This window comes from Saimiri boliviensis, chromosome 1 (assembly GCF_048565385.1).
Source record: "Saimiri boliviensis isolate mSaiBol1 chromosome 1, mSaiBol1.pri, whole genome shotgun sequence".
NCBI lineage: Eukaryota > Metazoa > Chordata > Mammalia > Primates > Cebidae > Saimiri > Saimiri boliviensis.
Genome location: NC_133449.1, coordinates 237,643,634 through 237,901,324, shown reverse-complemented (window position 1 = coordinate 237,901,324; position 257,691 = coordinate 237,643,634). Strand labels below are relative to the sequence as shown.

Genomic DNA, 257,691 nt, shown 5'->3' with positions numbered 1-257,691 from the left:
ACAACCATCAATCATAACAAAAATTAAAATCAGACTTCATCAAAATTAAAAATTCTCTTTGAAAGACATCTTTAAGAAAATGAAAAGACAGCAGATGACAGGATATATTTGCAATGCAAATATCTAATAAAGGACTAGTATGCAAAAAAATAATTTTTATAATTTACTAATAAATTATAAGGAAAACACAAAATTTTAAAATGGGTGAAGAAGACAAAATTCATATTCAGATAATACAAACAACTAAGAAAATTCAGGAGATTCTCAATCATATATTAAACAAGGCAGGAGTCCTATACATCATCAATGAATATTGAGAATAAAAAATAGTTTTTTAAAAATCCTCCAATTTTTAAGGGCAACAATATGTACAAGGTGTTAAAATAAATGGAATGTGTATTTGGGTATAAATGCAGCAGCATAATGAAAAGTAGGGTTTATTGGGGAAAAAAAAATTACAGGGAGAAAGGTCAACAACGTGAAGAGGTTCCTCTGCCCTCTGGACTTCCGGAAAAAGGCCTGCTGGTCTAGGAAGAGCTGGATGCACCATGGAAAGTGGTTTGCACGAACACTGGCACTGTAACGATTGTACATGTTGATACTTTGGAGGAAGCCAGTGAATACTTGGTCAATTATTTAACGATTGCTCCTCTGTTGAAGAAATGGCTTTGTTGGACTAGAGCTTAGCTATGGTTCACATACTATGCTGCTGGTAACAGCTAGAAGCCTTACTAACTCAGAAATTTGCTAAACCACCTACAAGAGGAAATGAACCTTCTAGGACACCTGGATTACCTTTTCTTAAAAATATACAGTGGCTCACACCTGTAATCCCAGCACTTTGGGAGGCCGAGGTGGGTGGATCACGAGGTCAGGAGAGTGAGACCATCCTGGCCAATATGGTGAAACCCCATCTCTACTAAAATACAAAACAAAATTAGCTGGGCATGGTGGTGAATGCCTGTAGTCCCAGCTACTCTGGAGGCTGAGGCAGGAGAATTGCTTCAACCCAGGAGGAGGAGGTTGCAGTGAGCCGAGATTGCATCATTGCACTCCAGCCTGGCAGCAGAGCAAGATGGTTAAAAAAAAAAAAATCCAGCCTTTATGGCAGCATAACAGAGGTTAAAAATACAGACTAGCTAGATCACCTGGGACTTGCAACCTCACCCCTTGACCTCTAGAGAGGGTAAAAGGGCTGCAGACTGACTTAACCACTAATGGCCAGTGATTGAACCAATCATGCCTAAGTGGCGGTACCGCCATTAAAATAAACTGCAGGTTTGGAGCTTTTGGTTTGGTGAACCCCAACCACATACCAAGAAGGCAATGCACCTCAAACTCCATGAAGACGAAAGGTCCTGTTCTCACCTGGGACCCTTCTGGACCTTGTCCGGTGTTCCTCTTCAACTGCCTGTTCATCTGTAATACTAAAGCAGTAAACGTGAGTAAAGTTTCTGAGTTCTCGGAGCCATTATAAGAAATAATTGAACCTGGGATTTTCCTGTTGGAAGCCCCACTCTCTTGAAAGGGAGAGAACTGTTCTCCTTTTTCTTTTGCTTGTTAAACCTCTGCTCCTAAACCCACTCCTCGTGTGCGTCCATGTCCTTAATCTTCTTGGTGTGAGACAATTTACCCCAGACAACAATGCCACTTCATATTGGGGACTTCGTCTGGGATCCCAAGGTACATTCATTAGAAAGGTGAGTAGGGAGTCCCAGATACTCGGGAGGCTAAGGCAGGAGGATTGCTTGAGGCAGAGGTTGCGGGAAGCTGAGATCAAGCCACTGCACTCCAGCCTGGTGACAGAACGAGACTCTGAATTAAAAAAAAAAACAAAAAAAAAACCAAATAGGGGAGCGGACCTCAACTCTGTCCTTTGATTTCGAGGCGCTTAGCCTCCATTTTCAAATCAAACCAAACCAAATACTGAGCCCTCTTCTGCTTCTGTGAATGGGAAAACTCTGCCTTTAACAATTAGCCATTTAAAAATTATTTGCGCGGCTGCCAGCCTTAGAAGACTTGGGGGACAGGGTGGCTGAGGAGAACACGGAGAATCCCTGGTACCCACGGGCTGCTGGGCATATTGGTCATGTTTGAACCAGTTTCCTTTCCTGGAAGACCAAGCCATCATGTGTAGGGGGCTGGAAGAGGTCCTGGAGCAACTGAGGATTTCTGGCTGGGGCTACCCTCTGGTCAAAGGCTTCTGGACTGACCCCAGCCTCCAACCACTCTATGGGGTGTTGGCAATAAGACCTCCCACTTTCCTGTCATAGTCCCCTCTTCTCCTCTCTCTGTGTGCGATGCCGTGGGAATTTTACAGTTTAGGAAGTAATCTTGTTAGGCAAGATCAGGGAATGCTGTAGCAACTGGGGATTTAGCACGGGGCAGCCATTGTGATTTTCTAGGAACAGAGGGTCCCTCCCCCACCCACAGTGAGCGTCACTCTCTGCCCTTGCTCTGGAAAGCACACGGTATGTCAAAGTCACTCTGCCCTTCGTCATAATAAGATTAGGGTGGGGTGACCAACCAACCCTCCCTGGTCTTGATGAATCAAACCCTTAGGATGACGAAAAAGCAGAATCTACAGTCACTTTAAAGCAGTGTGATGTAAAGAAAAGGGTGGCAGAGTGTCTCTAGGACCTAAGGACATTGACATTGTTGTGGATAAAATGCCTTGGAGTGATGAAAAACTTTATTGTCATCATTGGACCATGGTGCATAATGTATTGTTACACCTGCTAATAAAAAGTTAAAGGGCAATTAACTTAATTAGCTTAATATGACCAGCAACTGTAGGTTTAAGAGTGAAAAATGGGCCAGGTGTGGTGGCTCACGACTGTAATCCTAGTACTTTAGGAGGCTGAGGTGGAAGAATCCCTTGAGCCCAGGGGTTTGAGACCAGCCTGGGCAACATAGGGAGACCCCCCCACCCCCCCACCCCAATACCCACCCTGCCCCTGTATCTACAAAAAATAGTGGTGTGTACCTGTAGTACCAGGTGCTTGGGAAGCTGAAGTGGGAGGATTGCTTTAGCCCATGAGGTTGAGGCTACAATGAATGGTGATCAAGCCACTGCACTCCAGCCTAGGTGACAGAGTGAGACCCTGTCTCAGGAAATAAAACTGAAAAATATCCATACAAAAACTTGTACACTCATGTGCACAGAAGTATTTTATAAATAACCAAAAAGTATAAACAATCCACATATCCATCAATAGGCTGAGGAATAAAATATCCATATCTACCTTTCAGCCAGAACTGCCATCTTCCAGTAATTTGCCAAAATGACGAACACAAAGGGAAAGAGGAGAGGCACCCGATATATGTGCTCCAGGCCTTTTAGAAGACATGGAGTTGTTCCTTTGGCCACGTATATGCGAACTCATGAGAAAGGTGACGTTGCAGACTTCAAGGGAATGGGTACCCTTTGAAAAGGAGTGCCCCACGAGTGTTACCATGACTAAACCGGAAGAGTCTACAATGTCACCAGCATGCCGCTGGCATTGCTGTAAACAATTAAGGGCAAGATTCTTGCCAAGAGAATTAATGTGTGTATTGCACACATTCAGCACTCTAAGAGCTAATGACATGTGTGAAGAGATAGCTTCCTGACATGTGTGAAGGAAAATAAACAGAAAAAGAAGCCAAAGAGAAAGGGACCTTCAACTGCAGGACCAGCCTGCTCCAGCCAGAGACGCACACGGTGTGAGAACCAGTGGGAAGGAGCCTCAGCTGCTGGAACCTATTTCCTATGAATTCATGGCATAATCGGTATTAAATAAAAGACCTCTGGACTATAAAAAATAAAATATGGTATTTATATGATAATAAAATGTGGTATATCCACATAATGAAATACTATTTGACAATGAAAGGGAATATGAAGTACTGAAACAAAACAACATGAATGAATTTGGCTTCCTATTTTTTGTTCTTTTTATTTTTTGAGCACCTCTACCAACATGAACATTCTGCTAAGTGAAAGCAACCAGACAGGAAGGACCACAGATAGTATGATTCAATTTATATGAAATGTCTCCAGTAGGCAAATCTAGAGGCAGAAAGTAGCGTAGTAGTTGCCTCAGGCTAGGAGGGGACTGGGGAAATGGAAAGCTAATGCGTGCAGCGTTTCTTTCTGGGGTGATGAAAATGTTCTAAAATTGATTGTGGTGATGGTTGCACCTGTTCATGAATATACTGAAATCTATTGAATGGTACATCGTACTTACTTTTTTTACAGATGGGGCCTCACTGTGTTGCCCAGGCTGCAGTTTAGTGGTGCAATCATAGCTCCCACAGCTTCGTCCTCCTAGGCTCAATAGATCCTTCCACCTCAGCCTCCCGAGTAGTTAGGACTACAGGCATGTGCCACCATGCCCAGCTAAGTTCTTGTTTTCTTTTTAAAAAGATTTTTTAGAGACAGGATCTATCTAGCTGTGTTGCCCAGGCTGATCTCAACTTCTGGCCCCAAGCAATCCACCCACCTTGGCCTCAAAGTACTGGGGTTATCAGTATGAGTCACTGCACCCTGAGTTGCACATTTTAAATGGGTGAATTTTATGATGTGTGGATTATATTTCTTTCTTTTTTTTTTTTTTTTTTTGAGACAGAGTCTCACTCTGTTGCTCAGGCTAGAGTGCAGTGGTACCATCTCAGCTCACCAGTGGCTCACACCTGTAACCCCAGCACTTTGGGAGGCCAAGGCTGGAGGATTGCTTAAAATTGGGAGTTCCAGACCAGCCTGGCATGTAGAGACCCTGTTTCTACAAAAATAAAGAAAAATTAGCCAGGCATGGTGGCATGCACCCACAGTTCTAGCTACTTGGGAGGCTGAGGCAGGAGGATTGCTTGAGCCAAGGTAGCCAAGGCCGCACTGAACCATGATCAAGCCACTGTGCCTGGGTGACAGTGTGAGACTCTGTCTCTGAAACTAATCAAAGAAATAAGAATGATTTGCATATGGGTAGTATAAAATGGTGAATGCTGGAAGGTAAAAAAAAAAAAAAATTAAACATGGCTGGCTGCTGTCTGTGGTGTGATCTGTACCATCATGTCTGTCCTGACGTCGCCGCTGCTGCAGGCCCTGACAGGCTCTGCTCAGGGGCTCCTGGTGCCTCGTGCCCAGGTCCATTAGATGCCGCTGGAGCAGAGGCTTCGGGCCCTGGAATTGGCCATTGGGCTGCCCTCCTGTTTCATGACCTTCCTCCTGCCTGAGGGCTGGGTCCTGTCACACCTGGGGAACTACTGGAAGCGGGAGTGAAGGGGCCCGTTCTGGCCCTCACGGTGAGACCTGACCTGCCCCACAAGCCCATCCTGGTCACGTTCCTGCATTCCTGGCCCACCTCCCCTGGATCATGTCATTCAATTCCAGTCACCTCTTCTGCAATTGTGACCTCTCGCTGTCTCCATGGTGACCTCCTGAGACCACAAATATTGACCCTGCTTGGTAACATAAAATCTGTTTAAAGCTTAAAAAAAAATTAAGCGGCCGGGCGCGGTGGCTCAAGCCTGTAATCCCAGCACTTTGGGAGGCCGAGGCAGGTGGATCACGAGGTCAAGAGATCGAGACCATCCTGGTCAACATGGTGAAACCCCGTCTCTACTAAAAATACAAAAAAATTAGCTGGGCATGGTGGCGCGTGCCTGTAATGCCAGCTACTCAGGAGGCTGAGGCAGGAGAATTGCCTGAACCCAGGAGGCGGAGGTTGCAGTGAGCCGAGATCGCGCCATTGCACTCCAGCCTGGGTAACAAGAGCAAAACTCCGTCTCAAAAAAAAAAAAAAAAAATTAAGCATTATGATAAATGGTTTCATGTACTGCTAAATATATACCTAATGAAAACATTGTATTTTAAAACTTCCAAGAGAGTTTTTATTACTGCAATAGTCTTTACTTCCTGGCTTAGAAAAGGAAGTACATTTTAATTATTTTTGATGCTATTTTTGATGTATTTTTGATGTATTTTTGATGCTATTTTTGATGCTATTTTTGATGTATTTTCTACATGAGTTTGTTTCTACCAAATACAGATTCATTCCTTTAACAAGTTTTTAAACTTTCATTGTGTAAAATTTCATACAAAGATAGAATAGTGTAATAAATACTTGTCAACACATGGCCAAATGATATTTCATCCATCTCCTACCTACCTTTTTTTCCTGGAAATAACAATAACTATATTATCTATTTTATTTTATTTATTTTATTTGAGACAAGATTCTCACTCTGTTGCCCAGGCTAGAGTACAGTGGTGTGGTGCAATCTTGGCTTACTGCAACCTCCACCTCTCAGGTTCAAGTGATTCTTGTGCCTCAGCTTCCCAAGTAATTGAGATTACAGGCCATGCATCATCACACCTGGCTAATTTTTGTACTTTTAGTAGAGGTGGGGTTCTACCGTGTTACCAGGCTGGTCTCGAATTGCTGGTATCGAATTTCTGGCCTCAAGTGATCCACCTACCTTGGACTCCCAAAGTCCTGGGATTACAAGCGTGAGCCATTTGCGCCTGGCCAAGATTTTTTTTTTTTTGAAAGTGAGTTTTGCTCTGTTGCCTAGGCTGGAGTTCAGTGGTGCAATCTCAGCTCACTGCAACCTCTACCTCAGACTCAAGCAATCCTCCCTCCTCAGTGTCCTGAGTAACTGTGACCACAGGTGGTGCCACCATGCCCAGCTAATTTTTATATTTTTTATAGAGACAAGTTTTCACTTTGTTGCCCAGGCTGGTCTGGAACTCCTGGTTCTACAAACTCCTGGGCTCAAGTGAGCCTCCTACCTCAGTCTCCCAAAGTGCTGGGATTACAGACATGAGCCACTGTGCCTCGCCCCTTAAGATTTTTAATTTATAGATTTCCTTTTTCCATCTCTTTTTTCTTGTAACTTATTTGTTAAAGAAGCCATAGGACTCTGTCCTGTAAAATTTTCTCTATTCTGGATTTGGCAGAATGTGTTCCTATGGCATCATCTAACATGTTCCTCCACCTTCTGCATTTCCAGGAACCTGACAGTGCATCTAGCAGTTTGGTCAGGCTCAGGTTCTATTTCTGTGTGTGTGTGTGTGTGTGTGTGTGTGTGTGTGTGTGTGTGACAGAGTCTCACTCTGTTGCCCAGACTTGACCGCAGTGGTGCAATCTCAGCTCACTGCAACTTCTACCTCCCGGGTTCAACCGATTCTCCTGCGCAGCCCCCTAGTAGCTGGGATTACAGGTGTGCACCACTACGCCCAGCTAGTTTTTGTATTTTTAGTAGAGATGGGGTTTCTCCCTATTGGCCAGGCTGGTCTCAAACTCCTGACCTTAGGCAATCTGCCTATCTCGGCCTCCCAAAGTACTGGGATTATAGCTGTGAGCCACCACACCTGGCCTCAGATTCTATTTTCTTTCTTTTTTTTTTTTTTTTTTTTTGAGACGGAGTTTTGCTCTGTCACCAGACTGGAATGCAGTGGCTCGATCTTGGCTCGTTGCAATCTCTGACTACCTGGTTCCAGCAATTCTCCTGCCTCAGCCTCCCGAGTAGGTGGGATTACAGGCACGCACCACCACACCCAACTAATTCTTTTGTATTTTTAGTAGAGACAGAGTTTCACCATATTGGCCAGGATGGTCTCAATCTCCTGACCTTGTGACAGGCACTCCTGACAGGCACAGTGGCTCAAGCCTGTGATCCTAGCACTTTGGGAGGCCAAAGCACGTGGATCATTTGAAGTCAGGAGTTCAAGACCAGCCTGGCCAACATGGTGAAATCCTGCCTCTACTAAAAATACAAAAATCAGCCTGGCATGGTGGCAGGCACCTGTAACCACAGCTACTTGGGAGGCTGAGGCAGGAGAATTGCTTGAGCCTGCAAGGCAGAGGTTGCAGTGAGCTGAGATCGTACCACTGAACTCCAGACTGGTCAACTGAGCAAGACTAAGTCTCAAGAAAAAAAAAAAAAAAAAAAAAAGCCTGGGCACAGTGGCTCACGCCTATGATCCCAGCACTTTGGGAGGCCAAGGCAGACAAATCACTTGAGGCCAGGAGTTTGAGACCAGCCATGGCCAACATGGTGATGCCCCATCTCTACTAAAAATATAAAAATTAGCCGGTCTGTTCGGCCGGGCGCGGTGGCTCAAGCCTGTAATCCCAGCACTTTGGGAGGCCGAGGCGGGTGGATCACAAGGTCGAGAGATCGAGACCATCCTGGTCAACATGGTGAAACCCCGTCTCTACTAAAAATACAAAAAATTAGCTGGGCATGGTGGTGCGTGCCTGTAATCCCAGCTACTCAGGAGGCTGAGGCAGGAGAATTGCTTGAACTCAGGAGGCAGAGGTTGCGGTGAGCCGAGATCGCACCATTGCACTCCAGCCTGGGTAACAAGAGCGAAACTCCGTCTCAAAAAAAAAAAAAAAAAAAAAAAAAAAAAATTAGCCGGTCTGCCGGGCGCGGTGGCTCAAGCCTGTAATCCCAGCACTTTGGGAGGCCAAGGTGGGTTGATCACGAGGTCGAGAGATCGAGACCATCCTGGTCAACATGGTGAAACCCCGTCTCTACTAAAAATACTAAAAATTAGCTGGGCATGGTGGCGCGTGCCTGTAATCCCAGCTACTCAGGAGGCTGAGTCAGGAGAATTGCCTGAACCCAGGAGGCGGAGGTTGCGGTGAGCCGAGATCGCGCCATTGCACTCCAGCCTGGGTAACAAGAGCGAAACTCTGTCTCAAAAAAAAAAAAAAAAAAAAAAAATTAGCCGGTGTGGTAGTGTGTACCTGTAGTTCCAGCTACTCAGGAGGCTGAGGCAAGAAATTGCTTGAACTCAGGAGGCAGAGGTTACAGTGAGCAGAGATCATGCCACTGTACTGCACCCTGGGCAACAGAGGGAGACTCTGTCTCAAAAGAAAAAAAAAAGCGAATGGATATCTTTGATATGTTGTGATAGGTTATGTGGGAAAGCAGTGAGACTTTAAAAAATTTTAAAACCACTAAAACTTTACATGGAGTTGTTTGAAGATATATAGAAAAACTTGTGAAAACGTATATACCAAACTGTAGATACTTCTTTCTGCATCTGGATTTGTCGAGGGGGAAGTAGTGATGGATTTTCACATTTATTTTATTCATTGCTGTCTCATTTGAAATTTTGGAACAAATATATATTACTTTTGTAGTTGAAAAGAAAGGCGATGAGCGGGGAGGAAGTAAGAGAGGCAGGAAGAGGAGAGGAGAGAGAGAGGAGAGAGAGAGAAAAAGAGTTGCAATGGCATGCAAAGACAAAAGAAAAAAAGTTCTGGGCAAGCAGATGACATGGTTATAGGGACAGATGAAGCTAGAATTGTGAAATCATCTGATAGTCACTCTGGCTCTTGACGTATCAAAATAGCCACCCAGCCAGTCCTTGTCAGTGCTGATAGTGCACCATACATGTATGTAACAGTGAACAGCAGCCCCAGCTGGAGTACAAGCCACTGCTCACGGGCCCTGTCTCCGCTCTGGCTTCAGCTCAGGCTTCACTTAGCCTCAGGGTCACTATGTTTAGTCTTGCTGGGTTACACACTGGACAAGGTGTCACCATTCACACATTATCACATTATCATGTGACTTTCACCCATTAGAGCTGCATCTCCTATCGGGAGGTGCTTTTTTTTTTGTTTTGGAGACAGTGTCTCGCTCTGTCCAGGCTAGGGTGCAGTGGTGCGATCTCGGCTCACTGTAACCTCTGCCTCCCAGGTTGAAGCGATTGTCCTGCCTCAGCCTCCCAAGTAGCTGGGACTACAGGCACCTGCCACCAGGCCCAGCTAATTTTTTTGTATTTTAGTAGAGACGAGGTTTCACCATGTTGACCAGAATGGTCTCAAAATCCTGACCTCTTGATCCACCCACCTCGGCCTCCCAAAGTGCTGGGATTACAGGTGTGAGCCACCACATCTGGCCTGGAGGGGCTTTCATATGCCTTCTCTAACACAGGACGAAGGGTCAGGTAATAAGCACAGGGAGAGCAGACAGCAGTCTAGCAGCCAGTCCTAAAGCAGGAAGGAGCTCAGGCCGGCAAACAGGAGCAGGGGGTAGGGCAGAGGCTTAGGAGACAGAGCCGGGCTCGAATCTGCTGCTACCTGACTACCAGACCCTAGACAAGTGACTGACCTTGTCTGAATCTTGTATGTAAAATGCAGTGTCAACCTAAAAAAAAAAGTAGAGAAATATATGCCCATATATGTCAAATTTATTCAGGAATGAGAAAAGAGGTTATTGGCAGGGCGCGGTGGCTCACACCCATAATCCCGGCACTTTAGGAGGCCGAGGCAGGCAGATCACGAGGTCAAAAGATTGAAACCATCCTGGCCAACATGGTGAAACCTCGTCTCTACTAAAAATACAAATTTAGCCAGGCACAGTGGCGGGTGTCTGTAGTGGTGGGTGTCTGTAGTGGCGGGTGGGAAGCTGAGGCAGGAGAATCGCTTGAACCCAGAAGGCAGAGGTTGGGTGAGCTGAGACTTGCTCCATTGCACTCTAGCTTGGGCGACAGAGCAAGACTCTCACTCCCTCACACCACCCCCGCACCAAAAAAAGGAAAGAGGCTTATGATTTGGAAGGCACTATGGTAAACTACAGGCACACGCAGTGAGGGAAGGGGAAAGGGAAGTTTTCTTGGCAAAAGGGAGAAGTTCACATAAGCTGCTTAGAAACCGAGTTCATAGCTGGGCATGGTAGCTCACATCGGTAATCACAGCTATGTGAGAGGCTAAAGCAGAAGGATCGCTGGAGGCTAGGAGTTTGAGACCAGCCTGGGCAATGTGACAAGACTCCAGTTTCTTTAAAAAAGAGATGAGGCCGGGCGTGGTGGCTCAAGCCTGTAATCCCAGCACTTTGGGAGGCCGAGGAGGGTGGATCACGAGGTCAAGAGATCGAGACCATCCTGGTCGACATGGTGAAACCCCGTCTCTACTAAAAATACAAAAAATTAGCTGGGCATGGTGGCACATGCCTGTAATCCCAGCTACTCAGGAGGCTGAGGCAGGAGAATTGCCTGAACCCAGGAGGCGGAGGTTGCGGTGAGCCGAGATCGCGCCATTGCACTCCAGCCTGGGTAACAAGAGCGAAACTCCATCTCAAAAAAAAAAAAAAAAAAAAAAAAAGATGAGAGAAGTGGAGTGGAATTGGAATGGGAATTGGGAATGGAATTGATATGGAATGAAACAGGAATGAAATGGGAACAGAATTGAAATGGAATTGGAATTGGAATGGAATGGAATAGAAATAAAATGGAATTGGAATGTAATGGAATTGGAATGGAAAGCAATTGGAATGGAATGGAACGGAATTGGAATGGAATGGAATAGAATTGGAATTGAAATGAAATGGAATTGGAATGAAATAGAATTGGAATGGAATTGGAATTGAAATGGAATGGAATTAGAGTTGGAATGGAATGGAATAGAAATGGAATGGAATAAGAATAAGAATGGAATTGGAATGGGAATTAAAATTGGAATGGAATGGAATTAGAATGCAATGGAAATGAAATTGGAATTGGAATGGAACTGGAATGGAATTGAAATGGAATTAGAATGGAACGGAATTGGAATGGAATGGAATGGGAATCAGAATAGGAAGGGAATGGAATTGGAACGGAATGGAATTAGAAAAGAATGGAATCAGAATGGAATGGAATGGGAATGGAATGGGAATGCAATGGAATGGAAATTGGAATGGGAATGCAATGGAATAGGAATTGAAATAGAATGAGAATAGAATGGAATTAAAATGGTAATGGAATTGGAATGGAATGAAATTGGAATGGAATGGAATTGAAATTGGAATGGAATGCAATTAGAGTTAGAATAAAATGGAATTAAAGTTGGAATGGAATGGAATTGGATTTGGAATGGAATGGAATTGGAATGAAATTGGAATTGGAATGGAATGAAATTAGAGTTGTAATGGATTTGGAATTGGAATGGAATGGAATTGGAATAGGAATGGAATGGAATTGGAATGGAATGAAATTGGAATTGGAATTGAATGGGAATAAAATTAGAATTGGAATCAAATGGAATTAGAGTTGGAATGAAATGGAATTGGAATTGAAATGGAATGGAATTGAAACTGGAATGGAATGGAATTGGAATGGAATGGGAATGGAATTGGAATTGGAATGGAATGGAATTAGAAGTGGAATGGAATGGAATGGAAATAAAATTGGAATGGAATCAGAATGGAAATGAAAGTGAAATGGAATGGGAATGGGAATTAGAATGGAATGGAACTGGAATGGAATTAGGATGGAATGGAATTGGAATGGAATGAAATAGGAATTGGAAGGGAATGGAATTGGAATGGAATGTAATGGAATGGAAATGGAATGGAATGGAAATGGAATGGAATGGAAATGGAATTGGTATGGAATGGAATGGGAATTGGAATGGGAATGTAATAGGAATTGGAATGGAATGAGAATGGAATGGAATTGGAATGGGAATGGAATGGAAATGGAATGGAATTGGAATGGGAATGGGAATGGGAATGGAATGGAATTGGAATGGAGTGGAATTGCAATGGAATGGAATTGGAATTGGAATGGAATGGAATTGCAGTTGGAATTAAATGGAATAAGAGTTGAAATGGAATTGGAATTGAAATGGAATGGAATTAAAATGGAATGTGAATGGAATTGGAATTGGAATAAAATGGAATTGGAATGGAATGTGAATAAGATTGGAATTGCAATGGAGTTAGAATAAAAATGGAATGGAATTGGAATGGAATGGAATTAGAATGAAATTGGAGTTGGAATGGAATGGAATGGGAATAAAATTGGAATGAAATGGAATTGGAATGAAATGGGAATTAGAATAAAATAAAATTAGAGTTGTAATGTAATGGAATGGGATCGGAATGGGAATGACATTGGAATGGAATGGGAATGGGAATTAGAATGGAATGGAACTGGAATGAAAATAGAATGGAATGCCGGGCACGGTGGCTCAAGCCTGTAATCCCAGCACTTTGGGAGGCTGAGGCGGGTGGCTCACGAGGTCAAGAGATCGAGACCATCCTGGTCAACATGGTGAAACCCCGTCTCTACTAAAAATACAAAAAATTAGCTGGGCATGGTGGCACGTGCCTGTAATCCCAGCTACTCAGGAGGCTGAAGCAGGAGAATTGCTTGAACCCAGGAGGCGGAGGTTGTGGTGAGCCGAGATCACGCCATTGCACTCCAGCCTGGGTAACAAGAGCGAAACTCCGTCTCAAAAAAAAAAAAAAAAAAAAAAGAGGCCAGGCGCGGTGGCTCAAGCCTGTAATCCCAGCACTTTGGGAGGCCGAGGCGGGTAGATCACAGGGTCAAGAGATCGAGACCATCCTGGTCAACATGGTGAAACCCTGTCTCTACTAAAAATACAAAAAAGTAGCTGGGCATGGTGACGCATGCCTGTAATCCCAGCTACTCAGGAGGCTGAGGCAGAGGAATTGTCTGAACCCAGGAAGTGGAGGTTGCGGTGAGCCGAGATTGCGCCATTGCACTCCAGCCTGGGTAACAAAAGCGAAACTCTGTCTCAAAAAAAAAAAAAAAAAAAAAGAAAAAGAAAATAGAATGGAATGGAATTGAAATGGAATGGAATGGGAATTGGAATAGGAAGGAAATGGAATTGAAAATGGAATGGAATTGGAATAGAATGGAATGGGAGTGTAATGGAATTGGAATGAAATGGAATGAGAATGAAATGGAATGAGAACTGGAATGGGAATGAAATGGAAATGGAATGGGAAAGAAATTGGAATGGGAATAGAATGGAACTGGAATGGAAATGAAATTGGAATGAGAATGGAACGGAATTGGAATGGAACAAAACTGGAATGGAATTGGAATGTAATGGCATTGGAATTAAAATTGCAATGGAATGAAATTGGAGTTGGAATGGAATGGAATTGGAATTGGAATGGAATGGAATTGGAATGAAAGAGGAATGGAATCGGAATTGGAATGGAATGGAATCAGAGTTGGAATCGAATTTGAATTGCAATGGAATGCATTTGGAATGGAATGGGAATGGAATAGAATTAGAGTTGGAATGGAATTGGAATTGGAATGGAATAGAATTGGAATGAAATGGAATTGGAATAGAATAGAAATGGAATAGAATGGAACTGGAATGGAATGAAATGGAATGGAATGGAATTGGAGTTGGAATGGAATGGGAATGGAATTGGAATGGAATGGAATAAAAATGGAATGGAATTGGAATTGGAATGGAATGGAATTGGAATGAAAGAGGAATGGAATCGGAATTGGAATGGAATGAAATGGGAATTGGAATGGAATGGAAACAGAACTGACAAGGTATTGGAGTTGGAATGGAATGGAATGGAATTTGAATTGAGTGGAATTGGAATTGGAATGGAATGGGAATAGAATTGGAATTGGAATGGAATGGAATTGGAATGGGAATGGAATGGAATTGGAATAGGAATGGAATGGGAATGGAATTGGAATGGAAATGTAATTGGAATGGAGTGGAATGGGACTGGAATTGGAATGGAATGGAATTGGAATGGAATGGAAATTGGAATGGAATGGCAATTGGAACGGAATGGATTTGGAATGGAATGGGAATTGGAATGGAATGGAATTGGAATTGGAATGGAATGGAATTGGAATGGAATGGGAATTGGAATGGAATGGAATAGAATTGAATTGGAATTGAATGGAATGGAATTGGAAATGGAATGGAATTGAAGTGGAATGAATTCCTTGGTTCTGAAGGCTCAAAGCCAGAGTTGTTGCGTATTCATTGGTGGTGATGCCATTCCTGGGCATGTGTTCTTTTGAGAGTATCTCATCTTATCTGAATTGCTGCAGTCATAAAGAATGTGCAGTGATAAACCTTGTCATAGAAATATGTGCATACATGCAAGCAATGCAATGCAGATGTGTGACAGGCATGAAGGGATTTCTTATGGGATTTTTAGAAAGTCTTTGGAACCATTCCTATCTTGGACATATAACCTTGAACCTCACTCCTTCTTGCCTTCCCAACCCTATTTTGTCTGGATCTGAGGAAAGTGATTTCATCTTGGTATCTGCAACTTCCACAGCAAATAATAATGTACAGCTTGGGCTGGGTGCGGTGGCTCACACCTGTAATCCTAGCACTTTGGGAGGCCGAGGTGGGTGGATCACCTGAGGTCAGGAGTTCAAGACCAGCCTGGCCATCATGGTGAAGCCCCATCTTAGAAAAAAGATTAAAAAAATAAAAATAAATATAAATATAAATATAATGTACAGCTTGTCTGGTGGTTGTCAGGATGAGAAACAGCATATGAGCAAATATTTTGTAAAAATTACCATGTATAATGTGAGGATGACTGATGACCAATTGTTTTGCCTTTCATTTGTTTGTCATCATAAGCACATGGTCAGCCAATAAAATTTAAAAGCTGGAGTTAGAACCAGCATCCCCAAGTTTCTTGTTGGTTACTCTGTCTTTAGCTTTTTGGACTTCAATTTGTTACTTTCTTTTTTTTTTTTTTTGAGACGGAGTTTCGCTCTTGTTACCCAGGCTGGAGTGCAATGGCGCGATCTCGGCTCACCGCAACCTCCGCCTCCTGGGTTCAGGCAATTCTCCTGCCTCAGCCTCCTGAGTAGCTGGGATTACAGGCATGTGCCACCATGCCCAGCTAATTTTTTGTATTTTTAGTAGAGACGGGGTTTCACCATGTTGACCAGGATGGTCTCGATCTCTTGACCTCGTGATCCACCCACCTCGGCCTCCCAAAGTGCTGGGATTACAGGCATGAGCCACTGTGCCCGGCCACTTTCTTTTTTTTTTAATTAAAAAATTTTTTTTTTGAGACAGAGTTTCGCTCTTGTTTCCCAGGCTGGATTGCAATGGTGAGATCTCAGCTCACTGCAACCTCCACCTCCTGGGTTCAAGTGATTCTCCTGCCTCAGGCTCCCGAGTTGCTGGGATTACAGGCATGTGCCACCACGTCCAGTTGATTTTGTATTTTTACTAGAGGCGGGTTTTCTCCATGTTGATCAGGCTGGTCTTGAACTCCTTACATCTGGTGATCTGCCCACCTCGGCCTCCCAAAATGCTGGGATTACAGGCTTGAGCCACCATGCCCGGCCCTGTTGCTTCTTTTATAAACGATCAACAAAATGTCTGAGTATACTCTTACACTTTTAAAAAATGTGGCACTTGGCCAGGTGCTGTGGCTCACATCTGTAATCCTAGCACTTTGGGAGGCTGAGATGGGCAGATCACAAGGTCAAGAGATGGAGACCATCCTGGCCAACATGGTAAAACCCTGTCTCCACTAAAAATACAAAAATTAGCTGCATGTGGTAGCACACACCTGTAGTCCCAGATACTTGGAAGGCTGAGGCAGGAGAATTGCTTGAACCTGGGAGGCAGAGGTTGCAGTGAGCTGAGATCGAGCTACTGCATTCCAGCCTGGTGACAGAGCAAGACTCCAGCTTAAGAAAAAAAAGAAAGAAAGAAAAATGTGGCACTTCATAAATGTAAGCTGATTTCAAGTACTGAATTCCTTCTCAATCTATATAAATCATGAGGACAGGCCACCACCTTGTGCATTGTGTGCTGTGTGGGTTGTGTGCAGACTTAGGGAAATCCTTGGAAAGTTGTATACACCTGAAGACTGGGAACCCTGGCTGCCTATCATGTAGAATTGTGGCCCTAGGGAAACATGCAGATCATCTGATGGCCTCCATGTTCTCCTGTGATTGCGAGAGAATGATGGCAAGGTTGGTCACATCCGCACTGGTGGAAGGGCAGGGACAAAGGCTCTAGCCTTTGGGTTCCCAGCCCATTCTTTACTGCAGCATCATAGAAAAATAACTTAAATTTGATTTGGAGGCTTTTTTTTTTTTTTTTTTTTTGAGACAGAGTCTCACTCCGTCATCCAGGCTGGGGTGCAGTGGTGCAATCACAGCTCACTGCAAACTCTGCCTCCCAGGTTCAAGTGATCCTCCTGCCTCAGCCTCCCAAGTAGCTGGGATTACAGGTATCTGCCACCACGCCCAGCTAATTTTTGTAATTTTAGTAGAGATGGAGTTTTGGCCGGGCGTGGTGGCTCAAGCCTGCAATCCCAGCACTTTGGGAGGCCCAGGTGGGTGGATCACAAAGTCAAGAGATCAAGACCATCCTGGCCAACATGGTGAAACCCCGTCTCTACTAAAAATACAAAAAATTAGCTGGGCATGGTGGCGCGTGCCTATAATCCCAGCTACTCAGGAGGCTGAGGCAGGAGAATTGCCTGGACCCAGGAGGCAGAGGTTGCAGTGAGCCGAGATCGTGCCATTGCACTCCAGCCTGGGTAACAAGAGCGAAACTCCGTCTCAAAAAAAAAAAAAAAAAAAAAAAAAAAAAAAAAACAAAAAATTAGCTGGGCATGGTGGCGCGTGCCTGTAATCCCAGCTACTCAGGAGGCTGAGGCAGGAGAATTGCCTGAACCCAGGAGGCGGAGGTTGCGGTGAGCCGAGATCACACCATTGCACTCTAGCCTGGGTAACAAGAGCGAAACTCCGTCTGAAAAAAAAAAAAAAAGAGATGAAGTTTTACCATTTGTCCAGGCTGATCTTGAACCCTGACCTCATGAGCCACCCATCTGGGCCTCCCAAAGTGCTGGGATTACAGGCATGAGCCACTGCACCAAGCCATAGCAATTTTTAAAAGTTAATTTTAATTAGCTGGGCATGGTGGCGCGTGCCTGTAATCCCAGCTACTCAGGAGGCTGAGGCAGGAGAATTGCTTGAACCCAGGAGGCGGAGGTTGTGGTGAGCTGAGATCGCGCCATTGCACTCCAGCCTGGGTAACAAGCGAAACTCCGTCTCAAAAAAAAAAAAAAAAAAAAAAAAGTTAATTTTAAAACTGGTTCTCTTTTATAGGAAGTGAATGTTTTTTTGTTGTTCACATGTGGTTTTATAAATGCATGTGTTTTTTCAATATGCTTTTTAAAAAAAATAAAAAATCATAAATTAATATCCATTACTTTTTAACACATGATAATTTTTTGTTCAGTAGATAAATATATTATTGCTATTTTAAAAAGATTTTGTATATTTTATTTTTGAGACCAGGTCTCACTCTTTCTCACTCTTTTGCCCAAGCTGGAGTGCAGTGGCCCGATCATGGCTCACTGTAGCCTGTCTTCCTGGGCTCATGTGATCCTCCCCACTCAGCCTCCTGAATAGCTGGGACTACAAAGGTGTGGTACCATGCCCAGCTAATTTTTGTATTTTTTATAGAGAGCGTGTTTTGCCATGTTGCCCAGGCTGGTCTCAAACTCCTGGTTGTGAGCCACTGCATCTGGCCTATTATTTTAAATATAGTTCTCTTTATTGCCAGTAGCTTTCATATAATCACAGGAACTAGATTTAGCCACCACTGCTTAATTCCAAAAATTAAAAGCTCCATTCTTTACTGTAAATAACTCTTTGATTATATTATATGTTTCATTTCAAGAAAAAAGTTAACCTGGAGATTTAATTTTAAATAACGACACATGTTGTCACTAATAGGAATAAAAAATTATTATATAAGAAAAATGATAATTCTAAGTAAGTTTTGCAGTAAATTTTTGGGCAATTTTATTGAAGTATAATAAAATTCAACGATTCAATACATTTTTACAAATGTTCATTGTGATATAGAACAGCTTTATCACAGTATTGAGGTACATTTTAATTATATTCATTAATTACAGATGTGAATTTCTTCAAAGTAAGAAATCCTCAGAGGAAATCGCCCAGTATATTCAAAGCTACAAGGGATTTGTTGAATAACGGTAATGTGTAACAGCAGTTTTTTTCTCAAGTTTTTGGATTACCTGTAAGTGTCTGACTCAGAAGGGCGTAGGCATTCTTTTTATGTCATGGGTTTGATTTAGTTCTTCCTTTCTCCTTTCAGTCCCCTGCCGCCCATCTTCGAAGTGAAAAAATATCACATTCACTTGCTGACTTAGAGCCTTTTTCTTTCTCCAGGGCTGGCTTCTGATGGCCTCTGCTTGCCTTCCTGACAGTCTTCCCTTTGTGAATGAAGCCACTTGCCCCAGCTTCCCTCTGCTGCCTCTATCTGAATGCCTGCTAAGATCTCCTGACCTAGGCGCTGTCAACCACAGTGGGCCTCAGAGCTGGCTCTTCCCAGCTGGCTATCTTTAACCAGTAAGAATTTCCTAGTGGAGAGTGATGGGAAGTCTAATCCAAACTGGATTAAACAAAAATGAGAATTTATTGACTAACATGACTCAGAAGACCAGAACGCTATAGAGAACAGGCCTGATAGTGGGAGGAGGGGTGTTTTCTCAAAAAGAAATTGGGTACAGCTTTCCCAGAAGAAATCAGTTGCTCAGCATGTAATACCCTTATGAACTTAGTTACCATTCTGTGTCTCTTACTTCCTCATTTGCCAGAGTACATCTTTGATATCTAAATGCAAGTCTGTTTTCAAGGTCAGTTTCTGGAAAAAGTGACCCTGAGAAGGCTTCCTGCTGAGTACGGATAAACATTCACAGCATGTGTGTGTTTGTGTGTTTGCACTGCATAAAAACAATTCCAGCATCAACAGAAATCAAAAAGGAATAATTCTCCGATGACATTGCCATTCCATCCAATGAAACTCTTCATTCTGGGGGAGGGTTCTTTCAGTTCTTGTTCATAGCTAGGTATAACGGTGCTAACCTACCCTGTGTTAGCCAGACAGACTCCATTTTGCTGAGAGCCAGATAGACTCCATCTTGACCTCCACCTCACCCCTCCTGCCACTCTTACCTTAAGTGCATACCTGGGTCTTGCTACTGTGCTGGGTCATGCTGTAGTTAGAACTATAGACACATATAACCTTTGTAACCATATAACCTTTGTAACCTTGGCAAGCCCACTTGCCATTATGAATGCCCCCACCTTGACTGGTTATATGACAAGTATCGAATACCTGCCTGGTACCCGGCAATCATGGGACCGCTTGTGTATACCCTCCTTAAAAATCAACAATCATGAGAACCTCCTGCCTCCTAGTTACCAGCCTCCTTATCTAACTTGCTTGTTCTGCTTTTGTAAACTCTGCTCCAGCTAGGCTGCCCCTCCCCTACCTAAATCAAAGTATAAAAGATAATCAAGCCCCTTCCTTGGGGCTGAGAGAATTTTGAGTGGTAGCCATCTCTCGTTCGGCTAAAAAATAAAGGACTCATACTTTGAAACTCAGAGCGTGGTGTTGTTCCATCTAACTCGCCTGGGTATAATAATACTTCATAAGTCAAACAATCAGTCCAGGTGTGGTGGCTCACGCCTGTAATCCCAACACTCTGGGAGGCCGAGGCGTCCAGACCACTTGAGGTCAGGTGTTCGAGACCAGTCTTGAGACCTGCAGCATGGTGAAACCCTCTGTCTCTACTAAAAAAAAAAAAATTAGTCAGGTGTGGTGGCACATGCCTGTAATCCTAGCTACTCAGGAGACTGGGGCAGGAGAATTTCTTGAACCAAGGAGGCAGAGGTTGCAGTGAGATGAGATCACGCTACTACACTTCAGTCTGGGCAACAGAGTGAGACTTGGCCTCAAAAAAAAAAAAGTTACCCTTCTGATAAAGGAATGAAGGTGTATTAAAAAAAGAAAAAAGAAAAAAAAAGTCAAACAATCAACAACTTGAATTTTAATTTCCCTCAGGGAGAACATTTTATGAATTCCTGGGTCCAGAGAGAATTACCTATGGCATCAGGTAAAAACTCAAACATTTTCCAAGGGCTTTCTTGTTTATTTCTTCTTTTGATTTTTTTTGTCCTTATCTCTTTTTTTTCTTTTTACCCCCATTTATTTTGAAGGAAACTCTAGACATCATTCCATCTCTAACTGTGAAGGGACAGCTCGAACATTGATACTTGCAATATCAAAGCCCATTGGTCTCTTTAATTTGTACAGCAGCAATAAAGATATAGAAAAAAAAAAAAGATGAAAGCCTGCTGGTCTCACCCTGTGCCTTTTATTCAAGCTTATTGCAATGACTGCGTCTTTGCTAATGAAGAACTACAGCTGGACTCTTTTAAGGACTGGCCCTGGGAATCAGCTGTCGAGTTTCAGCACTGGCCAAGGCAGGTCTTTTCTACACAGGTGAGTCAGTGGGTTGTGCCCACTTGCTTGCTTGACCTTTAAATCTGACATAGACTTTATGCTCCTGGGCTTGCGTTTAGCTACACTCAACCATCTCCACTCCAGCATTTCTTACGGATTCTTTTTCTTTTCCTTTTTATTTGGTTTTGAGACATGGTCACCCAGGCTGGAGGGCAGTGGCAAGATCATGGCTCACTGCAGCCTCGATCTCCTGGGCTCAGGCAATCCTCCTGCCTTGGCTTCCCAAAATACTGGAATTGCAGGCATGAGCCACTGTGTCCAGCATAAGTCCCTTTTCTTTCCTGCATCATAAATCTTCTCCCAGTTTTCTGGACCTCCCTTAGATGGTAAAGCTTCAAATTTGAAACCTTAAGGTCTGGACTAACAATACAAACATTTATTTGGGATAACTATCATGTCTTCTCTTTCTACACATTACTCTCCCACCTCTTCTCTGCCCCCCCCCACCCCACCAAGGTGCTCCTAGAAACTGTCGCAGGACACTTCTACTTATATTTGTTTAATCAGAACTTAGTCACATGGCCGGGCATGGTGGCTCACTCCTATAATACCAGCACTTTGGAAGGCTGAGGTGAGTGGATCACTTGAGGTCAGGAGTTTGAGACCAGAGTGGCCAATATGGTGAAACCCTGTCTCTACTAAAAATACAAAAAATTAGCTAGGGGTGGTGGTGAGCACCTGTAATCCCAGCTACTTGGGAGGCTGAGCCTAGGAGGTGGACGTTGCAGTGAGCCGGGATCATGCCATTGCACTTCAGCCTGGGCAACAAGAGTGAAACTCCATTAAAAAAAAAAAAAAAAGAAAGAAAAAGAAAAAGAAAGAAAGAACTTAGATGACCATACCTAGCTACAAGAGGAGCTGGGAAACCTAATCTTTTTCCTGGGTGACAATGTGCCCAGCTAAAAATTGGGATTTCTCTTAGTATGAAAGGACGTGAGATACTAGAAATGTGGATAGCAATCTTTGCCACATTCTGCCTGCAGGAGAAAATCAGGAAAATCATATTCATGATTCCTAAACATGCAGAATCTTCCACCAGATTGTGGCATTTTCTCTTTAGCTGCTGGTCATCAGGAAGCACCTCTGTAATCCACCAATGATGGGGTGGTTCCTCTCAGTTAAAGCACTGCCTGAGATACAAGATGATCAGGGAAGGGTTCCTAGCTACCTCGCTGGTCTTGCTCAGCATGCGTAACTTACGGTGGAGGTTAACGCAGATCTTTGAGAGATCAAGTAGCTGTCACAAATATCACAGCAATACAGAGAAGGAGAAGACAGTTGTCACTCTACCTCACAGACATATTCCATGGGTACAGAAACACCTGACCGCCTCACAATCTTAAGCCTTTGGAAAGAGTGTTTGCCATGTCTCCCTACTCTACTGTATCTTCCTCTTATCAGCCTTCCTCAGGACCCTCTGTCTGGTGTCTCACCCTCTTCCTTTCCAATCCTCCACCTCTTCACGCAAATCCTAGTCCTCTGGCCTTTTTCAGATCTTGCAAGCTCTAGAACCTCATATTTCTGGGAGGTTTTCCTCTGCCCCCGCTTTCCCAGAGTGGAACGAAGATGAGAAATGCTGTTTCTAGTTTGATCCTTTTGCAGCTAAAACCCAATTTATTTCTGAAGAAATATAATCTCACCAAGAGACTTGATTCTATTTCTGGTGGAATAAACCTGGCAATAATGTGGTAAGAGGCAATTGCTTCATCATGCATTCACTTACATAAGGGCTGCTAGATTTGCTGTTTTTTTTTTTTTTTCTTGAGCTCTAAATATATTCTTTCTGATTTGTTCATTAAACAAATACTAATTGAGTGTCTCATGAGTGCTAAGCACTCTTCTGGTTCATGTCATTTAATCAAATAATGAGCAAAACAGACAAAAATCTCTTTCCTCATGGAACTTATTTTTTATTTTTCGAGATGTCGTTTCACTCTTGTCGCCCAGGCTGGAGTGCAATGGAGCGATCTCAGCTCACTGCCACCTCATTCTCATGGGTTCAAGTGATTCTCCTGCCTCAGCCTCCCGAGTAGCTGGGATTACAGGCGCCCACCACCACACCCAGCTAATTTTTGTATTTTTAGTAAAGACAGGGTTTCACCATGTTGTCCAGGCTAGTCTCAAACTCCTGACCTCAGGTGATCCACCCACCTTGGCCTCTCAAAGTGCTGGGATTACAGGCATAAGACACTGTGCCTGGCCCCCTCATGGAGCGTCAGTTCCAGATTCTGGTTGCCAATCTGTTTGTTGATCAAAGGAGAATGGGGCAGAGGGATGGTGCCTATCAAACTGCATGGTGTGTAGGAGCATTGAATGACTACTTGCTGGTTATCCTGTGGATGGGCAAACAGTCTTAGATAGAGTGCAATGGCGCCATCTCACCTGACCACAACCTCCGCCTCCTAGGTTCAAGTGATTCTCCTGCCTCAGCCTACTGAGTAGCTAGAATTACAGATGTGCGCCACCACACCTGGCTACTTTTTGTAATTTCAGTAGAGACAAGGTTTTACCATGTTGGTCAGGCTGGTCTTGAACTCCTGACCTTATGATCCACTCCCAAAGTGCTGGGATTACAAGTGTGAGCCACCGTGCTCAGCCCCTTTCGCATCTTTTGTAGCGCAGTTGTGCTGGCAATTAACTTTATTGGCATTTGTTTGTATGAAAACGTTTATATTTTACCTTCCTTCATAGTTCTTTTCCTTGATAGGCCTATTAAAATATATTTTTTCTTTTGTAAGCCACTTGACCCCTTCCTTAAGGGTCTGCTTTTATTTGGCTCTACATGGCTGACTTTGGACAGAAATATTAAAAGTTCTACTTGTTGTTTTCCTGAAGCTATGCTTCTATTTCTGGACTCATCTCCAAGTCATTTGAAGGCAATATAAATGAAGCATCTGGGCCAGGTGCAGTGGCTCACACCTATAATCCCAGCACTTTGGGAAACCGAGGTGGGAGGATACCTCAAGCCCAGGAGTGCCAGGCCACCCTGGGCAACATAGTTAGACCCTGTCTCTACAGAAAAAGAAAAAAATTGCCTGGCCTGGTGGCATATGCCTGTAGTCTTGGGAGAGTTACTTGGGAGACTGAGTGGGAGGATCAATTTAACCTGGGAGTTGGAGGCTACATTGAGCCTTGATCGTGCCACTACCCTCAAGCCTGGGCAACAGAGTGAGACCTTGTCTCACAAGAAAAAAGTGTCCCTTTGCTTTACTCCTGCTCTCCTGTGATTCCACAGCATGGAATGGGCCACTGACTTACTCACGTGTATAGTTCTCATCTGTCCATTTTAATAATTGCAACTAGAGCTCCTTTTGAACTTTCTCTCTTCTTCTTCAAACATACATCAAACCTGAGTTTAGAGGGTATTTGCATTCTGGTTTCATGACGTTTGGCAAGGAGTTTCTTTTTTTTTTTTTTTTGAGACGGAGTTTCTCTCTTGTTACCCAGGCTGGAGTGCAATGGTATGATCTCGGCTCACCGCAACCTCCGCCTCCTGGGTTCAGGCAATTCTCCTGCCTCAGCCTCCTGAGTAGCTGGGATTACAGGCACACGCCACCATGCCCAGCTGATTTTTTGTATTTTTAGTAGAGACGGGGTTTCACCATGTCGACCAGGATGGTCTCGAACTCTCGACCTCGTGATCCACCTGCCTCGGCCTCCCAAAGTGCTGGGATTACAGGCTTGAGCCACCGCGCCCGGCTTGGCAAGGAGTTTCTAGAGAGTATGTTTGTGGCCATTCTTTAGTTTTGATACCAGTAAAGGGTTTCTTTTTTTACTTTTTGTTTGTTTAAGACAGGGTCTTAGTCTGTCACCCAGGCTGGAGTGCAGTGGTGCAATCACGGCTTACTGTAGCCCCAACCTCCTAGTCTCAAGTGATCTTCTTGCCTCAGTCCCCCAAGTAGCTGGAACTATACATGTGTGCCACTCCCACCCCCTGGCAAATTTTTAAAATTTTTAGTAGAGATGAAGTCTCTCTATGTTGTACAGGTTGGTCTGATCTTGAACTTCTGGCCTCAAGTGATCTTCCTATTTTGGCTTTCCAAAGTGCTAGGACTACAGCCTGAGCTACCACACCCAGCTAATTTTTGTATTTTTTAATAGAGGTGGGGTTTCACCATGTTGGTCAGGCTGGTCTTGAACTCCTGACCTCAAGTGATCCACCTGCCACGGCCTCCCAAAGTGCTGGGAATACAGGTGTGAGCCATCACACCCAGCTTTGTTTTTTTGTTTTGTTTTGAGACAGCATCTCACTCTATCACCCAGGCTGGAATGCCATGGCACAATCTAGGCTCACGGCAACCTCTGCCTCCTGGGTTCAAGCGATTTTTGTGCCCCAGCCTCCCAAGTAGCTAGGAGTACAGGTGTATGCCACCACTGCCTGGTTAATTTTTGAATTTTCCTGTTCTCTATGAAAACAAAACAAAGCAAAATTTTTGAATTTTCTTTTTAACAGACAGGGTTTCGCCATGTTGGCCAGGCTGGTCTCAAACTTCTGGCCTCAAGTGATCTGCCCACCTCTGCCTCCCAAAGTGCTGGCATTACAGGCATTACACTGCATCCAGCACTTTTTTTTTAAATAAAGTTTTTATTTGAAATAATTTAGATTTATAGAAAAAGTGCAAAGTAATACAAAGACTTCTTAGATATTACTGTACCTAATTTACCCTTATGCTAACATCTAACACTAGCATATTTGTCAAATCATCAGTGTACCAATTCATACACTGGTACATTACTATTTACTATAATCCAGATTTTATTTGGATTTCATCAGTTTTTCCAGTAATGTTTTTTTTGTTCCAGAATTCATAGTTTGGTTCATTTTTGATTTATTGATTGATTTTTTTTGAGACGGAGTCTCTCTCTGTCACCAGGCTGGAGTGCAATGGCGTGATCTCAGCTCACTGCAACTTCTGCCTCCCAGATTCAAGTGATTCTCCTGCCTCAGCCTCCTTGAATAGCTGGGACTACAGGCATGTGCCATCACACCCAGCTAATTTTTGTATTTTTAGTAGAGACTGGGTTTCACTATGTTGGCCAAGATGGTCTTGACCTCTTTACCTTGTGATCCACCCGCCTCGGCCTCCCAAAGTGCTCTAGTTTTGATTCTTTAAGTTCATTTTTGTTGGTTTCATTTAGGAGTGTTAAATATGCACTCATTCCACCAAATTCCCTTGATATCCTTACCATTACTTTATAAACCATTTACATTTCTATTGCAGGGAGCCACTGACAGAATCACTGGAAATGATAGTTGTATACTTAATTCTTGTCACTAAAACTCTAATAGTGTTTTTAAAAACCTAATACATGCCCAGGCACGGTGGCTCACACCTCTAATCCCAGCATTTTGGGATGCCTAGGCAGGAGGATTGCTGGAGGTCAGAAGTTTAAAACCAGAACAGCCTGGGCAACATAGTGAGACCCTGTCTCTCGAAAACACACACACGCACACACACACACACACACGAAAACCTAATAGTTAAATGCATACAACTGTATTTACTATGCTGAAACAAACAGTGTGAATAACAACAAAATACATACATACATATATATATACACATGCACACATGCACACATACACACACACACACACACATACACATGAAAACCTAATAGTTAAATGCATACAACCATTTTTATAACTTTTAATTTTTACACTTAGTTGTCCAATTCTCCAAAATATGAAGTCCTCTGTAGAAGTGATTCCAGACCTTCAGAGCCATGGTGATCTTTGTGAATGAAAAATGTAATGAGCACCACCACCTTGTCTGTTTTAGCAGCACATGATCATGTAATTGAAAACTGTTTTGAACAGGAATATCTCATCATAAATAAGTTAATAGATTCTATAAAAATCTACTAAGCATCTATCATGTTCTAGGTGCAGACTGGGGAGATCACAGTAAACCAGTCAGTCACAATACCTAGCTTCATGAAATGTATAGTCAATCTCTTCTATTGTATAAGGCCCAGACTCTTTTAGACATCGCTGATCAGCATCCAGGCTAAATGGATCATCTCTGGATCTTCATTTGAAGGATAATAAGGCTGGATTGGCTACTTGGGCTTTTTGGGGGCTGGAAAGATGTTACTTTAACAAAAGCAAGTGTCCAACAAAATCATAAACCCAGTTAATAGACTGACTACTTTAAGCTGAGAAATCTTACATAGTTCTCTGGGATATAAACCACTACTAATGTAATACACACATGCCCCACCTTATTTTGAGGCTAAGTGTTACAGATGATATGCTTGTCATCCCCCAAAGAGAAAACAAAGCAACTTGCTATTCACTTGATTCATTTTTTATGTGACTTGAAAAATGACACTAAAGAAAAAAAGTTTGGGGATATGGAAATAGCTTATTTTTAAGGAAGAAACGTAACCTTTCTAAATCCCAGAAAATTACTATTACACATCTGGGATTTAGAAAGATGATGTTTCTTCCTTAAACAGTAAGTTTAACTACATTTTTACTATTACACATCCGGGATTTAGAAAGGTTATGTTGGCCGGGCTTGGTGGCTCATGCCTGTAATCCCAGCACTTTGGGAGGCCGAGGCGGGTGGATGACCTGTCAGGAGTTCGAGACCAGCCTGGCCAATATGGTGAAACCCTGTCTCTAAAATAAATAAATAAAGAATGTCTCAAAGTTTAAAAAAAAAAAAGAAAGAAAGAGAAAGAAAGAAAGAAAGGAAAGAAAGAAAGGTTATGTTTCTAAATACCAGGACAGAGACTGCAGCTAATGATTTTTGGAGGATCCTTCTCACTCTAGACATGATTCTCATTACCTGGATAGTATTCACCTATGGAATGTATCATATACGAACCACTGAGGAACACACACTCTTACAGATGTCTGTAGATTATGAATTGCTTTATATTTGGAGCACCCCTTTCTTCAGTCAGCATAAATATTTGAGGGTGGGCTGGGTTTAGAAGATGTTTGGTCCCCAATGATTATAACATGATGCACCACCCTCCTATGCAAATTTTGATTTAAGAAAGGCTTTTATTTTTCAAAGGAAACCACGTGAAAGCAGTCTTGAAGATTCAATAGCAGTTGATCCTACAGTGCCAGGTAAGAACTTTGAAGTAGTATGTGGGATTATGTGTATGTGTAAATATATTTGTATACAGGGAGGTTGCAAAAAAAGAGTATTTATACTTGTCCAAAGAGCTTCCAAAGAGGAGCAGCATTGCAACAGTGTTCTGTAGGAGCAAAAGTCAAGGTTCCTGTGACTTCTCTAGAGTGCAGGCAGGACCAAACTGATAGTAGACAACATGTCTCAGGTACAAGCAAACCGGCCCATAGAAGCACCAATCAGCAAGCTTCTTGCCTGAGATTTTTATTTTTATTTTTATTCATTTTATTTTATTTTATTGAGACAGGGTCTCACTCTGTAATCCCAGCACTCTGGGAGGCTAAGGCGGGTGGATTGCTTGAGTTCAGCAGTTCGAGACCATCCTGGGCAACATGGTAAAAGCCTGTCTCTACTAAAATACAAAAAATTAGCTGGGCATCGCGGCGGGTGCCCGTAGACCCAGATACTCAGGAGGCTGAGGCACGAGAATTGCTTGAGCCCAGGAGGCGGAAGTTGCAGTGAGCTGAGATCAGTCATTGCACTCCAGCTTGGGTGACAGAGCAAGACTCCATCTCAAAACAACAACAACAACAAAACAATAAATCTTCCCTCCCACCAGCCCCTGACAACTTCTCTTCTATTTTCTGTCTCTATGAATTTGCCTATTCTAGATATTATTTATAGGTGGAATCACTTGTTTGGCTTATTTCACTTTGGATATTGTTCAGGGTTCACCATGTTGTAGCATATATTGGAATTTCATTCCTTCACATGTACCCCATAAATATGTACAATTATTATGTATCAACTTTAAAAAAGAACTTCATTCCTTTTTATAGCTAATATTCCCTGGTATGTAGTACATTTTGTTTATCCATTGTCTGCTGAGGGACACTTGATTTGTTTCTACCTGCTGGCTATCATGAATAATGCTGCAATGAACACTGGCATTGTAAGTATCATTTTAAGTTCTTGCTTCTAATCATTTTGGGTATATACCGAGAAGCAGAATTGCTGATTCATATGGTAATTGTGTTTAACTTTTTGAGGAACTTGTACATCTTATATTCCCACTAGCAATGTACAAAGGTTCCAATTTCTTCACATCCTCTTGAGAACTTGTTAATTTTTGTTTTTGTTTTTGTGGAGACAAAATCTCACTCTGTTGCCCAGGCTGGAGTGCAGCGGCACAATCTCGGCTCACTGTAACCTCCACCTCCCGGATTCAAGCACTTCTCCTGCCTCAGCCTCCTGAGTAGCTGGCACCACAGGCGTGCACCACCACACCTGGGTAATTTTTGTATTTTTTTTTTTTTTTTTTTGAGACGGAGTTTCGCTCTTGTTACCCAGGCTGGAGTGCAATGGCGCGATCTCGGCTCACCGCAACCTCCGCCTCCTGGGTTCAGGCAATTCTCCTGCCTCAGCCTCCTGAGTAGCTGGGATTACAGGCACGTGCCAACATGCCCAGCTAATTTTTTTGTATTTTTAGTAGAGACGGGGTTTCACCATGTTGGCCAGGATGGTCTTGATCTCTCGACCTCGTGATCCACCCGCCTCGGCCTCCCAAAGTGCTGGGATTACAGGCTTGAGCCACCGCGCCCGGCAATTTTTGTATTTTTAGTAGAGATGGGGTTTCGTCATGTTGCCCAGGCTGGTCTCGAACTCCTGAACTCAGGTAGTCCACCCACCTTGGCCTCCCAAAGTGCTGGGATTACAGGTGTGAGCCACTGCACCCAGCCTATTTTTGTTTTCATTGTTGTTTTTCAGACAGGGTCTCACTCTGTTGCCCAGGCTGGAGTGCTGTGTTGCAATAATGGTTCACTGCAGCCTTAACCTCTTGAGCTTAAGTGATCCTCCTGCTACAGCCTCCCATGTAGCTGAGACTACTGGCATGTGCCACCATGCCTGGATAATTTTTTATTTTTTGTAGAGACAGTCTTGCTATATTGCCTGGTTTGGTCTGGTCTGTGGTCTGTTTGTCTCTCTTTCTTTCTCTGTTTCTTTTTCCCCCATCTCTGTTTCTCTCTCTCTCTTTCTCTGATTCTCTCTCTCTTTCTTTCTTTCTGAGACAGTCTTGCTCTGTTGCCCAGGCAGGAGTGCAGTGGCACGATCTTGGCTCACTGCAACCTCCACCTCCTGGGTTCAAGCGATTCTCCTACATCTTCCTCCCAAGTAGCTGGGATTACAGGCTCCCGCCACCACGCCCAGCTAATTTTTGTATTTTTAGTAGAGTTGGAATTTCACCACATTGGCCAGGCTGGTCTCGAACTCCTGACCTCAGGTGATTCACCTGCCTTGGCCTCCCAAAGTGCTGGGATTACAGGTGTGAGCCACCGGGCCCGGCCCCTAGTCTGGTCTTGAACTCCTGGCCTCAAACGATCCTTCCGCCTTGGCCTTCCAAAGTGCTGGGATTACAGGCATGAGCCACTGCACCCAGCCCATTTTGTTTTGTGATGATTCTCATAAAGCCATTCCAGTGGTTGTGAAGTGGTATCTCATTGTGGTTTTGATTTGCACTTCTCTAATGTCTGAATGATGTTGAGCATCTTTTCATTTTTTGAAAAAATATCTATTTGCTCATTTAAAAATTGTTGTTTTTGTTGCGTTGTTAAGAGTTATTTGTATATTTTGGATTTCACATCCTTATTAGATGGTTTGAAAAGATTTTTCCCATTCCATAGGTTGTCATTTCACTTTATAATGTCCTTTGATATACAAAAGTTTTAAATTTTGACAAAGTCCAATTTATCTGTTTTTTCTTTTATTGCTGGTTTTTTTGTTATCATATCTAAGAATCTATTGTCAAATTCAAGGTCATAAAGATTTCCTCCTATGTTTTTTTCTAAGAGTTGTATGATTTCAGCTTTTACATTTAGGTCATTGATCCATTTTGAGTTGATTTTTTTTACATGGTGAGAGACAGGAATCCAACTTCGTTCTTTCACGTGTGCAGATCCAGTTGTCCCCAGCCATCTGCTGAAGAGATGCCATGTGTCTTTTGTGAGTCCAAAGAGTAGCACAGTACATAATCAGTAAATGCTGCAAACAGCAATATCTTCACATATGTTCTTTAAAAAAAAAAAAAAGTTTTACGGTATGTGGGAGATTTGCATGTGAAAATAAATAGCTGGGTGAATCAAAATGACAGTTTTAAAATGTTCATTCAGAACTCTTTAGATTAATAATGGGAAACTGTGTGCTGTTTTCCAGACCAAGTCTTTCCTAATCTGGGTAAGTTCCTGTGCCTGAAAGAACTGTGATTCGGGAAGGCAAAATAAATATTTTTTCAATCATTCCTGAAGAATTTCCGAACTTCCATACGGAGAAATTATGATCCAAATTTCAGCTGACTATGATCCTTCCAAACTAGGTAAGGATGGCACTTTAATATACTTGTTTTTACATCAGTTGGAAAAGCTATTTGGCCAACATTTATTTAAGAGGTAAGGGTCCTGTGTGGTTCTAAGGGTATAGCCTGTATCCATGGTAAATTGTGGTGAAAAGCACTCTCTTATTAGGACAGCCAAGTGCTATTTGTAATTATTGAGCTTTTACTACATACAAGGAAGTGTCCTAAGCATGTCACAAATATTAGCTGAGTCTTCATACTCACTCTATGAAGTACAGTACTATTATTAATGCTATTTTGTAGCTGGGAAAACTGAGACATTAAGAGATTAAGTAATTTGCTCAAGGTTATCCAGCTAAGAAAAATGTAGATCTGTGTCTCAGACACAGGAATTTTGACTCCAGAATCAGAGCTCTTAATCCCTAATATAGGCCAAGCATGGTGGCTCATGCCTGTAATCCCAGCACTTTGAGAGGCCAGGATGGGTGAATCACCTGAGGTCAGGAGATCAAGACCAGCCTGACCAACATAGTGAAACCCCACCTCTACCAAAAATGCAAAAGTTAGCCAGACATGATGGCGCATGTCTGTAATCCCAGCTACTTAGTTGGCTGAGGCAGGAGAATCACCTGAACCCAGCAGGCGGAAGTTGCAGTGAGCTGATATTGCGCCATTGCACTCCAGCCTGGGCAACAAGAGCAAAACACTGTCTCGGGGGAAAAGAAATTCCTAATATTACCACTCCAAAATAATTTGCAGGGTTATTTTGTTTTTGCTTAGGCTGGTCTTACAGATCTGCCAGCTCAGCAGGAAGGAAATCTGCTGATCGGAAGCATCTCCCTGTTTCTCAACAGCCTATCCTAATAGTTCATAAAAATGGTGCAGCCAGGCCGGGGGCGGTGGCTCAAGCCTGTAATCCCAGCACTTTGGGAGGCCGAGGCGGGTGGATCACGAGGTCAAGAGATTGAGACCATCCTGGTCAACATGGTGAAACCCCGTCTCTACTAAAAATACAAAAAATTGGCTGGGCATGGTGGCGCGTGCCTGTAATCCCAGCTACTCAGGAGGCTGAGGCGGGAGAATTGCTTGAACCCAGGAGGCAGAGGTTGCGGTGAGCCGAGATCGTGCCATTGCATTCCAGCCTGGGTAACAAGAGTGAAACTCCGTCTCAAAAAAAAAAAAAAATGGTGCAGCCATCTTTCTTAAATATATCATTTAGCAAAATGACTTAGGCACCATCATTCCTTAACTTATTAAAAACTGGACACTAAAGATTGAAGAAATATACAACTGTATGGAATTGACATAAAGAGCTGCATGCAAAAAAATTAGTTGTTGGCCAGGCACAGTGACTCAACACCTGTAATCTCAGCACTTTGGGTGGCCAAGGTGAGAGGATCACCTGAGAGCAGGAGTTCAAGACCAGGCTCGGCAACATAGCAAGACATCATCTCTAATAAAAAATAAAAATAAAAATAAAAAAATTAGCCAAGTATGATGGTGTGCACCTATAGTCCCTAGCTACTCCGGAGGCTGGTAGGATCACTTGAGTTCAGAAGTTCAACCTTTCAGTGAGCTATGATCATGCCACTGCATTACAGCCTAGGTGACAGAGCAAGACCCTGTCTCAAATACAAATGTATATGTATATACATTGAAGCTGGAGGTGGTAGCAATTTTTAAAACAAATTTAGGTTTTGCTTCAGAGTTGTCATTCCTTTTAGGTTTCTTCTTCTTTCTTCTTCAGAGTGATGGAGTCTCATTCTGTCACCCAGGCTGGAATGCAATGGCACTGTGTCGGCTCACTGCAACCTCCATCTCCTGGGTTCAAGCAATTCTCCTGCCTTGGTCTCCCACAAAGCTGGGATTACAGGTGCCTGCTACCATGCCTAGCTAATTTTTTAAATATTTTTAGTAGAGATGGGATTTCACCATGTTGGCCAGGCTGGTCTCGAACTCCTGACCCTCAGGTGATCCACTGCACCTGGCTCTTTGTATAGTGTTCTTTTTTTTTGAGACACAGTCTCACTCGTTCGCCCAGGCTGGAGTGTGGTGGTGAGATCTCAGCTCACTGAAACCTCTTCCTCCTGGGTTCAAGTAATTCTCTTGCCTTGGCCTCCCGAGTAGCTGGGATTACAAGCACCTGCCACCCCCACTCGACTAATATTTGTATTTTTAGTAGAGACAGGTTTTCAGGGTGGTCTTGAATGCCTAAGGTCAGATTATCCACCCGTCTTAGCCTCTCAAAGTGCTGGGATTACAAGTGTGAGCCATGGTACCTGGCCTCTTTATACAGTATTCTTATTGTGCAAATGTCATCTACAAACTTAGAGATATTAGATGTTAAAGCTGAAGGTGATGTTACTGAATCAATGCCTGTATTTTATAGATGAGAAAATTGTTGCCCAGAGAGGGTCAATAATGTGTCCAAATTCATATCACTTGTTAGTTGCAGAACCTGAACCCAAGCCCAGAGTGACCTGATTCTTAGATCATGACATCATAGTACTTGGTTTTAATTCAATATTATTGAAACAAAGTAAGAAACTACTTGGCTAATTTTGATAGAAATTTGTAGTCTTTTCTAATTTCTGAAAATTCTTGATCTTTTACAGTAAAATTGATTCAAAATTCTCCAAACCTTCATGTTTTCCATCTGAAATGTAACTTCTTTTTGGAATTTGAGTCTCTCATGACTTTACTTGCTTCCTGTAAGAAACTCACAGAAATTTTTTCTGATTTTTTTTTTTAAAGCCGTCCCATTTGGTAAGAGTTATAATATTACAATTGTGGTTTAAGATGTTTCTATGGACACAGAATCATATTAAGCACTCTTTAAAAAAAGAGCCATATTTTGAGGCTGGCTCATGCCTGTAATCCCAGCACTTCGGGAGGCTGAGGCGGGAGACTCACTTGAGGTCAGGGGTTTGAGACCAGTCTGGGCAACATAATAAGCCTTCTATCTCTACAAAATCTTTTAAAAAATTAGTTGGGTGCTCGCTTCGGCAGCACATATACTAAAATTGGAACGATACAGAGAAGATTAGCATGGCCCCTGAGCAAAGATGACATGCAAATTCGTGAAGTATTCCATATTTTTAAAAGAAAAAAAAATTAGTTGGGCGCAGTGGCACCTGTAGTGTCAGCTACTAGAGAAGCTGAGGCAGAAAGATTACTTGAGCCCAGAAGGTGAGGCTGCAGCAAGCTTGAACCTCCACCTCCTGGGTTCAAGCTTTTCTCCTGCCTCAGCCTCCCGAGTAACTGGGACTACAGGCATGCGCCACCATGCCTGGCTAATTTTTGTATTTTTAGTAGAGACAGGGTTTCACCATGTTGGCCAAGACAGTCTTGATCCTTGAATACTATGCAGCCATGAAAAAGGATGAGTTCATGTCCTTTGCAAGGACATGGATGAAGCTGGAAACTATCATTCTCAGCAAACTGACAAAAGAACAGAAAACCAAACATCACATGTTCTCACTCATAAGTGGGTGTTGAACAATGAGAAAACATGCACACAGGGAGGGGAACACCGCACTCCAGCCTGGGTGACAGACACTGTCTCTAAAAAAAAAAAAAAAAAAAAAGAAAAGAAAAGAAAAAGGAAGAAAAGGAAAATTGTTTCTCAAATAATAAAGCATATGTCTTTCTAGAATTTTCTTTTTTACCTTTAAGCTCAATTGGATTTGAAATTTCTATAATTTTTTTTTTTTTTTGAGACGGAGTTTCGCTCTTGTTACCCAGGCTGGAGTGCAATGGCGCGATCTTGGCTCACCGCAACCTCCACCTCCTGGGTTCAGGCAATTCTCCTGCCTCAGCCTCCTGGGTAGCTGGGATTATAGGCACGCGCCACCATGCCCAGCTAATTTTTTGTATTTTTAGTAGAGACGGGGTTTCACCATGTTGTCCAGGTTGGTCTCGATCTCTCGACCTTATGATCCACCCGCCTCGGCCTCCCAAAGTGCTGGGATTACAGGCTTGAGCCACCGTGCCCGGCCGAAATTTCTATAATTTTAACTACATTTCTAGTTATCAGAATTTTCTGAGGAAAGATTTGTTTCATCTACTCAGTCATATGAATTCAATCTGAATTATTACATTGATTTCTATTTTCTTTTTTCTTTTTTTTTTTTTGAGACGGAGTTTTGCTCTTGTTACCCAGGCTAGAGTGCAATGGCGCAATCTCGGCTCACCACAACCTCCGCCTCCTGGGTTCAGGCAATTCTCCTGCCTCAGCCTCCTGAGTAGCTGGGATTACAGGCACGCGCCACCATGGCCAGCTAATTTTTTGTATTTTTAGTAGAGACGGGGTTTCACCTTGTTGACCAGGATGGTCTCGATCTCTTGACCTCCTGATCCACCCGCCTCGGCCTCCCAAAGTGCTGGGATTACAGGCTTGAGCCACCGTGCCCGGCCCTCTATTTTCTTTACTTTAAAGATGTTACTCTTTGCTGTAAGAGATGTAGCTGACATAACTGAATTTTATTTTTCCTTTTGTAGTTGCCATTTTGCCAAGTTTTATTTCTCTGAAGATATTAAATCTTGAAACCAGCAATTTCCTGAGGAGGAAACATCTGAAAAAGTTGGTATGTTTACAAAATACTGCTTTTTACATATTCTTATTCTTTCTGCCCAGAATTCTTTTTTTCCTATTTTGTATTAGCCACAAGGAAGCAAGATATGTATTAGCTGCCCTTGCTTATTAGGAGGAAGTGACAGTGATGCTCAACTTTTACCCCCTGCCAATGCCTTCACTATAGTTTTACCTCCAGAATTGATTTCAAAGCAGAATGACTTTTTTATTTTTATTTTTATTTATTTTTTTCTTTTTGAGATGAAGTCTTGCTCTGTCACTCAGGCTGGAGTGCAGTGCAGTGCAGTGGTGCAATCTCAGCTCACTGCAACCTCTGCCTCCCAGGTTCAAGCAATTCTCATGCCTGAGCCTCCTGAGTAGCTGGGATTACAGGCACCCACCACCACACCCAGCTAATTTTTGTATTTTTAGTAGAGACAGGGTTTTACCATGTTGGCCAACCTCGTCTTGAACTCCTGACCTCAGGTGATCTGTTCGCCTTGGCCTCGCAAAGTCCCGGGATTACAGGTTTGAGCCACTGAGCCCGGCCTCAAAGCAGAATGACTTCTTAGAATACACATCTAGTCATTATAGCACTATGCAATTTCATTGTCAGATATCTGTTTCAAATGAGACCTCACTGTTTCAATGGTTACTGAAATATAGGTAAAAATCTTTTTTTTTTTTTTTAAACAGAGTTTTACTCTTGTTGCCCAGGCTGGAGTGCAATGGCGCCATCTTAGCTCACTGCAACCTCTACCTCCAGGGTTCAAGTGATTCTCTTGCCTCAGCCTCCCAAATATCTGGAATTACAGGTGCCTACCATAATGCTCAGCTAACTTTTTGTATTTTTAGTAGAGACAGAGTTACACTGTATTGGCCAGGCAGTTCTTGCACTCCTGACCTCAGGTGATTCACCCACCTTGGCCTCCCAAAGTGCTGTGATTACAGGTGTGAGCCATGTGCCTGGCCAAAATCTATCTTTTAAGGTTAAAAAAACTCAATCTATGAAAACTATATTTCATAAAATGATAGCCATAGAATTTAAATTTTTTTTTTTTTTTTTTTTTTTTTTTTAGACGTAGTTTCACTCTTGTTACCCAGGCTGGAGTGCAACGGCACGATCTCGGCTCACCACAACCTCCGCCTCCTGGGTTCAGGCAATTCTCCTGCCTCAGCCTCCTGAGTAGCTGGGATTACAGGCACGCGCCACCATGGCCAGCTAATTTTTTGTATTTTTAGTAGAGACGGGGTTTCACCTTGTTGACCAGGATGGTCTCGATCTCTTGACCTCGTGAGCCACCCGCCTCGGCCTCCCAAAGTGCTGGGATTACAGGCTTGAGCCACTGCGCCCGGCCATATGTTTTGATTTTTAAAAAATGATTATGAAAGTAATGTATGTTCATGGAAAACATTCTAACAGAAAAAAAATATAAAGGGAGGCAGTGGAGATAGGGACTGCAGAGCTGTGCTATTCAAAGTGCTTCTCAAACATAAGCATGCATAAGGATTGCCAGGACCCTCCTCTTCTCTTCCCTTCCTTTGGAGGCAGCTAAGTGGGTGGGGGCTGAGGTGGCAGAGGTAAAATCAGGGTCAAGGAGATGGCTGGCATATATCACAGGCTGATTAAGCAAATAATACAGTGAATATTGATAGGCACAGTGGCACACACCTGTAATCCCAGCACTTTGGGAGGCTGAGGTAGGGGGGATCACCTGAGGTCAGGAGTTCAAGACCAGCCTGGCCAACATAGTAAAACCCTGTCTCTATTAAAAATACAAAAATTAGTTAGGCGTGGTGGCCAATGCCTGTAATCCCAGCTACTTGGGAAGCTGAGGCAGAAGAATCTTTTGAACCTGGAGGCAGAGGTTGCAATGAGCCAAGATCAGGCCACTGTACTCCAGTCTAGGTGACAGCGCAAGACTCCATCTTAAACAAAATAACAGTGAGAATGAGAGATTTCTTCAAGTTGGAAAAGGAATTTACAAATATTGAAAGGTGAGGCTAGAAAGAGCTTTGAGGTGATGGATTAGAATTGAAAATATTGGTCTGGCCTCATGGCTTTTAACTCATGAACATACATAAACAGAGATCTCTGTGTATATGCATTGATCTCCACATGTCTGTACACACACACATACATATTTCTCAGCTCAGTCAATGGAGAGACTAGAAGGCACTGCAGTAATAATGAACATACCAAGTACCCAGATGTTGATTTCTAAATCTGGTCCTTCCTTAAAGGAACAAGGGTACTTGCAGAATTGGCTGATGCAAGAACTGAGACAGGGAAAGAAAACAATAAGCCTGGGACATTGTTTTATGCTAGAAAGGACTCAATATATTTGTATGCGTCAGGCCTCAGAAGTTCAGAACTTTTAGTGATCAAGTGATCTATAGTGTACATACTAGGAAGGAGTGAAAGTGAAAAGGAAGGTTCTAAGAGTGGTGGACTATAAGGCTTTAGGGCCGGAAGGGAAGTGCAGAATCACTGAAGATGACAGCGGGAGGTGGGATGGGAAGGGAGGCTGCTGCAGAGCTGGGAGAGGAACCTGCAGGTCAGAAAAAGCTTCATTCTAGACGATGAAATGGAGATCTAACAGGCAGCCTGGATTTCAGTGCAGGAGAGACTGACTGGTAGAGGGTGGTGGGGGATTTGTATGGAGGTAGCGAGGAGGATGGAAGCACATGCTGACCCTTCTCTTGCCCTCAGAGAGTGACAGGAATAGCCTCTATGCCACACGGAGCTTCCTGGACCACGCATGTTTACACCTCACATGATTTTCAGATTACTGCTGCAAAGAAACAAAAAGTACAAAGAGAATAGCTTTTTGGTCTTTTCTGACAGCCTATGCTTTAGGTTCTTTTAATAATCTACCTCCTGGGGACAAACTACATCGGCTGGCCAAACTGATCATCCAACAGTGTCAGCAGCTTCACTGTCTCTGAATCCTCTCATTTTTCCAGACGTTGAACAATGACAGCGTGGTGAAAACTGGTGAGCTAAAGTGTTTCAGCTTGCATGGAAGCTAGTGGTATAGTCGAGCTTCTGCTGCAACGTGCCTAAAAAACATTTGCCCCTCTAGAAATTTTCAATCCGCTTCCTCATTTTCACTATCATACTGTTCCCTCTAGTGTCCTTCTGTGAATTTAGGTGCATTCTGGTCAGATTTGAAAGTAGAAAAAGGTCTCCCATTTGCAGATATACAAGCCTTCCAATCTGTGTTCTTGTCACCTGGTGTTTCAGGCCCCTGGCCACATAACCTCCTAAGTACTCTCTTGTAAAACTGACGATGAATATACACACAGAAAAGTACAAAAATCATATGTGTACTGCTCAACGAATTTTGTTTGAGATGGAAGTTTGCTCTTGTTGCCCAGGCTGGAGTGCAGTAGCATGATCTTAGCTCACTGCAACCTCCCCACTCCCGGGTTCAAGTGATTCTCCTGCTTCAGCCTCCCAAGTAGCTGGGATTACAGGCGTGCACCACCACCCCCGGCTAATTTTTATATTTTTAGTGAACACAAGGTTTCACCATGTTGGCCAGGTTAGTCTCAAACTCCTGACCTCAAGTGACCTGTCCTCCTCAGCCTACCCAAGTGTTGGGATTATAGGCGTAAGCCATCACGCCTGCCCTAGAAATGTCTTTTACTTTGCTTTTGAAATATATATTTTTTTAGTGAGTATAGAATTCTATTTTTGGCCTTGTTTTCTCTCACATTTCTAGCTTCCATCATATCTTTTGTTTAGGAAGCTGTCAGTCTTTTTGTTGTGCTCTTGAAGGGGAGGGATTATCCTTCCCCCCCCTCCTTTGGTGGCTTTTAAGATTATTTTCTTTGTTTTCTTTTGTGGCAGTTGCTATGAACTTGTGTGCCCCCAGAATCCATGTGTTGAAGCCCTAACCCCCAATGTGATTGTATGTGGAGACAGGACATTTTAGGGCATTTTCTTATGGCCAACTGAGCAAACAGCAGCAGCAGGTATACTCTAACATGTCCTAATGGATTCCTTTGTATTTACTCTGTTGGTGGTTTGTAGAATTGATTGGTTTTGTGCCTGATGTCTTTTATCAGTTTTGGGAAGTTCTTGGCCAATATGTGTATAGCTTCTGCCCAGTTCTTCTCCTCCATTCTTCTCTCTTCTCCTTGCATATTGCAGGACTCAACCTAATTTGGAACCAGGAGAGGCCTTTTTTAGAAACTGAGGTTTCTTTTTCTTTCTTTTTTTCTTTTGTTTTACTGAGGCGGAGTCTTGCTCTGTCACCTAGGCTGGAGTGCACTGGTGTGATCTCGGCTCACTGCAACCTTGACCTCCTGAGTTCAAGCGATTCTCCTGCCTCAGCCTCCTGAGTAGCTGGGACTATGCACCACCATGCCTAGCTAATTTTTGTATTTTTAGTAGAGACAGGGTTTCGCCATGTTGTCCAGGCTGGTCTCAAAATCCTTACCTCAAGTGATATGCCCACCTCAGCATCCCAAAGTGCTGGGATTATAGGCATGAGCCAATGACCAGCCTGAGGAACTGAGATTCTTTTTTTAAATTAATTATTATTATTTTTTTTATTATACTTTAAGGTCTGGGGTACATGTGCAGAAAGCACAGGTTTGCAACATAGGTATACACATGCCATGGTGTTTTGCTGCATCCATGCCCCCGTCATCTACATTAGGTATTTCTCCTAATGTTATACCTCCCTAATCCCCTACACCCTGCTATCCCTCCCCTAGCCCTCCACCCCCAACAGGCCCCAGTGTGTGATGTTCCCCTCCCTGTGTCCATGTGTTCTCATTGTTCAACACCCACTTATGAGTGAGAACATGCAGTGTTTGGTTTTCTGTTCTTGTGTCAGTTTGCTGAGAATGATCCATGCCCCTGCAAAGGACATGAACTCATTGTTTTTTATGGCTGCATAGTATTCCATGGTGTATATATGCCACATTTTATTTATCCAGTCTATCATTGATGGGCATTTGGGTTGGTTCCAAGTCTTTGCTATTGTAAACAGTGCAGCAATGAACGTATGTGTGCAAGTGTCTTTTATTAACAGAATGATTTCTAATCCTTTGGGTATATAACCAGTAATGGGATTGCTGGATCAAATGATATTTCTAGTTCTAGATCCTTGAGGAATCACCACACTGTCTTCCACAATGGTTGAACTAATCTACACTCCCACCAACAATGTAAAAGCATTCTTATTTCTCCACATCCTCTCCAGCATCTGTTGTCTCCTTTTTTAATGATTCCCATTCTAACTGGCATGAGATGGTATCTCACTATGGTTTTGATTTGCATTTCTCTATTGACCAGTGATGATGGGCTTTTTCTCACGTTTGTTGGCTGCATAAATGTCTTCTTTTGAAAAGTGTCTGTTCATACCCTTTGCCCACTTTTTGATGGGGTTGCTTTTACCTTATAAATTTATATAAGTTCTTTGTAGATTCTGAATATTAGCCCTTCATCAGATGGGTAGATTGCAAATTTTTTTTTCCATTCTGTTGGTTGCTGGTTCACACTAATGTTATATTTTCTTTCAGTGTGCAGCAGCTCTTAAGTTTAACTAGATCCTATTTGTCTATTTTGGTTTTTGTTGCCATTGCTTTTGGTGTTTTAGTTATGAAGTCCCTGCCTACACATATGTCCTGAATGGTACTGCCTTGGGTTTCTTCTAGGATTCCTATGGTGTTAGGTCTTACGTTTAAATCATTAATCCATCTAGAGTTAGTTTTTGTATAAGGTGTAAGGAAGGGTCCAGTTTCAGCTTTCTGCATGTGGCTAGCCAGTGTTTCCCAACACCATCTATTAAATAGGGAATCCTTTCCCCATTGCTTGTTTTTGTCAGGTTTGTCAAAGATCAGATGGTTGTAGATGTGTGGCGTTACTTCTGAGGTCTCTGGTCTGTTCCATTGGTTTTTTATCTCTATTTTGGTACCAGTGCCATGCTGTTTTGATTACTGTAGCTTTGTAGTATAGTTTGAAGTCAGATAGCATGATGATTCCAGCTTTGTTTTTTTTTGCTTAGGATTGTCTTGGCTATGGAGGCTCTTTTTTGCTTCCATATGAAGTTTAAGGTGGTTTTTTCCAATTCTGTGAAGAAAGTCAATGGTAGCTTGATGGGAACAGCATTGAATCTATTAAGTTACTTTTGGCAGTATGGCCATTTTCATGATATTGATTCTCCCTAACCACAAGCATGGAATGTTTTTTCTATCTGTTTGTGTCCTCTCTTATTTCCTTGAGCAGTGGTTTGTAGTTCTCCATGAAGAGGTCCTTCACATCCCTTGTTAGTTGTATTCCTCAGCATTTTATTCTCTTCGTAGCAATTGTGAATGGGAGTTCACTAACGATTTGGCTGTTTGTTATTGGTGTATAGGAATGCTTGTGATTTTTGCACATTGATTTTGTATCCTGAGACTGCATTAGTTGCTTATCAGCTTAAGGAGATTTTTGCACTGAGTTGACTGGGTCTTCTAAATATGCAATCATGTCATCTGCAAATAGAAACAATTTGACTTCCTCTTCCCCTAATTTAATATTCTTTTTTTTTTTTTTTTCCTTTTTCTTGCCTGATTTCCCTGGCCAGAACTTCCAACACTGTGTTGTATAGGAGTGGTGAGAGAGGGTATCCTTGTCTTGTGCTAGTTTTCACCCATTCAGTATGATATTGGCTGTGGGTTTGTCATAAACAGCTTATTATTTTGAGATACGTTCCATCAACACCTAGTTTATTGAGAGTTTTTAGCATAAAGGGCTGTTGAATTTTGTTGAAGGCCTTCTCTGCATCTGTTCAGATAATGTGGTTTTTGTCTTTGGTTCTGTTTATGTGATGGATTATATTTATACATTTGCGTATGTTGAACCAGCCTTGCATCCCAGGGATGAAACCAACTTGATTGTGATAAGCTTCTTGAAGTGCTGTTGGATTGGGTTTGCCAGTATTTTACTGAGGATTTTTGCATCAATGTTCATCATGGATATCCACTGGAAATTTTCTTTTTTAGTTGAGTTGCTGCCAGGTTTTGGTATCAGGATTATGTTGGTCTCATAAAATGAGTCAAGAATAATTCTCTCTTTTTGTATTGTTTGGAATAGTTTCAGAAGGAATAGTAGCAGCTCCTCTTTGTACCTCTGGTAGAATTCAGCTGTGAACCTATCTGGTCCTAGACTTTTTTTGGTTGGTAGGCTATTAATTGCTGTCTCAATTTCAGACCTTGTTATTGGTCTATTCAAGGATTCAACTTCTTCCTGGTTTAGTCTTGGGAGCATTTAATTGTCCAGGAATTTATCTATTTTTTCTAGATTTACTGATTTATGTTCATAGAGGTGTTTGTAGTAATCTCTGATGGTAGTTTGTATTTCTGTGGGATTGATGGTGATATCCCCTTTATCATTTTTTTTATTGCATCTATTTGATTCTTCTCTTCTTTTTTATTAGTCTGGCTAGCAGTCTGTCTACTTTGTTGATCTTTTCAAAGAAGTGGCTCCTGGATTTATTGATTTTTTTGAAGGGTTTTTTGTGTGTCTGTCTCATTCAGTTCTGCTTTGATCTTAGTTGTTTCTTGTCTTTGGCTAGCTTTTGAATTTGATCTTGTTCCTCTAGTTCTTTTAATCCTGATGTTAGGGTGTCGGTTTTAGATCTTTCCTCACTTCTCATGTGGACGCTTACTGCTAAAAATTTCCCTCTAGACACTGCTTTAAATGTGTTCCAGAGATTCTGGTACATTGTTTCTTCATTCTTTTTTTTTTTTTTTTTTTTGCATGCACTTAGGGCATAGTGTCTTTGTTCTCATTGGTTTCAAAGAACATCTGTATTTCTGCCTTCATTTCGTTATTTATCCAGTAGTCACTCAGAAGCAGGTTGTTTAGTTTCCATGTAGTTGTGTGGTTTTGAGTGAGTTTCTTAATCCTGAGTTCTAATTTGATTGCACTGTGTTCTGAGAGACTGTTATGATTTCTGTTCTTTTGCATTTGCTGAGGAGTCATTTACTTCCAATTATATGGTCAGTTTTAGAGTACATGTGATGTGATGCTGAGAAGAATGTGTGTTCTGTGGATTTGGGTTGGAGAGTTCTGCAGATGTCTATTAGGTCCAGTTGGTCCAGATCTGAGTTCAAGTCCTGGATATCCTTGTTAATTTTCTGCCTCGTTGATCTAATATTGACAGTGGAGTGTTAAAGTCTCCCATCATTATTGTGTGGGAGTCTAAGTCTCTTTGTAGGTCATTAAGAACATGCTTTAGCCGGGTGCAGTGGCTCAAGCCTGTAATCCCAGCACTTTGGGAGGCTGAGGCGGGTGGATCACAAGGTCAAGACATTGAGACCACCCCGGTCAACATGGTGAAACCCCGTCTCTACTAAAAATACAAAAAATTAGCTGGGCATGGTGGCGCGTGCCTGTAATCCCAGCTACTCAGGAGGCTGAGGCAGGAGAATCGCCTGAACCCAGGAGGCGGAGGTTGTGGTGAGCCGAGATCGCGCCATTGCACTCCAGCCTGAGTAACAAGAGCGACACTCCGTCTCAAAAAAAAAAAAAAAAAAAAAAGAACATGCTTTATGTAGCTGGGTGCTCCTGTATTGGGTGCATATATATTTAGGATAGTTAGTTCTTCTTGGTGCATTGATCCCTTTACCATTATGTAATGCCCTTTGTTTCTTCTGATCTTTGTTAAAGTCTATTTTATCAGAGACTAGAATTGTAACCCCTGCTTTTTTTTGCTCTCCATTTGCTTGGTAAATCTTCCTCCATCCCTTTATTTTGAGTCTATTTGTCTTTGCACCTGAGATGAGTCTCCTGAATACAGCACACCAATGGGTTTTGACTCTTTATCCAGTGTACCTGTCTATGTCTTTTGATTGGGGCCATTTTGATTTAGCCTATTTACATTTGAGGTTAATATTGTTATGTGTGAATCCTACCATTTTGATGCTAGTGGATTGTTTAGCCCGTTAGTTGATGCAGTTTCTTCATTGCGTTGATGGTCTTTATAATTTTGTATGTTTTTGTATTGGCTGGTACCAGTTGTTCCTTTCCACGTTTAGTGCTTCCTTCAGGAGCTCTTGTAAAGCAGGCCTCATGGTGATGAAATCTCTCAGCAGTTGCTTGTCTATAAAGGATTTTATTTTTCCTTCACTTATGAAGCTTAGTTTGGCTAGATATGAAATTCTGGGTTGAAAATTATTTTCTTTAAGGGTGTTGAATATTAACCCCCACTCTCTTCTGGCTTGTAGGGTTTCTGCCAAGAAATTCACTGTGAGTCTGATGGGCTTCCCTTGGTGGGTAGCCTGACCTTTTTCTCTAGCTGCCCTTAGCATTTCTTTTTTTTTTTTTTTGAGATGGAGTTTCGCTCTTGTTACCCAGGCTGGAGTGCAATGGCGCGATCTCGGCTCACCGCAACCTCCGCCTCCTGGGTTCAGGCAATTCTCCTGCCTCAGCCTCCTGAGTAGCTGGGATTACAGGCACACGCCACCATGCCCAGCTAATTTTTTGTATTTTTAGTAGAGATGGGGTTTCACCATGTTGACCAGGATGGTCTCGATCTCTCGACCTCGTGATCCACCTGCCTCGGCCTCTCAAAGTGCTGGGATTACAGGCTTGAGCCACCGCGCCCGGCCGACCTTAGCATTTTTTTCCTTTGTTTCAACCATGGTGAATCTGATGATTATGTGCCTCGGGGTTGCTGTTCTCCAGGAGTATGGTGGTCTTTGTATTTCCTGAATTTGAATGTTGGCCTGCCTTGCTAGGTTGGGGAAGTTCTCCTGGGTAATATTCTTAAGTATGTTTTCCAACTTGGTTACATTCTTCTTGTCACATTCAGATACATCAATCAAATGTAGATTTGGTCTTTTCACGTAATCCCATATTTCTTGAAGGCTTTCTTCATTTCTTTTCACTCTTTTTTCTCTAATCTTGCCTTCTCACTTTATTTCATTGAGTTGATCTTCAGTCTCTGATATCCTTTCTTCTGCTTGATTGATTCAGCTATTTAAACTTGTGTATGTTTCATGAAGTTCTTGTGCTATGTTTTTCAGCTCCACCAAATTGTTTATGTTCTTCTCTATGCTTGTTATTCTAGTTAGCATTTCGTCTAACCTTTTTTCAAGGTTCCCAGTTTCCCTGCATTGGGTTAGAACATGTTCCTTTAGCTCGGAGAAGTTTGTTATTCCTCACCTTCTGACACCTGCTTCTGTGAATTTGTTAAACTTATTCTCCATCCAGTTTTGTTCCCTTGCTGGTGAGGAGTGGTGATCTCTTGGAGGAGAAGAGCCATTCTGGTTTTTGGCAATTTTGGCCTTTTTGTGCTGGTTTCTTCCTATCTTTGTGGATTTATCTACCTTTGGTCTTTGAAGTTGGTGACTTTTGGATGGGATCTCTGAGTGGGCATCTTTTCTGTTGATGTTGAAGCTATTTCTTTCTGTTAGTTTTCCTTCTAACAGTAAGGCCCCTCTGCTCCAGGTCTGTGGAAATCCTCTCCAGATCCTGCTTGCCTGGGAATCACCTGTGGGGGCTGCAGAACAGCAAAAATTGCTGCCTATTCCTTCCTCTGGTAGCTTCGTCCCAGACGGGTACCTGCCAGATGTCAGCCAGAGCTCTCCTGTATGAGGTGTCTCTTAAGATAAATGGGGGTCAGGGAGCCACTTGAGGAGGCAGTTTGTCCCTTCAGAGCTCAAGTGCTGTGCTGGGAGATCTGTTGCTCCCTTCAGAGCTGCTGGGCAGGGATGTTTAAGTCTGCTGAAGCAGATCCCACAACCTCCCTTTTTCCCAGATGCTCAGTCCCAGGAAGGGGGTGCTTTATTTGTAAGTCCCTGATGGGCTGCTGCCTTTTTTCAGAGGTTTCCTGCTCAGCAAGAAAGGGGTCTATTCACAGTCTGCCTGTAGAGGCCTTGCTGCGGGTGTCCCTTATCAGAGCTGGGCTCCACCCAGTTGCTGTATAAAATTCCTGGAGTCTGTTTACACAGGCAGGTTAGGACCGCCTACCCGAGCCTCAGTAATGGTGGATGCCCCTCCCCACACTGAGCTACAGCTTCCTGGATGGAGCTCAGACTGCTTGGTTTGCTGCAAGAATTTCAAGCTAGTGGATCTTAGCTTGCTGGTCTTTGTGGGTGTGGGACCTGCAGAGCCAGATCACTTGGCTCCTTGGCTTCAGTCCCCTTTTTTTCAGGGGAATGAGCAGTCCTGTCTTGCTGGCATTCCAGGTGCCACTGGGGTATGAGAGAAAAAAAAAAAAACCGCTGCAGCTGAAATGGCTACTCAGTTTTGTGCTGGAAACCTGGGGTGCTGATGTTGTAGGCACAGGGCTGGGGGTGGGTAGTCTCCTGGTCTGAGGGTTGTGAAGACCATGGGAAAGAGCAGTGTCTGAGCCAGAGTGCCGGAGTGCCTGGAAAAGTCCCTAATGGCTTCCCTTGGCTAGGAGAGGGAGTCCTCTGGTCCCTTGTGCTTCCCAGGTGAGGAAGCAGATGATCCACCCTGCTTCGGTTTGCCCTCCTTGGGTTACACTCACTGTCTAACCAGTCCCAGTGAGATGAACCTGGTATCTCGGTTGGAAACGTGGAGAACACTCACCTCCTGGCTCGCTCTCGCTGGGAACTGCAGACCGGAGCTGTTCCTATTTGGCCATCTTGGCAGGAGTCCCAGAGTATCTTGGAACTGAGATTTCTACTGAGACCTGAAGAATGACCCAGGTACAGTTGGTAGAGGAGGGACTGAAACATTTCAGAGGTAATCACTTGTGTCATAGCCTGGAGTTAAAGAAAACCAGACATATTTGAAGAACTTAGGGGGAGAAAAGAGGAATGTCTGGAACAAGAGGCAAAAGTTGAGTTGTGAGAAAAAGACTGGAGAGGAAAGTAAAAGCCTGACTGGAGAGGGCTTTGTATTGTGTGTTACAAGGGTTGGATCTCATTTTCTTACTGCTCAGCACTGTTATTTTATAAATGTTACTAAAAAAAAAAAAAACAAAAAACAAAGACAACTTACAGCCTTTTTCCTTTTTTTTTTGAGATGGAGTTTTGCTCTTGTTGCCCAGGCTGGAGTGCAGTGGCATGATCTTGGCTCACTACAACCTCTGCCTCCCAGGTTCAAGGTATTCTCCTGCCTCAGCCTTCTGAGTAGCTGGGATTACAGGCATGCACCACCATGCCCAGCTAATTTTGTATTTTAAGATGGGGTTTCGCCATGTTGGACAGGCTGGTTTCGAACTCCTGACCTCAAGTGATCCACCCACCTCAGCCTCCCAAAGTGCTAGGATTACAGGTGTGAGCCACTGCGCCTGGCCTTACAGCCTTTTTCTTTTTTTTTTTTTTTTTTTTTTTTTTTTTTGAGACGGAGTTTCGCTCTTGTTACCCAGGCTGGAGTGCAATGGCGCGATCTCGGCTCACCGCAACCTCCGCCTCCTGGGCTCAGGCAATTCTCCTGCCTCAGCCTCCTGGGTAGCTGGGATTACAGGCACACGCCACCATGCCCAGCTAGTTTTTTGTATTTTTAGTAGAGACGGGGTTTCACCATGTTGACCAGGATGGTCTCGATCTCTTGACCTCGTGATCCACCCGCCTCGGCCTCCCAAAGTGCTGGGATTACAGGCTTGAGCCACCGCGCCCGGCTTCTTTTTGTTTTTTTTGTAGACGGAGTTTTGCTCTTGTTACCCAGGCTGGAGTGCAATGGCACGATCTGGGCTCACTGCAACCTCTGCCTCCTGGGTTCAGGCAATCCTCCTGCTTCAGCCTCCTGAGTAGCTGGGATTACAGGCACGCGGCACCATGCCCAGCTAATTTTTTGTATTTTTAGTCGAGACGGGGTTTCACCATGTTGACCAGGATGGTCTTGATCTCTTGACCTTCTGATCCACCCGCCTTGGCCTCCCAAAGTGCTGGGATTACAGGCATGAGCCACCGCGCCCAGCCCCTTACAGCCTTTTTCTTTCTTTCTTTCTTTCTTTCTTTTTTTTTTTGGAGACAGAGTCTCGTTCTGTTGCTCAGGCTTGAGTGCAGTGGTGCGGTTTCGGCTCACTGCAAACTCTGCCTTTCAGGTTCAAGCGATTCTCCTGCCTCAGTTTCCTGAGTAGCTGGTATTATAGGCACCCGCCATCAAGCTTGGCTTTTAGTAATGATGGGGTTTCATCATGTTGCTCAGGTTGGTCTTCAACTCCTGACCTCAGGTGATCTGCCCACCTCAGCCTTCCACAGTGCTGGTATTACAGGCGTGAGCCACTGTGCCCAGTCACAGTATTTCTCTTAAAGGCCTTGTTTCTTCCTCTTTATGAGGAAGAATTGAATGACATTAAATTTTATGGTTTCTTTCATCATTTACTAAAAATTATTTGTCTTATTCATCTCACTACATTAGGTCAAAGCCTTCCTTAGAACTTGAATCTCATACACAGATTTGAGCCAATAACCCCTGTCCCTCTCCCTCCTGAGAGGAGATGTTTTCTCTTCCTAGCCCCCAGCAGAGTATGCCTGGCCCATAGTGGGAACTCAGTTAAATATTTGTTGACTGAATAAAGCTTACTTTTCTGTTGCTTCTTCTGATGGACAGCTGAGAGGCCATTGTTTGCCAGTAGTCAGTAATGCTTAAACTTGACTGGTTGGAAACAGCATTCAGACACATCATAGAACCGGCTAACCACACAATATGAAGCAGGAGCTATGGTGAAGCAGAAGAAAGAAGGGAATGAAAGTGGAAGACCTGAGTCTTTATTCAAGGCCCTCTGGAAGTGTCTTTCATGTGGGGGAATGAGAAATACCTCTTGAATGTTACTGAAGATACCTATTCAGGACATAGCTGAAGACATTTCCCCAGTACCTCTGTTCTTTAACCTTAGTCAAGCTACAGCCATGGATCATAGATTGAAACCAAATGTAACCTTTGCCCAAATTAGAAAAAGAGGTTTAGCAATGAAAAACAAGGCTGGGCATGGTGGCTTATGCCAGTAATCCCAACACATTGGGAGGCCAAGGTGGAAGGATTTCTTGAGGCCAGGAGTTTGAGATGAGATTGGGCAACATAGCAAGACTTTGTCTCTATAAAAAATTGAAAAATTAGCCAAGCGTGGTGGCTAGTTCTGAGTAGCTAGGACTCAGAAGGCTGAAGTGGGAGGATTGATTCAGAAAGTATAGGCTGCAGTGAGTTATAATTCAATCACTGCACTCCAGCCTAGGCAACCAAGTGACACCCTGTCTCAAAACAAAAAACAAAAAAACAAACAAACAACAACAAAAAAAAAACCCACCAAAAAAGACCCCAAAACCAAATAACAAAAACTCTGCTCAGTACCCATTCCAAAGTCTAGTCAACCTATGTTCATTGAGAACACATGGTATGCCCAGCTTCCATTTCCTTCAGAGCCCTTAGTGTCAAAAACAGGATGGTCCCTTCTGGGCAACAGAAATAGGGCATAGCAGTGGACAGTCAGATAGCATGGCTTTAGGAATGTTACATCCCCTTCTCTATAAAAGGGGAGACATAGTTGCCACAATCTCTGAAGTCCCTTGTAATTTAGACCAGTTTATAGGCATGATGTGCCTTGGCATGTGTCCTCCTGTGAGACCAAAAGAACAGCTCATATTTGCCCAGGGTGGCGAAACTCTCAACACAATGGCATCAGTGCTTTAGGGCTTTGCAAATGAAGTCCTTCTTTCGCTGTACTTTTTTGGTTTCTGCTTCTCCATTAGATTTTTGCCAGTTGGTTCTTTATTAACCTATCAGCTCTTTGGGGTTTTTAAGGAGATATTTTAAAAATACTATATTGAGCTGGACACAGTGACACATGCCTGTCATCCCAGCTTCTTGGGAAGCTGAGGCAGGAGGATCACTTGAGTTCAGGAGTTTGAGACCAGCCTGTATAACATAGCAAGACCTCATTTCAAAAAATAAAACTATATTGAACACTTCCTACTAGTGGTGGTGGTGGGAAAGGAGGTTGGGTCAAATAACCTAGTCTACCATTATTGAAATGGAAGTTCTTATGATTCTATTTTCATGAATGTTTTGTTTTTGTAGCCAAGGCAGCAATCAATGGAGGGTTCCAGAAAATTGAGAACTTAAAATCTTTCAATCAATCACCAGATTATGGAGGAAAGATCAGAAATTTCTTTCAAGCACTGAACAACAAGTCAAACTTGCAGAAGTTGAGTATCTCCAGGCATTTCACGGACTGTATCAAAGTTCAGGCCTCAACAGTCAAGCCTTTGAGTCAATGTGTGTTAATGACTGCCGTGCCTCATCAGACTGAACATGTTAAGCTGGCTTCTAGATGCAGATGATATCACATTGCTTAATGTCATGAAAGAAAGACATCCTTAATCTAAGTACTTAACTATTCTCCAAAAATGGATACTGCCATTCTCTCCAATCATTCAGAAAAAAAAAACAAACAGATTCAGCCAAAAATTGCTGAATCAATAATTTGCCTTGTGGCACACTGAGGATGAAAAAAATTTGTCAAGTAATGCTAAAAACAGAATAAATGCCAAAAACATTTATTAACTATTGCATACAAAGAAAATGTGTACGGCTTGTTAAAAACAAACAAACAAACAAACAAAACAAAAAACCAGCCCTGCATACTCACCACCAAGCTCAAGAAATAAATCATCACCAATACCTTTGAGGTCCTTGAATAATCCTCCTCATCTAAAGGTAAATCCTTCAATTAAGTTTATACAGCTAACCCTCCACTGTCCATGGTCAACAGGGAAGGGGTTGAGGAAAGCTCTGCCAATCTATTTAAAAACTACAATTTATATAATAAATGGCTAACTTAATGACTGAATCAGTTTCACACATGGATGAAATGAGTTTAACACAAGATCCACATGAATCTTCTGTGGACCAAGAGATATTCCTTAATCCTTATAGAATCTGTTTTCTGTATTGAACTAGCTTTGATACAATAGAGTTAATTTACTTTCCCTTTATCCACTGCCAATGTAAAGGGGAAACAGGGGTTAGGGCAAAATGTCTTCATCTCAGAGGCTTTTCAGAGTTCAACATATGCTGTAATTTAGAATTTTCTTATAAATCCACTCTACTTGGGTAGAAAATAGTTTAGTGATTTCATAATACTATTTCCATATCACAGTACTTCATGATATTATATTTGATGTATCTATATCAATGTCAGTGTTCAGAATTTCATTCCTACCAGTTAAGTAGTTTTCCGAATGGCCAGAAGACCATTCTAAATTCATGATGCTACTATAAGTTGGTAAACAACCATACTTTTATCCTGATTTTTATTTTATTTATTTATTTATTTATTTATTTATTTTTTTGAGATGGAGTTTCACTCTTGTTACCCAGGCTGGAGTGCAATGGCGTGATCTCGGCTCACCGCAACCTCCGCCTCCTGGGTTCAGGCAATTCTCTTGCCTCAGCCTCCTGAGTAGCTGGGATTACAAGCACGTGCCAGCATGCCCAGCTAATGTTTTGTATTTTTAGTAGAGATGGGGTTTCACCATGTTGACCAGGATGGTCTCGATCTCTTGATCTTCTGATCCACCCGACTCGGCCTCCCAAAGTGCTGGGATTACAGGCTTGAGCCACCGTGCCCGGCCTCTGATTTTTATTTTTACTAAAATAGTCAACTCCCCTCCCCTTGCCTAAGTATGAAATATAGGAACAGTATGTATGGTATGGTCCCATTTATTTAGAAAACCACTTACGGCTGGGCACGGTTGCTCACACCTGTAGTCCCAGCATTTTGAGAGGCTGAGGTAGGCAAATCACCTGAGGTCAGGAGTTTGACACCAGCCTGGCCAGCATGGTGAAAACCTATCTCTACTAAAAATACAAAAATCAGCCACTCGTGGTGGCACACACCTGTAGTCCTACCCACTCAGGAGGCTGAGACACAAGACTTCCCTGAACCAGGAGGCAGAGGTTGCAGTGAGTCAACATGGTACCACTGCATTCCAGCCTGGGTAACAAAGCAAGAACCTGTCTCAGAAAAAAAACACAAAAAAACACACATTTTAAGCTGCATTAAGAATTTCTGAATATGTTAATGAGCTTGATTGTGGTAATTATCATATCAGAAAGTATATGTATATCAAAACAGGTTGAACATCCATGTTGTACAACTGAAATATACATAATTTCAACTTGTCAGTTATACCTAAACAAAACTGGGAAAAAAAATTCTGGAAGGATATAGCTAAAAATGTTAATGGTGTGTACGTCTAGGAAGTAGGCCTGGAAGGCATTTTTTCTTTTCTCGCTCTTTCTGTATTGTTTTTTGTTTTACCAGTGCCTGCATTGTTTTTATATTTAGAAATAAATCTAGTTTAGCACTAAAACATTAACTGGAGCTACCTCTGGGGAGCAAGAGTACTAGAAGGTGAGATGGATTGTCTTCTTGCTTGTCTGATTTTATACGTAAATATAAGTTTAATATACAGATGCTCTGCCAGATGCAGTGGCTATTACCTGTAATTACAGCACTTTGGGAGGCCAAGGTGGGCGGATCACTTGAGGTCAAGAGTTCGAGACCAGCCTGGCCAACATGGTGAAACCCTCTCTGTATGAAAAATACCAAAAAAATAAAAAAAGGAAAAAGAAAATTAGCCAGGCATGGTGGTGTGTGCCTGTAATCCCAGCTACTTGGGAGGCTGAGGCAGGAGAATTGCTTGAACCCAGGAGGCAGAGGTTGCAGTGAGCCAAGACTGCACCACTGCACTCCAGCCTTGATGACAGCAAGACTCCATTTCAAAAATAAAAATAAAATATACAGATGTTCTTCAACTTATGACAGGGTTATATCCTGAGAAACCCATCATAAGTAGAAAATATTGTACATCAGAAATGCATTTAATATACCTAAACAACTGAACATCATCGCTTAACCTGGCCTACCTTAAACATGCTAAGAACACTTATATTAGCTTACAATTGGACAAAATCATCAAACACAAAGCCTATTTTATAATAAAGTGTTGAAAAATCTCATGCAATCTATTGAATACTGTACGGAAAGTGAAAAAAGGAGGTTTTATGGATACTTGAGGAACAATTTCTACTGAATGTGGATCACTTTTCCATCATGGCAAAGTAGAAAAATCCTAAGTCAAGTCATCATGAGTCAGGGACCGACTCTAAAAGAGTTATTAATAGAGGATTGGAATGAGGATTGGGTAGTAAGGAATAAAGAGAAGCCGGGGCAGACACAGGTAACAGCCAATATGGGTTTTTCACCGTAGGCTGAGACAGAACAACTTAAAGGAAGCTCAGGGCTGAGATCCAGATTTCGTGTGGGAAGACACGAAAGACAGGTTTGCTGAGGTTGTGAAGTTGCAGCCTGGGGAGGTGCTGGGCTTGGGGGACTTTGCTGAGAAGGGGCCCTGTGCATGTCAAGGGAAGCCATTCACGTGTGGGGTGCTCTGTGCTGCTGACCATTAGGTGCTGCTAAAGTTAGGCACTACTCAAGAAGTGTGGTTTTCACAGCCAGAGCCAGGTGCTGCAGAAGCAGGGTGTATGTGCTGCAGAAGCTGGTGGTGCAAATGGCACAGGTGTTACAGGTGTCTGCTTGGAAGAGCACACTGGAACCCTTGCTCCTTCGGTGTGTCAGCAGCACCCTTGAGACAAAGTTTTACACTGTGCTTGCTGCCATGGGAGAGGTATTTACAGGGCCCAGATCTATTACTGCAGAACAGACAATGAAGGCTGAATGTGGATATAAGAGGCAACAATTAGCATAGCTCATTAAATGTAACAGTGCATACCTAAACACAAAATAACCTAATAATTTCTTAATATTGACTGACAGGATATATGTACATGTGATATGTTTATAAAATCATAGAAAACTTATTAAATGATATATAAAAAACAGGCAACCATAATTGAGTTTAGGGAGAACAGGATGGCTGGTGGATAGAGAAGGGGGAGAGGGAGGTTTGCTTTTTTTCTCCTGCATACCTTTTTTTTTTTTTTTTTTTTTTTTTGAAGTGGAGTCTTGCGCTGTTACCCAGGCTAGAGTGCAGTGGAAGGATCTCAGTTCATTGCAAACTCTGTCTCAGGTTCAAGTAATTATCCTATATCAACCTCCCGAGTAGCTGGGATTACAGGTGTGTGCCACCACACCTGGCTAATTTTGTACTTTTAGTAGAGATGGGTTTCACCATGTTGGTCAGGCTGGTCTTGAACTCTTGACCTTAGGTGATCCACCTGCCTTGGCCTCCCAAAGTTCTGGGATTACAGGTGTGAGCCACTGCACCTAGGCTGCATACCCTTTTATACCAGTTGAGTTTTATCCCACGTGTGCATACTATTAAAAATCACAATGCTAGGCCGGGCGCGGTGGCTCAAGCCTGTAATCCCAGCACTTTGGGAGGCCGAGGCGGGTGGATCACGAGGTCAAGAGATCGAGACCATCCTGGTCAACATGGTGAAACCCCATCTCTACTAAAAATACAAAAAAATTAGCTGGGCATGGTGGCACATGCCTGTAATCCCAGCTACTCAGGAGGCTGAGGCAGGAGAATTGCCTGAACCCAGGAGGCGGAGGTTGTGGTGAGCCGAGATCACGCCATTGCACTCCAGCCTGGGTAACAAGAGTGAAACTCTGTCTCAAAATCCATGCAAATTATTTGTCCAGAGCTTCTTCTAAGGGCTTTTAGTTCAAGTAGGGTCAGTAAAGTATGGCCCTGGACTGTCCAATCCTCAGGCTAAGAATGGTTTTCACATTTTTTAAAGCAACAAAGATAATCAGTGGCCTACAAAGCTAAAATATTTACTCTGTTCTTTTACAGAAAATGAACGATTTCCATGACAGAATACTTTTGAATCATAAGCTCATCATGCCCTTTATTCCAGTTTACATCAATCTTCATAGGACTCCTAAGTCATCCCTCATTGTCACAACACCTGTCCTCATGGTTGTAAGCCCTTTCTCCCTTCCTTTTTCTTTCTGTCATAAAGAAAAGAAGTTTACTTGACTCACGGTTCTGCAGGCTTTACAGGAAGCATGCTGCTGGCATCTTCTCAGCTTTTAGGGAGGCCTCAGGAAACATAATCATGGTGGAAGGTGAGGAGCACATGTCACATGACAAAAGCAGAAACAAGGGACAGAGAGTTGGGATGTAGGTTCTGTAAATTTTTAAATGACCAGATCTCATGAGAACTCAGTTATCAACACAAAGACAACACCAAGCCATGAGGGATCTGCCCCCATGACTCACACCTCCACCATGTTCCACCTCCAACATTAGGGATAAAATTCAACATGAGACAAATATCCAAACCATATCACTCCACCTCTGGTCCCTCCCAAATCTTATGTCTTTTTGAAATTGCAAAATACAATCGTACCTTCCCAACAGTTCCCTAAAGTCTTAATTCATTCCAGCATTAACTCAGAAGTCCTAAGTCTAATCTGACACAAGGCAAATCCCTTCTGCCTATGAGCCTATAAATAAAACAAATTATTTACTTCCAACATACACTAAGGGCTCAGGGGCTAGGTAAATATTCCTTCAAAAAGGGAGAAATCTGCCAAAAAAGGGGGCCACAGGCCCCATTTAAGTTTAAAACCAAGCATGGCAGTCATTAAATCATAAAGCTCCAAAATGATCTTTGTCTCCATGTGGCACACTGATATGAGGTGATGGCTCCCAAGGCCTTGGGGCAGCTCTACTCCTATAGTTTTGCAGAGTTCAGCCCCTGAGGCTGCTCTCATGGGCTAGAGTTCAGTGCCTGTGGCTTTTCCAGGTGCAGGGTACAAGTTTCCAGTGGCTCTACCATTCCAGGGTTTGGAGAACAGTGGCCCTCTTCTCACAGCTCCACTAGATAGTGCTCTACTATCCACTAGATAGTAGAGACTGCCCTCTACTAGGGCAGTCTGTAGGGACGCTGCATGGGGCCTCAAACCCCACATTTCCCCTACAGACTGCCCTAGTAGAGGGTCTCTGTGAGGGCTCCACCCCTGTAGCAGGCTTCTGCTTGGACATCCAGGCTTTTCCATACATCCTTGGAAATCCAGGCAGTAGCTACCAAGAATCCACCACTGTTGCATTCTGTTTGCCTGCAGGCTTACCACTTCATGGAAGCAGTGAAGGCTATGGCTTATGCCCAAGTCATGAAGTAATGGCCCAAGCTATACCTGGGCCCCTTTGAGCCCTGCTGGAGCCAGAGCCATCTGGATGCAGGGAGCAGTGTTCTGAGTCTTCATAGGACAACAGGGCCCTGGGCGCAGGTGAGGAAACCATTCAGTTCTCCTAGGCCTCAGGGCCTATGATAAGAGGGGCTGCCCCATAGGTCTCTGAAATGCCTTCAAGGACTTTTCCCCATTGTCTTGGATATTAGCACTTGGATCCCTTTCAGTTATGCAAATATCAGCAAGTGGTTGCTCCACAGCCTTCTTGAATTCCTTGATGAGAAAGCCTTTCTTTTTCTTTCTTTCTTTTTTTTTTTTTTTTTGAGACGGAGTTTTGCTCTTGTTACCCAGGCTGGAGTGCAATGGTGCGATCTCGGCTCACGGCAACCTCCGCCTCCTGGGTTCAGGCAATTCTCCTGCCTCAGCCTCCTGAGTAGCTGGTATTACAGGCATGTGCCACCATGCCCAGCTAATTTTTTTGTATTTTTGGAGCCGGGCGCGGTGGCTCAAGCCTGTAATCCCAGCACTTTGGGAGGCAGAGGCGGGTGGATCACGAGGTCAAGAGATCGAGACCATCCTGGTCAACATGGTGAAACCCCGTCTCTACTAAAAATACAAGCCCTTCTTTTTCTAACACGTGGCTAGGCTGCAAATTTTCCAAACTTTTAGGCTCTGCTTCCTGTTTAAGTTCCAACTTTAAGTCATTTATTTGCTCCCACATCTGAGCATAGACTGTTAGAAGCAGTGGGCCACATCTTGAATGCTTTGCTGCTTAGAGATTTCTTCTCCCAGATACCCTACGTTATAATTTTTAAGTTCAACCTTCCACAGATTCCCTAGGGCATGAAAAGAATGCAGCCAAGTTATTTGCTAAGGCATAACATGTGTGACTTTATTCCAGTTCCCAACAAATTCCTCATTTTTATTTGAGATCTTGTCAGCCTGGACTTCACTGTCAATAGCACCATCATCATTTTTGTCACAACCATTTAACCAGTCTCTAAGAAGTTCCAAACTTGCTGGGAGCAGTGGCTCACGCCTGTAATCCTAGCACTTTGGGAGGCCATGAGGGTGGAGCTCTTCAGATCAGGAGTTCAAGACCAGACTGGCCAACATGGTGAAACCTAATCTCTACTGAAAATAGAAAAATACTAGCGAGGTGTGGTGGCACATGCTTGTAATCCCTGCTACTCAGGAGGCTGAGGCAGGAGAATTGCTTAAACTTGGGAGGTGGAGGTTGCAGTGAGCCAAGATCACGCCACTGCACTCCAGCCTGGGTGACCAAGAGACTCTCTCTCTCAAAAAAAATAATAAATAAAAAATAAATAAAGTGCCAAACCTACCCTCATTTTCCTGTCTTCTGAGACCTCCAAACTCTTTGAACTACTATTCATTACCCAGTTCCAAAACTGCTTCCACATTTTCAGGCATCTTACTAGCAATGCTCAACTTCTCAGTACCAATTTGCTGTATTAGGGCATTCTTGCATTGCTTAAAGAAATACCTGAAACTGGGTAATTTACAAAGAGGTTTAATTGGCTCATGGTTCTGCAGGCTTTTCAGGAAGTATGGTGCTGGCATCTGCTTGGCTTCTAAAGAGACCTCAGGAAGCTTACAGTCATGGTATAAGTGAAGGAGCAGCAGACACATCACATGGTGAAAGCAGAGGCAAGCGAGAGAGCTAAACTCCTACTTTCTGATCACATATGCCAACCTGCTCCAACTCCCTAAATCCTTCCACTGTGTCCACATGGGTAGATATCCTATATCCACAACCTCTTAGATCAATAGTCCTTCTACCTTTTTGATCTAACTGCTTATTCTCAAGCTTTTTTAAACCATGACTCACAATTAATAAATTTCACATAAAAACACGACACACACACACACACACACACACATTATATTCATATACACAACTTAAGTTCTACAAAAACAAATCTTAGTAAAGCTATATCAAATATTTTAATATCCAAATAAATGAAAATTCAGAAATACAAAGTTCCTTGAAAGAGTTTTTATATGCACTGTCATTGTTTTACCTCCTCAATTCCATCCACCAAAAGAGCTCTTATGAGGGTCACCAATGAGTTCCATATTGCTAAATTCAGTGAATACTCATTTTAGTTGACCCGTTAGCAGCATATGGCCCATCAACCCTGTTCCTCAAAACACTTTCTTCCTTTGGCTTTCAGGGCATCCCTCTTGATTTTCCTCCTAACTCACTGAGAGCTGCTTCTCAGTTTCCTGCACTGTTTCTCCTCATATACAATCTCTAACCAGAGAGAACCCAGAGTTCTCTGACATCTTTCCTACTTGAATGCACTTCCTCAGCTATCTCATCTAGTTGAATGGCTTTAAATTTTATATCTATACTAACTCCTACATTTCCATCTCTAGCTCAAACCTCTCCTCTGAACTGATTTTTTACTTTAATAACATAGACAGGGTCTCATTTTGTTGCCCAGTTTTGTCTTGAACTACAGGGCTCACATGATCCTTCTGCCTTGGCCTCCCAAAGTGCTGAGATTACAGGCATTGGCCACTGCATCTGGCCTGGACTCTTTATTCATGTCCAATTTCTATTAGGGGGCATCTCAATTTTCATATGTTCAAAACCCAACTTCTTTCCTGCCACAAAAGTACTCCTTATGCAGCCCTCCATCTCATTAAATTTTGACTTTATTTTTCCTGTCACATTGTCACTTGTCCTTTTAGCAATTGTGCGATGATTCAGCTCTTCTAAGTACAGCTACAGGGAGAGCATTCCAGGCAAGGGAAATAAGTACAAAGGCCCTAAGACATGAGTGTGTTTCTTTTCTTTTCTTTTTTTTTTTGAGGCAGAGTTTCGCTCGTTGCCCAGGCTGGAGTGCAATGGCACGATCTCAGCTCACCGCAACCTCCGCCTCCTGGGTTCAGGCAATTCTCCTGCCTCAGCCTCCTGAGTAGCTGGGATTACAGGTACGCGCCACAATGCCCGGCTGATTTTTTGTATTTTTAGTAGAGACGGGGTTTCACCATGTTGACCAGGATGGTCTCGATCTCCTGACCTCATGATCCACTTGCCTCGGCCTCCCAAAGTGCTGGGATTACAGGCGTGAGCCACCGCGCCCGGCCCATGAGTGTGTTTCTTATGTTTTACCTCCTCCATTCCACCAAAACAGCTCTTATGAGGGTCACCAATGAGTTCCATTGGAACTCCAAAAATCTTGGAGTTTTGCTTGACATTCTTCTTTCATACACCACATGTAATCAATGTACTGGTAAATCGTGGTGGCTCCACTTGCAAAATATACTCAGATCCAACCACCACTACCCACCCTGGTTCTAACTAGTCAGTCTGCTTCCTCTCTTGAAACCTATGGTGTATTTTCAACACAGCAATCAGAAGTCTTTCTCTGTAAGTCAGATAATGCTATACCTTAGGTTCAAAACCTTTCAATGGACTCCCAGCTTAAAGTAAGTGTGATGACCTTACAATTGCTTAAATATGGCCCCACCCTTGACTACCTCTCTTAGCTCCATCTCCTAATCTCTCCTCCTTACCTCCCCACTCCAGCCACAATGGACTCCTTGTTATTCCCTAAACATGTTAAACACACTCATGTCTTAGGGCCTTTGTACTTATTTCCCTCACCTGGAATGCTCTCCCTAAGTAGCTGTACTTAGAAGAGCTGAATCATCACACAATTGCTAAAAGGACAAGTGACAATGTGACAGTGTTCTTTCATCTTTTATGCTTGTATACCAGAATTTACTTCAAAGTTTGTAAGTGGACAAGTATGGAAGACAGATATGTATACAAAACAACTGGAAGGTAAAGATGATGTGAAAAATAAAAACCAAATTCAGAGTCATTCTAATTGGTATTTATAAATGTAAAAACAGGCTGGGTGTGGTGGCCCATGCCTGTAATCCCCCACTTTGGGAGGCAGAGGCGGGTGGATAATGAGGTCAGGAAATCGAGATGGTCCTGGCCAACATGGTGAAACCCTGTCTCTCTCTAAAAAAAAAAAAAAAAAAAAAAAAAAAAAAAAAATTAGCCAGGTAGGGTGGTAGGCACCTATAGTCCCAGTTACTCAGAAGGCTGAGGCAGGATAATTGCTTGAACCTGGGAGGCTGAGGTTGCAGTGAGTCAAGATTGCGCCATTGCACTCCAGCCCGGGCAACAGAGTGAGACTCCGTCTCAAAAAAAAAAAAAAAAAAAAAAAAAAGTAGGCCGGGCATGGTAGCTGACGCCTGTAATCCCAGCACTTTGGAAGGCTGAGGCAGCAGATCATGAAGTAAAGAATTTGAGGGCCGGGCGCGGTGGCTCAAGCCTGTAATCGCAGCACTTTGGGAGGCCAAGGCGGGTGGATCACAAGGTCAAGAGATAGAGACCATCCTGGTCAACATAGTGAAACCCCATCTCTACTAAAAATACAAAAAAATTAGCTGGGCATGGTGGCATGTGCCTGTAATCCCAGGTACTCAGGAGGTTGAGGCAGGAGAATTGCCTGAACCCAGGAGGCGGAGGTTGTGGTGAGCCAAGATCGTGCCATTGCACTCCAGCCTGGGTAACAAGAGCAAAACTCCGTCTCAAAAAAAAAAAAAAAAAAAAGCAAAAGTACTGCATTTTGACAAAGTTCATGAAGAATAAAAATAGTAAGCCAGAACATGGTAGAGATGCACTTGAAATCCAGATTCAGTATTTATAACGTAGGTATGCTCCAGATCCATGCATAAAGAACAGCTGCTTTAAAAGGGTGTAATGCCTTTTAGATATAAAGAAACATTCAAAACTGGGAAAATATAGGAAAAAGTTTGGGTCTCCTATATTTGGATTCTTATTAAAATTGCTAACAAACTTAATTTTCACCATCCCTTTATTCTTCTGTAAATTGTTTATAAAATGACTTGAAAAATAATCTAGTCAATTGTCATTATTTGAGGTAGTCATGTTCTATAAAGTTGCCACAAACACTCAAATTAGTGAATACTGAGCCATTGCTCCTAAGAGAAATACAGAGTTAGGTTCCTGTTAAGCCTTTGGTCACATTTTCATCAACCTATTAATACATAACCTTGTTTTATGTCTGTTTCTGTTTAAAGACACATTATTTAATAAATATAGACCTGAGGGTGGTGGCTCACACCTATAATCCCAGCACTTTGGGGGGCCAAGGTGGGCAGATCACCTGAGGTCAGGAGTTCAAGACCAGCCTGGCCAACATGGCAAAACCCCATTTCTACTAAAAATAACAAAAATTAAGCCAGGTGTGGTGACAAGCACCTATAATCCCAGCTACTGGGAAAGCTGAGGTAGGAGAATCACTTGAACCTAGAAGGAGGAGACTGCAGTGAGCCGAGATTGTGCCACTGCACTCCAGCCTGAGCAACAGAGTTAAGACTCTGTCTCAAATAAATAAATAAATAAATAAATAAATAAATAAATAAATAAATAAAGTATTGTTGACTCATTATCTAACTCCTACTCAACAGTACTATAACTCATGCCTCAACAAAGGTTATCTAACATATGTATTCTATAAGATACCTCACAATCGACATGCACCTCAGAATACCATACTATATAGCACTTCGGCGCAATGCTTGGGGATCACTTTAAACCGTAAATCACAAACAGAAGATGAAAACGTGAAAAATATGGAAGTAGATAAACTACTTTCAAAAAGGACATTTGTTTATAGAAAGAGAGCTAAACAAAAAACAGAGCATTGTTCAATCCCAGCTGGGAATATCTGTGTAAGGTACTCAAATTTTTCACCTCTGTGTATGTCCATGAAAAACCATGAAACCGCCATGAGTACTGATGTTAGATCACAAATAAATTTTAGCAAGTAGGTACCTTTACAAATACAGATTCAACAAATAATGAGAATTGACTATAAATACTATTGCATAAGCAAAAACTCTGAAAATAAAAACAGCTAAAATGATAATGGGAAAACCATGTAAACAACAGGAAATTAAAAGTTTTTAAATACATGAAAAGGTGCTGAACTTCATAAGATAAAAATTTATAAATATGAGATAGTCATTTTCAACTATTCAACTGACCAAGATTCAAAGGCTTGATAAATTATTGGCTATTTTGCAGAAAACAAACTCTTGATGGTGGCATAAATATAAATTAATACAATCTCTACTGAGAACAATTTAGCAAACATTTATTAAAAATTTAAATGCAGGCCAGGCACGGTGGCTCAAGCCTGTAATACCAACACTTTGGGAGGCTGAGGTGGGTGGATCACGAGGTCAAGAGATTGAGACCATCCTGGTCAACATGGTGAAACCTCGTCTCTACTAAAAATACAAAAATTAGCTGGGCATGGTGGCGTGTGCCTGTAATCCCAGCTACTCAGGAGGCTGAGGCAGAAGAATTGCTTGAACCCAGGAGGCGGAGGTTGCGGTGAGCCGAGATCGTGCCATTGCACTCCAGCTTGGGTAACAAGAGCGAAACTCCATCTCAAAAAAAAAAAAAAAAAATTTAAATGCAATATCCTCTTCAACATTAGTAGTTCTAATTCTAGATACTTAATCCTAAAGATGCTGACTGTACTATTAAGTAGCAAATGATTAGAAACAAAGCTCTCCTCCACAAAAACTCAATTCATTAAGCATGGTATATATCTATATATAAGAATATCCTGTAAATGCTTAAAAGAATGAGTTTTAAATACTGATATGGTATGTTCTCCAAGATATACTGAGAAAAAAGCACTTATCTATTAAATAACATTGTATGAATTCTCTCTAAAGATAAAAAATTTTAAAAGTTCAAAAAAGGTAATGATATATCATGACAGATTTAAATTATTGTCCTTTTTTCTTTTTTTTGAAACAGAGTCTTGCTTAGTCACCCAGGCTAAAGTGCAGTGGCGTGATCTTGGCTTACTGATCTTGGCTCACTGCAACATCTACCTCCTGGGTTCAAGCAATCAGTCTCCTGAGTAGCTGGGATTACAGGTGCCCACCACCATGGCTAGCTAATTTTTTTGTAGTTTTAGTAGAGATGGGATTTTATCATGTTGGCCAGGCTGGTCTCATACTCCTGACCTCAGGTGATCCACCTGCCTCATCCTCCCAAAGTGCTGGAATTACAGGTGTAAGCCACCATGCCCAGCCTTAATTACATGTTTTTATAAATTCACAATAAATGTGCACAAACATTTTAAAAAACATAAAAGGGTATACTGTGAAAAGTGTACAGAAGGGCTGGGCATGGTAGATTCATGCCTGTAATCCCAGTTCAGGTGGGTGGATCACCTGAGCTCAGGAGTTCAAAACCAGCCTGCCCAACATGGTGAGACCTCGTCTCTACTAAAAGCGCAAAAATTAGGCAGGCATAGTGCCACATGCCTGTAATCCCAGCTGCTCAGGAGGCTGAGGCAGGAGAATTGCTTGAACCTGAGAGGCAGAGGTTGCAGTGAACTGAAATCATCCCACCGCACTCCAGCCTGGGCAAGAGAGTGAGCCTCTGTCTCAAACAAAAAGCAAAAACAAAGTTAACTCTGTGGTTTATTTCTGTTAATGGCAACCCTGCAGAAAAGCTAAACTTAGAATTATGTCTCAAAGTCATCTCTGTCTGATCCCTTAATGAAGGCTCTCTTCAAATATAGCACCTTTTGTCTTCTGAATGTAGGTATAGCTATGGCTGTAGAACAGACCATGCAATTTTTCATCTAGGATTCCTTACAACCACAAGGACAATTACTACAGTGAAAGCCAGAGAACTAGCTCAGTTTTAATTTTATTACTAGGATTAGTCTAGCCAGGACTGTGTTGACTTTGATATTTTCTGTCTGTATCTAAGGGGGAAGCTGCTTCATTACTAGATATTAAGATAAGATAAATAGGGGTCTAAAAATAGTCCTAGGTCAAACACCATTATGATTAACTCAACTTTCAAAACCATTTACCTAATATCTTCTTCAAAATTAGCAAGAAAGACAACTAATGCATAACCTGTCCTGATGAATTAAAGACTGACCCAAAAATAACTGAAATTTCTCTTCCATTTGCTCTCTTGACAATCCTATTCGTCTATGCTCTAAGCTCATCCTTTACTTCAAAAAATGGCCAGATATCGTAGACACTGTGAAGAATAAGATGTAGTACCTTTTCTCTAATGAAAGAGGAAAGACAGATATAAACAATATATAAACAATAAACATAACGTGAAAAACTATGTATAGAAATAAGTAGAGAGGCTGGGCACAGTGGCTCATGCCTACAATCCCAGCACTTTGGGAGGCTGAGGCAGGCAGAACACGAGGTCAGGAGTTTGAGACCAGCCGGGCCAATGTGGGAAAACCCTGTCTGTACTAAAAATACAAAAGCCAGGCGTGGTGGCACATGCCTATAGTCACAGCTACTTGGAAGGCTGAGGCAGAAGAGTTGCTTGAACCTGGGAGGCAGAGGGTGCAGTGAGCTGAGATGGTGCCACTGTACTCTAGCCTGCTTGGGAGACAGTGAGACTCTGTCTCAAAAAAAGAAAAAAAATAAGTAGAGAGCAGCTTCAATGAGGGGAAATGACGTAGATGGGGGTGGTGAATAAGAAGGCTGAGTGGAGGCCAGGTGTGACAGCTCACGCCTGTAATCCCAGCACTTTGGGAGGTCAAGGTGGGGAGACTGGTTGAGCCCAGGAGTTGGAAGACCACCCTGGGCAAAATTTTGAGACCTCGTCTCTACAAAAAAATAAGAGGCCGGGGAGTGGTGCCTCACACCTGTAATCCCAGCACTTTGGGAGGCCAAGGTGAGCAGATCACTTGACACCAGGAGTTTGAGACCAGCTGGCCAATAGGGTGAAACTCTGTCTCTATTAAAAATACAAAAATTATCAGGGCATGGTGCCACAGGCCTGCAATCCCAACTACTCAGGTGGCTCAGGCTCAAAAATCACTTGAACCTGGGTAGCAGTGGTTGCAGTGAGCTGAGATTGCACCACTGCACTCCAGCCCAGGCAGTAGAGCGAGACTGTCTCAAAAACAAACAAAAAAAATAATATGTAAAGATGAGAAAAATATGACATTAAGTGGAAATACACATGCACATACACAAAATGCCATGGTGGCATCCATATGAAAATATATACAAATATGGGCAAAAGTGCCAAATAATATGCAAAAAAGAAACACAATCAAGGCTGAACGTGGTGCCTCACGCCTATAATCCCAGCACTTTGGAAGGCCAAGGTGAGCGGATTACACTGTCAAAAGATCGAGACCATCCCAGGTGTCCTAGTGAAACACTGTCTCTACTAAAAATACAAAAATTACCAGGGTGCGGTGACATGTGCCCCAGCTACTCGGAAGGCTGAGGCAGAAGACTTGCTTGAACCCAGGAGGTGGATGTTGCAGTGAGCCGCTATCATGCCACTGCACTCCAGCCTGTCTCAAAAAAAAAAAAAAGAAATACAATCACAGACACAGAGCTAATTTTTTTTTTTCTCTTTTTTTTTTTTTTACATAAATAATGGAAGCACTGTGGTTTGTAGACACATAGCTAATTTTTAAAAAAATATTAAATATTTTTATTATATACTTTTAAACATACAGAAGATAGGAAAAAAAAGTAAAATGAATAGCCATATACATATCAGTTGGATTTGGTAACATTTTGCCACATATGCATCACATACATTTTGCTAAACCACTTTAAACATTTTATGAGACATCTAACACTTCATTCCTAAATGCTTAACTACGCAAATTAAGAGTCTTTTATAAACTACAACATCCTCACAGCTCATAAAATTAGCAATAATTATCCAGTATCATTTGAAATCTAGTCCATATTCGAATTTTCTCACCTGCCTCACCAGTGTGCCGCCCCCATCCCCGCACCCCAGTCTTTTACAATGGTTTTTCAAAATAGGGTCCAATAAAAAATTTCACATTGCATTTGGTTACTACGTAACTTTTACTCTAGAAGAGTTACCCATTCCACTTCCTTTTTTCTTTCCTAACACTGACATTTTGAAGAAATGAGGCCAGTTATCTTCTGTAACGTTTCACATTCCAGATCTGTCTGATCGTTTCTTCAGTGGTGTCATTTACTGCTGGTCTGTCCCACATTTCCTGCAAATGAGAAATTAGAACCAGAGGCTTGACAAATTCCAGTGAAACAAAACAAAACAAGAAAGACAAATTCCAGTGAAACCATGTCCTCTGTGGACACCAGTTAAACTTAACTAGAGCATATGTCAAATGTCATAAAGTGTACAGTGCAGTATGCCTAGGTCATCCTGTATCACAGTCAAAAAACATGTCTGGTTATCTGTCTACTAGTGATAGAAAACGGCATCATATCCTAAAGCTCTCTTCATGGTGAAAGTGTGTTTTTCTCCACACAACCAACCAGTATTTGGTGAGCTGATACTTTGACACCATGAGAATTCTAGTAGGGATGCAGATTAATCTTTTATCTAATAGTTGTGGCATCAAAATGTCTTTAATATTGTTTTACATTAATCTTTCAACTTTTTAACATTTCAACTTTTTTAATGCTCCAAAACATTTGTTTTCCACAAACCATAAAGTTTTACAAAAATTAACTTTCATAATGATGGCAGACTTACTCCTTAATTTAAGGAATGTGAGCACCTCCCTTCTTTTTGATTTTGTCTGAAACCCTGTAAGGAAATAAAAGTTAGAAGAACAGCACACACATTTTATACAGATGTTAATAAGCACTTTGTTTCACAAGACATTTTACTTATTTTATTCAATAAAATATCAGAAAATAAGTTTACAGTCTTTTAATGTGCTTTAAAAATTATCCCAAAGTAAACAACTGTTAGGCTGCAGTTAAGTTTTTCTTGCACTGGTGGCTCATGGCTACAATCCCATGACTTTGGGAACCTGAGGTAGAGGGATCACTTGAGACCTGGAGTTTGACACCACCCTGGGCAACATAATGAGACTCTGTCTCTACAAAAAATTAAAAAATTAGGCCAGGCATGGTAGCACAGGCTGGGCGCAGTTGCTCATGTCTGTAATCCTAGCACTCTGGGAGGCCAAGACAGGTGGATCACCTGCAGTCTGGAGTTCGAGACCAGCCTGGCCAACATGGCAAAATCCCATTTCTATTAACAGTACAAAAAATTAGCTGGGAATGGTGGTGGGCATCTGTAATCCCAGCTACTCGGGAGGCCAAGGCAGGAGAATTGCTTGAACCCAGGAAGCAGAGGTTAGTGAGCTGAGATTGCGCCATTGCACTCCAGCCTAGGTGACAGAGCAAGACACCGTCTCAAAAATAAAAGTAGCTCACGCTTGTAATCCCAGCACTTAGGGAGGCTGAGGTGGGTGGATCATCTGAGGTCATGAGTTTGAGATCAGCCTGGCCAAGATGGTGAAACCCCATCTTTACTAAAAATACAAAAATTAGCTGGGTATGGTGGCCAGCGCCTGTAATCCCAGCTACTCAAGAGGCTGAGGCAGGAGAATCGCTTGAACCCAGGAGGTGGAGGTTGCAATAAGCTGAGACTGGGCCACTGCACTCTTGCCTGGGTGACAGAGCGATACTCCATCTAAAAATAAAAACAAATAAAGAAATAAAAATTAGCCAGGTGGAGTGGCATATCCCTGTAGTCCAGCCACTCGGGAAACTGAGGTGAGAGGACTGCGTGAGTCCCGGAGGTCAAGGCTGCAGTGAACTGTGAATGTGCCCTTGCACTTCAGCCTGAGCAATAAGAGTGAGACCCAGTCTCTAAAATATAAAATTCAAATTTTAAAAATTCAAAAAAGATTTTTTTCTTTCAATATATCCAATGATATTCCTGAGCCCACTTACACCTTATTTTCATAAAATAAAATATATGACCTTGTGAGAGGAAGACATTTATTTCCTGCCTGTTGCTTGCTGGTAGAAAAAGTAAAATAGCAAGAAGCTCAAGTCAGTAAGTCAGGTAACTAGCTGCCGCCAGTGGCCTTGCTGCAGAGAGGCCTGAGGGCTGGGAAAATAACTCCCCTTCTGTAACAGGTACCTATGTTATTTATAAACCCTGAGAATGTAGCAGAGGAATGTTCTTCCTCTGACACAGGAACCTGCCTCCAGTCATGTCCTTCATGTCTGCACGGTCCAGATCCCCCACTTAGAGTTGCATCTGCCACCAAGTGATTTAGTGCCTTTGTTCAGCTCCTGTAACCCTTTCCCTTCTTCCCTTCCTGCGCATGCCAAATATAAATTAGCAAATCAATAAAAGCTAAAGACTGTGAGGTCAGCTGCCCAGCCAATGGGCAATGACACAGTTTCACAGTTCCCCCTTTCGAGTTGTAGGCCCTTAAAAAGGGAAAGAAACTGCCTTTTGGAGAGCTCGGCTTTTGGACGCAAGTCTACCAATGCTCCACAGCTGAATAAAGTCTCTTCCTTCCTCCCTCAGGTGTCTGAGGGGTTCTGTCAGCGGCTCATCCTGCAACAACCTTAAACTACTTGTGTCATACTCATGTATTAAAATGAGACCATTAAAGACCAGCACTCACTAAAAAAAAAAAAAAAAAAAAAAAAAATTAAAGCCAAACAAAAACTAAAACATCTGTTTTTTTTCTGGTCAGATCTAGCCCAAATGTCCTCTCTCTTCTGGCTTCAATGCCTTCTATCTCTCTGTATGTACATTAGCTTGCAGCAGCTTCCCATTTCATTACTAATTTACAGACTTTAAGATGTACTGAAAGATTTGTTACTAATGAGTACCACAGTCATAACCTATTTTATGTTATTTCAACAATATTATTCTTAGTTATTTGCATTCTGCTTAGATTTTTAGGACAATAAAATAGAGGTTAAGAGCTGGACTCAGAGCCTATCTCAACCACATGGCTTCTATAGAACAAAGGTTAAGAATTGCTAGCATAAGGCAATGACATCTTAAAAATACTTAAGCTGGGCCGGGGAATGCCTCCCACTTGTAGTTGCACCATTCTGGGAGGCCAAGGTGAGAGGATCACTTGAACACAGGAATTCAAGAACAGCCTGGGCAACATAGGGAGACCTCATCTCTACTAAAAATTTAAAAATCAGCTGGGCATTGTGGCTTGTGCCTGTAGTCCCACCTACCCAGGAGGCTGAGATGGAAGGATCACTTGAGCCCAGGCATGATTGTGCCACTGCACTTCAGCCTGGGAGACAGAGCAAGACCCTGATTCTATTTTTTAAAATGTGAAAAAAAAAAACAAAAAACCAAACCAAACCAACAACAAAAAACCACACTTAAGCTGTTGGGAAACCTAACAATCAGCAGTGGTTTGTTCTTTTTGTTTGTTTAGAGACAGTATCTCTCTCTGTTGCCCAGGCTGAAGTACAATTGAGACAGGGTAGGGATAGGACTCAGCGCCTCCTTCTCCTAACCCACCAAGGACCTCTACTGCAGGCTGGTGCAAGGGAGGCCCTGTGGCTGGTGGAGACCCCAACCAAACCATCTGGACCATGCACCATAAATCTTACTCAAGGGGCCATACCTACTGATTATGAGGCCTTGAAGCTGCAGCTCCCACTATAAATCTTTTTCAAGGGAGTTACTGTATCTCCAGCATACACATAAGGCCAGGAGAAGGAACAATCCTTAACCTTAGCTTCATTATAATACTAAAAATCAGACCTAGGGTGGAGATGTTAACATGCTAATGCGACATGCCAAGCATGAAAAAGCATGTTATGAAACTGCACAAGTGCTAAAAGTTTCCCGCCTCTACATACCTAAAAGTCACTCTTTTCCCATGACAGCCTCTTACAAACTGCCTTTCCACCTCCCTCTGGGGAGTCAGCGAGAAAATTGTATCTCTCTTGTGCTGCCTCCCTTATACCTGGGCATATGCTCCAAGAAAGCCTTATTTAGGAAAATTCCTTTGGCCTCACAATTTCTATTGTATTGAGAGCAGAACAACACACGGTCAGTAACACAATGGCGTGTTTGTAGCTCACTGCAGCCTTGAATTCCTGGGCTCAGGGAATCCTCCTGCCTCAGCCTCCTAAATAGCAAGGATAACAGGTGCATGTCACTATGCCCAGCTAATTTTTAAAAAAACTGTTTGTAGACACAGGCTCTCACAGCATGTTGCCCAGGCACGTCTCCAACTCCTGGCTTCAAGCAATCACCTCATCTCAGCCTCCCAAAGCACTGGGGTTACAGGCGTAAGCCACTGTGCCCAGCCGGCTTATTTTTTTTAATGATAAAAATTCCAAGAGACACCAGGTGTGGTGGCTCACGCCTGTAATCTCAGCACTTTGGGAGGTGGCGGGGGGCGGGGATCACTTGAGGTCAGGAGTTCAAGACCAGCCTGGCCAACATGGTGAAACCCTGTATTTAAAAAAAAATAAGCCGGGCGCGGTGGCTCAAGCCTGTAATCCCAGCACTTTGGGAGGCCGAGGCGGGTGGATCACAAGGTCGAAAGTTCGAGACCATCCTGGTCAACATAGTGAAACCCCGTCTCTACTAAAAATACAAAAAACTAGCTGGGCGTGGTGGCGCGTGCCTGTAATCCCAGCTACTCAGGAGGCTGAGGCAGGAGAATTGCCTGAACCCAGGAGGCGGAGGTTGCGGTGAGCCGAGATCGCGCCATTGCACTCCAGCCTGGGTAACGAGAGCGAAACTCCGTCTCAAAAAAAAAAAATAAAATAAAATAAAAAATAATAAAATAATAAAAAATAAAATTCCAAGAAACAAAAATGCAGGCTAAGGAAACTCGAATTTCCCAACATTTCCGAACTGAAGTTCTTTTGTTTATATTTTAATTAACTTTAATGAATATGCAGAAAATACTTCTGAAAATAAGGATCATTTCTCTAGTTAGCCAGAATTTGTAGCAAATATTCTGGAGAAGGCTCTGCCAACAATTGCTGCTCAAACTCAGGTAAAAGAAACAGAAACATCTGGATGTTGTTGGTCAAGAGGCTCACACCTGTAACCCCAGCACTTTGGGAGGCTCAGGTGGGCAGATTACTTGAGCTCAGGAGTTTGAGACCAGCCTGGGAAACATGGTGAAACCCCATCTCTACAAAAAAAATACAAAAATTAGCCACGTGTGACACATGCCTGTAGTCCCAGCTACTCAGGAGGCTGAGCTGGAAGGATTGCTTGAGCCCAGGAGGCGGAGGCTGCAGTGAGCCAAAATCGCACCACTGCACTCCAGCCTGGATGACAAGAGTAAGACCCTGTCTCAAAAAAAAAAAAAAAAAAGAAAAGAAAAAAAAGCCACCTGACTTTTTAGTAAGTCTACTGAAAAAGCCCACTAGGTTTTAATAACAGTACTATCAAGTACCTGAAACAGAAATGTTTAAGTACAATTTAACTCTAATTTTTCATCCATGTCATCCTTCAACTATATTCTAACACATAAGTGCATTCATATTTTTAAACTGTTGCTAGAACCATCAATAATAAGATCCATAACTATCAAGAGCTATGGTAAAAATAGGCATTTTCAAATTGTACAGGTGGCAATGCATATAGGAAGAATTTTGGAAAGCCAGTTGTCAGTATGTATCAAAAGCTATTAAAATGTTTACACTTTTTTTTTTTTTTTACCTGATAATGACATTTCTTAGCCATAAGGAAACAATCTACACAAAACTTTATATATATAAATGGTTATCTAATTATCAGCATTAAACCTTGTTAATGTTCAATACTTGGCAAAATACCAGCTTATTCTGAACCAAGTTTATTAGGAACCAGCCACTGTTCTAAACGCCACAGATGTAAGATATAAGGACTACAAGACAGACAGGGTCCCTGCTCTCATGACACTTACATTCTACTGGGCATAAACAGATACAACAGGCAAGAAAAATTATATCGGGGAATGACAAATGACAGAGAAGCTAAGTGGGGTAAAGTGATAGAAAGTGAGGGGTTATCACTTCTAGACTGAAGAGGGAAGGTAAAATTTAAGGTGATATCTGAATGGCAAGAAGCCAAGTAACTGAAATCTGAGGTAGGGTTTCCAGATGAAAGAACAGTGAGTGCTGAGGCCCTGAAGAAGCTATAAACCAGGTACATAAGAGGAAGAAAAAAGGCCAGTGTTGCTGGAGCAGAGGAAGACAGATCATGAAATGAGATTTAGATAAAGAAACACAACATGTTACACTTTGCAAACCAGGGTAAAAGGTTTGGATTTTAACCCAAGTGTTACTGGAAGCTATTGGAGGGTCTTTTAAACGAAGAGATGGGATCTACTTTACATTTTAAAATATTACTTTAGCTTCTGTATGAAAAATAAATTTAGCAGGGTGAGACATGACATTTGGGAACTACTGCAGTAAGGTAAGAGATTATGATGATGTCCAATTATCCAGAAAATATGAAGAGCTATTAATACCCAACAATAAAGACAAACAACCCAATTAAAAAATAAGCAAAAGATTTGAAAAGACATTTCTCCAAAGAAGATACATAAATGACCAGCAGGCTTATGAAAAGATGCAACATCATTCAGTCATTAGGAAATGCAAATCAATGCCACAGTATTGATGCCACCTAGTAGGTGTGCCACCATTTCACACCTACTAGGATGGCTATAATCAGAGACAATAACAACTGCTGAAGAGAATGTAGAGAAAGAAGAACCCTTATACACTGCTGGGAATGTAAAACGGTGCAGCCATTTCAGAAAACAGTTTCGAAGTTCCTCAAAGAGTTAAACATGGAGTTGGCCTAAGAGCCTACAATTATACTCCTAGTTGCATATCCAAGAGAACTGCAAACATGCCCATATAAAATTCTCCACACAAACATTCTTAACAGCATTATTCATCATAACCCAAAGAGAAAACAACCCAAATCCTTTTCTGGATAAACAAATTGTTGCATGTCTATATAATGAAATATTATTCAGCAACAAAAGATACGAAGTACAGACATATGGCTTCAATATGGATGAAACTCAAGAAACTTATGCTAAGTAAAAGAATCCAGGTATAAATGGCCACATATTGTAAAATTCCATTTATATAAAATGTACAGAATAGGCAAATCCATAGAATGTAAATTAGTGGTTGTCAGAAGCTGGGAGGAGAAGATATTAGAGAGTAAATTCTAAGATGTATAGGGTGCCTTTCTGGGTAATGAAAATATTCTGGACTGGGCATGGTGAAGAAGGGGCGTTTTTGAGCCCAGGAGTTTGAGGCTGCAGTGAGATATGATCATGTCACTGTATTCCAGCCTCAGTGGCAGAGCAAGAGCCTGTCTAAAAAACAAAACAACAACAAAAAAAAACCCCAAACCCAAACTAAAACCACCACCACCAACAAAAAAACAGTGCAAACAAATGTTCAAAGCCACATTATTCATTATAGCCCAAAAATAAAAACAACCCAAATGTCCATGAACTGGTGAATGGATAAAATGTGACAAAACCAAACAATAGACTATTCTTCAATAAGGATTGAAGTACTGATGCATGCTACAGCATGGAAGAATCTTGAAAACAGTATGCTAAGTGAAAGAAGCCAGACACAAAAGACCACAAATAGTGTAATTCCATTTACATATAATGTCGAAAATAGACAAATTCATAGAGACAGAAAGCGTAGGGCCAGGCAAAGTGGCTCACGCCTGTAATCCCAGCACTTTGGGAGGCCGAGGCGGGCAGATGACTTGAGGTCAAGAGTTTGAGACCAGCCTGGCCAACATGGTGAAACCCCGCCTCTGCTAAAAATACAAAAACTAGCTGGGCATGGTGGCAGGCACCCTGTAATCCCAGCTACCTGGGAGGCCGACGCATGGGAACTGCTTGAATCTGGGAGGTGCAGGTTGAGGTGAGCCAAGATCGCATCATTAGACTCCAGTGTGGGTGACAGAGCGAGATTCCATCTCAAAATTTAAAAAAGAGACAAAGGCCAGGCGCAGTGGCTCATGTGGTCAGGAGATCAAGAGCATCCTGGCCACCACAGTGAAACCCCAATCTCAACAAAAAATACAAAAATCAGCCAGTCATGGTGGTGTACACCTGTAATCCCAGTTACTCAGGAGTCTGAGGCAGGAGAATTGCTTTTACCCAGGGGGCAGAGGTTGCAGTGAGCCAAGATCGTGCCACTGCACTCCAGCCTGGGTGACAGAGAGATTCCATCTCAAAAAAGAGAGAGAGAGAGAGAGACAGAAAGTGTACTGGCTCTTGAGGGCTGTGTAAAATGAGGGTAATAGGGTTTCTTTTTGGGGTGATGAAAATGTTCTAAAATTGTAGTGATGGCTGCATAACTGTGAAAACCAAAACCACTGACTTGTATATTTTCAAAGGTAAACTGCACACCATGTGAATTATATCTCAAGAAAACTATTTAGAACATAAATTACGCCGATACTTTATATATACATTATATATTTTTTCAAATGTTTCATAATTTAAAAAACCATAAAAGCTTAGAGAGTTATAACTGATCTCAAAACAAAGTACAAGCTGCTGATTTGTTACTTTTTGGTCATGAAAATGAGGAATTCATAACACATACAAATATACCAACATTATACCACTACAACTGAAGAGAAACTTTTTTTTCCCCCAGAGTCTCACTCTGTTGGCCAGGCTGGAGTGCAGAAGTTCAATATTGGCTCACTGTAACCTCTGCCTCCGAGGTTCAAGTGATTCTCCTACCTCAGTCTTTCAAGTAGCTGGGATTATAGCTGCCTGTAACCACACTGGGCTAAGTTTTATATATTTAGTAGAGACAGGGTATCACCATATTGGCCAGGCTAGTCTTAAACTCCTGACCTCAAGTGATCCACCTGCCTTGACCTCCCAAAGTACTGGGATTATAGGTGTGAGCCACTGTGCCAGGCCTTTTCCTTTCTTTCTTTTTTTTTTTTTTTTTGAGACGGAGTGTCGCTCTTGTTACCCAGGCTGGAGTGCAATGGCGCGATCTCGGCTCACCGCAACCTCCGCCTCCTGGGTTCAAGCAATTCTCCTGCCTCAGCCTCCTGAGTAGCTGGGATTACAGGCACACACCACCATGCCCAGCTAATTTTTTGTATTTTTAGTAGAGACGGGGTTTCACCGCGTTGACCAGGATGGTCTCGATCTCTTGACCTCGTGATCCACCCGCCTCGGCCTCCCAAAGTGCTGGGATTACAGGCTTGAGCCACCGCGCCCGGCTTCCTTTCTTTTTTGAGATGGAGTCTCACTGTCACCCAGGCTGGACTGCAGTGGTACAATCTTGACTCACTGCAACCTTTGCCTCTCAGGATCAAGCAACTGTCCTGACTCAGTTCCTCAAGTAGCTGGGATTACAGGTGTGTGCCACTACGCACTAGGCTACACTCTTTTCTGTATTTGTAGTAGAGACAGGGTTTCATCACGCTGGCTAGGCTGGTCTTGAACTCTTGACCTCAAGTGATCTGCCTGCCTTGGTCTCAGAAAGTGTTGGGATTAAAGGTGTGAGCCACCACACCTGGCCTTAACTTCTAAATAAAAATATTAATGGGGGCACACACAGATGATACATTTAAAAACTTACACCTGCTGGGCATGATGGCTCACGCCTGTAATCCCAGTACTTTGGGAGGCAGAGGTGGGTGATCACCTGAAGTCAAGAGTTTGAGACTAGCCTGAACAACATGGTGAAACTCCATCTCTACTAAAAATACAAAATTACCCGGGTGTGGTAGCACATGCCTGTAATCCTAGCTACTTGGGAGGCTGAGGCAGGAGAACTGCTTGAGTCTGGGGGGTGGAGGCTGCAGTGAGCTGAGATCACACCATTGCACTCCAGCCTGGGTATCAAGAGCAAAACTCCATCTCAAAAATAAATAAATAAAATAAAAATAAAAACTTACACCTTTTAGTCAGTTGTTTCTTCTATATTAACTTACTAAAAATTCAAGTGTCTACAATATCACATCATAATTTTAGCAGGGCATAAGAGCTTCCTTTTAAAAATAATTTTAAATGTTTTGACTAAAATATAATAGAACTTGTCTGTAGGAGACTAATGTATAAAGTGACAAGTTTGAAGCCACAGGCCCCAAGGTTCAATTTGGTACATATTATCCCAGATCTTTGTACATAAAAATAATTTCATTTTTATTTTACAAAAACCATCTTTTCCATCCCCTACAATCAATTTCAAATGAAAGCAGAGATTAAAAAATATTATTTAGAAAAAGAATTTAAATATATTGTTAGATTTTATATAATCAAAATAACCTAAGAAAATCATGAAAGCTTTTTAAAATTAATTACAATTATACTAAGGGACAATGCAAAAGTAATTTAAGCCTCAGACAGATAGTTGTATTTTTTATTTTTAACTAATATAAAGAGAGAAGCAAGTAGTATTTTCTAAATTTACAAAACAAAGTCACATAACTACAAAACATTGTCAGGAAAAGATGCTAAGCAATTACTTACCATGTAATAGCCAGTATGATAGCCACTCATGTACCACGAGATTAACATACTTCCCAAAGCATCAGCGTCATCAAAAGAATCTGGACATATGGGAGGTGGTGGGGGAATTACCTGGAGCCAGAAAAAGGTATATTTTATATCCAGTAAACAAAAAAGTAAAGTCTGGAGATTTACATTATATAGTGAATGCTGGATATTAAGTGTATGTTTGCTTAGATCATCTCCTACTGCAACTTCTTTCTTTTTTTCCCCTAAACAAAAATGTGGTCTTGCTAAATTGCCCAGACAGGTTTCAAACTCCTGAATTCAAGTGAGCCTCCTGCCTCGGCCTTCTAAAATGCTGGGATTACAGGCATGAGCCACTGTACCCAGCCTTAAATTTCTTAATGTTTCTAGCATTTGGAGAAAGCCAACCAGTAACAACAAAAGACCAACAAAATTAAACAAGGATCAACTAACAGTGACATAAAATGTTTAAACATTTTTATTTCATTAGACTATATATCTGTTCCACTATGAAGCTATGAGTAAAAAAATCAAGTACAAATGCTTTCATGCTTTTCCTCAACACACACGTGCGCGCACACACACATATATGCACACAAAGAGCTCACGCAGCATTTCAAGAGCCATTTTAAGTAAAGGTCTTGGGTAGAACATCTGTCCTAACCCCACCCCAATACACAGTATGCCAAAAAGTATCTTTTTTTTTTTTTTTTTTTTTTTTTTTTTCTGAGACGGAGTTTCGCTCTTGTTACCCAGGCTGGAGTGCAATGGCGCGATCTCGGCTCACTGCAACCTCTGCCTCCTGGGTTCAGGCAATTCTCCTGCCTCAGCCTCCTGAGTAGCTGGGATTACAGGCACACGCCACCATGCCCAGCTACTTTTTTTTGTATTTTTAGTAGAGACGGGGTTTCACCATATTGACCAGGACGGTCTTGATCTCTTGACCTGGTGATCCACCCGCCTCGGCCTCCCAAAGTGCTGGGATTACAGGCTTGAGCCACCGCGCCCGGCCCAAAAAGTATCTTTGCATCTATTGTTATAGCTAAAAATCTACCGTTAGAAATCCAGTTTACAGCCAGGTAAGGTAGCACATGCCTGTAATCCCAGAACTCTGGGAGGCTGAGGCAGGCGGATCACCTGAGGTCAGGAGTTGAAGAGCAGCCTGGCCATCAGGGTAAAACTCTGTTGCTACTAATAATACAAAAGTTAGCTGGGTATGGTGACGCACACCTGTAGTCCCAGTTACTTGTGAGGCTGAGGCAGGAGAATTGCTTGAACCCAGAGGCAGAGACTGCAGTGAGCCAAGATCACACCACTGTACACTATCCAGGGGAACAAGGGCAAAACTGCCTCAAAAAAAAAGGGGGGACTGGGCGCGGTGGCTCAAGCCTGTAATCCCAGCACTTTGGGAGGCCGAGGCGGGTGGATCACGAGGTCGAGAGATCGAGACCAACCTGGTCAACATGGTGAAACCCCGTCTCTACTAAAAATACAAAAAATTAGCTGGGCATGGTGGTGTGTGCCTATAATCCCAGCTACTCAGGAGGCTGAGGCAGGAGAATTGCCTGAACCCGGAAGGCGGAGGTTGCGGTGAGCCGAGATCACGCCATTGCATTCCAGCCTGGGTAACAAGAGCGAAAACTCCGTCTCAAAAAAAAAAAAAGCCGGGCGCGGTGGCTCAAGTCTGTAATCCCAGCACTTTGGAAGGCCGAGGAGGGTGGATCACGAGGTCAAAAGATCGAGACCATCCCGGTCAACATGGTGAAACACCGTCTCTACTAAAAATACAAAACATTAACTGGGCATGGTGGAGGGTGCCTGTAATCCCAGCTACTCAGGAGGCTGAGGCAGGAGAATTGCCTGAACCCAGGAGGCGGAGGTTGCGGTGAGCCGAGATCGCGCCATTGCACTCCAGCCTGGGTAACAAGAGCAAAACTCGGTCTCAAAAAAAAAAAAAAAAAGGAAAAAAGAAAAAAAAGAAATCCAGTTTACATCAGAAACTAACATCCAACTATACCTAGAAGGGCAAATACTAAAATACTAATCCCTTACATATGGTATAATTAAATCCTTTCTAACAGGAACCTCCCTATAGAATAGATACCAACTTCTGCCAGGAAAGAAGCTGGCAACGTAAGAGTCTAGAGTTGGCACTATAAGAACACTGCATTTAGGTAACAGAAAAGAATTAAACACACACACACAAATAACTCAGAGGTTTAGTTCAAATTTCTACCCATTAGAATCTGGCCCTAGGGATGGTCTACAATGACATTTTCCAATCCTCTATTCTGCTAAATGTCAAATTGTACGTGAAAGCAAAATCTAATATATACATGGTTTTTTACTTACTGGTGGTCCAGAAGGAAATGGAGGCAGGCAGTGTGGTAGAAAGGGAGGTGGTGGTGGTGGTGGCGGGGCATTGAATTTTAGACCTGGCTATAAGGAATAGTTCAAAGGAAAATTAATTTACCCATTTCAATATGAAATGAATAAAAATGATTAAAAATCAAAAAAATAAATATACCCAGAATAATATTTGTATTATACGTATAAAAAAGATTAAGTGAAATTTCATGCCCCAAATCCTGAAGTCAAACAGACTCAAAATTCAAATGACAACCCCTAGACTTTTCTCATTTCTTTTCTAGGTAGACATTAAGGAAGTAAAACAAAGTAAGAGTGGTAACTACCTTATTTTGTGCTAAATCAGACACAGTCTATTTAGCAAGGTTATTTCAATCATAAAAGACTATACCCCCAATTTCATTAACTAAATTGTATAATGTTTTTATGGAAACCAGTTTAACTATATAAGCTAACTTAGAACACATATTGTGAAAACTAGCAAATCTCACACCTTATAAAAATCAGCCCCCTGAGACCAAAGAAGCAAAATATATATACATTCTAAGAGGACTTATCATTTTAGATTGAAGAAACTATAACATGATATCAGCCTCAATAAGAAAGTTATCACAGAAAATCTTAAGAAAAACTTTCGATGAATCATGCTTGATTTTAAAAAATGATTGCCTAGGCCAGGCATCTGTAATCCCAGCATGATGGGAGGCCAAGGTGGGCAGATGACTTGAGGTCGGAAGTTCGAGACAGCCTGGCCAACATAGTGAAGCCCCACCTCTACAAAAAATACAAAATTAGCTGGGTGTGGTGGTGGGCACTTGTAATCCCAGCTACTCGGGAGGCTGAGGCAAGAGAATCGCTTCAACCCAGGAGGTGGAGGTTGCAGTGAATCAAGAATGCGCTATTGCACTCCAGCCTGGGCGACAGAGCAAGACTCTGTCTCAAAAAAAAAAAAAAATTATTGCCTAAATACCATTCTCTCCACAGAAGAAAGCGCTGGTTTACACAAAAGAACTGGAAAGGGACAAGCCCTTAGGTTCCATGACATAATCTAACCTATAATACAAATCTTTTTAGAACTAGTTTCTTTTTTTTTTAAAACAGATGTTCAGTGTTTTCTCATAATAGACCTAGTTCTGTTACTTATAATCAAAGGATCATAAATGAAAACAATATTTACATTTGAACTCTACAAAACAATCTGAGAGCGCCAAGGAATTTTATCTATATTAGATGTAAATGATGTGTTCTTATTTTACATATCTTATACAGGTGACATGGGAAACAACAGCATGTCATCCAGCTGATGATAAAGTATTATACTTTCTAACTTAAATAAGTTGTGCTTATTATTAGTCTAATACCTAATACTCCACAAAAGAAGCTGTATAAATCTTTCGCATCAAGTACTTTGTGGCAGTCACTGCAGTGTCTAAGGTTTTTTTAAAAAAAATTAACTATTTTGCATCATTAACGTATTTCATTGTCTTATTTCTTGTGTCTTTACAACATCTAACAAGAGTTACAGAAGTTTCATGGGAGAGTTACAAATTAGTTAATAAAAAGGTTACACGTCCTGATATTAACTATTTTGTGGGAAACCTTTCATAAGTAGAAGGTTTACCTTTCCTGGTCCCAGTCTTGGCCCTGGCATAGGGGGTGGTGGAGGGAAAAAAGAGTTCCATGGAGTAGCTTTGGACTTGATGTTATCTGATTTATTTCCAGGAGACCTGGAGTTCTCACTTTCATCTGTTGAAACTTGACTTTCATTTTCATTCTTTAAAAAGAAAAAATATGTAGGTTTTTGTTATAAGGGTGTCATTAAGAAAAACTTAATGCCTCGGTGTATCTAACTGACAACTACTTATGTTGTTTAACAGTTTCTCATCTAGTCTCTGCTTCCAGAAACTGAATTTTTTTTTGTATCCTTACCTCTTGAGCATTTTGTTCTATATTATTAGCTGCTTCGGAGATTGGGGAAAGTAGATCAGACAGATTTTGCTCCTCCCTGTTTCCATATCCTGTGTAAACCACAACACAGGTTTCTCTCTTAAAGTCAATTGAAGCAATGGTAGCTGGGTAAATGCCACCGTCTTCTGACCAAATGGCAGAACATTTGTCCCCGATTTTCCACTACAAAAGAAATCAAAGATACATACGTGCAAACATTTCTTTTGAAGAGGGCAAACTATCATCTTGTTTTGATCAGTGGGGAGGTGAAGAATAGAGGGTAGAGATTTGGAAGGCAAAATGATGTAATGAGGAAGGCTTGGGGTCTAAACACATAAATCTGAATTCCAATTCTCTCACTTATATAATCATGGACAAGTTTCTGAATCTCTTTGAGTCTTCGTTTCCCCATCTTATTAGATGGCTATAATATAAGCTACTTCCCATATTTGCTGTGAAGAGCAGGAAGGACAGAAAACGCATATGGTGCCCAGCACTCTGATCTGGCCTACAGCAAGTGCTCATCAACTGTTAGCTCTCTTCCTCCTTGGTAATGATGAAACTAAAGTTGGCTAATGAGACACCAAAATATTCAGCTTTCAGGACTACTGTTTTTAACTAGCAGAAATAATCTACCTAGACTTCTGGGTTCCTTGGAATGAATAGTTCTAGAGTTTTTGAAGAAAAAAGGAAAAAAAAAAAATCCATCTCTCAGCTTAAGATGTAACACACTGCTAATTCAGCTTACAGTCGTTAGGTACTCCTCCCAAACAGCATCTCCTTCTCCCTGCCTTCCACTCACAAATGGAACACATGTCCTGATTTTAGATTTATCATTCCCACCTAATTCCTTATACTTTCATGAAGTATGTTCCTAAATAGAAAATTTAATAGTTTTTGATGTTTTATAATTTTATGTCAATAGAAACACTGTACTAATCACTAAAGTTAAAGATATTTTACTAACTTTAAATAAGGACTAACAAGGTATCCTTTGAAGTTAAATCTCAACATTTTGAAATAACCTGTTTTACAGGAGCTGCAGTATTCTTCTTTTGGCTTTTATTCTTCTTCGCAGGTTTTCTTTTAGGTGTGCTTTTTGGTTTACCTGAAGTTTCACAAACGTCACCATTCTTTAGAGCATGCTATAAAAATAGGAATAAAAATGTACATGTTACAGGGTGGTACATAAAATAAAAGTCACAACATAACTCAGTTACCACTATAAGCTGGTATTATCAAGGATCCACCACCTCAGAAAGCATCTATTTCCTTTTGACCACTTCCTACACTATAAAAACTGCTCTTAAAGGCATTATATCTGATTATCAGCTCTAAAGACCCTTTTAATCAAATCTCCTTGCTCTCAATCTCTCTGCAACATTAGGCCCTGTTAATTATCTTGCTTCCTGACATTCATGGCACCTTGGATGTCATAGCAATGTAGGGCCCCAATGCTTTCATTACTTCTGATCAAGCCTTAGACTTAGGCATTCCCAATAAATCTAGCCATCCTTCTTTATTTGCTTAAGGCCATCTATTCTTAATACTTTAATTACAACAGTCTGCAAACACACTTCTGAAGCTATTATCCAGATCTGACTTTGCTGAATCCAACATTTCCAATGGTCAATTTCACATCTTCATACCTCAACACTACTAAAACTATTGTTTTCCCAAATCAGTTATTTTCCTTCTTTACTCAGATTACTTCCCCCTGAAATATCACCAAGCCATCCCACATTGAGCCCCATTTCAATCTCTATTTTACAGAACTCTCTTGGGAATTCTTTTTTATTTGACTTCCAGTTTCAGTGTAAATTGGAAAGCACATTTAAAAATCTAGGCCAGTTGCAGCAGCTCATTCCTGTAATCCCAGCACTTTGGGAGGTCAAGGCAGAGGGATCATTTGAGCTCAGGAGTCCAGGCCAGCCTGGGCAACACAGTGAGACTGACTCTATACAAAGACTACAAAAATGAGCTGGGTGTGGTGACCCAAGCCTGTGGTCTCAACTACTCAGAAAGCTGAGGTGGGAGGATTGTTTTAGCTCATGAGCTGAAGGCTGCAGTGAGGCATAATCGCGCCACAACACTGCAGCTGGGGTGACAGGGCAAGACCACATCTCAAAAAAAAGAAAGAAAGAAAGAAAGAAAAAAAAAATCTAGAAGTCAGCTACAAAGGTGACACAGAGGTCTGATCCTTAGCTCATGTCACAAGAGTAATTATGAAAAAGATATGAACTCAGTATGCTTGGTGCTCTTTATACACTGCATGAGTATATGCTCTGTTTGCTCAAGGTAGCCTGGACTACTGATGACCCATATTTAGTTCTCAGTAAGACTAAACACTTCAGAGAGTGAAGAAGGTGATGATGTTGGCCAACTATTTAAGTGTCTTGTTTGAGCCACAGAACCACACTACGCTTCCTAAAAGAACTGTATATTCCTACCCAACAGGAACACTCGACTTCATACCCAACTCATAGGATTTGGGATGATTGGATTAATTTAACATGTGCACTGTCAGCAAGCTACAAGTATTAATTACTCTACTACTGCTATTTATCGTCATCATTATTTTATTAAATGCTTGTTAAATGTTTAAAATTATAATTCAGACTGTCCTTTTCCTACTAATCTCAATTAGAGGACTTCTACAGTTTGATACAATATAAAAATACTAAAAATAATACTTTTTTTTTTTTTTTTGAGACAGAGTCTCACTCTATCGTCCAGGCTAGAGTGCAGTGGTGAGATCTTGGCTCACTACAATGTCTGTCTCCCAGGTTCAAGTGATTATCCTGTTTCAGTGTCCCAAGTAGCTGGGATTACAGGCACGTGCCACCACACCTCGCTAATGTTTGTATTTTTAGTAGACAGAAGTTCACCATGTTGGCCAAGCTGGTCTTGAACTCCTGAGCTCCAGTGACCCACCCGCCTCAGCCTCCCAAAGTGCTGGGACTACAGGAGTGAGCCACCGCACCCAGTCAGGAATAAATGTTTTAAATTTTATTTAAATTGCCTCCACAAAAAGGATGACATATATAGGCTATCAACTTCTAAAGGTAGACACCACCTGATTTAATAACCCATATTACCGACTACTCTTCAAAATGAAAACTGAATAACATGTACTTTAACACTTTATGTTATCAATTCTTTTCCAAATGAGTAATAAGAGAAAATAAGAAAACGCGTAACTAAGTAAGCATTTCATACCTTAAATGAAGCCACAGCTTTATCATATGCTTTTATCAATGCTGTATCATCCCAAATGTCAGAATCATCACTCTGGAAGGGGTAAGAAATAAAAGCAACTCATGATCAGGTAGGTTTAATCAGAAAATGTATGTTAGTACCAAGAGTCATCACAATCCACACATAACCAAATTACACTGAAAATGAATATTTAACATCCCAAATAAAGCCACAGGAGACTTAACTGCTTAGAGGTTATGTGACTTGACTCCCAAAGCTGGACACAGGTAAATGAATGCCATCAAGTGAATGCCCCTACAATTTAATTCCTACCCACAGACCATGAGTAGATTTGTGCAAAGCCAGCTACATTTATTTAAATTAAGATAAGATAAAACTTGACTTCATTTAGACCAGGCGTCCCCAAACTTTTCACACAGGGGGCCAGTTCACTGTCCCTCAGACCGTTGGAGGGCCGCCACATACTGTGCTCCTCTCACTGACCACCAATGAAAGAGGTGCCCCTTCCTGAAGTGCGGCGGGGGGCTGGATAAATGGACTCACGAAGCCGCATGCGGCCTGCGGGCCGTAGTTTGGGGACTCCTGATTTAGACTACGGGAATGCTATTCTGACTTCAGAATCTATCATCCAAAGTAAATTTTTGTCTTGAAATTATAATGTTTCTAGATTATAAGGATACAAACTGTTAACAGTGACTAACCAATTTTTGTTTTTTTTCATTATTATTTTTTATTTCCATTTCCCTTTCCTGCTTTCCTGGTACCAGTTTTCTGTTTCTTTCCTTTTCTTTTCCTTTCTTTTGTTTCTTTCTTCCTTCCTTCCTTCATTTCCACCACACCTGGAAATATTTTTACCCAGACATGGTGGCTCACGCCCGTAATCCCAGCTAACTGGGAGGCTGAGGCAGGAGAATTACATGAGCCCAGGGGTTGGAGGTTGCAGTAAGCTATGATCATCCCACTGCCCTCTAGCCTGGGTGACAGAGGGAGACCCTGTCTAACAACAACAACAACAACAACAACAAAATAATAATAATAGTAATAATAAAAGTCACTGAGAGATATATGGAAATATGTTACTCTCCAGAGATACGATCTAACTAGGGATTTAAGACTGTCGCGTAAGACAAAACAAAAAACAGTATTAAGCAATTCTGAACAAACATCAAAATGTGAAATATAAACAGTAAGTATTTTAATTGCAAAGGAAAGAAATTAATGTATACTGAATGATCATACGAAGGAAACAGGCCTAAGAAATAAAAACCAACAGGATTTGGGCTGGGCATGGTGGCTCATGCTTGTAATTCCAGCATTTTTGGGAGGCCGAGGCAGGCGAATTGCTTGAGTCTGGGAGTTCGAGACCAGCCTGGGCAATATGGTAAGAAGCTCGTGTCTACTAAAAATACAAAAATTTAGCTGGGCATGGTGGCACATGCCTGTAGTCCCAGCTACTTGTGGGGCTGAGGTGAGAGGGTCATTTGAGTCCCGGAAGTCGAGAATGCAGTGAGTAGAGATGGAGCCACTGCACTCCAGCCTGGGTAATAAATTGAGACCTTGTCTCAAAACAACAACAACAAAACAAAAAACCAATAAGATTTGCATAGGTAGACAAAATAGAATGCATTCCAACTATAGCATGAACAACAACAGAGGCATGGAAGCAAAATCAAATACATTAACTGTAAGAATGCACTTAGGTGAGGTAACTAAAGGAGTCAAATTCATAGAACTAGAAAGTGATGATTAACAAGGGCTAAGTGGAAGGAGAAATGGGGATTTGCTAATGGGTAGTTTCAGGTTACGAGATGAAAAAGTTCTGAAGATCTGTGGCACAACAATACGAAAATACTTAATGTTACTGAACAATATACTTAAAAATGGCTAAAATGACCATTTTTTTACTTCAATAAAAAATAAAATACACTGTATGAGGGATTAGTGAGACAAGTCCAAATACAATCAAATTTATACTATAGAGCAGAGTTGGATTTGGTATACTATAAAGTATGCTGGATTTGTTACAGTATTAGTCAATGAATTCCAAAAAAGTTTGTTATAAAATTCATTGAGTTGTAATATTATTTTTTGTCATTTTCTTATTTTTTTTTCTTTTTGTTTTCTCTTGAGACAGAGTCTTGCTCTGCCACCTAAGCTGAAGTGCAGTGGCACGATCTCGGCTCACTGCAACCTCCGTCTCCCAGGTTCCAGTGATTCTCCTGCTTCAGCCTCTCAAGTAGCTGGAATTACAGGTGCCTGCCACCAAGCTAGGCTAATTTTTGTATTTTTGGTAGAGATGGGTTTCACCATTTTGGTCAGGCTGGTCTCAAACTCTTGACTTCAAGTGATCTGCCCGTCTCAGCCTCCCAAAGGGCTGGGATTACAGGTGTGTGCCACTGCACCCAGCCTTGTCATTACCCTGTTAATCTCTATTATATAGAAATAAATGTGTTCCAGTGTAAAACTGTCAATCTTGCTATATGATAAAAAGTACTTCTGGCTGGGCATGGTGGCTCACACCCGTAATCCCAGCACTCTGGGAGTCCAAGGCAGGCAGATCACGAGGTCAGGAGTTTGAGACTAGCCTGGCCAACATGGTGAAACCCCGTATCTCTATCAAAAATACAAAAAAATTAGTCAAGCGTGGTGGCACGTGCCTGTAGTCCCAGCTACTCAGGAAGTCGAGGCAGAAGAATCGCCTGAACCCAGGTGGCAGAGGTTGCAGTGAGCCAAGATCACACCACTGCACTCCAGCCTGGGCAACACAGTGAGACTGTCTCAAAAAAACAAAAAACAAAAACTATATCTATATCTATATCTATAAAATGATAAAAAGTACTTATAATCCCAGCCTGGGCAATGTGGCAAAACCTCATCTCTACAAAAAGTACAAAAATTAGCTGGGTGTGGTGATGCACATTTGTAGTCCCAGCAACTCAGGAGCCTAAGGTGGGAGGACTGCTTGAACTGGAAGGGGAGGCTGCAGTGAACGAGTATCAGAGAAAAAGAGATTATGCCACTGCACTCCAGCTTGGGTGACAGAGTGAGACCCTGTCTCCAAAAAAAAAAAAAGTCCTTAAAATCATTAAGCCATTTTGCAAATAAGAAAAGTAATCACATAGGTCTGTTAATTTATGAAATTTAATCCAGTAAAAAAAAAAAAAAAAAAAGAAAAGTAATCACAAAGAGGTTAACTGACTTGTTTAAGGTTACATTCCCACTTGGAAGGGGAGATGTTCCTTGGAGATTTGGTAAAAGGAATAAAAACGGGCTGAGTCCAATGGCTCACTGCTGTAATTTCTGTCTCAAAAAAAAAAAGGCGGGGGGTGGGCAGGCATGGTGGCTCACGCCTGTAATCTCAGCACTCTGGGAAGCAGAAATGGGTGGATCACTTGAGGTGAGGAGTTTGAGACCAGCCTGGTCAACATAGTGAAACCTCATCTCTACTAAAAATACAAAAATTAGCTGGACATGGTGATGCATGCCTGTAGTCCCAGCTACTCAGGAGGCTGAGGCAGGAGAATTGCTATAACCCAGGAGGCAGAGGTTGCAATGATCCAAGATCACACCATTGCATTCCAGTCTGGGTGACATAGTAAGACTCCGTCTCAAAAAAGAGAAGGGAAGCAAACAATAGAAAATGAAAGGTGGTCCTGAAGAAATAAAGAAATCACAAAATTAGAGGACACATCTGTAAGGTCTTTTAGGCTGACTGATGGTGCCATGGATGCCATGGCGACCTCCGTGACCCACATATACACCTCTGGATAGCCTTCCTGAATTAGAAAACCTGAAATAACTGGAAGACCATGAAAAGCAGAACAATCAACCCCTGTGGCGCCTCACTAACTTGAGATGTTCTTCTACTATTTCTTATTCCAGCCTGAATTGATAAGGCCATTGGACTTTGTTTTTTTTTTTGTTGTTGTTGTTATTTTGTTTTTTTTGAGACGGAGTTTCACTCTTGTTACCCAGGCTGGAGTGCAATGGCACGATCTCGGCTCACTGCAACCTCCACCTCCTGGGTTCAGGCAATTCTCCTGCCTCAGCCTCCTGAGTAGCTGGGATTACAGGCATGCGCCACCATGCCCAGCTAATGTTTTGTATTTTTAGTAGAGACGGGGTTTCACCATGTTGACCAGGATGGTCTCGATCTCTTGACCTTGTGATCCACCCGCCTCGGCCTCCCAAAGTGCTGGGATTGCAGGCTTGAGCCACCGCACCCGGCATGGGACTTTGTAACCGACCTGTCAACTTCATTACTCTAGACTCTACGGCCCTCTCCCAACTTGAAAAAAAACACCCTAAACTGTAACTTCTGTAACTTTCCACTGCCTGCTGCAAACCTATAAAACCAATTTCTATCCCACCACTCTCTGCTGACTCTCTTTTTGGACTCAGCCTGCCCACACCTGGGTGAATAAACAGCCATGTTGCTCACATGTTGAGGGGTCTCTTCATTCAGAGTGTGCATTTTAACACCTGGTACAGAAAACCCAGGACAGGGGTACTCCTTTGGGGAGACTGGCCCCCTGTCAACTGTGACATGGTAAAAGCCCCAAAAACCTGCATACCTCAACCATACCTTGGCTTTCTCTTTAATCTGCTCTCTGTAACCCTAATGTGACAGGCAAGCAGTCCAAACCCATGCCATCATGGCCCCTGTGACTTGTAATAAGTAATTAAGGTCTGTGATTTCCACCCTACCCAGACAATGTGTAAACAAATGCTTATCTTGACTTTTGTGAACTACTTAAGTAACAATCAGAATGTCAAAAGTCCCCTGGCCCTCGGAATGTCCAGAGCCCCTCACCCTTGAAGCCCCTCACCCCCAACCCTGCCCTTCACCTTCACCCCTGAGGTGGTTTTACAGGTATAAAATGCCTTGACACACTCCTTGACACACTCCCTTCGGGGCCACGGGTTGGAGAGATGCAAGTCCTCCGTGGCCACAGGCAATAAAGACCCTGCAATTTGGCACACTTTTGTCTTGGTGTTAACTTTCTATGCTCGGGCCAGTACAACAAATGCTCCCTCTCTTGGAAGATACCAGAGACCTCAACATAGCAGACCAGACCAGCAGCTCTCATTTAGTGTGCCAAACATCTCTCACCACCTTCAGATCGGGTAAGCAGTCTCCCTCTCTCTTTTCCTTTAAATCCCAAGGAGACAAGTCTCCCTCTCTCTCTCTTTTCCTTTAAATTCCAAGGAGAAAAGTTTTCAGAGACAAGTCTCCCTCTCTAAGTAGAGGCAAAGGAGACACTCTATCTACGTGCTCAAAAGCTCTGACGTCAGTCAAGGATTTGGGATGAGGATCTTCCCTTGGTGTGTGGTCAATCACGTGGACGCCTGCCTTGATCACTCACACACTTCACAGCCCAGGAATCAGTCAGGGACTCTTGCTGAAAACTCTGGTAGCTGCTCGCTCCTCCTAGTTTCTACTCTACTCCTTTCCTTAACTTACCTCCTTCGCTAGAGCAATATTCCGCCCTCTAGTCCCATCTTCGCCTCTAGCCTACGACCTAAAAAACCTAAAACCTCTTCAACTGTTGCCGGATCTGAAACCTAAATCTCTCTCTCTCTCTTTTTTTTTTTCTGTAACATAGCCTGGCCTCAATACAAATTAGACAATGGTTCCAAATGGCCAGAAAATGGCACTTTCAATTTTTCTTTTTTTTTTTTGGAGACGGAGTTTCGCTCTTGTTACCCAGGCTGGACTACAATGGCGTGATCTCGGCTCACCGCAGCCTCCACCTCCTGGGTTCAAGCAATTCTCCTGCCTCAGTCTCCTGAGTAGCTGGGACTACAGGAGCACGCCACAAATTTTTGTATTTTTAGTAGAGACGGGGTTTCACCTTGTTGACCAGGATAGTCTCGATCTCTTGACCTCGTGATCCACCCGCCTCAGCCTCCCAAAGTGCTGGGATTACAGGTTTGAGCCACCACTCCCGGCCTCAATTTTTCTACCCTTGAGACCTAAACAATTTTTGTCAATAAATGGGCAAATGGTCTAAGGTGCCCAACGTCCAGGCAGTTTTTTACACTCCAATCCCTCCCTAATCTTTGCTGTCAATGCAACCCGTCCCAAATTTTCATTCTCTTCTTTCCATCTGCCCCTCCTGCCTCTGCCAGTGACCCAGAGTCCTCCTTGTCCATCAACCCTTCTGACCTTTCTCCTCCTGCCTGTCTAAACCAGGCCTTAATCCAGGCCCACCCCCTACCCCCAGAGTTTCCCACCTCTTCTTCTGCCCACAACCCACCTCCTTATGCCCCTCCTGTTACTTGCCCTGCATAAGCCCCGCCCTGTCTGTTCGGGCGCCACTGGAAGTTGGACTGTCTGACTCACGTCCCTGCAGTCTGGCAGCTGAAGACTGATGCTGTCTGAACCTCTCAGAGGGCCCCTGGACCATCACAGATGCCAAGCTCCTCATACCCGTCCAGCTTACAGTTTAGTCCCCCGGCTAACTCCTCTGGCCCTGCCCAACAATTCCCCCTTTGAGAGGTGCTGGAGCCGAAGGCATAGTTAGGATGCACATTGCTTTCTCTTTACCTGACCATTCCCAAATCAGCCAACAGTTAGGCTCCTTTACATCAGATCCTACTATATATATACAAGAGTTCCAATACTTCACCCAGTCCCATTACTCACCTGGAGTAACTTAAACGTCATCCTTACTTCTACTCCACCCCTGAAGAATGCTTAATATGCATTTTATCACCCAATCAGCCCGTGACATTACAAAAAGCTACAGATATTAGAATCTGGCCCTCAAACCCCACGACAGAATCAATCTCGCCTTCAAGGTGTTCAGTAACAGGGAAGAAGCTGCCCGGCAGCAGGGCATCTCAGAACTGTAAATGCTTGCCTCTGCCATACGACAAACCCCAGCCACACCACCAGCTCACAAAGACTTCAAAGTGCCCAGACTGCAGCATCCAGCCACCCCTCCCAGACCTTGCTCAAAGTGTCAGAAACCTGGCCACTGGGCCAAGGAATGCCCACAGCCCGGGATTCCTCCTGAGCCCCGCCCTGTCTGTGCGGGCGCCACTGGAAGTTGGACTGTCCAACTCACGTCGCTGCGGCCTGGCAGCTGAAGACTGATGCTGCCCGAACCTCTCAGAGGCCCCCTGGAGATGCCATCACAGATGCCAAGCTTCAGGTAACTCTTACGGTGGAGGGTAAGCCTGTGAGGCGAAGCCATTTATTTTCTGCCTGTTGCTTGCTGTTAGAAAAGGTAAAATAGCAAGAAGCTGAAGTCAGCAGTCAGGCAACTAACTGATGCCAGTGGCCTTGCCGCAGTGAGGCCTGAGGGCTAGGAAAATAACTCCCCTTCTGTAACTGGTGTCTATGTTATCTACAAACCTTGAGAATATAGCAGAGAAATGTTCTTCCTCTGACCCAGGAACCTGCCACCAGTCACATACTCCATGTTTGCACAGTCCAGACTCCCCCCTTTAGAGTTGCATCTGCCCCCAAGTGATTTACGGCTTTTGTTCAGCTCCTGTAACCCTTTCCCTTCTTCCCTTCCTGTGCATGCCAAATATAAATTAGCAAATCAATAAAAGCCAAAGACTGTGAAGTCAGCTGCCCTCCCAATGGGCAATGACACAGTTTCACCTCTGCTCCTCATTTTGAGTTATAAGCCTTAAAAAGGGAAAGGAATTGCTCTTCGGGGAGTTCAGTTGTTAAGGCATTAGCCTGCTGCAGCTCCCAGATGAATAAAAAGTCACTTCCTTACTCAGTACAGTGTTCGAGAAGTTTTGTCCACTACATGTTCTCCTATAAGCCCATCCCCTTCTTAATCAACATGGAAGCCACCCACTCCATGCTGCCTTCTTTTCAAGGACCTGACTCCTTGGCTCCAAAATTGTTGTGGGAATGAACGGCTAGGCCTCCAGGCCTCTCAAAACTCCCCAAGTCTGGTGTCAGATAGGCCAGCACTCCTTTCCACATTCTGTCTTAATCATCCCCACTTGTCTAGTTCTCCTATTAGGCCGAGATATCCTAGCAAAACTGTCTGCCTCCTTAACTATTCCTGGGCTACCAGCCACACCTCATTGCTGCCCCGCTTCCCAAACCCGTACCTCCCTCAATAGCCCCCCGTATGTCCCCCTACCTTAACCCTAGGGTGCGCGACAGCACCTCCCCATGCCTTGCTACAAGTCACTCACCTCTCATCATCCCCTTAAAACCTAATCACCCTTATCCCATCCAGCACCAGTACCCCATCCCAGCACAAGCCTTAAGAGGCCTAAAGTCTGTTATTATTCACTTACTACAACACGGCCTTTCAGTTCCCACTAACTCTCCCTATGACACCTCCATCCTACCTGTCCATAAACCAGACAAGTCCTACAGGTTAGTCAAAAACCTTTTCCTTATTAATCAGGTAGTGCTTCCCATTCACCTGGTTGTATACCAATCCCCGGTGCCCTCCTATCTTCCATACCCCCTTCCACAACTCACTATTCTCTTCTTGACCTCAAAAATGCTTTTTTCTAAAGCCCAAATTTCTACGCATCTGTCATAATCCTTCACTAGCATACATGTACTCTCCCTGCCAACCATATCCAGTTAATTTCCCAAACCCCAACCCCATCCACGAAACAGCTGCTCTCCTTCCTAGGTGTTGTAGGATACTTTCACCTCTAGATACCAGGTTTTGCCTCTCCTAACCAAACCACTTTATGAACTTACAAAAGCTTCCCCCATTCTTCTTTCTGTTCTTTAAAAAAGGCCTTAGAGACTGCTCTTACTTTAGTGCTCCCCAACTCCTCTCAACCCTTTTTCTCTCTACACAGCAGAAATAAAAGGCTATGCCATTGGAAGTCTTACACAGGAGCCAGGCCCACAGCCTGCAGCCTTTTCATCCAAACAACTTAACCTCACAGTCCTGGGCTGGCCCTCATGCCTAGGTGCAACAGCAGCTGCCCCCACCCTGATACTCTTAGAATCCCTCAAAATCACAGGCTATGCCCACTTACCCTCTATAGCTCTCACTACCTCCAAAGTTTAGTTTTCACTTCACACCTTACACACATACTTTCCACCTCTCGCCTCTTCCAACTTCATTCGCTATTCATTGAAGCACCCACAGTAACCACTGCTCTCAGTCCTGACTCAACCCAGCCTCTTTGGTAATACATAGCACAAACCCTGAACCCCATGACTGTATCTCCCTGATCCATATACTATCCTCCCCATTTCCCCATATTCCTTTTTCCTATTCCAGACCCAGACCACACATGGTTTACTGATGGCAGTTCCCCAAGCCCAGTCGGTTGGCACAGCTAAAGCTGGCTATGCTGTTGTATCCCACTCATCTATTATCGAGGCTGCCACACTCCCCTCCTTCCACTACTTCTCAGCAAGCTAAACTAATTGCCTTAACCCATGCTCTTACTCTTGCCAAAGGACTACATATTAATATCTATACTATGCCTTCCACATCCTACACCACCATGCTGCCACATGGGCAGAAAGAGGTTTTCTCACCACACAGGGCAGCTCTATTATCAATGCCCCCTTCATAAAGGCCCTCCTTAAGGCCACTCTCCTCCCAGCCAAGGCCAGAGTTATCCACTGCAGGGGACTCAGAATTTGAGCCACTCCTGAAGAACCCACAGGGTACAGCCCCTTTGAACTCCTATATGGCTGCATGTTTCTGCTTGGGCCTAACCTTATTCCAGACCCCAGTCCTCTTGGTGACTATCTTCCAGTCTTCCAACATGAAATCCGCCAGGCTGCTAATTTCCTCTTACCCACTTCAGATACCTGGCCATGTGAAAACACCCTAGCTGGAAGGTCAGTCCTAGTTGAAAGCCTAACTCCTCGGTCTCCGCAACCTCAGTGGACAGGAACCTTCCTGGTCGTCTACAGCACCCCAAATGCTGTCCATCTACAAGACCCTCCCCAGTGGGTCCATCATTCCAGGATAAAGCTGTGTCCATCAATCGGCCTGACTCCTCCATCTCCTCCTGGAAGTGGCAAGTACTCTCTCCCTGACTTATCTTAAACTCACTCGTATCCCCGAAGTGGAAGACTAACCCGATATAAACCTAAGATAACTTTTACTTTCAGTAGGCATCTTTTTCCTAACACCAATATTTAATGCAGTTGCCGCTACTACTTAAACCACACCTCAGAAAATCTGTTTCTATTACGTTCTGTCTAACTGTGCTCAAATTCACTGTACTCAATTACTTTTATATGCCTTGCTTTTGTTTAAGTTGCCGGTTTACACTTTTCCTCCAGGCAATTCTGATATTTCATGGTTTTACCCTCAGGCTGCCACCCTTAATTCTTAGAGTGGATAGACAATCTTCAGTGGCAGGGAACTCTCCAATTCTTCCACCCCAATAAAGTCCTCTTCTTTTCTTTTATACTCACTCTTAATCTTGTTCCCATTCTCTGCTCATGCCCAATCTTATTAATGAAAGTGAGTAGTTACTTATAGATACCACATGCTTCCTCATACACCATGAAAACAAAAGCTCTCCCTCCACAGTTACCCTGCCAAACCCTGCTAGAACCTTTAACAGCCACAGCCCTTGCTGGTTCCCTTTGCATTTGGGTCCAAAGCTCCAGCCCCCTCAAAACACTGTCTCACCTTTTCAGTTTACACTTCCAGTTCTGTCCAAGCCAGGGACTTATTTTCCTCTGTGGTTCTTCTTACATGTGGCTGCCTATCAACTGGACAGGCTCTTGTACCCTAGTTTTCCTTACTCCCAAAATTCAGTTTGCCAAAGAGGGAGACAAAAGCCTCCCTGTTCCCTTTGTGGTCCCGACATGACCCAAGAGGATCATTCCATGGACCCCCTTATTTGTAGGGTTAGGAATTACTACTGCACTTGGCACAGGCACAGCAGGCCTTACCACTTCAATTGTCATCTTCTGTAACCTCTCTAATGATTTCTCTGCTAGCATTGCAGAATTAACTCAATCACTAACCCTTCTTCAAGCTCAAGTAAATTCCCTAGCTGCAGTTGTCCTCCAAAACCAGAGGTCTTGATTTACTGACTGCTGAAAAAGGAGGTATTTGCCTATTCCTAAATGAAAGATGTTGTCTTTATGTAAACCAGCCCAGCCTCATACATGATGCCATCAATAAATTAAAAGACAGAGCCCAAAAGCTCGCTAATCAGGTAAATGGTTATTCTGGACCTGGCTGGACACTCTCTAACTGGGAGTCATGGCTTCTTCCAATCCGTAGTCCTCTGATACCTATCTTTCTCATTCTCTTATTTGGACCCTGTGTTTTCTGATTAATCTCTCAATTCCTACAAAATCGTATACAACAAATAACCAATCATTCATTATGACAAATGCTCCTCCTAACAACCCCACAATATCACCCCTTGCCCTGAGATCTCCCAGCAGTCTAAATTCTTTCCCATTTTTAGCTTTCCATACCACCCCAATCCTACTTAAAGAAGCCCTGAGAAACATCGCCCCACCATCCCTCTGTGTTGGCCTTCCTAATATTCCACTGCCCTCCACTCTTCATTTTTTTGCCCTTTATATTACTAATGTAAAAAGACAGGAATGTAAGGTCTTTTAGGCTGACTGACAGTGCCATGGATGCCATGGTGACTCCCGTGACTGGCACGTACACCTCTGGATGGCCTTCCTGAATTAGGAAACCTGAAGTAACTGGAAGACCGTGAAAAGCAGAAGAACAATCAATCCCTGTGGCGCCTAACTAGAGACATTCTTCTATTTCCTATTCTGGCCTCAACTGATAAGGCCATTGGACTTTTTAATCAACCTTGGTCAACGTTTGTGACTCCAGACTCTACGAACCCCTGCCAGCTTGCAACCCACCACCTTAAAATGTAACTTTTGTAACTTTCCACTGTCTACCACAAACCTATAAAACCCTGCTGACTCTCTTTTTGAACTCAGCCCGCCTGCACCTGGATGAATAAACAGCCATGTTGCTCACGCAAAGTCTGTTTGGGGATTCACTCAGAGTGTGCATTTTAACATTGATCCTCCTGTAACTGCAAAAGGCACTAATGTTAAGGGAAACCAAAGTCCATTATATCAGTAGAAGAGTCTTTTCTTTTTTTTTCTTGCAGCCCCAGCTGTTGCAAAAACAGATTTCTTTCTTTCTTTTTTTTTTAAGATGGAGTCTTGCTCTGTCACCAGGCTGGAGTGCAGTGGCGCAATCTAGGCTCACTGCAACCTCTGCCTCCTAGGTTCAAGCAATTGGGTAGTTGGGACCATAGGCACGTGCCACCACGCCCGGCTAATTTTTTGTATTTTTAGTCGCAACAAGGTTTCACGACGTTGGCCAAGATGGTCTCGATCGCTTGACCTCATGATCTGCCTGCCTTGGCCTCCCAAAGTACTGAGATTAAGGCGTGAGTCACACCTGGCCAACAGTGCAGTCTTTTTTTTTTTTTTTAGACGGAGTTTTGCTCTTGTTACCCAGGCCGGAGTGCAATGGCGCGATCTTGGCTCACCGCAACCTTCGCCTCCTGGGTTCAGGCAATTCTGCCTCAGCCTCCTGAGTAGCTGGAATTACAGGCACACGCCACCATGCCCAGCTAATGTTTTGTATTTTTTTTTTTTTTTTAATGTTTTGTATTTTTAGTAGAGACGGGGTTTCACCATGTTGACCAGGATGGTCTTGATCTATTGACCTCATGATCCACCCGTCTCGGCCTCCCAAAGTGCTGGGATTACAGGCTTGAGCCACCGCGCCCGGCCAAGAGTGCAGTCTTAAAACAAGATACATAGACGTAAGGCAACTCAAACTCCTCATATCTCAACTGTCATTGCCAGACCAGGAAACAAGTAATTTTGAAATGAAAAGAAAACGAAAATATCGAAACGAAGAAGAGATGAAGAAGAGATGGAAGAAAAAAAATCAGTGATAATGATTACAAGGTACCCAAGGACAAATATATCTGACTGAAAACCTAAGGAGCACCGAAGCAAAGGCATGAAAAAGAACCAAAAGAAGCCGGGCGCGGTGGCTCAAGCCTGTAATCCCAGCACTTTGGGAGGCCGAGGCGGGTGGATCACAAGGTCGAGAGATCGAGACCATCCTGGTCAACATGGTGAAACCCCGTCTCTACTAAAAGTGCAAAAAATTAGCTGGGCATGGTAGCACGTGCCTGTAATCCCAGCTACTCAGGGGGCTGAGGCAGGAGAATTGCCTGACCCCAGGAGGCGGAGGTTGCGGTGAGCCGAGATCACGCCATTGCACTCCAGCCTGGGTAACAAGAGCGAAACTCCGTCTCAAAAAAAAAAAAAAAAAAAAAAGAACCAAAAGAACAAAAATAAATAAAAAGCAAAATGGTTAAGTTGGCAAACAGTATTTAACCTATGTATAAATGGGGTCCCTGAAGAATAAAAACAAAAACAAACAGTCTCCCTAGTGGTCTAGGGGCTAGGAATTAAAAAAAAAAAAAAATTCTTAAGGATGGGAGGAACAACCCCCTCCTATCCTGGGAACCTCTACACAAAAAGACCAAGTCATTTACAAAATAAAGAAAATCACTTATCATTAGACTTTCTCACAGAAATTTATGAGGAAAAAGTATGAGCCAATAATTTTATATGCAGCCTAGCAGTCCTTGAAGTAGCAAGATTAGGAAAAGTTTAAAATGTGGAAGAATACTGTACTCACTAGTCTTTCCAGGGGAATCTACTGAAGATAAGCTTCATCCAGCAAAGATATAACCAGAGAAACTTGGGTTTTAAAAATAACAGAACCGTTAGCATCAAATATATTTAATTGTCGATCTAAGAGAAAAGTAGTGTATTAAATTGAAAAGTTGATTCTAAAATTTATATGGAAATACTAAGGACAACAAGAGAGCAAAGCTGGATAATTTTCATTACTTAACTTTAAGATTGTAAACTAAAAGTATCTGAGACAGGTCTCATCAATTTAGAATTTATTTTACCAAGGTTAAGGATGCACCTAGCACATGGCCTCAGGAGGTGCTGATGACAAGTACCCAAGGTGATGGGGTACAGCTTGGTTTTACACATTTTAGGAAGACATGAGACATCAATCAATATATGTAAGATGCACATGGGTTCCGTCAGGAACGGGAGGACAACTCAGAGTGGGGTGGGAGGGTTTCTAGGTCATAGGAAGATTTAAAGATTTTCTAATTGGCAGCTAGTTGAAACAATTATCATCAACAGAAAGGAATGTTTGGGTTACCATAATGGGTTGTGGAGACCAAGGTTTTATCATGCAGATGAAGCCATCAGGTAGCAGGCTTCAGAGAGGGTAGATTGCAAATGTTTCTTACCAGACTCTAAGAGTCTATTTTATCAGTAATTCCAAAAGGGAGGAGGGTATGATGAGACATGTCCAGCTCCTGCTTTCCATCATGGCCTGAACTAGTTTTTCAGGATAATTTTGGAATGCCCTTGGCTGAGAGGATGGGTCCATTCAGATGGTTGGGGGTGGGAGGCTATAATTTTATTTTTGGTTTACAAGACATATTCTTGAAGCTATAGTAATTAAAAGTGTAGAACTGGCATCAATATAGACTAATAGACAATGTAGAACTGAGAGTCAGAAATAGCCCTGTGATATACATGACTGATTTTAACTGAAGTTACAAAGGTGGTTTAATAGAGAAAGCATAGTAGTTTCAACAAATGATGGTAAGACTATTAGAAATCCTGATGCAAAAACAAATGAAATTTCCGCCTACATAGAGCCATATACAAGAATTAACTCAAAATGGATTTCAGACCTATGTGTAAAACTAAAACTCCAAAATGTTTAAAAAAAGAGAGAGAAAAAAAAATCTATGATCATGGATTGCCCATAACAAAAGAACAAACTGAAATGGCCTTTTTGCCTGGGGTGGCACCTGAAGGTCTTTGTCTCACAGCCAAGGAAATCAAGGATGCTGACACACCAAGGGTGAGGTTAGAGCAGAAGTTTAATAGGCAAAAGAGAACAGCTCTCTGCTGCGGAGAGGGGTTTCCAAAACGGCTGCCATTCCACAGTGAAATGCAAGAGTTTTTATAAATGAGCTAATGGGGAAGGGATATCTTATCTACATAGGGAGCAAAAAACCAATTAGGATCAAGTGTTCCAACTGCAGAGAGTGTGAATCTCTGGCAGCCCCCACCCCAAACTATTATTATGCAAGCAAGTCCTCGGCGTGAGCTAAAAAAGGGGGAGGTGGAGCCTCCATGGTGGGCATGCCTGGCCCCAGGTATGTCCCCCACCATTTCTCTCCATGCAGCTGTACGCATCCCTGCCAACCCACAATGTGCAAGCTTCCAGCCTCCTTATCTGAGTACATTAAAAAAAAAGAAAGAAAAAAGAAAAAAAAGGAATGTGCTCACTAGGTCCACTGTGTTACTGGGATCCATCATACGTATGTGAAGCTTGCTGATTACCCAGGAAGCTCCCACTCTGTGCCTTATCCATGTTTGCAGCCTGATCTTTCAGGCTGCTCTTTATTAGAAGAGAAATGATTTCTTGGACTGCTTTTTATTAGAAAGGAAGTTCCACCAAGGACTCTTTGCGTAACTATCGGCCTAGCTAGTCTCTTTTTACCTCCTCTCTCAAAACCATCAAAGAAAAAACGGAAAGATTAGATAGCAGCAAAATTAACATTTTCTGTTCTTAAAAAGACATTGTTAACAAAATGAAAAACTAAGCTGTAAACTGGGAGAAAATACATCCAAGTTACCCGTCTGATAAAGCTATTGTACCCATCAAATATGAAGAACTCTCAAACCGCAACAACAAAAAAATCCAATTAAAAGATGGGTAGGCTGGGTGCGGTGGCTCACGTCTGTAATCCGAGCACTCCGGGAGGCCAAGGCAGGTAGATCACGAGGTCAGGAGATCAAGACCATCCTGGTCAACATGGTGAAAACCTGTCTCTACTAAAAATAGGTGCGTTGGCGGGTACCTATAATCCCAGCTACTCGGGAGGCTGAGGCAGGAAAATCACTTGAACTAGGGAGGTGGAGGTTGCAGTGAGCCGAGATGGCACCACTGCACTCCAGCCTGCTGACAGGGCAAGACCCCATCTCAAAAAAAAAAAAAAAAGATGGGTAAATTGCCAAGTGCAGGGGCTCATGCTTGCAATCCCAGTACTTTGGGAGGTTGAGGCAGGAAGATCGCTTCAGGCAACATAGCAAGGCAGGCAGGAAGACTGCTTGAACAACCCAGGCAACATAGCAAGACCTCATTTCTAAAGATTTTAAAAAATAGCCAGGCATAGTGGTGCGTGCTTGTAATCTCAGCTATTCAGAAGGCTGAGGCATGAAGATTGAGTGCAGAATGTAGAGGCTGCAGTAGGCTGTGTGACTGCACCACTGCACTATAGCCAGGGCAACAAAGTGAAACAGTCTCCCTCCACCAAAAAAAAAAAAAAAAAAATCCAGATGATTTTAACAGACACTTCACCAAAGAAGATATATAGATGGTAAATAAGCTCATAAAATAATCAACAACAACACTGGTCACTAGGAGATGCTAATTAAAATCACGAGAAGCCACTACACATCTATTAGAATGCTTAAAACAAATGACCATACCAAGTGTTTGCAGGGACACTGAGCAAATGGAACTTCATACATTGCTGGTCAAAATGGAAAATGGGGGAGCTGTTCTGAACCTATTCTAGTTTTGGGGGCTGTCCAACTTTTGAACTAATCTTTGCTCAATTAAACTCTGCTATATTAAAAAGTAAAATGGTAAAAACTCAAAACTTAGCAGAAGACAAGAAATAACTAAGATCAGAGAAGAACTGAAGGAGACAGAGACACAAAAAAACTCTTCAAAATAATCAACAAATCCAGGAGCTGGTCTTTTGAAAAGATCAATGAAATAGACCACTAGCCAGATTAATAAAAAAGAAAAAATAATCATATAGATGCAATAAAAAACAATAAAGGAGATATCACCACAGATTCCACAGAAATACAAGCTACCATCAGAGATTACTACAAGCAACTCTATGCACATAAAACAGTAAACCTGGGGCCGGGCGCGGTGGCTCAAGCCTGTAATCCCAGCACTTTGGGAGGCCGAGGCGGGTGGATCACGAGGTCAAGAGATCGAGACCATCCTGGTCAACATGGTGAAACCCCGTCTCGACTAAAAATACAAAAAATTAGCTGGGTGTGGTGGCGCGTGCCTGTAATCCCAGCTACTCAGGAGGCTGAGGCAGGAGAATTGCCTGAACCCAGGAGGCGGAGGTTGCGGTGAGCCGAGATCGCGCCATTGCACTCCAGCCTGGGTAACAAGAGTGAAACTCCGTCTCAAAAAAAAAAAAAAAAAAAAAAAAAAAAAAACAGTAAACCTGGAAGAAATGGATAAATTCCTGGACACTTGCACCCTCCCAAGCCTAAACCAGGAAGAAGTCAAAACCCTGAATAGACCAATAACAAGGGCTGAAGTTGAGGCAGCAATTAATAGCCTACCAATCAAAAAAAGCCCAGGTGCAGATGGGTTCACAGCCAAATTCTACCGGACGTACAAAGGGGAGCTGGTACCATTCCTTCTGAAACTATTCCAAACAATCCAAAAAGAGGGAATCCTTCCCAAATTATTTTATGAGACCAACATCATCCTGATACCAAAACCCGGCAGAGACTCAACAAGAAAAAAACTTCAGGCTAATATCCATGATGAACATAGATGCAAAAATCTTCAATAAAATACTGGCAAACTGATTGCAACAGCACATCAAAAAAGCTTATCCATCACAATCAAGTAGGCTTCATCCTGGCAATGCAAGGCTGGTTCAACATACACAAGTCTATAAATGTAATTCACCACATAAACAGAACCAAAGACAAAAACCACATGATTATCTCAATTGATGCAGAGAAGGCCTTCGACAAAATTCAACAGCTCTTTAGGCTAAAAACTCTCAATAAACTAGGTATTGACAGAACATATCTCAAAATAATAAAAACTATTTACGACAAACCCACAGCTAATATCATACTGAATGGGCAAAAACTGGAAGCATTCCCTTTGAAATCTGGCACTAGACAAGGAAGCCCTCTCTCACCACTCCTATTTAATATAGTATTGGAAGTTCTGGCCAGAGCAATCAAGCAAGAAAAAGAAATAAAGGGTATTCAATTAGGAAAGGAGGAAGTCAAATGTTGTCTCTATTTGCAGATAACATGATTGTATATTTAGAAGACCCCATTGTCTCAGCCCCAAATCTCCTGAAACTGATAAGCAACTTCAGCAAAGTCTCAGGATACAAAATCAATGTGCAAAAATCACAAGCATTCCTATACACCAATAACAGACTTAAAGAGAGCCAAATCAAGAATGAACAGCCATTCGCAATTGCTACAAAGAGAATAAAATACCTAGGAATACAACTAACAAAGAATGTAAAGGACCTCTTCAAGGAGAACTACAAACCACTGCTCAGCGAAATAAGAGAGGACACAGATGGAGAAACATTCCATGTTCATGGTTAGGAAGAATCAATATCGTGAAAATGGCCATACTGCCCAAAGTAATTTATAGATTCAACGCTATTCCTATCAAGCTACCAATGACCTTCTTCACAGAACTGGAAAAAAACCACCTTAAACTTCATATGGAATGAAAAGAGAGCCCGCATAGCCAAGTCAATTCTAAGCAAAAAGAACAAAGCTGGAGGCATCACACTACCTGACTTCAAACTATACTACAAGGCTACAGTAATCAAAACAGCTTGGTACTGGTACCAAAAACAGAGATATAGACCAGTGGAACAGAACAGAGGCCTCGGAGGCAATGCCACACATCTACAATCATCTGATCTTTGACAAACCTGACAAAAACAAGCAATGGGGAAAGGATTCCCTGTTTAATAAATGGTGTTGGGAAAACTGGCTAGCCATGTGCAGAAAGCAGAAACTGGACCCCTTCCTGACACCTTACACTAAAATTAACTCCAGATGGATTAAAGACTTAAACATAAGACCTAACACCATAAAAACCCTAGAAGAAAACCTAGGCAAAATCCACTCAAGACACAGGCATAGGCAAGGACTTCATGACTAAAACACCAAAAGCATTGGCAACAAAAGCCAAAATAGACAAATGGGACCTAATCTAACTCCAGAGCTTCTGCACAGCAAAAGAAACAATCATTGGCCGGGCGCAGTGGCTCACGCCTGTAGTCCCAGCACTTTGGGAGGCAGAGGCGGGTGGATCTGAAGGTCAAGAAATCGAGACCATCCTGGTCAACATGGAGAAACCCCGTCTCTACTAAAAATACAAAAAATTAGCTGGGTGTGGCGGCGCATGCCTGTAATCCCAGCTACTCAGGAGGCTGAGGCAGGAGAATTGCCTGAACCCAGGAGGCGGAGGTTGCAGTGAGCCAAGATTGCACCATTGCACTCCAGCCTGGGAAACAAGAGCAAAAACTGTCTCAAAAAAAAAAAAGAAAGAAAGAAACAATCATTAAAGTGAATCGGCAACCAACAGAATGGGAAAAAATTTTTGCAATCTACCCATCTGACAAAGGGCTAATATCCAGAATCTACAAAGAACTAAAACAGATTTATAAGAAAAAAACAAACAAGCCCACTCAAAAGTGGGTGAAGGATATGAACAGACACTTTACAAAAGAAGATATATATGAGGCCAACAAACATGAAAAAATGCTCATCATCACTGGTCATTAGAGAAATGCAAATCAAAACGACATTGAGATACCATCTCACGCCAGTTAGAATGGCGATTATTAAAAAAATCTGGAGACAACAGATGCTGGAGAGGATGTGGAGAAATAGAACACTTTTTCACTGTTGGTGGGAGTGTAAATTAGTTCAACCATTGTGGAAGACAGTATGGCGATTCCTCAAGGACCTAGAAACAGAAATTCCCTTTGATCCAGCAATCCAATACAGGGTATATATCCAAAGGATTATAAATAGACAAATGGGACCTAATCTAACTCCAGAGCTTCTGCACAGCAAAAGAAACAATCATTAAAGTGAATCAGCAACCAACAGAAAGGGAAAAAATACTATAAGGACACATGCACATGAATGTTCATTGCAGCACTGTTTACAATAGCAAAGACTTGGAACCAACCCAAATGCCCACTGATGATAGACTGGACAGGGAAAATGTGGCACACATACACCATGGAATACTATGCAGCCATAAAAAATGAGGAGTTTAGGCCGGGTGCGGTGGCTCAAGCCTGTAATCCCAGCACTTTGGGAGGCCGAGGCGGGTGGATCACGAGGTCGAGAGATCGAGACCATCCTGGTCAACATGGTGAAACCCCGTCTCTACTAAAAATACAAAAAATTAGCTGGGCATGGTGGCACGTGCCTGTAATCCCAGCTACTCAGGAGGCTGAGGCAGGAGAATTGCTTGAACCCAGGAGGCGGAGGTTGCGGTGAGCCGAGATCGCGCCATTGCACTCCAGCCTGGGTAACAAGAGTGAAACTCCGTCTCAAAAAAACAAAAAAACAAAAAAACAAAAAAAAAAAAAAATGAGGAGTTTGCGTCCTTTGTAGGGATATGGATGAACCTGGAAACCACCATTCTCAGCAAACTGACACAAGAACAGAAAATCAAACACCGCATGTTCTTACTCACAGGAGGGTGTTGAACAATGAGAACACATGGACAAAGGGAGGAGAGCATCACAAACTGAGGTCCGTCGGGGGGAACTAGGGGAGGGACAGCAGGTGGTGGGGAGTTGGGGAGGGATAACATGGGGAGAAATGCCAGATATAGGTGACAGGGAGGAAGGCAGCAAACCACATTGCCATATATGTACCTGTGCAACAATCTTGCATGTTCTTCACATGTACCCCAAAACCTAAAATGCAATAAAATACATATATATTTTTTAAAAAGTAAAATGCTACAACTATCACTTTGAGGAAGAGTTTGACAGCTCCTTAAAGACTTAAAATACGCCTTTTGCGGCCATCAACTAAGCGGCAGCTGCCAAAATGAAGTTCAATCCCTTTGTGACTTCCGACCGAAGCAAGAATCGCAAAAGGCATTTCAATGCACCTTCCCACATTCGCAGGAAGATTATGTCCTCCCCTCTTTCCAAAGAGCTGAGACAGAAGTACAACGTGCGATCCATGCCCATCCGAAAAGATGATGAAGTTCAGGTTGTATGAGGACACTATAAAGGTCAGCAGATTGGCAAAGTAGTCCAGGTTTACAGGAAGAAATACGTAATCTACATTGAACGGGTGCAGCGGGAAAAGGCTAATGGCACAACTGTCCATGTAGGCATTCACCCCAGCAAGGTGGTTATCACTAGGCTAAAACTGGACAAAGACCGCAAAAAGATCCTTGTACGGAAAGCCAAATCTCGCCAAGTAGGAAAGGAAAAGGGCAAATACAAGGAAGAAACGATTGAGAAGATGAAGGAATAAAGTGATCTTGTATACAAGCTTTGATTAAAACTTGAAACGAGGAAAAAAAAAAAGACTTAAAATACATCTACCCTGTGGACCATGTCTATACAAATTTAAAAAAAATTTTTTTTTTTTTGAGTCGGAGTTTCGCTCTTGTTACCCAGGCTGGAGTGCAATGGCGCGATCTCGGCTCACCGCAACCTCCGCCTCCTGGGTTCAGGCAATTCTCCTGCCTCAGCCTCCTGAGTAGCTGGGATTACAGGCACGCGCCACCATGCCCAGCTAATTTTTTGTATTTTTAGTCGAGACGGGGTTTCACCATGTTGACCAGGATGGTCTCGATCTCTTGACCTCGTGATCCGCCCGCCTCGGCCTCCCAAAGTGCTGGGATTACAGGCTTGAGCCACCGCGCCCGGCCCTAAAAAAATTTCTATAGAAAAATTTTAATTTTTGATTTTAAAATAAAAGTAGACAGGGGTTTCATCATGTTTCCCAGGCTGGTCTCAAACTTCTGGGCTCAAGTAATCTGCCAGCCTTAGTGATACACTACTACTAGTCTTATACACTAAGATTCATAGTGGCTCTTCTTGTTAACAGTTCCAAGCTGGAAAAATCCCAAATGCTTTACCCCAAATGCCCAAATGGATATAGTATAATATATACATGCAATGGGATACTGCTCAGCAATAAAATGAATGAAAATCAAAATAGCTATGCTAAGTAAAAGATACCTGACCAAAAAAAGGTATTGCATCATTCCATGTTTATAAAATTCTTAAATATACAGACTAATCTATGGTGACAGAAAGTAGATCAGTGATTGTCTGGGGATGGGACAAGGAGGGATGGGAAGGATCACAAAACAGCAATCCAACTGAGGCCACCACGCTATAAGGAAATCCAAACCAGCCCACACATTGAAACCACATAAAGAAATCTTCATGAGACTACATGAAGAAAAGAGATAGCCTGCCAAAATCTCTAGCTGCTCAGTTCCCAACTACTATAGCTCTAGCAACTATGCAGACACAACCACGAGACAGCTGCATGAAAACTGCCCAGCAAGCCCGTCACAAATTCCTGACTCACAGAAACTATGAGAAATACTAAAATGTTCTTTATTGTTTCAAGCCACCAAGTTTTGGCAGATTGATCACATAGCAACGGCAGGCAGAACAGACCATCAGAACTACCTTTATATCTGATTCTCAGTCACTTCCAGTAGCTCAGATTTCTCAAATTATTCCCAACACCCTGCCATCTTCTACCTTTTCCTACCACTTCCTGAAAATTCTACTGTGCTGTCTTAAGTAATCAACAAAATCCCACTCTTTAACCTCTGAATCATCCCTTCGTTTCTTGCTCTAAGTAAAATCTAACTCTCCCTGAGGATGTCTTTTCCTTTGAAGCCATCTCAAATGACAGGTGTTTCTCTTCTCTCCTCCACACTCTTCTTATCACTGTCCCTACCAGAGGTGAGGGGAAGAAATCTTCCCTGCTCCTATTTGCACTTCCAGATTATGACCATTCTTCCCTAAAAATTCCCAGCTTTCAAAATCCTGACAAAAATTAGCCAGGCATGGTGGTCAGCACCTGTAGTTCCAGCTACTTGGGAGGCGGAAGTGGGAGAATCATTTGGACCTGGGAAGAGGTTGTGGTGAGCTGTGATCACACCACTGCACTCCCACCTGGGCAACAGAAAGGGACCCTGTCTCAAAAAAAAAAAAAAAAAAAAGGGAAAATCTTGTCACCAGACTCACAGTCTATTGTTGCTTCCTATTGAAGTAATCTACAGCCTCCTGAGTCACTCTTTCTCATTCCTTAACACAGGCGTCCCCAAACTTTTTACACAGGGGGCCAGTTGACTGTCCCTCAGACCGTTGGAGGGCCACGACATACTGCGCTCCTCTCACTGACCACCAATGAAAGAGGTGCCCCTTCCTGAAGTGCTGCAGATAAATGGCCTCAGGGGGCCGCATGTGGCCTGCGGGCCGTAGTTTGGGGACACCTGCCTTAACATTTACATTGCAGTTCTCTCTCCAACACTATGCCTGTCATAATTTTTGGTGACTTAAATACCCATGTAGACGATCCCTTTAACTACCCTATATTTGCAGGTCTCTAGACTCCTCTCCAAAACAATCTTGTACATCCCCTGATATGGTCTGACTCTGTGTTCCCATCCAAATCTCATGCTGAATTGTGATCCTCAGGGCTGGAGGTGGGCCTGGTAGGAGGTGACTGGATCCTGAGGGTGATTTCTAATGACTTAACACCATCCCCCTAGTGCTGTCTCCTGATAGGCATTCTCACAAGACCTGGTTGTTTGAAAGTAAAACAAAACAAAGAAAGTATGTAGCACATCCCCCTTCTCTCTCTCTCTCTCTCTCTCCTGCTGGCCACGTGAAGACTGCGCCTGCTTCCCCTTCACCTTCCACCATGATTGTTAAGTTTCCTTAGGCTTCCACAGAAGCCTGTACAGTCTGCAGAACTATGAGCCAATTAAACCTCTTATCTTTATAAATACCTGATCTCAGGTATGTCATAGCAACAGTGTGAGAATGAACTGACACATCCCCCAATCTCAGCTACTCACTTCTTTTGTTTTGTTTTTTGAGACTGAGTCTTTCTTACTCTGTCCCCAGGCTGGAGTGCAGTGGTGCGATCTTGGCTCACTGCAACCTCCACCTCCCCAGTTCAGGTGATTCTCCTGCCTCAGCCTCCTGAGTAGCTGGGACTACAGGCACGAGCCACCACACCCAGCAAATTTTTTGATTTTTAGTAGAGATGGGGTTTCACCATGTTGGCCAGGATGGTCTCAATCTCTTGACCTCGTGATCTGCCTGCTTCAGCCTCCCAAAGTGCTGGGATTACAGGCATGAGCCACCATGCCCAGCCACTACTCGTTCACTTCTACAGTATTTATTTATTATAACCAATAACCAAAACCTCTCCATAAATGCAGTTTCAACAATCTTACTCTAACCACCACTTTCTAGGCTCTGCAGCTTACTCCTATTAGTAGTTTGATGGGGACAATCATTCCACTTTACTAACAGCTGGCAATACATTGATCCTCCCACTTTTTAAACTGTCTCTCAGGGTCTTAAAGTCCTCATTTCCTTTCTTAGCCAGCTTAAATTCCATGGTCTTTGGTTCAATTCATTCACTTCAGAGAAAAAAAAAAATTCCATGGTCAATCATTAAGATAACTCATTTGTACTTCCCCCCTCACTTCTTCATATCCACGTGGTAAAACTACAACCGTATGAATTTCAACTCTCCATTTACTCTGTGGGTGTCCTCATATACGATCTTGCTATCTGGTCTCCTTCAACTCATGGCCACAAATCTCTAGCAGGCCTTCACGTTGCCTAGCAACATTTCCATTGAACTGTCCTAGACTAACCCTTGCCCCTTCTTCTAAAGAACTATCTACTTCCCATCTTCTCTCTCCTCTCCCATCCTAGCATCCTAACTGATAACCTTGCTTCTTTTACTAAGAGAACAGTAAAAATCAAGAGAACTTTCACACTCTCCTGCCATCATATCTGCCCATTCACATATCACATATGTGTAACTATATAGCTGTCACCACAAGAACCAGTAATGTTTTCAACAAAGGCCAAATCCATCCCTTCTTACCTACCCGAGGACATTGTTCTTGCAATTCTCTTTCTGACATCAATTTTCCTATTCTTATCTTTCTTATCAATCCACAAACATGCTGAAACATGTTGCTCCCATCTTAGTGCAATGGCTCACACCAGTAATCCCAGCACTTTGGAAGGCAGAGGTGAAAGGATCCGGGATTTCAAGGCTGCAGTGATTCACGATTGTCCCACTGCATCCGGGCAAAAAAGCAAGATGCTGTTTTAAACACACATACACACACACATTAAAATCCCTCTTAACTCACTTCCCCCTCCATTTATTGCCCGATTTCTCTACTCTCCATTTATAATAAAATTTCGTGGTGGCTCACTCCTTTAGACCCAGTCACTCCAAAGGCTGAAGCAGGAGAGTCGCTTGAGGCCAAGAGATCAATGCTGCAATGACCTATGATTAGCCACTGCACTCCAGCCTGGGCAACAGGGAGTGACTTTGTCTCTAAAAAAAAAAATAATTTTTTTTTTTTTTTTTTTTTTTTTTTTTTTTTTTTTTTTTTTTTTGTGAGACGGAGTTTCGCTCTTGTTACCCAGGCTGGAGTGCAATGGCGCGATCTCGGCTCACCGCAACCTCCGCCTCCTGGGTTCAAGCAATTCTCCTGCCTCAGCCTCCTGAGTAGCTGGGATTAGAGGCACGCGCCACCATGCCCAACTACTTTTTTGTATTTTTAGTAGAGACGGGGTTTCACCATGTTGACCAGGATGGTCTCGATCTCTTGACCTTGTGATCCGCCCGCCTCGGCCTCCCAAAGTGCTGGGATTACAGGCTTGAGCCACCGCGCCCGGCCGAAAAAAAATTTTTTTAAATAAAATTCCCTTATATGTCTACAGATGTTTTTGTTTAAGGCAGGGTCTGGCTCAGTCGCCCAGGCTGGAGTGCAGTGGCACAATCACAGCTCACTGCAGCCTCCAGCTCTCTGAGCTTTCCAAGGCCTCAACCTTTCAAGTAGCTGGGGACACAGGCGAGCACCACAAAGCCCATCTAGTTTTTGTATTTTTAATTTCTGCAGACTTGGGGGTCACACTACGTTGCCCAGGCTGGTCAAATTTTGCGTTGAATTTCTCTTCTCCTACTCTCACTCCAAATTCATCCCCCCCCATGCTATGCCCAAGACTGAACTCCTGAGAAACCTGCTCTACCGGCAATCTTCTCTTTCCCATCTCAGCACATCTCAGTAAAAATCAACTTTATCTTTTCAACTATTCAGGAAAACCTCCATCATCGAATCTATCTGAAAAATCTGTTGCCTCCGATTTCAAAATATATCCAGAATCCAAACACTTTTAACTCTGTTAACATCTTGATCTAAAGTTCGGATAATTTTAACAGACTCCTAACTGGTTTCCCAGCTTCACCCTGGCCTAATGCCCCCACCTCCCTCACACCCGCCAGAGAGGAGTGGACAAAATAAGTTACAGCTAAGTCGCGACAGGGCCTCGACTCAAAGCCATCAAGGCGCCGAAACTGCTCGAGGAAGCTTATAGATGCAGTTCGCAGCGAAAGAAGTGGGAAAAGACGGAGGCGAACGCCGACCACAACTCCAGTGAGCGGATCCAGTTGATGCTGTCCCGCGGCTGGGGAAGGAGCGTGGTGAGAGCGCCAATAGTGAGGCTACACTGGTCGCGACCTCACCTGGCCGGTGCCGCGCCGGAACAGCACGGAATCCTCCTGCTCAGGGACGCCGCCGCCACTGCCGCCGCTGCTCATCGCCATAGCAAACCCGCTGGTGCGCGGCGTGGGGCCCCTCCCTTCTAAAACGACTTCCGCCCAAGGGGCTTCTGGGAGCGGAACAGCACGGTGGCCTGGAGGGCCACTTGTAGTAACTTCTCACGCTTTTTACGTGTGGTTATCGCCCTCCCACCTTTGTGGAGTGTTTTCTCTCAAACCTTTCATTTCACGGTGTTATATTTCCCAATCTTAACTTAATTTAATTATTTAATTTTCTGAGAAGGAGTTTGGCTCTTGTTGCCCAGGATGGAGTGTAATGGCGCGTTCTCAGCTAACCGCAAGCTCCGCCTTCCTGGTTCAAGCATTTCTCCTGCCTCAGCCTCTCAAGTAGCTGGGATTCCAGGTATGCGCCACCACGCCAGGCCAATTTCTTTTTTCTTTATTTTGTGCTTTTAGTAGAGACGGGGTTTCTCCATATTGGTAAGGCTCGTCTCTAATTCCCCCACTCAGATGATCCGCCCACCTCGGGCTCCCGAAATTCTGGGATTACCTGCGTGAGCCACAGCGCCCGGCATTTCTTGTTTTTTCTTTTGAGATGGGGTCCCATTCTGTCGCAAGAGTACAGTGGCGCCATTGTCATCTCGGCTTATTGCAGCCTTGACCTCCCGAGGTAAAGCGATCCTCCCCCCTCAGCCTTGCAGGCGCCCGCCACCACGCCCCGCTAATTTTTGTAATTTTAATAGAGACAAGAGTTTCACCATGTTGGCCAAGCTAGTCTCAAACTACTGACCTCAAGTGATCCACCTGCCTCAGCTTCCCAAAGTGCTAAGATTACGGGCGTGAGCCACCTTGCCCAGCCTCCAGTGTGTGTGTGTGTGTGTGTGTGTGTGTGTGTGTGTGTGTATATAATTTTTTTTTTTTTCCAGGCAGAATCTTGCTCTGTCACCCAGGCTGGAGTGCAGTGGCAGGATCTTGGCTCACTGCAACCTCTGCCTCCCAGGTTCAAGCAATTCTCCTGCCTCAGCCTCCTGAGTAGCTGGCATTACAGGCGCCTGCCACCACACCTGGCTAATTTTTGTATTTTTAGTTGAGTTGGGGTTTCACTGTGTTGGCCAGGCTGCTCTGGAACTCCTAACCTCAGGTGATTCACCCACCTCAGCCTCCCAAAATGCTGGGATTACATGTGTGAGCCACCGTGCCCAGCCTCCAGCAGTATTCTTTATTAAGCACCTAGGGTTGCCAAATGGCTCACATATACATACGTAGTATAATTTTTTTTTTTTTTTTTTTTTTTTTTTTTTTTTTTTTGAGACGGAGTTTCGCTCTTGTTACCCAGGCTGGAGTGCAATGGCACGATCTCGGCTCACCGCAACCTCCGCCTCCTGGGTTCAGGCAATTCTCCTGCCTCAGCCTCCTGAGTAGCTGGGATTACAGGCACGCGCCACCATGCCCAGCTAATTTTTTGTATTTTTAGTAGAGACGGGGTTTCACCATGTTGACCAGGTTGGTCTCGATCTCTCGACCTTGTGATCCACCCGCCTCGGCCTCCCAAAGTGCTGGGATTACAGGCTTGAGCCACCGCGCCCGGCCTTTTTTTTTTTTTTTTTTTTTTGAGACGGAGTTTCCCTCTTGTTACCCAGGCTGGAGTGCAATGGCGCGATCTCGGCTCACCGCAACCTCCACCTCCTGGGTTCAGGCAATTCTCCTGCCTCAGCCTCCTGAGTAGCTGGGATTACAGGCACGTGCCACCATGCCAAGCTAATTTTTTGTATTTTTAGTAGAGACGGGGTTTCACCATGTTGACCAAGATGGTCTCGATCTCTTGACCTCGTGATCCACCCGCCTCGGCCTCCCAAAGTGCTGGGATTACAGGCTTGAGCCACCATGCCCGGCCTTGTGCATCTTCTGTTTAAACTCCTCTGGGTCCAGCTTCTGGGCAAGGTCCTTTAGCCACTATGCTATGCTCTCCCTAGTGGCCCTCTCAGGCCCGGAACTTGGCCTATCCCCTCCCTTCAGCGAATTTTTGTATTTTTAGTAGAAATAGGGTTTTGCCATGTTGCCCAGGTTGGTCTCAAACTCCTGGGCACAAGGGATCCACCCACCTTGGTCTCCTAAAGTGCTCAGATTACAGGCATGAACTGCTGTGCCTGGCCCAATGTGGTTATTTTTAAAAGTGCTAAATTATGGCCAGGTGCAGTGGCTCATGCCTGTAATCTCAGCACTTTGGGAGGCTGAGGTGGGTGGATCACAAGGCCAAGAGATTGAGACCATCCTGGCCAACATGGTAAAAGCCCATCTCTACTAAAAATACAAAAATTTGCTGGGCATGGTGGTGGGTGCCTGTAGTCCCAGCTACTCAGGCTGCTGAGGCAGGAGAATCACTTGAACCAGGGAGGCGGAGGTTGCAGTGAGCCAGGATCACGTCACTACACTCCAGCCTGGCAACAGAACGAGACTCCATTTTAAAAAATATATATAAAGTGCTAAGTTACATCGAAGTTTCCTATTTTTGTTTAAAAAACTCCTTGTAGTGGATTGAATCACCAGACCCCAAAACGATACATCTGATATCCGTGAATGTAACCTATTTGGGAAAATGGTTTTTGTAGATGCAATTAAGGATTTCCAGATGAGATCATCCTAGGTTAGAATGGAACCTAAATCCAATAACAAAAGTCGTCATAAAAAGAAGGAAAGAAGATAGAACAGAAAATCACAAAGACAAAGGCAGAGATAGGAGTTAAGTTGCCATAAGCCAAGTAATACCTGGAGCCACCAGCAGCTGGAAGAGGCAAGCAAGGATTCTCCCTTGGAGCCTTCAGAGGGAGTTGTGGCCCGGCTGACACCTTTCTCTCAGATTTCTGGCCTCCAAAACTGTCAACAGAAATATTTCTGTTGTTTTAAGACACCAAATTTGTGGTAATTTGTTACAGCAGCTCTCAGAATCAAATACACTCCCATATCCCTTATTTATGTGTATGTGTGTGTGTGCATGTTTGCATGAGCACTGAGAGAAGTATACAATTATTAACAGTAGTTAACTCAGGAGAATGAGACTGGCTTATTGAAGGCTGAGAGAGTATATGTGTTGTGTATATAAACTGAGTGTATTTAAATTAAGTATATGTAAGTAGACCAGGCGCGGTGGCTCACGCCTGTAATCCCAGCACTTTGGGAGGCCCAGGCGGGTGGATCACGAGGTCAAGAGATCAAGACCATCCTGGTCAACATGGTGAAACCCCGTCTCTACTAAAATATAACAAATCAGCTGGGCATGGTGGCGCATGCCTGTAATCCCAGCTTCTCGGGAGGCTGAGGCAGGAGAATTGCCTGAACCCATGAGGCGGAGGTTGCAGTGGGCCAAGATCGCGTCATTGCACTCCAGCCTGGGTAACAAGAGTGAAACTCCATCTCAAAAAAAAAAAAAAAAAAAAAAAAAAAAGGTATATGTAAGTAAATTAAGACCACAATGACATATGACTACCTCCCACCAATGTGGTTAAAGATAAAAGGTCTGACAATACCTAATGCTAGTGTGGAGCAATGGAACCTTCATTTGTTGCTGGTGGTAAAATTGTATGGTCATTAAAAACAAACTAAAACAAAAACAACGAAGATGCAATTGTTTGATGGTACCTACTAAAAAATGTGTGTGTGTATGTATGTCTATAGACACAAATCCTATGACCCAGCAATTCCACTGCTGTGTATATATTCAATAGATGAGTGTTTAAGGCCATCACAAGATATATAAAAATTTATGGCATTATTATTCATAACAGCCCCAAAGTGGGAGCAATTCAAATGTCCATGAAATGTAGAGTAACTAAATTATAGTATATTCATATAACAATGCTACACAGCAGTGAAAAAGGCTGAACTGCTGTGTAGCAGCAAAATAGAGGATTCTTGCAGACACAATGTTGAGCAAGTGGAGCCAGACTCACTACAGCACATACTGTGTGATTCCATTTATGTAACATTCAATAACAGGCAAAACTAATCTATGGTGATAGTCAGATGAGAGGCATTATCTAAGAGGGTGCTAGAACTGTCCTTTACTGTGATCTGAACATAGTATTTATATTCGAGTCATTGAAATATACATTCCAGATGTTGGCTGTTTATTATCATTTCACTGGGATAAATGCCCAAGGAATTTTCAAAGCAGTGCTATTTAGAATTTACAGAAATTTAGAATTTATTGTATTTTTCCCAGATTTTCTTTTTTTTTCTTTTGAGATGGAGTTTCACTCTTGTTGCCCAGGCTGGAGTGCAATGGCACAATCTCGGCTCACCGCAACCTCTGCCTCCTGGGTTCAAGCAATTCTCCTGCCTCAGCCTCCTGAGTAGCTGGGACTACAGGCATGTGCCACCATGCCCAGCTAATTTTTCTTTTTCTTTTTTTTTTTTTTAAAGACGGGGTTTTGCCGGGTGCGGTGGCTCAAGCCTGTAATCCCAGCACTTTGGGAGGCTGAGGCAGGCGGATCACGAGGTCGAGAGATCGAGACCATCCTGGTCAACATGGTGAAACCCCGTCTCTACTAAAAATACAGTAAATTAGCTGGGCATGGTGGCATGTGCCTGTAATCCCAGCTACTCAGGAGGCTGAGGGAGGAGAATTGCCTGAACCCAGGAGGTGGAGGTTGCGGTGAGCCGAGATCGCGCCATTGCACTCCAGCCTGGGTAACAAGAGCGAAACTCCGTCTCAAAAAATAATAATAATAATAATAATTAATAGAATGGCTAGGCATGGTGGCTCACACCTGTAATCCCAGCACTTTGCAGGGCGGTCGGGGTCAATCACCTGAGCTCAGAAGGTTGAGACCAGCCTAGGCAACACGGCAAAACCCTGTCTCTACAAAAAATACAAAAATCGGCCAGGTGTGGTGGTGGGTGTCTGTAGTCCCAACTGCTTGGGAGACAAGACTGAGGGCAGGAGGATCACTTGAGCCCAGAAGGTTGAGGCTGCAGTGAGCCATATTCATACTACTGTACTCAGCCAGGGTGACAAAGCAAGACTCTCTCTCAAAAAAAAAAAAAAAATAGTATTAATGATTGATTAGTTCATTGAGATCTTCCTTATTCTAATATTCCACGTTATTTTGGAAACTTTAGCTTTCCCTCAATTTATAAGAATTAAAGGGTCTAAAGTTCTTCCACTCCACAGGATATTTTAAACTACAGAAATTATTCATTTAAAAAAAAAAAACAAAAAAGCAAAGAAAAGAGCTTAAATCATGAGAAATTTTTTTGTGCTTATGGCTTATTGCTCTGTAGAAATTCTGGAGACAGAATTACAGATATTAGATCCACAAAGAATCTTTGTAGTACAATCATTATCGTATATTGTGTATGTATACTGTATACACAGTAATAGAATAATCTTCATTATTCCTTTTATTACAGTGTAACTTAAGCTACTTTTTAATCTTTTTGCCTTTATTCTACCATCATAGAATATTCTGAAGACTAAAGTTAACCCAAGATCCAGAACAATGTATTAATTTAATGAAAAATCTAGACCAATATGAAGATAAAAACTCAGACTAAAAAATTTCAGCTGGGTGGGATGGCTCATGTCTGTAACTCCAGCTATAGAGCTGGGGAGGAGGAGGCTGGTGGATCACCTGAAGTCAGAAGTTTGAGACCAGCCTGGCCAATGTGGTGAAACCCTGTCTCTACCAAAAATATAAAAATTAGCCGGGTGCAGTAGCTCACACCTGTAATCACAGCACTTTGGGAGGCCAAGGCGGGTGGATCACCTGAGGTTGAGAGTTTGACACCAACTTGACTGACATGGAGAAACCCCATCTCTACTAAAAATACAAAATTAGCCAGACATGGTGGTGCATGCCTGTAATCCAAGCTACTCGAGAAGCTGAGGCAGGAGAATGCCTTGAACCCAGGAGGTAGAGGTTGTGGTGAGCCGAGATCACACCATTGCACTCCAGCCTGGGCAACAGACCAAAACTCCATCTCAAAAAAAAAAGTAGCTGGGTGTGGTGGCATACACCTGTACTCCCAAGCTCCACAGGAGGCTGAGGCAGAAGAATCACCTGAACCCAGATGGCAGAGGTTGCAGTGAACTGAGATGGCATCCACTGCACTCCAGCCTGGGTGACAGAGCAGACTCAGTCTCAAAAAAACAAAACAAAACCAAAAAACTTCATAGTTGTCTCATTCAATATTAGACACGTAAGATTCCAGCCTATTTATGGGTGGTACCACTGGTAAGAGACAAGTCACAAGACATTATATTAGGCTCGCTCTTCAAGATCTGTCCAGATAGTGGCTGACATATTGGATGATCAGAAAAATTTGTTAAGTTACATTATGTGAAAAATCAACTATTTGTAGAATACTTAAAAGTTATCCTATTTACTACTACAATGGCATTTTTATTCTCTTTGACGTAATTTTGCATTTACTTCAGAATGTAACAAGGTCTCAAACCTTGCTTCTCCAGGATACATATTTCCAAATTTATAACTACCATCAAGACTCAAGTTTTAGAAGAGGCCGAGGACAGAAAATATGGTATTCATTCCAAAAAATGTTAAAGCTATAAGTAGAACTGAGATCTCAGTTTACATCCATTTAGTTTCTATTCCGTGGTTTATATCATCTGCTGTAAATTCTTCAAGCAAGCTTTGTAAGTTGATTTCTTTTCTTTTGAGACAGAGTCTCACTCTCTTGCCCAGGCTGGAGTGCAGTAGTTCGATCTCTGCTCACTGCAACCTCTGCCTTGGGTTCAAGTGATCTTCCTGCCTCAGGCTCCTGAGTAGCTGGGATTACAGGCAAGTGCCACAACACCTGGCTAATTTTTTTTTTTATTTTAATTTTGTTTTTAGAGATGGGGTTTCACCATGATGGCCAGGCTGGTCTTGAACTCCTGTCCTCAGGTGATCCACCCACCTCAGCCTCCCAAAGTGCTAGGATTACAGGTGTGAGCCACCGTGCCCAGCCCAATTTTTTTATTTTTATTTTTAGTACAGGTGGGCTTTCATTATGTTGGCCAGACTGGTCTCAAACTACTGATCTTAGGTGATCCGCCTGCCTTGGTCTCCCAAAGTAGTGGGATTACAAGCATGAGTCACTGAGCCTGGTCCTGTAAGTTGATTTCAAAGCAAAATTACACAAATTGTTCTTAGCTTCTATTATACAATAAAGTTTACTTTAAAGATCTACTTTATGCTTATCCTTAGAAACTGAGGGAAGAAAAAAAATTACATTAACAAAGCTGATGACAAAGAATCTTTATTATATGAGAGATCCTATTATCTGATCATATTACCTAATAAATTATATATAAATGTTAACTAATAAAAATCATGTTCACCAATATGCCACATGCATGTAGTGTTTTATTCTTTGAAGACTGCTTCTAAAACATTGCACTAAGTCAAACTGAAAGGTAAAGTTCAAAATAGTTTTTAAAGGATAAAACATATTTAATGACTATCCACTCTACAAAGTCTTGAAGTTAGAGCTTATGATACACCCAGTTGGCAGTAGCACCCAGGTTTTCCAAATAGCCAGTCATCATTTTTCTCTTGTCTGCATAGACTTCTTCTCATTAGCTGCCTTCTGCTTTTGTTGCATGATCTCAGAGTCCCTACAATGGGGGAAAAGGCTGTAAGTTGTTACAGCAAGACCAATTTTATATTCTCACTTGTTTTCTACACATAACCCATTCAGTATATTAGAAGACAATTTAAAAGATTATATAAACATTCTTGTCTTTCCATTTTCATGGTTGGAGACAAAATGGAAAGACAAAGACGAAACGCTTTGAAGTTAGATCTTATTCTGAAAACCATCTCTGTTATCATGATCTTGGACAAATAACCTCAAAGCCCTTTCAAAATCTGAGCAATATGTATCAAGATTTTTCTGAGGAATAGCTATGAATATATAAAAGTGTCTGACATTAGGCAGCTACATGTAGGAATAATAATAATTACTCTTGGTTGTTAACAAGTGAATTCATTTAACAAGAGGCATTTAAGAAGTCTCCTAGATATCCTAACTGGTATCTATGACTAGGACATAGATATTATTAAGCAATTCCGTTTCTTACAAGCAAAAAAGCCCACAAGCTAGTCACTAAAACTGGATTACACTAAAGAAAGGCTGGGACCTCAGGGTACCTTCTTAACCCTTTTCATCTCTGGTCAAACTGGCATGTGCCATATGAACTGTGAACTATGACCAGACTACCTGGGTTAGGTGATCCATGAGTCCATGAAACTATTTTCGAAATAGACTAAATGGCTATGTATTCAACACCTACTGTGTGCCAAACACTTCCAGCTCTGGTTAAAATTCCACAACTCTGAGTTATTAACCTCATGTCTCAATTTTTTTTTATTTTTTATTTTTTTGAGACAGAGTCTTGCTATTTTGCCCAGGCTGGAGTGCAGTGGCACAATCTTGGCTCACGGCAACCTCTACCTCCCAGGTTCAAGCGATTCTCCTGCCTCAGCCTCCCTAATAGCTGGGATTACAGGCGTGTGCCACCATGCCCAGCAACTGTTGTATTTTTAGTAGAGATGGGGTTTCACCATGTTGGTCAGGCTGGTTTTGAACTCCTGGCCTCAAACTGATTTGCTTGCCTTGGCCTCCCAAAGTGCTGGAATTACAAGCATGAGCCCCCGTGCCTGGCCGGTTTTAACTTTCTGAGGAACTGCTAAACCGTTTTCCATAGTCCATGACAGTAAGACATTTCTGTAAAGCCAATAACAAAAGCAAAGGAATGGAAGAAAGGCAAAATAGCACAGCTATAGGCTGTTTTGCCTATCTCTTATCCTTATCTCTTTACTTTCCTAATAAACTTGCTTTCACTTAAAAAAAAAAATATACAACTACAAAGAAAGGAAGTATGAAAAAGAATCATGACAGCTACTTTTCTATTTGAAACCAAGCTCTGCTGTGCTTGTTGCATGACCTTAGTAACGTTACTGAAGTTCAGAGCCTCAGTTTCCTATTCTACACATTAGTGCTACTATCATTTTTGGGGGCTATGATGAATAAAAAATAACGCATATAGAGCATCTAGCACAGAGCTCTATAAGGACAGCTTACTTGGTAAACAATGACAATTTCTGAACCAAGCTAGACTAGGTTCTCCAGTAAAAATATTATTGCAGGGTCATTGATCCATACCATGTTCATTTTTACTCTAATGTGAGTAAACAGAAATTGAAAGCAAAGCTTATCACTTTAATAATAAATGTCAGGGCCAGGCATGGTGGCTCACACCTGTAATTCCAGTACTTTGGGAGACTGAGGCAATCACTTGACCCCAGGAGTTTAAGACCCACCTGGACAACACGATGAAATCCCATTTCTACAAAAAATACAAAAACTATCTGTGCTTGGTGGTGTGTCCCTGCAGTCCCAGCTACTCAGAAGGCTGAGGTGGGAAGATCACTTGAGCCTGGAAGGCAGAGGTTGCAGTGAGCTGAGACTGTGGCACTGCACTCCCGTCTGAGACACAGAGTGAGACTCAATCTCTGAAAAAAACAAAACAAAACAAAAGGGCCGGGTGTGACTTGGGAGGCTGTGGTGGGTAGATCACAACATCAAGAGATCAAGACTATCCTGACCAACGTGGTGAAACCCTGTCTCTGCTAAAAATACAAAAGTATTAGCTGGGCATGGTGGCATGTGCCTGTATTCCCAGCTACTTAGGAGACTGAGGTAGGAGAATCATTTGAACCTGGGAGGTGGAGGTTGCAGTGAGCTGAGATCATGCCACTGCACTCCAGCCTAGCTGACAGAGTGAGACTTCACGCCAAAAAAAAAAAAAAAGTGTCAGGAGCTTTGCCTTAAATTAAGGTCTTTAATCTCATTAATCAATGATTCTTAATAGTGGCTGCACATCAGAATCACCTGGGAACTGTTTCAAGTTCAGTTTAAGGAATACCTGGGCCGGCATGGTGGCTCATTCCTATAATCCCAGCACTTTAGGAGGCCAAAGTGAGTGGATTACTTGAGATCAGTAGTTTGAGACCAGCTTGTCCAACATGGTGAAATCCTGTCTCTACTAAAAATACAAAAATTAGCTGGGCGTGATGTCAGGCACCTGCAATCCCAGCTACCTGGGATGCTGAGGCAAGAGAATCTCTTGAATCCGGGAAGTGGAGGTTGCAATGAGCTGAGATCACGATACTGCACTCCATCATGGGCAACACAGTGAGATTCTGTCTTTATTTAAAAAAAAAAAAAAAAAAAAAAAAGGTATAATCTACGTACAATAAAATTTACCTAGGGTGCTTTTTTTTTTTTTGAGATGGAGTCTTGCTCTGTTGCCAGGCTGGAGTGCAGTGGAGTGATCTCAGCTCACTGCAACCTCTGCTTCCCAGGTTCAAGTGACCCTCCTGCCTCAGCCTCCCAAGTAGCAGGGACTAGAGACGTGCACCACCACACTCAACTGTATTTTTAGTAGCGATGGGGTTTCACCATGTTGGCCAGGATGGTCTCCATCTCTTAACTTCGTGATCTACCCACGCCTGGCCCCTAGGGTACTTTTTAATGCTTGACTTCAAACCAATTAAATCAGAACTTGATGAAAGTTAATGAGGGTAGAGATATCCCAATTACCCCAATTTGATCATTACATATTGCACACATACAGGTTTTAGGTTTATTTTTCTTTTCTTTTTTTTTTTTTTTGAGATAGGGTCTCATTCTGTCACCCAGGCTGGAATGCAGTGGCAAGTTCTTGATTCACTGCAACCTCTGCCTCTCAGGTTCAAGTGATTCTCCTGCCTCAGCCTCCTAAGTGACTGGGACTACAGGTGCACCACCATGCCTGGCTAATTTTTGTAACAGACAGGGTTTCACTGTGTTGGCCAGGCTGGTCTTGAACTCCTGGCCTCAAGCCATCCGCCCGTCTCAGCCTCCCAAAGTGCTGGGATTATAGGCATGAGCCACTACTCAGCCCACAAACAGGTATTAAAATATCACATGTATCCCCAAAATATGTACAACTATTATAATTCAATTTTTAAAAAAACAATCAGAACTGAGCATAAGGCAAGGGTTGAGCACCTGTCAAGGTTTCCCAGGTGGTTCTAATGTGCGGCCAGGATTGAGAACCCTTAACAAGCCACACTGAAGCATAGTCAGTTATTCACTTAACCTCCAAGTTCCATATGGACAAAATAATTTGAGAATAAAACTAAGCTTTGAAGCCGGGCGCGGTGGCTCACACCTGTAATCCCAGCACTTTGGGAGGCCGAGGCGAGTGGATCATGAGCTCAAGAGATCGAGACCATCCTGGTCAACATGGTGAAACCCCATCTCTACTAAAAAATACAAAAAATCGGCCGGGCGCGGTGGCTCAAGCCTGTAATCCCAGCACTTTGGGAGGCCGAGGCACGTGGATCACGAGGTCAAGAGATCGAGACCATCCGGTTAACATAGTGAAACCCCATCTCTACTAAAAATACAAAAAATTAGCTGGGCATGGTGGCGTGTGCCTGTAATCCCAGCTACTCAGGAGGCTGAGGCAGGAGAATTGCCTGAACCCAGGAGGCGGAGATTGCGGAGAGCGGAGATCACGCCATTGCACTCCAGCCTGGGTAATAGGAGCGAAACTCTGTCTGAAAAAAAAAAAAAAAAAGAAAAAAAAATACAAAAAATCAGCTGGGCATGGTGGTGCATGCCTGTAATCCCAGCTACTCAGGAGGCTGAGGCAGGAGAATTGCCTGAACCCAGGAGGTGGAGGTTGCGGTGAGCTGAGATCGTGCCATTGCTCTCCAGCCTGGGTAACAAGAGCGAAACTCCATCTCAAAAAAAAAAAAAAAAAAAAACCTAAGCTTTGATTAGCTCTCTTAGAAACATGAATGTGAATGTGCTTTTTTTTTTTTAACTTAAGCTGCAGTCTGAAGTATTTCTGTAGCAGTTTTACATTGGCACATATAGTCATATATCAAGGTTATGTACATGAATTATCTTCAATCCAATGGATCTTCAGAAATCAGCATAGCTAGCTATTATACTCTTTTGTATGTTCTTCAGAACTATTATCATTATATTAATAATTGAGTCACTTGTCATCCAGAGTAGTTTGGGTAGGTTGTCTGCTTTGAAAATGTTGTACATCTAGCACCTCACAGTGTTTTGCATATGGATGGTGTTATTTTGCTGAATAAAGTTCTTATGATTGTAGGAGCTGCACTCGCCTGTGCAAAACAAATAACAGCTTCAGAACTCTACATTTTTCATCTATAGGTTGGGATGGCTACCCCATGTGGATTTAGTCCGCCTGGCACAAAACATATTCATTAAGCCCTGTTCTACCAAGCACTTAAATGCATTTTGTTTTCCAAAATGAGGATTTTTTGAGACAGGGTCTCACTCTGCCACCCAGGATGGAGTGCAATGGTACAATCACAGCTCACTGCAGCTTTGACCTCTTGGGCTCAAGCGATTCTCCAGCCTCAGCCTCTGGAGTAGCTGAGACCACAGCCATGTGCCACCATATTTGTTTTTTTTTGAGACAGAGGCTCACTCTGCTGCCCAGGCAGTGGGGCGATCTCAGCTCACTGCAACCTTTGTCTCCCGGGTCCAAGTAATTCCCTGCCTTAGCCTCCTGAGTAGCTGGGATTACACAAGCCCGCCATCACGCCTGGCTAATTTTTGTATTTTTAGTAGAGACGGGGTTTGGCCAGGGTGATCTTGAACTGCTGACCTTGTGATTCACCCACCTGGGCCTCCCAAGGTGCTGGGATTACAGGTGTGAGTCACCACCCTCGGCCACCTGGCTAATTAAAAAAAATATTTTGTAGATACAGGGGCTGGCTATGCCGTCCAAATTGGTCTCAAACTCTTGGCTTCAAGAAATCCTCCCAACTCTCCCAAACTGCTGGGATTACAGGCATGGGGCACCACAGCAGTCTAAAATGTGTCCTCAATCACAACATCAGTGACTCTAGAATTAAATTAGTACCACTTACCTCTGCTTTCTCTGAGAGGTAGTCAAGCTATCCTCTTTTCTTTTTCCCTTGCTAATTTCCTGGGTTTTCTTCATATTTTTCTGGCGGGCAAGTTCTCGTTGATTTCCACCTACAAAGTCAAACAATCATGATCTTTTCCCATCTACAAAATTATTAATGATTCCATAAGACAGGTCTTTTTAAAATGCATCTTTATTTTGTGTTTTAATGGATAAACCAGCAGAGTAACAAACTGATGGTGTTCCCAGATCTGACAATAAGAAGGTGGCTTAAAGGTGAACACTTAAGCCGGGCGCGGTGGCTCAAGCCTGTAATCCCAGCACTTTGGGAGGCCAAGGCGGGTGGATCACGAGGTCGAGAGATCGAGACCATCCTGGTCAACATGGTGAAACCCCATCTCTACTAAAAATACAAAAAATCAGCTGGGCATGGTGGCTCGTGCCTGTAATCCCAGCTACTCAGGAGGCTGAGGCAGGAGAATTGCCTGAACCCAGGAGGCGGAGGTTGCGGTGAGCCGAGATTGCGCCATTGCACTCCAGCCTGGGTTACAAGAGCGAAACTCTGTCTCAAAAAAAAAAAAAAAAAAAAAAAAAAAAAAGGTGAACACTTAAAGACTATTATCATACCAATCTAGTGGTCACTAGCTACAAACACCAGATATTTTAAAACAGACATTCGAATCTTCTGGGCCAGTATCCCAAAACAAGTTCTGGCTTTATGAGGCGTGTGGGTGGAAGGAGAAAGCCAGATACAGAGATCACAAGTTCAGCCCATTACTTGAGAGTTAACCCTTATCCCCATTCAGAGTAGGAGAGAGGTGGTTGGGTACTGAACAGATTAGGGTACCTGCGAAAGGCAGTGTGGGTCCTTTACATCCTTATTCTAGCCACAACCCTGCAAGGTAGGCTTCATTGTTCTCATTTTACACAACAGACTAACCTAACACGTAGGACTGGTAAAAACGCGCAAATTTAGGACCGGCTCTAAAGCCTCCTGTTTATTCGACTATTACCTGCGAGGGCCAAACAAAAGAACTAGGGAGGCGACTCACCGGAGTCCCGGTCCTCATGAGGCCTTAGGCTACCACCCTCCCCAAACAAGGACCCTCCCGGGGCGGCCGTGTCCACATCTTCGGGGTGTGTTCTTTACGGCACAAACTCGCCCCCGAGGGGCAGGCACGCGCCCGGCCTGAGAAGGCTGACCCGAGCCAGCCGCGAGCGAGCTCTCCGCCGACGGAAGCCGGGATCCCCGCCCTGCGGGACCCCAGGGGATTCTCCGGTCGGACCCCGCCTCCCCCGCCGGCCGCGCCCGAGCGCTAAGCTACCTAGCCCGCCGCTTCCCATCCGCGTCCGCACACTCACGTGCCATGCCGACCACTGACGGAGCCTGGAAGACAGCGACTCGGAAAACCAACCGCTCCCCGGCAGGCTGGGCTACCGTCACCACTGCCGACCGGGAAAGCTGAGCCCGCGTGGGCCCTCCGCCCGGCGGCGCCTCCGCTCCGCTCAGCCAGCGGCCCCGCCCACGGAGGCGCGGCAGCAGCTGCCCGCCCGGCCGGAGCGTCACTGCGCGTGCGCGGCAGGGGCGGGGCGGCAGCGCGAACTCCGACAGTCCCGGAGACTTAGCAGCGCCCGGCACCCTCCTGTAACCCACGCTCCGGAGACCCGGGAAAGCGAGTTCTCTTTGACGGAAGGATAGGCGTGGATGGATTTTCCCCACCGTGCGCCGGGCACAGGGGCTCAACCAGCTCCAACCCTTTTTCTTTTTAATAGGAAATGACAACAAACGCTACAATATCTTACTTTTTGGTAAAGAAAGTTAGCTTTCAGGCCGGGCGCGGTGGTTCAAGCCTGTAATCCCAGCACTTTGGGAGGCCGAGGCGGGTGGATCACGAGGTCGAGAGATCGAGACCATCCTGGTCAACATGGTGAAACCCCGTCTCTACTAAAAATACAAAAAATTAGCTGGGCATCATGGCACGTACCTGTAATCCCAGCTACTCAGGAGGCTGAGGCAGGAGAATTGCCTGAACCCAGGAGGCGGAGGTTGCGGGGAGCCGAGATCGTGCCATTGCACTCCAGCCTGGGTAACACGAGTGAAACTCGTTCTCCAAAAAAAAGAAAGAAAGAAAGAAAGAAAGTTAGCTTTCATTCATCTCCTTCCGGAGGCGGAGAAGCCTGGGTGGGGACTGAAAAGATTGAGGATAACTCTGCGAAAGGCAGTGTTGGCCCTGTATTTTCCTTCCTTATTCTAACCACAACCCTGCAAGGTAGGCTGCATTGTTTTCATTTTGCAGAAGAGACACTGACAACGCGTAGGAATTGATGAGAATAAAATTTAAGACGGACTCTAAAGCCCGTTTATTTTCCAGTTTATCTCTGTGCTCTTGTCACGATCCACAGTGCTTTAGGAGTTTTAGGTTACTGACTGCTTGGGTTGTGTGGTGGGAAAATGTCCGGGAATGCAGTCTTACCACGATTCAGAATAGCCCAGAATAACCTCGGAACCTACGTAAAAGCTGTGGACCATCTGCCATTGCGGAAAAACACTTAAATAGAGATGCTTCTATGGCTCATCTGGCATATACTTTCTTCTCCTCTTCCATTGTTACACACACACAGACACACACATAGACACAAAAAGATAACATTGTTACAAACATGATTTGGATACTCCAAATTGCCCTATATTTTAAAAACTTTTATTTGGGAAGATCTGAAATTTATGCAGTATAAAAGCATTAGTAACAAGGATAGCGAATCCTCAAGGAGATACTACCAAACTTCAATTATTACCTCATAAAATCCTCTATTTCAGAGAAGGTGGAGAAAGTGAAGACTGAGAGGCTCTGGAGACGAACTGTCTGGGTAGAAAGCCCAGCTCCACCAATTAGTAGCTGTGTCAACTTGGACACTATTTCGTTATGTTAAAGCGTTCTTACCTGTACCTCCTTCATTAACTGCATTATTTATTATATGTGAAGTACTAGGTCCCCAGCGTACGGTAACAATACATTAGCTCTTACTGTTCTTTCAAATTCGGAGAGCCTTGCACACATCACTATCCTACCCCTGCACCCCACCTGTCTTCCTTAATACTGCTAACATCTGTTTCCACTTAGTGAACTTCTTCTTGAACCTGAGTAAAGGGAAAAGATTTGACTTTCTGACACCGTGTTTTGTTTTGTTTTTGGAGACAGGGTCTCACTCTTGCCCAGGCTGGAGTGCACTGGTGCAATCTCCGCTCGTTGCAGACTTGGCCTCCCGGCTTCAGGGATTCTCGTTTCCTCAGCCTCCCGGAGTAGCTGGGGTTACAGCCATGTGCTACGCTGCCCCGGATAATGTTTGCATTTTTAGTAGAGACGATTTTTTGCCGTGTTGGCCAGGCTGATCTCAAACTCCTGGCCTCATGTGATTGGCCTGCCTCGGACTCCCAAAATGCTGGGATTACAAGCATGAGCCACTGAGCCCAGTCTCTGGCACAGTTCTTAATAGAGAGAAGATTATCTAAAGAAGGAATGGAGTGGGATTGGAAGGTAAGGGGTAGAGTTGTTTTTGTATGTGCTCTCAATTTAATCTAATTGAGCATTTTTCTTTGCAGCTAGAATTTTTTGCAGTTTTTAAGTTGTAGGGGTACACATGATATACTCCATTTACACGAGATGTGTTAGGTGTGTCTCTCAGAGAAAAGTGGAGACTTTAAAAATTACTATGATGCCACTAAGAATTTACTCCACAAACTTGTGTAACAAATGTCTTATGTCTTTATATTTAATAAAGTTTAATCTGATTCTGTTCCCTTCCCTTTACTAGTGGGAAATTAAATCTTTTTTTTTTTTTTTTTTTTTTTTTTTTTGAGACGGAGTTTTGCTCTTGTCACCCAGGCTGGAGTGCAATGGCGCGATCTCGGCTCACCGCAACCTCTGCCTCCTGGGTTCAGGCAATTCTCCTGCCTCAGCCTCCTGAGTAGCTGGGATTACAGGCACATGCCACCATGCCCAGCTAATTTTTATATTTTTAGTAGAGACGGGGTTTCACCATGTTGACCAGGTTGGTCTCGATCTCTCGACCTTGTGATCCACCCGCCTCAGCCTCCCAAAATGCTGGGATTACAGGCTTGAGCCACCGCGCCCGGCCGGGAAATTATATCTTAAGTCACTACTTTCTCATCTGTAAAAGCTTGGGAAAAGGCCCTAGTCTTTTAGGTAGAACAGAAGACCATCTGTGGAAAGGCCCTGTGTCTTCAGTTTGTTTTGGAATATGCTGTTCAAATCTGTGTAGTCCTGGCAGTGGCCCCAAGATTCCTGACACATCTTTAGCAGGGGATTCTCTAATTCTTGAGCTTCTTTAGGTAAAACTGAGATCCTGTTCCTTTTCCAGAATATTGCAGGGAGCCCACAGAACTCACAGACCTTTTCTTTCTTCCTTCCTTTTTTTTTTAGATGGAGTTTCGTTCTTGTTGCCCAGGCTAGAGTACAATGGTGTGATCTCAGCTCACTGCAACCTCTGCCTCCTGGGTTCAAGCAATTCTCCTGCCTCAGCCTCCCAAGTAGCTGGGATTACAGGCATGTGCTAACATGCCCAGCTAATTTTGTATCTTTAGTAGAGACAGGTTTCTCCACGTTGGTCAGGCTGGTCTTGAACTCCTGACCTCAGGTGATCTGCCCGCCTTGGCTTCTGAAAGTGTTGGGATTACAGGTGTGAGCCACCATACCCAGCCTTTTTTTTTTTTTTTTTTTTTGAGACAGGGCCTCATTTTGTCACCTGGGCTGGAGTGTGGTGTGCGATCTCGGCTTACTGCAACTTCGGTCTCTGAGTTCAAGCAATTCTCCAAACTCAGCCTCCTGAGTAGCTGGGACTACAGGCGCAAGCTGCCATGCTTGGCTAATTTTTGTATTTTTGGTAGAGATAGGGTTTCACCATGTTGGCTAGGCTGGTCTCAAACTCTTGGGTTCAAGTGATTTACCTGCCTTGGCCTACCAAAATGCTGGGATTACAGACATGAGCTATGCCTGACCTCCAGACTTTCATTTTCTTCATAGTCTTTTCTTTTTTTTTTTCTTTTTTTTTTTTTGAGACGGAGTTTCGCTCTTGTTGCCCAGGCTGGAGTGCAATGGCGCGATCTTGGCTCACCGCAACCTCCGCCTCCTGGGTTCAGGCAATTCTCCTGCCTCAGCCTCCCGAGTAGCTGGGATTACAGGCACATGCCACCATGCCCAGCTAATTTTCAGTATTTTTAGTAGAGACGGGGTTTCACCATGTTGACCAGGATGGTCTCAATCTCTCGACCTCGTGATCCACCCGCCTCGGCCTCCCAAAGTGCTGGGATTACAGGCTTGAGCCACCGCGCCCGACCAGTCTTTTCTTTTTCTTTTTCTTTTCTTTTGAGACAGAGTCTCGCTCTTGTCTCCCAGGCTGGAGTGCAATGGCGCCATCTCTGTTCACTGCAACCTCTGCCTCCTGGGTTCAAGCAATTCTCCTGCCTCAGCCTCCTGAGTAGCTGGGACTACAGGCGTGCGCCACTATGCCCGGCTAATTTTTTGAATTTTTAGTAGAGATGGGGTTTTACCATGTTGGCCAGGATGGTCTTGATCTCCTGATCTCGTGATCTGCCCACCTCAGCTTCTCAAATTGCTGGGATTACAGGCATGAGCAACCGTGCCAGGTCTGATACATTTTTAAAATATCTTGTTCATTTTTTTTTTTGTATTTTTTCCTCTCAAATCCAGAACGCCTTGTTTAGCTACCTCTTGAAGCAGATTAAGAACACTCAAAATAGGCCAGGCATGGTGGCTCACACCTGTAATCCAAGCACTTTGGAGGCCAAGGCGAGCAGATCGCCTGAGGTCGGGAGTTCAAGACCAGCCTGACCAACATGGTGAAACCCTGTGTATTAAAAAAAAAAAAAAAAGAACACTCAAAATAGTGGCCGGGCAAGGTGACTCATGCCTATAATCCCAGCACTTTGGGAGGCCAAGGCAGGCGGATCACGAAGTCAGAAGATTGAGACCATCCTGGCTACCATGGTGAAACCTGTCTCTACTAAAAATAAAAAAATTAGCCGGGTGTGGTGACATGCGCCCGTAGTCCCAGGTACTCGGGAGGCTGAGGCAGGAGAATCGCTTGAACCCGGGAGGTGGAGGTTGCAGTGAGCAGAGATCGCACCACTGCACTCCAGCCTGGGTGACAGAGCAAGACACCAACTCAAAAAAAAAAAAAAAAAAAAAGAATACTCAAAATAATTTACAAAGTTTCAACTATAATTTTTAAACAGGCTGGCTGTGCAGTAGCACAATCTCAGGTGATACATTCATGTTAAAAAGTACACAAGGAGGCCAAGCGTGGTGGCTTACGCCTGTAGTCCCAGCACTTTGGGAGGCCAAACCGGGTGGAGCGCTTGAGCCCAGGAGTTCAAGACTAGCGTCGGCAACATGATGAACCCTGTCTCTACTAAACGCTAAAAAAAAAAAAAAAAAAAAAAAAAAAAAAAAAAAAAAAAAATTAAGAGGGTGTGGTGGTGCGTGCCTGTAGGCCCAGGTACTTGGGAGGCTGAGACGGAAGGATCGCTTGAGCCCTGTAGGTGGAGGCTGTAGTCAGCCAAGATAGCCCTACTGCACCACTCCAGCCTAGGCGACGGAGTGAGACCGTCTCAAAATAAAAAAACAAAAAAGTACACAAGGGCGTACGGTACATGATCTTTCTACCACGACGTGTTTCCCAGAAACTCAATTCCTCTCCTAGGAAGTAACCATTATCTGTTTCTTCACACCAGCATTTCTTTTTTTTTTTTTTTTTGAGACGGAGTTTCGCTCTTCTTACCCAGGCTGGAGTGCAATGGCGCGATCTCGGCTCACTGTAACCTCCGCCTCCTGGGTTCAGGCAATTCTCCTGTCTCAGCCTCCTGAGTAGCTGGGATTACAGGCACGTGCCACCATGCCCAGCTAATTTTTTGTATTTTTAGTAGAGACGGGGTTTCACCATGTTGACCAGGATGGTCTCGATCTCTCGACCTCGTGATCCACCCGCCTCGGCCTCCCAAAGTGCTGGGATTACAGGCTTGAGCCACCGCGCCCGGCCACACCAGCATTTCTAATATCTACTCAATTTAGAATTTCTAAGCCCTTCAGGACCTCAATCGGCCAGCGATTTTAATAGTTCCAGTAAAGGTCTGAGCTGAAAAGTCGACTTTCTTCTTTTCCTCTTTTCAACTACTCCTAAGGAGTCCTCGAGAGGAAAGAGCACACATCTCTGCATCTCAATTTCTGATCCGCAGGTAACCCAGTCTCGGTAGCTTGGTAGTTACCATGGCTCCCAGTGCTGTGCGTCTGACGTCATTCCGCGGCGCTGACTGATGGCGCGATCAGTTCCGGCGCCCTGTGAGGGCGGGGGAGCTGGGAGGAGAGGGGAATTTGGCCGTCGGTGTGTGGCAGGGTCATGAAAAAGCGGCGGCGGTGGGAGAGAGGAGGAGGTGGCGGCGGGGGAGTGAAACTGCGGTAGCTGCCCGCTGGGCTGGTGGTGGGGCTTTGTGGGGAGGGCGTAGTTCCTAACCCCCTTTCCGGGCAGCCGCCGGGGCTCGGGGTTGTGAGTGGCCGTCAGGCTGCCTCCCCGGGCCCCCTGGCTCCGCCATGTTCCGCAGGGCACGCCTTAGCGTGAAGCCGAATGTCAGGCCTGGTGTGGGCGCCAGGGGCTCCGCCGCTCCCAATGCCCAGCGTGGCCGGGAGTCTCCCAGGCCGCCGGAGCCTGCCACGGACTCCTCTTCTAAGCCAGCGGAGCCCAAAGATGCGTCCGCCGTCCATTTCGATGCAGCGGAACCCCAAGAAAAGGCTCCTAGGATCAGGTAAGAGCTTGCAGAGGGAAGAACTTTCATTTACCCTGCCTCTCCGGGTCTGTCATCTGGAAGCTGAGCAATGAATCAGGAGTCCGCTCTCGATTGCAGTTTGAAACCATTCCAAACTGCAATTTGTTGTCTGACCTGCAGAGTGTGGCTTGTGTGGATTTTGTCAGGGTCTGTAGATTGTCCGAGAGGAGAAATCATGTCTTCTAGTGGTGGAGGGGACAATCGGGATATGGCAGTCCTGAAGTGAAGAATAGCCACACTATTCATTTGAGAATTTAGTTACCATAGTTTTCATCCTTCTGAGTGCTTTGCAGGGAAGTGTTTTTGTTTTTAAGTTTATAAAATATTTATTTTTAAAAGAAGATAAGTATTGTTTTGGCTCTGCTGACTTAGGCCAGTAAGAGTTCCAGTTACTTGATTGAAGTGTGCCCCTTTAACTCTGGTGACCATGTTTCCCGAATAGAGAAGCATGGCTTTAGCGTCATGTATTATATTTGGATTCAGGACTCTTTTAGTCTAAAGGTAGACTTTTCTCGGGCAGCATTTACTCATCTGCAAAATGGGAATAATATTGCCTACTTGAAGCATTTTGGTGGAGATTAGAGATAACTCATATAAAGTATCTTACAGGGGATAAGGCAGAATAGTTGCCCACAAAAGATTATTACCTTTTTAAAAAGGTGATGGAGTAAATTTAAAACATGTTAGGCTAAGATGGCGTCTGTTTCTATATGTGAAGAAATCAGTAAACAACCTTAAGTGACAGTGAGATGGTACAAATTCTGTTTATGCTGCGGTAGGAAGGTGAAATTTTTTTTTTATTTTTGACACATCTTCCTCTATTGGCCTGTACTGGTGCTGAATGTAGGGTGTAATGTTGATACCTCAGTGATGTTTAGTAATTTCCAAGTTTCTTGCATGAATCTGTTTTAAAATTTCTACACCAGAATGGAGACACCAATACTAGTTGCTGTTAAATTAATAAAGTTCTAAGAGATTTCGTTAATTATGTATGAGTGCATGATGGTTGATAATTTAATAAATTGCTTAAATATTATCGTTTAGAGACATTTGTGGTCAAGTATATTTAATTTTTTTTAAGAGTTGACATTTACATTTGGGGAATATAATTTATTTTTTAGCCGTGTTTTTTTTTTTTTTAGCCGTTACTGACTGTGAAAGTGTTTTCTTTTTTTTTTTCCCATTAAAAATTTTTTTTTTTTCCTTCAAGATGGAGTCTCACTCTGTCGCCCAGGCTTGAGTGCAGTGGTGCAATCTTGGCTTACTGCAGCCTCCACCTCCCGGGTTCATGCAGTTCTCCTGCCTCAGCTTCCCAGTATCTGGGACTACAGGCATGTCCCATCATGCTGAGCTAATTTTTGTATTTTCAGTAGAGATGGGTTTCATCATGTTGGCCAGGCTGAACTCAGACTCCTGACCTCAAGTGATCTACCTGCCTCATCCCAGAGTGCTGGCATTACAGGCATGAGCCACTGTGCTCGGCCTTTTAAAATTTCTTTGTGGGTTTTTACTAGTTGTAAAAATCTGTAGATATATATTGTCATTATGCATTCAACATAATTGGGTGAAATGCAGATAATGCATGTATCACATTGTCATAACAGCTAAGATACAAATTTAAATATAAGTCTTCCTGCAAAGGTTATTCTGTAAGTTAAGGCATTTTCTAATTTTTTGTAAATAACTGTAAAATGTGAAAAAAGCAGATTATTTTTAATTAGTAACTTATACCATCTCTTTTTTTGACTTAGTCACATTTACAGATCATTCCTGAAATATTTATATCTGAGGTGTACCATACCTAATATAAAATTTGGGGTGACTGAGTACTTTTTTTGACTGAAGAGTTTCTTTTGATGGCTGTATAAGTAGAGTTGTACCTGACGAAAGATAAATGATTTCTGCCTCAAAGGGAATTTGATTTGGCTAATGTAACTAAATGTTTTTCTTCAAATACTGCAATACAGGTATTTCAGAAGTTTGAAGTTTTGCATATTTGATTTGACTGACCTCAGGTTAATAAGTAAAGTAAAATGCCATTAGTTTAGACCAGTGTAAGATGTCAGAGTGAATTATAAATTTTTAATTTTATATATAAATTATTACTCTAAAAACTCTGTTACTTAGTAATACAAATTAGGCTGATTAAGGTTTGTTCTGTAAATTGGTTACTTTTTGTTTTGAGGGAGCTAAGCCTGCAATTATGTGCTCTAATGTGCTTAGGGGCTTTTATGTTTGAAAAAGATTAAGAGTCTGTTAGAATTTGCATATATTTAAAAGATTTACTAAACAAAAATTTTTTTTTGTAACCTGTCATAATTAACATAAATCTCAAGTTACTGGTTGTTTTTAAAAATTATGAGATTACAGTTTTGGATTTTTACCAGACTACATTTTAAAACTAGCATGTATAACGGCAGATTCATGGTGCCCTCTTTTTTCTTTTTAATTTCAACAGTACTGAAAAGACTGCTAGTGACAATGATGTTAAAGAATCCAGTAAATCTTCCTCCAATGTTTCACAGAGAAGAAAGCGAATATCAAGTACTCCTCTGGTTAAGTCTAGCGTCAGTGTTTCTTCAGAATCCCATCCCTTATCTACTGTTAATCAAGCAGCTCCACAGCAAGTTGCCACTCCAACAAAAGAGAAACAGCCATGCTCAGACAGATACCGAATATACAAAGCCCAGAAACTGAGGGAAATGTTAAAAGAAGAATTGAGAAAAGAGAAGGTAAGGGAGGAGAATCAGGATTTTGATGTTGGCTGCTGGATTTCTGTTTATGTTCGTAAGGAATCATTTGCCGGGTGCGGTGGCTCACGCCTGTAATCCCAGCACTTTGGGAGGCTGAGGTAGGTGGATCAGCTGAGGTCAGGAGTTCGAAACCAGCCTGACCAATACGGTGAAACCCCATCTTTAAAAAACAAAACAAAACAAAACAAAATTAAAAATTAGAAGAAAAAAAAGGAATCATTTGAAAGAAAAACACTGTAGCATTTTGAAGGGGTAACAAAACCACATAACATGCCTTAGTCAGTACAAAATCCCCTCTTGTTAATGGATGACCGATGCACCATGCACTTAAACTACATTTTCACCGAGTGTAATTTTTACATATTTTATTTATTTATGTTTGCACTGTTTTTGGTAGAGGCCACCGATAAGTTTTATGTACATACACACAGATATACATACACAAACATATGTATAAAATAAGCCTTCAACCAGACTTTTCGTAGAAAGATGTCCAAGTGACAAGTGATGTATTTATTTGAATTAAGACAAGTATAGGCTGGGCATGTTGGCTCATGCCTGTAATCCCAGCACTTTGGGAGGCCGAGGCAGGCAGATCACTTGAGGTAAGGAGTTCAAGACCAGCCTGGCCAACATGGCAAAACCCAGTCTCTACTAAAAATACAAAAATTAGCTGGGCCTGGTGGTGCACACCTGTAATCCTAACTACTGGGGAGTCTGAGGCATGAGAATTGCTTGAACCTGGGAGGCAGAGGTTGCAGTGAGTCGAGATTGTACCTCTGCACTCCAGCCTGGGTAACGGAGTGAAACTGTCTCTGGGGGAAAAAAAAAAAGACAAATACAGTTGAGCAAAATTAATTAATAATGTTTTCTAAATTGACAATATGGAAAATTACAAGTGGGAAAAATTTGTGATATGCATATAGTAGAGTCCATGTTCTTTTCAGTCTTGAGGATTGATTTTTTTTCTAGAAGGGCACGTAACAGTAGTGGAGCATGCCAGCCCTGGAGTTAAATACTTAAAGATTGAATCTCAGCTTCATTTTTTTTTTTTTTTTTTTTTTTTGTGCTCACTACACATTTTTTATTATGGTCATTGAGAGGCTCCAAAGCATCAGTCCAATAAACATTTTTCCAGCCCGATAAGCATCCTTCTTAAGAACTAAGAGGTAAAATTATTCACACAACTATTTTTTTCCTTTATTTTATTATTATTATTTTTTTTTGAGACAGAGTTTTACTCTGTCACCCAGGCTGGAGTGCAGTGGTGCGATCTCAGCCCACTGCAACCTTTGCCTCCTGGGTTCAAGTGATTCTCCCTGCCTCAGCCTCCTGAGGATTATAGGCACCGACCACCATGCCCGGCTAATTTTTGTGTTTTTAGTAGAGACAGCATTTTGCCATATTGGCCAGGCTGGTCTCGAACTCCTGACCTCTTCCACCTGCTTCAGTCTCCCAAAGTGCTGGGATTACAGGCGTGAGTCACCCTGCCTGCTGTAGCTTCATTTCTTTACTAGCTATGTGACCTTGGGTAATTTAATTTTAAAAAGGTTCTATGTTTTATAGAAAATGCTTGTTTAATTTATTTTGGGGGATTAAAGATTAAACATTTGCTTCAAGAATTTTATAAAATAGGGAATTTCAATTCACTACAGGGTTGAAAAAGAAAGCTGTGTAAGCACAAATTCTCAGTGAGCTGTTACGATGTTTAGTTAGAAGGCATCAGTAAGCATTTTATACATTGAGCTTTATTAGTTTTTTTCTTTTATTATTTATGTATTTGGTTTTCAGACAAGGTCTCACTATGTTGCCCAGGCTGGTAATTCCTGAGCTCAAGTGATCTTCCTGCTTTGGCCTTCCTAAGTGCTGGAATTATAGGCATGAGCCACCATGCCTGGTCACACTGAGCTTTTGTCTAGTCTTAGTCACTTTAATTGTTAAAAAGTAAATACTTGCTGGGTGCGTGGTCACTCCTGTAATTGCAGTGCTTAAGGAGGCTGAGGTAGGAGAATCACTTGAGACCAGGAATTTGAGACCAGACTGGGCAACATAGAGAGACTCCATCTCTGCCTAAAAACAAAAAAACTAACACCCCCCCCACCGCCCCCGCACCGCCCCACATTTCCTGAGCAGGATGTCTCTTAAAAAAAAAAGAAAAAAAAACCCTACAAAATTAGCCAGGTGTTGTGGCAAGAATCTGTAGTTACTTGGGAGGCTGAGGTGGGAGGACCGCTTGAGCTCAGGAGTTCCAGGCTGCAGTGTGGACAACAGAGGAAGACTCCTTCTCAAAAATAGATATATAAAACCTCAAAACTATTTTTTTTTTTTTTTTTTTGAGACGGAGTTTCACTCTTGTTACCCAGGCTGGAGTGCAATGGCGTGATCTCGGCTCACCGCAACCTGCGCCTCCTGGGTTCAGGCAATTCTCCTGCCTCAGCCTCCTGAGTAGCTGGGATTACAGGCACGCGCCACCATGCCCAGCTAATTTTTGGTATTTTTAGTAGAGACGAAGTTTCACCATGTTGACCAGGATGGTCTCGATCTCTCGACCTCGTGATCCACCCGCCTCAGCTTCCCAAAGTGCTGGGATTACAGGCTTGAGCCACCGCGCCCGGCCAAAACCTCAAAACTATTAAGGGTAATGTGCTACAATTTTTTAATAGCCCATCTGCAAAATTACATAATTGGGGTAAGAATAATATTAAAGCACTTACAGTGAATGCAACAGTGGACTGTATATTTGCATATAGTACATCTGAAATTCTTTAGTATTTATAAAAGTGGATCTGTCTGTTTTTATGTATACAGAAACAATGGAAAAACAAATATGCTGTAAATGAAAGTCAGAGGCCACCAGATCGTTCAAAAATGACTATGAGAGACTTCATATATTATCTACCAGATAATAATCCAATGACGTAAGTAAAATTTATTTCTGCTTTACTATCTCCTTTTTTTGTTTGGAGATGGAGTCTCGCTCTGTCACCCAGACTGTACTCCATTACAGTGGCACAGTCTCGGGTCACTACAACCTCTGCCTCCTAGGTTCAAGCGATTCTCCTGCCTCAGCTTCCCAAGTAGCTGGGATTACAGGTGCCATCCACCATGCCTGGCTAATTTTTGTATTTTCAGTAGAGACGGGGGTTTTACCGTGTTGGCTAGTCTTGTTTCAACTCCTGACCTTGGGTGATCCACCCACTTTGGCCTTCCAAAGTGCTGAGATTACAGGTGTGAGCCATTGTGCCTGGTCTTTTGTTTTACTTTCTTTGGGTATATAGTGATATAAATACTGTTTTTAGAGTACAGTTTTTTGTTTTCCAAAAGCATGTTGACAAAATTTAGAACATATATGATGTCCTTTTAAATAGAATTTCATAACAAAATTAACAGGATTTCAAGTAACTACTTCCTAGGAATGGTAAATTATGCCCTTTATTTCTGGTATTAAAAATAAATTTCCTGGCTGGGCATAGTGGCTCATACATAATCCTAGCACTTTAGGAGACCAAGGCAGGTGGGTTGCGTGAGTCCAGGAGTTTGAGACTAGCTGGGGCAACATGGTGAATCTCTGTCTCTACAAAAAATACAAAAATTGGCCAGGCATGATGTCATGTGACTGTAGTTCCAGCTGTTTGGGAGACTTAGGCAGGAAGACTTCCTGAGTCCTGGCCGTTGAGGCTGCAGTAAACCATGTTCATGTCACTGTACTCTAGTCTGGGTGACAGTGAGATCTTGTCTCAAAAAAAAAAGCTTCCTTTCTTATGTTTCATTACATTAATTACTAAGGTGTAGTAAAACCAACTAAGCAACTTTTTTGTAATCAAGATTGCAATTTTGGCCAGACCAACTGACTCATACTTGTAATCCCAGCATTTTGGGAGGCCAAGAGGAGAGGATTGCTTGAGTCCAGGAATTTGAGACTAGCCTGGGCAATGTAGTGAGACCCCATCTCTACAAAAAAATACAAAAATTAGCTGGGCATTGTGGTGCACAGGAGGCTAAGGTGGGAGGATCACTTGAGCCTGGGAATTCAAGGTGGCAGTGAGCCAAGATTGCACCACTGCACTCCAGCCTGGGAGACAGCAAGACTCTGTCTCATTTAAAAAAAAAAAAGTTTGGCCGGGCGCGGTGGCTCAAGCCTATAATCCCAGCACTTTGGGAGGCCAAGGCGGGTGGATCACGAGGTCAAGAGATCGAGACCATCCTGGTCAACATGGTGAAACCCCGTCTCTACTGAAAATACAAAACATTAGCTGGGCATGGTGGCGCGTGCCTGTAATCCCAGCTACCCAGGAGGCTGAGACAGGAGAATTGCCTGAACCCAGGAAGCGGAGGTTGTGGTGAGCCGAGATTGTGCCATTGCACTCCAGCCTGGGTAACAAGAGCAAAATTCCATCTCAAAAAAAAAAAAAAAAAAAAAAAAGTTTGAAAAGATTGCAATTTCTATGTCTAACATCTATAACCTGATATAAAGGATTGATTTAAGTTTTATGTCCTGCCTTCTCATAGACATTAGTAGTTTGATTAATAAATCATCCAAGAACAAAGCTTCTCTACTAAAAATACAAAAATTAGCTGGGCGTGGTGGTGTGCACCTGTAATCCCAGCTACTTAGGAGGCTGAGGCAGGAGAATCATTTGAACCGGGGTGGCGGAGGTTGCAGTGAGCCAAGATTGAGCCACTGCACTCCAGCCTGGCGATAGAACAAGACTCTGTCTCAAACAAAACAAAACAAAACAAAACAAAACCATGGGAGGCAGAAGGTTTGTAATCTCATCATTGTATTGTTGATGGTTTAGCAGGTAGGGGTAGGAATTAGGGCCAGTTCTTCATCATAGCCTTTTTTCAGATTTACCAGGTCTTTGGCCCTGTTGAAGAAAGGGCCAGAAACCTAGGTCTTGAGTTGTTTAACATCTGGGAGTTGGAAACAAGACACCTAGGTTGCTTCATGCTTCAGGACTGGGAGCCTCCTATTCTCTGCTGGGTGTGGTGGCTCATGTCTATAATCCCAGCGTTTTGGGAGGCTAAGGTGGGAGGATTGCATGTTCCCAGGAGTTTGAGACCAGCTTGAGCGATATGGTGAGACCTCGTCTCTGCAGAAAATTAAAAGACAGGAATTAGCCTGGTGTGGTAGCACATACCTGTAGTCCAGCCTGCTTGGGATGATTGCTTGAGCCCAAGAAGTAGAGGTTGCAGTGAGCTGAGATCACACCACTGCACATCAGCCTGGGTGACACAGCAAGACACTGTTTTTTTTTTTTTTTTTTTTTGAGACGGAGTTTCGCTCTTGTTAACCCAGGCTGGAGTGCAATGGCACGATCTCGGCTCACCGCAACCTCCGCCTCCTGGGTTCAGGCAATTCTCCTGCCTCAGCCTCCTGAGTAGCTGGGATTACAGGCACACACCACCATGCCCAGCTAATTTTTTGTATTTTTAGTAGAGACGGGGTTTCACCATGTTGACCAGGCTGGTCTCGATCTCTTGACCTCGTGATCCACCCGCCTCGGCCTCCCAAAGTGCTGGGATTACAGGCTTGAGCCACCGCGCCCGGCAAGACACTGTTGTATTAAAAAAAAAAAAAAAAAAAAAAAAAGACTGGGCGCGGTGACTCAAGCCTGTAATCCCAGCACTTTGGGAGGCCGAGGCGGGTGGATCACGAGGTCAAGAGATCGAGACCATCCTGGTCAACATGGTGAAACCCCGTCTCTACTAAAAATACTAAAAATTAGCTGAGCATGGTCGCGCGTGCCTGTCATCCCAGCTACTCAGGAGGCTGAGGCAGGAGAATTGCCTGAACCCAGGAGGCGGAGGTTGTGGTGAGCCGAGATCGCGCCATTGCACTCCAGCCTGGGTAACGAGCGAAACCCTGTCTCAAAAAAAAGTATTTCCTACTTAGGACCTAACAAATTAGCTATACTTGATGACCAGCTTTTGACTGAAAAATTCATTGTTGGATTGCACTGTCATTAACAAACTGCTGTGGTATATCATTAAAAAAATAGAAGTTAGAGGCCAGGTATGGTGGCTCACGCCTGTAATCTCAGCACTTTGAGAGGCCAACGTGGGTGGATCATGAGGTCAGCAGTTCAAGACTACCCTGACCAAGATGGTGAAACCCTGTCTCTACTAAAAATATAAAAATTAGCTGGGCACAATGGCAGGTGCCTGTAATCACAGCTACTGGGGAGGCTGAGGCAGGAGCATTGCTTGAACCTGGGGGACAGAGGTTGCGGTGAGCCGAGATCGCGCCATTGCACCCCAGCCTGGGGGACAGAGTGAGACTGCATCTCAAAAAAAACCAAGTAAAATAATTTTCTTCTTGCCTACAGATAGAATTGAAAGGATATAAATTAATAATTTATTAAAGGTATTGTTATTTATGTTCAATAGCTCTTCACTGGAACCGGAAAAGAAAACCGAAAAGCCATTGACTTCAGTCCAGAAAAAAGAGTAAGTATTTTATTTTATTTTTGAATATATTCTATTGCTACATTTTAAAAAAATGGAATCAAATGGTGTTTCCTGTTGTGGTTGGATTACATTTGATTGGGGTTGGGCACAGTGGCTCACACCTGTAATCTCAGCACTTTGGGAAGCCAAGATGGGAGGATTGCCCAAAGTCAGGAGTTAAGACCAGCCCGGGCATCATAGTGACATTCTGACTCTACAAAAAATGTTAAGAGTAGCTGCACATGGTGGCAGGTACTTATAATGCCCTGCCTTTTAATAAAAACAGTAGGAGTTATTCAGGAGGCTGAGGTGGGAGGATTGCTTCAGCCCACATATTCAAGGCTGTAGTGAACTATGATCACACTGCTGCATTCCATCCTGGGTGACAGAGCTAGAGCTTATCTCTTAAAAAAAATTACATTTGAGGCCGGGCGCGGTGGCTCAAGCCTGTAATCCCAGCACTTTGGGAGGCCGAGGCGGGTGGATCACGAGGTCGAGAGATCGAGACCATCCTGGTCAACATGGTGAAACCCCGTCTCTACTAAAAATACAAAAAATTAGCTGGGCATGGTGGCACGTGCCTGTAATCCCAGCTACTCAGGAGGCTGAGGCAGGAGAATTGCCTGAACCCAGGAGGCGGAGGTTGCGGTGAGCCGAGATCGCGCCATTGCACTCCAGCCTGGGTAACAAGAGCGAAACCGCGTCTCAAAAAAAAAAAAAAAAAAAAAAAAAAAAAAAAAAAAAATTACATTTGGGCTGGGCGCAGTGGCTCACACCTGTAATCCAAGCACTTTGGGAGGCTGAGGCGGTGGATCACAAGGTCAGGAGTTCAAGACCAACCTGACTAACGTGGAGAAACCCCGTCTCTACTAAAAATACAAAATCAGCCAGGCGTGGTGGCACATGCTTGTAATCTCAGCTACTGGGAAGGCTGAGGCAAGAGAATCGCTTAAACACAGGAGGCAGAGGTTGCAGTGAGCCAAGATTGTGCCATTGCTTTCTAGCCTGGGCAACAAGAGCAAAACTCTGTTTCAAAAAACAAAAACAAAAAAAAAATTACATTTGGTTGGACTTCTGTTTTCGTAATTTAAAAAATTTAATTTAATTTTTGAGACAGGGTGTTGCTGTGTCATGCAGACTGGAGTGCAGTGGTGTGAACACAGCTTGCTGTAGCCCTGACCTCCTGGGCTCAAACGATCCTCCTGCCTCAGCCTCCTGAGTAGCTGGGAGTACAGTTGTGTGCCACCACACTTGGCTAAACTTTTTAATTTTTGAAGAGTTTTTTCCATAGAGATAAGTTTTACTCTGTTGCCCAGGCTGGTGGTCTTGAACTTAAGCTCAAATAATCCTCCTGCCTCAGCCTCCAAACGTGCTAGGATTACAGGCATGAGCTGCTGCATCTGGCTATTTTCCTTAAGGCTCAAATAAGTATGAAAATACCTTGAAGGATTATACTGAAATGTTAATCAAATAATGTAGAAACTAATGCTATATAACTATAATCATTATTATTATTATTATTTATTTATTTTTTTTTGAGATGGAGTTTCGCTTTTGTTACCCAGGCTGGAGTGCAATGGTGCGATCTCGGCTCACCGCCACCTTCGCCTCCTGGGCTCAGGCAATTCTCCTGCCTCAGCCTCCTGAGTAGCTGGGATTACAGGCACGTGCCACCATGCCCAGCTAATTTTTTGTATTTTTAGTAGAGACGGGGTTTCACTATGTTGACCAGGATGGTCTCGATCTCTTGACCTCGTGATCCACCCGCCTCGGCCTCCCAAAGTGCTGGGATTACAGGCTTGAGCCACCGCACCCGGCTATAATCATTATTATTATTTTACAGATAGAGTCTTGGACAGTCTCCCAGGCTGGGGTGCAGTGCTGTGATTAAAATCTTAGTCTCAAGAGATACTCCTGCCTCAGCCTCTGAGAAGCTGGGACTGTAGGCATATATCACCATGTTAGGCTAATTTTTAAATTTTTTTGTAGAGATAGGGTCTTGCTATGTTGCCTAGGCTGATCTCAACTCCTGGCCTCAAGTGATCTTCCTGCCTTGGCCTCCAAAAGTGCTAGGATTACAGGCATGAACCACCATGCCCTGCCTGTTTCTCTTTATTTTAAAAGAGATTAATGACTTTTTACTAAGTGCCTCCAGATAAAACTGAAGAAAAATCCTGTAATTGTGTCCTTAACAACACATACTGTTTTCATTTGGATTATAGGGAAAGTTGGAAATAGCTAGAATGTTGAGTTTGTAATCATTTATTTTAAATTTTATACTATTCAAGAAATACTTCTCATGCCTATATGAATTAACTTATCTTTATATTTGGTAGGCAAGAAGGTAAGAGAACTCCTAATGCTGAAGATAATGAAATGGAAGAAGAGACAGATGATGGGGCATTACTGGTTCCTCGGGTAAAAGTGGCAGAAGATGGTTCTATTATTTTGGATGAAGAAAGGTATTTTAAAAAGAGAGAATGTGAGATTGTGCTTTCATGAGAACAAATATGCTTTGTCCAGTGAGAGAGATCCTCTTTCTATATTGTCCTTTGTCACTTAGACCTTGATGTTTATATTTGCATAATGAATATTATAAATAGAAAAATGGGTGAGATTAATTTATAAATTTTAGTAATTTTTTTCTCTCCCTATCCCACCCAGTTTTAGTAATTTTTATAACTATTTTATATGAGAAGATGACCTATCATCTATTAACCTAACACCGTTGTTTTATCATCTTTGCTGGTCATTGAGTCAAGCTATTGAACTAATCATATGCTGTCTTCCACTGAGGATAAATTTCTAAGATTGACGCAGTCTTGAAGTCAGTATTCAAGTTCTCATATTATTAAGAGCATATCCTAGCGTGTGGTAATAACTAATGAATATGCAATGAAATGTGGGTTTAATATATTTTGTGATTTTTGTTACGGTGAGGTTTAATTCATCTTCTGGTTTAATTTCTCAGTTATAACATTAAATTTCTCACATTGTGCATTGTGGAATTTGGAATTTGGTTGTCTTTTTTAAGGTTTTTTTTTGGAGTCTCGCTCTGTCTCCAGGCTGGAGTGCAGTGGCACAATCTGGGCTCACGGCAACCTCTGCCCCCTGGGTTCAAGTGATTCCACTGCCTCAGCCTCGCTAGTAACTGGGATTACAGGCACACAACACTATGCCTGGCTCATTTTTGTATTTTTAGTAGAGACGAGGTTTTGCCATGTTGGCCAGGGTAGTCTCGATCTTCTAATCTCGTGATCTGCCTGCCTCGGTCTCCCAAAGTGCTGGGATTACAGGTGTGAGCCATCACACCCGGCTAGGATATTTTTTTTAAAAAAGATGATAAATTAGTAAGTAAATAAATACAGCATTGGAAGGCCTTTTGAGAGTTTAGTTAGTGAAAAATAATTTTACAATATTGACATTCTATAATTAAGCATTAATACTGCTAATAATAGTTGTTTTTGTGTGCTGTTTTCCATTAGTTTGTAATGATGATTTTACTGGTCATTAAATAGTTAAAAGCATATTTAACTGCTTTGTCTGCAGGAATGTAAAACATAAGTGCTTCTGTTTTTCAAAATTTCCATTGAGTCCAGCACAGTAATACATACTGAATATCAAAGATATGTGGAAGTCAATAATACTTTTTTGTAATAGGTAGCCCAAAGATATTTTGTAAATATTATGTTGCTGTTAACGGATTTTGAAAATGAGTTGACATTTCTTTCTGCCCTCTTGGAATCACGTTTGAAAGTAAAACTTAGCAGGTGCTTGGAAAATACCTGTATTTCACGTAAATATTGTGCTTTTGATACGATTGCCATGCTAAATTTCAAAGTATAATTATTTAAATCTCATTTACTATTTGTTTCTTTACTCGTTTTTAGTATAGATCTATTTAAAAATGTGTTTATTTCAGTTTAACTGTAGAAGTTTTAAGAACAAAAGGCCCTTGTGTTGTTGAAGAAAATGACCCCATATTTGAGCGTGGTTCTACAACTACTTACTCCAGCTTTAGGAAAAACTATTACTCTAAACCATGGTCAAATAAAGGTAACTAATTTTCATTTAAAAGTGTGTAAATTATTTATTTGAAATGAAGTGACTGTTTTTGAATTAAATCAGGTCTCCCCTAAGTAAATAAAATGCAAACTACCATTTTATTCCAACTAATTTTATTAACACCTATATCTTTTTTTTTTTTTTTTGAGACGGAGTTTCGCTGTCGTTACCCAGGCTGGAGTGCAATGGTGCAGTCTCGGCTCACCGCAACCTCCACCTCCTGGGTTCAGGCAATTCTCCTGCCTCAGCCTCCTGAGTAGCTGGGATTACAGGCACGTGCCACCATGCCCAGCTAATTTTTTGTATTTTTAGTAGAGACGGGGTTTCACCATGTTGACCAGGATGGTCTCTATCTCTTGACCTTGTGATCCACCCGCCTTAGCCTCCCATAGTGCTGGGATTACAGGCTTGAGCCACCGCGCCCTGCTAACACCTATATCTTTTTAAAAAATTTAAAAAAAATTTTAAAAATAATATAAAAAATTTAATTTCTTTTTTTCTAAGACAGGGTTTCACCATGTTGGTCAGGCTAGTCTCCAAGACCTGGCCTCAAGTGATCCACCTGCTTCGGCCTCCCAAAGTGCTGGGATTACAGGCATGAGCCACCACGTTCAGCCTAACACCTATATCTTATGCCCTCCATGGAACGGTATCTCTGACTTTGAGGTAGTAGGATCACTAGAGGCCAGGAGTTTGAGACAAGCCTGGACAACAAAGCAAGACCTCATTTTTACAAAAAAATTAAGGAAAAAAATCTGGAAAGTAGAGATAGGGTCTTGATTGATTGCCAAGGCTGGAGTGCAGTAGAACGATCATAGTTCATAGCTGCAGCCTTGAATTCCTGGGCTCATGTGGTCTTCATGTCTCAGCCTTCCAGAGTAGGTAGCACTATAGGTGTGTGCCACCATACCCACTATTTTTTTTTTTGAGATGGTATTTAGCTCTTGTTTCCCAGGCTGGAGTGCAATGGCACAATCTCTGCTCACCGCAATCTCTACCTCCCAGGTTCAAGCAATTCTCCTGCCTCAGCTTCTTGAGTAGTTAGGATTATAGGCAGCTACCACCATGCCCAGTTAATTTTTGTATTTTTAGTAGAGACAGGGTTTCACTTTGTTGGCCAGGCTGGTCTCAAACTCCTGACCTCAGGTAATCTACCCACCTCAGCCTCCCAAAGTGCTGGGATTACAGGTGTGAGCCACTGTGCCAGACCTGTTTTTTGGATTTTTTTTGTAGAAATGAGGTCTCAGTATGTTGCCCAGGCTGGTCTCCAACGCCTATGCTCAAGTGATCCTCATGCCTTCACCTCCCAAAGTGTTGGGATTACAGGCATGAGCCACTGTGCCTGGCCCTGAAATATATTTTTTTTCTGTTCTTTTTTATTTTTATTTTTTAAGTTTCTTTTAGTCACTATTCTGCTGAAAGAAATCTTTTTAAAGAATTAACTTTATAGTCATTTTGGCTGGAATCTTTCTCTGTCAAATCCCTGTACAACAAATACCAATTAAGTAAAAGTTAACAATAGACTATTTCTTTTTTTTTTAAACCCCATTTTGCCGATAACAATAGAGTATTTCTAATGGTCCTAATGTTCTACCTCAGATAAAATTGTATAATAAAGTCTCTAGATAAATATTATGCTGTTAAAAATCTGTTGCATGCTGGTGCTTATTATATTTATTTTAAAAACAGTAGTTTTGGGGAAAAATTCAAACAGCAGAATATAGAGTATAAGGAAAGACTCTATACTTCCCTTCTTTGACTTTCCTGTTCCTGTTCTTCTGAGGTGTAACTTCTGTTAATGGTTTTTTTTTTTGAGACGGAGTTTTGCCCTGTCACCCAGGGTGGAGTGCAGTGGCATGGTCTTGGCTCACTGCAACTTCCACCTCCCAGGTTCAAACTATTCTCCTTCTTCAGCCTCGTGAGTAGCTGGGATTACAGGCATGTGTCACCGAGCCCAGCTAATTTCTGTATTTTTTGCAGAGATGGGGTTTCACCATGTTGGCCAGGATGGTCTCAAACTCCTGACCTCAAGAGATCTGCCTGCCTTGGCCTCCCAAAGTATTGGAATTACAAGTGTGAGCCACCGTGCATGGCCTCTTGTGTGGTTTTCTAGCTACCTTCTTCATATACTAAGCACATTTTAGTTGTTTACATAGTGTAACCTTATCCTGACTATGACTTACAGTTTTCTTCAGGGCACTTTGAATAAATCAGCAAGGCAGAATGAATGTCTTAAAAAAAAATTCCGCTGCTTTATATGATCTCTTTTCTTTTCTCTTTTCCCTTTTTTGTTTTCCCTTTCCTCTTTTCCTGTTTCTTCCCTTTCCTTTCCTTTCATTTTTCCTTTCGTCTGTCTTTTTCGAGGTGGAGTCTAACTCTGTTGCCCAGGTTGGAGTGCAGTGGCGCCATCTCAGCTCACTGCAACCTCTGCCTCCCAGGTTCGAGCTATTCTCCTGCCTCAGCCTCCCTAGTAGCTGGGATTACAGGTGCACACCACCATGCCGGGTTCATTTGATTTTTAATTTTTAGTAGAGACGAGGTTTCGCCAAGTTGGCCTGACTGGTCTTGAACTCTTGACCTCAAATGATTTGCACTCCCTTGGCTTCCCAAAGTGGTGGGATTATAGGTGTGAGCCACCATGCCTTCATATGATTTCTTATACTGAAAAGTTTTTATTTATAAGGTGTTTTTAGATATTCCATGGTGAGCTTTCCAGTCAAATTAACTACTGTCAAATTTTGTAAGATTTATTTTTTCTGAAATGTTGAGAGGATTAATTTTTTAGTCATTCTAAATCTTTTGTTTTCACAGAAACAGATATGTTTTTTTTAGCCATCAGCATGGTGGGAACTGACTTTTCTATGATCGGACAGCTTTTCCCTCACAGAGCAAGGATAGAAATTAAGGTAAAATAAACCCATCACATTTGTTCATTGCAAAGAGACCATACATTACAAATGTTAGTAGTATTACTTGTTTACCTTTGGTTTAAATCTCAGTTCTTCTATTTTTTTTTAATGGAGACAGTGTTACACTTTTTAAAAAAATTTATTTTAACCATTTATCTTTGATTAAAAATAAAGGACTTGTTTAGTCTTCTATTGCTGTATAACACACTATTATGATTTTATTTATTTATTTGTTTATTATACTTTAAGTTCTGGGATACACGTGCAGAACATGCAGATTTGTTTCATGGGTATACATGTGCCATGGTGGTTTGCTGCATCCATCACCCCATCATCTACGTTAGGTATTTCTCCTAATGCTATTCCTCCCCAATTCCCCCACCCACTGCTATCACTCCGCTAGTTCCCCATCGCTGGACAGGCCCGGATGTGTGATGTTCCCCTCCCTGTGTTCCTGTGTTCTCAGTGTTCAGCACCCACTTATGAGTGAGAGCATGTGGTGTTTGGTTTCCTGTTTTTGTGTCAGTTTGCTAAGAATGATAGTTTCCAACTTCATTCATGTCCCTGCAGAGGACACCACAGAATTTCACTTTGTTGCCCAAACTAGAGTACAGTGGCACGGTCTCGGCTCACTACACCCTCCATCTCCTGGGTTCAAGCAGTTCTCATACTTCAGCCTCCCACATAGCTGGTATTACAGGCGCCTGCCACCACATCTGTCTGATTTTTTTTTTTTTTGTATTTTAGTAGAGATGGGGTTTCACCATGTTGCCCAGGCTGGTCTCGAACTCATGAGCTCAGGCAGTCTGCCCATCTCGGCCTCCCAAAGTGCTAGGATTACAAATGTGAGCCAAGTTTTTTGGTTTTGTCTTGCTTTTAATGATTATAATTTTATTACATTTATCCCTCCTTATTGATTGATTTGGGAAGAAAATGCTTTCTGATGGTATGAAAGGCAAAATTAAAAGTTTTTTCTTTCTTTCTTTTTTTTTTTTTTGAGATGAAGTCTCACTCTGTTACCCAGTCTAGAGTGCAGTGGCACAATCTGATCTCACTGCAACCTCTGTCTCCTCATTTCATACGATTCTCCTGCCTCAGCCTCCTGAGGTGCCTGTCCACCATGCCTGGCTAATTTTTGGATTTTTAGTAGAGATGTGGTTTACCATGTTGACTAGGCTGGTCTTGAACTCCTGACCTCAAGTGATCCACCTGCCTTGGCCTCCCAAAGTGCTGGGATTACAGGTGTGACCAACCATGCCTAGCCTCCAGTATAAAATTTTAAGAATTAGGCCGGGCGCGGTGGCTCAAGCCTGTAATCCCAGCACTTTGGAAGGCCGAGGCGGGTGGATCACAAGGTCAACAGATCAAGACCATCCTGGTCAACATGGTGAAACCCCGTCTCTACTAAAAATACAAAAAATTAGCTGGGCATGGTGGCACATGCCTGTAATCCCAGCTACTCAGGAGGCTGAGGCAGGAGAATTGCTTGAACCCAGGAGGCGGAGGTTGTGGTGAGCCGAGATCGTGCCATTGCACTCCAGCCTGGGTAACAAGGGTGAAACTCCGTCTCAAAAAAAAAAAAAAAAAAAAAAAAAAAAAAAAATTTTTAAGAATTATTATTACTGATTAAGGTTATAAAACGCATAACACTAATTACTTGCCAGCTATTGGTAGTCTTTTTCTTCTCTTCTTCATCCAGGGAACCGTTAAATTACATTTTTGGCAGAATAATTTTTTTCTTTTTTTACAGAATAATTTTTTTTTTTTTTTTTTGAGAGTGAGTCTTGTTCCATCACCCAGGCTGGAGTACAATGGCACCATCTCAGCTCACTGCAACCTCTGCCTCCCAGTTTTAAGCAACACTCCTGCCTCAGCCTCCCAAGTAGCTGGGATTACAGGCACCTGCTATCATGCCCTGCTAACTTTTGCATTTTTAGTAGAGACGGGGTTTCACCCTGCTGGCCAGGCTGGTCTTGAACCCCTGACCTCAAGTGACCCGCCCAACTCGGCCTCCCAAAGTGCTGCAATTACAGGCTTGAGCCACCACGCCTGGCCTGCAGAGTAATTCCTTTTTTTTTTTTTTTGAGACAGAGTTTTGCTCTTGTTACCCAGACTGGAGTGCAGCGGTGCGATCTCAGCTCACCACAACCTCCGCCTCTTGGGTTCAGGCAATTCTCTTGCCTCAGCCTCCTGAGTAGCTGGGATTACAGGCACACGCCACCATGCCCAGCTAATTTTTTGTATTTTTAGTAGAGAGGGGTTTCACCATGTTGACCAGGATGGTCTCGATCTCTTGACCTCGTGATCCACCCGCCTCGGCCTCCCAAAGTGCTGGGATTACAGGCTTGAGCCACCGCACCCAGCCTCAGAGTGATTCTTAAGTGTACTTTATTTTAATTTTTTTGAGACAAGTTCTTGCTCTGTTACGCAGCGTGGAGTACATGGGCATGATCACGGCTCACTGTAGCCTGTATCTTGGCTCACTGCAGCCTCTATCTCCGGGCTCAAACAATCCTCATACCTTAGCTTCTTAGGTAGCCTGGGCTGCAGGCACATGCCTGGCTAATTAAAAAAATTTTTTTTGGGCCGGGCGTGGTGGCTCAAGCCTGTAATCCCAGCACTTTGGGAGGCTGAGGCGGGTGGATCACGAAGTCAAGAGATCGAGACCATCCTGGTCAACATGGTGAAACCCCGTCTCTACTAAAAATACAAAAAATTAGCTGGGCATGGTGGCGCGTGCCTGTAATCCCAGCTACTCAGGAGGCTGAGGCAAGAGAATTGCCTGAACCCAGGAGGCGGAGGTTGTGGTGAGCCGAGATTGCGCCATTGCACTCCAGCCTGGGTAACAAGAGTGAAACTCAGTCTCAAAAAAAAAAAAATTTTTTTTTTGTAGAGACTAAGTCTCACTATGTAGCCCAGGCTGGTCTCGAACTTCTGGACTCAAGCGATCCTCTTGCCTTGCCCTCCCAAAATGTTGGGATTACAGGCATGAGCCACTGTGCCTGGTCCGTAAATGTACTTCATAAGCAAAATGAGAGCTTTTGTTTATGTAGTGTTTTGGATTTTGCTGTTCCTAATTTTATTCTGAAACTCAATTTTACTCCAAGCCATAAATTACATACTATGTAATGCACAGTTGTTTGTAATTTAGCAAAGCAGTAGTTCATCATCAGAGGTTGTATTCACCTAGAGGTTAGGAAAACTGGGATTGGTCACACCATTTAAAACAAGTCTATCTCATGTTATTTGCCAATGTGTAGTTTCAGTCTAATTTCTGACTATGAAATTATATAGCTATGTGTCTGTGAGATGAGATATCTTGATTTTCAAAAGTAGCCAAAGGAGTTCCTCATAGCTTACCTTTGCCTGGCTGAAGCTGAAAACTTTGTGACTTCATAGCCAGACCCATGTTGCCAGTGATTTTAACTCTGCCTTGAAAGAAGGCAAACTGAGAGTTCATTTTACCAGTTTATTCACTAAAGTCAGTAAATCCTCGTCAGTCTGTGATTGTGTGGTCAGCTTTCTTTCTTTCTTTCTTTCTTTTTTTTTTTTTTTTGAGACGGAGTTTTGCCCTTGTTACCCAGGCTGGAATGCAATGGCGCGATCTCAGCTCACCGCAACCTCTGCCTCCTGGGTTCAGGCAATTCTTTTTTTTTTTTTTTTGAGACAGAGTTTCACTCTTGTTACCCAGGCTGGAGTGCAATGGCACGATCTTGGCTCACCGCAACCTCCGCCTCCTGGGTTCAGGCAATTCTCCTGCCTCAGCCTCCTGAGTAGCTGGGATTACAGGCACGTGCCACCATGCCCTGCTAATTTTTGGTATTTTTAGTAGAGATGGGGTTTCACCATGTTGACCAGGATGGTCTCGATCTCTTGACCTCGTGATCCACCCGCCTTGGCCTCCCAAAGTGCTAGGATTACAGGCGTGAGCCACCACGCCCGGCCGGTTCAGACAATTCTTTTGCCTCAGTCTCCTGAGTAGCTGGGATTACAGGCACGTGCCACCATGCCCAGCTAATTTTTTGTATTTTTAGTATAGACAGGGTTTCGCCATGTTGACCAGGATGGTCTCGATCTCTTGACCTCGTGATCCACCTACCTCAGCCTCCCAAAGTGCTGGGATTACAGGCTTGAACCACCGCGCCTGGCCCGCTTCTTTTTTTTTTTTTTTCTTGAGACAGAGTCTCGCTCTGCGCCAGGCACCAGGCTGGAGTGCAGTGGTGTGATCTCGGCTCACTGCAACCTCTGCTTTCCGGGTTCAAGCAATTCTGCCTCAGCCTTCTGAGTAGCTGGAACTACAGGCATGTTCCACCACGCCCAGCTAATTTTTTGTATTTTTTAGTAGAGACGGGGTTTCACCATGTTGGCCTGGATGGTCTCAATCTCTTGACCTTGTGATCCGCACGCCTCGGCTTCCCAAAGTGCTGGGATTACAGGCGTGAGCCACTGCACCTGGCCAGCTTTCTTAGGAGTTAGAAAGCGCTGATCCTTTGCTGTTCTTTACATCCACCACTAGGTGGCTTCTTTACCCCCTGGGCCATTCATTCTTCACCTCGACAGCAAAAATACCACCCATTTTCTTCACAAACTGTCCCCTTTCTTCTTCAGGCTTCCTCTCAATCTTTGTAAACACAAGATTTGCCTTAAATCCATTCCCTGTAAAGCTGGTTGGGAGTAGCCTCAATTTGATGAGTTTTTTGTTTGTTTTTGAGATGGAATTTCTCTCTTGTTGCCCAAGGTGGAGTGCAATGGCACAATCTCGGTTCACTGCAACCTCTGCCTCCCGGGTTCAAGCGATTCTCCTGCCTCAGCCTGCTGAGTAGCTGGGACTACAGGTGTGCACTACCATGTCCAGCTAATTTTTGTGTTTTTAATTGAGACGAGGTTTCTCTGTATTGGTCAGGCTGGTCTTGAACTCCTGACCTCAGGTGATGTGCTTGCCTCAGTCTCCCACAGTGCTGGCATTACAGGTGTAAGCCACCGTGCCCAGCCTTTTCAATTTGATAAGTTCTAAAAGAACTGGCAGCTTTGAGAAAACACATCTTGTAAAGTATTAAAACCATAGCCTCTTCAAGGCCTAAATTATGCTGCATAGCAACCTTTGCACCAGGAACTTACTTCTTTCCAGCTGCCTTTCTCAGCTGCTAGCAAAGTTCAGCACACTGAACCAGCTGTTCATTGGTTTATTTTAAAGGATGTCATAAAGGATACAGATGAAGAGATTCATAGGGTAAGATTTGGAAGGGTCTTGAATGCTGGAACTTCTGTCCTGGAGGAGTTGGGGTGCACCGCAACCTCCCAGCTTGTAGTTGCATTCACCAGCCACAAAGCTTCTGAAAATCTCAGCCTTTTATTTGTTTGTCAGTTCAGTAGTCCCAAAGAACATGGCCACCTTTGCCTCCCGCACCCCCAATTTTAGACAGAGTCTTGCTCTGTCATCTAGGCTGGAGTGCAGTGGCACGATCTCAGTTCACTGCATCCTCTGCCTCCCAAGTTCAAGCCATTCTCCTGCTTCAGCCTCCTTAGTAGCTTGAGGATTACAGGTGCGTGCCACCACACCTAGCTAAATTTTGGGATTTTTTTTTTTTTTAAAGTAGAGGTGGAGTTTTGCTATGTTGGCCAGGCTGGTCTCAAACTCCTTACCTCAAACGATCTGCCTACCTCAGCCTTCCAAAGTGCTGGGATTACAGACATGAGCCACCAAGCCCAGCCTCTTTTTCCTTTCCTTTCCTTTTTTTTTTTTTTTGAGGCTGGGTCTTTGTTGCCCACACTGGAATGCAGTGGTACGACTGTAGCTCGCTGCAGCCATGACCTCCTGGGCTCAAGCAGTCCTGCCTCAGGCTCCTGGATCACAGGTGTACGCTACCATGCTTGACTAAATTTTTTATTTTTTGTGCAGAAGAGATCTTGCTATGTTGCCCAGGCTTGTCTCAAATTCCTGGGCTCAAGCGATCCTCCTGCTTCAGGTTCTCAAAGTGCTGGGATTATAGACATGAGCCATTGTGCTTAGCCCTATATATCTTTACACCTTGTAGTGAACTTATTTTGTGATTGTTTTTTTTTTTTTTTTTGAGACGGAGTTTCACTCTTGTTACCCAGGCTGGAGTGCAATGGCACGATCTCAGCTCACCGCAACCTCCGCCTCCTGGGTTCAGGCAATTCTCCTGCCTCAGCCTCCTGAGTAGCTGGGATTACAGGCACGTGCCACCATGCCCAGCTAATTTTTAGTATTTTTAGTCGAGACGGGGTTTCACCATGTTGACCAGGATGGTCTCGATCTCTTGACCTCATGATCCACCTGCCTCGGCCTCCCAAAGTGCTGGGATTACAGGCTTGAGCCACCGCGCCCGGCCCACATTTTGTGATTGTTTAATGAGGCAGCTGGTCCAGGTGCATTGGTGTTTACTACTAAAGGAACACAACTAGTTACAGATTTCTTTCTTTTTTAATATTAAATTTTTTAATTTTAAACCAACCAACTCATGTTCAGACAAATTTCTTCTTTGAGACAGAGTCTCACTCTCTACCACCCAGGCTGGAGTGCAGTGGCATGATTGTGGCTACCTGCAGCTTCTCTGAGCTTAAGTGACCCTTCCACCTCATTATCCCAAGTGCCCAAGTACAGGCACAAGTCACTATGCCCAGCTAAGTTTTGTATTTTTTGTAGAGATAGGGTTTTGCCATGTCACCCAGGCTGGTCTCAAACTCCTGGGCTCAAGTGAACTGCTGCCTCGGCCTCCCAGAGTACAGGGATTGCAGGCCAAGCCGCCATACCTGGCTCAGATAAATTTCTTTCATCCTGCTCTACTTCTGCTGCTTTACTTGACTAGCCTTAAAAAAACAAACAAACAAAAACACTCTCTCTCTCTATATAGATATTTATGAGTCTTTTGTCTCTTAAGGAAATTTAGTAGAAATAAAGCTAGTTTTTAACATTTATGTATTTACCATATTTGGTGTTTTCATTCCTTCCTATAGGTCTGAATGACAGGTCTACTGTTGACAAATTTTTTGAGCTTTCATTTATCTGAATGTTTTTATTTTAGCCTTTCAGCCTTGTTTTTGAAGGATATATTTTGCTGGTTTTACATTTTTTTCTTTTTGGTCTTTTAAGCATTTCATTCTACTGTCTTCTGGTTTTCAGCGTTTCTGATGAAAAGTTGACAGTAATCATATCGTTCTTGCCTCAGTATATGATTAATTGTATTTCTCTGGCTGTTTTCAGGATTTCTCTTTTTTTTTCTTCTTCACATTTTAGTATTTAGCTGTATGATGATGGTATATATGCCTAGCTTTAGTTTTCTTTGAGTTTGCTGAGCTTCTTGCATCTCTCATTATATTTGGGAAATTTTAAATTATTTCTTTTAATATTTTGTATGTTTAATTCTTTCATTCTGGAACTCCACCAACATAGTTTAACCCATGTAATACTGTACTACAGATTACCAAAGCTCTGACCACCTTTTTCCAATCTTGTTTTCTCCATTTCAGTTTTGATAGTTTCTGCTTTCATAGCGTCAAGTTCACTGACCCTGTCTTTTTTTTTTTGTTTTTTAAGACGGAGTTTTTGCTCTTGTTGCCCAGGCTGGAGTGCAATGGCGCAATCTCGGCTCACCGCAACCTCCGCCTCCTGGGTTCAGGCAATTCTCCTGCCTCAGCCTCCTGAGTAGCTGGGATTACAGGCACGTGCCACCATGCCCAGCTAATTTTTTGTATTTTTAGTAGAGACGGGGTTTCACCATGTTGACCAGGATGGTCTCAATCTCTTGACTTCGTGATCCACCTGCCTTCGCCTCCCAAAGTGCTGGGATTACAGGCTTGAGCTACCGTGCTCGGCCGACCCTGTCTTTTATCTTCAATCTGCTGTTAAACCCATTTAGTAAATATTTTATTTCTGAAATTATATTTTTTATTTCTGTAATTTCCACCTGGTTATTTTTTATAGTTTCCATTCCTCGGCTGAGATTTCCCCATCTGTTCACTCTATACTTTCCTCTAAATTCTCAAATATTTGTATAATGGATAGATCCTTTAACTTTTTTGTCTGTTCATTCTAATATCTCGATAATACTGGGATCTGTTTCTTCTTTTTTTTTTCTGAGTCTGCTTGCTAGGGAATGAGATCTGTTTCTTCTGACTTTTTTTTTTTCTTTTCCTAGCTATCACATTTTTGTATCTTCTCATGTCATGTGGATTTTAAAAAATAATTAATTTTTTGATCTCTGTCATGTATTTGTTTGTTCTTGTTTGAGATGGAGTCTCACTCTGCCACCCAGGCTGGAGTACAGTGGCCTGATCTTGGCTCACTGCAACCTCTGTCTCCCAGGTTCAAGCAATTCTGCCTCAGCCTCCCCAGTAGCTGGGACTACAGGTGCATTATCACCACGCCCTACTAATTATTATATTTTTGGTAGAGATGGGGTTTCATCCTGTTGGCCAGGCTAGTCTCGAACTCCTGACCTCAACTGATCCACCCACCTTGGCCTCCCAAAGTGCTGGGATTACAGATGTGAGCCACCACACCTGGCCTTTCTTTTTTTTTTTTTTTTTTTTTTTAAATTAGATGGACTCTTGTTCTGTCGCCCAGGCTGGAGTATAGTAGCATGATCTTGGCTCATTGCAACCTCCGCCTCCTGGGTTCAAGTGATTCTTCTGCCTCAGCCTCTCAGGTAGCTGGGATTACAGGTGCATGCCACCATGCCTGGCCAATTTTTGTATTTTTTTTTTTTTTGAGACGGAATTTCCTCGTTACCCAGGCTGGAGTGCAATGGCGCGATCTCAGCTCACCACAACCTCCGCCTCCTGGGTTCAGGCAATTCTCCTGCCTCAGCCTCCCAAGTAGCTGGGACTACAGGCATGCACCACCACGCCCGGCTAATTTTTGTATTTTTAGTAGAGACGGGGGTTTCACCTTGTTGACCAAGATGGTCTTGATCTCTTGACCTCATGATCCACCCGCCTCGGCCTCCCAAAGTGCTGGGATTACAGGCATGAGCCACCGCGCCCGACCCAATTTTTGTATTTTTAGTAGAGACATGGTTTCACCGTGTTGGCTAGACTGGTCTCTAATTCCCGATTTCAAGTGGTCTATCCACCTAAGCGCCTCCCAAAGGGCTGGGATTATAAGATATAAACCACCATGCCTGGCCAGCCATGGGTTTTTGAAATTTCATACCAGACATTGAAAACAATGTGTTGTAGTGTCTGGATTATGTTTTTTTTTTTTTTTCCTTTAAAGAGCATTGGGCCAGGTGTGGTGGTTCACACCTCTAATCCCAGTAATTTGGGAGTCTGAGCTGGAACGATTGCTTGAGCCCAGAATTTCAAAACCAGCCTAAGAAACATGGCAAGATCCCATCTCTAACAAAAAAAAAAAAAAAAAAAAAAAAAGCCAGGCATGGTGGCACACTCCTGTGGTCCCAGCTATCCAGTATGCTAAGGCAAGAGGATTGCTTGAGACTGGGAGGTCAAGGCTGCAGTGAGCTGTGATCACACCACTGCATTCCAGTCTGGAAGACAGCAAGACTATTTCAATAAACAAAACAAAATTAAAAAGAGTGTTGACTTTTGTTCTGGAAAGCAGTTAATTTACTGCCAACCTCTTTTTTCCTATTGAGGCTTGGCTTAAAGGTTTGTTGAGGCAGATCTCAACTGGTCTTTAATCTAGGACATTCTTTCTCCAATGGGATTTCTCATCTGATTTACAGAAAATAATTTGAGTCCCTATTTTATTTTATTATTTTCTTCTTTTTCCAGAACAGTCTCATGGTAGGCATGAGTTACTATTTTCTTTCTTTTTTTTTTTTTTTTTTGAGACAGAGTTTCACTCTTGTTACCCAGGCTGGAGTGCAATGGCGTGATCTCGGCTCACTCACTGCAACCTCCGCCTCCTGGGTTCAGGCAATTCTTCTGCCTCAGCCTCCTGAGTAGCTGGAATTGCAGGCATGTGCCACCATGCCCAGCTAATTTTTTTTTGCATTTTTAGTAGTAGAGATGGGGTTTCATCATGTTGGCCAGGATGGTCTGGATCTCTTGACCTTGTGATTCACCCGCCTCGGCCTTCCAAAGTGCTGGGATTACAGGCATGAGCCACCTTGCCCAGCCATGAGTTACTATTTTCTAAGTTCTAAGTTCTCTAAGAATGGTTATACTAATACCATTCTATTCATAGACAAATGAGAGAAAGTAATGCATTTCATACAGTGGCTGCTTTAATGCATTAGTACTTAATTCTCATGCTACATCCCTGTAGAGAAAGGCTACTTTAGGGTATCATCTTTATCTCTAATGATGACCTTTCTGTTGTCTGAGATGAATGTATTTGAGTATTAATGAGGTCTTTCCATTAGGATGCACCTGAACTCTATTGTCTGATGGTGTTTTATGACTTTTAGCCTCTTCCTTCTGTTCTCATCCCTTTAGCAGCTGTTCTCTTCTAGGCCTTCTATTTTGGACATAGGCAACCTATACGTAGGCCAGGGAACCATGGGGTACTTCCACCAGGCTTGTGAGGTGCCCCTCTCCACAGTTCCATTTTAGAACTGTGCTCCTAAAGATTCCCTACTTCTGCAGCTTAGTTGGAGTGCTGTACCATCCTTGGCCTTCACCTCCTTTTCCTTGGTTAGGAAATTGAGCCCAGGCAGCCAATCAAGGTAAACATGGGGACATCTTGTCTGTTTTTTTTCTCTTCATGACTGTAGTCTTGCTCTGTTGTCCTTTGTTTGAAAATAATTGATGCATATATTTTGTCAGTGTTAAGTCATTCGTGGTGGAGTTGGGTATGTAGGATATGTCCATAATGAGTTACTTTGTCAAGGCCCAAAGTGGTATTATGGGATTTATTTTGTGATCATGGAATTTGGCCTGCACTGGTTCTTCCTACGAAATCATTGACTAATTTCAATACATTCTTCAAGAAAATTTTAAATTGTTCTGAATTATCTTACCAATTAAGTAAAATATGAAGTAGCACTGTTTTAGAATTGAATGCTTGAAGCCTATTGGTATTTCTTTTAGGACATTTAATTTAGTGTTTATAGCCAATCACTTTTTGGGGAGTTAACTTTGTTAACTTTTGAGGAAATGTTTAAATCATAGTATGATCTTTTAAGGCAAAAATAAGGTTATCCTTGAAAACTTCTGTATTGGTAATGAGTTTTATGAAGAAAAATGAAGAAAAGAATGGGAAAGAAGAGTAACCTGTATATTAAAAGATGTTAAAGTCATATCAGGTTTTAAAAATATGGTGAAGGCTAAACTATAGCATCTAAGAATACACACTTGGGTCATAAGCAATAAGGAAATATAAGAAAGTGATTGCTTTAAAGATCATATTAGTGATGAAGCTCTTCTTCTTCTTCTTTCTTCTTTCTTCTTCTTTTTTTTTTTTTTTTTAAACACAGTCTTGCTCTGTCACCAGGCTAGAGTGCAGTGGCGTGATCTTGGCTCACTGCAACCTCTGCCTCCTAGGTTCGAGTGATTCTCCTGCCTCAGCCTCCTGAGTAGCTGGGACATTTACAAGCACATGCCACCATGCCTGGCTAATTTTTGTATTTTTTAGTAGAAACGGGGTTTCGCCAGGTTGGCCAGGCTGGTCTCAAACTCTTAACCTTGTGATCTGCCTGCCTGGGATTATAGGCGTGAACCACTGCTCTTGGCCTTGTTAAGTTCTTTTGAAGGGAGGAAGCGGGCATGAAGTACTTCATTTGTTTTATGTGATAGTCTGTCTGTCTCTCTCTCTCTCTCCCTCCCCTTACTCTCCCCCTCCCTCCCTCCCTCCTTTTTTTTTTTGCAATAAAAAGCTTTATTTTTATACTTTTAGTAAAAGTACTTTAGATCTAAAAGTGATCTAAAAAAGTACTTTTAGATCACTGACCTATAGATGGGAAAGACTGGCTAATTGTTTCATCTCTTACAATGTGTGTGCATGAGACATCTTTAGACAGAAACTCATGGTCTCAGTCTTCCTAATGACCTTAGGATGGATTGAACTGAGGACAGGGGGTTTTTTGTTTGTTTTTTGAGACAGAGTCTTACTCAGTTGCCTAGGCTGGAGTGAAGGGGCATGATCTCAGCTCACTGCAACCTCTGCCTCCTGGGTTCAAGCAATTCTCCTGTCTCAGCCTCCTGAGCAGCTGGGACTACAGTTGCCGGCCACCGTGCCTGGCTAATTTTTATATTTTTAGTAGAGACAGGGTTTTACCATATTGGTCAGGCTAGTTTTGAACTCCTGACCTCCTCGGGTGATATGCCCGCCTCAACCTCCCAAAGTGCTGGGATTACGGGTGTGAGCTACTGCGCTTGGTCAAGGACTGGAATTTTTGGGGCTGAGAAAATGAGTAAATGTGCCTTAATATACACAAGATTGTCAAGATAAACTTGGCCCACTTCAAAATCTCACTTAGTTGTTTCTCTGTAGTCTTCTCTCCATGCCACTTGAAATATATTAGAACACCAATGTCAGAGGTTCAACCTGATATGAATGCTTAATTTTTAAAAATTTAGGACCAGTTAGCTTAATCGTAGGTTTGATCTGCTTCCATGTTTGTTGACTTCATTTTTTTCTGTTCTCTGTAAATCCAGTTTCCATTGCTGATTCACGCTATTGGTAATGAGAATCAGGAAGCTCAGTAAAAATCTTTCATCCTTATTTTTAAAAAGCTAAAGGTTTAAGTTTTAGCCTCTTGCAAAGATGCATTGAGTAGAGAACAGTATGTTGTTCATAAGAGTTTCATTTTAATGCTTGCTGTATTTTTTTTAAAAAAAACCTTGTTTTATGGGAGAAAATTACCATAGGGTTTTTTGTTGCATTAACAGAATAAATTTAAACGTGAAGAGAAAACCAATGGATGGAGAATAGACAAAGCATTCCGTAAGTATTAAGACCTCTTTTATACAGTATTACTTGGAGAGCTTGAAAAATAACCAGTCTTTTGTCTTTCGCTCTAGCATGTTTTAGATTTGTTTTGTCCCTGTAGTGGCGTAAGAGGAAACAGTCTGAACTTTTTCTGTGTAGCAGTATGATTCTGGAAGTTGCTGCAAATATATAGGCAGGAGATTATCCAGAACATCTAGGTGCAGGTAAATAGTTCTAAGTCCAAGAAGTTATAGAGGGATTGATGCTACTACTTCTAAGTGTTATTTATTCTGAAGAAACTGTATTGGAGGAGATAATTGTTTCTGGAAGACAGTAGTATCAGTATACAGATGGCTCTTTTTGGTTCTGAATGACTAATCACTCATTCAGTCAGTAACACTGACCACCTGCTATATGCTAGTCATTGTTCCAGGTATTGAGTATGTAGTGGTGGAATATACATGACAGATGAGAATCCTGAATTTAGAGCCTTAAGTCTAATTGGAGGGGAAAGAAATATAGGAGATAAGCATAATTTTAGGTAGTCATTCATTTCTAAGAAGAAAAAAGAGAGAGGGTGAATGTTTAGATCTCTTTTTCCTACTGATCATTGGATCATTAGGGAAGTTCTGTCTGAAGACGTATGCTAGCATTTGAATTTAGATCTCATCTGAAGGAATGATAGATACCTTTCAATTTTTAACTAAAATCCTGATTAAAATTAACATACTTTTCTTTGAGTCTGGAGAAAGACATCAAAGGATCTGTAAAGGAAAATAAATTTACTGTTTAAAACAGTTCTTGTATTTTTAGATTGGAAGATATGTCTTTTTCTTTTTTTATCACCACACTTATGGACAGGAATATATTTTTCGTGGATTTATAATTATCAGTATTTTATGATTAAAAAATGTATTCAATGTCCGTTTAGTCATAAGATTAGCCATAGTGCTAATTTTAGAAAAAACAATCCAAATGTAGAGAGTTCCTACATTATGTAGCATGTACATTTATTTTACGAGTAGACACTAAGGTAGGTGGGTGGATCCTGTATCCAGTGTTTTATTGGGTCTTTAGGGAACCTGCTTTTTGGAATGGCTCTTAGAAGATCTGGAATATTGTGATCCTCAGCCCATTCCATGTTAGAGAAATGATCCTGGAACTTTTCATTAAGTTTAACACATTATAGTCAGAAAATAATTCATGAATCTATAAACTGTCTATTTGGAGTTTGGAGCCTTTTAAATAGACCATTATAATAGATATCTTTAAAATGTATTGATCTTAGGCTGGGCGTAGTGGCTCACGCCTGTAATCCAAGCACTTTGGAGGCCAAGGCGGGTGGATCACCTGAGGTCAGGAGTTCAAGACCAGCCTGACAAACATGGTGAAACCCCATCTTTAAAAAAAAAAGAAAAAAGAAAAAAAATGTATTGATCTTAAACAGGATACAGTGTTGTATGCCTGTAGTCCCAGCTACTCTCAGGAGTTACTGAGGCAGGAGGATCCTTTCAGCCTAAGAGTTCGAGCCCAGCCTGAGCAACACAGCAAAACCCTATCTCAAAGCTAAAAACAACTCACTGATTTTGGGGTTTTGTATTGGAAATCTTCTAAAAATTTAAGACCCATTTAGGCTTTTTGAGGGAACTTAGGTTTTGAGTTTCTCTGCGAACCATGTGGAAATCCTTTATGATTCTTTGAGTGCTATGTCTTTCAGAATCATTGTGGAGAGTCAGAACAAATAAGTCTGGGTCAACATTGAAATAAGGCCTTCAGGAATCCCAGATTTGGGTTTCGTTTCCTGAGATTCTTTTTGTTTTAATATATACCTTCTTTTCTGAGGCTGTCTTGCAGTCAAACCAGTCTTCAGCTTATGTGTATAGAGCACTATTTTCTCTACATTCACTATAAGAATAGCTGTAAAGTTCAAGCAAGGATTTGTGTCCTGGCCTGGATTCATTCCTCGAGTGATTACTTTCAGATACAATGATTACTTTCAGATACAATGCTGTTGATAGGTATTTAGTGTTCCTGATTAAATTCATTTACTTCACACTTGATACTTATAAGAGCAAGTGGTGAAATGGTTGTGATAAAGGTAGGGCAAATGGTGGTGAATAGGCATTCGAGGACTTCTCAGTCCATAAAAAAATTAATTTATACTTACACATAGCTCAAAGTGTTAACGAGTTTTGACAAAGAATATATGCTATCCTAAACAATAGAGGAAATGTTTTCATTACTTCACAAGGCCTATTATGTTCCTTTCTAGGCAATCAAATGTTGTCCTCCTGGCCCAAGGCATCCGCTATTTTCATTTTAATTACCATAGATAGCTTAATGTATTCCAGAATATCTTATACATGGTATCATGCAGTATGTACCCTTGTATCTGTTTACTTCCACTCAGTATATTTTTGAGATTCACTCATATGATTGCATGTATCAGTAGTTCCTTTAGTTTTAAGCTAATTTATTCCTTTCATTGATGAGTGGTGGTCTGATATGTAATTATCTATTTCCCTGCTGATAAGACACACCTATTTTATTGCTGAGTAGTGTTCTTTTGTGTACTTGTTTATCTGTTCTCCTAGTGATAGACAATCCCATTTGCTTTTTTTGTTATGATACTTTAAAAGCTAAAAACAGTTTTTTAAAATAAAAACTTGAAAGCTCTTTTCTTTTTTTTTTAAACAGAGGAAAAGCGCCCTTTTGACTTCGATTTTTTTGCTCATTTGCTTCAGAAAGTTCTTGCTGAAGAAGAGAAAAGAAAACAAAAATCTGTTAAAAATCACAGTTTAAAGGAGAAGAAATCCACTAAACCACGGAAAAATGTAAAAGGTATTGATTTTAAAGAAAGCGTGCTAGTTTACTTAGTAGTAATAAACTTGCAATATTATTCCTCGGTATTTGAGAGTTAATGTGTAGCTCAGGTAGTTAAGATCATCAAAGCATCCAGTTGGAGGGAATGTATCTTTTTTCAATCCACTAGTTAACTGGTCCAAAACAATAGCTTTCTTTTAAATTTTTTAACAGGTATGATTGGGTTATTTGACATCTTTTTAGTATAGAGGATAGTTGTAGCCAGTCAATGAACATCAGAATTTGGAGTGTCTTATTTCATGTTTGGTTGTTTATTATCATTTTCCTCTATGAAACAAATCTGGTATAAAATTGTAGTTTTAAAAAAATGGAACTCTTATCTTTTGGAGTTGTGACTAGACTATTGGTTGAGTATAACTTATTTCTGAAAGCTAATGTTGACTTGTAACAGGTAGAAAATTGTATATGTGTGCGGGTGTGTGTATACATATATATATATATATATGTATGTATTTATATGTATTTTTATTTTTAGGCTTATGTTTTCTTAACTATTTGAACTCTGGTCTAGGAGGACAATGTTTAGCTATAATCACATAAAGAAGATGCTTGGAACTGTAGGGAACATTATATGTTATTTAGTTTACATTTTAACCCCTTTTCTATTGCTTTTAATCACCAAGAAATAGCCCCAGAGGTTGTAAGACAGTTTTTCCTAAGGACTCACAGTGTGAGTAGTGGCAGAGGCAGAACTGAAACCTAGGATTGTGAGAGCCTATGTTGGGGGTCCCCATGACCATCTCCCAGGGTTTAATTATTCACCAAGAAGACTCAGGATTCAGCTTCCTCTGCCTGGAACATATTACACTTTCAGACTTCCAGAAGGAAAGCAGTTTGGCATAAACCACATTGTACAACTAAGGCACAGTAAGCCACTAATAATCAGGGTGGTAGGAACCCTTCCCAGAACCAAATTCTGAGACATGGCCCAAGGGCCAACCTTATAAGAAGGATTTTCAAAGGATAGCAGTCAAGCCTGCTAAATTAACTCTTTTCTGTTCAAAGCCAGGCTAGAATTTCTTCTTCTGGGGCATGGTGCCTATATCGTTTAAAAAGTAGTATTGGCCGAGCGCTGTGGCTCAAGCCTGTAATCCCAGCACTTTGGGAGGCCGAGGCGGGCGGATCACGAGGTCGAGAGATCGAGACCATCCTGGTCAACATGGTGAAACCCCGTCTCTACTAAAAATACAAAAAATTAGCTGGGCATGGTGGCGCGTGCCTGTAATCCCAGCTACTCAGGAGGCTGAGGCAGGAGAATTGCCTGAACCCAGGAGGCGGAGGTTGCGGTGAGCCGAGATCGCGCCATTGCACTCCAGCCTGGGTAACAAGAGTGAAACTCTGTCTCAAAAAAAAAAAAAGTAGTATTGATAACTGCAAAATATCTTTATTCTTAATAGTCATTTTTTTTTTTTTTTTACATATTATACATTATCCTAGAAGATTAAAATATATATCTTCTTGTGATTATCATGTTACAGGTGATAACATGAGTAACTCACTGTTATCCTATTTAATATGAGGACTTTTTTTTTGAGACAGGGTCTTACTTTGTCGCCCAGGCTGCAATGCAGTGTCAATCTTGGCTCACTGAATCCTTCACTGCTAGGGTTCAGGCAGTTATTTCACCTCAGCCTCCTTAGTAGCTGGGATTACAGGCATGTGCCACCATGCACCAGGCTAAATTTTGTAATTTTTGGTAGAGATGAGTTTTCATTATGTTGGCCAGACTGGTCTTAAACTCCTGACCTCAAATAATCTGCCCACCTTGCCCTCCCAAAGTACTGGAATTGCAGGTGTGAGCCACCACACCCAGCCAGAAAGTTTTGTTGTTGTTGTGGTTGTTGTTTTGAGATGGAGTTTTGCTCTTGTCTAGGCTGGAGTGTAATGCACAATCTCAGCTCACTGCAACCTCTGCCTCCTGGGTTCAAGCAATTCTCCTGCCCCAGCCTCCCAAGTAGCTGGGATTGTAGGCATGCACCACCACACCTGGCTAATTTTGTATTTTTAGTGGAGATGGGGTTTCGTTATGTTGGTCAGGCTGGTCTCGAACTCCTGATCTCTGAGGTGATCTGCCTGCCTCAGCCTCCAAAAGTGCTGGGATTACAGGCGTGAGCCACCACGCCCAGCCAAACTTTTTAGATATGTTATTATCTCTCAGATTTTTAAAAATGATTATTCTTATAAAATAGATTTATTTTCTCAATTTTAAAATCCTAATCTTTTAAGTTTAATTTTGTTTACCATTTACTTTTGAGATAGAGTCTTGCTCTTTTGTGCAGGCTAGAGTGCAGTGATGCACTCATAGCTTATTGCAGCCTCAAATTCCTGGGCTCAAGTGATCCTCCTACCTCAGCCTCCCGAGTAGCTAGGACTACAGGTTGTGTGCCACTATGCTCAGCTAATTTTTTTTTTTTTTTTAGATGGGGTTTCACCATAATGGCCAGGCTGGTCTTGAACTCCTGACCTCAGGTGATCCACCCACCTCGGCCTCCCAAAGTGCTAGGATTACAGGCGTGAGCCACCGCGCTTGGCCTATGCTCAGTTAATTTTTTTTTTTTTTTTTTTTTGAGACGGAGTTTCACTCTTGTTACCCAGGCTGGAGTGCAATGGCGCGATCTCAGCTCACCGCAACCTCCGCCTCCTGGGTTCAGGCAATTCTCCTGCCTCAGCCTCCTGAGTAGCTGGGATCACAGGCACGTGCCACCATGCCCAGCTAGTTTTTTTTTTGTATTGTTTTTAGTAGAGACCGGGTTTCACCATGTTGACCAGGATGGTCTTGATCTCTCGACCTCGTGATCCACCCGCCTCGGCCTCCCAAAGTGCTGGGATTACAGGCTTGAGCCACTGCGCCCGGCCAGCTAATTTTAAAAAAATTTTTGTAGAGTCAGAGTCTTGCAGTATTGCCCAGGCTGCTCTTGACATTGAATGTCATTACCCTTTGAGATTAGATATTTTTAGAGAAAATGTCTGATCAACCATGTCTATGAAGTTAAGGTTGCTTTTGCGTTGGAGACTGACTTAGTTTTAGGCTGCTGTATCAGGTAATTTACAGAGAACATAAATTTATTTCTCTAAGATGAAGGCACTGTCATCTGGCAAGGGTATTCTTGCTGTGTCATCACATGACAGAAAAGCAAAGAGAGAGCAGGAGGGGGCCAAACCTGCCCTTTCATAACAGCACTAATTCTAATGAAGGCAGAGCCCTCATGTCCTGTCACCTCTTAAATGTTCTACCTCTTAATAATGTTACAATGGCAATTAAGTTTCATCATGCATTTTGGAAGGGACATTCAAATATAGTAGATACTGTTTCTTGGTGATCTACAGTTTTTTTAAAAAATTAATTCATGTTTTCACCTTTTGATACAGTTGATTATTAATAGACCTTAACAGGAAGGGCAGTAGAATTTATTTTAAAATATTTGTTCATTGAAAAAAAGTATACAGAAGATAAAATTCTTAAACTCTCCCTACTATCTCCTGTCTCTGAAAGGAAATTCTTCAGATTTCCCAGAGATAACTATTGTGAAATCCTTTTCTATGCATATGTATGTATTTATGTGTGTGTCTTATAATATAGACAGCCCCCAGCTTACGATGGTTCAGCTTATGCATTTTCAACTTTACAGTAGTGTGAAAGTGATATTCATCAGTAGAAGCCATACTTCCACTACTCATAAAGCCATTCCATTTTTCACTTTCAGTATAGTATTCAGTACTTACATGAGATATTCACCATTTCGTTTTAAAATAGGCTTTCTGCAAGATGATTTTACTCAACAGTAGGCTGATGTATGTGTTCTGAGCACTTTTGAAGTAGGCTAGGCCAAGATGTATTAAATGCTTTTCTTTTTTTCTTTTCAGACAGAGTTTTCCTCCTTTTTTTTTTTCTTTTTTTTGTTTTGAGATGAAATCTCATTCTGTTGCCCAGGCTGGAGTGCAGTGGCATGATCTCAGCTCACTGCAGCCTCTGCCTCTCTGGTTCAAGCGATTCTCCTGCCTCAGCCTGCCAAGTAGCTGGGATTACAGGTGCCTGCCAACACACCCGGCTAATTTTTGTATTTTTAGTAGAGACAGGATTTCACCATGTTGGCCAGGCTGGTCTCAAACTCCTGACCTCAAGTGATCTGGGACTTCAAGTGATCCACCTGTCTCAGCCTCCCAAAGTTCTGGAATAACAAGTGTGAGCCACCACACCCAGCCCAGAGTTTTGCTTTTATTGCCCAGGCTGGAGTAAAATGGCATGATCTTGGCTTGCTGCAACCTCCGCCTCCCAGGTTTCAGTGATTCTCCTGCCTCAGCCTCCTGAGTAGCTAGGATTACAGGTGCCAAGCAAATTTTTGTATTTTTACTAGAGATGGGGTTTTATTATGTTGGCCAGGTTGGTCTCGAACTCCTGACCTCAGATGATCTGCAGCCCTGGCATCCCAAAGTGCTGGGATTACAGGCATGAGCCACTGCATCTGGCCTGTGTTAAATGGATTTTCGATTTACAGTATACTCAACTTATGATGAGTTTATTAGGATGAAACCCAGTGTAAGTCAAGGAACATCTCTATATGTAATTGTTTTTGTTTAATAAAAGAGATTTTATGTGTATCTGCCACTTGATTTTTTTTTTTTTTTTTGAGACGGAGTCTCACTCTGTTGCCAGGTTAGGGTACAGTGGCGTGACCTCTGCTCACTGCAACCTCCACCTCCTGGGTTTAGGCAATTCTGCTGCCTCAGCCTCCCAAGTAGCTGGGACTACAGGTGTGTGCCACGAGACCCAGCTAATTTTTGTATTTTTAGTAGAGATGGGTTTTTGTCATTTTGGCCAGCATGGTCTCTATCTCCTGACCTCGTGATCTGCCTGCTTGGCCTCCCAGAGTGCTGGGATTATAGGCATGAGCCACCACACCTGATTGCCACTTGATTTTTAAAAATGCAACAATATGTTTTGAAATTTTCCACATGAGTATGTATAAATTTACCTCATTATTGTTTTTGGCTGCATGGATTTTTATATATTAGTTAGTCATTTCCCATTGGACATTTTAGGTTGTCTTTAGGTTTTTTGTTTATATAAATAAGTACTACAGAGGACATCTTTGAGTATCTCCTCCACCTTTACAAATTTTTCTTTAAGTTGTTTACATATTTATAGCCATTTCTCTTGTTTTCAGTGAAAAAAGTTGCCTGTGAAGGAGTGAATGATGATCCAGATGAGTCTATGAGTTCTAGAATTTCAGACACAGAAAGATCTCAGAAGGATGCTCAGACAGTTGAAGAAGAGTTTCTGACTTCATCAGGGGAGGATGCAGAACAGGTTGCATTAGAAATAGACCTAAATCAAAAGAAACGAAGAAGGAAGAATCAAGATAAGGCTAGTGAACTGGAAGTAAACAATCTTTTAGAAAATGCCCCTGGTGAAGCGGGTCCTTCTAAAGGAAAAAAACACAAGGGTAAGTTATATTTAAAAAGCTTTTATATGACTTGAGAAGACGTGTACAATAATATGGTATGTAACTTAATTTTCTGTCCAGATAGCAATTAATGATGCTTATTAATTGATTCTGTATTCATGATACTACACTAATGCTTTTTATTTTTAATTAAAGGAAAAAAGGGTTATTGTAAAAAAAAAAAATTAAAGGAAACAAATTAAAGTGGGGAGATTTTTCTCTAAAGTTTGTTTCTTTTTTTTTTTTTTTTAAATGACCCCCGCACCCAACCCAGCTGCCTCGTGGGGCGGGGCGGAGGCCTCTAAAGTTTGTTTCCAGGATGTATCACCTCCTGTGCCTTCTCATTAACTATGATTAGAAATCACATGTCTGTATATTTAAAAGTATGTCGCTTATATCTGTTAATGAAACACAGGTTTTCATGTTGTACCTCTACAGTGCACCTCTGTGAACTCACAAGGGATTGTTTAATTCCTATAAAAGAACTAATTGAATATGTATTTCTTCCATTTTTCTTTTTTACTCTTCTAATGCAAGTATATTGCCACTTAGGAGTTGCTTGGGGATGAGGGCCAAGAGTTTGACAGGGAGTCGTGGTCCCTTTTCTTAAGAGTTCATATATAGATTATTTAAAGCTGGTAAGGAAAAGGTAGGAGCAGACCAGAACAACCTTTCTACAAAATTTGTATTTTCCATAGTTGAGATTTACCCATCTGATTTTATTTTTATTTATTTTTATTAATATTTTTGAGATAGAGTCTGGCTCTGTTGCCAGGCTGGAGTGCAGTAGCACGATCTTGGCTCACGGCAACTTCCACCTCCAGGGTTCAAGCGATTCTCCTGCCTCAGCCTCCCAAGTAGCTGGGACTACAGGCGTGAACCACTGTGCCCAGCTAATTTTTGTATTTTTAGTACAGACGGGGTTTCACCATGTTGGCCAGGATGGTCTCAATCTCTGGACCCTGCAATCTGGCTGCCTCAGCCTCCCAAACTGCTGGGATTACAGGCGTGAGCTACCATGCCGGGCCTACCCATCTGATTTTAATAAAAGAGTCCTGGTAGCTAACTTAATATGCTTTGTAGACATCACAGTATTATGCTCTTTTTTTGGCTTACCCTTAGAGTCATTACATACAGTGCAGAAGAGCTTAATGATTCACAAACAGGTTTTAGAAATCAAACAGAACTTGCTTTAAATTCCGGCTTTTTTACTTGCTTAAGTATCGCATTGGGCAAGTTTTTAAGATCTCTGAACTCCGGTGGTTCTCTATGAGATTAATATTAATACCTTTTAATAGGATTATTTCAAGTATTAAATGAGATAATGTATCTTATGGACTTAAGGGTTCCTGCCACTTAGTAAGTACTCAATAAGTGATAGCTATCACTGTGTTATTAATTAGTACACTTCTAAAAAAAAAAAGTGCACTTTTAAAGGAACAAAAAAATAGTTTAAATCAACTTTTAGTTTCCTTACTTGACATATAAAATAAGTCACTTTAAATACTTAAAATTTAAGATAAAAGGAAGATGCTACAAATTGCCTAAGAAGCTTGGACTGATCCTCATGTATGTTAAGTTTTTATTATGGTCTAAAAATAAGATGTGTGCCTTGCAAATAGGAACTTGAATGTTGAATGGATTAAGGTTTTGTAGGAAAGGACCGTGTTATAGGTAAATTCCTTTGTGCCTTAAAAAAGGTGTTTTTGCTGTCATTTTTAGAATAACATGCATTTTATATTTGTAGATAAATGTCAGTCTATAAGTCCTGATGTAAAGGAAGGTGAATGCAGTAAGGAACAGATGCCTTCCATAGATGGCATTGTGGGTTCTGCCTCCAGTGAAAAAACTGAGAAAGGAACTGACCCCATCCTTTCATTAAGGTATTTTCTACGTCTGGTTTTATCCACATCTGTTGATTACTGAGAAAGGAGTGTTGAAGTCTCCATCTGTAATTGTGGATTTGCCTGTTTCGTTTTTTCAGTTTTATTTGTTTTTGCCTTATCTATTTTGAAGCTCTGTTGTCAGATGTGTATGTATCTAGGATTGTTTTGTCTTCTTGGTGAAATTCCCTTTATCATTGTGTACTGTCCTTCTGGTATTGCTCTTTTTTTCTGATGTTTACTTTGCCATTGTAGCTTTCTTTTGGTTGTGTGTTTGCATGGGTTTATCATTTTCTGTAACGGTTTTCTCTATCTTTGGTTTTCATTAGTTTGAATATGATGTGTCCTGCTGTGTGTGTGCTTTATAATTTGATTTAGTTTGTAAAATAACAACATGAGATTTACCCTCATAACAGATTTTTTTTTTTTTTTTTTTTTTTGAGACAGAGTTTCGCTCTTGTTATCCAGGCTGGAGTGCAATGGCGCGATCTCGGCTCACTGCAACCTCCGCTTCCTGGGTTCAGGCAATTCTCCTGCCTCAGCCTCCTGAGTAGCTGGGATTACAGGCATGTGCCACCATGCCCAGCTAATTTTTTGTATTTTTAGTAGAGACGGGGTTTCACCATGTCATAACAGATTTTTTTTTTTTTTTTTGAGACAGAGTTTCGCTCTTGTTACCCAGGCTGGAGTGCAATGGCGCGATCTCGGCTCACCGCAACCTCCGCCTCCTGGGTTCAGGCAATTCTCCTGCCTCAGCCTCCTGAGTAGCTGGGATTACAGGCACACGCCACCATGCCCAGCTAATTTTTTGTATTTTTAGTAGAGACGGGGTTTCACCATGTTGACCAGGATGGTCTTGATCTCTCGACCTCGTGATTCACCCGCCTCGGCCTCCCAAAGTGCTGGGATTACAGGCTTGAGCCACCGCGCCCGGCCCAGATTTTTTATGTGTAGGATACACTATTGTTAATTATAAGCACAGTGTTATATTGCTGATCTCTGGAATTTTTTTTTTTTTTTTTACCTTGCATAACTGCACTTCTATACTCATTGAACAACTCCCATTTCCTCCTCCCAGCCCTTGGCAATCATAATTCTTTCTTTTTCTCTTTTGTTTTGTTTGTTTTGTTTTGTTTTTGAGATGGGGTCTCACTCTGTCACCCAGGTTGGAGTGCAGTGGCACGATCTCAGCTCACTGCCACCTCAGCCTCCCAGGCTCCCAAGTAGCTGGGACCATCAGCATGCACTACCACCCCAGCTAATGTTTTGTATTTTTAGTAGAGATGGAGTTTCACCATGGTTTTCAGGCTGGTCTTGAACTGAGCTCAGGTGATCCACCTGCCTTGGCCTCCCAAAATGCTGGGATTACAGGCATGAGCCACAGTGCCTATTGGAATATTTTTCTGTAACTGCTTATTTCACTTGGTGTAATATCTTGAAGTTTCATCCATGTTGTAGCATATGACAAGATTTCCTTTTTTTTGAGACTTGAGTCTTGCACTGTCTTCTGGGCTGGAGTGCAATGATGTGATCTTGGCTCACTGCAACCCCTGCCTCCTGGGTTCAGGCAGTTCTCCTTCCTTAGCCTCCTGAGTAGCTGGGATTATAGGTGCACACCACCACACCCAGCTAATTTTTTTTTGTATTTTTAGTAGAGATGGGTTTCACTGTGTTGGCTAGACTGGTCTTGAACTCCTGACCTCATGATCCACCTGCCTCGGCCTTCTGAAGTGCTGAGATTACAGGTGTGAGCCACTACTCTGGGGCAAGATTTCCTTTTTTATGACTGAATAATATTCCATTACATGTATATGCCACATTTTCTTTATCCAGCCATTGGTTGACAGACATTTAGGTTGTTTCTGTCTGTTGGCATCACTGAAAATGGGAGTGCAAATCTCTCTTCAAGATCCTGATTTCAATTCTTGTAGATAAATATCCAGAAGTGGGTTTGCTAGATCATATGGTCATTCTACTTTTTAATTTCTTGAGGACCCTCATACTGTTTACAATAATGGGTGAACCATTTTACTTAACCACCAACAGTGTTCAAGGGTTTCAGTTTTTTTCACATCCTCTTCAATTAATACAGCCTTTCATTTTATTAATAATGTCTGTCTGAACAAATAGAAGGTGATATCTTATGGTTCTTTTGATTTGCATTTCCCTGATTATTTTTGATGTTGAACATCTTTCTGAGCTGTTAGCCATTTGTGTGTCTTCTTTGGAGAAACGTCTATTGAGGTCCTGTGCCCAATTTTTAAATTAGGTTATTTTATTTTTTGCTGTTGAGTTTTGAGAATTATTCATATGGTTTGGATTTTAGCCCCTTATCAGAAATATGACTTGCACATTTTCTCCCATTTCATAGGATGCCTTTTCACTCTATCTACCATTTCCTTTGGTGTACAGAAGCTTTTGAGTTCAGTGTAGTCCCATGTCTAATTTTGCTTTTGTTTCCTAAACTTTTGGGTGTCATAACTAAGAAACTATTGCCAAAAACAAACTTAAAGTTGTTAATTATTTTTAAGCATATAATTTAGTGCCGTTAGTTACATTTACATTGTAGTGCAGCCATCAACACCATTTATAAATCTATTTTTATTACTGCAAACAGAAAACCTGCACACTTTATGCAGTAATTTCTCATTCTCCCCTTGCTGCAACCACTGATAATCTCCAGTCTGCTTTCTGTCTCCCATCCAAGTGCTAACCAGGCCCAGACTTGCTTAGTTTGAGATCAAATTAGACCCATTCAGAGGGGTAAGGCCGTAGACTACTTTCTGTCTCCATGACTGTCTAATCTAGATATTTTACGTAAGTGGAATCATATGCTATGTCTCATAGTTGTTTGTTCCTAGTTGACAGATATCTAAAGTGTGACTTCAGAGATACACCTAATTTCATAAACTACACAAAACTGTACTCATGGCTTTTTCTAATTTTTAAAATAATTTTAAAAAATCATCGTTAATGGCCGGGCGCGGTGGCTCAAGCCTGTAATCCCAGCACTTTGGGAGGCCGAGGCGGGTGGATCACGAGGTCGAGAGATCGAGACCATCCTGGTCAACAAGGTGAAACCCCGTCTCTACTAAAAAAAATACAAAAAATTAGCTGGGCATGGTGGTGTGTGCCTGTAATCCCAGCTACTCAGGAGGCTGAGACAGGAGAATTGCTTGAACCCAGGAGGCGGAGGTTGCGGTGAGCCGTTGCACTCCAGCCTGGGTAACAAGAGCGAAACTCCGTCTCAAAAAAAAAAAAAAAAAAAAAAAATCATCGTTAATTTTAATAATAGCCTCCCGAGAAGCTGGGACTGCAGTCATGGGTCTCCACGCCTAGCTAATCTTAAAAATATTTTTTAAGGCCTGGCGCGGTGGCTCACACCTATAATCCCAGCACTTTGGGAGGCCAAGGCGGGTGGATCACGAGGTCAAGAGATCGAGACCATCCTGGTCAACATGGTGAAACCCCGTCTCTACTAAAAATACAAAAAAAATTAGCTGGGCATGGTGGCGCGTGCCTGTAATCCCAGCTACTCAGGAGGCTGAGGCAGGAGAATTGCCTGAACCTAGGAAGCGGAGGTTGAGGTGAGCCGAGATCACGCCATTGCACTCCAGCCTGGGTGACAAGAGCGAAACTCCGTCTAAAAAAAAAAAAAAAAAAAAAAATATATATATATATATATATATATATTTTAATAGAGGAGTTTTCCAGGCTGGTCTCAAACTCCTGGGCTCAAGCAATTCTCCCACCTCATTGTGAGCCACTGTGCCTGGCCCCAACTTTTTCTAATTTAGGAGAAAAAACAACCCTTTAATGACCGTTGAAGTCCTACTTGTTTTTGGAAAACAAAGAGTTTATTCTAAAATTACCGTGTACACAAGAACAAAGGCTCACCAATGATAGACAGTTTTAGAAAACACCAACTTTGGAGAGGGACTCCCTGTCCTAGACTAACGTTCAAGCTAGAATAACTCCAACAGCATGGTATTGGTACAGAGTTAGACAAATTGACTCAGTGGAACTGAATATAGAGTTTAGGAAGAGACATTTAGGAATCTGTCATATGGCAGAGGTAGCTTTAGAAATTGGGGGGCAAAGATTGAACTAACTATTCATTAGATTGTGTTGAGATTTGAAAAATATAATATTTTATCCTTGGTTGGATTACCATAGCCACTAACTTCCTGATGGATTGAAGACTAAAAACAAATCTTTACAACTTTTAGAAGAAATGTAGAAAAATATCTTTGTAATGTCAAGGATTTGTAATGTCAAGGATTTATTAAGACATAGAAAACACAGACTTTAAAAGATAAGATTGATAAGTTTGATGGTAGTAAAATTAAAGAGGTCTGTTAACAAAGGCTCCATAAAGAAAATAAAAGGCAAGTTACTGATCAGGAGGTTTTATGTGTAACATCTAGACAATAAAAATATATAGAAAACTCTTGCTGATAAGTCAGGAAAAGATAAATAACTGGTAGAAAAATTGAGCCAAAAAAAAAAAAAGCAGTATGGTTAAATGTGAATATGTGTTTAAAATGGTAGTGTATGGCCATCAAATATGTTATTGTTAGTTGAAATTTATTTTGTGACAGGATCTTGCTTTGTCGCCTAGGCAATCTCAGGTCACTGCAGCCTTGACTTCCTGGGCTTAAGCAATCCTCTCACTTCAGCCTTCTGAGTAGCTGGGACTACAGGCATGTGCCACCACACCTGGCTGATATTTGAAATATTTTTTAATATTGTAGTTCTCACTTTGTGTAGGACTATGTTAACTGCAACTTGAGCTTATTGGAGCTGTGTCCTCCTCACTTTATATGACTTGATTACACAGTACCCTGCAAAGCAAGGATTGCCTATATAAATTTTAATGAAAGCTAATTCCTAAATATTACTATTATTTTACACGTTTGATTTGTAAACCCCATTTAATAATTTCTCATTTTGAAGCCTTTTTTTTTGAGATAGAATCTTGCTCTGTCACCCAGGCTGGAGTACAATGGTGTGATCTTCACCTCCTGGGTTCAAATGATTCTTGTGTCTCAGCCTTTCAAGTAGGTGGGATTATAGTTCCGCACCACTATGCCCAACTAGTTTTTGTATTTTTAGTAGAGATAGGGTTTAACCATGTTGGCCAGGATGGTCTCAAACTCCTGGCCTCAAGTGATCTGCCTGCCTCGGCCTCCCAAAGTACTGGCATTACAGGCATGAGCCGCCATGCCTTCCATTTTGAAACTTGAGCATGTTCCTAAGCATGTAAATTTGTGGCTGTTGCTTCTCTGGTGGTACGGTTTTTAATAACATGATGCAAGATGGATCATAGAAAAGCGAATACAGCAGTTTGTATTATTCTATAATATGAAGGAGCATCTTGCAAAATGGTGATTTTGTGTGTTTAAAATTTTTAAAAATAATTATTGTAAAATATGTATTATTAGGAAATCTCTCTCTGATACAGTTTCTTTTTTTTTTTTTTTTTTTAAGTCATCAACAAGATGTCACATCAGTAGCAACTGCTGAGGCTTCAGAATCAAGCACTCTAGATTTGCCTTCATTAGAAGTTGGAATTAGAGCATTGTGTGAAGTAAATAATGCTGTAGGTAGCTGTACAGAAGAAAGAAATATTGACCTAAAAAAAAATTCACTGTAAGTATTTTATATAATAGGATTTATTCTAAAATTTTGATAAGGTTCTTAAATGATAATAATGTTGCTTTATTTAAGGATTAGAGGGGACCATTAATACATAGTTTATTAATAGTAGAGGGGATTATTTAATATGTAACTATACTGTGGTCTGTTAAGAGTGTAACATCAGGTGTTTAACTTTGTATTTCATTGCAGAAAAATTCTCTTTCATATCTGATGTATAATATGAATTTTAGGAAGGTGGTAACTTAAGAAATTCTAAAACTATTTGGAAGCCTAAATATTTACCATGAAATTTTACTTTTACTTGATTTGAGTTTTTTTTTAATGCTTGGTGTGAAAATAATGGATTTTGATATTAGTGATTTCAAGGAAGTATATCTTCTAATATGTAGATACTTGTTAAATTAATATCTTCCCAAGAAACTATTTTTTTTTTTTTTTTTGAGATGGAGTTTCGCTCTTGTTACCCAGGCTGGAGTGTAATGGCACAATCTTGGCTCACCGCAACCTCCGCCTCCTGGGTTCAGGCAATTCTCCCGCCTCAGCCTCCTGAGTAGCTGGGATTATAGGCACGCACCACCATGCCCAGCTAATTTTCCGTATTTTTAGTGGAGACGGGGTTTCACCATGTTGACCAGGTTGGTCTCGATCTCTCGACCTTGTGATCCACCCGCCTCGGCCTCCCAAAGTGCTGGGATTACAGGCTTGAGCCACCACGCCCGGCCCTCAAGAAACTATTAACAGCGTTATAAAAATCTCCCTTTGAAGAGATACCTGAAGATTTTATACTTACTTTTAATATTCCTCATAACTCTTCATCTCATATGGGCTTAAAGGGTGTTCAGTTTATTTTTCAGCAAAGTACTGTCACAATAGAAATCAAACCTTTAAAAAATCAAAATGTAAATTAGTCTTTGAGATAGGCAATACATTCATAGGGTTCAAACATCCAAAAGTATAAAAAGATATGATTGAACTCTCCCTCTTACCTGTCCCCTTACACTCAGTCCATGTAATTTCTTATATTCTTTCAGAGATTAGAAAAAACTACATTCAAGCTAATACAAATTTGTATTTTTTGCTCTAATGATAAACCTAATGACAGTATACTATATATAACATTTTGTAGTTGTTGTCTTCTGTCTTTTCATAGTCTTACGTAGATACTCTCCTTGTTTTTTGTAGATTAATAGTGTTCTGTGTATGTATGCATCATAGTTCGTATTATCAGTGCCCTATTGACTGCTATGTAGGTTGTTTTGCTAAACAATGTTTATAGTCTTGCACCTCTGTCTTTTCGCCTATATACAAGTATATTTGTAGGATAAGTTCCTGAGCTGACAGAATGTATGGTGTGTACACACACACATGCACCTTTAAACATTTATGGTATTTATTTATTTGTTTATTTGAGACAAGGTTGCACTCTGTTGCCCAGGCAAAAGTCCAGTAGTATGATTTTTAACTCACTGCAACCTCAACCTCCCAGGCTTAGGTGATCTTCCCACCTTAGTCTACCAAGTTGCTGGTGCACACTACCACATCCAGCTAATGATTTTTTTTTTTTTTTTTTTAATTTGAGACAGTCTTACTCTTGTTGCCCAGTCTGGAGTGCAGTGGCGCCATCTTGGCCTACTGCAACTCCGCCTCCCGGGTTCAAGTGATTCTCTTGCCTCAGCCTACTGAGTAGCTGGGACTACAGGCACGTGCTACCACATCTGGGTAATTGTATTTTTAATAGAAATGGGTTTCACCATGTTGATCAGGCTGGTCTCAAACTCCTGACCTCAGCTTCCCAAAGGTGATCCACCCACTTCAGCTTCTCAAAGTGCTGGGATCATAGATGTGAGCCACCGTGCCCAGCCTTCCCATCTTCATTTAATCTTAGTTAGTATTTATTAATTTTATCCTCACTGTATTGTATTGCATTTCATCTAATCTTCCTTATTGTGAGATGCTACCTTCAGTATATGCCAAATTCATGTCTATTTTGGAGTCATTTTTTGGATTTTAAATTTGTTTTATTTGTTTATTCATCTAATAATAACACTGTTTTGATTTCTAGTGATGAATAGTATATTTTTAATATCAGATAGAACAAGTTGTTTTCTTCTTTTTAAGTTTTTTTGCTACTCTTATTCTAAGTAAGCTCTTAAAGGAGTTCTTCCTGGTTCTCAATAGGTTATTTTAGAAGTTCATTTAGACATGATTGTATGTTGGATGCTATTTAAATAACGTTAATTTTTCAGGGAAATTGATCAAACAGAAAATGTTAAACCTATGTTGAGAGGTCACCTCCAGAGACCTAAACCCAATTTGTCAAGGGCTGGGAAGAAATCAGTTCTTTCAGAAGGCAAAACAGAGGCAGAGAGCAAGAATTCACACTCAGAAACTTCAGTTGAAAAGGTATGGAATAAGAGACTTTATGGAAATTAAAATTATAAAAATTTTCCCTAAATAGGAATACAGATTTTTGACTTGTAATTACAAAGCACTGTTACTGATATTAAAACAGTTACAAGAACTTAACATTAGATTTGTTCCTATCTTAACACTTTTACACTATTGGTAGGAGTATAAATTAGTCAACCAGTGAGGAAGACAGTGTGGTAATTCCTCAAGGGTCTAGAAATAGAAATACCATTTGACCCAGCAATCCCAATACTGGGTATATACTCAAAGGATTATAAATCATTGTAAAGACATATGCATACGTATATTCATTGCAGCACTGTTTTCAATAGCAAAGACTTGGAACCAACTCAAATGCCCATAAATGATAGACTTAAAGAAAATGTGGTACATATACACCATTGGAATACTATGCAGTCATAAAAAAGGATGAGTTCATGTCCTTTGCAGGGATATGGAAGCCATCATTCTCAGCAAACTGACACAAGAACAGAAAACCAAACACCGAATGTTCTCACTCATAAGTGGGTGTTTAACAAGAGAACACATGGACACAGGGGCCATCACACACTGGGGTCTGTTGAGGGGTGCAAGAGCTAAGGGAGGGATATCAGGGGGTGGGGGAATTGGGGAGAGATAACATTAGGAGAAATATCTAATATAGATGATGGGGGGGATAGATGCAGCAAACCACCATGGCATGTGTGTACCTATGTAACAGTCCTGCACAATCTGCACATGTACCCCAGAACTTAAAGTATAAAAAAAGAAAAAAGATTTGTTCCTATCTTACTAGTTTTTTGTTTATACCTTTTTTTTTTTTTTTTTTTTTGAGACAGTGTCTTGCTCTGTCACCAGGCTGCAGTGTAGTGGCATGATCTCAGCTCACTACAACCTCCACCTCCTGCATTCAAGCAGTTCTCCTGCCTAAGCCTCCCAAGTAGCTGGGATTACAGGCATGTGCCTCCACGCCCAGCTATGTTTTGTATTTTTAGTAGAGACAGGGTTTGACCATATTGGCCAGGCTGGTCTCAAACTTCTGACCTTGTGATCTGCCCGCCTCTGTGTCCCAAAGTGCTGGGTTACAGGTGTGAGACACTGCACCCAGCCAAAACCTTTTGAGCTGACCACAGTGGTGCACACCTGTAATCCCAGCACTTTGGGAGACCAAGGCAGTTGGTGGATCACTTTAGGCCAGGAGTTTGAAACCAGCCTGGCCAACATGACAAAACCCCATCTCTACTTAAAAACACAAAAAAATTAGCAGGGTATTGTGTCACACACCTGTAATCCCAACTACTCGGGAGTTTGAGGCATGAGAATTGGTTGAACCCAGGAGGGAGGAGGTTGTGGTGAGCTGAGATAGTGCCACTGCACTCTAGCCTGGGTGACAGAGTGAAACTCTGTCTCAAAAACATAAAAAATAATAAAAACCTTTTTCTCTGAAACTATTAATTTACACTTTTTTGGGTCCCATTGATCTTTTTAATAGCTATATCAGGTTAACATAGTATTGATTTACATAATCAGTATTCACATGCTACATTATTCACATGCTACTGATGGATGTTTAGGTTGTGTCTATTTTTGTTTGTTTTTTTAAGTCTTGTATATTAGAAGCAAACAATTTCGTAAATAAGGCTTTCTCAAGGATACAGACAAAGGATAAACTTCTAGAGATGATGGGATTGTTGGGTCAAACAATATTTTAAATTTTTTTTTTTTTTTTTGAGACAGAGTTTCGCTCTTGTTACCCAGGCTGGAGTGCAATGGCGTGATCTCGGCTCACCGCAACCTCCGCCTCCTGGGTTCAGGCAATTCTCCTGCCTCAGCCTCCTGAGTAGCTGGGATTACAGGCACGAGCCACCATGCCCAGCTAATTTTTTGTATTTTTTAGTAGAGACGGGGTTTCACCATGTTGACCAGGATGGTCTTGATCTCTTGACCTCGTGATCCACCCGCCTCGGCCTCCCAAAGTGCTGGGATTACAGGCTTGAGCCCCCACGCCCGGCTCAAATATTTTTATGACTCTTATGCATTGTCTTTTATTGTTCTTTGTATTACTTTAGAAAATTTTCTGATGTCTGAGTTTCCTGAATTGTTATGCATTGTCAAACTGTCTTAAAGAATCTATTTGCTGGCCGGGCGCAGTGGCTCACGCCTGTAATCCCAGCACTTTGGGAGGCCGAGGTGGGTGGATCACAAGGTCAAGAGATCGAGACCATCCTGGTCAACATGGTGAAACCCCGTCTCTACTAAGAATACAAAAATTAGCTGGGCATGGTGGCGCACGCCTGTAGTCCCAGCTACTAGGGAGGCGGAGGCAGGAGAATTGCCTGAACCCAGGAGGCGGAGGTTGCGGTGAGCCGAGATCGCGCCATTGCACTCCAGCCTGGGTAACAAGAGCGAAACTCCGTCTCAAAAAAAAAAAAAAAGAATCTATTTGCTAAAACACTTTTTAAGATGTTGCTTTGCTTCTTTTCCTGTTATGTCACGTATCTTTTATCATGATCTTTATAGTATAGTTATATTATTTCTAATCTTATAATTATTGAATTCTAGAAAATTTGGAAAATGCAGATTCATGTAAAAGTTAAAAATTAGTTGTAATTTTTTTCTTTACCTTTTTTCTTTGAAATGTTGTAATCTTGTTCCTTCTAATACTTGTAATTTCATTATTCACATGTAATCAGTCTTTTCACATATATCCTTACAGATTTTCTTTCACAAATCTGAGCCATGGTTTGTTTGGTTTTGTATGTTTGTTTGTTTGTTTTTCCAAGATGATATCTCACTCTGTTGCCCAGACTGGAGTGCAATGGCATGGTCTTGGCTTGCTGCAACCTCTGCCTCCAAGGTTCAAACAATTCTGCCTCAGCCTCCTGAGTAGCTGAGACTACAGGCATTTGCTACCGCACCTGGCTAATTTTTATATTTTTAGTAGACAGGGGATTTCACCATGTTGGCCAGGCTGGTCTTGAACTCCAGACCTTGTGATCTGTCCACCTTGGCCTCCCAAAGTGCTGGGATTATAGGCATGAGACACCACACCTGGCCTGAGTCATGGTTTCAATTTAGTTTTGTATCCTTTGGTAATTAACATTTCAGAAATGTCTTTCTGAAATATTTAGTGTGATTCCATTTTTGTTCAAAAAAAAAAATATACACCAGGTGTTGTGGCTCACACCTGTAAGCCCCGCCCTTTGGGAGGCTGAGGCGGGCTGATCACCTGAGCCCAGGAGTTTGAAACTAGTCTGGGCAACATGGCGAGATCCCGTCTCTACAAAAAACAGAAAAAAACTAACTGGGCATGGTGTGCACCTGTAGTCCCAGCTACTCAGGAGGCTGAGGTGGGAGGATCATCTGAACTTGGGAGGTTAAGGCTGCAGTGAGCTATCACTGTACTCTAGCCTGGGCAACAGAGTATGACCCTGTGTTAAAAAAAAAGAAAAAAAATTCTCATCTGCATTTAGGAGTTTTAGAAAATCTATTCTAGTTAGAAGTACAAAAATTGTAGTTCATATTTATTTATTTTTGGAGGCAGAGTCTCACTCCGTCACCCCTGCTAGAGTGCAGTGACGTGACCTCAGCTCACTGCAATCTCTGCCTCCCAGGTTTAAGCAATTCTCCCGCCTTAGCCTCCCAAGTAGCTGGGACTACTGGGACATGCCTGGCTAATTTTTTGTGTTTTAGTAGAGGTGGGGTTTCACCTCGTTGCCCAGGGTGGTCTCAAACTCCTGAGCTCAGCCAGTCCACCTGCCTTGGCCTCCCAAAGTGCCAGGATTACAGGCTTGAGCCACTGCTCTGGGCCAGTTCTGTTGTTTTAATTTATATTTATTACAAAGTTTGAACTTTTTATGGCAAGTAGATAAATTGTAGGAAATTAAATTCACAGAACCACATGGAAAAGGATAAAACGAATATGTTGGACAATCTGAGAACGGAGACTACAGAGAGAGAGACTCCAGAAGCTGAAACTGTATCTATGTAAGTATTCAGGAAGTAGTATGAAAATAGTATCTCTTAGGAATGATTGTAATAATTTATTTTCTACTTAATAAGGTCTGAATTTTATTTTCAAGTGGTGTACCTTGTTTATTTTCAACAACTGCTGGTTTTGAAACATTAATAATTCTCTGATATTGCTTGTGTAAATTTTATGACTCTATTGAGTTAGCTGTTACATTTCAGTGGTTACAATATATGTTCTTGGATAATTTTATTTATAGCAAGGGATTTCAAAAAGGAATATTTAACTTGAAATGGAAATCTAGAATAGGCTTCACTCCATTGTGAATCTGACTGGTGGATTCTGGGCTGTTCCAGGGGTTACCATTTATATCATGATTTGTGATTATTCCCCTGGAGTTGTACATTATCCTATAGCATCCTTTGGAATAGTATTATATGTTTGTCAGTTGTAGATTTTTCCAATTTTGTAATAAAATTCTATTTAAAATTGCTTTTTAAAATAGGCTTCCAGGATCATGTCTTGTCTCTTTCTTTTTCTTTTTTTTTTTTTTTTTGAGATGGAGTCTTGCTCTGTCTTGAAGTGGTTCAGTCTCTGCTCACTGCAACCTCTGCCTCCCAGGTTCAAGCAATTCTCTTGCCTCAGCTTCCCAAGTAGCTGGGATTACAGGTGCCCACCACCATGCCTGGCTAATTTTTGTATTTTTAGTAGAGAAAGGGTTTCACCATGTTGGCCAGGCTGGACTTGAACTCCTGACCTCAAATGATCCTCCCGTTTTGGCCTCCCAAAGTGTTGGGATTACAGACAGCCACTGTGCTTAGCCGGATTATGTCTTTTCAGGACACTTGTGAATTATTTAATATTCCAAATGGTTTATTAATTCATGCCAGGGAGAAGGAAATTTGTGACTTCAAAATAAACATTTATTTTACTCCTTTGTGGTTCTAGTTTGGGTGAAAAAAAGTGTCTGCAGGAAGGTAATCAACTAAAGGCGTTCAAACCTGCACAAGTGAGGGGCCGATTGCAAAAGCCAAAGCCAAATGTAGGTAAAGCTGCTGAAAGAAGAGAAATTCTCATATCACAGCAAGAAATTGGGGCCAATGTAGAAAAGAATGAAAATGAATCCTGCGTTGATAGAGATGAAAAGAATCAAAATGAGTCATGTGTTGGTAGAGATGTAAGTACTCTGATTCCTCCTCACATTTCTGTTAGAACAAGTACATGAGCCTTAATAAAAGCTTCCCTTCACCCTTACTTACTTATTTTTTTGAGACAGAGTCTCTTCTGTCACCCAGGCAAGAATGCAGTGGCACGATCTTGGCTCACTGCAACCTCTACCACCCAGGTTGAAGCGATTCTCCTGCCTCCAGCCTCCCTAGTAGCTGGAACTACAGGTGCACACCACCAAGCCTAACTAATTTTTGTATTTTTAGTGGAGATGGGGTTTTGCCATGTTGGCCGGACTGGTCTCAAACTTCTTACTTCATGTAATCCACATGCCTCGGCCTCCCACAGTGCAGGGATTGTAGGCGTGAGCCACCATGCCCAACCCTTCTACACCCTTTTAAAAACATTACCTCACAATTTGTGTGAATCATTTATTAAATTTATAGTCAAATCTCATAGCCAGCAGCCTTGCTGATTGTAAAGCCATTTTAGATTTTGAGCATTTACATGATAGGTAACCTGTGTCACCTGACCTCATATTTGGATTTGGTTTCTCCTGTCACTTAGTGGATATTTGAATTAACCTCCTCTTTTGAAGAGATTAGTACATATGTGAGTTTTAACATTGGCTTAAACAGCATAAAATGTTAAAAGCTCCCTACTAAGATACAATTCCAAGAACAGACTGTGAATTTTAGATTATTTACATAATCTTTGTGATAAAGGTAAAAGTTGACATGTTTTGAGATTTCAGTTTCTTCTCTTATAATTTCCATGGTCCATAGGCCAGGCATGGTGAACTCATGCCTGTAATCCCAGCATTTTGGGAGGCTGAGGTGAGAGGATTGCTTGAGGCCAGTGTCTGAGACCAGTCTGTCAATATAGTGACATTCTGTTTCTACAAAGTAAATTTTTTTTTATAATTATACTTTAAGTTCTGGGGTACATGTGCAGAACTTGCAGGATTATTACATAGGTACACACATGCCATGGTGGTTTGCTGCCTCCATCCCCATCACCTACATCAGGCATTTCCCCCAATGTTATCCCTCCCCAACCTCCCCACCTGCTGCTATCCCTCCCCTAGCCCCCCACCCGACAATAGACCCCAGTGTGTGATGTTCCCCTTCCTGTGTCCATGTGTTCTCATTGTTCAGCACCCACCTATGAGTGAGAACATGAGGTGTTTGGTTTTCTGTTCTTGTGTCAGTTTGCTGAGAATGATGACCATCATTCACAGCAAAAATTTTTTTTTTAGTTACCTGGGCTCGGTGATGTGCTCTTAGTCCCAGCTACTTGGGAGCTGAGGCGGAGGGTAACTTGAGCCCAGGAGTTAAAGCCTTCAGTGAGCTATCTATGATCATGCCATTGCACTCCAATGTGGGTGACAGAGTGAGACCCTGTCTTTAAAAAAAAAAAAAAAAAAATACCATGGTCTATGATGCAATTACAATAATCAAAAGAATTCAGAAAAATAGGTCCCCATGGGGTATTTCTAATAGATAAGACCAAAGTAGTTACTTTGATTAGGAGGAAAAGAATGGGGCTTTGAGATATACTAAAAGGAGTAGCTCATGAAATTTTCTCAGAAAGCTAAAGTAAAAGCATTAAAAGTATTTTACAGTCACCATTTTATAATTTTAAATTTTTTGCCGTTTTATACTTAAATTGAACAACATTTTCAATGAAATCTGTTATGCCACGTTGTGAAACCCAAAACATTAAAAAATGTTGTTTGTTTTCAAGACTCCTCAGTACATGGAATATCAATTGTGTAAAGATTTTGAAGAGGAAGATGTCATATTACAGCCTGAGAAAAATTATTCTTTGCAAAATGTGCAGCCAGATGAGCCCAAAGTTCTTAGTGAATATCTAAGGTAAGCATCATTTTTGTTGATTATATAATCTTTGGATTTTTGTAAAAAGTTTTAGAACTCTTTAATCAGGTTTTTAAAACAGAATCAAATTAGATGGATTTGTTATCTGTATGTCTAGTTAGTGTTTTAAAATATAACTTCATCTTTCAAGAAAATTTATGTCATAGCCTTTATGTGAATTTCTCAGATGGTTTGAAAAAAGCTACTCATCATAAATTAGTACTTGAATTAACATAAATAGCCTTTTTACTTGTTTTTTTATTTTTTGAGACAGAGTTTCACTCTTACTGCCTTGGCTGGAGTGCAGTGGCACAATCTCAGCTCCCTGCAATCTCCTCCTCCTAGGTTCAAGCGATTCTTCTGATTCAGCCTCCCTCGTAGCTGGAATACAGGCGCCTGCCACCACGCCTGGCTAATTTTTGTATTTTTAGTAGAGACGCAGTTTCACCATATTGGCCAGGCTGGTCTCTAACTCCTGATCTCAGGTGATCCATCCGCCTTGGTCTCCTAAAGTGCTGGGATTACAGGTGTGAGCCACTGCGCCTGACCAGCCGTATCACTTAACATGCATATTAAATTGTATGTTTATGTTCAAATGTAAAATGGGACTTATTTTTTTTTTTTTTTTTTTTTTTTTGAGACGGAGTTTCGCTCTTGTTACCCAGGCTGGAGTGCAATGGCGTGATCTCGGCTCACCGCAACCTCCGCCTCCTGGGTTCAGGCAATTCTCCTGCTTCAGCCTCCTGAGTAGCTGGGATTATAGGCACGCGCCACCATGCCCAGCTAATTTTTTGTATTTTCAGTAGAGACGGGGTTTCACCATGTTGACCAGGTTGGTCTCGATCTCTCGACCTTGTGATTCACCCGCCTCGGCCTCCCAAAGTGCTGGGATTACAGGCTTGAGCCACCGTGCCCGGCCAAAGGATTTTAGACAGCTCACATATATCTTTTTTTTTTTTTTTTTTGAGTTGGAGTTTTGCTCTTGTTACCCAGGCTGGAGTGCAATGGCGCGATCTCAGCTCACCGCAACCTCCGCCTCCTGGGCTCAGGCAATTCTCCTGCCTCAGCCTCCTGAGTAGCTGGGATTACAGGCATGTGCCACCACGCCCAGCTGATTTTTTGCACTTTTAGTAGAGACGGGGTTTCACCATGTTGACCAGGATGGTCTCGATCTCTTGACCTCGTGATCCACCCGCCTCGGCCTCCCAAAGTGCTGGGATTACAGGCTTGAGCCACCGCGCCCGGCGCCGCGACTTATTTTTTAAATATTTGTTTCTTTGGAATTAGATTGAGCACATACTGCCTTTGTTTAAGATAAATAAATTTTATTTAAAACTTATGTATAAAAACCCATACTGCTCATAGCCAAAGCCTTTTCTGCTTTTTATTTCTTCCTTGGAGGGTACCAAGCCAGGCTGATGGAATTACTAGTTTACTTTTTAAATTTTCGTTTTAGAAATGTTTCATGTGTGTGGAAGTGCAACCATGGACTCCCATATGTCTGCTATCCAGTTTCAGTACTTAGTATTTTACCAGTCTTTACGCTTAAAGGCTGGCTTATGCTATACTTTCTTCCAGCTGTATTAGCCTATTTAAATAGTACGTAGCTGTGCATGGTGGCTCATGCCTATCTAGCTACATGGAAGGCTGAAGGAAGACGATTGCTTTAGCCCAGGAATTTGAAGCTGCAGGGAGCTAAGACTGAGCCACTTTAGTCCAGCCAGGTCAACAAAGTGAGACAGACTCCTGTCCCCCAAAAGAAGAAAAGTACCTAACCTGAGAGTGAAAGCTAGGTTCCCTGAAGTCTTTGTTGGAAGACAGAAAAATTTATTTCATGTTGCCTTCACTATTCCTTTGCTTCTTTGTCCTCCCCACTGTCCCAATTATTTTACTAATGAGCACATAGTCTCTAGATAGAAGCTTGTATGACTACATTGCTTGTTACATGTCTCTGATACAGATTTTAATTACAGATAGCTAGCAAATTATTCTTTTTATTTATATCTTTTTAGTTTAAGCTAGAGTCTATTACTTGGTACTATGGCTTAGTAGAAAATTGAACTTTTCTGAGTGGCCTCTCAGTTTTAGAACACTGGTGGATATTGTCTGTAACTAATATTCAGTCTGATCTCAACAGCTTTCTTATCTATGGGCAGTGTCATTTCTGCTTTATCATGTCGTCTTTGTGGCCTTAGAATCTCCAAAATCCTCAAAAACAATTCTAAGATGCTGTGTTTTTTTTTTTGTTTTTGTTTTGTTTTGTTTTGTTTTTTTGAGACAGAGTTTCACTCTTGTTACCCAGGCTGGAGTGCAATGGCACGATCTTGGTTCACCACAACCTCCGCCTCCTGGGTTCAGGCAATTCTCCTGCCTCAGCCTCCTGAGTAGCTGGGATTACAGGCACGTGCCACCATGCCCAGCTAATTTTTTGTATTTTTAGTAGAGACGGGGTTTCACCATGTTGACCAGGATGGTCTCGATCTCTTGACCTCATGATCCACCCGCCTCGGCCTCGCAGAGTGCTGGGATTACAGGCTTGAGCCACCGCGCCCGGCCAGATGCTGTGTTTTATCAAATTATATACCTATGTCTAACAGAAAGTTTTCCTCCTCCCCTACTCCAAATATGTTGGCCTGTTTGAGATGCTATGTAAGAGAAAGAGATAGTAGGATAACAGTCTCTCAGAGAATGCATTAAAAATTCTTTAGGCTGGGCATGGTGACTCACACCTATAATCCCAGTACTTTGGGAAGCTGACACGGGAGGATCACTTGAGGCCAGGAGCTCAAAACCAGCCTGGACAACATTGCAAGGCCACATCTCTATAAAAATAATGTATTTTATTAGATAAACTAGTGGATATTTCTTTAAAATTTAATCTTGTAGGTTAATTTTGCATCTTATCTATTCCATATAAACATTTTGAGGTTTTTGTCATGATTAGTGATGTTTCTTTCAAATACACACACACATACACACACACACACACACACACACACACATTTATATATACATACATATATATTTGAAACAGACACACACAAACACACATGGACATTTTTTTTAAGACAGGGTCTTGGCCAGGTGCGATGGCTCACGCCTATAATCCCAACACTTTGGGAGGCCAAGGCGGGTGGATCATGAGGACAAGAGATCGAGACCATCCTGGTCATCCTGGTCAACATGGTGAAACTGCATCTCTACTAAAAATACAAAAATTACCTTGGCAGCTACTCGGGAGGCTGAGGCAGGAGAATTGCTTGAACCCAGGAGGCAGAGATTGCGGTGAGCCAAGATCACGCCATTGCACTCCAGCCTGGGTAATAAGAGCGAAACTCCCATCTTAATAAAACAAAACAACAACAACAACAAAAAGACAGTGTCTTGCTCTGTCACCCAGGCTGGAGTGCAGTGGTTCGATCATGGCTCACTGTAACCACAACACCCGGTCTCAAATGCTTCTCTTGCCTCAGCATCCCAAGTAGCTGGGACTACAGGTGCATGCCCCCCACCTGGCTAATTTTTTAATATTTTGTAGAGACAGAGTTTGCCATGTTGCCCAGGCTCGTCTTGAACTCCTAGGCTGAAGTTATCCTTTTTCCTTAGCCTCCAGAAGTGCTAGGATTACAGATGTGAGCCACCATATCTGGCCATGAATATTTTATAGATTCTTAAACTCCTTGTTTTAGAAAAACACATATACAGACCTTGAAGCAGATTTATAGTTTTCTGCCCAATCCATATCTTATTTTCTCCGTTCTTGAGAGCTTGTTTGGAGGTTCTAGCAGGGGAGCACAGCTACTCATATACCCTTGACCGAAGACCAGTCCTCCTCTATTGGGGATAGTCATCCTCTTCGACCGAGCACACAGCTTCGGGAGAGACGCACATGGAGCGGTGAGGGAGGAAGGGGGCATCTGCCTAGCCAGCCAGATCAGCCAAATCAACCCTGGCGATCAATGGGGTGACAGATGTCGTAGCCAGATCACCCTCACACCCGATTTTCTCCATTCTTAATCCTCTTGCTTTGCTTTTATTCTCAGATTTGTGATCTGAGGAGTTTGTGGATCCACTATATATTTTAAATTGAGAAATAATCTAGTTCAATTTCGTATCTGATATCCAGTCTCATATACTGCCCTTCAGTTAATTGTACATCCCTTTTGTTACTTAGAAACAATCTAATGCTATGCTGTAATGGCAGTTTTAAAAACCTAAGCACATAGAATACAATTATAACATTGTATATCTGTATCTTATCATCTGAACCAATATCAAAATAATGAAATTATTAATAAAGCCTTTGCTTCAAGCATTTACATGTTTAAAGAATATGCCTGTTTTCAAAATGTGACTTTATAAAGAGTTTATCTTTCTTCCCGTGATACCCAAACCAAAGATTGCTAGCACAGTAATTTCACTACAGATGTTTCTGGATGGTGATGAAAAGTATCATAAATCAAATAATGGAATGCAGTCCATTTAGGACTGATCAAATTAAATTTCCTCTATGGATTGCTATTAATTTTACATTGAATGTTGTCAGTTACTAAAGTTAATGATAGATATAAACACTTAAGTTATGTAAAAAAGTATAGTTTGACATCTTATTCCTAAGGACCTGCCTTATATTATCAAAAATTGCAATATTGAAAACAGTTATTTCAGTGAGGAAGGATGGTTTAGGACCTAGAGAAGTTGAAACAAGCAATAGCATACTTTTTTTTTTTTGAGACAGAGTCTTGCTCCGTTGCCCAGGCTGGAGTGCAATGGTATGATCTTAGCTCACTGCAACCTCTGCCTGCTGGGTTCCAGCTATTTTCCTGCCTTAACCTTCTGAGTAGCTGAGATTATAGGCTTACGCCACCACCCCTAGTTTATTTTGTATTTTCAGTAGGGACAGGGTTTTTACCTTGTTGGCCAGGCTGGTCTTAAACGTCTTACCTCAAACGATCCACCTGCCTCAACCTCCTAAAATGCTGGGATTACAGTCTGAGTTACCACGTCTGGCCTAGCATACTTTTAAATAAATATTTTGCTTATTTGTTTTGAGATGGGATCTTGCTCTGTCGCCCAGTCTGGAGTGCTGTGGCATGATCGTGGCTTACTGCAGCCTCATCCTTCCTGGGCTCAGGTGATCCTCCCACCTCAGCCTCCTGAATAGCTGGGACTACAGGTGTATGCCACCACACCTGGCTGATTTTGGGTCTTTTTTTTTTTTTCGGTAGAGATGGGCTGCCTCAGCCTCTCAAAGTACTAGGATTACAGGCATGATGAGGCATCGTGTCCAGCCCAATACATCTTTTTTTAAGCTGTTGAATGTATAGTTATATACCTGTTCAGTCTGACATGGCTGAATAAATCTAGTGTTTCATTTGATCTAGCTTTTGCCCAATATTAACTTTTCTGGTGAGTCATTTTAAAGCTCTTTCAGTCATTTATATGTTTATTGATTTTCCTATCTATTGTAATAAACAGAACACAAAGCAAAAAGTGCTGCTGCTTTTCTGGAGAGCAAGGTGCTTGCTTTCGATAGTGATTGTGTGCCCAAAGCATTCAGCAAAATATTGTGTATTTAATCTGTCCTTTTATTTTTGACTTGTGTTATCAAATACTTGTATTATCAGATAACAAGCTCTTAGAGAAATATCTGTATAGAAAATCTCATTTAAAATTAGTTTTGTTTTTTTTTTGAGACGAAGTTTCGCTCTCGTTACCCAGGCTGGAGTGCAATGGCATGGTCTCGGCTCACCGCAACCTCTGCCTCCTGGGTTCAGGCAATTCTTCTGCCTCAGCCTCCTGAGTAGCTGGGACTACAGGCTTGCGCCACCATGCCCAGCTAATTTTTTGTATTTTTAGTAGAGACAGGGTTTCACCATGTTGACCGGGATGGTCTCGATCTCTTGACCTTGTGATCCACCCGCCTCGGCCTCCCAAAGTGCTGGGATTACAGGCTTGAGCCACCGCGCCCGGCCCTAAAATTAGTTTTAAAAGGTGAGGAGAGCAGACCTCATTGTTGTCATAAGATTTAATCTTAGTCAAGTCATACTTGTATCTAGGTATTTGAGGTGGTCGGGTCTATTATGGCAAAGCATTTGTCTGGGTAAAAGATAGAAGGGATGAAGAGGTAGAAATAGCAGACATAACATTGATCTAGCTCTAATGCAGAGAACTGGAGAGTGTTTCCCAGCCAGTATTTACAAACAGTGGTATGAATGACAATTGGAAAGAGACTATTAGAATTAAATAGCTTCTATACCGATTGACCTTACTAGATATATATGTTTAACATTTTTGCTGTGATTTTGAAAGGGTGGGATGTTTTTCTTTTAATTTTTAAATTTTACCCGGAGATTCCTAGGGCTTCCTTAATTTTTTCGAATTTGAGAGTTTCTGTAGTGATTTCTCAAACATCATCTCTTTCAGCAGGCAGTCTGGTTTAAAACTTGATTGTGTGCCCCCCCTCTTTTTTTTTGTAGCATTCAAGAGAATAATAAAGCAAATAAACATGACCAAGTCTCAATTCTAAGGACTCGATTTCAGAAACCAAAGCCAAACATAGGAAGAAGAACTGGAAGAAGAGAAATTTCCTCAAAGGAAGAGGTACTAGAGAAGATTGCTGTGTCTGGGGAAATGACAGCAGCATTGAGAGAAACTATAACACCAGATACGTCACCAAGGGAGATGGGACCAGCAGATACTAGTACTACTAAAGAAATGCAGTCAGATTTAAAAGAATCGGGAAGAAGAGCCATTTCTCCCAGGCAGAAGATTGTAGATGTGATTGATGTCACCATGGAAATGGAGACAGGTTTGAAAGCAGCTGGAAGGGAGATTTCCCCAAAGGACAAGACACCAGAGGTGATTGATACCACTAAGGAAATAGACAATTATTTGGAAGAAACTGGAGGAAGAGAAATATCCCCAGAGGAAAATGGCCCAGAGGAACTCAAGCCTATAGGTGAAATGGAGACAGATTTGAAAGCAACTGGAAGAGAGAGTTTCTCAAGGGAGAATACACCAGAGGTGATTGATGCCACTAAGGAAATAGACAAAGATTTGGAAGAAACTGAAAGAGAAATATCCCCCCAGGAAAAAGGCCTAGAGGAGGTCAAGCCTGTAGGTAAAATGGAGACAGATTTGAAAGCAACTGGAAGGGAGATTTCCCCAAGGGAACAGACACCAGAGGTGACTGATGCCACCAAGGAAATAGACAAAGATTTGGAAGAAACTGGAAGAAGAGAAATATCTCCACAGAAGAATGGCCCAGAGGAAGGCAAGCATGTAGGTGAAATGGAGACAGATTTGAAAGCAACTGGAAGAGAGAGTTCCTCAAGGGAGAAGACACCAGAGGTGGTTGATGCCACTAAAGAAATAGACATAGATTTGGAAGAAATTAAAAGAGAAATTTCTTCACAGGAAAAAGGCCTAGAGGAAGTCAAGCCTGTAGGTAAAATGGAGACAGATTTGAAAGAAGTTATAGAAGAAATTTCCCAAAGGGAAAAGGGGCTAGTGGAGATCAGTGCTGTAAGGGAAAGGGAGATTGATTTGAAAGAAACCGGAAAAGGCATTTCCATGATGGAGAAAGTATCAGGAGAGATGGCTGCCATTGAAGAAATGAAGGCAGATTTGAAAGAAACTGGAAGAGAAAATTTTAGAGAAAGTGGATCTGAAGAGATCTGTGTTACTGAGGAAACGGTGGCAGAATTGAAAAAAACTGGAAAAACAGACATTTCTCCAAGGGAAAATGAACTAGAGGAGACCAGTACCTCAAGACAAACTGAGACACATTTAATGCAGAGTGGTAGCAGTGACTGCAGCGCTATGCCTTCACTAGATACTAAAGTATGTATTTTTCTGTCCTTTAAAATTTTTTTGAGTGCTTTTTTTCAGAGAAAAGTTACCAAAATAGTTCCATTATTTTGTCCTTAAGTCCAACAACACTTAAAAATCTCTAAAAGTCTAGCCTTTTATAGCCCTAAGTTTCTATGTTTCAGTGCCTTGAAGAGTTTTCTGAATTTCAGGTTTTAACATTTGGAAGTTAAATTTTATTTAAAAATTAAAAACTTCTAAATGTTTAAGGAAAGTGTTTAGAATATATTAGACTGTTGTTTTAAATATATGAGATGTTTAAAGAATATTTTATTTGTGCTGATTTATTTGACTGTTTTTCTAGAACATCAGCAGCAAAGTACTGTCGATAATGCATACACCTGTAGAAGAAAAAAGAAATCCTGAAAAAGAAGTATCAAGTTGCTTAAGTCATTTCAAGGTTTCTTCACAGACTCATGAATCTGATAAAACAGAAGTCCAGGGGCTTCAATCTCCAGATGTTCCAGAGCAGTTTTCAGATATTAATTTAAGGTACAAGTGTGTTTTTGAAGACACAGATATTAAGCTATATTTGCAGATTATGTTTAAGTGAGATTTCAAGGTATAACATATGCAAGATAGTGTTGGAGATTTAAGATAGTTTTGGGGTCTATGGCCATACCACCTTGAACGCGCCCGATCTCGTCTGATCTCAGAAGCTAAGCAGGGTCAGGCCTGGTTAGTACTTGGATGGGAGACCTCCTGGGAATACTGGGTGCTGTAGGCTTTAAAAAAAAAGATAGTTTTGGGAAGACTGGGAGAGGATTGAGGTCACTCTGACAGTTGTGAAAGTTACTGACATACAAAGTTGTATGTAACAGTCTTAAATTGATACAGGTTTGACAGACTCATATTTTTTTTGTGCAGAGATGATATAATTCCTAAGCTCATACCTGGATTGTACCACTCATGTTTTTCAGGATTACCAGATAGTTCGATTTGTTTTCCTGTTAAGAATTAGAATTAGGCCAAGTATGGCGGCTCACACCTGTAATCCTAGCAGTTTGGGAGGCTAAGGTGGGTGGATCCTTTGAGCCGAGGAGTTTGAGACTAGCTTGGGCAACAGGCTGTAGAAACCCATCGCTACAAAAATACAAAAACTAGCTGGGTGTGGTGGCATCCCAGCTACTTGGGAGGCTGAGATGGGAGGATCACCTGAGCCCGTGGAGATCAAGGCTGCAGTGAACTATGATTGTGTCATTGCCCTCTATCCTGGGTGACAGAACAAGACCCTGTCTCCAACAAAATAATTAAATGTTTACTGCCAATCCCTAAGGTTGTCCTGAGACTCCGTTGCCACTGCCCCTTCAGTTCATTCTAAAGCTTGATAATCTTTGTTCCAAAAGCAAATCTCTTCCTCAAGAACAGAAGCCACTTGAAATTAAACCAGCACCTTTTGTGAGAAGTCGATTCAAAAGACCAAAACCAAACTTAGCAAGGGCAGCTTTGAAGAGAGAGACTGCAGAATCAGAAAAATATGTATCTGGGAAGAAATCAGAAACCAAGAAAATGGAGACTATTGTGTTGCAAGAGAATAATGAACAACTTGATATGGTCCCTTCTCAATATGTGAGTGATATTTAAGATGGAAGTTCTGTGTGGGTATTTTTTTTTTTAAGGTAAGGGCTACTAAAAGCACCTGGCATTAAAATTTTACAAATATTTCTGTGTAATTTTTTGATATTATTCCCATGCTTAATGTGCCTCATTATTACACGTAATTTATGTAAGAATATCAGATATCTGATAATAGGCAAGCCTGTTGTGGGAAAGCGTTTAGGAGGTCTGGGCTCTGGTTCCAGTTCTGGTTTTGTGACCATTGATGAAACAATTTTCTTCATAGGAAAAATGAGAATAATAGTTTTTTATTGGGAGATGGAGGCAGCAAACCACATTGCCATGTATATACCTATGCAACAATCCTGCATGATCTGCACATGTGCCCCAGAACCTAAAGTACAATAAAAAATATATATGTATATAAATAGTTTTTTATTTATTTTTATTTTTTGAGACAAAAATCTCACTGTCACCCAAGCTGGAGTGTGATCTCGGCACACTGCAACCTCCACCTCCCGGATTCAAGCGATTCTCCTGCCTCAGCTTCTTGAGTAGGTGGGACTACAGGCATGTGCCACCATGCCCCACTAATATTTTCTTTTTGTATTTTTAGTAGAGACAGGGTTTCACCATGTTGGCCAGGCTGGTCTTGAACTCCTGACCTCATGATCTGCTCACCTCAGCCTACCATGGTGCTGGGATTGCAGGCGTGAGCCACTGTGCCTGGTGACAATAATAGTTTTTTATTTCACTCTGTTATGAAGGTGAAATGTAAGTTTGATTTGAGTTAAAGGTAATATTTTATTTACTTTGTTGACTTTCTCCATAACAGATTAAGATTGTGTAAAATATCATCAAAAACATTGAAATGAATAATTAAAAACTGAATGTTGTCCACATATAAAGTCCTTTATAGAATTAAAATTCTTAATTTGACTTTTTTTTTGTATTTTTGGTAGAGACGGGGTTTCACTATGTTGACCAGGATGGTTTCGATCTCTTGACCTTGTGATCCACCCACCTCAACCTCCCAAAGTGCTGGGATTACAGGCTTGAGCCACCGCGCCCGGCAATTTGACATTTTTAAATAGCTCAGTACTTTACTGTGTATCAATATTTATACTTTTTTCTCCTAAGCTTATAGTCATAAAAGATAAGTTACGTTTGTATTATATTTTCTGATTATAGCAATTTCTTTTTTTTTTTTTTTTTTGAGACGGAGTTTCGCTCTTGTTACCCAGGCTGGAGTGCAATGGCACGATCTCGGCTCACCACAACCTCCGCCTCCTGGGTTCAGGCAATTCTCCTGCCTCAGCCTCCTGAGTAGCTGGGATTACAGGCACGTGCCACCATGCCCAGCTAATTTTTTGTATCTTTAGTAGAGACAGGGTTTCACCATGTTGACCAGGATGGTCTCGATCTCTTGACCTCATGATCCACCCGCCTCAGCCTCCCAAAGTGCTGGGATTACAGGCTTGAGCCACCGCACCCGGCCGATTATAGAAATTTCAGTTTGGAAAATTATATGTATTCTAAAAAGTGAGTCTTTTATATCACATCCCTTTCCCCCAAGTTAATCATACAGCAATTTGGAATATATCCATTTAGGCTTTTTGGTATGTTTATAAAATAATAAAATGGGCAGATATTTTTATTGTTTTCCAAAATGACACTAATTCTTGCCTTCTGATTTTTCCAGTTAAAATATTGTGAGCTTCTTTTTAGATCAGTACAAAGAGACTTATCTTCTTTTAAATGGTTAGATACTATTGCATTCTAAATAAATTAGAATTTATTTATTTAGTCTCTTAATGACAGATCTGTCTTATTTCTGATTTTTTTGTCTTTTCCAGTGGGGGAGGTGGCATTTAAATTATTACAATAAATATTTTTATATGTATGTTTCTACTTGTTAAATATTTATAAGATACATTTCCAGAAGTGTAATTGCTCGGAATTTAGAATTTTGGTATAGACTAACTACCCTATTGTTTTTTACAAAGATGATATCAGTTTATACTTGTATGAATAAAATAAGAAAGTTCTTATTTCTTTATACTTTTAGCAACCCTGGATGAAATTTTTTTCCTGCCTTTTAGGATGAAACTTCCCTAGTGATACCAAGAGAAAAAGACACATTGGGCCACAAGAATGAGGAAGCTGTTATATTGCCATGTATACAGCCTGAAAATAACCTTTCACCTTCAAATTCTCCTGAACCTAAAGAGGACTCTCAGTCAGCACAAGCCCAAGAAAATGACTTAGTTGTTTCTGTGGGGTAAACAGTTACTTTCTTTGAAAATATAAAATAAGAGAGACACTTCTTTTAAATATTTCTCATTTTTATTGAGATATGTTAATGCATTTAAAAAGTGAACATAAAGAATATTATTGATTTAGCAGACTGCCTAAAGTATAATATCGGATTTAATTCAGTGCCTTCTAATGGTTGCCTGCTGTGTGCATTGTTACCTGCTTAAGAGTCTATATGAAGCAATGCATTTAAAAAGTACAGGTTGAGCATGCCTAATCAAAAATTCTGAAATGCTCCACAGTTTAAAACTTTTTGAGAGCTGGCCGGGCGCGGTGGCTCAAGCCTGTAATCCCAGCACTTTGGGAGGCCGAGGCGGGTGGATCACGAGGTCAAGAGATCGAGACCATCTTGGTCAACATGGTGAAACCCCGTCTCTACTAAAAACACAAAAAATTAGCTGGGCGTGGTGGCGCGTGCCTGTAATCCCAGCTACTGAGGAGGCTGAGGCAGGAGAATTGCCTGAACCCAGGAGGCGGAGGTTGCGGTGAGCCGAGATCGCGCCATTGCACTCCAGCCTGGGTAACAAGAGCGAAACTCCGTCTCAAAAAAAAAAACTTTTTGAGAGCTGATGTGGTGCTCAAAAGAAATTGGAGCATTTCGGATTTCCAAAGTAGGGATGCTCAGCTGATAAGTATAATGCATATTTTTCCAAATCTAAAAAAATCTGAAACCTGAAACATTTCTGGTCCTAAGCATTTTGGATGAGGGCTACTCAACCTGTATGTATATAAGCTGTATATATCCATTACCTTTTAAAAATTGATGAAATACATATAACATAAAATTTACCATTTTAACTATTTTTTATTTTAACTGTTTCTTTTTTTTTTTTTTTTTTTGAGACGGAGTTTCGCTCTTGTTACCCAGGCTGGAGTGCAATGGTGCGATCTCGGCTCACCGCAACCTCCGCCTCCTGGGTTCAGGCAATTCTCCTGCCTCAGCCTCCTGAGTAGCTGGGATTACAGGCACACGCCATCATGCCCAGCTAATTTTTGTATTTTTAGTAGAGACGGGGTTTCACTATGTTGACCAGAATGGTCTCGATCTCTTGACCTCGTGATCCACCCGCCTCGGCCTCCCAAAGTGCTGGGATTACAGGCTTGAGCCACCGCGCCCGGCCTTAACTGTTTCTTAATGTACAGTGGCGTTGTGTATTCACATAGATGTCCCATAGCCACCACCATTCGTTTTTAGACTTTGTTTTTCATCTTTGTAAAATGAAACTCTGTACCCATTAAATATTAACTCATTCTCCTCTTCTTCCAGCTCCTGGCAACCACTATTTAGCTACTCTAGGTATATCATATAAGTTTATTACCTTTTGAGAATTGAAACAACTGCTTTCTTTTGTAAAGTAAGATGTTTATAATGAGAAAGCAATTTCCCTTTAATGGTACAAAGTATTTTTTAGAGCCTTTATTAGAGGAGATCCAAATTTTACATTTCTACATTAGTTTTCAACTTTTTACAGTCAAGTGCCCTGTCTTTCTCCCTGTCCCCTTGTTTAGGACTAATAATATAAACACTTGCCAGCAAGAAATGAAGGAAAGTGTCATTCCAACTGCTCGACCAGTAAGGGGTCGACTTCAGAGACCAAGACCAAATGTAAGAAAGGCAGGACAAAGGCAAATAGAAAAAAGTGAAGCCAAAGACATAATTCAGGAAGAAAGAACAATATTACAAAGGGATGAAAGTGAAAAGAAAGTCTTAATTGTGGTGAGTTATTGTTATGTAATTAAATTGAGCCTTTTAATGCATTTAGAATATCAAGTTACAGCTCAGATATGGCTTAGAAATACAGGCATCTGACACTTACTCTGCTCAATGAATACAGTATCCAGTTTTTGTCAGATTTGCTCTTCTGGATTTTTTTTTTTTAAGTGAAAATAGATATATGTCTTTTTTAACTAATGAAGCTATTCATCTTGAAGTGTTCCATTAAGACAAAATAATGTAATAAATAACACAAATCTCACTCTGAGATAACCACTGAAAATCTTTTGATATATCTTATGGGATCTATTTCCATGCACACATATATGCACACTTATGCAAATTTAAACAATAAAATCATTACATATTATAACTTTCTGTTATTCACTTAATACTATGTTAAGTGGCTTTCTGGATTAAGAAGTATGGAGTTGCATTGTTTTTGCTGGATAACGTTATGCTGTTTTGAATGACAGTTTAATCTCTTATTGATGGGTCTTTTGGTAGTAGGAAAAAGGCCTAAGCAGTATAATGCCTAAAAGTGCTCACTTTAGGTAGTTCTTTTCTGTTCATTTCTCTACTAATGCAAAGTCTAGATTTAAAATAATCTTTATTTGAACCAAAAAGCTCTTTCTTAAAAAAAAAACAACCATTAGACTTTTATTTTTAGTTTCATATCAGGTCACTATTACAATTTTCAAAGTATTATATTAACATATTATTGCAGTAATCTTTGAAACTTTTCTCTGAACTAGGCATCCTTGTTTTGGCAACAGAATATAAACATTATATATCTAGTTTGAATCTAATTTTAAAGAATTAACCACACATGGTGGTATGTGCCTGTAATCTCAGTTACTCAGGAGGCTGAGGAAGGAGGATCACTTGAGCATAGGAGTTTGAGACCTGCTTGGGCAGCATAATGAGACTATCTCAAATAAATAAATACATAAACATTTAAAAAAGAAAAGGAATTCTTCAAAACTAAGTATCTTTCTTAATGATGGAAATATTTTAAGAGGTATATTCTGCTGTAAAAATAACATACGAATATGATTTTGTCTTTTCAGTCAAATTCTCAAGTTGAAACAGAAATTGAAATTCCATCCTCCACAGTTTCAGAATACAGAATGTATGAAAATCAAAGTCAGGTGGTTCTTGTAGAAAACCTTCATGTTAACAAAACAAACAAAACAGTCAGGTGAGTTTGCTTTTAATGAAACACAAGATTTTTCAAAGACAAAAGTTATGTTTTTGCATAATTGATTTTATACATTAGTAACTTCACATCATGAAAATGTTAAAAGGATAAAGTAATAGATACTTTTGATGCTACAGTCTTTTAAATCTGCTTCTTGAATACTGTATGAATTGCATGGCTGATATTCTCTGAAGTATATTCTCTTAAGTGTATGATATTCTTTTTTTCCTTCTTTTTTATCTTTTAAGTTGGTACAAAAGCAATGGTGTATGATACTCTTAAGTATATGATATTCTCTTAAGTATATGTAATTTCTCTGAAAAGTTTGATCAGCGCCCTCATTTTTGGTACCAAAACTAAACTTTTAATATTAGGCAAAGATTCTTAAGTTCTTTTTATCTTTTTTAGAAATTTAGGCCAGGTGCGGTCATGCCAGTAATCCCAGCACTTTGGGAAGCCAAGACAAGAGAATCACTTGAGTCCAGGAGTTCAAGACCAGCCTGGGCAACATAGTGAGACCTCGTCTCTATAAAAATAAAAAACAAAAAAAGAGTTTATAACCTACTGACTAAAATTCCTCAATAGGGAGTTGTATGAAGTACTTACTGTATGCTATATTTAGAGGTAACTAAATCAAAGCCAAATGGTAAGAATGGTGTCTTTTAAATGAGATGAGCTAGTAGGGTGAGGAAGTTTTGACATTACTACTTTTATTTATTATTTGCGCTCTGCCTTATTATTATTGATATTAAAGCAAGATGTGTTCTTTAGTAAAAACCTTTCTTTTCTTTATATAGTTCATGGTCCATCTAATTTACTGTCTTTGTAACTAGAACATGTTTTAGTGAAGTATTTACTAATTTTCATTCAGGATGTTTTAGCACTTATGAATATACTTTAAATATTTCAGCTTCCTTTAATTAGGTAGACTGGCCTTCTGGTAAATGCAGAGGAAATGTTATTGTATCCTTTTTCACCCTCTCTGGTTAGGTGAAGCTAGAATTTGGGCATGTTAGGTCATCTTTCAAAATGTGGTGCTATTGATTTGTATTTTCTTTTATTATGTTTACTTTTTTTTTGTTTTTAATAGAGACAGAGTTTCACTGTGTTGGCCAGGCTGGTCTCGAACTCCTGACCTCATGATCCATCCGCCTTGGCCTCCCAAAGTGCTGGGATTACAGGCTTGAGCCACCGTGCCTGGCCTTATTATCTTTACCTTTTGAGACAAGGTGTCTCACTGTGTTGCCCAGTCTGTAGTGCAGTGATGCAGTCACGGCTTACTGCAGCCTCAATTTCCTGGGCTCAAGTGATCCATCCCCCTCAACCTCTTGAGTAGCTGGGACCACAGGCGCACACCACCACACCTGGCTAATATTTTTGTATTTTTTTGTAGAGATGGGGTTTCACCCTGTTGCCCAGGCTGGTCCTGAACTCCTGAGCTCAAATGATCCACCCCTCTCAGCCTCCCAAAATCTTGGGATTACACGGTGACCCACTGTGCCCAACCTCTGTTAATTTTAGATGATTGAAACAGTTGTCTTTCATTTAGACAAGCTTCTAATGTGAAGCTTTTATTTTAGTATGGATTACTTTTATTTTTTTATTTTTATTTTATTTTATTTTTTTGAGACAGAGTCTCTCTCTGTTGCCCAGGCTGGAGTTCGGTGTCTCCATTGTGGCTCACTGTAACCTTCCACCTCCCTGATTCAAACGATTCTCATGCCTCAGCCTATGGAATAGCTAGGACTACAGGCAGGCACTACCACACCTGGCTAAGTTTTTGTATGTTTAGTAAAGACAGGGTTTTACCATGTTGGCCAGGTTGGTCTCCAGCTTCTGACCTCAAGTCATCTACCTCCTTGGCCTCCCAAAGTGCTGGGATTACAGGTGTGAGCCACCGTGCCCAGCCTTTTTAGTCTCACTCTGTCACCCAGGCTGGAGGTGCAATGGCATGATCTCGGCTCACTGCAACTTCCACCTCCCAGCTTCAACAATTCTCCCTGCTGAGTAGATGGGATTACAGGCACCTGCCACCACACCCTGCTAATTTTTGCATTTTTAGTAGAGACAGGGTTTTGCCATGTTGGCCAGGCTGGTCTCAATCTCCCACCCTCATGTGATCCGCCCACTTCGACCTCCCAAAGTGCTGGGATTACAGGGGTGACCCACCTTGCCCAGCCTTGATTACTTTTATTTTCAATATCACAGCCCCTACCGCACCACCCGCCCCCGAGCTTTTTATCTTAAAAAGCCTTAAAATTTTTTTGGATATATAATAGTTATACATACATATTTTTGGACTACATGTACTATTTTAATGCGTTATACACAATATGTAATTATGAAATCAGAGTAATCGGGATATCCATCACCTCATACATTTATCTTTGTATTGACAACATAATTTTCTAGCTATTTTGAAATATATAATAAGTGATTGTTAACTATAATTTTCCTGCTATACTATTGAATAACAGAACTTATTTCTTCTATCTACTGTATTTTTGTACCCACTACCCAGCTTCACATTACTCCCTTCCCTCTTGCCTTCCTAGCCTCTGGTGAGCACCATTCTAATCCCCACCTTCGAGAGATCCACTTTTTAAGCTGCTACGTATGAGTGAGAACATACAATATTTGTCTTTCCATGCCTGGTTTATTTCACCTAACATAGTGACCTCTAGTTTCATCTATGTTGCTATATACCACACTTTCTCACTTTCTTTACTCATTTGTTGCTGGCTATTTAGGTTGGTATTATGTATTGGCTATTGTGAATAACACTGCAGTAAACATGAGAATTCAGATATCTCTTTGATAAACTGATTTCCTTTCTTTTGGACATGGCTGAAAGGATGGCTGAATCAAATGGTAGTTCTATTTTTAGTTTTTTGAGGAATTTCCATACTTTTTTCCATAATGGCATTTCTACTTTATATTCCTATGAACATCATATGAGTTTTCCCCTTTCTCCACATCCTGACCAGTATTTGTAATTTTTTTGTCTTTTTAATAGTAGCCGTTTTAACTGCAGTGAGACGATATCTCAGTGCAGTTCTGATTTGCGTTTCCTTGATGATTAATGATGTTGAACATTTTTTCAAACACCTTTTGGCCATTTGTATGTCTTTTGAGAAGTGTCTATTCAGATCTTTTGCACATCTTTTTTTTTTTTTTTTTTTTGAGAGAGAGTTTTGTTCTTGTTGCCCAGGCTGGAGTACAATGGCATGATCTTGGCTCGCTGCAACCTCTGTCTCCCGGGTTCAAGCGATTCTTCTGCCTCAGCCTCCCGAGTAGCTGGGAATACAGGTGTGCACCATCATGCTCAACTAATTTTGTATTTTTAGTAGAGATGGGGTTTCTCCATGTTGGTCAGTGGTCAGGCTGGTCTCGAACTCCTGACCTCAGGTGATCTGCCCACCTCAGCCTCCCAAAGTGCTGGAATTACAGGAGTGAACCACTGCTCCTGGCTTTGCCTGTTGTTTAATCAGGTTATTTGTTTTTTGCTATTGAGTTGTTTTTGTTCCTTATATATTCTGATTATTAACTTTGGTGAGATGGATAGTTGGGAATTCCCTTCTCCCATTCTGTAGGTTGTCTCTTCACTTTGTTGATTGTTTCCTGTTCTGTGCATTGAAAAGCCTTTCCATATTGCTTTCATTTTAAGATTAAGGCCAATTTTTACTTCACATGAATATTTAGGTTTCCTTAGCCATTTTTCAGTTTTTAAAACTGGATATTTAAATGAAATGATTTTTACTGAAATGCATTACACTTGTATTACAAATTCTACGTAGGATTATGTTGATGAGTAATTTAACTCTGATAATATCCAGGAAATGTTACAGGTGAATTTGTTTACATCATTCACTTCTCCTAGTTACTAATTATGGGATTATTCGTATGATCCCTTTTTGGTCCTTTATGATTATTTTGGCAAACAATCATAAAAATTTGCCACTGAAAATAACTTTACATATTCATTTCACAAACATTTTAGTGTCTGCTATGTTTCAGGCGTTGTTCTAAGTGCTGAATGATATAGGAGTGAACAAAGAAAAAAATTCATCACTGTGGAGTTTATATTCTAATTGGGAAACATTATAAACAAGAGAAATAAGTTGAATAAATAAGTAATAAGTAGAGAAAAGTAAAGAGTTTGAGTAGGGAGTATTGTGATTGGGGATTCAGTTTTTAATCAGCAGTGACCAGAGTTTGCTTCCTTGAAAGGGTATAGTGAAAAGAAGTGAAGGGCCAGGTGTGGTGGCTGATGCCTGTATTCCCAGCTTTTAGGGAGGCTGAGATTGACAGATCACTTGAGCCCAGGAGTTCGAGACCAGCCTGGCCAACAAGGGGAAACCCTGCCTCTACAAAAAAATACAAAAATTAACCAAGTAGGGTGCTGTGTGCCTTTAAAAAAGGAAGAAGAAAGAAGTAAAGGAGTATGTTGAGTCTAGGGGATGTCCTGGGGAAGGGGGAGCAATTCAAAGCACTAAGGCAAGAGAAGAATATGCTGGCATGCTTAGAGAACAGCAAAGAGGCCAATGTAGGACAGAGTGCAAAAGAGGAAGAATAGTAGATGTATGAGATGTAAAGGCTGAGGGTGAAGATGGATAGATTATATAGGGCCATTATAAGGATTTTGATTTTGATTCTAAGTGAGCCTTTAAAACACTAGAGACCTCGAGGTCAGCCTTCCCTAATGCTTTCATTAATAATTGACTAAATAGATCTAGGGCACTTAAGTGACTTACATAAAGTGATATTGGCAGTTTAGGTTTTTTTATTTTTTATTTTTATTTTTATTTTTTTTTGAGACAGAGTCTTGCTCTGTCACTCTGGCTGAAGTACTGTGGCATGAATTCAGCTCACTGCTACCTCTGCCTCCTGGGTTCAAGTGATTCTCCTGCTTCAGCCTTCTAAGTAGCTGGGATTACAGGTGCCCTTCACCACATCTGGTACATTTTTGTAGTTTTAGTAGAGATGGGGTTTTGCATGTTGTCCAGGCTGGTCTCAAATTCCTGACCTTAGGTGATTCACCCACCTCGACATCCCAAAATTCTGGGAATAAAGGCATAAGCCAGGCCAGGCACGGTAGCTCATGCGTGGCACGGTAGCTCATGCCCAGGCCAGGGTGGATCACGAATCAGGAGTTCGAGATCAGCCTGGCCAATATGGTGAAACCCCATCTCTACTAAAAATACAAAAATCAGGTGGTGTGGTGGCATATACCTGCAGTCCCAGCTACTCAGGAGGCTGAGGCAGGAGAATTGCTTCAACCTGGGGGCACAGAGTTTGCAATGAGCTGAGATTGCACCACTGCACTCCAGCCTGGGCAACAGAGCAAGACTCCATTTCAAAAAAAAAAGAAAAGCATGAGCCACTGTGCCTGGCTTCTTTTCTTGTTTCTTTTCTTTTCTTTCCTGTTCTTGCTGTGTTACCCAGGCTATAGTTTAGTGGTGTGATCTTGGCTCACCGCAAACTCTGCCTCCCAGGTTCAAGTGATTCTCCTGGCCCAGCCTCCTGAGTAGCTGGGATTATAGGCGCCTACTTCCACACCTGGCTAATTTTTGTATTTTTAGTAGAGATGGGATTTCACCATGTTGGCCGGGCTGGTCTTGAACTCCTGATCTCATGATCCACCCTCCTCTGCCTCCCAAAGTGCTGGGATTACAGGCATAAGCCACTGCGCCCACCCTCTTTCCCTCTCTCTCTCCCTCCTTCCCTTCCTCCTCTTTTCCTTCCCCCTACTCCCCTCCACTCCTGTCCCCACCCCTTGCCTGTCCTCTCCCCTGTCCTGGCCCTTCCCCTCTCTTCTTTCTCTTCTTTCATCTGTCTTTTTTTTCCCCACAGGATCTCACTCTGTTGCCCAGTCTGGAGTGCAGTAGTGCAGTCATGGCTCACTGTAGCCTCAATCTCCCAGACTCAAAACGATCCTCCTGCCTCAGCCTCCCAAGTAGCTGAGACTGCAGGTGTGCACCACCACACTTGGCTAATTGTTTTAGTTTTTGTAGAGAAAGGGTTTCACCATGTTGTCCAGGCTGGTCTTGAACACCTGGGCTCAAGTGATTCCCCTGCCGTGGCCCCCACAAAATGCTGGGATTACAGGCATGAAATTGTTGTGTCTGGCCAAGCAGTTTAGTTTTAAATTTAAATTTTCAGGATTTATAACTTTCAGACTAGCAAATTCTACAGTTACATAGACAGTGTTTCTTGAAACAGACTTTTCGTGTTTCAGATTATTATGCTTAGCCTTTGTATTTCTTGATGAGATAGCCCTAACTTTAAAACGTCCTATATGGAAACCTGTCACGCTCCTTGTCCCCCCCTTTTTTTTTAACCTTTTCTAGTTCGTGAAGTATATTTCAGCTGTTAGCTGTACAGTAATTGAAAGTAACTATCTCTGTACAGTTTTTGTTTGTTTGAGACATAATCTCTCTTGCCCAGACTGGAGTGCAGTGACGTGATCTCAGCTCACTGCAACCTCCATCTCCTGGGTTCAAGCAATTCTCCTGCCTCAGCTTCTTGAGCAGCTGGGATTGCTGGCGCCTGCCACCATGCCTGGATAATTTTTGTGTTTTTAGTAGGACAGGGATCTGACCATATGGTCAGGCTAGTCTTGAACTCCTGACCTCAAATAATCCACCTGCCTCAGTTTACCAAAGCACTGGGATTATAGGCATGAGCCAGTACTCCTGGCCTCTCTCTGTGTAGTTTTTAAGTTAGCTTATTCTTAGGTTCAGCAGCTTGTGGTTGTTTTGTTTTCGGACAGAGTTTCACTCTTGTTGCCCAGGCTGGACTGCAGTGGCATGATCTTGGCTCATTGCAGCCTCTGCTTCTCAGGTTCAAGCAGTTCTCATGCTTCCGCCTCCTGAGTAGCTGGAATTACAGGTGCCGACCACCACACTCGGCTAATTTTTGTATTTTTACTAGAGATGGTGTTTCACCATGTTGGCCAGGCTGGTCTCAAACTCCTGACCTCAAGTGATCCACCTGCCTCGGTCTCCCAAAGTGCTGGGATTACAGGCGTGACCCACTTTGCCCAGCCTGGATTACTTTTGTTTCCAAGATAACAGATGTGAGCCACTGCACTCGGCCAGGTTCGGTATTTTGTTGTCCCTTTTGACTTCAGTAGCACATTGGGCTTATTTATATTTTATTCTTAAATACCTCTGCAGAATCATACTTGATTGTAAATAGCTTATACTTAAATATGATTGTTTTACCAAATGCATTAGTCTACATGAGCCAGCATTGTAACCTTGTTAGAACTTCCTGTGAAATTTTATGTTGTTTACTGCCAGAAGAATGTAGGAGGGTTAGTACATTTGGAAATGTGCTAAGTACTCCTAGGTAATTTATTTAGAAATATTGCTTAAGATTAGTTTTGGCTGACTCTAGACACACTGCCTATGAGTTAGCCCTGCTAAAAGAAGGGAAAAAAAAGATTAGTTTTTAATCTCTCAAGGGTGGATTCCCTATTTTAGAAAGAAAAAATAAATAAATGAAGATTAGTTTTTAATGCAGATCTTTCAGAGAGCTCATGATAGGTACTTGTATACTCAGTCATTCTTTATAAATATCCAGATTTATATTAGTTTTTAAGCTTCCTAATTTAGATTCTTGACAGTTGCTAAAATATTTTCTAGGAAACCTTTAGATAGCTATTGAGGTTAACTTGTGAGCTGTGGCTACCTATTGAATGCTAAAACATTGTCTTTTTCTGATTTGGCAGGTATAAACTGATTATATTGAGAACATTATTATATTGGCTGTCAGTAAACCCTTCTTCATGAGATTTCAGGCATGTGGTGGGAGAATAGACTCTAGCCTTCAAGCCTACTCTTGAACTAGAAGGACCAAGTTGGTTATAACTGTCATATATTTGTTCATGCTTTGGCAGCCCAATTGAAAGCATTTGTTTAAAGTACCATTATAAAATCCATCTTCAGCTACTGGCATTTTTTTGGTATCTTGTGATTTCTGTGAAAATTAAAGTAGGATGAAATCACATAATAGAATAAATAAAGTTTAAAAAGATTAATATAATTAATATAATTAATATAAATGTAAAACCTCCTCAAGCTGTATAGAAAATGGAATATAGGACCGGGCGTGGTGGCTCACGCCTATAATCCCAGCACTTTGGGAGGCCAAGGCAGGTGGATCACAAGGTCAAGAGATCGAGACCATCTTGGTCAACAAGGTGAAACCCCGTCTCTACTAAAAAAAATTAAAAATACAAAAATTAGCTGGGCGTGGTGGTGCACGCCTGTAGTCCCAGCTACTCAGGAGGCTGAGGCAGGAGAATTGCTTGAACCCAGGAGGCAGAGGTTGCGGTGAGCCGAGATCATGCCATTGCACTCCAGCCTGGGTAACAACAGCAAAACTCCGTCTCAAAAAAAAAAAAAAAAAAAAAGAAAAACAGAAAAATAAAATGGAAGCTATAAAAGCTTTATTAGTTCTTCCTTTCATATCAGCAATGTGATTTCACTGTACATGCTTGATTTTATTGCTAATTTATTTATAGTCCTTTGAACATAGAATTTATTTGTATCCAAAATTGTTTGATGTAACAGCTGTTTTATCAACAAGAAATTCTGATTTTTGTTCTTCAACATGATTTGTACTTCATTCTAGCCATGAAAATAAACCGTATGTTCCTAGTGCAGTACAAATGACAAGGAAATTCCAAAAGGCTAAGCCAAATTTGGGAAGAGCACAAAGTAAGAAAGAGGAACCAGTTTTAGAAAAAGGCACAGCAGATCAGAGCAAGGCAAGCAAGCCAGACAATCATTTGCTGCAGAAAGGAGATTCCAACACCCAGTTCCTTCTAAAAGTAAGTTTGGGCAAAAAAAGAAAAAAAATTTTTTTTCTCAATGAGGTCTGTTTTGTCAAGGTCATGAAGAGCATGATGAGTAAAATATAATTTTGACTTTTGTACTGTAACCATTATGAAAAGTGACTTTCTAGTATTGTAAAAAATGACTGATTGCTTGTATATATATGTAAGCTTAGAGATTTTGGCCCAAGTGCCAAGCCCAATTAACATAGAGATTTTTTTTCTGCAGTAATACTAGCTAATTTCTTCTTAAATTTAAGGAAAAAACTGAGCTTCTGACATCTCTGGAGGTTTCAGCAAGAAAAGATTATGTAGGTCCTAAAGAATCTGCTTTGGCAAAAAGAGATGTTGAATTAGAAGTTGGACCATCAGGAAGGGTTGGAGAGGAAACTGTAGGAGATAATAATTCAGTATCTTCAGTTGTTGAAGAGCAGCTCAATAAACTAACAAGGTAACATTTTATTTACAAAAACTTTCACAATAGGAAATAAAAATCACTTAACTTTTAGCCTAACTTACTGGTAGAATGAAATTTCTGCGTGTTGGGTCTGTTAGACTTGGGTGGAAACTTGACCAAAGAGGAGGATGTATTAGCTGAGTAATTAGGGTGCTCATTCAAATGGAGTCACAAACACAAATGAAGAATACCCTACTTCTGTAGTTGTTAAAGAAAATGGAAAGAAACTTAAGTTGTAGAAATTAGCACTGCTCTGGTGGGTTTCTGCTGCCCGTTTCTTTTAACATAATCTGTTTACCCAATAGGATAAACTAGTATTACTTTTTGATCTCATATTCTGTATTTATTTGTTCTGTCTTTTTTTTTTTTTTTTTTTTTGAGACAGAGTTTCACTTACTCTTGTCACCCAGGGTAGAGTGCAATGGCGCAATCTCAGCTCACTGCAACCTTTACCTCCTGGGTACAAGCGATTCTCCTGCCTCAGCCTCCCGAGTAGCTGGGATTACAGGCGTGCATCACCACAACCAGCTAATTTTTGTGTTTTTAGTAGAGGTGGGGTTTCATCATGTTGGCCAGGCTTACCTCGAACTCCTGACCTCAAGTGATCTGCCTGTCTCAGCCTCCCAAAGTGCTGGGATTACAGGCATGAGCCACAGCGCCCTGCCGGTTCTGTGTCTTTTAGCTCTCTTTCTTCTAATAATTTTCAGTTTTGTGTTTATTTTATTTCACTTTCATATTATAGGAAAGAATGACCCAGAATTAAAAACTTACTATGAAAATTTTGTAGGTAGATAAATAAGAATTAACTCTGAATGATAAGCTAAGTAGCAGTTAATTCCTTTTTATTTTCACAGCATAAGATTTTAAAAGAATGAGTGGTGGGAATTTTTATTTTTATGACTGGAACTGGAATTTCACTCTAAAATGCATATGACCTTATTGTTATTTTGATTAAACATCTAGCTGTCCACAACTGTTAAAAGAATCAAATTACTCAAAAATTGCCCCGGATGGGAAAACCACTATCTCTTCTGCATCTGATTATGAGAGAAATCATGGTGAAAGGAGGATGCCTAGAAAGATCAAACCAAATGTCACCAGAGGTCGTGGATCAAAACGAGTTCGGGGTAAGAATTCTAAGAAGGAACCTAGAGCTCCCAAGGCCATGCTGGTGACTCTTCGGGCTTCCCAGGAAGAAGAAGATGATGCTGATGATTTTGAGTCTGACTATGAAGAAGAAAGCTATCATCTTGCTCCTGAAGAAGTAAACAAAGCTCCAGTGTTTGTACCTGTTGGTCTGAGATCTCCTGAACCTGTTTCTGCTCAGATTGAGGAAACAATGGAAGAGGTTCGGTTTTTTTTTTTTTTTTTTTTTTTTTTTTTTTTAAATTCTTGGTACTTTATCTTACTTGGCTTTCACTTCTTGTTTCTTTTAGGGGATCATTATTTCTTCTCTTAGTGATTATTAGGATTTGAACAGTTCATTTTCTAAGTAACTTCTACCAAATATAATTTGGGGCCTTGTATAACTTTTTGTGATTGCTCAGCCCCTATGGCTCAGGCCCAACAAGGGAGGCAGTATAACAACAATGAGAGAAATCTGCTTACCCTTGTACCTGTAAACTGCTTAATCTACTTTCTGATTAATTTTTATTTTTTCTTTTTTTTTTTTTTGAGACGGAGTTTCGCTCTTGTTACCCAGGCTGGAGTGCAATGGCGCGATCTCGGCTCACCGCAACCTCCGCCTCCTGGGTTCAGGCAATTCTCCTGCCTCAGCCTCCTGAGTAGCTGGGATTACAGACACGCGCCACCATGCCCAGCTAATTTTTTGTATTTTTAGTCGAGACGGGGTTTCACCATGTTGACCAGGTTGGTCTCTATCTCTTGACCTCGTGATCCACCCACCTCGGCCTCCCAAAGTGCTGGGATTACAGGCTTGAGCCACCGCGCCCAGCTCTGATTAATGTTTCAAACACTTTGGCAGGTGTTTTCTGGTTGATAGAGAAGGTAAAAGGGACATACTTGTTTTCTTTGGCTTTGTGGCTCACATCTGTAATCCCAACACTTTGGGAGGCCGAGGCGGGTGGATCACCTGAATTCGGGAGTTTGAGACCAGCCTGACCAACAAGTTAAAACTGTGTCTCTACTGAAAATATAAAAATTAGCCAGGCGTGGTATCAGGCACTTGTAGTTCCAGCAACTTGGGAGACAGAGACAAGAGAACTGAACCCAGGAGGCAGAGGTTGCAGTGAGCTGAGATTGAGCCACTGCACTCCAGTCTAGGCAATGGAGCAAGACTCTGTGTCAAAAAAATTAAAAAATCAAATAAAATTGTGCTACAATACATGTAACATAAAATTTACCATCTCTCTGTTTTTGCTTTGTTTTGTTTTTGAGACAGGCTCTCACTCTGTCACCCAGGGTGGAGTGCAGTAATGGGATCTCAGATCACCACAACTTCCACCTCCCAGGTTTAAGTGATTCTCCTGCCTCAGCCTCCTGTAGCTGGGACTACAGATGTGCACCACCATGCCTGGCTAATTTTTGTATTTTTGGTAGAGACACAGGTTTACCTTGTTGGCCAGGCTGGTCTTGAACTCGACCTCAAGCATTCTACCCATCTCGACCTCCCAGAGTGCTGTGATTACAGGCATGAGCGACCATGCCCAGCCATCTTAATTCATTTTTAAGTGTACAGTTCAGTGGCATTAAGAACATTCACATGCACACGTTCTCATGCTGTCATCATTACCATGCATCCACAGAATGGATTAATGAATCTTTTGCAAAATTAATTTAGAGATAGGGTTTTGCTGTGTTGCCCAGTCTGGTCTCAAACTCCTGAGCTCATGCAATCCTCCCACCTCGGCCTCCCAAAGTGCTGGGATCATAGGCATGAGCTACTGCATTCTTTTTTAGGATGATTAAGACATCCCACAATGAATGGTTGTCCGCTAGCCTGGCAAAAAAAAAAAAAAAGATAAAAGCTACAAACACCCAACACCTGTCCTGAGAGCCCCAGCCCTGTCCCGTCTGGCCTGGTCATTCCCTAGTCACTTCCAGCTCTGCCTTGCACCCTTGTGAACTCTTATCAAAACTGAAATTCTATACTCATTAAACAGTAACTCTCCATTCCTTCCACCCCCTAGCCTTTTGGCAACCATTTTCCTACATCTTCTCTCTGTGAATTTGACTCCTCGTATAAGTGGAATCATACAATATATATATTTTTTGTGACTATTTTATTTCATTTAGCATAATGTTTTCACAGGTCATTTATGTTGTAGCATATGTCAGAGTGTCCTTCATTTTCAAGGCTGAATAATATTCTCTTGTGTGTGCATATCACGTTTTGTTTATTCGTTTATCATCAGTGGACACTTGGGTTGCTTCCACCTTTTGGCTGTTAGAAATAATGCTGGTATAAACATAGTTCTATAAATGCCTCTTTGAATCTCTGCTTTTTACTTTTGGGGGGATATGCCCAGAAGTGGAACTGCTGGATCCTATGTTAATACTTTTTGTTTGTTTTTGAGATGGTGTCTCTGTCACCCAGGCTGGAGTCGAGTACAGTGGCGTGATCTTGGCTCACTGTAACCTCTGTTTCTCAGGTTCAAGCAATTCTTCTGCCTCAGCCTCCCAAGTAGCTGGGATTACAGGCGTCTGCCACCACACCCAGCTAATTTTTTTGTATTTTTAGTAGAGGTGGGATTTTACCATGTTGGCCAGGCTGGTCTCAAACTCCTGACCTCAAATGATCTACCTGCCTTGGCCTCCCAAAGTGCTGGAATTACAGGTGTGAGTCACTGCACCCAGCCTGGATTGTATGTTAATTCTATATTTAACTTTTAAAGCAACCTTTATACTCTTTTTCATTGGGCTGTATCATTTTACATCCCTCTCAACAGTGTACAAGCATTCCAGTTTCTCTACATCCTCAACAATAGAAGTTATGTTTTAAGTTTTGATAGTAACCATCCTAATGGTTGTGAAGTAGCTTCCTTACACTTTTGCCTCTCAGTCTTCCATTCCAACTTTGTAACTTCATAGTTTTCTGTTCTGCCTCACTTTTAAGTTATTCCTTTGGCTTACTGAGCAGCATATCTGAGTCAGTTTTGTGTAAGCATTCATGATAGTCTCTAAGTCATTTGAAACGAATCAGAGTTAACTAAGATAGTGGTGACAATAAAAGAAGTAGTAAGAAACATTAAACAATTAATGTTTAAGATAATTAAGGTAAACTTTAAATGTTAATTTAATTCCATTAAGAATTAATGGATCGGCCGGGCACGGTGGCTCACGCCTGTAATCCCAGCACTTTGGGAGGCCGAGGCGGGTGGATCACGAGGTCAAGAGATCGAGACCATCCTGGTCAACATGGTGAAACCCCGTCTCTACTAAGAATACAAAAATTAGCTGGGCATGGTGGCACACGCCGGTAGTCCCAGCTACTAGGGAGGCGGAGGCAGGAGAATTGCCTGAACCCAGGAGGTGGAGGTTGCGGTGAGCCAAGATCGCGCCATTGCACTCCAGCCTGGGTAACAAGAGCGAAACTCCGTCTCAAAAAAAAAAAAAGAATTAATGGATCTCCTGAATCTGTAAAGTCACATTTATGAAGGGAAATTAAAACCTTTTATTTTATCCAATGTTAATAACCTGTTAAATGTTTTAGAGTAAATGAATTAATAATATGTTTGAAGCTAATTTAAATGATGCAAAATGAGGTTGTTTCTTACAATTCAAAGTAAAGAACAGAGTAAAGAGTGAATGTAAGCATTATGTGAATCCAAGAAAATGCAGAAGGAAGGGTAATTTTGTGGAAAGACTTCTGGTTAATGGTGCATGAGAGTTCGTTTAGCTATATATTTTGTGTTTTTATTTCTTTGAGTGAAGGCAAATTGCTAGTGAAAACTATATATTTTGTATTTTTATTTCTTTGAGTGAAGGCAAATTGCTGGTGAAAACTGTTATCAGAAATTAATTTCTGAAAATTAAATTCCAGACTGTATCCTTGAATTAATACAGGCTTTCTTCTTTTTAAAATTAAAAAAAATTTTTTTTTTTAAGCAGAGTTTCACTCTTGTTTCCCAGGCTGGAGTGCAATGGTACAATCTTGGCACTCCTGAGTTCAAGCGATTCTCCCGCCTCAGCCTTCTGAGTAGCTAGGATTACAGGTGCCCACCACCACACCTGGCTAATTTTTTATATTTTTAGTAGAGAAGGGGTTTTGCCAGATTGGCCAGGCTGGTCTCGAACTCCTGACCTCAGGTAATCTGCCTACCTCAGCCTCCCAGAATGCTGGGATTACAGGCATGAGCCACCGAACCCAGCCTATAAAGGCTATCTTTTTAAATAGCATTAATCATAATAATTGAACAAAGCTTTCCTTAAATTCTGTTCCTTATGACCAGTCTACTAAATAGGGAAATTCATTTATATGTTAGAAAAAATTTCCTTTAAAAAGCCTTGAAAGGCCAGGGGTGGTGGCTTGTGTCTGTAATACGAGTGCTTTGGGAGGCTGAGGCAGGAGGATCAGTTGAGGCCAGGAGTTCAAGACCAGCCTGTGCAACATAGCAAGACCCTGTCTCTACATTCAGTCATTAAATTAGCCAGATGTGTTGGTGCATATCTATAATCCCAGCTACTCAGAACGCTGAGTGGGGAGGATTGCTTGAGCCCAGGAGTTTGAGGTTACAGTGAGCTACAATTGTGCCACTGCATTGTAGCCTAGACAACAGGAGGAGAAGGAAGTATTGAAATACAATGCAATGTTTTTCAGCCATAAAGGAATATAAATTATTGATACGTGTCACAACATGGTTGAATTTTAAAAACCTTATGCCAAGTGAAAGAAGCTAGTTACAAAACATCACATACTATATGATTCCATTCATATGAAATGTCCAAAATAAGGAAATCCACAGAGATAGAAAGTAGATTAGTGGTTGCTTAGGGATTGGGAGATGGGGAAGAAAGAGATTAAGCGAGAGATAGCTAATGGGTATAAGGTTTATTTCTGAAGTGATGAAAGTGTTCCACATTTGAATGTGGTGATGATTTGCATGTATCTGTGAGAATAGCTCAAAATAAATTGAATTGTACACCTTAAGTGGGTGAATTGTATGTTATGTGAATTATAAGTCTTTTTAAAAAAATAAACTGTATAATGCTTAAAAAAACAACTTAAATTACTTTATAGAATATTCCCTCTTCCCATCCAGTCCCAACTCTTCAAAAAGTATTTTTCTTCTCAAATCACCTGAACTTTAAAAATTTTTAAATCATATTTCTTTTTCTTTCTTTCTTTCTTTCTTTTTTTTTTTTTTTTGAGAGAGGGTCTCACTCTGTTGCCCAGGCTGGAGTGCAGTGGCACAATCTCAGCTTGCTACAACCTCCACCTCGCAGGCTCAAGCAGTCCTCCCACCTCAGCCTCCTGAGTAGCTGGGACTACAGGTGCACATGACCATGCCTGGCTAATTTTTTGTTGTTGTTGTTAATTTTGGTAGAGACTGGGTTTCACCATGTTGCCCAGGCTAGTCTCAAACTCCTGAGCTCAAGCAGTCTACCTGCCTCAGCCTCCCAAAGTGCTGGAATTACAGGTATAAGCCACGGCTCCCGGCCTATTGCTTTTAAATTCATTTTTTAAAGAGACAAGATCTTGCTATACCAGGCTGGCCTCAAACTCCTGGGCTCAAGTGACCCTCCCCACCTCAGTCTCCTGAGTAACTTGAACTACGGTTCCCTGCACTCGCTTGAATTTTTTAGTTCATTCCAGTCCTACTAGAAACTATCAAAGATTTTTCTCTAAATTTTGTGTCTGAGGAATCAGATGTGGCACATACAAATGTAATTATAGCAAATATGTTGGCTGGACACAGTTGCTCATGCCCATAGTCCCAGCACTTTGGGAAGCCAAGGTGGGCAGATCGCTGAGTGCAGGAGTTCAAGACCAGCCAGAGTGAAACCTGTTCTTTACAAAAAATATAAAAATTAATCAGGCATGGTGACACATATCTGTAGTCCCAGCTACTTTGGGGTGCTGAGGCGGGAAGATTGCTTGATCCTAAGAGATCGAGGCTGTAGTGAGCCCTGATGGTGCCACTGTACCCTGGCTTGGATGATAGATTGAGACCATGTCTCAAAAAAAAAAAAAAAAAAAAAAATATATATATATATATATATATATATATGTCTTGAAGGCAAATTCTCAGACTTGACTCTGTACTCACAGTTTCTACTCACCCATACAACCTTTTATACTCTTCTTTCTGTTAATAAGACAGTAGGCCTCGGCGTAGTGGCTGTCATCACACCACAGCAGCTGGGGTGACAGGAGTGAGACCCTGCCTAAAAATAACAAAAGAAAAACAAAAAAATTAAGACAATAAGAACCAGAGTGTATTATATATATTCTAGTAGGTAAATACCTTTTTAGTGCTCAGATTACAGGGCTCTTTAACAAATAGGACTGAAAAATGAAGAATAAATGTGAGTGAACTTCTTATTTTACGTGGCTGATGCCCTGGCTATCAAAAATCATGCAGGCTTTGGGGTTGTGGGAGAGCGGAGTTGGGGTAGTGGTGGTGGTATGATAAATATTTGTAGGGGGCCTTCAACACATTATAGATAGCATTTATGACAGTGTATTGTTAGTTGACTACATGTATAATTTTCTGTAGGATCGTGACTTCATTGAGGATAGGGACCAAACTTGTCTTCTTTGACTTTATATCCCTATACCCCTAGCCCTTTTGTTTTTAGGAAGCTCTCTATAATTGTTAACAGACTGATCAGAGAAATTAGGGGAAAGTAAGGCCGAAGTGAAGAAAACGGAAAATGAAATGCCAGGCAGTAAGAAGATGAGTCTTAGAAAGCTTGCTTACTGGTTGTAATGGTCACAGCCCCCTCAAAAATTTTAAATGTTTTACTTTTGCCACGTTGCTGTCAGTCAATATAATAATTACTCCTTTTCATTTTTTAAGTTATGTATGAATATGGATTATTTCTTTATTTTAGCATTTAATCTTATTCATGTGGAAGATGAGGTTTTCTTTTGCTCTCCATAATATGCCAAAATGAAATGATAAAATTTATTTTGACAGCTTGAAATAACTGTGAATGTCCCAGATGTAGGATCCATAGCTGTTGTTGAACATCAGCTCCCAAACACAGATGTGACTACTGAAGAAATGAAACAAGAGAATTTGAATGCACCATCATTTGTAAGTATCCATTTTAATATGTTTTGGCCTTTTATTCTTTGTTTACTTGGAAAAGACTGGAGGTTTATTTTGATATCTTTAGGTTTACAAACAATTCTTAGCTAATTTCTCTTATATAAGGAGCTGTTAGTCTGAATAGTTAAAAAACTAGTGAAAGCATTGATTTTGTTTGTGGGCAGAGCTCTTAATATCCTCAGACTTTTACATTAAAATTCAATTGCATTAAATTTATGCTAAATGTAAACTAGTTAAAATACATTTTGTTGCATTTTATTTGGTACTCTTCCATTATTGGTATTTATTTGCCTTTGCAAGTAGAGGCTTGAAATTGTAACTTTTAAAAAAACAGCTTTATTGACGTATAATTCACACACCATATGATTTACCCATCATTTAAAGTGTACAATTCAGTCATTTCTAGTGTTGTGTAAACATTATCATAGTCACTGTGAGGATGTTTTCATCACCTCAAAAAGAAACCTCATTAGCAGTCACTACTCATTTTTTCTCAAACCTCCCTGGCCTAGGGAACCAATAATTTGCATTTTGCCTTTATAGATTAGCTTGTTCTGGACATTTCTTAGACATGAAATTATAAAATCTGATCATTCCTGTCTGACTTCTTTCGCCTATTGTAACATTTTTACTGTTCATTTATGTTGTAGCATGTAGTAGTACTTCATTACTTTTTGTAGCCAAGTAATGTTTCATAAGGATATGCTAATTTGGTTTATCCATTCATTCATTCATGAATATTTGGATTATTTTGATTTTTTGTCTGGTATATATAATGCTGCTGTAAACATTCATGTAGAAGTGTTTGTGTGGATATATGTTTTTATTTCTCTTGGGTACTTTTTTTTTTTTTTTGAGGTGGACTTCCTCCCAGGCTGGAGTGCCGTGGTATAATCTTGGCTCACTGCAACCTCCGCTTCCCTGGTTCAAATGATCCCCCTGCCTCAGCCTCCTGAGTAGCTAGGATTACAGGCATGTGCTACCATACCCATTGTATTTTTAATAGAGATGGGGTTTCACCATGTTGGCCAGGGAAGTCTCGAGCTCCTGACCTGTGATCCGCCTGCCTTGGCCTCCCAAAGTGCTGGGATTACAAGCATGAGCCACCGCACCCAGAGTCTCTTGGCTACGTTTCTAGAAATATAATTGCTGGGTCATATGGTAACTCTATGTTTCATCATTTGACCAACTGCCTAACTGTTTTCCGAAGCAGCTATACCATTTTACTTCCCCACCAACAGTTTATCAGGGTTCCTGTTCTTCCATGTTCTTGCCAGCACTCCTTATTTGACTTTTTGGATTTTTTTTATTGTTTTTTTTCAGACAGCCTTGCATTGTCACCCAAACTAGAGTGTAGTAATTGTAGCATACTGAAGCCTTGACCTCCTGGGCATAAATGATCCTATCCATTCAGCATCCCAAGTAACTGGGACTATAGGTGTGTGCCACCATACCCAGCTTTTTTTTTTTTTTTTTTTTTTTAATCCCAGCTACTCAGGAGGCTGAGGCAGGAGAATTGCCTGAACCCAGGAGGCGGAGGTTGCGGTGAGCCGAGATCGTGCCATTGCACTCCAGCCTGGGTAAGAAGAGCAAAAACTCCGTCTCAAAAAAAAAAAAAGAAAAATTTGGAGGCAACTTTTCATTAAAAGGCTATCAAGTACCAGCATTCTTACATGTTGATAGGCTGTTAAATACTTCCACAATTTACAATTTAATAGCATATATACTACATACTCAAATTTTCAATCTTTCACAGCACACTAACAAAGTTGTTAGGAAAACAGGACTACCGCAACCAAAGACTTAAAGAGCACACACAATTCTGACAGGGAAAGCCATGATCAAGGAGTGGTTTTCTTTAGGAAGCAATTTTACTAAAAAACAACATGGGCCCAGGTGAGGTGGCTCATGCCTGTAATCCCAGTATTTTGGGAGGTGAGAGGATAGCATGTGTCCAGTAGTTCAAGACTAGCCTGGGCAACATAGGGAGACCCTCTCTCTACAAATATGTTTTTGTAAAAAACATATTTTCTAAAAGTTGACTGGGCATGGTGGCATGTGCCTGTGGTCCCAGCTACTCTGGAGGCTGAGGCAGAAGGATTGCCTTGGCCCAGGAGGGTGAGGTTGCAGTGAGCTGTCGTCGCCACCATTGCACTCCAGTCTGGGCATCAGAGCAAGACTGTTGTCTCCAACAAAACAGAACCAAACCATGGGAATAAAATTTCAAGACATCAGATATAGGACTGTGACTCCATATTCCAGTTAATATGGTGGAATGTTAAGCTGATACCCAGGATAGTCAGAGCCTCCCATAATTCAATATCCCACACTATTTCTGATTGCACCAAAAAATATACAATGGCAAATGATTTTTACCTCTTGAAAACATTTACACTTAAAAAATGGAATGAGGTGGGATTCCCTTCTTCTTTTTTTTTTTTTAAAGACGAGGTTTCAACATTTGGTCAGGCTGGTCTTGAACTCCTGACCTCAGGTGATCCACCCTCCTTGGCCTCCAAAGTGCAGGGATTACTGGCATGACCCACCATGCCTGGCCTCCCTTCTTCTTAAAAGTGTTTCTAGAGTTACTAAAAAGCTTGCAATTATGAAATAGTTTATAAAAACATTCCTCTGGAATGTACAAGAAGGGAGACAGACTGTTGGTAAGACATGCTCTGTATTAATTGGACTTGGGTTTTTTTCTGTCGGACTTCATCAGAGGTTGGACTCTCCTTGGTTTCTGTTTCTTAGTTTTATGTAGGCAAATCTAGTTTCGTGGTTAGCCACTTTGGTCTGTTTTCCCTTTGTTCCCCTTTTTTCTTTCGTTTGCACATTTTTGTCTGGAGATTTATCCTTTCCTGCTTTCTTTTTTGGCTTTGTTTCCACTTTGGCAGGAGGAGGTTTAGCTGATAGTCATACCAGTCTCATCTTGGGCTCTTTCCTTCACTGCCCTTCTGCTGAGCTGATCTTCCTCTTGGGCATCCTGCAGCCCGGCGAAGGGTGCATGCTGGGTGCCTGTGAGCCACACCATGCTGAGGTCTTCTCAGAGCTGGGCGGTCTGGCTGCTACCACTCATCCCATCCAGTCTTATCATTACGTATGATGTTAGCCATGGGTTTTTCATAGCTGTCCTTTACCAAGTTAAATAAGTTACCTTCTATTCCTAGTTTGTTGAATGTTCTTGTCGTTAAAGAGAGTTAGAATTTGTCATGTACTTTTACTTGATCTATTGAGATGATCATGTGAATTTTGTTTTTTATTGTATTGATTTTTGGAGGTTAAACCAACCTTGCTTCCCCAGGATAAATTCTAGGGTCGTAATGTCTAATTTTTATACATTGCTGGATTCAGTTTGCTCCTATTTTATTGATGATTTTTATATCCATATTCATAATAGATATTGGTCTGTACTTTTCTTGTGATGTCAGGACCTGAAGTCCTGCTCCCCTAGGGAAAAATGCTCTCCAGGTGGGAACTTGGGAACAGGGGGCCTTGTTTTTTTTGGTGCAGCAGTTTGAAGTGAAGTCTCTGCCACACTGAGCTGAGAGGAAAGAGAGAGAGAGAGCAGTTTTGGTTCACATAGACTCTCACCTTTGTTAGCAAATTTTCAGATTTTCTTGAATAGGTATTTATTTATTTGCTTTTTGTCATTAGGATCATTTTCAGAGGCTTTCAAACGTTTTGTTTTTTAAATCAGTTTCCCTAAGGAGTGGGTCAATGAAGCTTCTCAAGTTGTCGCCCTTTACATTGATTTTATAACTTCTTAATTTATTAAAATGCATTTAAGTTTTAAGCTACGTAGTAGTATACCAATTTTGCAATACCCTTCAGGCCTTGGTTTCCATTGGGTAAAAATCGGCAACAGATATGACTAGAGTTGAAGGATTATGAAAATGAAAAAGTAAAGTAAGAATGGTAGATGTATATAGCAATATGATCAGAGTTAAAATTTGCACATAATACAGAAAAAAAGATAAAATCAGGAGCAAGAGACACAAGAATTTGGCCTTTAAATTAATTTCTGTTCTTGCTGGTGAAATTTGGTGAATAATTATAAATTAAGACAAACCGCTCTCTTCCTTTCTCCGCCGTCGCGGTTTGTGCTTTACCCCGTTTCTCGCCATGTCTTCTCACAAGACTTTCAGGATTAAGCGATTCCTGGCCAAGAAACAAAAGCAAAATCGTCCCATGCCCCAGTGGATTCGGATGAAAACTGGTAATAAAATCAGGTACAACTCCAGAAGGAGACACTGGAGAAGAACCAGGCTTGGTCTGTAAGAAATTACGCATGCGACGGCACCCATGCTTACGCTGCCTGAAGGTCACGATCGTGTTACCAAACCAAGCTATCTGGAAACGTTTGAACAGATTCCGTTCTGTATCTGTTATGAAGGCATTAGTTAGTACGACCCACAGTGCTTCCATTATTCATGTTTAAAAAAAAAAAGGGTTTTGGTTGCCTGGGTTCAGTAATAAATATGTGAGACCTTTCACTTCTAAAAAAAAAAAAGACAAACCAGTTTACACTGTTGTAATGAAAAGTATGGAAAGACCTCTAAAAATGTAGTGCATGTTGAAAAACAGAACATGTTTGGGTAAATATTTAAGATGTTAATTAATTTTTTCTTTTTTAGGAAATGACCACAGGTGAACATATCCAAGATGAGCCAGGTAACTGTTATCAAGGGAACTGCTAAGACTACCTTGCTTAACACTAGTACAATGATATAATAGGGGGATAATAAATGAATCAGTTTGCTGGAGAGTTTTAACCAAAAGATTCACCTACTGATTATGTTATATCTGTGAGAAATGTGGATTCTTAGAATGTTATTTTAGAAAGTGAATTAAAAGTTAAATGTTTAAATAAGAAGTATTTGAGCATTTCCTCTGGATCTGCACAAATTGGGGAGCATTTTCCTTGAAGATATTATTTAATGGGAGGGTGGCATGGTCAGTGAGTCAAAACCAACAGTGATGATTTATTTATAGCGTATCACCTGAGCAAAAGACTACCCTAGTAAAGGAATGATGATTCAGAGGATATTGGAACCTGATACTAGGAGAGAAACACCTCAATTAAAAATCTTTTTTAAGTCAACAGATTTCCAGATTTGTTCTTCTGTTTTAATGTCGATAAATTTCCTCACAAGGTACCAATGATGGAAGCACCGAAGCTGCAATAACTTTACTTACAATGGGAGATCTAGTATTGCAGTCAGAGATCAGTACTGAACAGGATGATGGTAAGAATGAAAGCTAAGTCCTACCAAAAATAGAAACTTCTAATATCTAACTTTTAGGAAATTATACCCACATTTGGTAATAACCCTTTTACATTTGAAGTTGTCTTCATTTTGTTGTTCTTCCGTAAAAGGTGGTATGTGTGTATTGATTCACCTGTTATTTTACTACTGTTTAGGTGTAGCGACAGCTCATTCTAGATCGTGCACTTGGTTTATTAAGAATAATTTGTATTCATGGAATAGTTGCCTAGTGAATACTACCTTTACCATCATGAACATGATTGGTTAATGAGCTCATTGATCACTGATCACTTTATACATGTGTCTTATAACAAAGGAGTTGCTCCTTGGGATGGTATTCACAATTAGATGACAAATACAGCATAAAGAGGCAATAGAACTCATTGAAATAATTTTAAAATAATTTTAACTGTTCTCAATCTGGACAGAGCCAAAAGATATATCAACCAAGATTCTTAATTTATCAGACGGAAATCACAGACAAGTAATAAATCTTTACCATCTCAGTTTTTTTTTTTTTTCTTTTTGAGATGGAGTCTCGGTCTGTCATCCAGGCTGCAGTGCAGTGGCGCGATCTGCTCACTGCAACCTCCGCCTCTCAGGTTCAAGTGATTCTCCTGCCTTAGCCTCCCGAGTAGCTAGGATTTTAGGTGTACACCACCACACCCAGCTAATTTTTGTATTTTTAGTAGAGACGGGGTTTCACCATCTTGGTCAGGCTGGTCTTGTATTCCTGATGATCCGCCCGCCTCGGCCTCCCAAATTGCTGGGATTACAGGCATGAGCCACCGTGCCTGGCCAATCTCAGTATCTTTTAACTACATGAAATGAATAATTATATTATTCCTGGTAATTATTTTGCCTGGTTATGAGTAGTCTACCATTCATTCATTCATTCATTCATTCGAGATGGAGTTTCACTTTTGTTACATAGGCTGGAATGCAAGGCACGATCTTGGCTCTTTGCAACCTCTGCCTCCCAAGGTCAAGCAATTCTCCTGTCTCAGCTTCTTGAGTAGTTGGGATTACAGTTGCCTGCTACCATGCCCGGCTAATTTTTGTATTTTTAAAAGAGATAGGGTTTCACCTTCTTGGTCAGGCTGGTCTCAAATTCCTGACCTTAGGTGATCCACCCGCCTTGGCCTCCTGAACTGCTGGTATTACAGGTGTGAGCCACTGTGCCCAGCCTCCATTCATTTTAAGTATTAGACTTTTAGGCTGAACATGGCAGCTCATGCCTGTAATCCCAGCACTTTGGGAGGCCGAGGCTGGTGATTGCTTGATCTCAGGAGTTTAAGACCAGCTTGAGCAACATGGTGGTACCCCGTCTCTACAAAAAAATACAGAAAATGAGCCAGGCATGGTGGTGCACACCTGTAGTCCCAGCTGCTAGGGAAGCTAGGTGGGAGGATCGCTTGAGCTCAGGAGGTTGAGGCTGCAGTGAGCTGAGATCATGCCACTGCACTCCAGCCTGGGCAACAAAGTAACACCCCATCTTAAAAATAGATAGTATTAGACTTTTAGGCTTGGAGACATATTTATCAGGAAAATCTCTTGATTTGTGTTCTGTGTGGGGCTCCTTTCTTAGTGGGAGAGTATTGCAGTGGAACCTGTCAATAATGTATGGAACATAAAGTATATATAGAACATAAGGTTTTAAAAATTGTAAATGATGGCAGTGCTATCTAACTTGAAATCTATCTGAGATTATATAATTACCGAAAGTAACAAAAAGACTCATTTTTACTTATAATTGAATAAAATTTTAGTCTATAAGAATTATTAGGCTCGGCCAGGCGTGGTGACTCACACCTATATAATCCCAGCACTTTGGGAGGCAAGGTGGGTGGATCACGAAGTCAGGAGTTCAAGACCAGCCTGGCCAATAAATGGTGAAACCCTGTCTCTACTAAAAATACAAAAATTAGCCGGGTATGGTGGCGCATGCCTGTAATCGCAGCCAATCGGCAGGCTGAGGCAGGAAAATCACTTCAACCCGAGAGGCAGAGGTTGCAGTGAGCTGAGATCGTGCCATTGCACTCCAGCCTGGGCAGCAGAGTGAGACTCCGTCTCAAAAAAAGAAAAAAAAGGAATTATTAAGATCACAATAGGTCAAATCCCTGGCATGAAATAGGAGAGCATAAATTTAAATTTATAACCAACAAGAGCAAACTTTTATTATATTTATATTTTTTTATCTTTTTCTATTGCTGCTGCGCAAATAAAGCAAACTTTAATAATACAGAATTTTACAGTTACTAAATGTTGAGGAATTTATTTTGAGCATCTGTAATTTGGTTTGTTTTAATTTTCTGTTTTTTTTTTTTTCTTCAGTAGGAGTATGTATACTTCCTCATGTTCATTCAAAGGATAAAAGCCATATTCCTTTTAGTCTAGATAATGTAAATCACAGAATTGTTCATGAATGTCAGGAGCTTTCTTCACCTGTCATTACTACATCTCTTGCATCATTTGAAGAAAACAAGATTGTATTGGAGGAGCAAAGTTCCAGAAAAGAAACTAGTTTAATGGAGAACGTAAAGGAGAATGCTACACCAACCAGGTTTATTTTAGTATTATTTTAGTATTCAACTAATACATATTAGTAAAACCGCCATCAAATTAGTTAATAGCTTTGAGTAATGCTTGTAAATGTGAAGTAGGCAATGCTAATTTCTTACTCTTTAAAGATTGATTTTGATTTTAGGTTAATGGTTTGCATATTTAAATTATAGTAGTGAGTGTTGTGTGTCTTTGAAGCGTTAATGAAATAGTTTTATGTAAATGGTCTGTTTTACAAATACAGACTAAATTCTCTTCTCAAGACCTCTAGTAAAGTTACTACTTTGTAGTTTTAGTATTAATGCATGAACACTTGTAGACAATGTGGCATCTAACAGGTTGGTCATTTCACTTTATCAGTGCTAGATAGATGGTATTAACGTGAAAGAGCAACATGTAACGTGATTCATAAATTTCTCTATCTTCTGTTTTTAGGAATACAACTTCTAAAGTGACCAGTAATTCGAGAATAAGTAGATTTGCTAAGCCTAAACCAAATCTTGAGAAGATTTTAGGGACCAACAGGTTAGATGATTATCAGGAAGTTTCCAGTTTGTGTGTAACGAAAGGGGAAGAACCGGAAGCTCAAAGAGGTAAATTTTATTATTATTATAATATATATATTTTTAAATATATATATTTTATTGCACTTTAGGTTCTGGGGTACATGTGAAGAACATGCAGGATTGTTGCATAGGTACATACATAGCAATGTGGTTTGCTGCCTCCATCCCCATCACCTATATCTGGCATTTCTCCCCATGTTATCCCTCCCCAACTCCCTACCCTCCACTGTCCCTCCCCTAGTCCTGGACAACAGACCTCAGTATGTGACGCTCCCCTCCCTGTGTCCATGTGTTCTCATTGTTCAACACCTGCCTATGAGTGAGAACGTGCGGCGTTTGATTTTCTGTTCTTATGTCAGTTTGCTGAGAATGATGGTTTCCAGTTTCATCCATGTCCCTACAAAGGACATAAACTCATCGTTTTTTATGGCTGCATAGTATTCCGTGGTGTATATGTGCCACATTTTCCCTGTCCAGTCTATCATTGATGGGCATTTGGATTGGCTCCAAGTCTTCGCTATTGTAAACAGTGCTGCAGTGAACATATATGTGCATGTGTCTTTATAACAGAACAGTGTATAATCCTTTGGATATATATACCCAGTAATGAGATTGCTAGGTCAAATGGAATTTCTCTTTTTAGGTCCTTGAGGAATCACCACACTGTCTTCCACAATGGTTGAAATAATTTACACTCCCACCAACAGCGTAAAAGTATTCCTATTTCTCCATATCCTCTCCAGCATCTGTTTTCTAATGATTGCCATTCTAACTGGTGTTAGATAGCATCTCAAAGTAGTTTTGATTTGCATTTCTCTAATGTCCAGTGATGATGAGCATTTTTTCATATTTTTGTTGGCCTCACATATGTCTTCTTTTGAAAAGTGTCTGTTCATATTTTTCACCCACTTTTGAATAGATTTGTTTGTTTTCTTATAAATTTCTTTTAGTTCTTTGTAGATTCTGGATATTAGCCCTTTGTCAGATGTGTAGATTGCAAACATTTTTTCCCATTCTGTAGATTGCTGATTCACTCTAGTGATTGTTTCTTTTGCTGTGCAGAAGCTCTGGAGTTTAATTAGATCCCATTCGTCTATTTTGGCTTTTGTTGCCAATGTTTTCAGTGTTTTAGTCGTGAAGTCCTTGCCTATGCCTATGTCCTGAATGGTTTTACCTAGGTTTTCTTCTAGAGTTTTGTTTTTTTGAGATGGAGTTTTGCTCTTGTTGCCCAGGCTGGAGTGCAATGGCGCAATCTCGGCTCACTGCAACCTCTGCCTCCTGGGTTCAGGCAATTCTCCTGCCTCAGCCTCCTGAGTAGCTGGGATTACAGGCACGCGCCACCATGCCCAGCTAATTTTTTGTATTTTTAGTAGAGACGGGGTTTCACCATGTTGACCAGGATGGTCTCGATCTCTCGACCTCATGATCCACCCGCCTCAGCCTCCCAAAGTGCTGGGATTACAGGCTTGAGCCACCACACCCGGCCTTCTAGAGTTTTTATGGTGTTAGGTTTTATGTTTAAGTCTTTAATCCATCTGGAGTTAATTTTAGTGTAAGGTGTCAGGAAGGGATCCAGTTTCTGCTTTCTGCATGTGGCTAGCCAGTTTTCCCAATACCATTTATTAAACAGGGAATTCTTTCCCCGTTGCTTGTTTTTGTGCAGTTTGTCAAAGATCAGATGGCTGTAGATGTGTGGCGTTGCCTTCGAGGCCTCTGTTCTGTTCCATTGGTCTATATCTCTGTTTTGGTACAAGTACCATGTTGGTTTTGATTACTGTAGCCTTGTAGTATAGTTTGAAGTCAGGTATCATGATGCCTCCAGCTTTGTTCTTTTTGCTTAGAATTGTATTGGCTATGCGGGCTCTCTTTTGGTTCCGTATGAAGTTTAAGGTGGTTTTTTCCAGTTCTGTGAAGAGGGTCATTGGTAGCTTGATGGGGATAGCGTTAAATCTATAAATTACTTTGGGCAGTATGGCCATTTTCACAATATTTATTCTTCCTAACCATGAGCTTGGAATGGTTTTCAAAGAGGTAAATTTTATTCTCTTAGAAATTGCAAAATCATTTTGACACAAGAAATTACATTAACATTTCAAAGAAATATTTGGTCATTAAATTGTTTTAACTTATTATAAAATAGTTTCAAATTAAAAAGTAAGATGGGCTGTAAAATAAATATCCATACATCTACCAAGTGGTTTTACTAATTGGTACCATTTTGCTGATTTGTTTGATCAATTTTTTGTCCTTTTATTCTCTCTCTCTCTCTCTCTCTCTCTCTCTCTCTCTCTCTCTTTCTCTCTCTCTTTCGTTGACCCTTGAAGTAGGGGCACTGACCTCTCCATTCAGTCAGAAATTTGTGTATAGGCTGAGTGCAATGGCTCACACCTGTAATTCCAGCACTTTGGGAGGCCAAGGTGGGAGGATGGCTTGAACCCAGGAGTTCAAGACCAGCCTGGGTAGCACAGACCCTGTCTCTTATGAATTGAAAAAATATGTATTTATGTATAACTTTTGACTCCCCCAAAACGTACATACTAACGGCTTACCATTGACATGAAGCTTTATTGATATGATAGTTAACACATATTTTGTATTTTATATGTATCATATACTATATTCTTATGATGAAATAGGTTAGAGAAATTTTTTTTTTTAATTTTCTTTTTTCTGTTTTTTTTCAACTGATGTCCTTGAGCCATAGAGAAAAGAAAATGTTTTTAAGAAAATCAGGCTGGGGCTGGACACAGTGGCTCATGCCTATAATCTCAGCACTTTGGGAGGCCAAGGCAGGCAGCTCAATTGAAACCAGCCTGGGCTGAGCAACAAAGCAGAACCCCATCTCTACAAATTTAAAAAATTAGCTGGCCCGGCACGGTGGCTCAAGCCTGTAATCCCAGCACTTTGGGAGGCCGAGGCCGGTGGATCACGAGGTCGAGAGATCGAGACCATCCTGGTCAACATGGTGAAACCCCGTCTCTACTAAAAATATAAAAAATTAGTTGGGCATGGTGGCTCGTGCCTGTAATCCCAGCTACTCAGGAGGCTGAGGCAGGAGAATTGCCTGAACCCAGGAGGCGGAGGTTGCGGTGAGCCGAGATCGCGCCATTGCACTCCAGCCTGGGTAACAAGAGCGAAACTCCGTCTCAAAAAAAAAAAAAAATCAGCTGGGTATGGTGGCGCATCCCTGTAGTCCTAGCTACTCAGGAGCCTGAGTTGGGAGTATCACCTGAGCCCAGGGAGGTTGAGGTTGCAGTGAACTGTGATCATGCCACTGTACTCTGGCCTGGGCAACAAAGTGAGACTCCATTTCCAAAAAAGAAAAGAGAAAATCAGGCTAGGCATGGTGGAGGTGCACACCTGAAATCCTAGCTATTTGGGAGGCAGAGGCAGGAAGATCACATAAGCCCAGGAGTTTTGAGACCAGCTTGGGCAATATAGGGAGACCTTGTCTCTACAAAATAATTTTTAAAAGCCAGACGTGGTAGCACATACCTGTGGTCCCAACTACTTGGAGGTTTGAGCTTGCAAGATGAAGGCTGTCGTAAGTTGTGATCATGCCACTGCACTCCAGCCTGGGCAACAGAGCAAGATCCCGTCTCAAAAAAAATATAAAAGGAAGAAAATTATAAGGAAAAGAAAATACAGTTTCAATACCGCATTGTATTTATCAGTACCAAAAGTTTATGTCATCTGTTTATAAGATGAAACATCTGTCTGAAATGGTGGGCAACCACAACTGCAGGTGTCAATCTGTAATACATATCAAGCAATTCAGCTTTTTCTTAAAATGTTACAACTTTTTTCTATTTCTTGGGAGTGCTTCCAGCATCATTAATGGTACTTTGGATGGGTCCCATGGTGTTATTCATGGTATTGCACTAAACATGTGTATTTAGTGTTGCACTAAACATGATATAAAACACGTGAGAACCACAAATGATCATCTTTTCTAAAACGTCTCTCAACATGTAGGCTCAAGTTACCTCTTTTGTATGGAAGACTTTTTTCCCCATTTGTGATATTATTCTTTGCAGTGCAGCTCCTTCCCCAAAACTTCCTCTAAAGTGGAACTAGCCAAACCTCCGTGTACCCACCTCTAAGCCTCTTTTGTATGTGAGTTTCTAATTATTGATGCTAGTACCATAAAGTAAAGATACAATTGTAGCAGCCTGGAGTGAAATATTTGCAGAGCAGGATTTATTAATCATCTGTTTTACTATTCAAAAATCTGTTAGCCAGAACTTTCTACCATGTGTGTAAGCCTGATCTGTGGATTAAGAGAAGTTTGGAAGAGTCACTATATAGGGATCTTCCTTTTAAGATGAAATATGATTCTAATATAGGGATTTTAGCTGTATTATTTTGGTCTATATCTTAAGTGTGCTTTTTGTTTAAGAAACAGAGAAAAATGCTTCCAAAGCAACAGAATTGGAAGATAAAAACCTTGGACCAGTTACAGCAGCAGAGAATAAGGAGCAGAGCAAATTGGCATGTGTGCATGGTATCAAAGGGACCAGTATTCCTCAAGAAGTAAACCTAACTGAAAGGTAAAAGAGGGAAGAGATTCTGAGATTCACTTTATATTGTTTCATATGTAGCCCTTGAATTGTGGCTGTAAGAATTTGAAAAAGAAGTTTTGTTGCATTAAATATGTTTTAAAAGTTTGAAAACCATTGAATTACATGATCTTTTACACACCTAGCTCTAAAAATACTTCCATGATTTGCCTGATTTTAAATGATGTACTAAACTGTCTTTCAGAAATGAAAATCAAGAAGAGAGCTTTCAAGAGGTTCACATGTTTTCAGCTGCTCCAATTGCTTCCTCTGAGACAGGGCCCAGCACACTTGGTTTGGATAGGGGTCTTGGTGAAAATTCTGTTGAAGATCCCCAGATAAAGGACCGTAAAGGAGGCAGTGTACTTACACTTCCTGTGCCAGAGGTAAAAGAATGTACAGTATAATAAGGGATAGCAAGGTGTTTTTCTCCGTTTAAAAAAAATAAGGTATAATTTACATACAATAAACTTCACCCCTTTTATTTTCATTTTTTATTTGTTTTAATTAACATTCTGTTGCCCAGGCTGTGGTATGATCTCAGCTCACTGCAACCTCTGCCTCCCAGATTCAGCAGATTATCCTGCCTCAGCCTCCCAAGTAGCTTGGACTACAGGCATGCACCACCATAACCAGCTGAGTTTTGTTTTTTTAGTAGAGACAGGGTTTGCCTTAATGGCCAGGCTGATCTTAAACTCCTGGCTTCAAGTGATCTGCCTGACTTGGCCTCCCAAAGTGCTGGGATTACAGGTGTGAGCCACTGCAACCAGGTAACTTTACCCTTTTTAGTGTTCAATTATTCAGGTTTTTATAAATGTATGCAGTTATATAACCACTATGTGAACAGTTCAATAAAAAGTTCTCCAGGTGAGAGAAGCCTTTGACTTGAAGAACATGCATACATTATCCAGTTAAAGGGAAAGGAACATGTGTAAAGAACAGATGTGGACTAGGTCAGTGGCTCACACCTATAATGGCTTAAAAAAAATAAAAATAAAAGCCAGGCATGCTGGCATATGCCTGTAGCCCCAGCTGCTCAGCAGGCTGAGGTGGGAGAATCACTTCCGCCTGGGAGGTAGAGGCTGCAGTGAGCTGTGGTTGCCATACACTCCAGGCTGGGAGACAGAGTGAGACCCTGTCTCCAAAAACAAACGAATATGAAACAGCATGTAATCGTGTGAGTGGAATATTAATGAAGGAAGTGATTAGAGATGAAGTTAGAAAGGTAGCCTGTAGACAGATCATAAAAGGATTTTTATTACTTGCTAAGGAGTTTGGTTACATCTAAAGTTACAAGATTCCTCACCCCACCCTGACTTTTTATTTTTACTTTTTATTTTGAAATAATTTTAAACTTAGAGAAAAGTTGCAAAAATCTTAAAGAGTTCTCCTATACACTTCACTTTGATTCATTAATTGTTAATACTTTGCCTCATTTGTGTTTTTACTCTGTCTTGCTCTCCATCTGTATAGATACATACTTGGCTCAGTGGGGAAGCTTCCCAGCACTTTGGGAAGCTGAGGTGGGCAGATCACCTGAGGTCAGGAGTTCAAGAACAGCCTGGCAGGCAAGGTGAAACTCTGTCTTTACAAAAATACAAAAATTAGCCAGGTGTGGTGGCATGCACCTGTTTACCCAGCTACTCCCGGGAGGCTGAGTTGTGAGAATTGCCTCTAGCCAGGAGGTGGAGGTTGCAATGAGCCATGATTGCACCATTGCATTCCAGGCTTGGGCAACAGAGCAAGACTCTGTCTCAAAAATACATAAATAAATAAAACGGAATCATTTGAAAGTAAGTTGAGCCCATAAATACTTCATCTTGTATCTAATAAGGACAAGAAAATTCTCTTACAGAGAAAGGACAAGTACTGTTGTCAAACTCAGCATTACTGCGCTATTTAACATTGTCTCAACAATATGTAATACACAGTTTCCATTCCAATTTCCCTAATTGTCCCAATCTTCTCTATTATAGCTTTTTTCTTTTCTTTTTGAGACGGAGTCTTACTCTGTCACTCAGGCTAGAGTGCAGTGGCACAATCTTGGCTCACTGCAACCTCCACCTCTCAGGTTCAAGTGATTCTCATGCCTCAGCCTCCCAAGTAGCTGGGATTAAAGTTGTGTACTATCACACCTGACTAATTTGTTTGTATAATATTTTTAGTAGAGATGGGGTTTCACCATGTTGGCCAGGCTGGTCTTGAGCTTCTGGCCTCAAATAATCTGCCCACCTCAGCCTCTCAAAGTGGTGGGATTACAGGTGTGAGCCACCACAACTGGCCAGCTTCTTTTTTTCTTAAATTCAAGATCCAATTGGAGCTCTCACATTGCATTGATTATTATTTCTCCCTATTTTTCTTTAATCTAGAGTGCTTTTTCCGTCTTTTTATTCACAAAAGAGAAAGAACAAGAGAAGTTTAGACCAGTCTAGGCTGGCCTACAGTCTGGATTTCTTTTTTTAAATTGCGTCCTCATTACTAGATTTAACTTAAATATTTTAGGGCAAGATTACTATATAGGTAATGACATATTCTTCCATTTACATCACATCAGGAGGTACATAATGTCATTTTGTCCCATTATTAGTGATGATCACTCATTACTTGGCTAGAATGGTACCTGCCAGATTTCTTCATTATAATGGCATCTTTTTCACTCTGTATTAGTAATTTGACAGATGAGACCAACCCAGCAAGCTGTCACCCTATAGTTTTAATATCCATTGATGATTCTTGCCTTAATCAATTATTGACATTGTTTGTTGCAAAATGAAAGTTTTAAGATTTTTTTTTTTTTTTTTTTTTTTGAGATGGAGTCTCACTCTGTCACCCAGACTGGAGTGCAGTGGTGCAATTTCAGCTCACTGCAACCTCTGCTTCCCTGGTTCAAGTGATTGATTCTCCTGCCTCAGCCTCCCGAGTAGCTGGGACTAGAGATGTGAGCCATCATGCCTGGCTGATTTTTATATTTTTAGTAGAGATGGGGTTTCACTGTGTTAGCCAGGATGGTCTCGATCTCTTGACCTCATGATCCGCTTGCCTTGGCCTCCCAAAGTGCTGGGATTACAGGTGTGAGCCATCATGCCCAGCCAAGTTTTAAGATTTTAAGCAGTAGAAGCCAGGCATAGTGTCTCATACCTGTAATCCCAGCACTTTGGGAGGCCTAGGTAGGTGGATCACTTAAGCCCAGGAGTTGGAGACCAGCCTGGGTAACATGGCAAAACCTCACCTCATCGCCCCAAAAATAAAAAAAAATTGGCCAGGTGTGGTGGCATGCACCTGTACTCCCCACTACTCAAGACGTTGAGGTGGGAGAATTGCTTGAGCGCAGGAGGCCGAGGTTGTAGTGAGCTGAGAGATTTTAAGCAGTAGAGAATTACAGTCAGGACTGTATTTTAGAAAAACAATGTTTGCAGTTTTTTGGAAAACAGATTGGAGGGAACCATACTGGATGCAGGGAAAGCAATTGTCACCTACTAATAGTACAAAGGCTGGTGTGATGGGAGTAGAGAAAAATTGTGTGGTTTGAGTCTTCCTATCCTGTCACTTCAAAAATCATTTCATAAAATGCACATATTTAACAATTTAGTTAGGATTCCTCGTATTTATATTTATTTAAATGAATCAGAAGTTTATTGGAACAGTCTAAAGCTTTAAACACTTGATAACTATATATGGTTAGATGTTGTTAAGTTAATCTCTTCAGTATATCATATTGGCAGGAAAACTTTTCAAATCTAAGATTTGGCCAACTTCACTCTTTCATTTTAATTTTTTATGGCAGTATGCACCAACAGGTATTCCAGAAGTCCAACAAGAGAATATAATCAATCCTCAAGACCTAACAGGTATGATAATATGCTTCAGTGACATGTCGTAGAACCTAATTGTATGATTTTTACCCCTTATTTAACTATGGGAAAACACAAAACAATTTTTATTTTAGTCTATGCTGGCCTTGAATTTAAAAACTTTTATAAAAACACTTTGAAGTATTTTTTGTATCAGTTTTATTTCTTAGAGACATAAATCTTCTCCGTAGTATATCATCTTTATCCTTTATGAAATTACTTCTTGGGCCAGGCATGGTGGCTCACTCCTTTAATCCCAGCTCTTTGGGAGGCTGAGGTGGGCAGTTACTTGAGGCCAGGAGTTCAAGACCACCCTGGCCAACATGGCAAAACTCCATACTACTAAAAACTCCACCTGTACTAAAAATACAAAAACTAGCCAGGCGTGGTGGCACACACCTGTAATCCCAGCTTCTTGAGAGGCTGAGGCACAGTACTGTGCAGACATAAAAAACGGTGAGTTCGTGTCCTTTGTAGGGACATGGATGAACCTGGAAACCATCATTCTCAGCAAACTGACACAAGAACAGAATATCAAACACCCCATGTTCTCACTCATAGGTGGATGTTGAACAATGAGAACACATGGACACAGGGAGGGTAGCATCACACACTGGGGTCTGTGGGGGGGATCTAGGGGAGGGACAGTGGGAGGTGGGGAGGTTGGGGAGGGATAACATGGGAAGAAATGCCAAATATAGGTGATGGGGAGGAAGGCAGCAAACCACACTGCCACATGTGTACCTATGCAACAATCTTATATGTTCTTCACATGTACCCCAAAACCTAAAATGCAATTAAAAAAAAAAAAAGAATCGCTTGAACCCAGGAGGCAGAGGTTGCAATGAGCTGAGATTGTGCCACTGCACTCCAGCCTGGGCAAAAGAGCGAGACTCTTTTCTCCTTTAAAAAAATTAAAAAACGAAGGAAATTACTTCTTTTGCTTTAGGCTGTTGGGGGGTTTGGATGGGGAGCATTTATTTAGTCTTAATAAGTTGTCCTGAGAATGTCTTTTTAGAAATGAGATGAATTAATGATATTCTGTTATTTCAGAGTTGAGCTTTTTGATTACTAACTTTTAAACTTTGATAGTGAATCTAGTTGCTAATATATCTCAAGATGGAGAAGATGAACAAGCATTTATTTTAACTCTGGTGGAAATCCCAACCAATGCAGTAGAAGAATTTACTGATGCCGCTGCACAGTTAATGCCAAACCCTTTACTGCCAGCTCCCATATTGGTCAAATCCATGAATACTGAAGAAGGGGGTGATGTGAGGTAATGAATGAGTGAAACTTTTTGCTAGGTGGAAAAGTGATTTATTTATTAAATAGTATTGGTTGAATAAACCATTCACCAATATTAGTTGTTATTGTGGAGATCTTATTTAGCATTTATGTGGTAAGTTAGAGAAGAAATGTAATGTGGTAGATTTTTTTATCTGATAAAGGTGCCATTTAAATGTTCCATATATTAGTTTTGTATGAAACTTGTTTATTATTTTAAGTTACTTTGAAAGCTAAAGAAATTAATAGTCTGGATCATAATATGATACCTGTTAAAAGTGTGGTTACTTTATATAGATACATATATATGAAACTGTGAAATACACATTCACAGAAAGTTGTGAAAATAATACAGTTAATGGTAAAATAGAGATTTTTTTATATAATATAAAAATATATGTGATGTGTGTGTGTCTGTGTGTGTGTGTGTGTGTGTGTGTGTGTGTGTGTGTGTGTGTGTGTTTTAAGAGACTTGCCTTTGGTGGCCAGCCTAGAGTATGGTGGTGCTATCATAGTTCACTGCATTCTGAAACTTCTGGGCTCAAGATATCCTCCTGGCTGGGCATGGTGGCTCATGCCTGTTATCCCAGCACTTTGGGAGGTTGAGGTGGGCAGATCACGTGAAGTCAGGAGTTGAGGACCAGCCTGGCCAACATGGTGAAGTCCCATCTCTACTACAAATGCAAAAATTAGCTGGGCATGGTGGCATGCACCTGTAATCCCAGCTACTCGGGAGGCTGAAGCAGGAGAACCACTTGAACCCGGGAGGTGGAGGTTGCAGTGAGCTGAGATTGTGCCACTGCAATCCAGCCTGGGCAAGAGTGAGAGGAAAAAAAAAAAAAGAGCTCTTCCTGCCTCAGCCTTTCATGTAGCTTTTCAGCTACAGGTACGCACCACTGTGCTTGGCTAATTTTTTAAAAATTATTTTTTTTGCAGAGGTGGAGTCTTGCTCTGGTACCTAGGCTGGTCTGGAACTCCTGGCCTTATGCATTCCTCCCACTTTGGCCTACCAAAGTGCTGAGATTATAGTCATGAGCCACTGTGCCTGGGTATTCTTGATACTCTTATTTTAATTCTTTATTTGGAAGTGTTAAGTTGTATCTTAATCACCATTAATTAAGATAATTGTGTATCATGTAACATTAGAAATTGAAGCCTTTTACCTTTTTTGGTGGGGGTGGGCAGACAGTCTCACTCTTGCCCAGGCTAGAGTGCAGTGGAGGGATCTTAGCTTACTGCAACTTCCGTCTCCCAGTTTCAAGCGATTCTCGAGGCAAAGCCTCCCAAGTAGCTGGGACTATAGGTGCGTGCCACCACACCCGGCTAATTTTTTGTATTTTTAGTAGAGACAGGGTTTCACCATGTTGATTAGGCTGGTCTCAAACTCCCGACATCAGGTAATTCACCCACCTTGGCCTCCCAAAGTGCTGGGATTCAGGTGTGAGCCGCTGAACCTGGACTAGATTAAAAGTTTAACTTTACAGTCAGGGAAAATACTGTTAAATATTCAGATTTAATTCAGCATTGCAGAATTTAAGTTATGACCCTTTAAGTATGAATGGAGCCCAAAACTGTTAATAGCATTTTGATGGCCATGGCCATGTATCTGTTAGTTAATTTGGAGTTTTTTGGAATTTTCATTGGAATACTCCAGCCTTTAACTTTATTATTGGAAGGATTTCTAGGATCACGAAAAAAAAAGTAAATAACTTCTGATTTAGAGATTTAGTATGTATTTCTTTTCTATGCAGTATTTGTTTACCAGCAACTTCAGTTGGTCAGGATGCCATGGGTTTATCTATTTCTGGAAGAGATGATTCTAAAAAGCCTTCTGATAATTTGGATCTTGTATCCAGGAAGAGATTTCATTGCAGGCTTGATGAAAATGACCACATTCCTCCTGCCAAAAAATGTTTGCTCGCTTTAAGAGATGATTGCCAAGAATATACTTCTGAGGTAAGATAGAATCATTAAGTAAATAATAGATGGCCATATTGCAACAGATCTGTTTCTATTTTCCCCTCTATTTTCTTTAAACTTTTAGATATACCTAAAGATAGTTCTGACGCTTATCATAAGTTATTCAAGTAAAACTGGTTTTGGATTATCACTTTTAACCAATGGTAGATGAAAATTGATGGACAGTGCCGGGCATGGTGGCTCAAGCCTGTAATCCCAGCACTTTGGGAGGCCGAGGCGGGTGGATCACAAGGTCAAGAGATTGAGACCATCCTGGTCAACATGGTGAAACCCCGTCTCTACTAAAAATACAAAAAAAAATTAGCTGGGCATGGTGGTGCATGCCTGTAATCCCAGCTACGCAGGAGGCTGAGGCAGGAGAATTGCCTGAACCCAGGAGGCAGAGGTTGCGGTGAGCTGAGATCGCACCATTGCACACCAGCCTGGGTAACAAGAGCGAAACTCCGTCTCAAAAAAAAAAAAAAAAAGAAAAGAAAATTGATGGACAGTAATCAAGAAATTTATTCCCAGCTCTGTGTTGGTGGCTAAAAATAAGACAAGCATTACATATGTCTAGATCTTGGCTCTACCACCTAGTAGTTGTAGCACCTTAGGCAAGATACTTCACCTCTCTCTCTCTGATAGGTTTCCTAATGTGTAAAAGATGATACTAATACCATCATCATCGTGCTTGAAGCTACCCATTGCTTTTAGGACTAAACCCACAGCTTGCTGATTTTTGCATTATACTTGTCTTATACTTCCCAGTTCCACATCCCAAACCTGAACAGCTAAAATCTGAAATGCTTCAGTGAGGATTTCCTTTGAATGTCTTGTCAGCACTCAAAAAGTTTAGAATTATCGAGCATTTCAGATTTTCAGCTTTGGGATGCTCAGCCTGTACAAAATTCTAGAATGCACACACACTGTATTCAGATAGAAGACATTTTTTATTTTCTGTAATCAGATTTATCAGTCTTTTTGTGTATGGCCTCTGGAGATTATGTTATACACTGGAAGTCCTCTGAGACTTAAATTTTCTAGTTAATAATTGTTAATATTACCAATTTGTTGAGAATTTGTTTTGGTATAAGGAATAAGGCCAAGTTAATTTTCCTTATATGACTTTCACCATTTACTGAGTAATTCATCTTGTTTCCACTGATAGGAAATTCTACTTTTATCAATAAGATAGTAAACCTTCTTTTTTTTTTTGATATATTCCTAAACTTCCTTTTCCTTTACAGTGATTCATCTATTTGTTCTGGGGCTAGAATCATACTGTTTGAATTTGTAGCTTTATAATGTACTTTGATATTTATAGGGATAGTGTCTCTCCCAAACCCGTACAGTTTTCTTCTTTTTTCAAGTTTCTCATCATTGCTTCTATGTTCTAAAGTTAATATAAATTTTAGAATTAACTTGTTTAGCTCTTTAAAAAAATTATATTGGTATTTATATTAGAATCATTAACTTGACAGATTAATTTAGAGAAAATCGACACCATAATTATAATATTGAATCTCCCTATTCAAAAACATGGTATGTCTATCCATTTGTTTAAGTCATGTTTTGTGTCTTTCTATTTTATGGTAAACTCGTCTTCATCTAGATCTTACATATTTCTTATAGGTTATCCCTATGAGTTTTATCTTTTTTGTTGCCATTATCATTGAGTTCTTTTCTGTTTAGAGAGCTTACTGAGTTCCGTCATTGTATGCAGTAGCTTTTCAGCTGATTCTCTTGGGTTTGTAGGTAAACAGACATATCATCTGCAAATATAATTTTAATTTTTCTATATATATATTTTTTTTCTGAGATGGAGTTTCACTCTTGTTGCCCAGGCTTGAGTGCAATGACTCAATCTTGGTTTACCACAACTTCTGCCTCTTGGGTTCAAGTGATTCTCCGGCCTCAGCTTCCTGAGTAGCTGGGATTACAAGCATGTGCCACCATGTCCAGCTAATTTTGTATTTTTAGTAGAGATGGAGTTTCTCCATGTTGGTCAGGCTGGTCTCGAACCCCCAACCTCAGGTGATCCATCCTCCTCAGCCTCCCAAAGTGCTGAGATTACAGGTGTGAGTCACTGCGCCTGGCCAATTCTACTTTTTATAGCTCTTAATTTTTTCTTTTGTAATTATATTGGGTAATATAACTCAAAAATAATGTTAAAAAGTGGTCCCAATAGTGCATATCTTTTTTTGGTATTTCTGATTTTAATAGAACTTCCAGTGTAGACTATATAGGATGCTAGCTTTTAGATTGCAATAGTTATATTTTATAGTGTTAAGAGAATGTCTATTCCATTTTATAAGTTTTTTTTTTTTTCAAGAATGAACATTATTGGATGCCTTTTCTGTAAATACTGATGATTTTTCTCCTCAGAGCTGTTGGTTTGTATTAGATTTCATAATGTCAGACCATCTTTGCATTCTTGAAACAAGTTCTACTTGATTGTGATGTAGTCTTTTGAAGTGCTGCTTGTACTATTTCTTTGATACTTTTGCACTGATATTGAGACGGATTATAAAAGGCATTTGGCAGCTTTCTCTCTTCCAGTGGGCTCTGGAACACTTTAAAATAGTAGCAATATTTTTGCCATAAATGTTTAGCAGAATTTCTCTTAGAGCATTTTGGGGGATACATGCTTTCTTTACTTAAAGAAAAAAGGAAATAAAATTAATTTCAGTTTTACTTGATAAATAGATTTCTAAATTTTTTTGTAAATTTTCTTAAAACAGGTGCGCTCAAAGGAATTAACAAATGTTGGGGAAACAGGTAATTGAAATATATTTTAACATATTGTGTTTTCTAAACTCCTGATTATTTGGGATGTACCTTGTTCAAATATGAGATTGAAGCTGAGTATTACTTTTCTCTAAGAGTAGTACTTTTATTATCAGCACTTCTTTCCTACAAAGGCCTTGAATTTGGCAGTTGGGGAGGCAGAGGCAGCTCTTTTCATCCGGTCATCCGTTGAAGACTATGTGGCTACAAGGATTTTCTGCATAAACTCAACAACTACGTTTTAGGAGTTAGCCGAGTAATGGGTTTTTTGTTTGTTTGTTTCCCTGAGACAGGATTTCACTCTGTCACCCAGGCTGGAGTGCACTGGCATAAACACAGCTCACTGCAGACTCCACCTCCCAGGCTCAAGTAATCCTCCCACCTCAGCCTCCTAACTAGCCAAGACTATAGGCATGCACCACTATGCCCAGCTAATTTTTGTATTTTTTGTAGAGACAGGGTTTTGCCATGTTGCCCAGGCTAGTCTTGAATGTATTTTTTGTAGAGATGGGTTTTCACCACGTTGCCCAAGCTGGTCTTAAACTCCTGGCCTCAAGCTATCTGCCTGCCTCAGCCTGCCAAAGTGCTGGGATTTTAAGCATGAGTCACCACCTGTGGCCCGTAATGGCATTTGTAGTAGATTCTTTACCCTGAAAATTAGTTTAGTTTTAGAGATCTTTTCAAGCTTAAGCCACCTATGGAGGCTGAAAAGATCTTAGAGTCTTATATTTTTATAGGAATCTAAAATTTCTGTGGGATATTAAACCACTTAGGGTCTATTTCCCTCATAACTAAAACCACCAGTCACATTTATCGTGTGTTTTGTACAACTCTTTATTTTTTGTTTTTGTTTTTGTTGTTTTTTTTTTTTGAGACAGAGTTTCACTCTTGTTACCCAGGCTGGAGTGTAATGGCACAATCTCGGCTCACCGCAACCTCCGCCTCCTGGGCTCAGGCAATTCTCCTGCCTCAGCCTCCTGAGTAGCTGGGACTACAGGCATGTGCCACCACGCCCAGGTAGCTTTTTGTATTTTTAGTAGAGACGGGGTTTCACCATGTTGACCAGGATGGTCTCAATCTCTCGACCTCGTGATCCACCCGCCTCGGCCTCCCAAAGTGCTGGGATTACAGGCTTGAGCCACTGCGCCCGGCTATTTTTTGTTTATTTTATGACATTATTTTTATTTTCTCTCAAACTTAGGCTTATCATTCACACCTATAGCCGTTGCTTTACCAATGCAGTGGCACTCAAGAATAAAAAATGTTGCTGATGGCATCTTATAGAGTTACAAGATAGAAGAGTTTGATAACCTATTATGGTTCTGGTTCTTTAAAGACACTTTATAATGGGCCAGGCGTGGTGGCTCACGCCTGTAATCCCAGGTGTGATACTTTGGGAGGCCGAGGTGAGTGGATCACCTGACGTCAGGAGTTCAAGACCAGCCTGGCCAACAAGGTGAAACCCCATCTCTACTTAAAGTACAAAAATTAGCCAGGCGTGGTGGTAGATGCCTGTAATCCCAGCTACTTGGGAGGCTGAGGCAGGAGAATTGCTTGAACCTGAGAGATGGAGATTGCATCAAGCCGAGATCACATCATTGCACTGTAGCCTGGGCAACACAGCAAGACTCTGTCTTAAAAACAAACAAAAAAACCACACTTGGCCAGGTGCAGTGGCTCACGCCCGTAATCCCAACACTTTGGGAGATGGAGGTGGGTGAATCACCTGAGGTCAGCAGTTTGAAACTAGCCTGGCCAACATGGTGAAACCCTGACTCTACCAAAAATATAAAAATTAGCTAGGCGTTGTGGCAGGCACCTGTAATCCTAGCTACCCAGTAGGCTGAGGCAGGAGAATTGCTTGAACCTCAGAGGCAGAGGTTGCAGTAAGCCCAGATCATGCCATTGCACTCCAGCCTGGGCGACTAAGAGCGAAACTCCATCTAAAAAATAAAAAACAAAAAAAAACCCCACTTATAATGGGTTAAGTGCAGTGCAATCGCAGTACTTTGGGAGTCCAAGATGGGTAGTCACTTGCAATCGCAGTACTTTGGGAGTCCAAGATGGGTAGTCACTTGAGGTCGGGTGTTCAGGAGCAGTCTGGCCAACATGGTGAGACACCATCTCTACTAAAAATACAGAAATTAGTTAGGCGTGATGGCGTGCACCTCTACTCCCAGCTACTCAGGAGGCTGAAGCAGGAGAGTCACTTGAACCTGGAAGGCAGAGGCTGCAGTGAGCCGAGATCATGCCACTGCACTCCAGCCTGGGCAATAGAGAGAGACTGTCTTTTTTAAAAAAAAAAAAAAAGAAACCACTTATTATGTTAACACAATCTTAGACTTAATTGTCCCAACTTTGACTGTGAAACTGTAGTATGGTTACAGTTTCCAGCCTCGAGAGATGTTCTAAGATTGCTCCCATCCATCTGCTCTAATAAAAGCATTAAGCAAATTACAACACAGTGAAGTTTTAGTGAATTTGTTGTGTGCTATCTTTAATTGGCTTGTTTCTTTTAGCAAGTATACTTATTGACTTAATTCTCCCTTTATAGAGCTAAATGCTTTGAGAACAAGGCGCTTTAGTTATTTTGTCCTAATTTTTGGCTACTTTGGCTTTTGTCTACTGTTTAGTTAAGGAAAGAGAGCTCTTTAGCTAAACTTGAGTATTTGAGAGTCTGTAGGTTTTACTTTTCAGGAGACCACAGACACCCAAGTTACCACCTATATTTTGGATTGGTTTAGCTGCTTAATTTTAACGAACCTTAGATTTTTTTAGAGAGTGATCACTTGTCCGTTTTGATTGCTGAAGAAATATTTCTGGGAAAAGATTTTCTAGGCCAAAATATATTGATATAACTATTTTGTTTTTGAGTGCAGATGCTGTTAGCATATCTTTTAACCAATTATTATATTCTTAACAATCTGAGTAACCACTAATTCTAATTTAGCTTACTCTTATTAGAGTAGGTTTCTTATAGAATACCATGCATTTTTTTTTTTCAAATGCTGGGGTTACATGGAATGTATTAACTTCAGTATCCTTTCTTTCAACTTGTTCTCTCTTTTGAAGGGGAGTCTCCCAAGGGACAAGATATTTTTCTTACCTCAGGAAGCACACTGACAACTCCAGAACATCAAAAAGAGCAAGTTGAACCAGCTTTTCAGAGTATAGGATCTAGATCTCCTGATACATGCAGAGACAAGAATGTGCCTCAGTTACCTCAGAATGAAATGATTGTGTCTGATAAGGAAAAAAGAACTGATGCTGCTCCTAAGTCTGAGCAAATGGATAAAACATCATCTACAAAAGCCCCACTATCCAGGTATCATGAAAAAATCTAATAAATGTTTCTCTGTTGTAATAAATATAATCTATACAGAACAGATATCTGTATACATAAAGATTAGATCCGGTACTAAGGATGGTGTTCAATAAACATATTCCTCCATCAGTAAAGGAAGAAGTTTCAGCCAAGGAAATATAGTAATATTGCAGATACACAGTTTGTACACTAAGAGCTTAAATTTAAGTGCTAAAACTTTTTTAGATAGAAAATCTTTAGAATATTTTATGCACTTATTTTTTCAGATTGTCCATGATTACTTTGATCATTACATATTCTACCATGTACAGTAGCTACTAATACACATCTATGTGGTATGAGACATAGGGCTGATATGATAGGGTTGTTTTATTGAAGTCTCAAATAATGTGTCATTTTTCTCCCTTGCGGCAAACCAAAGAGGTAAACCATGGCTTTCTACCTCTAAGAATAAGTGTTGGAATTTAAGCCCAAAGCCAACTTCTGTCCCATTTTCCTCATATTCTAGAAGCAGTGGTTATCAGTAATTGGCTTGTCAGCAGCATCCAAAAGATGAATGTGATATTGCTGAATTGAAGGATGGTGGGGAACATATACTGGTCTCCACTAAGGGGAAGGGGTAGGGGGAAGGACACATGTAGCTTAAAAGACATACTTGATAGATCTATTGTTTTTGTTATCTAAGTTATAGAAAACAAAGCTCAGCAGTATCTTTTCTGGCCTTAGAGATGTGCTGAAAATGGAATGGGCCCAAGTACAGTGGCACATGCCCATAATCCCAACTACTCAGGAGGCTGAGGCCAGAGGATCTCTGGAGGTCAGGAGTTTGAGGTTGCAGTGAGCTATGATTGTGCCTGTGCATAGCCACTGTACTCCAGCCTGGGCAACATAGCCAGACCCATTTCTGAAAAAAGAAAAATAAAAGAGGGAAACATCAGTAGAGTTTGGATTAAAACTGGTTAAGAAGCTGTGTTCTAGAGCAGAGGTCAGCACACTTTTTGTAGAATGGCATTCGTACATATTTTAGGCTTTGTGAGCCATATGGTGTCTCTTAACTATTCACTTCAGCAGTTACAGCACAAAAACAACCATAGACCATATGTAAACAGATGAACATAGCTGTGTGCCAGTAGACTGTACTCACAGAATCAGGTTGGGGGCTCCATGTGGCCTAGAGAGCAAGCTGTGCTGGCCACTGTTCCACAGCTTTGCTACTCAGTGTATTCCTTGCACCAGCAGTATGGACATCATTTGAGAACTTGTTCAAATGCAGGACTCAGGCCATACCCACTACCAAATGTCAGAATCTTCATCTTAATAAGATCCCCAGTAATTTGAATGTCCTTTTAAGCTTGGGAAGCACTGCTCTAGAGTAAGCCTTGACCATTATCACAAATAGATGTCATGGCATACTGGTAATGGGTATGCCAATTTAGCATTAATGGAAAGAAGGTGGTTTGGGGTTTTTTTTTTTTTTCTTTCTTTTTTTTTTTTTTTTGAGACAGAGTTTCGCTCTTGTTACCCAGGCTGGAGTACAATGGCGCAATCTCGGCTCACCGCAACTTCCGCCTTCTCAGTTCAGGCAATTCTCCTGCCTCAGCCTCCTGAGTAGCTGGGATTACAGGCACGCACCACCATGCCCAGCTAATTTTTGTATTTTTAGTAGAGACGGGGTTTCACCATGTTACCAGGATGGTCTCGATCTATTGACCTCATGATCCACCCACCTTGGCCTCCCAAAGTGCTGGGATTATAGGCGTGAGCCACCACGCCTGGCCAGTTTGGGGGGTTTTGTTTTGGATTCTTTTGTTTTGAGTCAGAGTCTCACTTTTTTTTTTTTTTTTTGAGACAGAGTTTCGCGCTCTTGTTACCCAGGCTGGAGTGCAATGGCGCGATCTCGGCTCATCGCAACCTCTGCCTCCTGGGTTCAGGCAATTCTCCTGCCTCAGCCTCCCTAGTAGCTGGGACTACCAGCATGCGCCACCATGCCCAGCTAATTTTTGTGTTTTTAGTAGAGACAGGGTTTCATCATGTTGACCAGGATGGTCTCGATCTCTTGACCTCATGATCCACCCGCCTTGGCCTCCCAAAGTGCTGGGATTACAGGCGTGAGCCACCACGCCCAGAGTCTCACTCTTGAGGTTTAATAAACATACTCCTCAGTAATGTAAAAGAAAGTTTTGGCCAAGGAATACAATAATATTTCAGATACACATTCTGTACAATGAGAACTTAAATTTAAGTGCTGAGACTTTGTTCATTTTAGATAGAAAACGACAAAGATTATTTGACGTTGCCTGAGGTTCCCCAGGCTGGAATGCAGTGGTGGACCATAACACACTGTAACTTCCTTTTTTTTTTTTTTTGAAATGGAGTCTTGTTCTGTCACCTAGGCTGGGATGCAATGGCCTGATCTTGGCTCACCACAACCTCTATTTCCCTGGTTCAGGCAATTCTCCTGTCTCAGCCTCCTTAGTAGCTGAGATTACAGGCAGGTGCCACCATGCCCAGCTAATTTTTATATTTTTAGCAAAAACGGGGTTTCACCATGTTGGTCAAGTTGGTCTCAAACCCCTGACCTCATGATCTGCCCGCCTTGCCTCCCAAAATGCTGGGATTACAGGCGTGAGCCCCCGCGCCTAGCCAGCTCACTGTAACTTCTAATTCCTGGGCTCAAGCGATTGTCTCATCTCAGCTTCCTTTCTGAGTAGCTAGGACTACAGGCATGCGCCACTACACCTAGCTAGCCTTTTTTTTTTTTTTTTTTTTTTTTAAACTAGAGATGGGGTCATGCTAATTTTGTCCAGGCTGTTCTTGAGCTCTTGGCCTTAAGCGATCCTCCCACCTTAGCCTCATGAAGTAGAAGCAGGTATTAAGAATGTGTCTTCCTGGATATTCTTGAATATATTTACATTTGTATTTCTAGACCTGGCAGAAGACCCCTGGGATTTTTGTCTTTAATATGTTCAAAGAATAGTTTGGAGTCTGATGAACCTACTCAGTTTCATAATAAGAAACGCCTAAAGCCTCTTATACCTGCATTAAGACAGAAATTTAAAAGATCCAATCCAGTTAATGAAAGCCAGAAAAAAAATGGAGAGTCCTCTGATCCAGTTCCATCTCCAAGTGTTATTAATACTCAATCTGAGAATATTAGCAGTTCAGCAACTAAGGTATGTGATAACTACTATATTTTATTGTTCGTATGAGATAGGTTGGATATAAGACTCAACTAGGGAGAACATAGTAATTTGTTATTTTTATTTGATGTCAGAAATTATTTTAGAGCCCCATCCTTCTCTCCGCCATATTCCTCCATAATGGAAGAAGCAAAAGTGTTGAGTCAGGAAGTTGCAGTTAGGTTAGTACAGAGCCATTGAACTAACCATAAATAGATACTTAATAGCCATTCCTTTAATCCAGAGACCCTTCTGATTTGTGGAAGCAAAAGGAAGCAGTGCTGACACCCACAAGAATTTAAGGAACTATAAAGCTAGAATTTGTTCACATGTTTCATTTCTGTGTCTCCTGAAGCTGTCCAATGGCAAGTACTGGGATGGAAAAAAACTGTAAACCTGTATCAAAGACTTTGTAAAAGTATTGGGGTGACTTAAGATCTTAACAAAGAAAAGGCTGGTGAGCGTTTATTGAATAGCATGAGCCTTTGAAGGGGGTACTGTTGTAATTAACATCTTTAAACTTTTTTTAAAGATTTCATATTATTTACTAGAACTGTTTTCTGAGACCAAGATTTTACCAGTCTTGCTTATCATTGCCAAAGTTGTGGGGGCTTTTTGGTTTTGTTTTTTTTTTTTTGAGACAAAGTCTCACTCACTCTGTCACCCAGGCTGTAGTGAGTGCAGTGGGTGATCTTGGCTCAGTGCAACCTCTGTCTCCTGGGTTCAAGTGATTCTCCTGTCTCAGACTCTCAAGTAGCTGAGATTACAGATACATGCCACAATGCCCAGCTAATTTTTGTATCTTTAGCAGAGATGGGATTTTGTCATGTTGGCCAGGCTGGTCTCAAACTGCTGGCCTCAAGTCATCTGCCAGCCTTGGCCTCCCAAAGTGCTGGAATTACAGGTGTGAGCCACCTAGAAGTTATTATATTCAGGGTAAAAGGCCTTTGTCATAAATATTGCAATTTTTTTTTCTCTGTATGTCATCGGTCTTTTGATTTTGTGTAAGGTGGTTTTTGCCAAGCAGACATTTTTTATTTCTGTTTAGATTAATGTATCAATCTTTTATTTTATAGCTTTCAGCTTTCAGGTAGTTTAAAAAGGCACTCTTCCCAGCCAGGTGCAGTGGCTCATGCCTGTAATCCCAGCACTTTTAGGCCAAGGCGGGTGGATCCCCTGAGGTGAGGAGTTCAAGACCAGCCTGGCCAACATGCCAAAACCCTGTCTCTACCAAAAATACAAAATTTAGTTAGGCATGGTGGCATGTGCCCATAGTCCCAGCTACTCAGGGAGCTGATACCTGGGAGGTGGAGGTTGTAGTCAGCTGAGATCATGCCACTGCACGCCATCCTGGGCACAGAGCCAGACTTTGTCTCAAAAATAAAAATAAAAAGATGCCCTTCCCTACCTACCCCCATCCAGAATTATAGAAGTGTTTTTCCATGGCATTTTTATAGTAGAGTTTTTTAGAAATAGTTTTACATTTAAATCTTTTGATACATCTAGAATTTGTTTTGGTAAGGTATAGGTCTGACTTTTTTTCTCCCTGAGATGGTTAAATAGATGTCCAACATAATCTATTTAATAATCAAATAACTTTTTTTGAAATAGCACTTTTATCAGATGCTAAATTTCCATATAGATTGGGGTTGTTTCTAGTCTTCTGTTTCATTGATACATCTATTATTCCTGTGCCAATACCATGCTATCTTCATTTATTTGTAGGTTTGTGAGTATGCTAATTTCTGATAAGATATCTTTATATATTTTCTTTAAGTGCTGTTTTGTTTCATGGATCTGTCTATTCTTATGCCACTAGTCAATGTATTTTTACTTTAATTACAGATTTAACCATATTATATTTTTCTTTATTAAAATTTTTCATGGAAATTAGGATAAAGTAATGGATTATGGGTACACTATAATTTGCCTAATTATGTCTAGTTTTGTATATTTAGTTGCTTCCAATTTTGTTATAACTAATGCTACAAAGGTTATCTTTGTCATAAAACCCTTACCATGTTTAGGATTATTTACTTAGTATGACAGCATAGAAATGAAATTTTTAGGTTGGTGATTGTGAACATATTTAAAGCTCAATATTTATTGCCACATTGCTTTTCACAGATCATATCAGTTTAGACTACTATATATACACACATACACATATATGTAAATGTTATATTACAGTTTTATTTTACTTTATTTTTATTACCTTTTTAGGTTTCTTGTGATCAGCCCTTACTGAAAGGATATAAAAGTGGCCAAAAGTGGGCCCCTGAAGGGGAGCCAACCACAGTCTCTGAATATTTCTTCAATGATATCTTCATTGAAGTGGATGAAACAGAATGAAACAATCTTTTGTCTTTTTCTTTTTAAAATTAAGTCTAGGATTTCCAGAGTCAATTACATCAACAAAACAGTATTTAGAGCAAAACATCACTGTCTATTTTTCTTTAGGTTGATTTTGAATATTTAATGAGCTTGATTTGAAGCTTTTATAATCAGTGGAAAACATTTCTGAGGTTCCTTTCATTCTAATTGTTTCAGCATTTTGCAAATAGCAAGTGATTAAGACTGCTTTCTCAGACAGAAGTAATAACTCTTGTTTACATTTTGACTCTTCCTATGCTAAGCACACATGGACATTTGGGAATGTTGTGGATATATGTCTCTGTATGAATTGCAGTGCAGGCAAATTTGGGGGTTGATTGTATCATATTTAACACTCAGCAACTTATTTTTTCTTTTTTTTATTTTTTACTTTTATTTATTAATTTTTTTTCTTTTTTTCGCTTAGCAACTTCTTTTGTGAATTTTTTTTTTTTTTAATTTTTAGGGGGAGATGATGAAGGAAGAAGGCCTTTTCAGTTGCTTCTAAGTACAGTCATGTATCACGTAATGAGTCAGTGATGGACCACACATATGACAGTGGTTTCATACAATTAAATGGAGATAAAAAATTCCTGTCACCTAGTGACATAGCCACCATAACACAGTGCATTGCATTTTTATGTTTAGATACGTTTAGATACACAGATGCTTACTATTGTGTTACAGCTGCCTACAGTATTAAGCATAGTGACACACTATGTTAGAGGTTTGTAACATACGATCACCTAACAAGGCATTTCTTAGAAAATATAGTTAAGGGACACATGACTGTATATGAAAACAAATTTTCAGACTCCAGTTTAGTATGGTAAATGTTAAAAAACTTTTCCATTATCAGCTGTTTGTCTGACTGAAAAATACATATTTTTCTAATTCATTGTGATGTAACATTAGTCGTAATTGAAAAACTAGTATTTAAAGATAATTATTTATAAAGATGACACATCAAAGAGCTTATTTATTTTTAAATTTTTATTTAAAAGCATATTGTTTTAGCTCTTTTTACCCTCAGATTGTAGATAAAGAAGACATTAACAAATTTATGTTTGTTTCTTCTTTCTCTTTAATTTTAAAGATATTTAAAATGATATAACTAAAAATGGTTGGCTAGTTATATGTTTTGAATACCTTTTTTTCCCTCAGTTTAGTATATTGACTTTGTACTGTGAATTTTTCTGTTTTTCTTATTTCTTGGATAATCAGGATTTTCGTGAGGGTAAGGGAACTCAACTTTATGAGACAAATTTGCATACAGAACTCAATCTCCTCTATACACACTCAGACATATATTAGTTTTTTAAAAGCCAATTTCTTAATAGTTTTTTTCCCGTTAAATTCTCAAGAAACACTTAGATTGGCTGGGCGTGCTGGCTCACGCCTGTAATCCCAGCACTTTGGGAGCCAGAGGCGGGCGGAAATTCTCAAGAAACACTTAGATTGGCTGGGCGTGCTGGCTCACGCCTGTAATCCCAGCACTTTGGGAGCCAGAGGCGGGCGGATTACCTGAGGTCGGGAGTTCCATACCAGCCTGACCAATATGGAGAAACCTCATCTCTACTACTAAAAATACAAAATTAGCCAGGCATAGTGTGACACATTCCTGTAATCCCAGCTACTTGGGAGGCCGAAGCAGGAGAATCACTTGAATCTGGGAGGCGGAAGTTGCGGTGAGCCAAGATTACGCCATTGCACTCCAGCCTGGGCAACAAGAGCAAAACTCTGTCTCAAAAAAAAGAAAAGAAAAGAAAAGAAAAGAAAGAAACACTTAGATCTTTAAGCATGGAACGTAATCGTGATGTTAAAAACAGAAAATAAGACTTTATGAAGTTAGCTATTATCCATGTAAATTTAAGGGTTTTTTTAAATTTCAAGATTTGATGATTTGCACATGTAATTCTATTATCTACCCAAGCAGATTGAACAGCAAATTTATTTTGATTTTATTTGAAAAACCTCTTGGATTGATAATATATTAGCTCAGGAGTTGGAAACTTTCTGTAAACTATTTTGGGCATGCAGGCCAGGTGGTCTCTCTGGCAGCCGCTCAGCTCTGCAATTTCAGCATGAAGGAAGCCATAGACAGTATCTTTGAATGAAGGCCTGTGGCTGGATTGGCCTTTTAGTTTGACCCCTACCCCAAATTGTCTTACCTAAGGTGCTGATATCTGTATGTATGAATTACTTGTCACTGAAGTTATGAATTGTGCCTAAAAGTTAAAACTGTATTGATTGTATTATGTAATTATCAGTATTTCAATTGGAAAGATATTTTAGAGTCTAGATAATTATGTTTTTATATTGAAAAAATGGTGGCCAGTTTTTAAATCCCCTAATAGAATTATGTCTCAGCAGGTATAATAGTAATGCTAATTTATTGAAACTACTGCTGTTAGAGCTATTCTTACTGACTTTTAATGAAATTTGCAGCTTAGCATTTTGTCTGAGACAAGGCTATATGATTCTAAGTGGAAATTGTAAGTAGCCATTTATTTCATGATTAATATGTCACAGAAATCATGGTAGTAAATCACATTGCTATTTTAATGCCCTGTTTTTATAAGTTTTTAAAATTCATATTCTGAAAAGATGTCATTCTCTTACTGTTAGCTTGGGAGTTAGATTCCCGTGATTAACTATTATTTAGCCTTGGGTAATATTAATTTTAACTTTATCTGTCTCTCTTTATAATAAGCTAGTTTTATGGAAGGTTGAATTTCTCACTGTATAAAGAATACAGGAACTCGTATTAGAGAATCAAGTCAGCCAGCTAAATTATCCTATTGGTATATCCTTAAACCTAATTTTGGAAAAGAGAAAAGTTAATCAGTGTATTTACCTTATATGGTAGAAAGAACTGTATTAGGTCTGATTCATGTAAAGAAGATGTTGCAAAGAATTTATTTTATAAAGCTTCAAGGAGATATGAGTAAAGGTTTTTATCTTGACTTTTTCTCCTGAACACTTACGTCTTAGCAAGTGATCAGCATGAGGGTTTGAACACCTAGTGGTTGAGGCATGGCAGAAATATTAATATCCACTGTTTACCATCATGTTATTTGAAACAAAAGTGACCATGTTTGCTATTTTGCTTGAGGAAGTCTTTGACAAAAAAAAAAGCAACATCATGTCATTTATAAATTTTCTTGTTCTAAAGAAAGCATTTATATATATATATACATATATAAATTATGTAAATAAAAGTTATTTTATACCATTGCTGTTGTGTTTTTTTAAGATAACTAAATAAAGAATTGGCCCTGGTATTGTGGCTTACACCTGTAATCCCAGCACTTTGGGAGGCCGAGGTGTGGGTTTGCTTGAGCCCAGGAGTTCAAGACCAGCCTGGACAGCATAATGAGACATCATCTCTACAAAAAAATTAAGAATCAGCCAGCTGTGGTGGGGTATGTTTTGGTCCCAGTTACTCAGGAGGCTGAGGTAGGAAGATTGCTTAAGCCCAGGAGGCTGAGACTGCAGTAAGCTGTGATTGCCCCACCGAACCCCAGCCTGGATGACAGAAGATGACTCTGTCTTCGGTGGGAGGAGAAAAGTTTTTGACAGGTGTGCATGTCCTTATGTTAAAGCTGTAGGAGTCTGCACTGTGATTGTTCTATTGGGAGAGACTCCATATAGCATCTCTGTTTGCTATAGCACTGCATTCTGAATCTGCTGCAGAGCCCTGGCTTACATTGGGTTCCACTAACAATTGGCAGTCTTAAGGGCTAACCAGTAAATAGGTTAGGGTAATATTCCCAAATAAATTTTATCTCAAATTCAGAGGGCCTCTTCAAACATTGTTGCCTCTGTCGGCATGGTGGCCAGTGCAAGGTACAGGATCTCTATATCCTTCTCCCACTGCCTTTGTTTAAGAGATGGGGTCTCACTTTGTCGCCCAGGCTGGAGTGTAGTGACATGATCATAGCTCACTGCAGCCTTGAACTTCTGGGTGCGAGCAATCCTCCCAGGCAGGTGAGCCATCATGCCTAGATAGCTTGTTTCTTCCCTTTAAAAATAGATACCATGTCCTCAGACCACTAGACCCTTAATAGCTTTGCCTATGTGGCAGGCTCCTGAACTTTCACAGGATTTACCTCCCAACTTTTTGTACATATATGTCTTCCTAAGACATCTAGGTGCTTGCTAATATCTGCTTTCCAGCTCCAATTAGCATAGTGTTATCCATGTCACATTTCATTCTGGCTTGTCAAAAATCAAGAAAATAAAAGTCTCCCCAGACTATACTGTGAAAGACAGTAAGACAGTAAAATCAGCCGGGCGCAGTGGCTCAAGCCTGTAATCCCAGCACTTTGGGAGGCTGAGGCGGGTGGATCACGAGGTCAAGAGATCGAGACCATCCTAGTCAACATGGTGAAACCCCGTCTCTACTGAAGATACAAAAAAATTAGCTGGGCATGGTGGCACGTGCCTGTAATCCCAGCTACTCAGGAGGCTGAGGCAGGAGAATTGCTTGAACCCAGGAGGTGGAGGTTGCGGTGAGCCGAGATCGCGCCATTGCACTCCAGCCTGGGTAACAAGAGCAAAACTCCGTCTCAAAAAAAAAAAAAAAAAAAAAGACAGTAAAATCAGTTGTCCCTGCCACATAAAAATAGAGGTTCTTTTCATTTTTCTTACTGGAATGGAAAAGGTTGCATTTTTTTCATGGCACTAACTTTATTCCAGGTGTTAGGAGTTGTGTTGATTTTCTCTAATAAAGGTACCAATCTTGAACTGCAGCTGTGATTAACATATTCATCTGTTAAATCTGTGAGTGTTGATTTTCTCTAATAAAGGTACCAATCTTGAACTGCAGCTGTGATTAACATATTCATCTGTTAAATCTGTGGTAACTTATTGTCATTCCCCAAGACCAGTGGTTCCCAAACTTTATCGTACATCAGCCTCAAGCTTTAAAAAGTCTGTACGTCGCAAGTTACATCCCATATTGTTAAATCAGTGTCTTGAGTGCAGTGGCCCATGTCTATAATCCAAGCCTTTTAGAAGGCTGAGGCGAGACATAGCAAGACCTCATCTTTACAAACAAAAACTAGCAGAGCATGGTGGTATGTGCCTGTGGGTCCAGCTACTTGAAAGGCTGAGGGAGGAAGATTGCTTGAACCCAGAAGTTCGGGGTTGCTGTGAGCTATGATCATGCCAGCCTGGGTAATAGAGTGAGACCCTGTCGCTAAAAAATATTAAAACTTAATAGGGCTGGGCACAGTGACTTACACCTGCAGTCCTAGCACTTTGGGAGACCAAGACTGGAGGATCGCTTGATCCCAGCAGTTTGAGACCAGCCTGGGTAACCTGGCAAAACCCCTCGTCTACTAAAAATGCAAAAATTAACCAGGCGTGGTGGTGCACACCTGTGGTCCCAGCTACTTCAGAGGCTGAGGTGGGAGGATCACTTGAGCCCGGAGGCAGAGATTGCAGTGAGCTGAGATTGTGCTACTGTACTTCTGCCTGGGTGACAGGGAGACCCTGTCTCAAAAATAAAATAATTAGAAAATGCACATTACAGCACCTGGGGGTGGAAGTTGGACGTTACCATTTAAAAAAATCTTCAGGTGATTCTAAGGTGCAACACCAACAGCAACACACAAAACAAAAAAAAAGTGGACCGGGCGTGGTGGCTCACGCCTGTAATCCAAGCACTTTAGAGGCCAAGGCAGGTGGATCACCTGAGGTCAGGAGTTCAAGACCAGCCTGAACAACATGGTGAAACCCTGTCTTAAAAAAATAAAATAAAAATTAAAAAAGCGAAACATTGTCCAGGACCCATTTGACTTTTAACAACTGGCCAAGCTAGTGAGTCAAATGGGAATGTAGTAGGAATCAACAGATCTTACTCAATATGTGGGTCAGAGAATGGGGGTGGTTTAAACCTTCTACTTGGCCCTTCCTTAATGCCTTATCTCATGGGTTAAGGAAACTGTGATGATTCTCCTATATCCTACTTCCCACATTCTGTGAGAAGTCAGACCAAGAATCCATCTTTCACACAACCTCCATTAGCCTTCACTCTGAAAACGATAACAGAGGCTTTTCAGGTTTCTGGAAATCAGTATCATTTCAGAGTCATTATCTTAATAACTATGGAAGAGCTGAGTATTTGTTTCTCCAGTGCAAAGTCTCCCTGATAAATAACCATAGTTCTCTCTGGGGAAAGCTTGGGGGAAGATTTATGGTATACCCATGAAGCCACAATTATAAAATCCTTCCTCAAAGGCTCCCAGCCGCCCCCTCAGTCAAGGGATTTTGGGTCTGTAATCTGATTTAGTCTGGAAACTAGATATGAGGCTGTCTCCACTATGGAGACTTGAGTTTGGTTCTTGCACAAAGACTTGGAATTGTTTTGCCTATAGGTGCCATGCAACACTTCAGAAGGCTGTCAGTCTGTTTAATAGGAGCCTTGGGATCAGTAAGCCATAATCACAGATCCCCACATGTAAAAATACACGGTGTTAATCCTTTGCTATGGCTTATCATAGTCATTGTGCCCACTTGGTCTAAAACAGTTTGGCATTGCTGCCTGGCTTCTAGTATTCCCACTGAGGTCAAGGGACCTAATTCCTTGCAATACCTGTCACCATCATCTCTAGTGTGCAAAGGACAGCCATCATAGTGGCTGCATCAGCTCTTCAAAGAGGCCGATGCTTCTGTTACCAAGCCTTTAAAGGAAAGAGTGATCTCCAGGCCCTCCTGAGAGTTATGCTTAGGGGGTGTCTGAGTCAGATGCACATAAATACAGCCAGTCCCCCTTTATCTGCAGGTTCCATATCCTGAGATTCAGCCCACTAAGGATCAGAAATATTTGGAAAGTAA

General features: G+C 41.5%; 5 protein-coding genes, 2 non-coding genes and 2 pseudogenes across 14 annotated transcripts; 6 read left to right on the top strand and 3 right to left on the bottom strand.

The window, feature by feature from the left end:
• Nucleotides 1-3,284: 3,284 nt before the first annotated feature.
• On the top strand, nucleotides 3,285-51,536 carry NAIP (NLR family apoptosis inhibitory protein). The gene is given in 14 exon segments (XM_003945230.4): nucleotides 3,285-3,420; nucleotides 20,971-21,089; nucleotides 22,665-22,798; nucleotides 28,142-28,197; nucleotides 31,412-31,453; nucleotides 31,456-31,518; nucleotides 31,521-31,571; nucleotides 34,166-34,290; nucleotides 34,292-34,316; nucleotides 36,051-36,095; nucleotides 36,098-36,136; nucleotides 38,972-39,121; nucleotides 51,119-51,327; nucleotides 51,329-51,536. Coding segments are annotated over 14 exon segments (1,389 nt in total). The 3' UTR covers nucleotides 51,524-51,536.
• LOC120365595 (U6 spliceosomal RNA) lies at nucleotides 34,544-34,650 on the top strand. The gene has a single exon (XR_005580486.1). It is a non-coding gene; the product is annotated as a U6 spliceosomal RNA (small nuclear RNA).
• Nucleotides 51,537-66,717: 15,181 nt separating the features above from the next.
• Nucleotides 66,718-111,987, bottom strand: LOC101028267 (survival motor neuron protein). Of its 4 annotated transcripts, none has more exons than XM_003925768.3 (9): nucleotides 111,750-111,987; nucleotides 85,091-85,162; nucleotides 82,897-83,016; nucleotides 81,854-82,054; nucleotides 81,546-81,698; nucleotides 79,910-79,996; nucleotides 77,552-77,662; nucleotides 67,792-67,845; nucleotides 66,718-67,291 (listed from the first exon to the last, which is right to left on the bottom strand). In XM_003925768.3, the coding sequence occupies exons 1-8, from the start codon at nucleotides 111,828-111,830 to the stop codon at nucleotides 67,795-67,797; spliced, it is 876 nt and encodes a 291-aa protein (XP_003925817.1). In that variant the 5' UTR covers nucleotides 111,831-111,987; the 3' UTR covers nucleotides 66,718-67,291; nucleotides 67,792-67,794. The 4 variants fall into 4 exon arrangements, with proteins under 4 accessions (XP_003925817.1, XP_039325761.1, XP_003925819.1 ...); XM_039469827.2 differs by lacking the exon at nucleotides 111,750-111,987 and adding an exon at nucleotides 110,098-110,713; XM_003925770.3 differs by lacking the exon at nucleotides 79,910-79,996.
• On the top strand, nucleotides 106,004-106,503 carry LOC120364298 (large ribosomal subunit protein uL24-like; annotated as a pseudogene).
• Nucleotides 111,988-119,029: 7,042 nt separating the features above from the next.
• On the bottom strand, nucleotides 119,030-126,320 carry LOC104651043 (small EDRK-rich factor 1). Its single transcript, XM_039470092.1, has 3 exons — nucleotides 126,115-126,320; nucleotides 124,754-124,862; nucleotides 119,030-119,403 (listed from the first exon to the last, which is right to left on the bottom strand). The coding sequence occupies exons 1-3, from the start codon at nucleotides 126,119-126,121 to the stop codon at nucleotides 119,331-119,333; spliced, it is 189 nt and encodes a 62-aa protein (XP_039326026.1). The 5' UTR covers nucleotides 126,122-126,320; the 3' UTR covers nucleotides 119,030-119,330.
• Nucleotides 126,321-132,159: 5,839 nt separating this feature from the next.
• BDP1 (BDP1 general transcription factor IIIB subunit) lies at nucleotides 132,160-254,083 on the top strand. Of its 5 annotated transcripts, XR_012513507.1 has the most exons (40): nucleotides 132,160-132,589; nucleotides 135,069-135,342; nucleotides 138,172-138,281; nucleotides 141,754-141,813; nucleotides 144,150-144,275; nucleotides 145,736-145,869; nucleotides 148,690-148,784; nucleotides 161,604-161,658; nucleotides 164,341-164,484; nucleotides 169,692-169,970; nucleotides 171,718-171,853; nucleotides 177,344-177,505; nucleotides 179,761-179,917; nucleotides 183,819-183,910; nucleotides 184,842-185,070; nucleotides 186,807-186,937; nucleotides 193,417-194,782; nucleotides 195,114-195,301; nucleotides 196,156-196,378; nucleotides 198,469-198,647; nucleotides 200,192-200,399; nucleotides 201,467-201,597; nucleotides 210,238-210,436; nucleotides 210,700-210,890; nucleotides 211,860-212,244; nucleotides 218,999-219,118; nucleotides 223,768-223,804; nucleotides 224,287-224,379; nucleotides 226,735-226,963; nucleotides 227,398-227,555; nucleotides 231,928-232,078; nucleotides 232,293-232,473; nucleotides 235,872-235,935; nucleotides 237,031-237,217; nucleotides 238,977-239,181; nucleotides 241,926-241,962; nucleotides 245,044-245,296; nucleotides 248,223-248,469; nucleotides 248,720-248,840; nucleotides 250,699-250,782. XR_012513507.1 is itself a non-coding variant. In XM_074384929.1 (39 exons), the coding sequence occupies exons 1-39, from the start codon at nucleotides 132,378-132,380 to the stop codon at nucleotides 251,354-251,356; spliced, it is 7,470 nt and encodes a 2,489-aa protein (XP_074241030.1). In that variant the 5' UTR covers nucleotides 132,160-132,377; the 3' UTR covers nucleotides 251,357-254,083. The 5 variants fall into 5 exon arrangements, 3 of the variants coding, with proteins under 3 accessions (XP_074241030.1, XP_074241025.1, XP_074241037.1); XM_074384929.1 differs by lacking the exons at nucleotides 248,720-248,840; nucleotides 250,699-250,782 and adding an exon at nucleotides 251,315-254,083; XM_074384924.1 differs by lacking the exon at nucleotides 248,720-248,840 and having other exon boundaries at nucleotides 250,699-254,083.
• On the top strand, nucleotides 195,418-195,536 carry LOC120365370 (5S ribosomal RNA). Its single transcript, XR_005580327.1, has one exon. It is a non-coding gene; the product is annotated as a 5S ribosomal RNA (ribosomal RNA).
• On the top strand, nucleotides 219,125-223,761 carry LOC120364344 (large ribosomal subunit protein eL39-like). Its single transcript, XM_074384949.1, has one exon. The coding sequence runs from the start codon at nucleotides 223,256-223,258 to the stop codon at nucleotides 223,409-223,411; it is 156 nt and encodes a 51-aa protein (XP_074241050.1). The 5' UTR covers nucleotides 219,125-223,255; the 3' UTR covers nucleotides 223,412-223,761.
• Nucleotides 221,749-222,115, bottom strand: LOC120363309 (non-histone chromosomal protein HMG-14 pseudogene; annotated as a pseudogene).
• Nucleotides 254,084-257,691: the final 3,608 nt, after the last annotated feature.

What these genes read in the sequence shown, in the direction of transcription:
- LOC101028267 (XM_039469827.2), bottom strand. Translation starts at nt 110,184, where the DNA reads ATGTTTCAGCATGTTTGTGGATTGATAAGAAAGATAAGAATAGGAAAA. An exon ending in TAGAACAAAATGCTCAAGAG is followed by an intron (nt 81,699 to 81,853) that starts GTAAGGATACAA and finishes TTCTTTTTAAAG; the next exon opens with AATGAAAATGAAAGTCAAGT. An exon ending in ATCATACTGGCTATTACATG is followed by an intron (nt 67,846 to 77,551) that starts GTAAGTAATTGC and finishes ATTTCCTTACAG; the next exon opens with GGTTTCAGACAAAATCAAAA.
- LOC104651043 (XM_039470092.1), bottom strand. An exon ending in ACCTCTCAGAGAAAGCAGAG is followed by an intron (nt 119,404 to 124,753) that starts GTAAGTGGTACT and finishes CCCCCATTGTAG; the next exon opens with GGACTCTGAGATCATGCAAC.
- BDP1 (XM_074384924.1), top strand. Translation starts at nt 132,378, where the DNA reads ATGTTCCGCAGGGCACGCCTTAGCGTGAAGCCGAATGTCAGGCCTGGT. An exon ending in ACTTCAGTCCAGAAAAAAGA is followed by an intron (nt 141,814 to 144,149) that starts GTAAGTATTTTA and finishes TATATTTGGTAG; the next exon opens with GCAAGAAGGTAAGAGAACTC. An exon ending in ACACCCAGTTCCTTCTAAAA is followed by an intron (nt 210,437 to 210,699) that starts GTAAGTTTGGGC and finishes CTTAAATTTAAG; the next exon opens with GAAAAAACTGAGCTTCTGAC.
- LOC120364344 (XM_074384949.1), top strand. Translation starts at nt 223,256, where the DNA reads ATGTCTTCTCACAAGACTTTCAGGATTAAGCGATTCCTGGCCAAGAAA.